The sequence below is a fragment of the Excalfactoria chinensis genome, chromosome 3, assembly GCF_039878825.1.
Source record: "Excalfactoria chinensis isolate bCotChi1 chromosome 3, bCotChi1.hap2, whole genome shotgun sequence".
Lineage (NCBI taxonomy): Eukaryota > Metazoa > Chordata > Aves > Galliformes > Phasianidae > Excalfactoria > Excalfactoria chinensis.
Window position 1 is genome coordinate 44,396,690 of NC_092827.1, and position 259,527 is coordinate 44,656,216.

The window sequence follows — 259,527 nt, forward strand, 5'->3', positions numbered from 1 at the left end:
GCATCATTTTTATCCCCTTCCAACAAAACCTCCTAATTAGATATTCATCCAGTGACACAATGAAGTATAGAAATAACAGGAGAAAAGGGATGTAGAGTCTCTTACATGGCCCAGGGCCAGACCTACAGCTATCTTGAGATCTAAGTGTGGAAAGTAAAGCATGCACTTTAGAATATATAGTAATTGGACCAGTAAGTAAGTAATCTGAACGCAAGTAATTAGTTTGTCATTGCTAAACATAAGTTTAAGAAGACACTTAAATAAGCATAAAATAATTTTAAAATATAAAAAGTTTTTAGAACTTTATTAGAATTCATTACTATTGCAAGAAGTGCTCCTGCTTCTGACAACACAGGTTCCATGATTGGCTAACAGTAAACACTCATTTCGGGTTGTATAAACTACCACAGAAAGTCGAACTGGTTGCATCTGAGAGGTGTGAAACTCAGAATATTCTCTATTTTGGCAACAGGACTGTACTGGAAGATATACTATCCAAATATTGAACTTCACTGAAGATCAACAGTGTCATCTATAACTCCATGAGAAGAGTTGATTGCTAATAACTTAGACACCAGTTAAGCACACAGTTATAAGACCTGAGCTTAAAGTGAAGTTGGGTCTATTTTCAGCTAATAAACAAGCCTATGGGAAAAATATCAGGGGAAAAAAAAACAAAAGTTGTAATTTCCTAGGGAGATGGATTGATGTATATGGAAGAAAAGAGATTGCACTGGATCCAGATGGAAGCTACACTGAGTAGACAAGTCCAGACTGCAGTGAATGGGAAATTTCTAATCTCACTCTCACTCACTGGTCTGTGCTAAAAACGAGTAATCTTGATAGATCCCAGGGCATGAAGGCACGGTATTGCAGTGGGGAACAAGCATGCATCTCTTTCACAATTAGGTCCTCCTGACAGTATTTTTTCTGTCATAGAATGTTTAGTCATGATTTGGCAAATATGTCGCACTGACAACTATATCTTTTCCTAGGGCAATTTCCAGCCTTCCCCCAGAAGTCAGGAACATTTTAAAAAGCAATCTTTTTCACAGTCTATGGGATCCCCCAGCCCCATGTATTTTCAACTTTCATATGAACACTTCTAATTTTCTAGCTTATAATTGAAATTATTTGCACTAACATAAAATAGTTTCATTGCATTTTACCATGACAAAAATTTTATTTAAAATCCTTAATGTGGTGTGATTGTGAACAGGCCTCGCTATGATTTATTTCTTGTCATTGGTAACTGGGTGAGTTTCTTCCTTTTTGAATAGGACTATAATATACACATTGGGTCATGAGTGAAACTTTTCAAGGAAAAATCTCTCTGGGAAATGTAACAGTGGGAAAGTATTATTCCTTCCTGATGTGAAACAATGGGAAAATCATTTTTTAGAATGTATCAGCCTGATGTCATTAAATGGTGAGTCTGTTTCCTTGTTTCCACAGTTACCTTTTAAAATGCGCCTTCAAGAGTTGCAAAATAATATGCAGACGTACATAAATCTGTTTACTATTGTTATTTTTACTGAAAAAAATTACTTGGAATCACGCAAGAAATAAAAACTAGATCTCCATTACCAAGTTAAAAATACAGAAAAGTGAAGCTGGAAAACAGTCATGTTTTAACGATGCATTGAAACAGCAATCTACAATCCTCTGAGAGCTCTTCATCATGTCTGTGCTTATGTACTCTGGTTTCCATTAGATGTTTCTGGAGATGTGCAATACAACATCCGTATGTAAAAGGCTATTAAAGCATTAAGAACAATAAGAGGCTAACCAGACAGAAGCAGAAAACAAATAGCTTGTGTGTTGCAGAAATGAAATGGTGTGTATGGTCTAAATATAAGCACTGGGATCTCAGGATTTGTTCTTCTGCCTCTGGTGAATTTTATGACTTTTAAATAATAAGCCCAGGCCAAATTAGTTCACCTAGTAATGATAGCTGCACAATGACGGTAGAACAGCCTACAGGAGTTGACATTTCTTCCATAAAAAGTAGCTCTGTGCTTCATTGTCAAAGATGTATTAAGGGATGAGATAGTCCCCAAAGATAGTAATGACATTTTATTTAGAACTTTTGAGGAGATTTGGATAATATTCAGTATATATCAGTGGCAGAAGAAAGGTTGCCTCTGACTTCAGCCTGGCCTCTTTGTCACCTTCTTTTGCATACCTTGTCCTTGATAAGAAATCTTGGACTTGCAAAGTTTTGCATTCTTTGTGTGTTCACTTCTGAACTCCAAAGCCTGGGGTGGATTTTAAGCAACAAAATTAGAAACTGTTTAATATATAAGCCCAGAGTTTAGGACTGTATGTGACAAGTAATGTTGTTTCTCTAAAGAAATTAGATTGCTTAGTGCTAGCCCAGCAATGCTGGTGTTTGGTTACAGTGGAACAGATAGTTTTGAGACATTAGTCACGTTAAGGTTTATTAATATAGTACTTAGTATTGCTGTAGTTGAAAAAAACAGACAAAACAAAGAAGCTTTCTCAAGACATTACACTGTCTCTATATCCATCCCTAATTTTCCCAGCATAATAGCAGACATAATATTTGCATTCATAGATTCTAGACTTCACTTACATAGATTGAACACTTCAATGTAAATCTAACAGCAAAAGCCTAAAACAAACCAGTTATAAATTTATATCCTTGCAAAGCTACTAGGAAAAATAAATAAATAAATAAATAAATAAAATTAAAAAACAAACAAACAAACAAAAAACGGTTGCTCAAAATCAAATATCTAAGCAGGTGCTAAATTTATTACTATAGATGTATTGAAGCCAAAACACAAAAGGTGGAGATATTAATCTTAGTTTCCAATATGATGCATTGAAATTATTACTAAAAAAAAACTTACAAAGAGTGAATTCTCCTTCCAAATTAGGTGAGCAACTAAAGATTTGATTATGTCCAAACAGTCTCTTAGCTTGGTAAGAAGTAATTACTGGACAAAAAGTAAGAAACAAAATATGAATGAGTACTCCGGAAATTATTCTGTAAAAATAAGTTGTTTTGTAAAAAAAGGCAACAACAAGAAATTATGAATAAAGTTAACACTTTTCATGCCTTCCATTAAAAATCATCTTTCCTTTGTATTTCTTGCATAATTCTTCATTTTTTATTGATTTCAGCATTTTCTCTATTTCAGTTTTTAAAGTCTAAAAAATAAGACATATTTTATCTTGAGATAAATATAGCACTACACTTAGACTGTTTTACTTAAAGTTTCAAGAAGTCCTCACTGGAAGTTAATATGGAATTTATCCATCACTATATATTTCTGGTTAACTATCCTGCTTCATGCACAATTTCTAAATATGTAACCATAGCTCTAATGGGATTTAATTTTAAAAAGTAAAATTAATTAGAATTCCATCTTTAGTCTATAAACCTAGGGATTATTTGTGGATTAATATAACATTCAATATTTCAGAGATTTTATACGTTAGAGATAATTCACTTGAATCCTGTGTCAAGAAGCACTTGGATTCTAGAAATATATCAAACTATGATATTTAAGTGTTGAAATATTCTCTTCTCTGTTCTTGTTTCTTTCGGTTAGTGGCAAATCCTTGTAGAGACTAGCTGAGTGAAGAATTTAAACACATTTCTCTTTCTAGAGAAAGGAAGCATCTTAATATCTGAAGTTAATTTAAATTCAGTATTTCACCATACTATTATCAAACCATACTGACATTTTAAGATAAAATATTTTTACTTGGATGGACATTTTAAAAATTCTTTCAATTTTTAAAATAAATACTGAAAAATAACAGAATTAGCATTTCTGATTTTTGCTGTGTAATGCTTTATTTTCCTCTTCACCCAAATATATCTGTTGAAGAATTTCATAGGTCACTTCTTACAGAGAAAATGTCTTCTAGGGTTAATACAGGATAAATAAATATTTTAAATATTGCAGATTTGTCATCTGGAGGAAAGAGGAGGTCACTTGAGAGATTCTCAACTGGAGACACCTAACTAAGCTCTTCAGGATTTTATGACTCACTCTTCAAACTTGCTCTTAACATAGAAGAAAAGGATGGTATTTGTGTTTATTCAAGGGCATTGTGAAGGGCAGCACACTGCACAGCTAGTTGTGGAACTCCAACAACATTAAAGAAACAAGAAATGAGCAGCAATCATTTCCCTCAGCATGTTTCTTGTCTATATGCTAAGCACTTCGCTTTGAATGCAAACGAGCTTGGAGGTGGTCTTTCTGTAAGATACCGAAAGTTGTAAATCTTCTGATTAGAAAAATAAAATTAAGCTCTTCAATTAAGTACTCACATTGCCTCCAGTATGTGGCCTTTCATTTATGTTTATTTTTACAGGCTTTTCTATTGATGAATTGAAAATGAGTTACAATACAAACAGTTTTGGGGAAGATAAATTTTTATCAAAAGGTAGCTTATACAAAGTGCTTCCAAGAAAATTAGATGCAAAAGTAGTGGATTTGAGTCCATATTTTTATGGACTGAATGACTACATACAATTGTATGTTTAAGCCATAATAAAAATTGCAGTTGAAAGTAAGAAAAACAAAAAAGAATAAGCAGTAAAATGAGAGTTAAAAATGAAAGACTGAGTAAAAAATAAGAAATACTTAAAGATTTATGGAAAGTTTTAGAAGAATATTTCCCACTGCTGCATGTGAAGGCATACTAAGTAATAGAAGGTACTATTTGAACTCATCAAATAGTATGTTTAATCATTACAGAAACTAAGATTTCCTTAAAATATAGAAAACACTGTGAAAACTCTTCTTATTTCAACTATTTGTTCACAGGTTAGAGAAGTACAAAACAAACAAACAAACAAAACAACTCTGATAAAATAATCAAAACCAGATCTTTTTGTTATTATTTCAATATCATAGGTGGATATTTTAAATAAATACTTCACTCAGAGCTGAAGAAGCTGACCTCATATTTTCAATGATCTGTCTGCCTGTTCTTTACTCACATTTGTCTCTGTTAAGAGATCTTTTCTCCATTTTTCTACCCAGAACTGCAGTGGGTATTCTGAATATAGATCACTTTCAGTGTTTTTGAATCATAAAGGTGTCACATTCTTGGTAACTCTCTCAGCAGTTTTCTTCAGTATTACATTATTAAGAAACACTTTTTGTCTTAGTATATTTTAAAAGGATGAATGATGTTTTCCAAATAATTTGCTTCACACAGCAACACGGACATTTGTTCCAAATATCACTCTTACGTTGTAATTCTTGGCACATTATCGCTGAGCCATGTAGCAAATGTTTTGTCTAGTTTCTTTTCTTTTGTCATGTATCCTATTGAGATTTTCGTGTTTTTTTTCCTGAGCTACAAAAAAGAAGGAAGTTATTACTATTAATCCTGCTACGAATGGAGAAACACTCCTTTGAGTTCAATAATGAAAGCTGTCTGAAAAATTTTGTGTTTAGATCAGAAATCACCTCTACTTGTCTGTCTCTACTTGCCTTTGTGCTGCAACAACACATTTGGTTTCAAACCCTGCAGTAAGTCACGTGCACAAAAGAACACTGGGCTCAAAGGACAAAATAATCTGACTGTAATTTAAACTGCGGCAACTGGCACCCCTTCCATGCTAAATTAGAGCACTTTGCAGTGATACGTCATGCAGATCCAAGGTCAGAATACACCCCTGAGGAAGCAACAGTTCTGAGAAATGCAAGATGCCATCTGCAATTTCTTCCTTGTCCTAGAGACGGAGAAACACTCTGTTTATCCCTTCCATCTCCACAGTTCCCCAGCAATTTCTATTTTTATGAAAACTATCACCATGAGATATATCAAACTCCATTCACTCCACACACCCTTTGCTTCTTTCCTCACCCTCCAATTTGGCATGCTGGAGAAGGACTGCCAATTCAGCCTATTCAATAGTCATATTGGTGAGTCATAACACAGGAGCTTCAGATGGAAGACAGGGCAAAGTTATCCAAAAGTTATCACCATTTCAGTTCCCATCAGTCTACCAGCAGCTGAGAGTGAAGAATTAATCACTGCTTTCCCAGCTCCCTCTTGACAAAGACTCAGCACATTTTCCTTTGCATCCAGTCCTTGGGGAAGGAAAGCCTGAAGCCTCTCACAGACTTCCCACATGGTTTTTCAGCCAAACTTGCCTTATGAAGAGGATTTTGTCTTAGCATTCTGACTTGGCTTTTTTATTCTGGAGAATTAAACCTTCTGGCTTCTCAGTCCAAGCATGTGTCTTGCAGGTAAGATCTTGTCAGTCTTACTTCCATCCAAAATGACAGAGGAGCATTGCATGCATTATTCTAGTGGCAGAGTAGCAAGTGGTTGGCAAGCCAAAGGAACGTCTGGGTTAGCATGTGGGAAGTAAGCACATTGAATAAGTCTGATTGCTCATGCCCATTCTGCAGTTGGTAGTAGTCGTAGGAGTTGGCTGATGAACTGTGATAATGGTGAGAATTGAGTTTCTGCTCTGTAGCAGCAGACGTGGCAGGAGGTGGCTGTTCCTTGAGCCAAGACAAAAATTGAGAGTGAACAGTTGGAGCATGCTGGCAGCAGAGTTTTGGCATGAAACTACACAGCAAATGCTACCTAGTGCCAGTATGACCTGCTGGGTGGTGCTCTTTGCCATCAGCTGCACTTGAGCATAACTGCAGTACCCAATAGGTTGGAGGATACCAAAGAAACCACTGCATAACATACATAGTGTCTTCTAATCAGTTACAAGTACCAACAGTAAACACCAGGGAACACTGCTCAGAATTACATGGTTCGGCAGACAGACCTTCATTTCCCTCGAATAAAGAAGTCTCACCCCAAGACAAGGATGATTACTCCCAGAAGAGATAATGGACCTGCCTCACTAGGGATGGGGATGTGGTCTGAAGGTGAACGAGTACATTTCTCAGGAATGGCCTTCATTGCCCAAAATTTGCATCTTTCTGCTGTGACCAGGCCTGCAAATCTGAAGTCTCACCCACGCATTTCTGCTACAGATTCAGTAAAAAAAGGGAGAAGAAACAGATCTACACTACACATGGTATTTCTGTTTCAGGGGCTCTGATGAGAACTCAGTCAAAGGTGTTGTTCTGATTGTTACCCTTAGCTAGCTATGGGGTAGTGATATTTTCCATGCGGCCTGGACAAGAGTGGGCATGCTCACTTTACATACTTTCAAATGTATTCATCTGTTAAAAATCTCACTCAAAGACTACTGGCATTGTATATCTGGGGGAAAAGAAATAGTGAGAAGGCTGAAGAAAGCCAGAGCTTCAGGACAGGGAGGATAAAAAAATATCTATAAATTCAGCCCAAGAGAGAAAAAGCAGTAAAGACAAATTCAGCAGGGAAATGAAATAGCACTACGCACAAATATATATAGAAAGAAACAGAGAAGAAGGAAATCTGCTTCTGTAGGCTAGCCTTTTGTGAACATTGCTTTTATCCCTAGATTCTATATAGGTAGCAGACCGTGCTTTTGCAGAAAACCATGCATTAGGAAAAGAGCTTGAATAAGCTATGGGGAAAAAGAAAAAGGGCATAGGGCTAAATCATAGGAGTCAAGGATTTAAAAAAGTGAACTAAAGGTACAAAGCCAAAAAATACACTGACAAATTCATATATTCTACATAGTTGCTTCATTCAATGTAAGACATTGTTCGCTGTCTCCGGTCCTAGGAGATATTTTATTCACCTAAAGATATATCTTCATTTTGTACAAAATCATATTTTTCTTCTGAGATACAGGGATGTCATTAAACAGAGGGCACCTGACATTGCCGTAGGGCTTCCCAGTTGAAAAAAATGGTCTATAGACTGAGGGAATTTAGCACCCTTGTATTGATACTGTCATCTGAAGTAAAAATAGATGCCTTTTTGCACCTTTTATACTTAGAAGTCTCTGGAGAAATCAGGTAGATCACAACTAAGCTAAGATTCCAAATTGTCAATCAGAAGCAGAAAGAGTTTTCAAAATTTTAAGTAGGTGAAGTGGATCACTCCAGATTTGACCAAAAAAGTGGAAATGGAAGGAAACCCAGCCAAATTCCAGCTCTTAACCCTCTGGTTTGCCACAGCATCCCTGAACAGATAACTTACAGCCTACAAAGGAGTCTCTAGGATTGCAATAACCCCTCCTCCACCACAATCTATCTCCCTTTTTCCCAAATTCATAATCGACAGAGGCCGCTGTGAAATGAAGTGATAGAGGAGGCTTTTTTATAGATGTTATTCTTCTGTTTTGTTGGAAGAGTGTTCTGCTCATTCTTTAGCTTTCTTCTCCCAGCCCACCTGTCACAATTCAAAAATGTCATGTTAATCTTTTATAGGCAGACTCTTCCTGGCCTCTGCCTAGAAACAGTAGTAGCCTTGAATAATTGATATTGGTGTGTTTCTGCTCTACTTTCTTTTTTGAGCTCCAGTAAGCTTTCACTAAGGAGAAGAAGGAGGAATCAAATAAGCAAATGCTAGTAGGTATCTGCCTCTGCACCCACTCCCCTCTTTGGAAAGATGGTAAGGGAAATTCTCTCAAAAATGCTAAGGACTGAATAGAAGTCTGTGAACAGTCTGGCTTTCCATCAACAGCTGAAAGGATCACAGCCAGGCTGAGCAAGGAACTGCTTGCCAATATTGTGTTTAGCAGAGTGACTGAAATATATTTGGGTGAAATATGGGGCAAAAGAACAATTTGACCTTGCCAGAGTTGAACAGCCAGGATCTTATATTGCCTCACAAGCTGTTCTCTAATTCAAATAATTTACGGCTTTGCTGAAGCAAATGAAAATAGATAGATAGATAGATAGATAGATAGATAGATAGATAGATAGATAGATAGATAGATAGATGACAGATAAATAGATAAATCAATAATAAATATAGTCCATGAAGGCTACAGGACTGCTGCAGTCTCCCTTCTTTAACACAGAACATGAGTATTGGGCAGAGGGGAGACTCAGAAGCAGAGGTCTGGCTGGAAGCTCCCCAGCAACAGCCCCTGGCAGCAGATAGCTGATGGCAGCCAGGTTCCCCCATCAGCATCCTGATGCCACCAGCCTGCTACTCCCTGGTTCCAAGCAGGTATTGAGGACTATGCTGGCAAGTGCTGTGTGTGCTTTACTTCAAGCACCCAGGTTCATGGTGAGTGTCCTGCTGCTGCCCTCCATTTCTGCAGGGCTGCCTTCTGCAAGCAGAGAAGATGAGCCAGCAGGACTTAGCTTTTTAGGATTATATTCCAGAGGAATGAGGTTCTCATTGACACTTCCTAAGAAGTATAGGCATGAAAATGTTGATTATTCTGTGGCTTCTGGTTTGTCATATTAGAAATAAATTGGTGAACATAACCTATTAGTTGCCAGGAGATTTGTGGTTTCCTCTCCAACTCTGCCTTGTGCTCACTGTGTTACCTACAGCTTGCTGATCTCATTCACCAAAACTCTGAAAAATCCTTTCATAACATTTTTACCAGTGCTGCTATCTTCTTCACTACAGAAGGAAATGTAGTCAAACAGCCAAAGGAGTTTGTAGTTTTGAAAGTGTGAGGTGGGTTTCTTGGAATAAATCTTGTATACTATCTCATTATAACTCATAATTTAACTTTATGATGAATTAAAGAATTAACTTATGGTTATTCTCTAATACTCTGCATGTTTTATCTCTGCCCTTAATCATTTCATGTCATAATTGATTGCTGGAGCCACATCTCTTATCTCAGGGATAAATAAGAAAAACTTCACAAAATGATTTTATAGCTTTGGGGATTGTAAGAAGTTGTGATATGAACTTATCAAGCCTCCAGAAACCACAATGTAGATAAATCTTTAATCACTGTATGAGATAGGAATTAGCAAGCATCCTTCCTCTTGTCTACTGTGCCTACTTATTAGAGGAAAATTGCAGCTACATTTCATGCAAGTGAAGTGAATTTTGTAAGTGTTTTCAGGAGTCAGACATGTAATGACATGAGCACATATAACTGTGATGCCAGGCCGGGATATCAAAAATCATGCTATGAGATCATCTTCAATTTGTTTCATCCCATCACTGGCCCAGTGTAGCAATCTATAGCATTATTAGGCTGTTCAGAACTATAGTACAAGCACAATGAGAGATGAGCTTGATACAGAAATACTTCCAGCTTTTCTCTTATACTGCCTATTTGGCTACACCTACTCTGCTGGATGGGGTATTTGTACACATATCCACTGTCTACAAACAATACATTATTTAAAAGTTGAACTGTCAACACTGCATGCTTCTGTAGGGTTAAGTACAATCAGTGTTTTTCTTAAAGGCCTCCAAGAGTAACAAAGTTCCATCTCAGTTTTGTTCTCATGCTACTGAATCAAGGTATTTCTTTTCCCACCACCCTTTCCTACAAAGCCAAGCTCAAGTTCTGTTTTCAGAGACTTCTGTAAGTTTTGAAATTTAACTACTCTCATGATTTCTCTTTCATTCTGAACTCCAGTATGATATAAATCAGACTAGTAATTTTAATTGCTTATAGTTTTAAGGATAACAAAGACTTTTATTCAGCCATTTCTCATCAACAGAAGGCAGTCTGTCAACTACGGTATCAGTGTGGCTTATTATCCTATTTTATTTTATAGTGTGTGTCAGGACAACAAAAAAAAAAATCAGAGAATAGCTTTCCATGGCCAACCTGAAGTCTTGTGGAAATTAGAGTATGGACAAAAACTCGTTAAGAAGACAGGCAATCCTGATGGTGGGACAACGAGAAGACTGTTAATATCCAGATGGTAAGATAATAGTGTGGCTTCCAGCAACACTGATGACTTTGAGAGCATGTGGCTTGTACTGATTTCAGCTGGGGCAGAGTTGATTTTCTTCATAGTGTCTGTTGTGATGCTATGTTTTGGCTGTAGGAGAAAACCAAAGTCAGTTACACACCAGTGTTTTAGTTGTTGCTGAGCAGTGCTGCACAGAGCCAAAGGGATATCCCATATGATATGACATCATGCAAAAAATCCATAAAACTTAAATCCGTTAAAAAAAAAAAAAACACTTGGGGAAACTGGCTGCAGGGCAACCAGGTGCATGATGTGGGATTATCTCTCACATCAGTTCAAAGTTCAGGACTACTGAACAAATCAAGTTTTTGTAAGGTAAATTTATAAGGAAAATTTTCATACTCTACAGAACCTATAATCACATAAGGAATGTTACAGTCCAAAGCTAGTATAGCAGTGGCTAATAGCCCCTGTTGCAATGCTGCATGATGTAGCTGACTCCATAAGAGATGCATAGGTAATAGCACCTGTGGAATTTTTGAAACTTTTGACCTTGCTGCAAGATAATCCATTTCTAGAAGAACTTGAAAGTTAAGTTTTTCATCTGGTTTCTGAGAGCAATGTGGAACTGATATTCTGGTAATAGCATAGAATTGATGGATATTTGTTTCCAAGAAGCTGTTTAGTGGAATGAAAAAGCTGAATGCATTGCATTCCATTGCTGGTCATTTTTAATTATTGACTGAGTAAAAGAGTACTTTGGAATACAAACAGGTTTTGTTGTCTGGAAGAGAAAATTAATTGTAGTGTAAAAACATGTGAGTAAAATTTTTAAAATGTTAAGAAAAAAAAACACAGCAAAAAACTATGTGGAAAAACATACAAAACCAATGACAAAAATCTTACTATGAATCTAAGCAGAGATATACATCCAGATACACAGAGAGACAGTAAATTAGAATGAGAATGTTTTGGTATTTCTAAGTATATACATTTGGATTCTATAGCACATCAAAAAACAGAAATCCAATCAACATATTCAAATACTTATACCCAAGTAATTAGAGAAAAGAATACAATGCAATAGTTTTCTTTTCTTTGATAGTGTAAGAAATACAAACAGCTTATCTGAGGAGTCTAAATTCAGCAGCAACTTTGCTCTGAAACAGTTTTCCCATCTATTTTCAGAACATATGGATGATTGTAAAAGAACAATAAACTTCCTTCATTTCTTTTTTCTTTTTCTTTGTTCTTTCTTATTTCCTCCTCCTCTCTCTCTCTCTCTCTTTTCTTTCTTTATTTCTTTTTGGTTGGTTGATTTTGTTGATTGGTTTTATTGTTAGTCTTGAAAGGTAGTTTTGAGAAAAATATTCAGGGCTTATCTTCTAATTTCTTTTCTTTTTCTTTTTCCTTTTCTTTTTTTTTTTTTTTTTTTTTTTTTACTTCAGAAAATAAAAGAAAAATTCTCATTCTTAGCATAAGTAGGAAGTCATTTTACTCTGTATGAGTTCCAATCCTCCTGCAATAGCACTGATAAAGAACTAGCAGGAGGGTGCAACGGGGGATCTCTGTGTAAAGAAACAAATATGTTGCTATTCACCTCTCTTCTCATATATCTGCCTGATTTGAATAGAATTTACTTCTTTGAAAATACTGATGGGAAGCAACACACAATTTTTATAAAGTTCTTCAGATATAGTGATATGTAGGTACAGAAATTGTCTAGAATTCATAGAATGCTGAATTCTTCAACTATGTATTTTAGTGTTATCTACAACTTTACAAATGAATGAATTGTTCCATACAATGTGGTTATGAAGGTTAAAATGCCTAAGTACTTTTCACTGATTTCCCCAGCTTGCTTACCTATGTCATTTCTCATATTTATATCTTCATTTGTTTGTTTGTTTGTCATTCCTGAAAGGCCTGAAACTGAAAAACAGGTTACATGTATCTGCTAATAGTAATCATGGATAGAATGGAAGTCTTCTTCACAGCTCAGCATAACATTCAAATGTATACAGAGTCCTTCTGAGCAAAATCTGTGGCAAGTAACTGAGGCAGAAGTCAGTCACATGCTGAAGAACACACCATCCAAGATATTAAGCGACAGAACAGGAGCCAACACAGCTTTCTTAGAGATTTACCAGAGAAAAGTTGTGCAGCATTTTTACCTGCTGCAAGATCCATACACTACAAATAGCTGAAAAATGAATTGCAGTGGCCATGAGAACACTAGGTGGAGAGCAGTCTACACCACTTTAAATGAGTAAAATAGTTGCACACAGAAAAGAATAAGGAGGAAATCATTTAAATGATTTGAGTCAGGCTCCATTTTGATGCACAGATAGCTTATTGAGCCTGCACCACAGTGAAATCTTGAACTCTGATTGTCCATTTCCTTTCATAAGTTACAAATCCACACAAAGAAAATTGCTGTTTGTAGTCAAAGCATTCAGGGGGTAAGTATGAGATATGAGTGATGGAAGGTTTCCTTTTGCTCTATTGTGGTTGTTTGTTTGTTTTCTTTTTTTTTTTTTATGTCTGTGTATGTTCCAGAATACAAATAAGGCAAGAAAGCATTCTCCAATAGGAGTCAGAATTAAAAACCAAAAAGTCTTTAAGAGATCAAAATGCAATTGCAGTGCTCCATAACTTCTTGAAAAAGTGAGCATTTAAAAAAATATATATTCTTCCTTTTTGGTTGGAAATTTTTAAGTTATCTTTTGTAAGACTACATAAAATGATCTAGTTCTCAAAGAATAACTGAATTACATAAATAAAACATTACATAAAGATGTCTCAGTACAATTTATGTGAAGTGAATTTCTCAAGAACCAGTCTATTGAAGAAACTTCAGCTTATCTCTTTCTGATCCTTTTATGCTATCTAAACATAGGAATTTATGTCAGCTCAAAAAAAATCTATTACTGTTTCTCATAACTGAATCCATTATTTTCCCTCCATGATCCATCAGGTAAAAACAAGTGCAATAGGAGACTCTGGCAGAACCTTGAAAATAAAAGACTTCAAAATGAAATAAGTTAAATCTATCTTCCTGTGCACTGTAACTGGAAATGATAACCTTGATGTTTAATTTAAATCAAGTCATAGAAAAGACTTCTGACTATAATTGTAATCTGTTGTATTAACAAAATGATTGTAAATTGGACTGAACTTGGAAAAGTTTTGCTTGTTACATTGCCTGTAAGCAAATCGAACTCTATGAAGGTTCACCACCCTTGGCCTCCTGTCTTTCCTGGTAATGGATCCATGTGACTGCAGACCCATGTAGAGACAGAGCTGAGAAAAGGAATGTTTAATTTTCCACATTAGTCTTTATTTCCAGCACTTTGATGATTCCACTGCATTGATGATTTTCCTCCCCCTCTTTCCTCTGTCTGCCCAGGGAAAAAAAAGGAGGTGAAAAAATTAAACCTCAAATTAGTGAGGCAGCATTTTCCTGGTGCAACAAGGGCTGGCTTTAGGGTCAGGCAAAACAAGGAAGCAAATGCACAGATTGAAACCAGAATGGCAAATTACTGGTTTTCATAGCAGCATCTGTGATTATTAGTTATGCCTCACCTACTGGTCAAGGGCAGCAAAGCAGCTCTACCACTCACCACACTCTTGCAGGACAACTTAGTGGAGAAAAATTAACATTCTGGTCTCATCACTTACGTGTCTTCCTGCCTTTCCCTGATTTCCTTTTTGGCTAAGAAAAAAAGATTTAGCTGGTTGCTGGCAACACCAGTGAGGTATATATACCTACAGTATGTCAAATGGGAGGGGCCAAATATTGCTTCAGTGCTGAAAACAAATGAATTTATTTGATGTGATATCTATAACGAGACTCATCAAAGTGAATCTACCTCCTGCTTTCAGCTAGCACTGCTACAAGATCCTTTTTACCTCCACCTGAGGACAGAAGCCAGCACAGAGCATCCTGACAAGTTGATAAAATTCGGAATTCTGAACACTTTACTTTTTCCCTCTGATGGCCGCAGTTTGCTTGTTTCCTGACAAATCACCTTTGGAAAAAGAAAAAAGAAAGACTCCTCTGGAATGCACTCTCCTGGCCATTTCAACGTTTATATTTCTTTTACCAGATTTTTTGTTTTAATTGGGAAAACTTTAGTTTTATTTGCAATATTCTTAATGTTCCCAGTCTGAAAAAAAGATAGAGCTTGTACATCAAGACTGCAAGTTTGATGCATAGGTCTTTCTGAATAACTGTGTTCCTGCTTTTACTATACAAAACTTTCCTGTGGGATTTGCTAACCTCATATTGTAATGGGGCTAAACACAGCTCCTGGCTAGAAGAGAGAAACAAGGACTGATGGAAATCTGATATCACAAATAATATCGTGCTTGGGCCAGGAGCCAATAGTTAAAATAAGTCTAGAAACAAATAGGGATGTTATTACTACACAAGACTTTCCCTGTGTCTCTCTCAGATAATGCCATGCCAATTCTTATCAGGATGGATTTGGCAAAGCCATTTCACTTCTTGTTTCAGAGTGGCAATGACTTTCCAAAATCATATGAATGTTGGGACAGCTAATTAATTACTGATGAATTCTTTACAAATGTAATTAGTATGCAAAGAGATACTAAGAGAAACATTCTGAACAGAAATGGAGGTGAACAGACAACACTAGAGATTCTACAAGTGTAAGAATGACAGAGGAAAACAAATAAGGATAAGTATTCTGGATAGAAAGTACATAAGAGATGTGTGTGGTAAGGAAAACAAACAAACAAAAAAGCAGTTCTGTCCTACAAAAGTAGAGGAGAGGAAAAGGAAATTAAAAATTAGAAGCAAGGAACTGAGATGAATATATCTGAAGTATAACATGAAGAAAAGAGATGATAAAGAAAAGAGGTAATAAAAGACATACAGCTTCAAAGTAATGAATCTTTTATTTGTACTCTTTCTTGATATTAGAGGAAAAATGGTAACACGCTTGTACTGAGCTCTAAGTATGTTAACACTGCATAGCTCTTAATTCCTGGATTATGTTGTTAAATAATTAACTGATGAATCATAAGTAAATAATTGAAACTTGGTTCTCTAAACCTCACAATTGAGAACATAAAAATGCCACAGTGATAGTAAATTTTATCACAACTGATAATGAAGTTAATTAGAAAATCTGAAAGAAAAAAAACCTTCTGAAATCTACAGCTGTAAAGACTGCTTGCAGAAACATCTGGGTCCTATTTCCCCATGGAACAGAATAAAATAGATCATCAATTATTTAAATCTCCTACATTAAACTTATATCTGGAGAAGATGGAAGCATGGACTGCAAGTTTGTCTGCAAAATACCTAGATGTGCCGTGGACCTTGTCCTGTTGGAGAGGAATGCTTATATAGGTGAAGGGTTACTCTGAAATGCTAAGGCAGTCATGGTTTAAACTTCAAATAAGTTTTTCTCCTACATTCCCAGACTTATAACCAGAAAAAAAAAAGACCTTACACTTCAGTAGATGCTAGTAACTCAAATGCTAACATTTAAAACAAACTGCTTCAGGAATCTACTAATAATTGTTTATTGTTGTTAAAGAAGGACGTAATACAAACTAGTGAAAATCACTATTCACATCCAAACATGAAAATAATTCCTTTCTCCTCCCACAAACATCTCTTTTATTTTCTGATACAGCAAAAGAATGAATACTTCAAGTCTAAGCAAGACAACTAATCTAGATTTCAACATCATCACAGTCATGAAATTTCTATATTTTTTTAGTATAAGAGAACTTTCAAAGCACAGATCCTGCTGTGCAGAGTAATCAAATTTCTCCGCAAGGATGAACTAGTAGGGATCAAAAATCTAAGAAACGGAAAATATGTAATTATTCCAACGAGGAAATTATAAATTGCTATGGTTTTGTTAAACCAGACTTATTTCATTTATTCATTCTTGTGAGCTGGTATTTAAAAAATAAATAGAAAGTTGTTTATATTTTAGAAGCCCCCGCCCTTTCTGCTTCCTGATGCTTAGCCTTGCAAAACATTTGCCACCAGTGAAATCATGAAGTGTCTTCATATGCCAGTACAGGTGTGAAAATGTCCAAGTTCTCCTTATCTTCACATCCAGTTCCCCATCTGGGGTTAAGCTGATTTCCTTTTGGTCATATTCACTTACATTATCTCCTCAGTTCCTGCCTTGGGGTTCATTTGATGGCGGCATGGCTGTCCATATAGGAGTCATTGTCAAAGTAGTCCTCCAGCTGGCAGTACAAGGCCTCAAATGTGGGCCTCTCACTGGGTTCCGTACTCCAGCACTTCAGCATCAGTTCATAGAGTGCCTTTGGGCAGGTCTCAGGCTGAGGGAGTCTGTATCCCTTATCCAGCATCTGGATCACCTGGTGTCCTGACATACCTGCCAACATTTCAAGGCAGAAAGAATTAATCAGATTACCTGTGTGTCCCTGTCTCCCACTGAGACATGACAACAGATTGCATTCCCCACCTGCAGGACCTCTAAGGGCAGAGTTGGGAGCAGGCAGGTTCTGTGGAACAGTAAAAAGCCACAGAAATCACTGGAGTTGCCAAAACTGCAGTTTAAAAGTACATCCATCACATTCCAGGCCCTTTATCTCTAACTGCCAATACCCATGTGAGGAGGCATTTCAAATGGATTTGTCTGAGTGAGAGGCTTCTGCTCTACTATCAGTTTTTGCCTGAATTATTTTGACACCTATTTAATTTAAGTTAAAGATGAATCCCTCTGTTTTCAGAAGCTCCAAAACCTCCGCAAAAAAAAATTCTGTCCTGCTTTTGAATTTTCCTCACATTTGGAAAGTTTTCAATAACATCAGTCCTAATTTTCCTGCGCTGCTGTTATCCTGTGGCAAACGTAGGTCATGGAGAAGAAGCAATTCCCTTCTCTTTGCTATACCCTTTTTTGTACTAAGTCTATTGTCGCATTCACTTTTAATTTTCTACTCTTTATACTAAATCCTCAGCTATGTAATCTTTACTTCTTATTCTTAAATCTCTGAATTATATTTCCTTTGTACATTACCCATTTCCACCATGGTTCAACGTAACCTCATCTCTTAACAGATCACCAAGGACAAACTCCAGAAAGGAATATCAAGAAAGCAAATAACTATTTCTACTGTGAAGGTAAAGGCAAACTATGCCTTTGACATGGCGTATTTTGTGTGTTTTGCTAAACATACTTTCAGACAATGCTGAGAATCATGGTGTTATCTATAATGTACTAATTTGTTTAAATGTATGTGTGCATACACAATTTATATGAGAATGAGTTGAGGATTTGAGGGTTTGGGTTTGTGGTTGTTTGTTGTTTGTTTGTTTTTCCAACATGCCTTCCCAGGAGGTGAGGGTGGGAATCAAAAGGCAAAATCAACTCTTTTATGCCAAATATCACTGTGGGAGTCCATGAAATGTAGTATATATATATGTAGTATATATATATGTGCCCCCAGTGGCGCAGTGGTTTAAGCTGCTGCTTGCGACACCGGAGGGCCCGGGTTCGAATCCCCCCTGTGGCGCAGGGGTAGAAGTGCCACTTCGCTACACAGGGGGCTCGAAACCCGGGAGTTGGACTCGATGATCTCTAAGGTCCCTTCCAACTCGCACGATACTATGATACTATGATACTATGATGATGATATGCTGAAAGTATCAGCTTATAGGTCTCTTAAGATGCAGCATAACTTTTTTTTTGCTTCAATCTTGTCCTTGTGTTCTCACTAGCACAAAATTTGTCAGTCAATCACTTCACTAATCTCTAGTGTTACTGCAACCACTGTTCCTTGAGCACTCCTCAGAATGCTAGGCAAATTGATTGCTCCCACACCATTAAATCTACTTTTGTGTTTGGTGAAATTTTATCCCTAGATCTTCTGATTCATTTCTTCACAAAAAAAATTCTACTGCAATAGTCAAATATAATGGAAGGGAGGAAAATTACCCTGATTCATTTTTTGATGGCTTTTTCCTGAAGTACCTGTGCAGTATTTTGCCTGTGACAGTCTATTCTTTCAAGTGATGCTCACAGAAGAAGAAGAAAAGCAAGGGTGCAAGTAGGTGGGAGCAAAAAGACCTTCCCTTTTCCACATTACAGCATTTTTGATGAGTTGCTGGATGAAAATAAGCAATTGGCTTCTGTGTCTGTGAAATGCAGGTTGACTCAATCGAGAGGAAGCTTGAATGGCTCCTAATTACAGCCTTTGAGAAGTTTCCAAGAAGCCTGGGGTAGCCAGGTCTGCCAATGAATGAGCCTCATCTGATCAGCTAATTTTCCATATTTATGGAAAGATTCAAACCGCTCAACACAATTGTAGTACAAGCATTTATTTTTTTATGTCATTCTTAAACTAAGACAGCAACTAGAAATTTATTCTGTAGGTGAAAAATACTTACCAGCATATGGCATCTTCCCATACGTGATTATTTCAAAGACAAGTATTCCAAACGACCATACATCTGACTTAACACTGAATTTGCTATAGCGGATTGCTTCAGGGGCTGTCCACTTCACTGGGAGTTTTGTTTCAGGCCTAGCTTCATATATGTTTTCATTTTCTACCTGTCATGGGTGAAACAAAGAAACTTGATTTAGGAGCAAAGCACTAAAGCATCTGTCCAAGCTGAGCTCATGCTTAAACTTACCAAATGTTTGCCTTTCATGGTATTAAAGCATGGACTTACGGAAGTCTTTCGTTGAATTGGGCCTTACAGTTTAGAAATGCTATTGTTCATTGGAGGTCTTTCTAAAGCATTTATCATTTCAAGCAAGAACACAGCACTGGAGTGGTTTGTGATTAATTATAACCCGCTACAGTGAGTTCTGGATCTGGCATGCAAGATTTCAGAAGTCTGTCAGAAGTGGCAATGGATGGATCTTGCTGACACTAGAGACCAAATGTCTCTGTGTCTGTCATCAGTAAAGAGAGAAGGGAAGAGCAAGAGCTAATGAATTTCGGAACCTTTGTTCTTTGATTTATTTCAGTGTTGAAGGGCTATTATCTTTGATAACAATCACTTAAACAGGTTTCAGGACCAAAGAACAATCTCTGAGTGATTCAAATTAGCATTAGCTTACAATGACAGCAATTAATTCATGCAAAATGAAGAGAAAATACAGATAGAAAAAGGAAAACTATTTGCTTGTAAATGTGAGTTAATTTTACTTGATAATAGAATCATTTGCATAAAGTTTTATAGCATGGACACCTAGACTCTGAACACTTATCCTCTTCTTAATTTTTAAATGCAATTTAATGCACATCTGCCACATTCAAGTCTCTGTCAAGTTTTTCACATACAAATTCAGGCAAATGTATAAACTAATTTGGGGGATTGGGTTTTGGTTCTCTAATATAGGGTGTCTTTTTCAGCTCCAATAATAGAAAGCACTGAACAAATGGTTGTTGTGTCTATGTACCAATACACTTGGCATTTTGACTTAAATGACATACTATTCCTAAGTTTGCCAATGTGACTCTATGACTGAGTATTTTAGTGAAGTTCAATTCCAACAAGAAATATCAACCACTGTAAAATATTACATATAGTCAGCAATTTTCATTTAGAAATATGTATTTTTTTTCATGTTAAAAATGTATAATTTGATTTTATACACAAATGGAAAAAAGATTAAGCAAAAGCACTTTCAAAGTCCCTTGATACTCTTGTCAAGAAATTATTTTACAGTTCCAAATGTAATAAATAGGAAATTAAATTTCTGCTGATTGAATGGCAAAAAACAAAACAAAACAAAAAAGCAAATTAGAAGCAGAAGGCTTTTTTATCTACTTTTGCTTCTCAGTGGAAGAGCATAAATCAATAAATGCAATAATAAGACTTCAAAAAATATGGACTACATATTGAAATCCATAAAATACTGCAAATCAAGTCTTCCCAACTCAAATCATTTTCAGAAGTCGAAAATCTCATTTTTACCCCACAGCTCTTTGCTGAGATGATCCTCCTCAGCTTTATTTGGTATTCCACATTGCGAAAGCATAAAGAGGAAAAAAAAAAAAAAAAAAGAGCTGAATGGGAAAGAACTTAAAACTGCATCAGATTTAAATGTCTGAGACACTTTATGGGCTTCACAGTTAGTTGTGCAGAGGAATAAGATCCATTTATGATTGCTACTTGCACTCCCAAGTATCTTGAAGGCAGTGGGGAACTAAAAACAGAGAAAATAGCTGTAAATATATTTTTATATGTCTTCTCTTACAGGCTCAGGAGTATAATTCCTACAGTCTCTCTCCATGTGCCGGACACTAGTGTTGTGTATAAAGGGTATGGCCTGCCACATTCCTTCCTGGGTGGCTGGGAGACACATACCAGGAGTCCAGCTTCAGATTGACAGAATGGCACAAGTTGGCTTCTAACTTTGCATGGAATAATGCAAGTAGAAGATACAAGGGAACACATTAGAAAAACTTTTCTCGCTGCACATGCTTTTCGCCTCAACCCAGTTATTTAGAAGCTACTGTATATCCCTTAGTTGACCCCTTCTAACTTTCCTCCAGAGGTGGAGTCAATTTACCCTCTCATGACGCACCTTAAAAACTCTTGCAAGTCCAAAATCTGCCACTTTGTAAACACTGTGTTCACCAACAAGAACATTCCTGGCTGCCAAATCTCGATGGATATAGTTCTGAGATTCAAGATAAGCCATGCCAGAAGCCACCTGAGCAGCCATGTCTATTTGATGTGGCAGGGAGATGTGGGAGCCTGCATCATCTGTTTTAAAAGAGATAGAAAAATATAACATTTGTGGTATTCAGATATTAACAACATTACAGGTTCAAATAGTCAGTACAAATCAAGACAACTGTGCAGTACAATAAAACCATGACAGATATTATCGAATAGCTAAGTGAGTCATACAGCTAGTTTCATGATAGTGACAAGAACTGTCCTACCTTGCCTGAAAGAGTAGATACCAAATAATTGGTTATTCTAGGCTTATAAGAAGCTGGTGACAAAGAAAAAAAAAAATATATATATATATATATATATATATATATATATATATATATATCTCATATCTGCTGATGGCAATGCAGATGTCTGTCTTTCTGAAAAGTGCCCAACCCATCCCAAAATGCAAGTATGAGTTAATGCCAGTACACACTGGGTGTAGCCAAAGCTGACTACAGAGTGAAAATAGCCCTTCTGAAATGTTCTCCAATGACTTTCACTAGCAAATACACCATCTGCTGTCAAGTGTAACTCTCATTTTCACTTTCCAGTCCACTTAAGTGCTTCATGCTGTTATCATTGTTGCTGCTACTCAACACTAGGACTCTTCTGGCTGCTTTCAAGCTGCCTGTTTCTCTGGTAGAACTTTCTGAAGCAATGTGCATGCCATTCCACTACTGCAAAATCAGCAAGACCCAGAAATAGAGATTTGCAATCAAAGGTTGGCTGTTCAAACAAAGTAGTAAAAGAACTTTGAGCAGAAAAACTTGTTTCCACAAATGAAGAAAGAGTCTATAGGACAGGAAAAATGGCAGCCATAAATAGTAAGACAGGTAACAAAAAGGTGTCACTGGATTTAATTTAAAACTTAAGACCAGGGCTTTTGTGGCATTTTGAGAACAGGTGAACTCATCATAACAAATAATTTGTACCCCCAGGGAAATCTAGCTAAGCAAAATCAATGTTTTCTTGAGGCATCACTGACACCCAAACCCAAACTCTGGACCAATGAAACATGAGTGCCTATTTCTGCAGCAATACTCAGAATAGCTTCAACTTTCTCTTTCAGAATCTGAACAGTAACAACAAAAATCTTAGTGGTTGCTGCTATGCATTTTGGCAGTTCTCATTTTTCACTGAGTATGGTGACTTTTCCTTACCGCTTCAGTGTTAAAGAAATAAAACATTTATACCTGGTATTTTGAATTGACTCACAGTAAAACTGTCTTTGTATTGGTTTGCATAGCTTCCTCCAGTTCTGGCGTTTTATCTGACCTAACCTTCCAATCACTCCTTATGAAGAGTGTGAAATACCATTGTTTACTAATCTATTTCATGACCTCCAGGTCTTGAATTTCCTGCTCACCTGAATGTTCTAAGATAAATAGGTAAGAGGAATGAATTTTGAATGGCTTTATTTGATCTCTTTGTGTATTGTCCTCCTTCCTTTTTGAGTCTAAACTCATTGTCATTATAATCTACCACTGAGATTATTTACTTTTACTGTTGACTCAAAAATTCTTCTCTCACACATATGCTGCTTTAACCTTTAGAAGAGAGAGAGAAAAATCAGGCTCTGTAAAGACCTATGTCTTAACCATCAAGAAAATATATTATCAGGACACAGAATAATAAAGCACTCTGCTGTTTTGCAGTTCCGAGAACTGACAAACATCTTTTTCCTTTTTTTTTAATCTCACTGGACAAAGGTAAATCCACACATGAATCTTAAGTTGTATTTAATCAGAAAATAACTAAAGATGTACCAGTACCTGCATGAGTACATGGGTTTTGGAAACTAGTTTATACAAGTTCCTTCATTTGCTCAGACTGCAGACTACCTCCTGGTGAATGCAGACTAAGACAAGGACAGATCTGACTACAGATTCATTCTTGCTCTGCCAATGCTCCAGGCTGGCCTGCCTCAAGTTTGCTCCAATACAGAGAGCAGAGGAATGTCATGGCAGAAAGAACAACACATGTTTAATGAGCTCCTTCAGTGCAGAACAGGAGTCTGCTAAATTCTCTTTGTGTTCATTTTTTTTTTCCCCTCCAGGACATACGTGCACCACATGAAAGAACAGAGACAAGATCCAGTTTTGTATGTGGAATTATTGCTGAAAGAGGACCTTCTTTTGGGTCCTTTTTGGGATCCAAAACCAGGTGGGTGCCTGCAGAAGCCTTTAGCAGATGTGCCAATTGAGTGAAAGAAATCACAGGTGCTCTGCTGCCCTCACTATGGGAGTATTGCTACAGAAGTTCCCAGACTAGAGCCAGTCTCCATCTGCGAGATTCAGAGAAGGTTGGAAGAGTTTAATGCTGCATTGATCTAAGTATACATGTGCTTTAGGATGCGTTTTTTTTTTAAGTGTTTCAAAGAAGGAAAAGCTATAACAACAAAAAGAAACACAAAGTTAGTATAACTTTCACATCCAAAATCAAGTGCTACTTGTGAATTTATAAAACTTTCTCATGGCTTACTCCTTCTCCTATAAAGAAAACATAGCATTTCTGTGCCCTTTCCTACTAATATTTTTGACACAGATATCCCTCATTTATGAAAATTTTATGAGAGAAAATATCAAGGGCAGCTCAGGGTCTGTACCACATTATAAAAAGTCACAGTACATCATTTAGGAAAGACAGGTAAATATTCTCATTTACAGAATCCTGGCAGTAAACATATAAATGCATAACTGTCTGCCCAGTTGAGAGCAATTCACTGGTAATAATTCACCAAATTTCAAGACAGTGTCTTTGCCAGAAAAAAATAAAATAAAAAATAAAATAAAAAAAAATACAAAAAATACACAAAGAAAAAAAACAAACAGGTCTGTCAGAATTGATAAACACGTTTCCTCTTTTTCTTTCCCTCTCTGTGACTTTTTTTTACCCATGGACTACATAGAAACAGCAGCCTTTTGGAAATTTTTCCTGATTCTTTAAGAATGCTTCTCAGGAGCAATGCACTGACCTCCAACCAATGTGGATCACTTCCAGACAGAGAGCTTTACTCAGGTTTCAAACCTGCTTTCTTATTACTCTCACTGATGACAATTGGTTCTCTGACCTAGTAAAACAACTGAATTTCTTCCCCTGCCTCTCAATTCTGTTTATCACCTGGTGCATAGGACATCAGAAATGGAGAAACATCACCAGGTTTGTACTGGTCATCTTTACGGTTATCTTAACAAATGCTTGGAGACCAACTGATTTTCAATAGTCTCTGGTGCAAGATTGCAGGAATTAGTGTACAAATCAGGCTGTGTACATTCACTGCCTACAGCAAGGCAGCTGCTATTCATATGCTGGCAACTAATTTACACATATGCTGCAGAGCTAATGTATCCTAAAGATATTGTGCTCTGTGTAAGAGAGACCAATTTTCACCTGTGTTAGCTGTGATTTATCCTGGCTTTCTCAGGGTTATTTCACCCATGCAATAAATATTTTCACAGACAGCAATCACTTTCTGATGTGCCAGGCTCTTTCAGTCAGATAAGCAGCAATCTGTACATAAGGGCACCAAATATGATACGGATGGAAATTTGTTCCTCACAGCCTCTGACTATTAGTATTTACTATTGTACACAGACCTTCAGATAATCTGGCCCAAGTTCCTTTCAGCCCCTCTCTGCTTAATTCCTAAAGAGACTGTCCCTCTACTAGAGATTTCTTTAGCTGTAATTGTCTGTGGTCTGAGCCATACTCAAGAAACTCTTCCACAGAGAGGATGGGGGAAGGAGTGTGTTACCTCAAATAGTGTCTTAAGCCTTTGCCCTATGGGCTAGAGGCTAAGAAATTTATCAAGGTCTTGAAGATCTCTTTTCACAAGATCATCACAGCTTTAGAGATGTTTAACATTCAGTCATCTGGTAAATTAAAATGAATAACAGCACTGAAATCAGGCATTTCTCAGTAGTTGGGGTGAACTTAAAGAGCAATCAATGTGTTAGTCTGTTCCAGGTCGTAAAACTTCATTTTTGATTATTATTTGCCTTCAGAAGAGCACACTGAAGTGCTCTTGATAAAGCACTCGATAACATAAGTTAGGAACAAACTCACAATGAAAGACTAACCCTGCTTGATCATAGATTTCAAAGATGTTAAGTACAGTTTGTGGAAATGCCTCCATTTTGTGTCAAGTATGATGACCTCTCTCTTTCCATGCTTTTTTTTTTTTTTTTTTTTTTTTTTTTTTTTATTTGTCGATGCATGTTCCTATCTATTTGTAAAACTGGTGAAAAAATGTCTCAGATGGTAAGAATCAAACTTTGAATGCCATTCTATCCTACTTCTCCAATACTTTGACACGTCAAAAATTCATAAACCTCTTCCTCTTTTCTCATCCTCAAATATAGCAAATAATGCAGTTTTTCATATTAAATCAAGTGTTGTACTTCCATCTTTCATATCAGCTTGTTTACCAAACTGAAAGCCATGACACCCCTTGAAATGAGTTTATAGCTATATGCTTACTTTGAAGGTATTCTATAAGACTTCCATATTTCATCAGCTCTGTAACAATATAAATTGGGTCCTCCAAAGTGCAAACAGCATAAAGTTGTATAAGCTTTGGATGCCTCAAGTTCTTCATTATTTGTGCTTCCCTCAGAAAGTCCTTTGGATCCATTGAACCTGAAACAACAACATATAACAAAACGTAAGCTAAGGTTATAGGGACATTCCTACCAGCCTGGCAATCTTACAGGAATAACCACGATTGTTTTCTCTTTCTCAAAGTACATCAGCATCTCAAGTCTTCACAGTTCCCAGAGAAAACAGACAGCACAACAATTAATAAGTGAAATATGCTGTTGCACAGGGACAGAGAACATACTTGTTCTGGCCCCCAGGAGTAGAAGGGCTAAGATTAACCTCCCACAGGCCTCTCCCAGGCAGAAAAAATAGGTGAGAGTAGAATGTTAAATGATACAATTTATACAAATAAATTATGTTACCTCTAGTAAACAAAATGCCCAGAAACTGAGGTAATAGTAATGAACATAGAATTTCTGACAGAAAAAAACAGTCCTGCACTAAGAATCTGCTGCACTATTTTTATCAGCTACAGCAAGTAAACAATGAGAGCATTGAATGCACTTTAGTATATAGGGAACATCCATGCAATTTATATACATAAAAGCAAATAGCTACTTATAATGTTTACCAATATAGAAATACATCAATAAATATATATATTTTCTTTGTGAATACATAAAACTATTTTTATACTCCCTTTAATGCCTAGTTATCTTAACTGCTAATGATCCCAACATTTTAAGTACTACATAAGGTCATACTACCTCTAGTTCTATTCACATATGCAGTGGATCAATTTATAAACTAAGTCAAATAAACAATGTAGAAATGGCACAGGGAATTGCTGTAAGTGGCAAAGCTAAGCTTAGATTTCATACTTCCTGAGTGGGGGATTGATTAGGAAAAGATATGCATAAATGAAGAAAAAATGTTATGTTTATGGATTATCCAATAGTGATTAGATATTCTCAGAGGTTTGAGGAAAACAATAAATAACACCTTCTTCATCATACTTGTAAAAACAAATATGAAATTATCCAGCCACTCAAATGTTTTCTTCTTACTGAATCAAATTAAACTCATTAAGAAGAGACTACAGGGAAGAGACAAAAACAAAACAAACAAAAAAACCAACAATACAAGCTTAGTCTGTTCTATGTCATGTTTAAAAACAGGATTTTTTTCTTAGTGTAAGCAGACTGAGTCATTTAACAAACCAGGCATACAAGAGTAAGAATCTTTATTTCATTTTCTTGAACATTAACATTAGGTAACTGACAAGGTTCATTTGGGAGCTTGGCTCTGCTTCAAACATGGATGTTTAAATGGAGTGAAATGCTGTGAGGAAGCTAAATGGCTCAGCAATAAAACTCCACCAGAAAATCTGTTCTACAGAATGAACTGGTAAATCAGCCTGGGTCACTTCACCCAATACCTACCTTGAATGCTGCCACCTGAGCAGTTCTTCAACCTATTTCCCAAAACATAACAGTGATGTGTGGTTTCACATCCTTGCACCAGTGCAATGGAAATGACTGAAAAATGCTGCTGACTTATGTTGTGAAAAGAAGAAAAATCCACTTGACACTGGAACCTGAGAGAGCAAAGACTGTTGCAAGGGGTAAGTGCTTCTCTTCACTGGTGTTCTCATACTTTACTAGGCAATCTCACAGGCTCCAATTTGACAATATTTTACAGGATGTCATTAGAAGGGGGTGGCGAAAGGCAATGGATTTCCATGTCATCAATAAGTGGATGGCAGCCAATAATACATCTCCTTAACTGGTACAGGCTATACTCATTTCTATTTGTCACTATCAGAGGAAAATGGGAAACTGGATGAACAGTAGATTACTGATGGATGTTCTCTATAAAGAAGAGATGATGAGAGTCAGATGGAAAAAAATAAATATCTCTAATGCAACCCTATGTCTTTTTTTTTTTTTTATTTAGAGCAGCACAGTCTTTATTTGAACCTACCACAGATCCTACATCTCCAGTCAATAAAAAGAAACAAATGACAAAAAAAAAAAAAAAAAAAAAAAAAAAAAAAAAAAAAAGAAATTCCAACCAAGTAGAGTTCTTTTTAGAGGGGTTGGGCTCACTTTGACACTTCTTCTAATTCTGTGATGAACATGCTTTCTCATTTCAAACTATATGAGTTCATCATGGAAACCAAGCTAAAGCCAACAGAGAAGCTATGTGATTGTGACAGTGTGCTTTTCCTGGCATGCCCCTCCTCTTCCCTCAGCTTCCTTCAAACCCACCCTGGCACAGGAAAACAATAAGCAACAGTAATAACAATAACCACAAATTTGTCTCAAGCAAAGTAGAGCTGAATAAACTGATAGCAGACACCTGATTCACCAGCTGAGAAACAATTGATCTCGCACCTAAAAAGTAACCTGTTCCTATGCATCAATCATCCCATAATTAGGGAGCGTGGCAGTCTTTCTCTTGAGTAGTAAGTAATACATTGCAGGGTTATACCTCTATAGAGGTATGTCTTGATATCAAGATGCCTTGATAATACAGTTTCTGAGTAGATGACTAATAGAGTGTTTTAGTTTTTATTAGGTTTGATAGGATCATATATTTGATTATGCACAGATAATTCCATAAAAAATACTTTTGATCAAGTCTGGGCCTAGGAAAAGATCTAGCTACATCTATGGCCCTTACTGCTACTTTTCAGGGAGTTTTGAAAGCAAGGGGTCCATTCTGAACCTTGTGACACAGAGGGAGGGCCTCCACATTGTGCGTTTAACTTTACACTCCATGCACTAAATAATCAAGAGTATCCAGTCATCTTCAGTCTTGTTAGGTTGCTTTTAGATCACTGTATTATATCTGCATTGTGTCAATAAGTATATTTCTGCTTATTTTTCAAGATAAGTAGACAGTGTAGTAGTTTTTATTTCTGACAAAAGTGTGGGGACTCTGTCTCTCAAAGTATATGTATAAACCTGAGTAGTTACTTAGCATCAAAGCTAAAATTTGATGTCTTTATCCGAAAAAGGTTAACTTGGAGTCTATGAAACCACTTGCTCTTGGTGGATCATTATAAGAGAATCTTCACATCATAAAGAATAATAGTCTGATTTGTTTCTAATGTCAAATTTTACCTATAAGTTATCTCTCAGTTTAATCATACTATAAACTTCCTATGAATTCAAATTAAGCAGTATGTTTTTCATGTATGTCATCCTCCAATAAAGTGATCAAGAGGGAAGAGTTCTGCTAGCTGAATAACAGTAAATCCTTCTTACCCTGTCCGTTAATATTAATAATCATAATAGTAATGATGATATGCAAGTTACCAGATTAGTAAATTCTTCATTTTTCTTAGCCAATATGTTTAACATATGTTAGTGAATTTTTTGAGTGCCATCTACAAAAAGGGAGAAGAAACTAAGCCTGTCATAATAGCAACAAGAACAGTACATTTCTTTGAGGATGTTGGTGTAAATGAAACGTGTAAAATACAAAAGCCAAATGAAGTTTCATTTATTTATTTATTTATTTTAACTTGGTCATTGAATTACATGTTTCTGAAGAAGTTATTGGCAAATAGAATGTGAGCAGCAAAGTACTGTAGGCAGAAACTGCTTGATCAAAAAAGTATGTAGTTAATGTGTCTTTTCATAAGATGCCAATTTGAGACTAGGTTGATCACTACTTGAAGAAACTACGCATTAAATAAGTACTTTTTTGAATGATTTACAAATTGGTAAACACCAAAGTCCTTCTTGAGAACCAAATGTTAGCATGTGTTTATTTGATATACTTTCTGATGTGTTTCTTTGTCAGAAAATTCTAATTCAAGCCTACTTAAAGTGGACATATCTCTACTAATTACTTGTTCTAGAGTTGAGGTAACTTTGCATTATAAGATAGACATTGATTAATTGAAAATGAGTTAGAAAGAAAGGTCAGTTATTTCTATCTAGTTTCCACTGGCCTAAATGTAAGTGGTCCTTAAATATTTGATAAGCCCTTCTGGACAGACTTTGCAACTTCTGATAAACCTTCATAAACGACTTCAAAGTAACCTTGTACTTCAATGAACTTGTGCAGAGATTTCACTGGGCATTATTATGATCTTCTGAATAAGTTTGTGTATAACAAATAACATTTAAAACTACATGTTCTTATTAACAAATAAGAATGAGTGTAAACTTTTCAACAATAGGAGAATACAGGTATCCAGCAACCCTTAGTCAGTGTTCTGACCATACACAAGTGAACTTATAAGGTAACGTAAGGATATGTACTGAAGTAAATAGAGAAAATAATATCTTTGTTTAGGAAAACAGAAAATTTCCTGAGTGTAATTTTTTTTCATTGTATAAGCATTAAATATGTTACATACTAAAGAAGTGAAATTATTACTAAAGCCTCTCATATGACTACCAACCCAAAGACTATTTTGGGAATGCTTCCTAAACAAACTGCTTGGGAAGCTTCCATGAAAAGAGAGAAACTTGGGAGATGGTTTACAGTATGATAATGACAAATACATCTGTCAACTTGAGCAGGCATAAGGAACTTTCTCAGATATGATTAACTGGTGATGATAGATGTCTGCTTTATGTGCTGACAGTTGGAGAAGCAAGCTAAGCCCAGGAAATAAGTTCTAGAGAATCCATCATGCTCAGCATAGGACAAAGTGCAAATCCCTGCTGCAACATTTTCCACTTAAATAGAAAAAAACAATGTCTCAGCAAGGAAATAAAAACAAAAATGTGAAGTAACATGCTCAGGAGTCTACAACAAGACAGTGTTGTGCAGAGCCAAGAACAGGAAAAGTAATTGCTGCCTTTTAGACCATTTTCTTATCTCTGATCTCTACACGTTTGACTGTGGGTCAGCAATTCAGACATCTGAGATGATGTTCTTTAAAGACATATTTTTTTCTCTTTGATTTTTTTTTCATTCATAAATCCATCTTTTTTTTTTTTCTTTTTTTTTCTTTTTTTTTTTTTCCTTCTAAAATGTCACAAATACAGCCAAAGCAAAATGGACCAAACACCAGACAACTAAGTATAGGCATCACATTACTACTGCTGTTTCTTACAGCCACAGTCTCAAAGATCTATAATTCTGTTCCTTCTAGATTAGAAGCCATAAATTTTAGTCATTGCAACCTACAAAAATTAATGTTTCCAACTTACTCCCAGCTGAACTGTGTGTGTTCAGAGTGCTGCTGAATCACTTGAGCAGTTTGCTTCTGGAAGCATGAAGGAGGATGCCACTGGCTTACAAAATGCATTTCTTCACTCACTGTGGAAAAGTAGTTCTCCATAGTGCAGTGGATGTAGAAAAACAATCAAAGAAACAAAAAACTATGCTGCTGATTTCTTTATTTTTTTTAGCTGAAGTTTGATATAATTGGATCCTCAGCCATGCACCTGCAAAATTTGCAGCTTATATTGCCTTTCTTTTTAGGTTTAGTGTTAAGAATGTTTGCAGATATTTGAAGGTATACTCATGGAATTCTCCTCTGAAGGAGTGTCACTTTTCATGAGCCATGACTAAATCCATGAGTCAATTTATCCATATTGCCAAGAAGACCAAAGTTACCCTAGGCTGCATTAAACACATAAAATATCTGAGCTACTTGAAGAATACTGCTTGTAGATTCAAGGAGAAAAGATCTGGGTTTAGACTTCTTGTTTCAGATGGATCCTTGCCAAGAAAAACTTAGCACTGGGAATGTCTTAGAACAGAGAAATGGACAGAGATTTCAAAACAACTTACGTGTTTGCTAGATCAGTATGGAGATGTATCAGCTCACTGAAAATGTATGCTGTTTTTTATACTAACTATAGGAGGTCTTTAATCTGAACATTTTTTCTGCTTCAGCAGAAAACATGCTTTCAACTTGCAAGTCCAAAATCAATATTATTATAAGATAGTCCTAAATTGTACTTTAGATTCTTCCCTTTTCAGGAAATCATTCTTCTCAAGTAGAGCTCAAGAATATCTAGTTGTTCTGTTGAACCAAAGGTCCCAATCTATTTTGCTTCCTGAAACTGAATCATTAATGCTTAACATGAGCTTTCTCTGTTTATGACAACAAATTTTAATGTTATCTTTTACAAAATGTAAATGCCACTCACACTGCCTTTCTTCTCTATGGGATTTTGCCATCTGCTGGCAGTTGTTTTACTTTGTCAATTTAAAATGCATAGATTACTTTAAGGTAATGAAAAATAATGAAGAAAAAATGTTAAAGGCTGTCTTAATCACAAGGTTATATTGTATTCAAATATTGTATATTAGTGTTGTTTGTCAAAACATGATAACATGTATTTAATCATTATTAATATAGAAGTACTTCTTAAATGTGATGAGCTTAACATGGTGCATATTTCATATCACCAAAGGAAGCCTTATAATATAGCACCTAGTTACTATGAAAAATTCTAGTGACAACAAACCAGAATTAAATGGATTACTTCATCTACAGATTATACTTGGTCACTCAGTTCTATTCCAGCAATACAGTAGCATACCAACAAGGGTAGATGGTCTGGCTGGGTCACTTTTTTGAGTACTAGAAGAATTTTTGTGTAATATAATAATTCTTCTAGCTCACATAGAAACAGAAAACTATATTAAGTTGTCATTCTAATGCATTGAATCATAAAATGTCTTGGGTTGGAAGGAACCCCAAGGACCATCAAGTTTCAAACCCCTGCCACAGGGAGGGCTGCCAACCTCCAGATCTGGTACTAGACCAGGTTGCCCAAGGCCCCATGCAACAGGGTCTTGGACACCTCCAGTGATGGAGCACCCACAACTTCTCTGGGAAGCCTGTTCCAGCACCTCACTGCTCTGCCTGTAAAGAACTTACCCCTGACATCCAAATATCAAACAAGATCTAGACACTGAGATTTATTCGCCTAAATACAACAGTTTTAAAACAGCTACACATAGGGATAGGATCTATTTTTAGTAGCTTTGGAAAAACAATAAAGAAAATTTGGCAACAATACACATTATTAACATTTAAGAGCAATTCACATACCTGGTTTTAATGTTTTGATTGCCACTGGGGTGGTATTATTCCATAGTCCTTCCCATACTTCACCAAACTGACCAGATCCTAACTTTTTCAAGAATTTCAGAGATTTTCTGTCTATCTCCCACTGATCAACAGTTTTATATGACAAATCAAAAGTAGAAGGAATTTGTACCTGGTGAAAGAAATTAAATAAAACATTTATATTTCCTTTTTTTTTTTTTTTCAACAGAATGTATCATTTTTTTTTTACAATGTTAAGTTGAAACAGACATGAGTGTTTCCTGACAGCACATATGAAGTAACTTGAGAACATAAAATAAATTTGGTATTTTTATCCAGAAATAAGGAATTTTCTAAAGAAAATACCCTGAAAGTAAAAATTAGAAATCATCCCCTAGAAAGCTTTTTGAACAATCATGTCTTTCTTGCCTGAACCTTGTGGTTTTGCCTCCATAATTACTTATAGACAGCTGAAGTTATGAATCTGAAGATTTTATTGCCATATACATCTATTAAAAAGTGGTGTTAATAAATCATGATTTGGAACCTTTTCTCCTCTAACCTGTTCAAAATTAACACTTCAGCTTCAGGAATGAGTGTATAACTATCTAAACATTTGGAAAACAAGCAGATCATCACCATTCCAATTACATAAGCAGATATGTGGCTAGCACTTTCTAGATGATACTGCAGACATAGCTTACGAAAATATGTGCATACATATTCACTCTTACCTTCGGACATGGCTTCCCAAGCACCACACAGAGGCCATCACTGTTCTTACTGTAATAGTCAACAAACTCATTTAGAGTTTTGAAAGTTTTCATTCTACTTAAGAAAAAGCCTCCTCCATCCAGTCTTCTGATCCTGTAGTGCTTCACTGATTCACCGTCAAACACTAAGAAGATTTAAATATATTAAGTACAATATAGTTTATGAACAAATAAGCAAAAGGAGCATTAGTTCCTAGAGGTTGCAGAGAGGAAATTAAAGCAAATTCTTTTAGTTTCAAAAATGGCAATGGTACAAATTCTTTTCCAAACCACAGCTCACTATTTAGATACCTTAGCATATCCAGTCTGCCATTAACTATTCAGATTTGGAGATTCTTGTTATCACCCTGTGATGTGACACAAAAAATATTTAAGGACATAATTGTTGAGGCAGTTTGTGTTTTCCATCTTTTAAAACACCAAATCTTCCAAGAGAATCTAATTCAAAGTAATCATTTGATCAATTTTTAAGATTTCATTTATCAGTATTAGCATTCCAAATAGCATCTTCATGATCAGCAAGCATTTTTAGAGCAAAACAGATGCACAAACTGCTCCATGATTTTCTAGAAAGCACTCATATTTTCCACGGGTTTTATTGTGTTTTGTGTGTGCTTGGAATATGTAAAAATAAGACTGGTAATGCACTGCTTTGAGCAGCTGATAACTACCCTTACCACTGAAATGTGATTTGTTCTTACTTCTGTAAACAAAAAGGCCTTTATCTCATTTGGGTACATCTCAAGGATGCTCAAAGTGTTCTTTCCTGGGATTATCACAGCAGGCTCTGATAATACCAAAAGTCGGGCTAGGTTTCTGCGGGGTGGGACTAGTGAGAGGGAGGAATAACAGTAGACCAGAGATGGAGAAAAATGCATTCAACTCGAGCCTTGGTTAGGATAGTTGGTTTAACTCCTATCAGTGCCATAGCTGTTAGCTCTAATATTAACAGTGCTCTAAAATGAACCTAGCTGGTAATGAGAAATTCTGACTATATAATGCGTAATTTAACAGGAAAGATATTTAAGCACTAGAATATATTGTTTGCATCTCAAATAGAAGAGACGTGCATCAGTTGAAGGTTTCCTGATGTGGGGAGTTTCAGGTGGATAAATGTTCACAGCTCAAGGAATTAAGAAGGGGCACTGACATTAAGTGAGAAACAAGTATTTGAAAATGTGGATGGGGTTTCCTTCTCTTTTCTTCCACCTGTTTGAGCTTGTGATGGGACACAGGATGCCCAATTAGAGCAAAGGTTACAAGACTGAGAAGCAACATAAAATGGAAAATATCATCTACTTACTTTGGGGGATGGCAAAGAGGAGAAACTTTGGAGCAAGACTAAAAGTGAAACATCACATTTTGGAAAAAGACAGAAATAGGTAAGGACAAGATAGAAGAATCAGAGGCTTATCATTCCCTTCCATTCATGAAACAACATGGTACTTTTCTATGAGCTCTAAAGGGGAGCAGGGCTTTTCATTTGCCATGCTGGTCCTCATCATCCAACACTACTCCTTTTCCATAGGCTAGGTGGCTCCTTCCAAACCCACTGGTAGAAGACATTACCATTATTGTCCCCTTCTCAGAGAGAAAACTTAAAAGTAAAGGAAAGGTCTTCTGCTGTTTTCCTCTATATTTGAGTATTTAACTGTTAATCACATTAGTAATAGTAAAAGTGTGCACAGCTACACATTGCACACAGAAACAGATGGTTTATATTAATGGTTGCTTTTAATTAACAATTATTATATAAGTTATATTTCTCTCACCATTCCGTTGATGAAATAATAATAATAATAATAAAATCCTTCTTCCATAATTACTGTCACGGATAATAATTTTCCTACTGTACTCTGCAGTTGTCAGGCCCAGCCACCAGAGGGCATTTAGGAGCTGTTAGGGAATTTTATATCTGCTACAGGTAACATTTTTAGAGAGATTAATTGCCAGCTTACACTTCTGCATAAGGGCCATAAAATAGAACATTTGTAAGTACAGATAATTCCTTCAGAATCTTCAGATTCTGAATCTTCAGGCATTTTTTTAAAATGTATTTAACACATGTTATTACTATTTGCTCAACTATAAAATATACATATATTTTTGTAATGTATAACTTGAAAATCATGCTAAAGGAAATTCAATAACAACAGAATGAAAATGCATTGAATTTTTCAACTTTTAAAGTAAAATTAAACTGGCCAAATGAATTGCTATTTGTGATTCACTGAACAAAAAGCCAGAAGAATGACTGTGTTAATCTTTTCTCAGTAATATAAAGTGATAGAACATAGTTTGTCTATCTGTTTTATTCATTGGAAGTATTATACTTGCTACTTGCAAAGCATCTAATCTTAATGTAAAAATCGGTTTGAAACATGTGCTCTACTTTTTTAAAGGATACTTGTCTGAAACTGTATGGCTCCCATATAGAGGTCAGACCACACCAGTACAAACTTCTGACTTTATGTTTTCTAAGTCTGTGAGTAATGGCTACTGGACAGGAATCAGCTTATATTGGATTCTGTAGATACCAAATGCTTTATCATGGTTAGTGATATTTTGCTGCTATTCATATTGTATTCCTCAAGGTCATGTCAAATCATGACTCGCCAAAGTCTGCTCTTCTTATCACATTGAAATAAAACACTGTTTGCCAACCAGTAGGTCTAACCTTTTTACCTCAACCAAGGAGTAGGATCTGAACAAGGAAATAATAAGGAACAATAGTATAACCATAACACTTAGAAATGGCCAAAGAGAAAATTTCTTAAGACTGTGAAGGAAAATAATGTGTTAGCCTACTGTATAATAATTGATTGCATTCACATTCTTGTAACATAGCTGGTTTTTGGCAATTTCATAGCTTTTTTAGTTCCTCTGGATGAAGTAGGGATGCGTGTGGAAAATTCAGAGAAAAATTCTGGGCTGACACAGTCTTTATCTGTGATAAGCGGTGGAAGGAAAGGCTGGTGCAGTGCTTGAGAGGGAACTGTTCACTGAAGTCCGTGGGCTGAAGCTGGCTGTTTGAGTCCTGCACATCTCATTGTCAGAGCTGCGGCATAGCACAGCTTCTCTGCCCACATATGATGGAAAGCACGTGGGATTCTGGGAAGAGGCAGCCATAACCCCTTAATGCTTTCAGCCTCCCTTAAATACAAGACAGACAAGATGGGACTGTGACTTCAGCTTCACACAGCTTGACAGCAAGTAGGTTTGAAGACTGTAGTGAATTTATCGTGGAATTCCTTGCTCTTTCCAAGGTAATTATGGCTCTCCTTAGATTTCTTCATGGTTCTGGCTTAACAAAAACATTCTCTTCTCCCTCCTTCCCATCTACATCAGTTTAGGCCATGGAGAAATACATTTTGCAATCCCAAGGAAGATAATAAAATAATCTGTTGCCCAAGGCAGCAGAAGTAAATTTTATGGTAGCATCAGCAGAGACCATATCCTCACCAAATGAATAATGGAGACGCTAAGACATCATTACTGATAGTATCCCAGCAGTTCTCCCCCAGCACTTACACTGCAGAGTAACCTGCAAGAAGGGCCAAATGAATTGTGGTACTCAGGGATATGATTTAGCAGAGGTTGGTTTTTTTTTTTTTTTTTTTTTTTTTTTTTTTTTTTTTTTTTTTCTTAGAGATGGGGTACTGGTTAGGCTGCGGTTGGACTTGATGATCTTCAAGGTCTTTTCCAACCTGGATAATTCTATGATTCTAAGGGAAAGTAAGAACCAAACCAAGCTGGGGACCACAGACCTTAATTCTCTTCTATCCTTCCAAGAAGGGAAGGAGTTCTAACAACAGGGCCATGGCCAGGTGCCCCAGGTGAGGCTGGGAGGAAAGCAGCTGCTTGGATCACTCCCACTAGCACAGAGTGGGTATGGTGGCTGCTCCAAGTGCAATTTTCTGCCACAGCCATGGTTTTGACACTCCAATCAATTTACTTCCTTAAATGATTATGGTTATGTTTGTTGTTGTTTTCCTCCTAGGCCTAAAGGCAATCTGGACTAGTGGAAATCACAATCTTTTTTTTTAGGAGCAAGAAGAGGAAAAAAAATGGATTGTCATTTAATGTTATCAGAAGCCATTATTCAGTAAGAGATGAAAAACAGAGTCTCCTGCTATCATTGGCAATGACACTCAATTAAGCTGAGCACATCTAAATTATGGCTTTTAATTAAAAAGAGGCAATGTATAAGATGGCACCAACATGTTTAAAATTTAATATATTTCACACCAGATGCTGGAGTCATCAACATAAAAATCTGTCTATAACATGTGCATTTTTTAAATGAGAAAACCTATTTTTAAAATGTCAAACACTTTAAAATGATAGCAACACGGTGCCTGATCTAGTTTGATGTGCTTTCCATTTAACCGTTCACAGCTAAGAGAAAGCTTTCTGAACGTCACTTCTTGTTATTAATTTAAATAGTCATTGATAATGAAAATCTTTTACAAAATATGAGTTATCCTATTAAGGAAAGTTAGAAGTGAAAAGTGTCCTTTTAATGAAAGGCAGTGTCCATTGATTTATTATGGGATTTTATTTTTCCTGTTTTGTTTGTTTGTTTGTTTGTTTTCTAAAGATGTCCATTCATTAACATTATGTCTCTTACATTTTGCCCATATGAGTGTGATATAAAAATAAAAAAATAAAAAAAAAAAAATGGAAACAGGTACTAGAGAGATATTCCAAAATGCCAAGTTGTGATTTCTCCCTGTTCAGTGTAACTGCTACCACAGAGATATGAAAGCCATCAAAGACCTCATAAAAGAAATATTCCTGAATCCCTATTCCTCAAGTTCCTCATGAAAACAGTATTTTGGTGTTTCAGCTTGGAGGGTTCAGTAACTTCTGATGGAATAAATAAGAGGGATTCAGAAAAAATGCTTATTTCTTAGTATCTGGGGATCTAAACAACTTTCCATCCAATTTCCTTTTCCTACAGTACAGTTCACTTCAATATTTACTTTTCGGAGATCATGTACTAGATCTTTCAAAGTAGATATATGTGATGAGATTACAGACATATAATATCTCAACCACTATACATATTATTACACTGGAAGCAAACAAATAGAACAGCATACATCAGGCACCATTCAGTCAAGTCTGTTCAGTAAGCAGCAAATAGTATTTAACTTCTTCAGGATGAAGTAGCATGTTGAGGCTAAATTACACTCCAGACTGGGAAGATGCTAAAATGCAGTTGTAAATTGTTTCATTGTACTGTCTACAGTCTGTGTCAGAGTTTATTTTCTTTCTATGCCTAGAAGAGTCCAAATATTTAATAAATCTGAGATGACACTTGCATACACGCTCATAAGACATCCCACACTTGTGCTCGAAGGAGGGTTGCCTGCTGAAGCTGGAGCATTGCCTCCTCATATATAATACTCCTCAGTTGTTCTTTCATCTAACAGACCAACATGGAAGAAATCCAAGCTGATGGTTTCACATCTTACTGTTATAAGTCATCATCGAATCTGTTCCCAAAGAAAATTACACAGAAACCTGAAAAAAAGTCTGGTAGAAGCTTACTTAGTTGAACTAAATATAAAAATCAAATACCTTATAATATCTTTCCAGGAAAAAAAAATGAACAGCAGTATTAAAGGATGGTCTTATCCCAAGACAAATGCTGAACTGATATCTATTTTGATTCTCTTTGACTTTTCACTGTGCTACTTCATTTGTAAATAAGGTACTGCTGCCTTCATCTTGGAGAAGTAGATGGGAGACAGGCTAAGGTATTAAGATTTTTAACCTTTTCTAGGAGGCTATACTTGCAGAATAGTAATAACAATTAAAAAAAAAAAATGCATTTCCATTCACTAGATGCACAAGCATAAGATTTTTCACCAATATTTATGAAGGTGTCACATGTTCAAGCACCAGCATTTAACAGATAACACAAGCAGAGTTATCCTTCCCTTCCTAACCATACTGTTAAAGATCTAACCCAGTCCTTGTGTGAAGTCAGTTCACTGAAAGCTGAAACCATGTAAGACAGGTTAGCACGTAGAGGGAAAGCATTTTGAACAGTCTGTGGCTATAGTACAACCTTTGGATAAAAGGGTTTGCACACAGTGAGTCAGTTCTGTCACAGTTTGGGAGCAATCTAATTCCTTGTTTATGTTAGTTTTCATATCAGTGCTTCTTAGCAAGAGCAAACTTCCTTGAGGGCCAGCTGAAAAATGTGGAAGGAACTCTTCCAGGTCATATTTATTTTGTAAATTCTCTATTTTGATCCATAAGGAACATATATTTCCTTGTCTTTGTAATAAAAAGCGACCTTCCCATACTATCAAGAGACAGTGCAGTCATATACCTTTTCCTTCTGATGCAGAAAGAGAAACCAAGACTACATTAAAAATTCATTAAGCTGCTTAATGCATTTTTTAGTTATGCTTAGAAGGTGACTAACTTAAACATCCAGGTAGAGGAGGAGTAAATGTGAAAGCATCTGCTTATACATATTATTTGCTGACATAATTCATCATAGATTCATCATGAAATCATTTGTGTTGGAAAGGATTTTTCAAGGCCTACTAGTCCAACTCCCTTGCAGTAAACAAGAACACCTACAATTACATATTCTCAGAGTCCCATCCAGCCTGACCTTGAATGTCTACAAGGATGAAGCATTCACAATTTATTTGTGGACATCAAGATTCTTCATTGTCTTATATAATTAAAAATGTTGAGCACATTAGAAAGTTTGAGTGTAGAAACTCATCTGATGGACATCTTTACACTTTTGTACAATGGTAAGACAAGCTTGATAAAAAATGTCCACAGAAAAGAACCAATTATAATCATTTCCTTCTATTACAACAAAAATATATCACACAAAAAAAAAAAAAGGATGGTATATGTATGCAAGAAAATAAAATAATAGTATTCTTATTTGAAAGTATTTTGGATCAAAATAACAGACCGAACGTATACTTAAAAAAAAAAAAGAAAAATCATTATAAGTCTTTTTACCAATGCTTACAGGCAACTTTTCAATCAAGTCGAACTGATTGTGAAGGCCAGCTTTGAAACTCTTTCGATCATTTTGCCTCTGAAAACAGGTAAGCATGAGCCTAAGGCAACAGAAATCTCATTTTCTTAAACACCAGACATTTGCTGTGATATGTTTAATTTTTATTTTGTGTACCAGTCAAGACTGTGGTGTAGAGCAATAAGGCATTTTTGGCATTAAACTATGAAAAGTTTTTTGTTTTTTTTTTTCAAAGCAACTGAAGCACTGGAAGTACTAACCACCTTATATTTTTTTCTTCTAAACTTATTCATAAAGAAGATCTATAGAAGAAAAGTTAGTAAAGCCTCAAGTGACTCCTGCAATGTTTTCTTTATATATCTCTTGGGAAATAAATATCATCACAGATTTTTATTTCATTTCTGTGTACACTGTTTAACAAAAATGCAGAAGCCCAAATGAACTGAGAAAATTTTAAACATAGGTTAAGATGAAAAGCTAAAATATACCTGAAAGTGAGTATTCGCCTTTTAGACTTTCACTTTCTCGGATTAGGAAGGCTCCTGCCCGGTCTCCGTGATACAACAGTTGTCTCTCGGCATCTGCTCGCTTGATTGGTCCAAAAAACCATCTTAACAAATAAAAACAATGAATTTTAACATTCAGCAAAACATACCAGAAAGACAATTAGGCTTTATGAACTTGCTGAGTATTTACTAGAAGTTAATGTATGGTATGATGATTAGAATTCCAACAGTGTGGAAGAAAAGATTACGGGAAAGCCTATAAGGAACATAGAAATTCATTGTTAGAAAATAACACTTGGGCATTTGAGTAAAATCTGAATTCTGCAGCTGATTAAAAGTACTACTGATTTCAAGAAAAAGAAAATTCAAATGTGACTGACTGGCCTTGTCTCAAGAAAAATTCACCAAGAAATATTTCCAATGCTGTCATAACAGAAAGTGATGCCAAGTCAACTGATGCCATTTGAACAATGTAGAGATGCAAGTAAGCACTTAATCCCTTTCCTATCCCACTTCCACACTGATATCTCTAATGAGTTACCAGCAATTTTTCAGCTCTGCTACTGTACTCTGAAGTCAATGCAGACATCAGAGCATCAATATTATGTAAAAATTATTCCTGTCTAATCCTTTCAAAGTAACTGCAAGACTTCTATCACTAACACTTGTAGTTTCCAAAGTTTTATGCAAGCAGCAAGAAAGTAGCTCTCTTGCTGTATGGTGCTGAGTGTAAATTTAATTGAAATGAGTCAGCATTTTCAACTGGGACAGCACTCAGCTTCCATCTAACAAGCATACGAAGTACTTTCCAAGATTAGCTCTGCCCCTTATTTGAAGTAAATGGTGATATATAGTTATCAAAATTATGCCACATACTTACAATCAAACTCCTTTTAAATTAATCAGAGATAAACCTATTATGCAAACTTTTAAGATAAATCAGTGTATCACATGACACATAAGTTGCCTACTCAGCGACTTGATTTGTCAGTTGCTAGTGAAAAGTACAGGAGGAGTCATCAACAAATTACCTTAGTGTCTGTAATGCTTCCAATCACCAAGAGAAATGTATGAAATAAATCAGAACATTGGGTGAAACCCTGGCTGAGCAAGCATGAGAAATGATAGATGTTTTTGCATGAATAAAGAGGAAATAAAAAGAGGTAAAATAGACAGTGCTAACCTATGCCAGGTATGTTTTATTAACAAAAGAAAATGAAACACACATAATCTAGACCTCATTCCTGCTTTCTGATTTGATTTGGATAACATAGGCCTTGATACATATTTGGCAGGGGAAAGAACCTGATTAAAAAGCTAGAATGCTTTACTAGCTATTTTAATTAGTAAACATCTGAATTCAATTAATTTAATTAATTCATTAATTAACTGCAGAAAACTAAGTAATCAATAAATGTTCAAATCCTTGACTCACATTCTCATCAAAGTACTGAGAGGACAGAGTACAAGTTTGACATCATCCAAATCCTGCAGAAAAATTATCTGCCTTAAAAACTAGAAATTAGAATCTTTCAGCAATTTCTCTAAATACACGTATTTAAGAATAATAATAAGAAAAAACTAGTAAACAATATGATTTTAAAGAATTTGTATTGATACCGTTTTGAGTACAGAGGGATGATTTCTTCCATTTGAATACGATACCCTTAGTCCAAAGTCACCAAGTTTATAATAACAATGCAGTACTAAATTCAGCTCAGTATGTATAAAAATAACCCTATACATTCAAAGCAAATAAATTAATTTGCTATTCACATTTTCAACAAATTATCCCAAATTTAAAGTCTATTTTCTTTATAAATGGAAGTTTAAGTTCCTTTTAAAAAGGTTTAAAGGCTTATTTCTATTTCTATTGATTGAGCTTATGCTTCAAAAGGCCTAACATTTTACTTTATCTAAAAGCAGGCATTTTAGAGGAAAAAGTACTCTAAGGGATATAACAAATCAAAGTATTTGCTCACCATGAGGTATAGTTCTGTGGAATGACACGAGGCATTTCAGGAGGATGTTGAATTAGCAATCCATACATTATTTCATTCTAAATATCCAGTCATAACTTGAATGAAGAATACATGAAACAAATCTGTTTGCAGCCTCCACCACCAGCTAAGCCTTATCAAGCCCCTTTTCTTGCCCCGTTCCAACTAATGCTCTAGGATTTTTCTCTTTCCTAATTCTAAAGCAAGACGTGGACCAATCCTTAGCCAAAGATACTGTCATGGGCTAGACAAATACATCCTGAGAAGACACATATTTCTACAGTCTCCACCTTCTTGAGTGGCTACGGTGCCATCCCTCTCCAAATCTAGTACTTACCTCTCTCCTAATTCTACCATTTGCTTTTGCATGGGAGGAACCACAGCCAAAGACATAAAAATACCCCCCAACACCCTCCAATATAAGACTGAAGTTAAAAATTTTGTTGAAGAAATTTTTTGGCAGCATACCCTTTCTTTGGGCAGCCCCTTTGAAAATTCACTCTAAGAAAAACTCTAAGACTCAGAGTGTCATCTCCCATTTGGGACCTGACCAAGATCTTCTGAATTAACAGCTGTCATCCTTCACCTTCTTGTAAATTTCACCAAATCTCTCTTAGCTTTGTTAGCTGCACTAAAGTCTGGCACAGAAAATGATATGGAAATTCAGACAATGACACTCATTATCAGAAGAGCTCATCAGAGTACAGCTCCCCATCTTTATTCTCTGTCTTCACCTACATTTAATATGCAGAGGAGCAAAGTCAAAATCAGCTTCACAGCATCGTTATCTGTAGGGGCTGTATTTGTTTTAATAACTAGCTGTGTCTGAGATGAAAGTTGATTATTTGTTTTTCATTCAAGGACTGGAAATAAAACAAAGCTAAAGGCAGAGGTCCATAACATACTCTGAATTTTGTGAATGCTCAACTAAAAAGGAAAATCCTGATGGCCAAATCATCAGTAAAGTAGAGAAGGACTACATGGCAAGATCATTCAAACAGTGTGGAGACGCAACAGAAAAAAATAGCAGGAAATCAAACTACATGAAATTGGTTTTCAAAAGCGCTACATACATAAAAATTGACAGCATAATCCTATCCTTGATCAGCACTTTGTGGCATAAGGGCATCTCACTTTTCATTTTTCTTAAGTGTTTGCAACTAGAATTTACATTATATTTATTATTTATATTAGGGTAAATCTCACAATACAATTAAATCTCAGCAACTTGGAGGGTTTGTTTTCATACCCACCAACTGTAATTAGAGCAAAAGTCTTGCATAAAGATAAAGAAAAATAGATTATATTGCATATATAGTGGAACCAAATCACACTTTCCTGTGGAAAGCAGAATGCTAATACAATAAGTAAAACCAATAAAGAAAAGCTTCAGTGGCTTAAATTATACATTTTAAATGCCCCAGCATCTACATTCATAAAAAGTTGTAGTTGCAGAATCAAAAATTCTGAAGGAAAATGATGGTAGTTTTCATCTTGCTTTCCCGACATCAACTCAGTCATTTTCAGAAAGATCCAGTTTATCATCTTTTAATTACATGGCTACATCCACTGCTTCCTATAGACTGAATACGAGTGCTGCTCACTGAATAGTTACCCTGTATTTTGTTTTGTCACTGCATAGATAGAGTTTATTTACAGTGTGTTTTAGTCTCTACTCTCAATACAAGTTATAAAATTACACGAATGGCTGATTTCCTAGAAACCTCTATTACAGTGTTCATTATTACAGTATTTGCATGCTTTACATATGTTCATTAATCTATTTTGGGGCTCTCTATTATTTACAGCAGAGGAAAAGTACAAAAGGGGACTAAGTCAATAGAACATTATAATAAAAATTTTCTACTAATTTTGAACACCCATTTTGAAATGCCTAAGGCCTAACTTTCAGAGAATTCAGAATTGTACTGTATGTAATCATTTAGTCAGAGACAAATATTTGTTAACTTCAGGAACTGTTTCACATAAGACAAGGATAGGTCTGTAGAAATTAAAACAGAGAGAGAAACAGATCCTCTGGGTTCTTATTTAATTCCTTTCATCATATGACCATCCTGTGATCACTGCCCTTACTCAGCACATGGAAACCTGAACAGGCTTGCATGTGCCACTCTTCACTGCTGTTTTCTGAGCAGGACAAAGAGTGCTGCTGAGCCAGCTTTTAATCCATGCCAAGTTTGCAGTCTGCTATGGGTAAACATTCAGTGCAGAAGCTGGGACAGAAGTTGACTAAGGGAGCCCCCAGTGCGTCCTCTCTGTGCTGAGAAGGTGGCTCACTAGAATTTGACAATTGTTATCTGTTTGGTTACAATATATAAATTGCAATTTTATTCACAAATGCTTGGTTAGTATGAAGCAAAGTTTTCTTTGAGAAAAAAAAAAAAAAAAAAAAAAAAAAAAAAGATACTTTTAATAAAGAATAGCATAGCATAGCTTAGCATAGAATAGTCCAAGTGTCTGAGCACTTCAGTGCTAAACAAAAGTCACTGAGGGAACTTTCCAAATACCTCTTGAACACTGTCAATCACAGTGCATCAACCATCTCTCTAGGAAGCCTGCTGTACTGTTTGACCATCGTCATTGTAATGATTTATTTTTTTCCTAATCCTTAGCCTGAGCCTTCTCTTATTCAATTTGTGCAATTCCCGTGTGTTCTGTCATTGGCTGCCAAACAAAAGCAGAGCTCGTAACTTCTTGCTTCTCTTCCCCAAAGAGCTGAATAGACCAGCGAGGTCTCCTCTCAGCCTCCTCTTCTCCAGACTGGACAAAGAAAGTGTTCTCAGCCTCTCCTCACAGTACAGGTTTTCCAGACTTTTGAGTAAGCAGAAACTGAAAAATCTAAACTTAGGTTTAAGCTCTTTTAGACACCAAACCCTGCTTCCTCGCTACCTTCTACAGGCCTGCCTGGGACTATCTGTAATACCATGCATCCCTCATTGCCATTTATTATCAGATACTGAAGGATGCATGGGACAAAATGCAAAAGGAAGGAATTTAAAACTGTTGGTAAAGGAATGCATAGAACAATGTAGGAGGCGTGGAAGAAACAGGATATTAAAAACTGAATATAGAGTGGACCTTAAGATACCATCAAAGGGATGGAGGAAAAGAAGGGAAAAACATGGAGCTAATAGTAGATGAAGAGAAAATAAAGACATAAAAAAAGCTGAGGATTTCACTTAATGCTCAGGATCTATAACCTGCTGCTGCCTAAGCTGCTCAGGAAATGTTGGCCTCCGGATTATTCTCCTCCTATTCAGGAAAAGTTTCACAGACTAACTCCCACTCCCACTTTAAGTGTTGCTCTTTATAGTTCTTTTCCCTTTTGCTTTCTTAACTTCATTTCATCACTCACTTCTGAACTGACCAAGAGAATACTTTACTATTCACTTTAGTCATGTGTTGACTAAAGCTCAATGTTAAATGCATTGCTTTAAATCTTACTTCCTAAAGTACTGCCATTAACAAGTGAGTCAGAATAAGACTTAAAAAGTGTTAGTAACAACAGCTTTCTACAGTCTATATACAGAAATGAATTAAAATCTTAGTGTGATGCATGAAGTTTCTAACTTAGACAATACTTGAAATAAAAATACGTTTAAAATGTACCTCTGCAGTAACACAGCTCAGTTCTGATTACTTATTTATAATACTCAGAAAGAAATTTCCTCCAAGGAAACTAGAAATTCAGGTTCTCAGGGACAATTAGGTAGGGCAGCACTTTTAATCTTACGCAACAGCATTAAACTTGCTTCCTACGTAAAGCTCTGAGTCATGTATATTGCTCAGATCCTTGTTGCTGTGTAGCTTATCAGAAGTGAAATGAAGACAAAGACTATCCATGTGTACTTTGTGATGGACCAGAATCTTCTGAGTCTTTTAACAATGACAGTGGGTGGAGTAAGCTGGATATTCTTTCTGTGTAGGAAAACACAGAATACATAAATAGTTCAGAAAAAACAAAGGCTCATTTCCGTGTTATATAAATGAAAGGGCTCTATCAAAATCAACAGCATATAACTATTTTATTTTACACAAGTACATAAAAAGCTGTCTGTATTTTTGAAAGTTATGTTCTGGGGGCAAAGTATATTAAGTCCCATTTTATGTTCCACACTTTCAGATCAACATTATAAGTTTTCATTACGAAAAAAAAAAAAAAAAAAAAAAAAAAAAAAAAAAAAAGTGATTACAAAGAGGAATACACAGTTTTGGAAAATAACAGACCACATTTTTTTCCTGGCCTTTGGGTGACTTTTTGCTAATGCTCTTGTCAATGGGTTATAACTGATGAATAGGCATTTTTCCAAAAATACTAAATTTATTGTAGACTTGCCTTTAACTGGTGAGATGAAAAATATAAGAGCTGATAACTGATGAGATATCAGAAAAATAAAAGAAGAAAGAAATAAAATGAACTTATGCTTCCCTATATATTCTCTAAACAAAATATTATCTTTATTTTTGAAGGTACTCAAACTGAATGTTTAAAACTGTTTCTTATTTCTTTTCTCAAATGGAATTTCTATTGAAATATAAACTGTTCTTTTGTTGTTGTTGATGATGATGTTTGTTTGTTTGTTTTTCAGAAATAATTAAATTATCTGAAAAGATAATTCAGCCAAACAATACCCTACATTCACTCTCAAGCCATGAGAAGGCAGCAGCAGAGGTATCAAAAAAGTATTCTAGGCACCTGAAGTCTGTCGTGGTCTATGAAATTGCTTTGTTCTGTCACTGTCTTTGGTGGAAATAGTAAGCCGTGCCTGAAAGACCAGCTCTGAAAGAGCTGCAGGGACTTTTACAGTAAAGAACTGCGGGGGACTGTTTGGATAAGGAAATGTTCAATAGTGAGTGTGGTAAAATCCACCACAGAGACTGGCATTTCCTCTTACATTCTAGAACAAACTTATACTCTTATAAACATAAATACAAAGATTAGTCAGACAAAAGTCTGTGACGCATTGGGTATACACCATTTTAGTAAGTACTGCAGTAGAGCATAACTGCACTGGTGTGTAATTCTGTTAAAAGAGATTATGCATAATGTTATGTTAATTTTTCACTTCTCAGTAATGACAGCTGACTGTGCTGCAAATGCATTTTTGAATATGCTCTGACGCCTGCTTTAGAGAGCAAACTGAAACAGGGCCTGAAGCAAGGAGGTCATGCCTCCTACAGGAAAGCCTGTAGGAAAGAAAATTCTTTCTTAGGGCAGCAGAATAAGGAAAGATGCAAAACATTTTTCAAACTCTATGAGTGTAGAATGTGCTCCAGGTTTTCCTTTGTTTTAATAGTTGATGGATCCCAACTACCCTGTCAATTGCTCTGTGGCAAACCCTGTTTGTGAATTAGATATCTGCAGGCATCATTCTGGCTGAAATCTGCAGTATTCCACACTAGTTTTTCTCCTAATCCCTCAGCATGCCCCAAGATCATCATTCTGTGTGAACACCACAATATCCCTCAAACTCAGGCTGACAGGGGAGGGGTTAAGTCGTGTCTCTACTTTGCCTACTTTCCAACTTCTGAAATGGACACCAACACATTCACAGAATCACAGAATGGCTGAGGCTGGAAGATACTTCTGGTCCAACCCTCTGCTCACGTGAGGACACCTAGAACATGTTCCACTGAACTACTTCGAGGCGGCTTTTAAATGTCTCCAAGGAGACTCCACAACTTCTATAGGAATCTTGTTCCAGTTCTCTGTCATCCTCACGGTATAGAAGTGCTTCCTCGTGTTCAGAGGGAGCCTCCCAAGCTTCAGTTCATATCTTCATGCCTCCTATTTTGTAGCTGGGCATCACTGAGAAGAGTCTGACCCCATCCGCTTGATAGCTTCTCTTCATTTACTAGTACACACTGATCAGATCCCCCCAAAGTTTTCTCTTTTCCAGGCTCACCCACTCCATGCTCACAGCCCTGCCCTTTTTCACCAAAGATTTCCAATGCCCCCTCTAGGTAAAAGTGTGTTTACTGCAAAAAGTCATCGTGCCTCTGAGACAGAGCCTTCAGGTTAACAAACTATCACAACTTTAGCTCAGTAATGAAGGGGAATTGACTATTAAAGTTTGTTCCCAGTAGTGCTTTTGTACCTGGATAAGGACTTCATTTCATTTTAAACTTGTTCTAAAACACCTGTCTTTGGAATAAATGAAAGGGTACCATCATCATAATGGGCATTGTCTTGGGCTTTTTGTGTGAGATATAGCCACATAGTTGCTTTAAAAAAACAACCACCAATCAAAAAACAAAAAAGGTATTCCTCAGGCCCTATTTTCAAAATAGCATTATAAATCCTTGCATCGGTGCTAGTGTGTCTGCACATTTGTTAACATATACCTGAACAAAAGTACTGATATACAGTTGTAATATTCCCTAAATGTATCAATAACTCTGCTATTCATAATAAACTTGAACAAAGCTGAAACCATGAGGTAGCCTTAAAGTTAAAATGGTACAGAGAACACTAATAGCATCAATTGATTAAACATTAAGGGAAACTCAAAAGCACAAGAAAATTTGCCATCATACATTCACTTAAAACATTACTGCCTTGAAAAGCACTGAATTGATTTTTTTTTTTTTTTCGAAAATAATTCTTGAAAAATTATTTTCTCTTCAAACAAAGAAAATTATTGCAGCACAGAAGTAAAAGAGAAGCCTTCAAGAAACAAAAAGACCCCTACGGCTGTTAATGATGCTGATGTTATCTGTCCAAAGATTTTGTGCATTCATACAGGTACATACTTCCACACCCTATTGCCAGTAGCAGACTTCTGTGATCTTTCAGTTAAATTTCCAGTGGAGAATGATCAGATCACTCACTTTCCAAGGGCAATCAGAAAAGAGCTATGCAGAATTCATTGCTCTGTTTTTCTATTTTCATTGATTAAGATAAGTGTACAAAATACATTTTAATCTAGTTTAAGTGATAAAAAGAATAAATTTGTTCATGATCAATATTTTGTTTGATCTTCTGAAGAAAAACAAACAAACAAACAAACCTATTTCCTGATTGTCCTCAGCATATCTGGAGAACTGAAAACTGCAAAGATGCCAGTTTCCATTCTTATTTCTTGTTACTTTTATGTCTTTCATATTCAGTATGAAGGTGTTAACCTGAACGTCAGCACTTAAGAACTCCCATGAAGAATAAGTTTCTTAACTAAGGGGCTTAATTGCTTATTTGTCCAGTTCTAATACAAGATGTTCTTACATATGCTTCATAGAATATTATTTGAACAACACTGCATATTGATCTTTCTCTTAACATGCATAAGTAAGTAAGTAGTAAACATGAAATAGTATTTTGTCTTATTTTAATATCACCCAATAAATTCTTCCTTTGCTATGTGGACTTTACTTGAATGACTTGAAAAGGAGTAAAATATTGTATTACAAATAAATATATGAAACATGAACAATTACACATTTTCTATTAATCTATTTTTTAAAAATGCACTAGTAAATTTTGAATTATCTAACTCAGTCTACTGGGAGGCTGCATCTTCAATATAATGTTTGCAAGAGGCATCTCCGTTCAACTATAAGATAATAGCATGACACATTCTGGTCTAATTTCTGTTATCTTCAGTAAGATCCAAGATGATCTTAACAGTAAACTCTCATAGTAAATAAGTGACGTCTGCAGAACAGGCTGACTCATGAGCATTATGATATACAGAAACCGACAGGTGTGGCTTGTAAAGGAATGGGCAGGTGAACCTCACAGTGTTACTTCCTTTCATGCCTCATCAGTTTTGAGAGCATGTTGGTGAGGTTTGTTGGTTTTTTTTTGAGTCATTCCACACTAAAAAATTACCAGATGGAGAAGAAAAGCCAAAAACACGTTTAGGAATGTAAAACTTTCTGTAGAGATGAGAAATGTTTTTTTTTTCCTTTGGTTGGTTGTTTTTTGCTTTCTTGACTTTTTTTTTTTTTTTTTTTTTTTTTTTTAATAGCTTCTTCTTTATCTCCAAACAGAAATAAAGAGCTCTACAGTGTCAACAACTATGCCTTTGCTAAATAGACTTGACATTAGGTCCATAATTAGACAAAGCAGTAATATACCCTCTAACGTTGCTTATATAAACATTCCAAACTTTGCTGAAGTACAAAAGGCAAAAAAAACAACAAAAAAAGTGGGCAGGATTGTGCACTTTTTGTAAGATCCCTTCTGAAACAGAAAAACTAGTATAGAGGCGTCACTGGTTGCACCTCTTAGGGTATCTTGTATGCTTTTATGACTTAATCTGTTCAGTACAGAGTACAGCTCCCACACATGTAAGGAAAGTCCCAGTCTTCTATAACCAACAGTGCTTTTCACTTATTACAAAACAGTTCTTCACAGAGATATCTGACCTAGATAGTTTAAAACCAGTATAGCTTTAGGACTTAGTCCGGCTGAGATTCTAGTTACTATTTTTCTCTCCTAAACACGTTCAGAGATCAGTAAGCTCCACACAGCTCTGTGCTTTGTTACGCAAACAACTGCCAAAGACAACTATAGGGAAAACAATAATGGTTGTACAATACCTGGAGAATGTTTTTACTAACAACATCACACAAAATCAACAAATCTAGGCTAGATCACACAACATCTATTTCTACTGAATCTGAAGGGAAAAAACCCATCAAACAAGACTGTTAAGTTCTTCTGACTGAGATACTGTCTATGTTTTTCAAAGATGTGCTTCAAGGGCCATGTGGGTTTCATGATGCCATAAAAAGACAAACTCCCTACTTTTTTCAGTTTTTCAGGATATTGTTTCAGGTCTAGACATGATTCACTGTCAAATCTTTTACAACATGGTAATAGAAACTACTGTATACTAATCATAATGCTTAAGGTAGATCCTAATTTCAAATAAAGATAAGGTAGGAAAGAATTTCTTCATTTCTCCATTTTAACAGACCATGTTATATATTTATATTATGATACTGACAGGAAGAAGGTGGCCTAAACTGGATAAATTTGTATAAATTGCTCATCTACAAAGCCAGAAACCTTTTGATCTTTTTGAGCACTGATATATCTTTTCTGCATTTCACACAGACATGTGAATACTGCTGACACTTGATAAAATCTGACGTTGCATACTTCTGTGAGCAGTCTCCTTCAGGTAGTTAAGAAAAAAGCAGAGCTGAAGATGTTTGAGATAGGCTTGAAGATAGCATGGCAATTTTGAGACAAGACCAATGAAGATAATTAATAAAATTCAGTGTCTTGTTCCAGTATTAAATTGATTAAGTAAGTAAGTTCAAGAAAAGCACTTGAAAACACTCAAAGATTCAAAACTCTGGATAGATATTTCAGATGCTCTAACATGTGGTGAAGAAAATGCTGAAAGCATAATCTGGCTTTGCCTTTATCCCCAAGATGTTTTGCATGGTCTTAAGAGCATCAGTCTTCTGTACATTCTGCACATGTGCACACAGAAGCACATATATATGTAGTATGTTCAAGTGAATACGTGAAATACATTCACTGAAAGAGAAGTCTGAATTCTTTACAAACTGATATACCGCCATTGCCATTATTTAAAATAAATGCATATTTTGGTGATAAACTATCTTTTTCTACCAAAAGCTGGATAAGAATAGCTTTCATGCATAATGTGACTGCTTCTGAGAACATGAGAAATATAACACATATAACTTAAACACCTGTTAATGAACACAGAATCATAGAACCATACAATCATTAAGATTTTAAAAGACCTTTAAGATCATCTAGTCCAACTGTCCACATACTGATGCTGCTCACTAACACGTTCCTTAGTCCCACAGATTTTACAAGTCCATTTCAGTGCTACGGTTACTGCTGTTTCTCATGGTGTCTTCAAGAATTTATATGGTAATACAGAAAGGACTTTTATGAGAGTGACAGAGTGAGAGCACACTGAAACCACGGAGGATCACATTTGGATTTCTGAATTGTCTGGCAAAATCTAAGCTTTCACTTCAAAAACAGCCCCTAGCCACTGTAGTTGTAAATGCTACTTTGAAAAATGACCCACATGTATGAAAGGAACCCCAGAAGCCTGAATTTGCAGGAAGTTTGAAACAGATCAGCACAGTGAATGATTTCCTGCTCATACATAGTAATTCAGACTACACCAATGTATGAAACAGTTAAAGTCAAGTCATGGAAAGAAAGGAATTACAGAGACTGACAAAAATAACCTATAAATCACTTTTGCTTTCAAAGGGTAGTATAGAAACTCACTGTGGAATTGACTGGCAAGGTTTTGTTGATTAGGTCAAGGACTCAGATTCCACTAGCTGAGAAGTATCAGTACATGAAACCTCTCTGAACGGAGGAATGATTCTGAAATTAGTAAACATTAGAAGTAATTGTGGTGCTCTTCTTTGACCTAATCTAGTAGGAATTTGCATGAATCTACTTCCCTTAGTAAGTTATTATATCAGTAACGTTGGGCAATATTATATCAGTAATATATGGAATGAACTTGACTTTCAATAAGCAGTCATCAGGTCCATCAGGAATAGAAGGTGAGAGGGAGCCCCTTCTAAGTACGCTCCATCGTTCCTCCATACAAGAGAATTCATATCACTCCAAGATTTTTCTTCTTTAATATATGATTTTTCTTCATTAAAATTAACTGTCCAGCTGGACTGCATTTGCTGCACATAACTATTGGCACTATGTCTTTTTCTTGTTTAGTTAAAACAAGTGGCAGTAATAAAATAAGGGCAGATGAATGTGTTGCTATGGTTCCTGTTTACAGAACAAAATAACAGAAGGAGCACAGAGAAAGTACAGTCACACTCTTTGCCAAGGAAAGAATCCCATTTCAGTAAGAAGACAAAATTGTCTGCTATTGCACTTGAAGGGAACAAGCAAACTTCTACCAAGAGGGACAACACAAAATCAAATGCATTTACCAATCCCTAACTAGTTCTGCTATACAGATTATGTCAAAATGTTAATTTAAAAGGAGTAGCTTTACTTTTATCTTAATAATCTTGATGTCTATAGGCAAAATTGAAATGCCACGGGCAGGGCCTTGTCTAGGGCAGCCCTGCCCGTGGCATTTCAATTTTGCCTGGTTAATCTCTTAAAATGCCATCACAAATATTGTTCTTACTGTTTCAATAGGATAATAGAGGTGTGAAATACATGGTATGGGTGAAATGGAGGTCATGGAGGAACCTGTAGCAAGAACTATTCCAAATAGATACAAGTCTAAAAATCATAACCATGAAGGTGAAAAGCTTGGCTCTAACCAAACTGGTCAGACTTCATCTTTGCCTTGTTTGAGCTGGGGTGACTGACTCAAGCACTCAAATCAGAGGCCCTTTTCAATTTGAGTTAGCTTACGAATATACGAAATGGTATCTGTATGGGTTGACAGGAGACAGTGTTGCATACTTATTTTTGTTGAAGGTCACTGCAACCAACTGACTTAGAAGAAAATTTGAGAGAAAACAGCAGGTCTAGCCAGAATTGTTTTGGTATGAAATTAAAAACTTGTTAAATACTTTGGAGGAATTACTTTGGATAGCTGTAAAAGCTCTCCATTCCTCCTGTTCACTATTCTGAAAATATGGAGTGGAAAAAAACCCCACAAAAACAAACAACTACAGAAATCAACTGAGCAATTGCATAAAACTTTTATCATAACTTAGTAATGATTATTAAAGAGAGTAAGGTATATAAAAAAGTATAAGAAAATAAAATTGATTCTACATACAGAAGAAAACAACAACAACAACAACAACAACAACAACAACAACAACAAAGAAACCATGGTTATGCAGTCGAGCACTTTACACAATTTAACTCCACATATGATACTGAAGATACAAAATGATAAGAGGAAGCCTAAAAGCTGAGATTCTGTTGTGTAACTGAGGAAAATTACTTTCAAAGTATTAACTGCAAGTGGCAATCTTAGATGAGCTGTAATAAAACTACTTCTTGAAAGAGAGCAAAGGCCAAGGTGAGTTGAATTAGAGCCTACCATTATTTCTGTAGTGGTTCAGAAAATGTCTTCCCTGCAGATTAATTTCTGCAATTGGAAGAATTCTTTTGAACGTGACCACTGAAAGTGTCTGCCTGAATATAGAAATAGCACAGCTGGTCAGCCTACAAAAATTAAGGTCTTCAGGTTTCAGAGAACTGTTACAGGGGTTTGAACCATGATTGCACACGGCAACAGACTCACCTATCATTTGTAAGAATATTTAACGTGGAACTTCCTGAAACTGTTAATTGATAACTCTGCAACTGGTTAGGTTGAGGGCTGTTTGGGTCAAGGGTCATATATTGAAAGCATCTGGTCCACAACTGGTAATACACAAATAACAGTAGGAACCGGCACAGTGGTATCCAGCCTGAATATTGCCAAATGCATCTTCATTGGGGTATATGTTATTTAAAATACTGCAAATCCCTCAACACCCTGTCTTTTAGCATTAATTTTCTTTCAACCACAATGTCCTTTCCTTGCACACACAGACTCAAATTCTCACTGGTAGGACTACTGGACATTTATTGCTACAATATACTACTACTCAAAAAAAGAAAATACCTCAATTGATTGCTCCAAACCCACTTAACCCAACAGAAAAAATGCTGTGGTGTGTGTTACATGGGTTACTCACGGCTCAGCTTCAATGCTCTGTACAGCAGCTACGTAGTTTGCAGGGATGTAGCCCTGGAGCTTGCGGCCAGGAAAGACTGACCCTTCTGGCAGGAGGAGCTTAGCATACCACCAGCCCTCATGGGATGCGTCCAGCACTTCAAGCTTATCCCCAGCTTGGAAGCTCAAGTCATCCTCTGTGCGAGCCTCATAGCTGAAGAGTGCCACAAAATTGCAAGTGCTCCCCAAATGCTGGCCAGGCAGTGGAGGTAAGGGCTTCCCTTTTGTCTTATTCACTTTGTCCTTCTCTCCTGCCAGTGAGTCAATCCTTACCACAGCAGGGTTGGCAAAGACCTGGCCAACATCCTGCTCATCTTCTTTCTCTGAGAATAAGCAAGGAATATAGGGCTCCAAACAGGTGCAGTACTTCTGACAAAAGTTTCCCATTCTGTTTCCTTGTGCCTTCCTGCTGCTCCTCTTCTTTCACTTTTCACAGCTGAAATATCCTTGAAGCAATTTTGGCCCCATAAAATCTTAGCATTTTGCAGGATTTCTTTCCTTATTCCTCCTTTGGCACAAGATAAAACTGTTTGTGGCACAGCTGGAAGTTCGTCTCCGAGCAATGCTGAGAACTCATTCAGGCAGCTCCTGATTCAGAAGTGAAACCTGGGAATTCAAGCGTGAGAGCAGAAGTGGAGGGAATTTCTGACTTCCTCCTTGGAACAGGAAAGCAGCACACAAGCTGCCTTCGGGCTGAACTTTTGGAACAACAGAAGAACATGGATCTTCCTCTGACACAGCAAAAATACATTCAGAAAATCTAATCTGTTCTGGGGAGTCTTCTCAGCTCTTTATGCTTGTGATGGGGTTTTCTTATCTCTTTGGTAATGATTAACCGAGCTGACCTGCGTGTCTCCTCAGCCTCCAGCATGGGCAGTCTGATTATTTCTTTTTACTTCCTGGTCTGCACTGGCTTCTGTTCACAGAGCAGCCTATGCCCGCCCAGGGACTTCACCTGGAGCACACCTGCTGCTTCTGTACTCTTACACACCCACTCCCTTTATTTATTTATTTAGTTATTTATTTAATCTGCATTTGGAACTTTTTATGAGGGGGAAAAAAAAAATAATAATAATTTTACTACATACTTTATTCTGTATTTTGAGGAAACAAAGTCACAAGCCACTTGCTCTAGATGGATGGCTAATTATACTAGCAACATAGAAAAATAATATCTGTTTTCCAGCCAGTGAGCAAGCTAGCAGAAAGTAAGTTAACCAGTATGTTTCCTTTCCTAATGCACACGTCAAGTGTCAAACAAAGAGCACATAGGTGTCTGCTTGCTGCTGTGGCAAAGCAGCCTGGGGAGCAATCTGCCACATTTCAGCCATGCAGAGCAGGCTGCTGAAAATCACCAGCCAGGGGTGCATGTAGTGCTTGGGGGGAGGCTATGAAGCACAGAGGACAGCCCATCTATATCACATGCTGGCATTTCAGTGAGAGGTCAAATAAAACCCACCCACTTACCCATAGCTTCCTGGTGATAAAGAACTTGGTTTCATCGATTCTTCTTTTTTTTCCTTTGGTCAGGAAGCACAGAATCATAGATTAGCTTAGGTTGGAGGGGACCTTAAATATCACCTGCAAACTGCTCCAGCACAGCACCATCATTTGTCATTTGTTTCTAACATCTAACCTAAATCTACCCTGTTTTACTTTAAAACCATCCCTCCTTGTCCTATCACTATCTACCCACATTAAAAAGTTGGTCCCCCTCCTGCTTGTAAGCTCCCTTGAAGTACTGGAAGGCTGTGATGAGGTCTCCCCAAGCCTACTCTTCTCCAGTCTTTCTTGATAGAAGAGGTGCTCCAGACCTCTGATCATCTGGACTTGCTCTAGCAGCTTCCCATCCTTCCTGTACTGGGTGCCCCAGGCCTGGATGAAGTACTCAGGAGGGAAGAGAAGAAGGGGACAATTGCTTCTGTCCCCCTACTGGCCACCCCTCTTTTGATGCAGCCCTAGATACTGTTGGTCTTCTGGACTGTAAGCATGCACCACTGGCTCATGCCCAGATTTTCATCCTTCAAATAATAATTGGTGATGGAGTAATTGGTGTCTTCCTAAATTATTCACACATGACCCTTAGCTCCATTTAGAGTTCCTGACTTCCACTGCTTTACTTTACAAGAAAAAAGATTAAAATAAATAAATAAATAACATGTAGAGCAAAGCTGCTGTTTTCCACTGTGTCTTCCAGTCCATTCATTAAATGAGGAGACAACTGGTGCAGACAGAAGCCTAGTGACGGAGCAGGGACTGCTGGCTGACTGGAAGAAATCTCTCCTGAAAGCTTATTACTGTCAGGAGCATCTCCACTAGAGAGTGATGATGAACTTCTTTCTCTCTCCTCTTCTGCAGTGGTGCCAAGGAAATTGCATAAAGGAAAATGGGCCATACACTTTAAGTGTTCCCTAAACCTCATAATCTGTTGATAACTATTTGGGCCTGATCCAAAGGTTGGCATACTGTTTTTTTCTGGTTATGGAAATCATATATAGTTTATGAAATACCACTGGAGATTATTTTTAATCATTACCCAGATCAGTAAGAATATATACATATATATCCAAGAGATATTTACTTCTCATAAGTGTTGTGGAGAATACCCAATATCAGGAAAGGCCTGTGTTGGAAAAAAACAAACAGTGTAAAACCTGTCTTCATTTGCCTAAATTCAATGAAATCAGAGAAGTCAGAAATGATGAATTGACTAATCTCTGTTTATCCAGTTTGATCGTTAAAGAGATTTTTATTTTTATTTTTTTTTTCTTTTCCTGTAATGTTTCACGGTTCTTGCAACACAAGTTTTAATCTGTCAAAGATTTTGCACACATGCTTACTGGACAGAGCCCTTTCATAACGCCAATGAAGCCACCTGCATGCACAGAATCAATCTCATGCACATCTGTTTCTAGGAGCAAGACCCATCCTTACACTCAAGTACCAATATACATTCACATTAGAAATCATACTGCTTTCATTGAGACCACCCATATAAATAAATACAACTATAGCTAGAATGAGGCCTAAGTCTACAAACATTTGTATATATGATTATCTTATCTCGGACAAGGTCTAGCATTAAATAAATCTCTCCCAGTTTATGGCCTTTTAAAAACTAGGAAGAATTTTGCTGAAAGGGATCAATAATTTTAAATGAAAATTACTTTCTTCCTCAACCAACGCTTCAGAATCAGTTCTATTTATGAAACACATAGATTTTAATGGGATTCATTAATCAGGTTAAAAACTCCAGAAGAGAGAAAGAGAGAGAATAATGGGACTGCTGAGAACTTCTGAGCAGATTTCAGAGCTGATGTAGGGCAGCATTGTGCTGTTTCATACTGGCTGATCTGTGGTGGCCACACTGGGGTGTTGCCTGTGCAAAAGCCTTTGTTTCCATCCTAGTGATTTTATTAAGAATTCTCTTCATTTCTGAAAATAAAGAAGTACTCTTCGTGTTTTAGAGACTATATAATTTTATCACAAGTAAGAAAAATTATGAACGTACAGTAAAAATGTTCTTGCTGGTTTTACTGAAAAAATACAATCTGATACATCCCATAATCTTAATGTTCATGCTCACAGTTTTGGAACAAATTAGGATAATATATGATTATCCTCAGTATAAACTATTGTCTGAGTCCTGTGCACTGTTATCACATATAATTTCACAGGATAATATTTGCAGCACCTATCTTGGGGTCAAACAGATCTGTATTATTTACTGATCTTCTGAATATTTACCTAATCCATTTTGGAGGCTGACTGTCAGACCAGAAATTGTCTAAATGAATAAGCTACTGGCTGTAAATTACTGTGAAAGTCTTAACCAGATATGTGAAGAATTTTATTAGCAGGAATGTTCTGAGAACACAAGAGTCTCACCTCATTCTTATAACCAACAGTAACTATAGACAATGATGAATTTATTAGGACTAAAATGACACATTTATAGACTGGGTACTAAAATTTATTATTCTGCTCCCTATACTGATATATATTAAAAGCTCATTAATATCATAAGTATTTTCTTGAATATGCAACACCTTAAAACAAAGATGAGTTATTAATAATCTGCATATTACAAGATTATACAAACTTCAATTAAGTAGTACATTTCTCCATCAAATTGCCTAGCTGCCCAGAGAGGTTGCGGAATCTCCTTCTATAGAGATATTGAAGACCTGTGTGGACGTCCAGCTGTGTGACCTATTGTATAGTATCCACTTTAGAGGGGGGGGGGGGGGGGGGGAAAGGGGCTGACTTGTTGATCTCTTGAGTTCCCTTCCAACCTCTGCAATTCTGCAATTCTGTGAATTATGTCATTTGCCATTATAGTAGATCTCGTTGTTCCATTAAGAAAAAAAAAGCGTATTCTGATGCTGTAAGTTTGGGGATGACAGATATCTGAAACTACTTTTTGTATTCTGTAAGTCACTTACAAAGACCCAGATAAGTAAGACTCTTGCAAGCAGCTTCACCCCTGCATGAAGGATTAATTTTCAGTCTTCTGAATACATTAAATCAAATTCTAATTAACTTAAGCCAATATTCCTTAGGCCTAGTTTATTGTACAAAACAATAATGTTTAAACACAGCAGTGAAACATATTTCTCTTGGTCACATGAATGGACAGAAAAATACGTGCTAATATGATGTGTTTTAGTAAGCCTAGTAGAAACTTAACCTGAACCACATTAACTGAAGTGCTCTTGGAATGAGATAGTGCCGTATATGAATTAAGGCATCAAACAGAGTTGTATTAAATAAATACAAATAAAACCTGAATCCATGATATTTCAAAAGGCTTGTTTTAATAGAATTTTTATTTGTACATCATGTCTTCAAAAATCATTTTGTATTAGTTTTCATTACAGATATTTCCTACACTTATTGAACTCATAGAATCATAAAATCATAAAATTTTAAGTTCTCTGCATGGAACTATTGGTTTAATTATGTAATACCTTGAGGATTTAGGAAAAAATGAACCCTCCTGTGTCTCATAAACATGGAGCTCTATACTTCAGAGACAAGAATTAAACTTCACCAAGTTCTAGGCTTTGGTACTGTTGACACATCCTGTTTCAAACAAATCTCCTATGCTATGCAGCGAAGAATTACAGTCAGATATGCACTCTCTACTGGGGAAAATGAATATTCAAGGGTTATGTCACCCATCAATTTTGTGAAAAAATATGAGTCAGTTTAAACAGGAAACTGAAAATGAGAGCTTTTTGTCCTGTTAATAACATGAGGTCACAACAGAAGCAGATATTTTCATCTTAAATTGTTTCACATTTTGTATACACAAACAAACCTCCACGCTGAAAACTGAAGAATAAAGATATAAAACACAGAATCTGGAATTAAATAGAATATGGAACTATTGCTCATAGCATTTCTTCTTATATTACATAACCTTTTTTCTAGTCAATATTTATGCTGATGCATTAATATGTGTTAATCTAAACATTTGCCACAAAATAACTACTGCAGAAAAAAGTATCTTCTAATGCACGATGATAAAGCAAACTGAATGTCCCAGCCAAGGGAAATATTCGAATAATGTGATTAAAGAAATCGGAAGAAAAGCCAATACATACTGCTCTGAAACTATACTTCGGAAATAATTTAAATGAGTAAACATTTTAAAGTGGTGCTGGATATATATTTTTTTTCTTTTAAGACACTGATAGGAATGAATATTGTGCCCCGGTGGCGCAGTGGTAGATGTGCCTCTTGCAACACCGGAGGCCCTGGTTCGAATCCCCCCTGTGGTGCAAGTGGTAGAAGTGCCGCTCTGCTACACAGAAGGCTCGAATCCCAGGAGTTGGACTCGATGATCTCTAAGGTCCCTTCCAACTCGCACGATACTGTGATACTGTGATAATCACAATGATTTTTTTTATTTATTTATTTTTTTAATTTCAGCTGCCTTTTCAGCTACATTTCTTTCCATTTCCACATTAGGATGGAACACATTACTACCACTTCATAGGTTTTTTTTTTATAATCCTTTTAATCAGCACTTCCATTTGGTTTCTGTAATTTGCAAATTGCCATTCTTTTTAATGGAAACAAATTATATGTGTAATCTTACTCTTGACAAAACAGTTTACTCTTGATGATTAATTGTGTTCCTGATTTGTATATTATCTCAAACCATAGATCTACAAAAGAGTTGTATTTGATTCTGTATTTTCCAGCCTTAAATCTTCTGCATCTGTAATGAGAAAATTCTGGCTATTTATTTTCATAAAGCTGATCCCGTAATCCATCTCTACTCTAGAAACCATTAGAAGTACATTTTCAGGTGCTTTGTTGATGTGAGTTACTTATTTGTTAGCTGAACTGGGGCCTAAAACAGGCTATGTCTGACAACAAATGAACACAGAGAAATAAAACTCTGTCAAAGAGTGACAGAATAGAGACGTTCTCTCTATTTATTCAATCAGATCTCACTCTGCTTAAATGTAATACAAGTTGTGCCATTATCCTAAATGGGACTAGACCTGAGCCATTATTTTTCATTTTATTCTGTGTTACTCTAAATGATATACAGCATATCATGTTAAAAATTTAAGCTAATTTGCTTTCTACAAAGCAGTCTTTCTCAGTAAAATCATTCTGCAGCTTTCTAAGGCATGGAAAATAATACTTATCAAATCTATCTCTGGGTGGGAAAAATTTATGGAGTTTTTATCATGGATCTAGCTAATCTCTCACATAACTCTATATTCCATGCCATGGGTGACTTCTGAGCATCACTTACCATCTTCATCTTCAGAAACTAGAGCTGCATCAAGAGAAGCAGAGAAGTCTGAAGAGATAGAAAGGGATAGTGCATCAAAGTATTACACGCATAATTTCACTTGTGAATGAGGTGGGGTTTTTTTTGTTTTTTTTGTTTTTTTTTTTTTCAAAAATAAAATCAGCAGCCTCTCCTGACCACTGCAAGTGGAAAAGAGCTAAAAAAGTACAATTAGAATACATCAATGTACTACATAAATAAGCATAACTTGTAAATTACTTTAAACTACTGAAATATTAAATATAAACATAAATGAATGAACAGAATGAACCCTGTATACTGTTCACTTACCATCCAAATTAGATCAGAGCCCCTTATAGCAATCTCAGAATGTGTAGTTACATGTTTTTCATATGAAAAAGAAAGGGCTAGCAGAAAAGGAAGCTATAATCCTGAAGTTTCCTTCATGTAGACAATGCAAAGCAGCAGACAGGGCAACTGTTACATTCAGTAAACCACCTTAGACAAAATAACCTAGTCATGGCCAAAGGTACCATTTATTTAGAAGCATTATTTTAAATACCTATCTTCAGAAGCATGGGTACAATCTGAGGGTGTATGAATACCAAGATTTAGCTGATTAACTTCTATATTTGATTTCACGTCCTTTCTTCTTTCTTATTCTGAAGTTTGTAGCAATAATTCTCATTGGTTCTTTTACCTTTATGGATCACTGTTCATGGATCACTGTTATTTTTGTATGAAGCTTTGACATACAGGGGGGATGCTCTGAAAGTAATGCCTCCTGTTTCATTATATTGGCCCATGATGGTGGATGTTGGATATTCATTCTTCCAGAGACTGGCCAGAGAAGAAGACAACCTTTCTCCTGCAAAATGAAAATACCAGACTCCCCACCAATTTGGAAGCATTGCCAATCCTGGCTGGACTGTCCTACCACACCCACCCTATAGTCCAGACTTGATGCCTTCTGACTTCGGTCTCTTCAGGCCAATGAAAGATGTCACAGCAGCTGTGAAATAGTAGGTCACCTCTGCTGGAGCAGACTTTTGAGCCTGACATGCAGAGTCTTGTTCATTGCTGGTGAAAAAGTATAGCTAATGTTGGTGGCTGTGTTGAAAAATAACATTTTGTAGCTCAGAATTTGGTATAACAAATAGCGTTATTGTGCTATTTGTACCTGTTGTAGTTTCCGTGGAAATAATAGGGTATGTTACTTTTGGAGTGACATATGTATTTAGAAATATTCTTTGTGAAATATACTAATTAGAGTTATTTCTTTAATAAGTTTACATTAGAGTACCCTCAGTTTGCTCAAAATATAAAGTTTTACAAACTGAAGCAATATGAAAAAAAAATTCTCACTCCTTCCCTTTTGTTTCCATACTCTCCTCTACCTCTTGTCTTGTACCTTTTCTAGGTATTTTCCTCCTTCTTTTCTTTCTGCTGTGTTCTTTCTTTCTCAGACACATATTAAGATGTTATATAAAAAACATCCAACATGGAAGACGTGATCTTTATTAGACTAAGCAAAAGGGCTAGGAAGTAAGCACTTTTAGTGATGCTCACATGTAGTGAGCACTTGTGAGATATTTCTGTTTCTGTAGACAAAACAATATAACATCCTTCTTTGATAAATTTTTCATAGATCAATATTCCTCTTTCTCTGTTTGTGCAGCTTTAAACTCTATTGAAGATCCCCTCTCACTGAGAATAGCAGTAAGCTCAGCAACAGAGGTGAATGCGCACATCATTTAAAATAAAATAAAAATGGAAGAGATGATTGACCTTCTTCACAGACTTGCCAAAAAAAAGCAGACTAAAATCCTTTAAAAGTTATATAAACATGATATAATCTTTTGAGGCTTAGTGAATACTTAGGGTTTTAGAATATTCTCTTCTAGTTCCTTTTCTTCTCCTTGCTATCAAAATTCAACATACCTTTTTATCCTTTTATCAGATAATTACTAGACACCCTCTAGAGGCAGAAGTAGAACAGTAAATATCAAATGCAATTTATATTCAAAATACACTCTTACATTTGAGATTTATAAGCACTGCTATCAGCATTTTATTATTGTAGCTCTGAAGAACATCACTCTTTGTGTCCAGTACACTCAGTAATGAACACATACAGAAGAAAATCTTTCTTAAATACAGCATCAATCACTCATTAAGAAAAGATGATTGTTTTAAAAGATGAATAAAAAAATATATCCCAACTCATCACAGTAATAGTTTGGAATTTGACCTTGAAAAGCTTAATGTGGTGATGACTGTAATGACTAAGTAGCTGGTGTATTATTTAACACAAATTGCTGTGTTAAATTACTTTGGGTTTGTTGTTGCTGTACTCAGCTTTGGTAAGGGATAAAGTGGAGAAATGTGTTCAGTTTTTGATCTTGTGTTTCAGGGGAAAAAAACAAAAAAAACAGTTAAGGAGCACTTTCATAATGAATGGATATCATCCACTTTGAGAATGAAAGATATAGGGTTCAAAACAACTCGGCCTTTAAGGAAGGACAAAAACAAAAAGACTCTGGGAAAGCAAAGAGTGACAGCCTTCAGACAGAGAGAAAACTGATGCACACTGATATGGTTTTCACATCTGCTAGGAATGTGACCAAGTGTAATAAAAATAGGTGCATTACAGCAGCAAGGACTTAGTTTTGACATGGAGGCTAAACAGGAAGAAAATGCATAATGTTTTGCATGTAAAAATTGCTAAACACTAGAAGAAATTGTCTCAGTGGCTCTTTGCTCCCTTTTAAGAAGAGGTTGGACATTTGACTATAAGGGATGTCTTTAGGGATGACTGATCCCCAGAGCAAGAAGATGACTGCCTTTAGGTCTATCCTAGTTCTATTATCTTTAAATCTGTAGTTTCACAGTTGTGACATTTCCCATGATCTATAAACACAGTGATATATTTCAGGCTCATCTTTTAAGTAATTATTAGAAAAAGTGTCAGCCTTAAAACACATGCCTGTAATGTACTCAGCTAATGCAAGAAGCCTCCAAATGTCTGAACCAGATTTAATCCAATTTCACTGATGAAGAAAATGAAACCAAAAGAGATTAAGTTGTAAATGCATGTGAATACACTGTGAATTAATTGGAAATGTAGACAGGGAAGTTAAAAACCCCATTCTAAATTTTATGCTTAGAATCGTAAAAATAAAATAATGGCATGTTGTAAAAGAAAATATAGAAGAAATAAGATGAAGTCCCATAGATCATAGGAGCTGCATATTTCTCTTGCCATAAGACATATACATGGGAAGTATAGATTGGTATAGTTCCTATAAAGTGTTTATTTTCATTACAATTTCTTTTGACTAAATGTAGCATCCATCCAGCTCAGAAAGAAAAAACTCTCTAAGTACTGCTAGACAACTACTCTGAGTTTTTAATATATAATTACTAAGAGTTTAGCAATCAGCTGTGGCTATTAATCACCCTGACAAAATCATTGATTTTAGTTTCCTTCTTTCATGTTGCTTGGGAAAAGTCTGAGTTAGATTACAGGATCTGAGAGGGCCAGTAAGGACCATGAGCAAGCTTTTGAAGGTCCTTGAGGTATGCTAAAAGATTCTGAGTGCCTAGAGGATTACAGCCTTTTTGAATTCTTAATGAACTTGCTGTTTTAGCTTTGAGAATCTTGTCTCTTTAGCAGTGTGAGCCTTACTTCCATGATCAACATACAAATATTTTCCATCGTCTTCTCTACCTGGTAACAAGGCAGCACGTGCATCACAAAGGGGTGCCTTGTAGAGTAAGTGGTATTTTGCCAAACATTAAAGATTGCTAAAGTAATAATAAAAACTATTGGCTGCTTTTCAAAACAAATCTATTCTTGATAGCATTTTTTCTTTTAAACTAGGACATCCTTGAAAAGAGCTAGTGTTGTCAGATCTATGCCTACTGAGGCATCACTCTGTAATGAAAGTCAGAGGCCGGCTTCTGTATATTCTTAGACTACACCTCCATAGTTTTCTACCAAAAAAAAAATGTTTCCTTCTAAGTGTGCTAATCCTAAAAACATAGCAACAAATTCTGCAACCCTATTTAAGTTCAAACATGTAGAATTCCACTGGAAGCATCATTTCATTGAAAATCCCGGAAAAACATGGCAAATGTGTGACTACCACTGACAATTCTTGAGTTTTATTTTGAAGATGTGAGTGCAGAATCAGGACTGAAGGCCAGCTTAAAATTCCCTGGGCAAATAGAGTTTAAACAGGTAGAGCATCCTTATGGCCAAACAAATCCTATTTGAATCTGAATATTGATTCACATATAAGAGGAATATGATACATTGGTCTACATTAGTACATGAGAATGAAATAAGAGCAATAACAGCATTTGTCTGGGGGCTACCACAGGCTGCAGGGAGAAAAAGGGGAGCACTCAGAAGCCCCTCAGATGAGCTGAAGACTTCAGCTCAGTCCTTCTGTATCAACGGTTGAGAATTTGATTTGACCCAGTTCCATGACTTGTGGCATGGAGGGATGCGCAGATCTGCACCTCCGGAAAAGGGGATAAGGGAAAAAAGGTAGAAAGATGGGCCTCAGAACAAAACAGCAGCAACGATATGAGAAGAAACAAACTAATTTACTAAATAAGATAACAGAATGCAAGACACAATATAATACAATATAATTAGAATTGGAGCTAATAAATATAATGAGAGAGCGTGTCTGAAAGGTGGATAGGCCTCACCGTAATGCTGAGGTGAGACGTGCAGTCAGCTTGAGCAGCAGGGAAAGAAGAGAGCCGGAAAAGGGAACAGGGAGCATCAGGTGACCTAGCAAGGTCTTATATCTGTTCCCCCTGAGCAGAAATGGTAACAGAACAATGAAGAGTCCTCTAGGGAATGTAGAAGTTCTGTTCCGGGACAGGTGCCTGGACCTGGTTCATTAACTCTTTAACTTCCAGTGCACTACATGATGTAATGATGTGGAATACCAGTAACCAAAAATCATAAGAACATGACATCCTGTCATCCCCAGACTGTGAGAATCATTCTCAACAGGGAGTTTGTGCTGTGAAGAGTCCAAGCATTACATCTCCACAGTGGTGGATATGGTGAAGGCCTGAAACACAGTCAAGTTCAGGACTGTGAAGCAGACTTCTACCTGTGCATTGAATTACTGCATGAGTTAAAAGCTAAACCAAGTGCTACATTCAAGATCTAGCTCTTAGCAGTGTGCTATTTAGTTGTTTGGGTGTTTTTTTGAAAAGAACAACAACAAAAACTTCTCTTTGTGTTGACGTATTTGATTATAAAAGTAATTTTATTTCTTTTGAAAAAATACAAATAGTCATTAGTATGACCGTTTTGACTTTATTTTTGTGTAAGCAAGTGCTACTTGTCTAACATGAAAAGGTATCATTTCTTCAAATTGTTGTTTCATTTTCGCATATCACTATTGTATACTCTTGCACAGTACGAGGGATCTTTTCCTTTTCCTAAAATAAAAATCTAATAACCTAAATAGACAATTGGATGCAAATGCATGCCTAGGGAAGAAAAAAAGTATCAAACAACTCACAGAGTCAACTTACACAGCGTTGGGAAGGTAAAACCAAAGTGTGAGGAAAGTACAGCAGAGCAGCGTGAGTGAGGATCATCGGCAAATGAAGGCAAGGAGGTCCTCACTGCATTGTACTGCTGCCCCCTTACGGACAAAGAACATGAAGACTACGGGGAGGCTGCTCAGAGCCTAGAAACTCTAAGTGACAAATAAGGTTTAGCTGTAGTTTTGGCAGGATTCTTTCGCCTTTATGTATGTCACTGGATACGACCTGGTTGCTTTTGTACTCTGAGGCATAGAATCCAAGGATCATTAAGGTTGGAAAAGACCACTTAAGATCATCTAGTCTAACCTAAAACCATCCCTACCACACCACATGTCCCTCAGTGCTACATCTACATAGTTCTTGAACACTTCCAGGGACAGTGACTCCACCACCTCCCTGGGCAGCCAGTGACAGTGCCTCACCACTCTTTCTGTGAAAAAAAATAATTCATAATATCCAGCCTGAGCCTTAAGGCCAATACCTGTTGTCCTATCACTGTTACGTGGGAGGAGAGGCTGACCCCCCACCTCGCTACAACCTCCTTTCAGGTAGCTGTAGACAGCTATAAGGTCTCCCCAGAACATCCTCTTCTCTGGGCTAAACAATCCCAGTTCCCTCAGCTGCTCCTCGTAAGATTTGTGCTTGAGACCCTCTCACCAGCTTTGTTGTCCTTCTCTGGACACATTTCAGGGCCTCATTGTATTTCTTGTAGTGAGGGATTCAAAACTGAACACAGTACTCAAGGTGCCGGCTCAACAGAGCTGAGTACAGAGGGATGATCATCTCCCTGCTCCTGCTGGCTGTACCATTTCTGATACAAGCCAGGTTGCCATTGGCCATTTTGGCCACTTAGGCACACTGTGGGCTTACGGTCAGCTTGCTGTTGACTTATACGCCAAGATCCTTTCCTTCATGCAGCTTTCCAGCCACTCTGCACCAAGCCTGTAGTATTTTCTGTGATTCTTGTAAACCAAGTATAGGACCCAGCATCTGGTCTTGTTGAACTTCATCTGAATGGCCTCAGACCAGCTGTTCAACCTGTCCAGATCCCTCTGTAGGGCAGATCAATACTTCCCTCAGACAGATCAATACTTCCTCCCATCTTAGTGTTATCTGCAACTTTATTGAGGGTACACTCAATCCTCTTTTCTGGAAACACGTTATTGCCCCTACTCTCTGAACATACAAAGCGGTGGGAGCCTGTCCTGTGCTGAAGGTAGGGGGAGGCACTAAGAAAGGCAAAGTCACAGAATCACAAAATTTTAGGGTTTGGAAGGGACCTCAAAAGATCATTGAATCCAAACACCCTGCTAAAGCAGGATCCCTACAATGAGTTGTACAGACAGGTGCCCAGTGTCCAGATGAGTCTTGAATATCTCCATGGAAGGAGGTTCTACAACCATTGATCCAAGGGGTGGAACACCTCTCCTACAAGGACAGGCTGAAAGAGCTGGGGCTGTTTAGCCTGGAAAAGAAAAGGCTCCAAGGCGACCTGATAATGGCCTTTCAATCGCTATAGGGGAATGACAGGAAAGAAGGGGACAGATTCTTTAGCAGGGTCTTTGGCAATAGAACAAGGGGAAATGGCTTCAGGCTTAAAGAGGGTAGATTTAGGTTGGATATAAAGAAAAATTATTTTAAAGTGAGGGTGGTGATGCACTGGAACAGTTATGTGGGCACCCCTGATCTGGCCATCAGACTAAGCACTGAGCTGAAAAAATATTTGAAAGGATGCTCTTAACAGACTAAGATGGCTCAAATATGATGGGGGATTTTAATCAAACACAGCATAATTCTGAAAAAGGTGCTAGTGTGGGCTGTCAGGACACCTGAAGGACTCATCTGAAAGCAAGAAATTGTGAGACAATTGAAAGCTTTTCAGGCAAAAGAGAAAGAAACAAACCTCGGTGTTGTTGGTTAAAGTAAATTGTTAGGAGCTTCCTGTTATCATGTTGGTGCTGAGATACTGAAGATGAAGGTGATATTCTTTGATTTGTCTTCTTTTTTTCCCCAGAAATGAAAACCTATCCTCTTAATCTACATTTTCTATATTTTCTATTGCCACAGTTCTAATTTAACCTTCAGCCTCATATACCTGAAATTTAACTTGATGAGTTGCTCCATTGTTTAAATGACTGAAAGTCACTTAAAATTAAAGTGCTTTTGTGCTGTAAATTGTGAGATAGCTCCTCATTACTGCTACTATTATTGTGCAGTACTCACAAAATCTGGATGTTCATGATTGCTTTTGATGGCGAGTACAGTGATCACTCCAGCTGTTCCAATTCTATAGCACGCTATATTGGTTTTGTAGTGAGCTTACATAAACGTAAAAGGTTTAACATACATGGAAAGCAATGCTATAAATTTTAAATGCTATGATCTAAACAAAATTTAGTAAGCTGCATGAGGCCTTTTGGGAAAACAAAAACAAAAGCAAACCACCTTCTGGAAACATGACAATTCCCAAAGTGGGATGTATTGCTACAGTTTTCAAGTCAGATAGAGTTAGTATGAGGGCAGCATAAATACTGGAATCTACTGAAGTCAATAGAAATTTGTCACCATTGACTTCAGTGGGGCAGGAATTTCCTCCGTGTTTCCTAGAGTGAGTGGGAAGAAAAATGATCTCTTGCTCAGAGTTCCCTTATCTTGATGGCTGTGACCACTGCTGCATGCAAGATCCTGGATGAATCTCACTTTCTGCATGCTCATATTTCACACCAGTTAACTTGGAACACACACAGGCATACACACATATTTGAGCATATATATCTGAAATGTATTATTGTGTCATTATGTAAGAGAGCTGCCCCGAAAGTAATGCTGCCTATTTTATGATGTTGGTCCACAATGTCAGAGGTGGATGTTGGTGGCATGGCAGTAGAGGTTGAACCTTCCCACCAATGTTCTTTTACATTTTTTTTCTCTGTGACAGATGGCAGCAAAGGGACAGTCTGACAGAATGGCAACACTCATTGAAGCTTGCTGACTCTGTATGGAGACCAAGCAGTATATGTGAGCACAACAATGCACTGGGCGATGCAATTCAGTAGCGGTGAAAGCAGGTTACCTCTTCTGGTGCAGATTTTTATGAGTGTGGCATGCAGAATTTTGTTCAACACTGATGAAATGGTGTTTGGCTCTGTTTAAAAACAGCATTTTGTAGTTGAAAATTTGTTCTATCAAATAGTGTTATTGTGCTTTTTGTGTTGTAGTTTCCATGGAAATAAATGGGAGGCACTACTTTCGGAGCAACTTACGTATATATACAGAGCTGCATATACACAATATATGGAGTATTTGTAATATATGGTGGACATACATGCATATAACAGCAGTAGAATGGATGTTAAGGTCTGTGGGACATTCTGAATTCCTCTGAATGAAGCTGCAATAGCTCGGCCTGAGGTAATATCACACAGTCCACGTCTTTCTTGCTGACACCATATTGTTAGCATTAACATACTAATAGCATCCTCGTGTTTTGATGACATCACTGTCTCTAAACAGCGAAGTGAATTCTAGAGAGGAATGAAGACCTGCACTCAAGTGTTCAAGAGCAGCTATGTAAGCATCCCAAGCTTATATAGGATAGTCAGGTTCAACCATAGAAAACAGAATTAATTCAATGCAGCTCTCATCTGTTTTGTTTTTCTCCAAACGCAGCATTCTGTTACTCCTAGCGAAGCGCCCTCGGGACGCTCACTGTATATGAAGCCCTCCACCAGCCGCAGCTACCTTCAGAACTCAGCGGGACCCGCACCTTTCCCAGCCGCACGAGGTCTCGGCGAGAACGGCTTTTCTTCACCAAAGCGACTGAACGCAATCGCTCGCAACCACCCTCCGCCTCTCAGGCGCCGTTCTGTTGCTGGGGGCCGGTCCCCACGCAGGTGAGGGCGGCCGCCGAGCGGTGGGGCGGAGTCGGGGCGGGGCGGACGGGCTGCGGCCGCGCCGTCCCGCGCCGCAGGAAGCACCGCCCGGACGCCTTCCTCTTTCTCTTCCTCCTCCGCCCGCCTCCCGCGGTGGCGGCACGGCCATGCAGCAGTACTTCTCCCTGGCCGACTGCGATGTGATGGGCTTCGACCTGGATCACACGCTGTGCCGTTACCACCTTCCGCAGAGCGCGACGGTGAGTGAGGGTACGGCGCGGCCGCGGAGCCAGGGTTGTCCGCTCCGCACCAGCTGCTCGAGAGGAAGGGAGAGTGGGGGTGTGCGGGGCCGGCGGGGGTCCGGAGTGCGTCCGGAGTTGGGGGGAGCCCCGCAGAGGGACGGAGAGCCACCGGGTAACGTGAGCGGAGGGGAGAAGCGGGAGCGCGTCTCTTTGCCCGCCCCCTCGGCAGGCCTCAGCCCGAGCGTGGAGCAATGCCGTGTCTTTGCCTTGGAAACGGCGCCTCCGGAGTGTTCTCCTGACTGGAGTGGTGCTTGGAAAGGCAGAGTTCCCACCGTCGGATCGCGAGGTGGTGCAGGCGGTTAGAAGTGCATAGCGCTTTCTGTAGGGGATCGTGGCAAACTTTGTCGTGCTTAGAACGGTGAGCGTAAGGGCATTCAGCACCTCTGCCTCAGCGTTGCTGTCAGAGCCAGACCCTACTGACATGCGCTGCACTTTATGCCTCAGCGCTTCTTTTCTGCCAGGCCCCTTTCAGTTTCGGGTGATCCATCGGCGAGTCTCCCCTCTGTTGATGTCAGAGCACTGCACGGCTGTCTCATGCCCCGTGGATGTCCCTCAGTGTGATATAGAAATAACTGTTTTTATAGTAACAACCGTAGCAGTGGTGCAGTGCACCTTGCTCTGTAAAACTGTATTGCCTTCTAAAGTGGTGTTTGATTCCCTGCAGAGAGGCATCTTACTTATGGAAAAGCACTTCTTACATCTTGTTTGCTCTTCTCACTAGGCAGTGGCCGATTGTCATGTGCCCTTTGCACGCATCCTTACTGACGATCAATAAAGCACAATAAAGTGCTGGCATGAGCACCAGAAGATACAGTTCTTTATGTTTGTCTTTCTCACTATTCATAGCCATTCCCAGAGCAGCTTTGGGAGAACAGCTTTAATGAGGGGTCTCTGAGAAGAAGGGATCTGGCATCATCTGCATAGATTTACTTGTGCATCTTCAGTAGCATGTTACAGTAAGAACTGGATGAATGTCCTACCAGGCTTTAACAATATTCTTTCTGGCCCTGTGAATCATTTATGTTGTAGTTGCCGTTTTCTTCAAAATATGTTTTATCAGGGATGTTTAAAATGTTCTGCATCCAGTTCTGGTGCCCCCAGTACAAAAAAGACAGGGACTGTTAGAGAGGGTCCAGAGGAGGGCCACAAAGATGATCAGAGGGCTGGAGCACCTCCCGTATGAAGACAGACTGAGGGAGCTGGGCTTGTTCAGCCTGGAGAAGAGAAGGCTGCAGGGTGACCTCATTGCAGCCTTCCAGTACCTGAAGGGAGCCTGCAAACAGGAGAGGAGTCAACTCTTTACAAGGGCAGATAATGGCAGGACAAGGGGAAATGGTTTTAAGTTGAGGGACGGAGGGAAGATTTAGGTTGGATATCAGGAGGAAGTTCTTTACTGTGAGAGTGGTGAGGTTGTGGATACCCCATCCTTGGAGATGTTCAAGGCCAGGTTGGTTGGGGCCCTGGGCAGCCTAGTCTAGTACTGGATATAGAGATTGATGAATTTGTCTGCAGCAGGAGGGTTGGAGCCTGTGATCCTTGAGGACCCTTCTGACCCAAGCCATTCTGTGATTCAGTGATTCTGCGTTCACCATCTACAGTTGTTGATTGTTTTAGATGCTACTTGTTGAATCAGGGGAACCATGACATTAAATTAAATAAATAAAGAAATAAAGACTTGGAAGGGGGATGTAGTGACTGGCCTTTGGTGCTTACCATCTTCTTTTCCCAGCAGTCTTGAAGCCCTAGGGCAGTAAGGTAGAACGCTATACACTTGGCTATGCTACAAAAATTGCCCCAGAACTATTGCGTGAGCATCTTGAGCTGTTTTCCAGCCTACCAGAAATAACTCAGGCACTACTGGGAAAATATTGTAGGGGCAGGGCCCCCAGGCATCCTGTTTGCCTCTTCTTAGGTGGTAATAAAGTTCACATCTTCCCAGGGAAAGCAGCATCTTTAGATACCTTAAGCAATGTAATTAATGTCTTTTTAATTTTTTATTTTTTTTTCTTTCCCCATCTATAGCTAATATATGATAGTTTTGCTCAGTATCTGGTAACGGAGAAGGGTTACAACAAGGACTTGCTGACTCTAAATCCAGAAAGCTTAGACTTCTGGTGAGTATCTTGAAAATAACATAAGCTTTCTTCACATATCTTCCATTTTACTATTTGTAGTATACTTTTACGAAGCTTGGAAAGCAGCTTCTTAGACAATCATTAAGACTGTCAAACCAAATAGATAATTTCATATTTTTTTACAACAAGTATTTAAAAGCACAAGTACTTCTCATGAAATACTTCTAATTTGATGTTTTGAAGAGACAACTGAATATTCAAGCTTGCTTTGTGCTTTCTATGAACTCCCCAGAAACTTTGTGGTTTAACTTGCTGAGATGCATCTCCCTTTTCTTCTACCTTTAACTCAACAGTAACCATCAGAATGTAGTCATATCTCCATGTTTCTCTTTACAGATGTGTTTTTGTTTATGTAAGGCAGAATAATCCCAACAGTCTTCTCAGGAACTGAGGAAAGGTGACATACCAAGAAGTAGCCCTTGAGTGATGCTTTAGGCACAAGGCTGTAATGTAAGAAACTAAAATGCAAGTTTCTTGTCTGAATTCAGTAGTATCTGAGGTAGAACTTTAACACGAATCACTGATGTTCTGACTTTTATAGGTTATTATCTATGGCAAGAGTGTGGGGACTTGAAGGTTAGGTTATTGCTGTTTGTTTTGGTTTTGTTTTTCCTGAGGAGAAGCACAGGTGTTTTGTTTTCAAGTTGTTTCTACAGTTCAGTATTTGACTTCTGAGTTTCCAAACATATCTGATTATCATGTCATAATCAGGGTTTCTGTATTTCTCATATTTTGAGGGCTCTGAGGCATGAAATCTGGATGTCAACTAGATATATCCTCCTTGGTTCCATCCTGAAGCTGGAGATTCCTTAGTGAGGATATGCAAGCCCATAGTGCTGATAGCATCACACTGATGCTAAGCACCCAGGTGTCATGTGTAAAAGGATAGTCTACTTGCTGTGTTCGTAAAACAGTCTTTCCTTTGGGTACCATATAACACAGAATGAAGGAAGCATTACTTTTTCTTTTATCTTTTCCAATATTATTCTAGGTACTGAACTCTGATCTCATTTTTCAAATAACCTAGTTTAATGTGAGTGCGTTTTTTTTGAAGGGTGTGAATTTACTAGGTGAGTTAGGAACTACTATGGCACATCTGTCCCACTCAGTGTACCCCTCACCCTGTGAGCACAGACAAGCCTGACAATGCCTCTGCTTCACACACTCTTTAGATATTCTGTTGTCTCATTGGGAATGACATTCTATCTCTCTCTTCCTTAATACTGGTGCTACTGTTGCAGTAGTAAGTAGGGGAGATCAAGTCAAAATGTATATTTAATTTTCTTTAATAGATGTAGTGGTTTAAACATAGCATTTCTTAGTTGTATATGTTCAGACCTTAATCCTCCAACCCTATCTATATGAATAATCACACTGAACTCACAGAACAATGGAACTGGATTTATTTAGTAGGAATTTGCTATGTAAGTGAAATCCAGCCCTCACTGTAATGATATGTATTTGCATACGTTACTTTCAGACATGGGAGTGCTTGAGGGGCTGTGATTTGTTGCTTTTAAGTGGCATTATTATATAGCTTCTGTTACTGCTTATCACTAATTCTGATGCAAAGAGGTGTTCTTCTGAAAACGTTCTTCTTGTTTCTTCCTTAAAAAAAAACAAAAACAAAAACAAAACAACAATTATTTTTAGTTGTAAAGGCTTGGCATGGGACCTTGAAGATGGAAACTTCCTGAAGCTTGCGGAAGATGGAACAGTTTTGAGGTAATACCGGCTACGTGTGTTTATTGTTAAACAAACATGAACATCTTACCTCTTTTTGAAAGTCACCTCAGTTATATTAAACATCTAAAATACTAGTTCCAGTATATATTCATTTATGTAAAAATTTAAATACTCTTGGGTAACTTAGTGTTCAGTATCTCTTAATGTTATAGACCTAGTATTTTCATAATATTTCCATACTAGCTGCTAGGAAGAATATATAATTTTTGATAAACATCTAAAGATTGAGTGCATACTGATCTTGAAACTAAATTCACTTTTTTCAGTGGCTACCAATGTACTCTGTCCAATTCTGCTAAGATCCAGGGTAAGGTTTTTCTTTGAATTCTGAGTAACTTGAGTCAATCAGTGCTAATGACTAATGTTAATGACAGAGCAATTGTCTTTGTACCATACTTATTCAGAATTCTTGCAGATTTGCTACGTGTAGTTTAAATAGCCTGAGGTAAATTGAACACAGAAACTGACAGGCTCTCTTGGAGAAGTCTGTCTTTTTTTTCCTCTTAAAAGTTAAATCTTCCCTTGAGTCATAATTTTAGTACAGCTTTTCTTCACCCTTCCTTCTTTTTTCTTTATTTTAAAAACAAAACAAAACAAAAAAGCATGAGATAGAAGATGCTAAGGGAAATTAGATCTTATTGAAGTGTTGAAAGGTGTCCTTGGCAGTACTGGAAGAACTAAGTGATCTTTAAAGGTCCCTTCCAAAACAAATTGTTATATGATTCTATCAAATAAGGAAAGAAATATCTGCGAGTCTTTATTATGCATCCACAAATTCAGTTAATACCATGAATTTCAAAGAGCTACATTTAGGATTCAAGACAAGAGGATATATTAATGTAAAGGGAGGAGTGTTAGAGGATTAGTTATCTGTGCATTTCCTGCATTTCTTTCAAAACTGGGTAATGTATGTTCTTTAGGGACACAGTTTGATGGTCAAGTTAGTGGATTTTTAAGTCCTGAAAAGGCTTGTACCCATTGCTGTATTACATAGCTGCTTTGAGGTCTCAAACTAGAATTTTATCACAGTCCTGCCCTGCATTCTGTGAATGTTACCAGGCTTCAGAACAGTGTATAGGCTTTCTGCTCTGTGTTTTATTGTGCAGTGTATATTGATAGTTCAAGTATAATGTCCTCATACAATTGAGAACATTCGAGCAACACAGAGTGATTGTGTTAGGAGGTGAGGCACAGTATCCATGCCCTCAGCCAACCAGACCTTTGTGAACTAGAACTTATACTGGGGACTGTATTGTATAAGATAAAAGCTTAGGCCCTAGCAAACTTCAAATTGGTAACTAAAGTGAAGATAAACTTGCATGCACTTCAGTATTCAATTGCAGTTCATTATTGTTTCCTAGATCTAGTCTGAATGTTTTTAACCTTCTGTTTTTGTTTTTTTTTCTCTATAATGCATCAAATAGGGCAAGTCATGGCACTAGGAGTATGACATCTGAAGAGATTCTGGAGATTTATGGAAGGAGGGAATGGAAGCATTTTAGTACAGTCAGTGGAATGCTTTCCCGCTCAGGTAGCTATACCTCAGAATGTCCTGGTCTATGAAATTGCTTTGGCACCTTCAGTGTTTATCACAGTGTTAGTTCATCCTGCATTAATTTAAATTAAAAAAAAAAACAAAAAACAAACAAAAAAAAACCTCAAGATAAGAATTACTGAAATATGTGAATGTTTGGGGCAAAGGTTGTTGTTACATTTTTAACTTCTAATACTTAAATTTAAATCACCAATTATAATGCAAGTAATGAACAAGCTAACAGTGTAGGCATGTTTTGGTTATAGGGATGGGCACATTGTTTCTTGTTGAAGTAGTTAAGCTGAGAGTCTCAATCTCATTTAGGAATAATTTAAAAAAAAAAACAACTCAAGTTCTTAATTGTTGACATGTTGCTGTCAGTGATTTACCAGAAGCCTGTCTGGAAGAGCAAGTATGGAAACACAGCTGCTCATCTTGTGGTGGTAACTGTTTACTTTTTAGGTGGTAGTCATGTTGTGAAGGCACTGTAATTAGGTTTCCACTTTTAGTAGATGCCTTGTACTTTCTCTCAGTTTTTCTTTAAGATTAGTAATTGTGAGTGATGCACATAAAGGTAAAATACTCGCTGTTACTTGCATTGTCCTGTGTAATAGAGATATGTTCTTTGCCATTTTGCTGTCATAAATTCTTTTGTCATCTGTATGCTAAACTACGGGTAATCATTTGCAACTGGGTGGAAAAGTACCTCAGCTATATGTACAAAAGAAACCTTTTGCATTCATTATTTATCTCTCTTATGAATATTAATCCTTGTTTTGCTGACTTATGTCATATATGTAAGAGGTAGCACAGAGGAGATCACAACAAAAGCATCACCTGTTAAGTCATTTTACTCCCAGAAAAGAACTGCTGAACGTGATGTTAGTCTGAGAGAAGTATATGCATACTTCTGACTTTTTCATTCTTTTTTGGGGTATCATACAATGATGTGAGCATGCTTCCCACTGAGCAGTTTTACTGTCTTTATCATGTGTTTTCAAAGGACAAGACTATGGAAAAGCCATCCTTTCTTCTGTGGTAGATGATTCAACCCAAATACCCAAGCAGCACCTGAGGGTGTAATGAATCCACATGGGATCCTGTCTCTGTGCCCATAAGTTTGACAGTCTCAAGAATTTCTTTGCAAATGCTTTGTTTTATACAGTGAAAAAAAGAGAAAATCTGAAGTTAAACGGGTTATGAGATGCTCCCGCAGTTTGCTGCTTGTAGATGACTGTAACAAGGAAGATTTAGATAAGTTCTACAGCTAGAGATGCAGTTTTGTTGAAATCTGGGAATGCTGGAAAACCTCACTGAGAAATGATGAAACAGATTGCTTTGATTTTCCCGTTTTGTTTCAGTGATGTTTAAATAATCCTGTTTGGTAAATAAGGTGCATCTGTCCACTTTGTTTTGGTTCATTTGATTTTTTTACTTGTATTTGGCAAGATGCTGCTTTCAAAGTCACTTACATTGTCTTTCACTTTATGACAAATTGTATTGTCGTGGCATTTTCAAAATAAAACCACTGTTATCACTGAAGCGAAGCAGTCTCATAACCGAGTAGGTCAGCATTATCTATAGGAAATACTTAGCAAAGGGAATATAGCTCAATTCTCAGCAGCATGGAGGAGAGGGGCAAACAAGTATGAAAATTGCCAGATGGTTTAAATTCCCATTAATACCCCAAATTGAGAAGTTACTTAAGAAGGGCTGTACTCAGTAAGAGTTGATCTCTCTCCTAGTAGCATGTTTGCTGAATTGATGGTTGGACTAGATGATCTTAGTGATCTTTTCCAACCGTAATGATTATGTGATTCTATGTAAGACCTGTCAAATGTTTCTGAAACAACTTCTCAAACTCATAGTATTTCTTACTGTTGGGGAAATTGATATTTTGGATGATCTGAGCAACACTGCCTTGACTTTTAAGACTCATTGTTCACTTCCATCTCTTTCACCATAACTTTTGGAATCTTAAAGTGTTTCCTAAAACATCTTACTGCTTTGATGTAAGGTAACTGTTATCAACTGCAAATTATGAGAATCAGAAGTAGAAATAAAAGCTAACAAATGCATTATTAAGTTGGGAAACAGATAATGCTTGTTATCGTACAATTCCAGTAAAAGCTTGTAATGCTATTTAAATGTACTGTTTGTTTGTGATTAAACCATACAATATGTATTTAAAAACTAGAGTTGATTTTCTTTCCTTTTTTTTTTTTTCAGCTAAATACTATCTGTATGATAATTATTTTGATCTACCAGGAGCCCTCCTGTGTGCAAGAGTTGTGGACAGTTTAGATCAGGTAAGAACTGGACTTTTTGAAATTAAATGTTCCGTTATCTTTCTCCTTCCCTACTTCACTTGCTGTATTCATTTAATAATGCACACAAGTAATGCATTCAATGGAGTTAAGGTCTTCTTTCTTGTTTGGAATTTTTCATGCCAGACTTATCAGTGTTTTAAAGCTGTCTCCCAAGTTACTTGTGACTTATTAGCATGGTCATAGTAAATGTACTTCCACCAGAGGGCACAAATAGCTAGGATAAGAGCAAATGAGTTATTTTCTCATAAGTTTATCCTGTGATATGGAGAATGTTCTTCTCAAAAGTCTTTAATCGTACTTGATGGTACTTGAATTAAATCTAAGGAATAATGTGATTTACTAGTTTGCAAGAAAATTTGAGTAGTTGAAAGCTTAATTCCAGCCTTTCTTCTTAAATGTGTTTTGTGTAATAAGTGTGATAATATGTGTGCATAGATGTAAATAAATCTACAGAATACTGTGGTTTTCCAGTTTGTTTTTTTTCTTTCTCTAAGAATTAAGTTAAATTTCAAGGTGGAAAATGGAATTGTTCTAACCTTTCAGTGCTTCTTAGATATATGGTATAGCTTAGATCCTGTGTTTGATATTTGATATCATTTGATTCGGTTGAGTCAAAAAAGAGTTGAAAATTAAATTTGAAGGTAGCTGTGGAAAAGGGCTTTTCTCATTGAGTAAAATATCTAAATGCCCATGAGGTATGGATATAATCTACTATCTGAAGGTAGTAAAGTCATGCAGCACATTGTCTGCAAACTAGAAATGAGAATCATGAGATGGGTATCTGCAATCTCTGTGAATATCACCTAAGTTGATGTTTCAGGCTTAGATCCAAAATAGCATGTTGAGTGGATTGCTGTTTAAGTCCAACTGCTGCATGAAGAATTACCTAAAGCTAGCTTACTGGCAAACACTGAGGACAGGTACGTCATAAGAGTCTTAATTTTGTGCCTGATTAATCTCATTCTTTGACCATTTACGGCTTGGAATCCTCTCTCAGATGTCTCAACCGTATTGTGTTGCTTCATTTTACAGTTTATTTAGACTCGGTGCAGGTCATTTGGTGCTGGAGGTGAAAGTGGATGTTGCTACAATGTGGCTCAGCACATATGTAGTATGATTACATATTCAGTTTATAGGCTGGAGCACTGTCCCTCGAGCAGTGCTGTCTTTATCCAGAGAGTAACTCGTGCTCTGTTTCTCCACAGAGCTGCTGGAAATGCTCAAGCTTCCTCTTCATTAGTTTCTTGAATGCTTAATTGCAAATTGGCTCAATTTCAATACAAGAACCACAGCCATTTTGTGACACTTTTGCCCTGGACACATGCTGCAGTTGTTAAACTATTTTCATATGGTATCAAAATCATCACATTTTAATTCCTTCGTATTCCTAAAGGGAATTGGAAGCTTATATTTCCTCTTCTTGCAACTTGTATTAGTTGCTACTTTTCCTTAAAATTTCCATGAAATGTTCCAGGGTCTGAAGAGTTTCCTACTACTTTTAAACTACTATCCGCTTGTCCTCAGAACAACACTCCTGAGGAACTGTTAGCTTTTTGCACTGATTTTTTTAGAAGAAGCAAGCAAACAAAACAATGAAACAAAAAACAAGGCTAGAGTCAGCCACATGGAGTACGGGTGGAGCTGGCAGTTGAACCGTTGGTAGTATAGGCTACTGCTCTTACCACCAGACAGACATTCCATAACGTCTCATGAATACAGCATTGGATAATGACCTTGCTTAGCAGTTAACTAAACTGACCATCTCTGATGGTCCTTTTTATATATTTCTGCAGTAGTTAGCTAGAAGAATGGATTTGGGATTGAAGGGGGAAATCAACAACACTATCTTTCTTGCTCTTAATCTCTATAGCTGGTGGATCATAAGCACCAATAGTGCTTGTCAGTCATGCATGAAAGGCCTCATTAGTGCTACTTGGTGGAGGTGAGATTAAGGGCAGTCTTTTCTTCTTGAGGCCTGTGTCGGATTAGGCTTGAAATAGCAGTATGCTACAAATAAACTGCATGTCTTTAAATGTTTTAAATTCATTTTCAGTTTCTAAATACATCCTTCTCTAGAAAATGCTTTCTGCTTATAAAAGAAGTCATTATTCAGATACTAGTGCAGTCAGTTGGGCTGGCAGGTTTAGGACATAGGACACAGCCATAAAAGTCTGTCAACACTTGGATCAAAACTTAAGCTTAAGTAGATGTGCAAAATCTGCAACACACTACAAAATACTTTTTATGGTGTAGAAACTGGCATCTGCTTTATTGCTGCCTTGTACTTTGTAACTGATCACTTCTTATAAGCTCAGTGACTAAATCTCTGCCTTATAATGTGTAACTGCACCTGTGTTTAACTCAGTGGTTTTTGAAGTTTGTAGTGTTTGAGTCCCAGAGCACTCTGAGCTGTTTGAGAAGCTGTTTCTCTATCTTAATGGGACACTGGGAGGGCAACTAAGGTCAGCAAAAGTGCTTCTGCACCTGGACAGCTTTCTATGAAAAGTGGGAGACTGATCACATTAAAGATTGTTTTTCCCTCTCTTTCTGCCAGTGCATGTGTTTGGCTACCTGCAAAGCACAATGCAGCATAGTGCTGCTCAGCCTGGCTTCTCCTTAAGTGTTTTATGTGGTGTTTGGGGTGGAGCTGTTGGCAGAAGAACATTGCCACTATGTTATAGTGAAAGCTTTTACAAGTTGCAATGGTGGAAGGTGATATGAGTTCCAGACTGTAGTTAATGTCAGCCTGCTAATTTAGTACAATATCTGCAGCTCAAGGCATTAATTTTTCCAGGAAGTCAGCAGGATAGCTCATTCATTAAGTTGCTGTTCTATCTAGTGCCTCTCTTTGCTGTAAGGTTTTAGGCTACTTATACATATGAGCAATTAGAAAGCAGGGAGAAAGACCTGCCTGCCATTATTCAGAGTTCACTGCTGAGTTCTGAGTCCTGGTTCCTACTGACTAGGACTGCTGTACTCCATTTTCAAAATACTTTTATTTATTAATGGCATTCCTCCCATTGTTTCAGTATGAAAGCTTGAAATGGCTGATACTTGATATAGTGACTAGATTCCTTTGACAATTACAGCACGATGGTCAGAAAAAATATGACTTCTGGAAGGACATGGTGGCTGCTATCCAGCATAATTATAAAATATCAGCTTTTAAAGGTAAGTGGGTTCACCAAAAGCTTACTATAGTAGCCAGAAATATTGCATACGCTTGCCAACACAAATACATTTGCTAGTGCACTGTAGGTTACTCAATGTAGCTTTTACTTTTTCAGGCTTTTATGTTGTTCTATTTACACATTTATCCTGTTGTCATTGGTATTTTTATTTTGTTCAGCTGGAGCTGTTTTGATATTTTTAATAGCACTTTTGGTGTATTACCTCACTGAATTAGAAGAAAAGTATTTGATTCATACAATAATGTCAGCATCCTTGACTGTATTTGATTCTATTCTCATTGTTCTTGTATTTATGAATAAAATCAGAAGTGCTCTGAAAAGAAAGGAAATCAGTAATTCGTAAGTTGTTGTTTTTTTTTTTTTTAATGAGTTTTCTTTAGCCCTTTAGTTTTGATTAGAATTCATTATGTGTTGCATATGGATCATGCACAGTTAGCTTCATTTTTAAAAATAAATTTTACAATAAATTATGCTCTCAAATAACAGTTTAAAGCCTTATCTTTGAAATCATGTAAATAATCAATTTTGCATATGTAGGAGTGTCTTCTTGTGTGTACATGTATACACTTAAGTATATATGTATGCATTGTACCTTACTGTATATGTAAGTATGTAATCTGTATACAGATGTGTGATGTAACTTAATTCTTTTAAACTCCTACCAGAACAGGCACTTAATTTATTACATAGAGTTTTCTGTTATAAAGGTTATGAGGGATGTGCACAGCAGCAGTAAAATATGAAGGTATTAACTGATAAGCATGTTTTTTCTGGGGTGGGATCGGGATAGACAGTATAGACTGTACACGGTACTTCAATGATTGAAGGTGCTAAGCTCTGTCATACATCATTTTGAAAGGCCTCACAGTGGTCTTATTCTCCATTTAGTCACATGATCCAGTGGATGAACAGGAAGTTGTAAGAACTGGATATTATTTCTTCCTTTTTGACCTACCTGTGATATTTGCCTGAAGTAAAAACTTCAGGTCCCTCCTGTGAAATGGGAATAATGTCACTAAACTTCTGCGACAGATTAACACTAAAGACTTTTTTCCACTGGTGCAAGCTTAATGTAACTTTCTGAGATAACTTAAAACTGGCTTCATCCCATTTTCTACACATCAGGAAGCCCCATGCTCTTTTATAGCCCAGAGCCTGGCCTAAAAAGCAAAAACCATGGCTTGGATTAACTCCGTTCCTTCTGTGCCCTGTGAAAGCTTTAACCCTTAAGAGAAAAGTAGCACTCGTTTGCAGTTAGTCTAAGTAAATTTTCTAAAGCAAGCTTTTTAAATGGTCAGCTGGGGAGACGTCAAGTTCCCAAGTTAAAATAGCATCTTGCTAGTGCCATTGTCAGTGATGGAGCAGAACGACTGACCATTTTATTTATTTGAAATTTGTGTTTGCATGTCACTTTGGTTTGTTGTCAGTACGCCCTTGTTTATCTTTGCCCCTTCTCTTTATCGCACGATTTCTTTGATCATTAGTCAGGTGTCTGATGGATTTTGCTGTTCATTGTCTTAGCTATGGTGATTGCCTCAGATAATGACCCAACTATGTATTTTTTTGGATGGCTATTTTAGATAACCATGATTGTCATGACTCTTAGTTTATGAAGGATATCAACTCACTCTGCTAATTATTCTTAAAGAAGTGAAGAACCGAGGCTTGCAGAACAAGCCTAAGAAAGTTCCATGTAGTTTTGTTTCATTAGAATTTTGCTTTCCGAACTCCAAAAATTTCAAGCAGTCTATTAAGAAATACTATTAGCTAAAAATATGATGTCAGATACCAGTGAACACAGGCATTTTTATCTTCATACAGGTCATTTTTTTTACCTAACAATACTTGCAAGAATGCCCTCTGCAATTGTTAATTGAGATAGGCATAAAGCACTCAGAATCCTTCTTGACAATCTTTTATTGGAATATTTTCCATCCTTAACATAATTAGTATTACTTTTTTGTTTGTTTGTTTTTCCACTTAGTTTATATTCTATTCTCATTATAGACATCAGAAAAGAATTTAAAGGAGTTGTCATGTGGAAATCATAATTTATATTATGTAAATATGTAAAAATTTCAGATTTGGTGATTTTGATAAGTTTCTGCAGGAGGAAGTTGCTTATTATAACTTCTTAGAGCACAATTTTGTAAAATGACTTCTCATAAAGACTGCTTTCTTTCTCTTGCATGGTTGCCTTTCCCCATCATTTCCCAAATGTAACTGTAGCATTTATGACTATGTAGGGAGAATAAATACACTTGTAATGTTTTCAGTCAGTTTGTAACACTATATTTCATTTTGGAAGTAGAAGGATCATGCCTGACATAGCAGTTAAAACTTTATAAATTCTGTTTAAATGCTTGGTGGGATATGCTGTCAGCTCTTAAGGGTGCATGTGAGTAAATTGTCTTTGTTTAAAAGGTCTACAGCAGATGAAGAAAGTGCCAGATTGAAAAACCTGTTATTTAATAACTTGCATTTTGAGTTTTGTTGTGGGCTTTTTTAGGTAATTGAGCAATATTCTGAAGTGGCGTGCTTGGATATAGAAAGTGAGGAGCTGAATTTTCTACTATTACAGGCTCTTATATTTTCATTTTAATCTCATGGGATTTCCTTCCAATACCACATCTGGAAAAAGATGTGGTTTTTGGAAGAGCTCTGTCTTCACGTCTTCATATGAAGAGGATATTAGGAAAAAGTACTACAGAAACCCTCAGTTTTTCCTTCTGGCTGTTCTGTCTGAGTTGCATGGCCATCATCTCCATTATGTGTTTGTGTCCAACTCTTCCAAAGCCTGAAATTCACTGGTGATAAAATTCTAACATATTTCACTTCTCATGTAATGTGCAATTAGACAGCTTTAACTTATTTGAAGCACATATCTAAAAACTGAGTTAGCTTTTGTTTTAAGGAGAGTCTGAAACACTTTCTCAAAGTCTCCTCTAAACAGTGAATCCAGAGCTAAATCTTTAAATTCTGCTTGTATCACAGTGTAACATGTAATCGCTAGCTCTTTGGTGCTGAGTGGTTTTGTTAATGGCTTAATGTATTCAGAAACACAGACCCTGAGGTATTAAGTTGTAGACTTGAACTCTTTTGTGCTCATTTGAAGAACAGAGACATTAAAACACAAAACCTGATTTAAAGTGGGCAGACAATGAAGATAAGCAAACCTTACTTTTAAGGATACTGTCGAGGTCTAGTTTCTTGTACTATCAAATTGGAATCACGGGACAGGTGCTGGGCACCAAGTGTCTCCAACAATTTTAAACATTTTGACGAGAAACTGTTGTGTTTTAAACTCCTCTTCATAATCTCTCTGTTTCTGAAATAAAAGTGTAAAAATGTTTGAATGGTTTATTTTATTGTTTTCAAAAAGGTGTTTCTTAGGAGACTTGTAGTTACTAGATGAGGACAGACAATTCACTGAAGTGCCTTGAGTGTTAGTTTAGTTTGTAAGGAAATTATTATGGGATTGCTACTTATAAATTGTGGTACTGTCCACTGCATTATTTTCATGCAAGTGTAGAACATTTATAAGGGTGGTACATACTTGCCTAAGTCTACTTGGCTGCTAAAATAAGATGATCTTGATCTCTCTCTTTAAGCACTTAAAAGTTTAGTCTAAACCATCCGTATCCTTATCCAGTAGCACCTAATAAAAAAACAAGCAAATCAATTCTGCAGTTCTTTCTTAGAAGTTCTTTACTGTTTCCAAAGTATTTAGGTTTTCTAATGATGTGTCAGCCTAATGGTGCTTTCACTTTTTTTATTTTATTATTATTATTATTATTATTATTATTAATCCCTAAGTATTTTTAAGTTCTTAGGAAAGTACTGTTTTCAAATGTACACAGTGTAATAAACATTGGGTTTCCCTTTCATGAAGAAATGATATTACAAAAAAAAAAAAAAAAAAAAATCAAACATAGGCCTATTTACTTTCAGTGCAAGTGATTGAAAACATCCATTAAAAAAGTTTAACAGTTTGAATTGGTAAGCTGTGTGTGTGTGTATATATACAACAGTTAAAGCATATAAATGGTAACTTGTCATTGAAGAGATGTTATTGAACTACTACATTCTGATAATTTATAAACACTAATGCTATTGAGCTAGCTTACATCATACCATTAACTTTTTATTGTTCTGTAACAGACTAATATAGTATGTAGTATTTGAGAGACATGAGTAGGCATGCTAAGCAAATACTGTATCTCCAGACAAATTTATTCTGATCATGACATCCTTTTACCTCGTAAGTAAAATATAATTCCAAGACTACTGTATTTCTTTAAAAAACACAGTATTTGGAGTTAAAAACTTTGCTGCCCCTAAGTTGCTTTTTTAATATTATATATATATAATATAATATAATTATATTAATAAATAATATACTATATAACTAATATATAATAATATTATATATATAATGTATATTATATATAATAATTATTATATATTATTATTATATATTATTGTATATATTATATGTATTGTATATTATTTATGTGTATATATTATATCACATATTATATATTATATATTTTTATAATATATATATATTATATTATATATTTTATTTATATTATTTTTTTATACAATTTAGGAGTGGTAAAGCTGTTCTAATTTTGTATCGACATGCATATGAAGATAGGTCCTCCTGAATTTGGTGATTGTTTTACTGCACTTCAATTATCGTCATTTTACATGATGTTATGTAGGAGCTAAAAAAAAAAAAAAAAAAGCAAACTAGTTTTTTTACTGTAATTTACAATGTGTGTCAAACAGAGCTGTGGTGGAAACTCTGGGCAGCCTAGTCTAGGATTAGATATGGAGATCAGCCCTACATGCAGCATCGGGGCTGGAGCTTGATAATCCTTGATATCCTTTCCAACCCAAGCCATTCTATGATTCTATGAAACCTGAGGGGAGAGTGTAAAGAAGATAGAGCCAGGCTCTTTACAGTGGGTGCCCAGTGCCAGGACAAGAAGTAGTGGGAATCTCCTGTGATCCGTTTTGTGCCATCTGAACATCAGGAAACACCTCTTTACTATAGTATGCTGTAAATGATGAAGCAATGGAACAGACTGCTGAAAGGTTGTGGAGTCTTTTTCCTTGAAGATCTTTAAAAGCTGTAAGGGCTTGGTCCAGGGCAAGTGTCCCTGCTTGAGCAGTGGGGTTGGACCAGGTGACCTCCAGAAGTCCCTCCTGTCCTTAACCTGTCTGTAATTCGTATGTTTCAAGTCTGGTTGCTTTTTTTTATTGTTGGAGGTCTTAGACCTTCAGCAAAAAATTATGATTTCTAAATCAACCTTTCTCCATGGCTGATTTTTTTTGTTAATAGGAAAAGCTGAACTGACTTACAACTGGCGCGTTATGCATTGTAGTCAAATTTTGTTTTCTTGGTTCTTGTTTGATAGCTTAAAGATTAAGGTATATAGAAGACTATTGGCAAAGAAGTGTATTAACTGGTTATTATGATGACCGTGCTGTGTCTGACACTGGTAACTGAAGGTATCATTCAATGTACCCAAGTGTGGTCTAGAGTCTTGGAATGGCTACTTTACCTGTTAATGGGAAATGATAGTTAAAAATTCTGATTTATACCCTCCCTCCCCCCCCTTTTTAAGGAAGAGATATAGACAGGTGTATTATATTAATTCATAAAATTTTAATGTTGCATTCAGTTGGACAAGTGATCATTGTTCAAAACAAATTTCTCATAACAAGTTTCTAAAAACATACAATACTTTTCTACTAGTTTTAAACCAATCTCCTTACTTTCTCATTCTCCTCAGTTTCTGTTGCAAAATTGAAGTTACATGACCTGTTAAGGACATATCACATCAGTGCCCAATTAAAATGTCCTGAAGGAGAGTGTGTCAGGACACTGTAAGTGGGATGCTGTTAGATTTGAGCAAATAGGAAACCTGAGAAAGAAGAATGAACATATTCAGAAGAATAGAGACCATTGGATTCTGAATTTGGTAACTGGAGCCACACTTGGTCATTCTCCATGAGATCAATGACCGCACTGCCAGAGGCCTGGTCAAGGTATCCTTTCTGGTATTCATCATAAGTATACATGACTGGGGAGCCATTTTTATAGAGTGCAACCCAAACATTTGTTCCTTTTGCATGAATGTGATAGGAGAAATAGTATAGTCCAGGGATCCTGCAGGTAAAGATTCCTGTTCTGGGATCATAGTGTTGCTGTCTGTTGTACAAGATTTTGTCAAATTTGATGGGGACTGTTGCCCCAGGGTAGGCTTTTGAGAGAATGGCAGTGAAGGCAGACACTGGCATTCCTGTGAGAGCTTGGTTTGCTCCTGCTTTCATGAAAGACTCTCCTTTAACATAACCTTCTGGGATTGTGGCTTGGCCAGGGGGACCAGGAGGACCTGGGGGACCTGGCATGCCAGGCTCTCCACTGTTGCCTTTTGGCCCAGGGGGTCCGGGTGGTCCCATGGGTCCTCTTAAACCTTTTGTAGCAATACCTGCTGGGCCTGGCAGTCCTGGTGCTCCTGGCTCACCTTTTGCACCAGTGGCTCCTGGCATGCCAGGGGGACCGATGGGGCCTCTGATCCCAGGTATTCCTGAAGGTCCTCTTGGGCCTGGTTCACCATTAATACCTGGCACTCCCTTAACTCCTTGTGGTCCAACTGGACCAGGCAAGCCAGGTAGGCCAGCATGGCCAGTGTCTCCTTTTTGACCAGGGAGACCTGGATGTCCCTTAGGACCAGCAGGACCCTGCTCACCTGGGTATCCTGGTTTTCCATCTAATCCTGGCAGACCTCTATCACCCTTGGCTCCTGGGAATCCTGCAGGGCCTGCAGGGCCCATGTCACCTTTGGGTCCAGGTAAGCCATTCTCACCAGGCAAGCCTTTGAGTCCTTGAGGGCCCATGTTTCCTGGTGGCCCAGCAGGACCTGGTTCTCCTGGCATACCAGCTGGGCCTTGGTCTCCTTTAGGTCCTGGAAAGCCAGGAGGTCCTTCAGGTCCTCTGTGTCCCTTCATCCCTGGCAATCCTGGTTTTCCAAATCCTGGAAGACCTGGTGATCCAGGCAAGCCTGCAGGTCCAGGGAATCCTTTGGCTCCAGGGATGCCTGCTGGTCCGGGTGGTCCCATTGGCCCAGGCTTACCGATGCCAACTTCTCCAGGTTCTCCTGGTGGACCCTGGGGGCCTGGGATACCAGCTTCTCCACGTGCCCCTGGTAAACCTCTGTCACCTTTCATACCTGGCTGACCTGGAAGGCCGTTTTCTCCAGGCTTCCCTATCCCAGCAGGGCCAGGGAGACCTTGGGGTCCCTGTGGGCCTGGAAGACCTCTGTTACCTGGGCGACCTGGAACGCCAAATCCCATTTCTCCTTTCTGTCCATTTATACCAGGAACACCTGGTTCCCCTTTCTCACCAGGGGGGCCTCTTGGCCCTTGAGCTCCTGGAGGGCCTTGTGGTCCTGGCTTTCCAGGGACAGAAAGTCCTGCAGGGCCAGGAATGCCGGGGGGTCCTTGTGGCCCTCTTGGTCCTGGGAGCCCAACAGGTCCTGCTTCTCCTTTCTCACCATTTAATCCTCTTTCTCCTGGCTTCCCTGGCAGACCCGGCATGCCTGGTTTTCCAACAGTGGAGAATCCAGGTGGTCCTGGGGGACCAGGTGGACCTTGGGGTCCAGGGCTTCCAAAGCCTGGTTTTCCTGCAGGACCTGGTTGTCCTCTTGGTCCGATAGGGCCTGGGGGACCAGGGGGGCCTTGTTCACCCCTCATCTGCACACCTGTATGAGAAGAAACAAGGTCAACCATAACATTTTGTAGAATCATTTAAGTTGTAAAAATCCTTCCAGATTTGCACATTTATTGCACGGTGGAGAATTAGCTTCATTTGTGCTTCACAGAAATCAAATGTTTGACATCACTCAGAAACTGAGCTGGCTTTCACAGTGGAAGTGACCTAAGAGTTTCGTAGAAATATATAACAAGTGCAAGTATGTTGGGTGTTGTGATGTGAGCTATGATGTTTTTAGATTTTTTTTACGTCAATACATTTAGAGTCAAAGAATTTGAAATATAGTGTTCAAGCGAATGCAAAGCATTAAGGAAGAAAGGAAACACATAAATGATTTAGCAAGTTAAGACTTGCATCTTGATAAGTGAAAACAGGATGTTTTCAATAGAAGCATACTATTTTTCTAAAACTACCTGATACCTTTTTTCCTTACTGCCCACAGTGAGCTGTCACTCTGATGTTGTGTTGTTTTTATTTATCTTTTTGTAAACATGTGAATGTCATATTTTGAAGTATTGTCATCTTTAATTGCGTTTGCTGCAACAGTTTCACACAGTGGCAAGATAGCTGATATTTCACTGCAGTGTAATCAAAGCTCAAGTTTGTTCTAAAAAATAAAAAAAAAAAATAAAAACAAGTGGTCCTTTTTGTCTTAGCAGTCAACAGCAGGTGGAGCCACTTAGCTAAATGTCACAAATAGAAGAATAAACGAGCTCAAAACTGTTTTCTCTGTACTTTATGGGAAATTTGGTATTTCCTACTGGAATTAGGATAATTTGTAACATATTACTGAGAAGATTAACATGGGTATTGTGAGCCTATTTCGTTGTTTTACAGCAGCTCATATCACTGTAGAACCATACCATAGTTATGATGAATACTAATTTAAGAAGGCATGCAAAAATCAGACTCTGAGGTGCATAAGAATATCCTGGATTCTGATTTTTTGATGGCAATACATTCAGTTTGTTGCTTATTTAGAAAAGATTCATTAACGGTTGATCTAAAGTTCTATTTGAATCTTGGAAAGACAGCAGAGTGTGTGTGTGTGTGTATGTATACATATATGTGTGTGTGTATATATATATATATGTATGTACAGGTGTGTGCAATGAGTGTTTTGCTGCCATTTGGAAACCACAGTTTGTTATCTAATCTGTGTCTGCTTTTGAACCAAATAAGATGGAAATAGAAATAATAATTATTGTTATTATTATTTCTAAGAATATAATAAAGAAGAAAAGCTGTGCATGTGAAACACATTTGATTTGACATTGGACTTACAGGGTTGCTTTCTTCCTGTATTATTAGGGAAATTGTTAATACCTATCAACTACAGATAGTAACTTTTTTTTCCTGATGCATAAAGGAAGCATAAGTGCATACTGTTTCATTTTGCATGTATTCCTATCTCATGCTTCTTAAGTCAGAAAACAGAGGCAAATCAAAACTTTGATACAAACTCCTAAATGAGCTGCTGACCTCATGATGTTCCAGTTGTAAAATGGGGAGATATATGTTTAGGTTTTTACATCAGTAGCATGATTTCTACTTTACTGAATTCACAACCCAGCATTTATGTGCTTAATTTGCTAGAAGACAACTGTAACCCCAGCCAGGTGTACTTTTCTGTTAATCAGGGAACTATGTCCAGTCCTTCCAAGTTCATTCTGTTCTTTAGGAATTGGAGTGAGTTGAATTTCTGCAGTGAAGCAGCACTGATATTATTCAGCACTGTTCAGGTAACAAGCTGTTATTACACTTGACCTAACTTTGGGGTGGGAGAAAGCAATTGCTTCAGAAAGCAGTTTCAAATACTTCTCTTCACTGTTTTTTAGTGTGTTTTAGGTGCAATTTTGTCTGTCCTAGTTTTGTAAAGTGGTGTGTGCTGCCTTTGGCAAAAGCTTCAGTATCTTTTGCAAATATTATTGTGGAGATTTTCTGTGAGGAGCTGAACTGTTTCAAAAGTGTGCTTGTTTCAGATTTAAATGTCTGGTGATTGCACTGTCTAAAGTTAGCAGAAGACAGATGGTCACATTAATATAGTGTAGGTTTTACCAAGAAAATTGAAGCAGTGGCTAAAATTAAAGAAAATATTATTTGGTCTTTTGGTATCTAGTAGGTGCCTATACAAGAATGTCTTTTACAGATCTGGTATGTTTAATCAAGTTTTAAAGTTTTTCCTCGCTGTTGACTATCCATTTCTCACTCATGGAGTGAGTCTTTCCTACTTTTCTGTAGGTTCTGCTGTGGCCGTAGTAGCTACTGAAAAACTAACCTTTACATTTGTTGCACAGCTGGCCCTCACACCTGCACTGAGCCGGAATCTGTACTGAATATGTATACTGAAGTTGCTTCTGCCTCGCAGAAAAATGAGTGAGTTATGAAGGTGGTTTTAGTTTGATGTTAAGGCAGATCTACTAGAATGTGAACTTGACAGATGCAGAAATGAGCATAGGACTTCCACTCTATTCTGCTATGTGCTGTTAAGCACCCAGCAGATGTTGTCCTGGGTCACTAATTTAGGCCCAGACTGAAATGTTGATTCCAGGCACTTTTTGACAGCAGTATACAAAATGAATACGCTGGTGACTAAATCACTAAAGGATGAGTTGCGGTGAACAAATATGACAAGTAAGCTACAATCAGGATCTTGACATATGCTACTTGAGCTACTTGCATAAGGAGCAGTTCACTAGACAATAAAGTCAGAGGAATTAATTTGGTTTTGCAGTTTCTTGTTTAATTCTTCCATGACAATCTCAGGTTATAGACAATTTTTTGGTAACACAGTAAGCCCACTGAAGTCACTTCTAAAATGTATCTATAGGATGTTTGTTTTCCAGGCTGAAAAACAGGAGTTATTGTCTAGCCTTTCATTTTGATACTTTGTCACCAAAAATGAAGATTTGTCAGGCCACTTTGTATGACTGGTATGAATCAAAAGCTATTGCTGCTTTTGCAATCTGGTGAATAATCTTTGCTTGCTTTCTTAAATAGGTAGCATCTTACAATCATCACGGGTCTATATAATCATTATTTAGATTGGGAAGCTTAAGACAGATTATATTCTCAGTTAATATAATGTGAAAGCTTAGTTCAGGACAGTTTCTTTTCCCTTTCTTTTCCCTTTCTTTTTATTCCTTTTCCTATTTCATTTGAACCTTCCTTTTTTTTCTTTATTTGTTATTTTATTTCCCTTCCCCCCCTTTGCCAGTGTTTTTGTAGACTTTTAAATTAAAAAAATAAATAAATACTTGCTTTGAGAAGAATAGAATTAAGTGAAGTATAGTAGAAGATAATAAAGTACATAGTATACTTCAAATGAAAAATAATAGTGAATAAAATCACAGGAAAACACTGTGATCAGGTACTGGGAAGAGAAAGTATAACTTTAACCTTCTGGAAACTCCAGCTAGTAAGTAATAGCAGTAGCTGTTCGTGTACCTAGATGCAGCCTGAGAATGCTGATAGCATTACAAAAATTCCTTGTGCTGAAGGCAAGAGATAAAGCTGTAATAGTGTTTTGGTGCAGCCCAGAAGAGCATTTTGAGTGGGTAAGTTTCCCAGTAGTGCTACTTTCACTTGTTTCTCACTAGAGAGTATTTTTGGAAAATGTAGCCTGCAGGTAGTTTGAGAGATTAGAGCAGCATCTTTGAATTCAGTATGTGCTGCTCTTGTGTATCCAGTCCACAGGCTTTGGCTAAAGCTACTCTGAAATGAAACTTCATAAGTGGATGCTGTGTCCTGAGGAGCTACTCTTCTGCTCTCCAGGTCTGCTTATGTTTTCTAATGCAGGCTTAAAATGTTCCTTTTCTAATGAAGTGTTCTGTTCAGTGTCCCTCCAACAGCTATTGTCTAACAAAAAGTTTATGCAATTGTGCATCTTTATCAGTGGGAGGTAACTTCCTGTGCCACTGCCAATTCTTTCTGCATTGATGTACTTATTAAAGTAAGCCTAAACTGTTAGTTTAATACCAGTTGTACAAACAGTAAGCTTTTATTCATGTGTTGACCCACTAGAAGTCATTTTATGCTAGTTTATTATCAGAAAATAGTAGACTTACCTTGACTCTTTACATTGAATGGTAGAAAGTGTGGTGGCCCCTTGATGCTGGACTGTTTCTGGTATCGCTCAGAAAAGTATCCATCACTACCATGGACAATGTTTAGACAAAGCAGCAGCAGTAAGGATATTTGTAAATGCATGCTTCCAAATCCGTCCTCTGTTAGAAAGGGGAGAAAACATTGTTTTAAGTTGATGAGTGTATTTTGCATAAATCAGCTTTCTTGAGCTATTGGTATTAAAGTTTATTTATTTTGTGCTTCCTTTTTCCTTCTTTCACTGTGTGTGAAAAGTGCTGTAAGGAGAATAGAATCAGCATCGCTAACTAAAGATTTGGAGTTCTTGTATGTCTAAGTAAGATATAAAAGAGGCAGGAGTCTCACTTTTAGAAAAGTCATCATTTTAAATAGGTGGCAACCTACTTAAAACTACTGACTTCAGAAACAGTAGTAATTTGCCTAATTACTCCAGGGCCAAAAAAAACTAAGTTCAGAAGTCACATATATCAGAGCTACTGGAATGAAAAGAAGGTTTCATCGGTAATATGTAGACTCTATCATTGCCCCTGTCTAATGCTTTAGTAAATTCCATGAAGTTAAGGTTCTGGTTCCTTCAGCATCCATGGCAAAAATCTCACATTGCCTTCTTTGAAACCAGTTTTTTTGTTTGCAACCTTTCAAATAACCCCAGTAGCAGAAAGGAGGCTGTCACTGGCCATTGAATATCAACTCTCTTGCAATCCCAACCAGAAAACGTATCCTATACCATATAGAATGGAATGAAATAATAACATACCAAATGTTGTGGAGCTCCAATGCAAGGCAGTAGAGTGGCAAATCCTCCTCTAGTGGGTTCTTCTGCCACTGGTGAGTGAGCAGAAGCTGATGATTTCAAGCGTCACCCTTGACTATTTATATGATTTTCACCCTAGTTTGGTGACTGCTGGACATAAGCTCCTCCCCAGGAATCAGTAAGCAGTAATTATCTGTGTGTATATGTGTGTTTTTTGGGGGTGGGGAAAGCTATTTTGGGTAGGGATTTTAGGTTCTGTTTAGTCTTTTTTATTTCTTCTTCTTCTCTTGGACTTCTTATTGTTGATGAAATTGTATCACCTGTAGTTCATATTTTCTAAAATTTTGCATCCTTTCTGGTTTTAGAAATGAGAAAGGTTACAATGGAAAAACTTGTAAGTAAGGTTTATAATTTTAGGTGCTTCATTGGGATTTTTCTGTGAATGTTCTAACAGAACAATTACATATTTTGAACTTCGAGGTGTTACTTTCAGGAGTTTTCCTCTAAGATTATGCAAGTAGTTGTTCACTGAGGTGCAAATAGAGAGCTTAGAATCAGTTAAGATGTTAATTTGAGAGTTGTGTGTGAATCTGAAGATTATTTTTAACCATTTATTGTATTCAGAGATTGTCTCCAAAACTGTATTTCTAAGCTTGTAAATCTTTTTGATATTGGAGGTGCAATATTATCTATTTTGTGTATGCTGCAAGTAATGTTTCTGACATGTAAGCTTACATTATGCTATGAAAACTATTATATTTATTTGTAATAAATGTATTGAAATCCACGCTGCTGAACTGTTACACAAGCTGCTGTGTGAGTCTGACTTTTTGTCTTTTCTGTTGTCAGTTACATATATACATATATATATGTATGTATGTATAAAAGTATATATATGCTCATTCAACTGTAATTACTGCTCTATTTTGACTAGGTGCATTTTGTTCCTGTTGAATTACTTCAGCTTAGTAAACTTATGCTGTGGCTTTTTTATCGTTGGCAGCTCAAACTTGTTTGCAGCTTTTTATTTTTCCTTTAGGTTATAGATTGATTCTAACCATTAAGAATGTCTGTTAAACTGATCTTGCTTAATAGACTGTATGCATACATTGTGATTTCTTTCTGAGTAAGTAGTGGAATCTGACAGTCTTTTAGGATCATCTTTAATTTTCAGTATTGAATAGTCAGCAGTTTTTAGTTTTGATATATGAAAACAGCATTTAAGAACAGAAATGACAGGATAAACAAATCTTTCCTGCTTAGGCTGAAACCATACAACTAAATGTATAGTGCATTTTTTTTGCTTTTATCAAATATTCTCAGCAAAAGATACCCACATTTAAGTTATTGGTGTTAAAATTTCTTTACAAATTGATTTTTATATATAGATGTTTTAACATAGTTACATCGTGTTCAGTCTTATGGGAGTCAGGTTTTCGGGTGTGTTTGAAATTCTTAGTTTCTCTTGCATTGAAGATTGGTTGTGGGGGGAAATGTGGCTGTTTATACTAGAGCAAACTGGGCACATGCTACAAGTTACTGTGATGAAGTTAACATGTGAGGTTGTATTTATTTTATCATTTGTGGAAGCCATCTGGAGAGTAGTGGGTGCACATGTAGTCTTCTGCACAGACATGTCCTAATACCAATGGTAAAAATATTTTAATTATGGAAAGGATCCTACGTATACTATGTACTATACGTATTATAGGAGTCTATTTTACTCTAGGAATACTAGCAAATAACCTGTGCTACCTTGGGTTTTCATGCATGGTAGGTACAGAAGGGACACCTGTTACCTTTCCAGGCAATAGACTGAGCTAGTGGCCCTGAAATGTGCAGCTATCTTGTAGAATGACAGGTTAACATGGGCTGAATTTTACCTGCTTTTTGTCTTTGTTTAATTCCACAGTCTACCAGTGACAGCTTTTTTTTTTTTTTTTTTTTTTTTGGCTTTTATGTATTGTGGCAAATATGCTAGAACACAAGTTACTGTACTGAAAGAGACCAGTGGACCATCAAGTCTATTCTACTTACAGTTGTGCTAATACATTTGCTTATTAGAGGACTGTATTAAAGTTTGATTTAAAGACTGCTGCAATAATTTATTTAAAGAATTGTTGAGCAGTTCTTTTCTTCTATTCTTCCTAGCCATCCTCTAAACAATGTTGTGTTCGATTTTCGTAAATAAACCCTTTCCTCTGAGGAGATCTTCGGACTCTTTTCCCCATTCAACTTGCGTGCCCAATCCAGTCACTGGTTTTCAGGGAATGTTTGTATTCCCTGAGATGACGTTTCTATTCTCTATGTGCATTTAGCTCCTTTTAATGTTTTGAAGAAGGGAACTTTGTCCACGTGTTGTTTATGTAACATTTTAAGCTCCTTCTTTTAAATATTGATCTCTATAAATTCAAGTGAGAATCCCCATTAGAAGCAGCAAATGTATGTAAGAAAAGCAACTTCAACCTTTTTCTTTTTTTTTTTTTTTTTTTAATTATTTTTGGTTCACATAAATCCAGAAATAACTTTTGATTTTAAAACATTTAAATATATAGTCCTTAGTGGGAAGTGTGGTTGTTGCTAATTTGATAATATTTGGCCGAGTTAGGAACAGCAGGCAACACTTCTATGCACACAACGTTTCATGCTAATTTCTAGCCTAATTCATAAATACCCCCAAGGCAGACACACTTATGCTACAAAGGCACCAATAACATACACCCCTATTTGTTCAGCAGTCTCACTTCCTGCCCTGTCTCCTCTTGGGGAGAGAGGTGAATAATCTCTGTGTCTTTGTGTAAATAGGGATGATTATAGGGTCAAAAGGTACATACAGGCAAAACTGTTGTCCCTTAATGTGAGCTCCACCCTATTGTACTATCTTGTGCTACTTCTTCAGTTTGAGGTTTTGTTTTTTGTGGTTGTGGGAAATAGAGGTGGAATTGGAATGTGCTTCTTTTGTATGTATTCCTTGTTGCTGTGGGGTGTTTCCTGTTGGCAGAACACTAATATGCATTTAGTTCTCAAGCACGCCTTCAAAGGTTGGCTTTTTTGTGTATATTTGCATGTGCAAAAATACGTATAGTGGAGACACTTATAAATGCTTATTTACAGTAACTGCACATTTTTTAAAAAAAGTTATTTTCATACCTCTTGTCAAGGTATAACCATTCGGATGTTATATATATGTTTTTGTTTTGTAGCTGTGCACTTTCCTTTCGAGTGTAGGAATTTTCACTCCTTCCTCCTCCCTCTGGCCCACTACTGTAACATTCAGGAATAACTGTGGGACACCTTTAACCATTGTACCATTCCAGAACTTCCATTTACTTTGGTATTTGGCCCCCTCTTTCCATATGAAAGCAGCCATTGTAGTAGTTCTTCAAGATTAGATTTTAACTACATCATTGCTTAACTGAACTGCAAAAAGACTCAAAATAGGATTTCTGTGGACTGTATGAAGTAGGTATTGAAATCCCGGAGTCCTTAATGCTGGCTAAGTGTTGCCTGTTCATCAGCAAGCACATACCCTTTTCAAAAACCTGTTTCTTACTCCAACAGAGCCAGTGGAAACACGTGGATAAGTTCTGTGGGAATGACATTATGCTTTGGGGGGTGGGAAGCTCGAGTGGTCTGAAACTAAGTTGTCTCTGGGGAAGAAATTCTCCAGCCTCCAATTTCAATTCCATTAATGCAGTCGTGGATTTCTAGGAGAAATCTGAAAGCCTGCCATGAAATAAGAGAAGTAATTGGGTGTGGTGCACTTATGATGCTCTGGATGCTCTGAAGTCATCTCAGCTCCGTGGGTTAAAACTGCACAGCTGTCCTTTTCCATCACACAATGATGAACGATCTTCACACATTCATGTACTAATGGCCAGGTGAGCTGTAAATGGATGTGCAGAGGAACAAAATGTTCTCTTGTACCTTTTTTAATGGGGAGGACTAATACAGAACCTTTTCTCCTTTCTGTTCATGGTTTTATCATACTGAAAGAAATAGGAACAGGATCATTTGTTTTTTGTTTTGTTTTGTTTTTTTTTAATTTGATGCCTATTGGAAGTCTGGGTAGTTCTTTTTTGTTGTTTGTTTTAAATGTGTAGCTTTTATTTGTTTTATTTCTGTCATCACTGTTGCAGTTGTATTGCAGTACTACTTTGTATTTATACTCAGGCTACTTTATATTCCAACATTAGCCACTTGGACTGAGTAAGGTAGAAAACATTTTGGTGAAGAAATTATTTACCTCTCTAGTTGCACAGTAAGTAGGATTTCTTCTGAGTTTCATAATGCATAGGTGCTTTATTGAGGGAATCTACAGGGCTATATAGTTCTATCCCTGTTAGTACTTTTGAGATACAATAAGGAATTCCCTCTTCAAATAAAACAAAAGCTACTGTGTTGACCCTACACATTCTTGCTAATCTTTGTATAGTTATGAAACCTTTATACTTATTACAGGTGTAATGATGGTTGAATAAAAGTCCCGCTTTCAAGCAATAATGGAAAGATGGTCTTTATTTGTTGTCATACTGCAAAACTACCTATTGACCTGCATATGTTGTGTTCAAGTATGTTGATCTTGAGAGCTTTATTTAGTATAGCTGTATGTTTAAATAGATGACATTTAAATATTTACGTTTGCATTCTCGTGAGTTAGCCTGCACAGACACTGAATAAATATGCTGAAACACCAGGAAATGATGTGTAGAGAAAATTTTGAGACTAACATGGATTTTGAATCGCATATTTCTCAGATTCAGATAATGCTATTGATAAATGCTTTTTAACCATGCTATAATAACTGTGGTTCCATTTCATTGTGCTTGCATAAAACTATGATAATTTTCAATTAAGAGAACTTACGATACTTGAATAAAATATACCAAAAAGAAATACTGTGTTTGGAAAGATGTTTTTAGTTGATCAGATATGCTGCTCGCCTGACCTGAGTTTTTTGTCATTTTCCCCCTTCTTTTGAAGAGGGGAACAAGTATGTATCAAATTAATGCATTAAATTGAAACTCATACCAGACGTATGAGCTTTAAATAAAAGCTGATTCGTTTTCAAGATGCTGAAAGCAGAAAGCTGCTTATATTTGTTGATTCTCATACTTTTTCTCACAAATGTATTTCTGATTAAGTACAGTGCATTCAGGAAATGCCAAGAATTTCATCTTTCTGACAGTGCTGTAGAGCAGAAAGAAAAGTCCACTTAACTTTGTTCACGGTTTTAGGAAGAAAATCAAAGGTTCTGAATGCTGGATGATCCAAGCAAATCAGAGTCTTTGGCTTTGGTTTTGAGGAGAGGGCTCCAGAAAACTATTTCTGATGCTGTTTAAACAAAGCCATCTAAAAAGATTTCCTGTTGCTTTTTACCCATGAATGCTCATTTTCAGCTTTTTCTGTGATGTTGGCTACACTCTTTGTTGTATGAATATGAAGCTTTTCTGTAAGCTAAACTAGTAAGAATTTGATTTTGAATAAAATGCAATCAGTAAGTTCTTGATGACCGTGATGTTTTACTTTAGTTTTTCATCTCACTGCCATCAAACCTGATGTGTTTCTGCAGCAAACCTGATGTGATGTTGATGTTGTGCAGCAGAAACAGCACTCAGCAAAAACACCAAATAAATTGCTAAGTAGTCAAATAATCCTGGTTTTCTTTTTTCTTTTTTTTTTTTTTTTCTTTTTTTTTGGGGGGGGGGGGGGGGTTGGGGGGGGAAGGTGGGAGGGAGTAATTGGGATGGATGAGGATAACACTGCAGGGAGATAATTTATTTTATTTATGCTTTGTTTTTCTCTGATTTTCTTTGTTAATGTTAGTATCTTGTTCTACCTCAGTACCTGTTGGGCTCAAGGTTTCTTTTATACTAAAGTAAGAGCACTAATAAAAGAAGGGTAAAAACCACTCTTGCTTTCCCAGGGTGAACAAATTCAAGCAGCTTCCTCCAAATTAGGGGACTCTTTCAAATAGTGAAAAACAAGTGCAAGTGAACTAGTTTTTTAAGCATGCCCACTGGAGCAGCTTGCTGAATAATCCTATTCATTGACCTTACCACCTGCTGTGGTTTGGACAATTGGCATAGAGTTGTTTTTAAGCTTTCATGTTAAAAACAGGTATCCAAAGTAGGGGAGAGGGGAGGGGGAGAGAAATCCAGACTTCTTTGGCCAGAACAAATAGAAGTTGTCTGAATTTGCTATAAAAATAAATGATTTGTTTGTTTTGTTAACAATATTAGGCATCTTAAGTATTGCTGTTTCCCTTTCATTTATTTGAACTGAGACATAGGGAAGTTCTGTTTGTGGCTGTACACAAACTTTATAGACTAGTTTGTTTATGGAAAAAAAAAAAAAAAAAAAAAAACCACACAACAACAAAAACAAAAAGCACACATACAACCTGAGTGTATGGAACCTAATTATTCATTATGATTATTAATAGGACTGGTTTTAGTTTTACTTACCTGAGATTGGATTTGTAAGTACATTATATTGTTATCAAGTACAGTCATAATTATCTGCACATAATAAAGGGTTGGTAATGTGGTTGCTCTTAATGTTACAGAAGACACATCAGGATGGCAGTTTTATAGGTGTCATATTACTTGACTCAATTCTCAAAGTTTCAATGTATCTTACATTCTGTATGAGAAAAGTGAAAGTGTGAAGATGATTTTTTTTTTTTTTTTTTTTTTTTTCAAGTACTTCAGCCAGTAGGCTCTCACATTCACAGATTTGAGGACTTAATTATGATTTGATCAAAGTGGCTCTTATTTAGAGGTAAGGAATGAGTAAATGCTTCCCAAACTAGCTAAACTGATCCAGATGTCAGGGATGGGTAGAGACTCCTGAGCTCAGGATAGGCACCCTGGCAGAAATGCCAACTTGTTTCCAATGATGATACTTTCTGACAATGCTGTTGCGGCTGTAAGTGGTGCAGGAAAAGAGGAAAAGAACCTTGCCAGAGGTAGTATTAAATAACATCAGTACCAGTGGATGGTGAGATGTAAGCAAGCAATGATTGTTTGAATTATATGTGGTTGGTGTGCTCTGATGTGAATGTGCTTGAGCATTAATGAAAGTTCAGAGAAGTGAGAAGCAAAGAACTGAATCTGTAAATTCCAGGTCACCTTTCAGTTTGTTAATTTATGAGCCATCTTCATCTGTATGGTCTGTAATAACCACTTTTTGTTCCTGAAATAGTTTATCTGACAGTAGCTTAGCTAGGGATATAGGTGAGGGTAAACTTACTGGGAGACTGTTGAGCAGCTTATGGTACATAAGCAAAGAGTAGGCTGCTCTGCTGTCAGCAGCTGCTTCTAACGTCATGTGCTACTGCAGAACACTGACACTCAGTTTCAGGGAAGATTTTCTAACTTGCTATCACTGCTTCAAGACTGGAGTGGAAAATGTCTCCCACCAACCTACAGTAACCAAGTTAAAATTAGGACATGGAAACTGGGTTGAGAGGTGGTAACGTAGGATAGGAAATAGGAGTGGAAAGGAAGCATTTATCTGTTCATAAGAGTAGTGGTGTCCAAAGTTGACGGTTATCTCATGTAACGTCTCTCTTAAGAAATACTTGTAGAACCTGTGGATTTCTTAAACAATAAATGCTACAGGAAGAGGGAGGATACTGCAGCTCCTGGTACAGTAGCATTTACCTAGGCACTGCTGTGTCTGTTTCCTTCCAGCTGTGGATGTCCCTGTTCATTACAGGGGAGTTGGACTCGATGGCCTTCAGAGGTCCAACCCTGGGATTCTATGATTTTAAGAAATAGTCAAGGCTTCTGATTGTTTCACCATGTTAGGTGAATATGTAGGTGAATCTATGTAGTGCATGCATTCAAGAAAAACAAATGAAGCCTGAGTGTAACTGAGCTGGAAATTAAACCACCTTAAGTGTAGGCTCCTGAAATGGGCACAAATCCCAGCCTTTCTGGCAACATGCAGGCTGTTGGACCTTAGTGGTCGGAAGCTGAAGTAGTTTTACTCTGCTTAGCAACCTGGCTGCAACCTGTGTTGAACTGCTACAAAAGCAGAGAGAAAGGCAAGGCTTTGTGGTCAGCTTGCACTCGGCTCCCAGCTGCTGTGGGAATGAGCAATCTCTGACTACAAGTAGTATGAGATTGTGTACTGAGCAGTTGCAGGCTAGGGATACTCATTTTTCTAAGTATTACAGTGTTGAGACGCTGTTTAGAACTCACTAGTGTTTGATTCTGAAACTACTGTAGTTTCATTTTATTCTCCCTACTGAATGGATGTAGTTGGACTTTGCAGCTCTTGAAAGTGAACTTCAGAAGATCTTTAGCAAAGGAAATCTGTTATCCAGATTATATTCTACATTTCTTATCAGAGCTTAATAAAATATTAGCTGTTGCAGCTATTGCACTGAAATCATAGAATCATAGAAAAGTTTGGGTTGGAAGGGACCTTTAAAATCACCCTCAGTGCTATTGGCAGTGACATCTCCTGCTAGACCAGGTTGCTCACAGCCCCACCCAGCCTCTCCTTGAATGCTTCCGGGAAAGCTTGCACAGCTTCACTAGGCATCCTGTTCCAGTGCCTCACCACCCTCTCAGTAAAGAATTCCATCCTAATACCTAGTCTAAATCAACTCTTTTCCAGTTTAAAGCCATTTCACCTCATCCTGTCAATACATGCCCTTATAACAAGTTCCATCCCAGTCTTCCTGTAGACCCTCATCAGATACTGGAAAGCCATTATAAGGTCCGTCAGGAGCCTTTTTTTCTCCCTACTCCCATGGGGGAAGTCCTCTGATCATCTTCCTCTGAAATATAGAATGAGATAATCTAGATTATCCTCAAGATTGTGTAAATTTCTGAGGCTGTTCTGGGAATTCCTCGTATCATAGCGAACTCCAAGTATCATGGTGTTCTTTGCAGATTCACCTTAGCCACTTAAACAAGCTTCTGTCTTCCCTTGCACACATTTTAGACTATCCAGATGATGCTATGCCTTCCAGTTAGAAAGCTAGTACTGGTGCATATTTGCAGAGGAAGAAAATACTATGCGATGGCTAGGAAGGATGTTTAAAATGCATAGAAAATAAGAGGGGATGTACAAGGGCTACTCTGAAAATAATGCCTCCTATTTTATGATGTTGGTCCACAATGCCAGAGGCAGATTTTGGTGTTGTGACAGTAGAGGTTTTACCTTTCCACCACTATTCCTTTATATTTTGTTGTCATAATGGCAGATGGCAGCAGAGGGGCTGACGAAATGGCATCTTGCATGGAGATGCATATGGTGCGAAGGTATGTCACTGAATTCCTTGATGTGGAAAAAATGGAACCTATTCACAATCATTGACACTTGCTGAAAGTTGATGGAAACCAAACAGCGGATATGAACACAATGAAGTGGTATGTGATGTTTTTCAGCAGTGGGGACAGCAACAGTGTGTTGCCTCTGCTGGTGCAGATATTTATGAGTGCAACGTGCAGGCTCTTGTTCATCACTGGCAAAAACGCATAGCTAGTGCTGGTGGATATGTTGAAAAGTAGTGTTTTGTAGCTTAGAAAATTTTCTCTACCAAATAGTAGTAGTGTTGTGTAGTTTCCATAGGAACATGATGCATCGCTTTCAGGGTGACCATAGAATAGTGACCCTGAGGGTTCTGAGACACGTGTCTACATTATTTTTCAACAAAAATAATAGGATTGAAGAAAAAAAGAGTAAATTGTGTGATCTTGGAAGTTAGGTGTAAAATGAATGCTGTTATATAAAATATTATTTACTTCTTGCTTTTGTTACACTTTATTCAGCTACTTTCATCCCATCGTTTATCACTAAATTTGTTAGAGTCAATTAAGCATTGCCTACTTGCTATTGCATGACTTTATTGGGTTGTTCGATCTTATACTAGTAGCAAAGTAAAATTCTGTCTTTATACTTCCAATTTTATTCTGTATATGGAATGTTTTTAAAGATTTTTCACATTTTTTTGCATAATTGAGACATAAACTTTAATATTTTTGTCTGTAAAACCAAAATAAAAAGCATCCTTATTTGCAGAAGTTTCATCTGTAAATTTAGTGGAAGTTACAGGAATGAGATTTGGAATTTGGTTTTCAGATTGAAACTCTTTCATTTACCGAGTTGAAGTATTTATATACAAAGCTGAGTACCTTTAAACTCCCTCTGTTTGTATTTTTCAGAACCTAAACATAACACTGTTTGCCAGTTGAAATTTTAGGTCACCGAGAATGCATTTTAGGTCATTGAGAGAGTGTATTGTTTCAGAAAATAAACGTTCTGTGTAACCTATGGTGGAATGTATTTGCTTACCTAAGTATTAGTAAGTACATTAAAATTAGTAGCATTTTTTTTTTCTTAGTTCCTTTTTATACTTGTCTAAATGAAGAGGTTTTTCTGGAGTGCTCTATGTGCATAAATTGTATTGGGTTTTAGAGTTGGATTCCACCTTGGGCTGTGCTGATGACCGCAGGATGTTTATATGAACTTTGCGAAGTTTCTGGCAGACTTCTTTCTTCCAGACCTTCACTGCAGTACTTTACCCCTGAGGCACTGAAGTCATTTAGGACTGTCTTTTTGTTTGTTTGTTTCTGCACCAATAGCTTACAGGTGCTTTAGGGGAAATATATTTAGGCAAGTCATGCAGGGAGTGTCAACACTGCTGAAAATCTGGGAGCTGGCAGGAACATGAGAGGAATTTCTTTGAAATATGGAATAATCCCTGGAAAACCTAAAAGTATTTAATAATACACAACACTTTTAATACCTTTTGCAATTTCTGGGAATCGGGAATGCTAAGAAAAGTTCGGGAAAAAAAAATGCATTGGCAAAAGAATGTTAATTTTATAAATGTAATAGGCATCATTCTGTCATGTTCTCTCTAGTACTACTTTGGAACATTTAAACTTATACTGAATCCTTTTCTAGAATCAGAAAGGAAGACCTCACTGTAAAGTTTTGTGTAGTCTAAGAAAGCAATCTATGGCTTCTAGAGAACTTGATTAGAAGCTGTTGCAATGATATTATCTTTCAGTCAGGCACCCTACCCTCAGGGAGGCCTCTCTCCTGAGTTTTTAATAGCAGTCCTTAGGGCTGTTCATCTTTAGATTAACTGTAGGAGCAGAATGACACTTCAGGTGCCTAAGTGCTCTGTATCTAACATCTGTGGTGTCATGGTTTCGTAATGTTGCTGTCAATATTCCACATCATAATATCATGTGCAGTATGAATCATTAAAAAACTACATATCGCAGATGGTCTAGTGGCTAGGATTCTGTGCTCTCACCTTTGCGGCCCGGGTTCGATTTCGAGTCAGGAAATGTCATGGTCAGGGAACCATCCTCTGCGAAGTCCTCTGGAATATGTAGTTTTTTAATGATCCATACTGCACATGATGTTATGATGTGGAATATTGACAGCAACATGCTTAATTTGAATACTTACATATGTACAACTGCAAAAAAAAAAAAAACCCTGATAGTTGTAAGACAGTTGAGTAAGTAAGTTGAGTAAGATAGTTGTTTATCTGCTGAAAACAAAACCTTTTTTAATCTGTTATACTTTTGTTCAGGAATGGATCATAGGACTGGAAACTCCCAACAAACCTGGCATGTACTTAAATTTAATCACACAGTGGTCAGTAGGGTAAAATACTCATTTTTCTGGAGGTGGGATCTACGAAGGTTTGTTCAAACAATGATCAGGCCTCTGATGGTTGTTTTTTTGAAGGATATTTATGGCCTGAATCTGCATTAAATGAAAAATAATTTTTAGATTGTGTAAGAACTGAATCTGGAGTTTCTGCAAGCAAGCTGATGGGCCATCCAAATGTTCCCAGATCCCTGTACCCCTTTAGTACAGCACTTACATCTACTTGTGTGTTTATGTCATGTGCCTTCCCTCTTCGGTAGTATGTGGAAGGCACATAATATCTCTTTTTTTTCTTCGTCTCTGCTTTCTCTGTCTTCAGTGATGTTTGCCATCCACTGAGAAATTAGACCGGAGCTTTGGAGAAGTTTTAATTTATAAGCACAGCAGCTTCAGGCTTGCTGTCTTTTCCCCATGAGGTTTCTTCTCTTTTTCATCCCAATCATTTCCGAATTTTGCATCTATAGTGTTTTTTTGGAGGTAAGTATTGCAATGTTCCCAAAAAATGGTTCTACCTTTGATGTACAAAAACAATTGAAAAGATAGTAAGAACTGTGTTTTAAATTCTGTTTTCACAGGATCTGGTGTTTGTCTTCTTTAGCTTATGACAAAATATTTGCTCTGCATTTTAGTTACTGTCCATCAATATTCGGTCTTAGAAGTGTTTAAATACCGTATAATTTGCATCTGAGTGGACTATTAATTTTGTATTCTTTTATATCAGTTTCAGAATAATCTTTAAAAGACTGTAAATATGGTTACAGGTATCAGGGTCTCTATGGGGGCATCCCTGTGAGGGGAAAAACAACATTTCTGAGATGTTTTTTGGGATGTGGTCATTACAGCATTTAACAATAGAGAAAGGATCAGACTTTTAAAGATGTTCACATATGACTTCACTCCTCAAGTAATCAGAACTAGACATCTTTTTTTTAGGGTTCAATATCCTTTTTATCAACATCCTTTTTCTGTTGTTAGTTCCCTTTTCTGCCCTCTGTTTCCTTAAGAATATTGTCATTGGACAATTATTAATTATTTTCATGTGTACATAACGCTAGCTTTTCTTCATGCCCTCATGCTGGGAATCTTGGATGCCAATGTCAGTTATATGAACACTGATGTTTTAATGGCAGTAAATCAAATGGTAAATACAGGTGATCATGTGTCAGTAGGTGCAGTAGATTGTTACCTTTTAACTAGAAATTTAAATGCTACACATTTCATGCACAGAACATGTTAGCAATTTATTTTAGAAATGAAGTCTTTTCCCTGCCTATCAGTTACCTTTTTCTACGCATTTCTTTCCATTTTCCACACCTTTGACTTTTCTGTCTTATTCTCTTTGTGTTTGATGCTTCCTGGTACTATTTACTATGATCTATCTATGGTGTTTAGTATGGCACGAGTGAAAGAATTTGCTGCTGCACCATTTATCAGCTCTTCAAACTTCAGGAGCTCTTTTGAGACAAGCAGCATGAGTAGGGTTACAGTCTTCTTTCTGGAAAAAAAAAAAAAAATGAGCCTGGGCTGAGTAAGAGGTCAATTTTTAAAGCTTTCTGGTTAGGAAAGAGACTTTCAAATAGTAAGAAACCGCTGCATAGTGCAGTATACTCTTGCTGTGAATTGTCTGACCCTGTTGACGTAGAATTGCTACTTTTAAATAGAATAATTTAACTAACATATGGCTTAGAACTTATTTTTGTCTATTTACACCTATTCAAAAATGGTATATCCAAAATTCAATATTTAGCATTAGACCACAAGAAGATGCTGGTCTGTCTGTTGAGTCACTTTAGTGTGTGTTCCTATAAAATTGCAGCCTGAGACATAAGGATGATTAGAGGGCTGGAGCACTTGTCCTATAAAGAACAGCTGAGGGAACTGTGTTTGTTCAGCCTGGAGAAAGCTCCAGGGAGACAACCTCTCAGTACTTAAAGGGAGCTTATGATCAGGAGTGAGGCCAATTTTGTATGCAGTCTCATAGAGATAGGACAAGGGGAAATGGTTTTAAACTAAAAGGAAATTTAGGTTGGATGTAAGGAAAGAATTTTTCACTTATAGGGTTGTAAGGCACTGGAATATGTTGTCCAGAGAAGCTATGCCCTATTCCTCAAGGTATCCAAAGCCAGGCTGAATGGGGCTGTGGGCAGCCTGGTCTAGCTGGCGGCAGCCCTGTCCACAGCAGGGTCTTGGAACTGAACAGGCTTTAAGGTCCCTTCCGTCCCAGCCAACAATCCCAAAATGTAAGGAAGAATCACTACCTACTTAAGGTGAAAGCTTTTTGATTTTCTAAATTTGTTACTATAATTTCCTCTCATGCTGAGAACAGAATTTTCTGACTGTTTAGTCATAGAAGTGTATCTTTCTCATTCAGAGAAGAAGGTCAATTTGAGTCTGAGTACTAGTCTGGATTCATGATGTAAAAATCAAGTTATACATTTACCACTCTTTCTTACTATGCACACAAAGGGAAGGAAAAGCCTTCTTGCTTCTGAGATCTGAGAAGCTGCAGTGACTCATGCTTTTGGTAAAATGTTTCTACTGTGATGACAGCACAAAAATGCTGTTTGCTCATCAGATCAGCTTTGGAATTCAGGGCATTTTTCTTTTGTTTATGTCCCTGACCTTGACAGGAGTTTCTTCCAGCAGGAAAAAACATGTGGATGTTATCGTATGCCTCTCATTTGAGGTTTCTTTTTGCAGTTGCTCAGTCACTTGTTTTCTTTTAGATTTAAACTTGGTGAGATTGAAGAGATTTCATGCTATCTGAGAAATCACTACCAGGTTTCACAGTAATTCTCTAGAGTCTTGGCATGTGTCTCCAGCTTATTCTCCCTTGAGCAAAACATAATTTTAAGTATTTGCAATGGATAAAGTCAGATTGGGTCATTACAATAATCCATTCTGACTGTTGTAACACAAGCTGAAGAAGCTTGTCTGGTAGCTTCTTTTTCTGCCTGAGGCTTGTATTTTAAATGAGAACATCCTGATCTTTAGTTAGCAATGCATTGCTCTTGCTTCTCCACATGCTGCTCATGGTTCTCAGGAAGAGAATTCCTACTTCACATTGCACAGGAGAGCTACTTTTAGATTAGCTGTCATCACATCTTTCATATGTTTGGCGTAGGTGTTTTGTAGGTTTGGGTGTTGTTTTTTTTTTGTTGTTGTTTGTTTTTTTCTTTTAAATTCAAATTTGATATTAAAGTTTTGTACAATACTGCTTTAGTATTTCAATTTTGCAAATTTTATTATACTGTCTTGTTTTGATTTGCGAGACTAAGTCTCTGGAACTGTTGTAGCTAAGCTACAGGAGATTAAATTAGACAGTTACACCACCATCACTTGTTTCAGAATTTTTCTGCACTTTGGAAAGCAGTGGGGATCCGAAGAGTTATTGAAGTGACTGTTTCTTCCAACATTTGTAACTCATCCAAAGCTGGTGCTATCAGACTGTCATTCCTATCTCTTTCCTTTCAAAAAAACAATGGAATAGTAGTAGTAGGAGCCCCAGAATGTGCAGTGTACAGAGAAGACATTGAATTTGGAGCTCTTCTTCCCCAAACCACCTCGTGGACATGTCAGTCTGCTCCTTGACATGTACATACTAAAACTTACTCCACCCCTGAGCTTCCATGTTGACAAGACCCCTACCCAGCTATAGCTTTTGTAATACACATATTCCAGGAATTCGTTTCTATAGGAAAGGTGTGATCTTGTACCTGGGATCTGCTCCTAGAACTTCCTCAGAGCTTGGTTTCTATATGCGGTTTCTTTCTGGTGGCCCCAGGCCATAGGAGTGTTTAGATACTTGACTGTTTATGTCAGGAGAATTGGCCCCTCATTGTCTGAGTTTGAATGTGTGAACGGTACCGTTGGTCACTGAAAACACTGCAAAAAGTTGCAGTGATAAGTGTTAGTTTTGACATAGAGCCATACTAAAAAAAAAAAAAAAAAAAAAAAAAAGCACTTACACTTTAATGATATTTAACATAAATTCTAAGATTTCTTTAGGAATTAGTGTCTTATAATGTGTAGTTTTCTAAAGCTAATTTTTTTGCAGATTTATAAGACAACTTCACTATAAATAAAAGCACTAGAAGAAGCCTTCTGTTGTTTATCCTTGATATTTCTGCCTTTTTTTACATTTATTGAAATCTAGTAGTTTTTTTGTTTTTTAGACACCTGCTTTCTTGCTAAGTTTATTGTCATTTAAGATGTTATCATTTTATTCTGAATAATCTCTAACTGAAGAAATGTGTGGTACGGTTGTTTTATTATATACTGTGTTGTTGGAGATGAGGGTCTCCATCTTTTAGGACTGCAGCTTTATTTAAGCAGGTCTTGGTGCCTGAATACTTTTGATGGTATTATTCTTCACTTATAGGATGTTTGCTGCTGCAGATCTCACAAATATCTACCCATTATGTTATCACATCAATTTTATTAGGAGCTGTGTTATTAACTTCGGGCAGCAGAAATGTTATACTGTCTTCATAGACTGTCTTAGGTTGGAAGAGGCCTTGAAGATCACCTAGTTCCAACATCCCCTTCATGGGCAGAGTTTATTACCTACTAGATTAGGCTGCTCAGGGCCCCATCCAGACTGGCCTTGAGCACCTCCAGGGATGGGGCATCTACAGTTTCTCTGAGCAGTCTGTGCCACTGTCTCACCACCCATGGAATGAAGACTTTCCCCATAACATCTAATCTAAATCTCTCTTTCTTCAGTTTAAAATGGTTTCCTCTCGTGCTGTCATTATCAGACTGCACAAAAAGTCAATCTCTCTCCTGATTATGAGCTACCTTCAAGTACTGAAAGGCCAAAATGAGGTCCCCTTAGACATTTCTTTTTTCAAGATGAGTAAGCCCAGCTCCTTCAGCCTTTCTTTGTAAAAGAGATACTCCATCGTTCTGATAATCTTTGTGGCCCTCCTTTGGTCCTACTTGAACAGATTCACATCTTTCTTGTCTTGGGGGTTCCAAGCCTGGATGCAGTACTCCAGGTGAGGCCTCACAAGGGCAGAGTAGGGGAGGACAATCACATCCCTCTTCTGCTGGTCACTCCTCTTCTGACACAGCCCCTTTTTGGGCTGCAGGTGCACTCTGCTGGCTTGTGTAGAGATGTTTGTCCACTAGGTCCCCCAAGTCCTTCTCCATAAGGCTGCTCTTAATGTGTCCTTCTTCTAGTCTGTACGTATATCTGGGATTGTCCTGACCCAAGTGCAACACCTTATACTTGGCCTGATTTAATCTTATTAGGTTCACACAGGCCGTCTTCAAACCTGCCCAGATTCCAGTGGGTGGCATCTATTCCTTCTATTGTGTCAACTGCACGACTCAGCTTGGTGTTGTCTGCAAACTTTCTAAGGATATGATTGATCCCAATGTCTTTGACATTAAGTTGTTGAAGATCATTGATCCTAAGACAGGCTCCTGGGGGTTGCCACTGGGGGATGTCATTGGCCTTCATGGGGACATACAGCCATTTACCACAACCCTTTGGCTATGACAATCCAACCAATTCTTTATCCACCAAATAACCTTCCAAATCCATCTTTTTCCAGTTTAAAGACAAAGATGTGTGGGGCATCCCCACATCCTTAGAGGCCTTACTGGAGTGGTGGTAGATGACATCAGTTGCCTTTCCTTTATCCACCAGGTGTGATCTGCTCTTGATGAAATTGTTGTTTCACATATGTCTTAACACAGTTTCCAGAAGGATCTGCTCCATGTTTTTTCCACGCACAGAGATGAAGCTTAATGGCCTTTAGTTCCCCAGATCTGTCTTTCTTTCTTTCTTTCTTGAAAATAGTAATTATGTTTCCCTTTTTCCAGTCACTGGGGACTTCTCCTGACAGACGTGATTTTTCATATATGAGGGAGAGTGTTTTGGCAGCTATATCAGCCAGTTCCTTAAAGGCCCAGGGATGCATGTCGTCAGGTCTCATAGACTTTTACATGTCAGTCTTGTGAGATGGTCTCAGACTTGCTCTTCTGTTACAGTAGGAGGGATTTTTTCTTCCGCAGCTGCTGCCCAGATGTTCAGAGATATGAGAAGCCTGTCTGCTAGTGAAGACTGAGACAAAGAAGACGTGGCATACCTCAGCTTTCTCTGTGTCTGATCCATATAGAATGAATATAGTTGTCTGATTCAGGGTAGGCCCTGAACTGTTCTTGTGCGTTTACTCTCTGGTGTGACAGCCTTTGCATTTTCAAGGATTTCCTTTCATCTCACCAGAAACAAACAAACAAATAAATAAATAATAAAGAATAAAATTAAAAAAGAAAATCTATGATGGATAACCTCAGCCTCATGAAAAGACAGAATGTTCTCAGAAAGTATTTTTCGCCCTTGCAGGACATTTTGCTTAATAATGTGTTTAGTCCAATATTAGAAAACAAAGTATAGCAGTCCTGAGCAATGTAACTGTCTTTTGAGTATTCTTAAATAATGCTTTTAAGTATAAATCTCCATTAGCTCATCTGCTGTCCCTCTAAAGAGGGTTGTTCTCAAAAGCAAAATTAGAAGTAGTTTCAAAATTATTTCACTAGAACTCATGTACAAATGGTGGAAAGCAAAGTGACAAACTGTATTCTCACCAGAAAAGATGTCTGGACTGGCCCCCTGCATTTGTGAGTAGTTTGTTGGATCCTGACTTTGTCCATATTTACAAAAGTCCTGCCCATGGCTTTCTATTAGAATAGTCTGCTGAAAGAGTCTGCAGTGTTTCTTTCAAGATGGAAAATGATTTTAAACAGGAAGGACTAAGGTAGAAATAAAGCTGTGGTAGTAAATATGAGTCAACAAAGGAATGCTGTGAGGACTGGCAGGTCCAAAGCCTACATGACCTACATGAGGTATTTCACTATTTCTATTGACAGATGCTTGACTGAACTTGCATCTGGCAAGCTCTGTGAGACACCAAAACAGCTCTTTTTTTATTTCAGCCAGAAGAGTGAATATAAAACCCTTTCTTTGACTTGCCAAACACACACAGATGGATTTGGGATGCTGATTTCTATTTCAGACTCTGGTAGCATGTTGTACTTTTCCTTGGAGTGTCATAGTTAACTCTTTATGAGTACATCTTCCGGTATAAATTTCCAGTTGACTCCAGCAGGCTTGCTAGACTTCCATATGAATTACCAGGAGGTTGCCACTTCTTCAGCAGCTGCAGATTTATGGGAGGATGCGCCTCAGCATATTTCATGTCTCTGGCCAGATCAGCTGCACAAAAGCATATCCTCCCTTATGATATTTGGGGCTTAGAGGACACTGGACATATTTATGCAGCTGGCAACAGAAAAATAGGCCTTGACTGGTAGCTGTGGGGGTGGTGCAATGCACTGATAAATGCATTAGCTGGGGGACATGCATGCTAGTGCAGCTAAACTGTTTCCAGAGTGCCACTGCTGTGTATGTGGCCAGATCAGGTTGGACACAGGGTCTGCTTGCACCTGCCTGGGTAAATATTTCTGCTGCGTTCCAGCCCTTGTGTAGAACTGCCAGTTCTGGTTGCCTAAAAATAAATTATCAAATTACAGTAAAATGAAGTAGTGATGCTGTTATAAAATAAAGGAGTGGAAAAATAGTGCTGCTGGAAAAGGAAGAAAACTTTTGTGCTAAAGTATTTTCATCAAGATGCCAGAGCATACAAATCTGAGAATTGGCAAGAATCTCCTTCATGCAGCAGTTCCCAGTTGGATGCATAGTGGAAAGTAGCTTTGGATCTGGATGAGTGAGGAGGCTGGAAATCCTATTGTATGTACTCAGAATTTTGAACAGGAGATGTTCTTAATGCTGAACTGAGAAATGTGGTAGTTAGTATGTGGCAAATGGTAATGTTTGTAGCAAATATGCATAATCTATTAAGTAGTAGGCTATGAAGCAGTGAATCTGGAGAGGACAATCTTGGTACTTGTTACACTGTGTTCCTAGAATTTCACTTGGTGATTGGGTTTTTTGAAATAAAATAAAAGATATTTCCACGCCCACGGAAAAGCAGATATTTTCCTTTAAGCAAAGAACATCTGTTGTAGTTAAACTTATATATGAAGCACTGGCTTCTGAGAAATCAGAGCTACTGTTTTTGCAGACAGTAAAGGATGAAAGGAGGAAGAGAGTCCGTATGAATAAAAGCTGGTTTTCTATGTAGAAAATGAACGCTTCCTTTATATCAACAGAGATATTGCCATAACCTCCACAGATGTTTTAAAAACAAAACAAAACAAACAAACAAAAACCAGATTCATCACCAAGAAAAATGCTAGAGCAGTTTTCTTTCCTCATTTTAAATAGACGTTGTTGTTTGTTCTGGAAATGTAAGTATATCAAAAGCCCTACTCTCTACACACTAGACAATGTGAACAGTTAAATATTTGTGTAAGTAACATTAGGTATCATTGCCCTTTGTCTCCCAAAAAGGCTAGTTCAGATAATAGTGTAAGAGCCACCTTCTTTAGCTCAAAAGTTGACTCATGCTTTTATCTACTGATTCAGCTGAACAAGTTCTGTTTACATCACGCAAGCAGCCCCATGTAATCACACAAATGACTCACATGACTCAGAGAACAATTATCTTTTTGGTTAGTATAGTAATGCTTTTTTCCCTCTGTAAAGAAGCTCAAGTCATGGAAAGCAGCTTATTTTATCTTTTCAAAATGTTTGATGCTGTAATAATGGAAGCAATATTGTGGGCCTGATGTGAGACAGTAGGAGCCTCCTAATGTGAGCTAAAAGGAGTATTAACTGCTGTCACTTCAGCCAACATTGTTATAAGGTAAAAATTTAGGAACTCAAAAGTGAATTTAATGAAAAACAAAACAAAACAAAACAATTCAAGTTAGTCAGTCTTGGCACCTTTATTTTTAATTTTTCTAACCATTTCAGTTAGATAAATAGGCACAGATATACATTCTAAAAATGATTGAACAGGTAATACCTATCACCGTGCAAACTTTCATACTTGCAACACTGGCTAAAGCTATGGGTTTGTTGTCGTTCTTTTTTATACTAGTCTGACTTAACTCAGTGCCAATACCACTGTTGGCACTGATATGAAAATAAATAAATCAAAAGTAAATGTCCAAATTGTTCAGTGCTGCTATAACTCAATACCTGTTCAATCACTGTGCTAAATAGTTGTTTGGTTTTTTTTTCTGAAAATAATTTCCAGTTCAGCTATGCAGTTTTTACCTTGTCAAAGATTAGTTAAAACTTCCAAAACAGCATCATTTACAGTGCTAATAAGGCAAAGTTAGCAATTAAATTTTGGCATTACATTCATCAGTAACTATGTTTCTTCTGTCCTCCCCAATGGAAGGAAATCTGTATGACATTCTAAAATAATTCCAAAAAATATTTTGTTGGGAAAACTTTTTAATATGTTTGTCTCCAAAACCCTGCTTCATCCAAGTCCTATTATGAAAGGCCAGGAAGACTGTGGCTCAGTTTCATTTTGTTTCATATGTTATTTTTGTTTCATATATGTTATTGGGGTGAATTAAAAAGAGCGTGGCCAGCGGGTCGAGGGAGGTGATCCTCCCCCTCTATTCTGCCCTGGTGAGGCCTCATCTGGAATACTGTGTCCAGTTCTGGGCTCCCCAGTACAAAAAAGACAGGGATCTCTTGGAAAGAGTCCAGCGGAGGGCCACAAAGATGGATGGTGAAGGGCCTGGAGCATCTCCCCTACGAGGAGAGACTTAGGGAACTGGGTCTGTTTAGCCTTGAGAAAAGAAGGCTGAGAGGGGACATGATCCAGGTTTATAAATTCCTGAAGTGTGGGAGCCATAGTGGTGAGGCTGGTCTGTTTTCAGTAGTGCGTGGGGACAGGACTAGGGGAAATGGGCTGAAACTTCAGCATAGGAAATTCCGCACGAATGTGCGCAGGAACTTCTTTACAGTGAGGGTGACGGAGCACTGGAACAGGCTGCCCAGGGAGGTGGTGGAGTCTCCTTCTCTGGAGATATTCAAGACCCGCCTGGACACCTACCTGTGCAACGTGTTATAGGGAGCCTGCTTTGGCAGAGGGGTTGGACTCGATGATCTCTAGAGGTCCCTTCCAACCCCTACAATTCTGTGATTCTGTGATTTGCTCTTACTGGAAGCTAACTGAATATTATATGTGTGTATGTGTGACATACATACATAGAGAAATAAAGGTCAACCTTTAATCTGGAAAAGATGACTAAATTAGCAAATATTTTGCCGTCACTGATTTAGCTATTCCAACTTTGTTATTGGTCAAATTGGAAATCTCTTTCAAAACTGGCCTTTTCCTATGAGATGTGATGTATTTACTTTGGCTGCAGGAGCTTAGAGAGGGGGACAGTGCCAAGGTAGCCAACAGCTTCAAATATATTAAAGTGGGTGGGGAAAACCAGTGCTGCTGATTTATTTGAACTCAAAGTATGTTTGTGTGTATATATGTATATATATGTAATTGTTGTCTATAATACTCTAGAAAGAGCATATTTTCCTAGATGAGAACGTAAGACACCATTGGAAGATGGCTGTCAAATATTTGTAGGCTAACAAGAAATACATTATCTTCTGTTATAAGCAGAACTATTTGAACGTGCCTTCCTCTCTATGCCTATTTTGTATACTTAGCAGTTGGTGAATGAAAAACAGGAAAATTCATCTTAGCAATCTCAATGGAGAGATTATTTAAATTAATCATAGTGGTTTGAGTTTAGCCTGGGAGGATACTGCTGTTTCTGAAGTTGGGTGCAGTTGTTCATTATGTGGTCTTTTTGCTTTTTTTTGGCTTGCTGGAGGATTGAAGTCCACAAACTATGGCAGGTGAACTAATCTGAAAACAGCTTTCAATTTATAATACTTAATACAGCATCCAAAGCACACTTCTATTTTTACACCACAATTTCTGTGCTTTAACTTTTGGACATGCAGTGTAACAAATTACTTTGCAATAAAATAGTAATGAGTGAATGTGTGCTTAGCAGCCTGTGGCAAATATGAAATTATATGAGTAACTAAATATAGCATTTATGAAATGTAATTTATAGCATTATATTTCACAGCTGAGCCCATTAAATGAGCTGCTTCCACCACAAGGTCTTATTTTCCCTTTATCTTTCTGCTTCTCCCCACCCTATACTCTTCTCCTTCCCCATGCCGTGTGTGGTTACTGTCAGGTTCTTCTTAGCTTAAACTGAGATGATTAGTACTAACTCATTTAAAGCTATCTTCATTCACTAGTTTTGCTTTCTCTCATTTTAAACAATTAAAGAGAGTCATGTAGTTTGATTAGCATTAGATGGAAGAAGCGAGGAGAGGAACAGGTCTATGAGTCACATATGCCATGTTTTATAACCAATATTTTTTATTGAAGTATAAGGCTCTGGCTGTGAACACAAAAGATAATTGCTATGGTTTAGCTGATAGGTGTGTGTTGTTTCATTTTTTTTTAAACCACCATCTTGCATGTGAAACAGAGCCATTTTGTGCCTCTACAGGGTAAGAAGTAAATTGAGGTTCTGCAAATAAGCAATGGTGCTATTTATCTGCTTGTGACAGTACAGTCCAGGTATCTGAAATATTTCAGATCGCTTAATGGTTTGAAGCATGTCAAATTAAGATGTGTTGTTGCGCAGTAAAAAGAAGAGTCTAGGTTCAGAGCTGTGGTGGCCAGTAAGTTCAAACTGGTTCATACTGGAAAACATAGCACTGGAGAGAAAGGTTATGTTGGGAGAAGGGGTCAAGTGCTTGGCTGATGCAGCTCTTCTTTTCCTTCTGTACATGCATGAGTACATACAGCCACCATAGCAGCATCTGAACAAATCAAGTACTCACCTCTATACTGCAGACATAGTACTCCAGGGTGTAGCCACCCTCCTTCCTAAAGCTAGCTGCAGGCAGCAGCAGCCAGAACATGCTGGTGGATGATACTGGATGTATCTCTGGCTGCGTTCCTCTTGTGTGTGGCTCATGCCACAGCAAGGGAGGACAAGGAGCTGTGGCGTTAGTCTGCACTGTGGACTGCAGAAGTTGCAAACTTTGCAAATATTGAAGGAGGTCTGTTTCCTACTTAAGTCACTTTTCTGAACTTATAGTGAGAACTAATCAATCAAAAATAGACTATGGATGGAACCACACTTATTTTTTCCATGTAAAATGTAAGTTGACAGTGTGTGTGGTACTTTTGCTCAGAGGCATCATCTGTGAAATTGCTTCCTCTCTGCAGTGTGAGGGGATCACTGTGTCATAGCTCATGTGAACCACTCATACAATCCAGGCTGCAGGGTAGCAGCAGGTACTGAAAGTATAACTATGAAGTTACTACTGCAGTATTTTCAAGTTCAGTTATTTCTGCTTTCACTAAACAGTTTCCAGGTTCTGACTGACTCTTCAGTAACATAATTTCTCATAGCTCTACAGTTGAGACACTCAAAAAGTACTGTGAAAGAAAGATTGTTTATAATGATTTGTTGTCTGAGATAGTACTTGTAAAAAGGTTTGTAAGTAACCTTTCTCTGATTTGTGTTGTGAATGAACATAAAGGTAGACTTTTCAAATGAAAATGCAATTTTGGAGAAGAATAATTCAACTGTTGCAAGTGATGGGGAGAATAAGAAAATGAGCATTAAAAATTTGAAGAAAAATTGCTGATAAGTCAGTGGGGAAAGCAGTGAATTTGAATGACTTACTCTAGTCAGCTTAGTAAGCAACTAGTCTTTTTCTTAACCCCCAAATAATGAGAGTTTAATCCTTAACCTTCTTTAAATTTGGCAGAAGAGGACAAACATATCAAATCTTCAATAATGTTGGGGCAGAATTATGAAATACATTTATGCTTTGAACTTGACTCAGAAAATGAAAAGTCTTTTAGCTCTCATACTACTAGCATAGATAGTTTAATGCTATTTCTTAGAAAGCAGTAAAATTGAAAATTAAGTTCTTGGAACCACTTGTGTGATTGGTAATAAATAATGTACTATCTCATGAGAATTGGGCATGAGTTGTTGCTATATGATTCATAACTGAAAGATCAGGTTGAGTCCACTGGAAAGTGGTCATAATGGAGAAAAGGCTGGTGATCTATAATCTTTGATATGTTTGCAGAAAATCACTGAGCTTGAAAAGAAGCTGAAAAGCAATTTTGCTACTGGAGGAACCAAGAATATATTTCTTTGCTGTCAGAGTTACTCTAACTTGAGCTCAGTGAAAGTTTGTGCGGTGATGGATGGCTCTGTACTTTTTAGGTAAGACAGACAACCAAGGGGAGGTGTTGGAGTTGCTCTTTCTGTGAGAGAACAACTGGGATGTATCAAGCTCTGTCTAGGGATGAATGATAAACAAATAGAGAGCTTATGGGTGAGAATTAAGGGGCAATCTAATATGGGTAACGCTACTGTAGGTATTTACTACATGGCCACAAGTTGTATCAGAAGAGGTTTAGACTGGACATACAAAGGAACTTTTTTTCTGAGAGTGTGGTCAGGCACTGGAATTGCCTGCCCAGGGAGGAGGTGGAGTTGCCATCACTGGCAGTGTTCAAGAAGTGTTTGGATAAGGAGCTAAGAGATATGGTTTAGTGGTTTTCTGTAGGTATGGTAAAGGGAGAATGGTTGGACAAGATGATCTTATAGGTCCTTTCCATCCTTGTGATTCTATGATCAGGAGGAGAAAGTTGAAGCCTTCTGCAGACATCTGGAAGTAGCCTCATGATCACAGGCACTGGTTTTCGTAGGGGATTTCAGTCACCCTGATATTTGCTGGAAAAGCAGCACTGCCAGGCACACATAGTCAAGAAGGTACTTGCAGTGCGTGGAAGATAATTTTCTGACATGGACCCAACAAGAGGTGATCCTGTGATTCTGTGATTTAGCCTGTCTGTGGTGCGTGATTTACTTACCACATCAGGCAGTCCAGTGCAGAGTCTGCTCATGAGCTATGACATTAATTGCAGTAAAGCAGCAATGTTAGTTTGATATTGCTAATTCCTTTATGCTGTAGGTGATCTGCAAACTGATTGACACTTTTGAAGAGTCATTGATAGAGTAACTGTAGGTTATGCCTGTATTAGTAAATTGACCTGTGCCAATGCTGAGCTACTACCAACCACTGAATCTTAGGTCTTTAATTTTAGGAAGGCTGCATCAAAGAGGAATTTCTGGCACATCCATTTTTATTGGGAGATTCCTTCCTGTCCAATTCCTATGATACTAGGAAAATGGAGGGAGACTTTTAGGGATAGTTACCTATGCAACACAGTTATCTTGTAGAACTAATTGCCCCAGGAAACTGCTGAGGCAAAGAAGCTACCAAAAGGAAAAACAAAAAATGAAAAACAGGAAACAAACAAATAACAAACAAAAAAACACGAAGGTGCATGGTGGATGCAAACACTTGGGTGAAATACACTAGAGATATAACATGATATTAAAAAATAATAATAATGTAAAGTAATATAATAAAGCAATAGTACTTCACTCTATGCGTTGATTAGGTGTAAAATACTCTTGATGATCTTGAATGGTCTAGTCTTTTAAATCATCACCATACATAACTTCAAGTATGAAGGCAGCATGTGGGCAAAGATGAACCCATATTTGCATTTTACAGTGAGAGCTGGAAGACAAGATAAGGTAATAGAAAAAGTGTTGGTGCCTTCCTAAGCCAACTCTGGGCTCTCCTATAGAAAGGTATTACATGAAAACGCTCCAGTAAAAATTATTATTTTAAAATTTTTCTTTGAGATTGACTTGGAAAATGTTACAGATTTGTATGTGATAAACAGAGTTCACAGAACTGCAGTAGCAGTTAGTGTGATGAGGGTCATCTGGAATCTGCAGTGCCAGTTTGTTTTTGTCCATTCATAAGACAGCCTTCACATATTAAATATTTTTTAGTTTAATGGAGCCAATATTACAGTTAGTGAAATTCAAAGCAGGACATTTCAGGTGCAATTTATTCATTAAATAGTACTCATTTTTCATAGACTATAGACTTTCATATATGAAGCACAAAAAATGTCTCCTTTTTTGGGCTAAAAATCAATTTTGAGGAAATCCTAGGATATAAACATGAAAAGGAAAGGAAAGGAAAGGAAAGGAAAGGAAAGGAAAGGAAAGGAAAGGAAAGGAAAGGAAAGGAAAGGAAAGGAAAGGAAAGGAAAGGAAAGGAAAGGAAAGGAAAGGAAAGGAAAGGAAAGGAAAGGAAAGGAAAGGAAAGGAAAGGAAAGGAAAGGAAAGGAAACTGGTATGCTAGCTCTTAATTCAAACTGTTTTTCAAGTAAAAGATAAAAAAGTACAGTTTTCAATGCAGCAGCCTCAATTTTAATGCTGTATCCATAAGACAGTCATTTTTGTAATCCTGTTCTTAGACTTTTCCATGTAGCTGCATTTCTGAAGCATTTAAGTCATTAAAGGAACCATTAAAACAGACAAAAGAAAATTGCTTTTGATCTAATTTTTCAACATTTGTGCATTACAAATTTTTATTAAGATCAAACGGTTTTGTGAACTGCTATTGTGTTACTTGGTTGCTTTGAAATATTTTAAACAAGATCTTTAAACACACAGAAAATATTCATTGTTACCAACCTTTTAAGTGATCAAGCTAATAAAAATTTAATGTATGATTAATTTGGGAGACAAGTAATACCTCATTGAATGGGCTTAACAGGTAGGACAAAACTTCCTATTTAAATATTAACATTTAAATTTTGGAAGGTAGCTAATTACCACAGAAGTGGTTTTCTGATTGTATACATAATGCGAAGGAATATTAAAAGCATTTGAAGGCATAGCTAAATCATTCTGCAATACCAGTGCTGAATTTAACATGAGTGGAATACCTAGTGCTATTTTAACATTTTGTATCATTTCCTGAGACTTGAATGGAATGTCTTTTTCCAACTTGCAGTAATGTTTATTACTCAGTCTTTTCAATGTATGCTCGTATAATCATAAAATCTGATCAAGAAGCGTATTTTATAAACCATCTTGTTTTATGTGCTTAGATATTTTTCTTTTTAGAAAATACTATGTTGGATTACCTCCTTTAAAAACAACATTGCTGAGAGAGGGTTGTAATTGCTATATATTATAATCATGGATCTCATACCTTCAAAGTGTCTGTAGGAATGCATGTTTTCCTACCTTCCAGTTGAATGAAGGCTGTCCCCTTTGGTAGAGGGAGTGTCTGCTTGCCAGCTGTCACTGAAAGTCACTGCCTTCTTAACTCAGAGGTGCTCCTCTTGCAGCAGGCATGATTCACAGGAGTGCTCAGCAGGCATTTCAGAACAGTTAAAATGATGCAGCCTTCTTGTTTCAAAAAGCTTTTTTGGTGTCTTTTGGTCTTTTTAACTTTCTGAAAAGCTGAGTTGAATCATATGCTGGCTACTGGATGATGTATCTGCCTTCTGATTCAGTTCCAGGAGGGAGTAATTTTTTGTTTTCCAGAAGAAAATGGCTCTATATGAGAGGTGGAAGGGGACTGCGGATTCTTTCTTGCTTAACCCCTGGTTTCTTGCTCATTTGTATTAAAGAGGGGCGTGAAATTTGGCATGTCTTTTTAATGTCATAGGCTTATTTTTAAAAAATATATAAATCATAAATGTTCTGTAATTATTATTTATTATTTTTAAAAAGGCTCTTAGGACAAAAAGTTAGGGCATTTTCCCTTGTATGCTACTCTATTCTTATTGCTGTAGCAAAACTCAGATTTCAGAACAGAGCTATAAGCTTACAAATACTTTCATGCCTGTTACCAATTTTTCTACTTTGTGAATATCCTGCACACTTACCAGCAAGATAGAAAATCTATGACTGTTTTTCCCAAGTAAGTAAGGAATTACACATAAGTCCAAAAGATTAGTGTTTTATCTGGAATCCAAAGGAATGTTCTCAATCTTTTCTTCTTTCCTCCTTTCTGTTACCACTCCTGAGTCTATTCAAGTGCCTTGTTTAGATTGAGTATTTCATCTTTTAAATGCTTCTTTTATGCCTATGCATAGTAGAATCCCAATTTTATCTTGTTTTCTTGTTTTTATATTATTGATAAAACATACCTCTTATATGATGCTTACATCCAGCACAAACTTCTCATTCATAAATGGAGGGAAACTTTGGTTTGGGACTATTTTCAATCTCTACCACAGCCCTAGAAGAAAGAAACAAAGATTCAAAAAATAAGTCTAAATCTTGAAGGTGAGGGTGGATGGTGTAAATTACCACCATATCCCTTGGTTGAAGCAGTTTAGTCTTTTAAAGTCGCTGTTTTGTTCTGACATTTCTGTGATGTGCTGCTTTTATCTGCAGTCTCTTGAGTGTCTTTTACACACCATTATATTTATAGAAGAGCTACCGTACTCTCTAACGTCTTTCTCAGTGACCTAGACAGTGGGATTGAGTGAACTCTCAGCAAATTTGCTGATGACATCAAGCTTAGTGGTGCGTTTGATACAGTAGAAGGAAGGGATGCCATCCAAAAGAACCAGAACAATTGTGATAAGCTCAACAAGGCTATGTGCAAGGTCCCACACCTGGGTCATGGAATCCCAGATATGAAATGAATTCATTTATTTTATTTGGATGCACGCTTTTTTTGACTTTTGACATGTTTTTTTGGGTAGTTAATTTGGCTGGCACCACGATGGAATAAGTCATATTTGTGCAGTTGATCCTTCCTTTTTTGCCTCCCTTTCAGATTTCCATGGTATTACATTCCCATGTCTGTTTCTTTGCCAATTCCCCCCTCCCTGTGCTCTCCAAGACTGATAATTTCCGAGTTTTTTGTCTCAAGATTACTAAGGCAACTGAGAAATGAGCCTCTCAGCTATGGATGTGGCATGATGCTGCTTTTCTGCTTGGGGGAAGGAGTTGCAGGCAAGGTTCTGCTCAGACTAAGGAGATTTAGAACAGGGTGTGTTGAGTTTCTGCAGAGGAATAATGAATTAATCCAGCTGGCGCAGAATTGCTGTGTGGGAATCGAAGAGTCACAGGAAAGATGAAATCTTGAGAGAATGTAACTGCCTAAATCCATAATGCAAATTTCAGAAGCATGTATTTTAGATTGCTACTGAAACATAAAACAGTTGAACTGATTTTTATGTTGTTTTTAAAAAAGTTCACTGTCTTCTAGTTCTAGAACAGTACTATTCCTTGTGAACATTAAATCTACATATTTGCTTAAACTATCATTTTGAGTTTCCAAATCATTTTATGTTGCTCTGATTGTAATTCATTTAAATAATACAAATTAAAGAAACCTTCTCCCTTGCAGGGACATCTAGTGACATTCATATAATTTTTGGTCTTGCAGTGTTGTTTTGTTTGTTTGTTTGTTTGTTTTTTGCAAAGATGTTTACATGAAGTCATAGAACGACTTGGGTTGGAATGAACCCTTAAAGACTATGAGATGAGGGGTACCTTCCAATAGACACCAAGTTGCCCAAAGCCTGGTCTTGATCACTCCTGAGGATAGGGCCTCCACAGGATCTCAAAGCAGCCTGTTCTAGTTCTTCACCAACCTCATCATAAATAAGTTCCTTCTTTGTATCCAGTCTAAATCTAACTTTTTTTCAGTTTAAACTCATCATTATAAGACCTGCTAAAGTATCTTTTTCTGTCTGTTTTTGTAAGCAAGATCTTACAGGGCCTTATCTTCTTTGGGCTGAACAACTCCAACTCTTTGAACATTTCTTCATAGAGGGATTCCACTCCTCTAATAATTTTCATGGTCCTCCTCTGGGCCTACTCAAACAGGCCCATACCACTTTTATAGGTCATTCCCAACCTGCATATAATATCCCAGGTGAGATCTCTCTAAATGAGAGCAGAGGTTGAGAATCATTTGCTGGCTAGTTGATCGTTTGACCTGCTGTCCATGCTATCCTAATGCATGCTCACATCGTTCTGTTGCATAAACTGAGCTTCAGATGTGAAGATACCAAGTTTTTTAGATGGGTTGCATGAGGTGAATTCCATTTTATCTTCAGGATCCTGTACTTTATTCTGTTTAATTCCTACCTATAACTGTTTTAGTCAGTTTTTCCCTTCATATGGTATTCTTTCTCCTTTTTGTTGGCAAAGCCTCATTTTTATTCAACTTCTTGAATTAATTTCTATTTTAGGGGTGAAATCACAAAGTTAAAATAATTAACAGGATGAATACCAAGACTAATCCATGAGGAAAGCTGTTGGAGTAATTTGTTTTCAGCCTAGCATTCAGAGCAGTTCACAGTTATTTCCTCTGCAACAGTAACTTTAGTTAGCATCCTTGGGCTCTTTTTCTAATCTTTTTTTCTCTCCAGTATTCCTAATAATCTCCGTTGTCACACCTTATCAAGTGTTCTGTTGAAGTTCAGATAACATCTAATCTCCCTGTGCAGTTCTTTTGTCTGGAAAATAAGGTATCTATCAAAGGAAAAAATCGGGCTATTCTGACCTTTACTGAAGCCATTTTACATTTTATTCTATTGTTTGTTTACCTCTAAGCTGTTACTTATTCTTTCCTTCAAATTGTATCTTATACTTAATACAAAAGCTGAGGTGTGATAAAAATAAGAGTTTGGAGTCATTTTTTATTCACTGATGTGGGCACAAATCCTGTTACAATTTTAACTTATGTTCTAACAAAATAACATCTTCATAAAAAAATTCTTTCTAATGTATCTGTTATGAAATGTCTGTTTCTCAGAGTTCCAAGGTGAAAGCAGACTTGTAAGTAGATTCAAGTTTGTTAATGCGTTTAAGCTGTGCTCATGCCTTGTCTACAACTATAGGTATGTTCTTGAGACCCTTCTCTTCCTTGAAGGTGTTCATTTACTTTGAGGATTACATGTGAATTTGTACTGTGGTATTTCTACATCTTTCCTACTTTTTCAGGTATAATTATTTGTGTCTATCTGAATATGGAGACTTCATACAAAAGGATTTCTCCTTCCTTGAGGTGCAAGTTCCAATTAGTATGGGAACATTTGAAATAAAGAAATTCAGGTGTCGTCTGCAGACATGTTGGTCTCCCTTGCAATTTTTTTTTCCTGATAGAACTAATATTTTGAAATAAACCTTGAGGAACACGGGGATGTGAAGAATATCACAAGCAAATATTTTCATATTAAATCAAAACATCTTTCTGTCAATGCACCTGGCTACAGTTCAGGGAATTGTTTGTTTGTTTGTTTATTGTATTAAGTGGAGAGTAGGAAGATTATTTACCTAGTCAATTCAAATGTTTAGTCAGTGGTGTTTTGGAAAGTTGCTAATAAAATAAAGGTCAATATTCTCCTTTGCAAGCACCAAAGGAAGCTATCACCATCATAACCAGGAATACTCTGTGCTATATGCTGAGTGCAAAAAGGCTCTGCTTGACAATCGGAGATCACTGTGAGATTCTTTTGAAAAATGTCGATGTTACCAGCTTCTTAAGCCAGATTATTGAGTGAAAGAGAAACATCTGTTATTACCCCTTGAATATTGATCCAGTACCCTGATATTTAGGATTGGCATCAGCTAGTGACCCTGATTTTTTATTTTTATATTTTCCATTCAGCTTAGTTTAAAAGTTTTATGAGAAGCGTTAGTGCAAGTAAATGGAATAAAACCCCATATATCGTTGTTTAGCTTTTTTCTCTCTGTGCCCTGTATTTTGAATACAGTTTGTATTCAAAATAATGGGTCTCATTTTCTCAAATTCTGGATATTTTCAGAAGACAGTTGAGATTTCAGGTGTCTTTTTTACTTACATAGTCAAAAATTAATCTTTAATGAATGAAATAAAAAGAGAATGTAAAAAGAGATTGTATTCAGTTTTATGTCTTTAGTCTTTTGGTATTCATTAATCCAGTTCACTCTTTCCTAACCATTTTTTACTGTCTCCCGTTTAGAGATGTTTGTGTTTAATTTGCACAACTTAGTAAATCTCATCTGACCAGACAGTTTTGTATGGCCCTTTACTGGACATTGACAATTAGACATCTGTTGTCTAGCTCCTTTTTTAAGTAAAGGGAAGAAGCAGGCATTTGTAAAGTGTGACTCACCTGATCTATTTTAGACATCTGTGTATACTGACATGGGAGGAACAGTGAACTAGAAACACCCATCAGTCTTCATCAACTGTAAAAGAAGCCTTGCCATCCTGGACAGGTTTAGAGACTGCCAGCCTCTGAAGTTAGGTGGGGTGACTGGCATTCTTAATGACCATTCTTGCATTAGGCTAAGTTTTTACCAAAACACTCTCCCCTTCTAGCTGAGATGGGAAATTTCCATGTCCCAGAGAGAAACTTAGCATTCTCACTGTTTACCACACAACTGTAGTGTCACCTAGCTGAGATTGCATGTGCTTCTCATGGGAGTGCTTTCATGTAGGACTTGTCAGAGAAGGAGCTCATCAGTATTGTCACTGGCTGCACTTGGACCTTCTGACTCTTCTTCACTATGAAGGCAATTGAAGTCTGCTTTAGAAGAACAGGCAGGTAGACAGGAGCCCCCAGCACTGCTTTTCTCTGTATTCTCCTGTATTTTCAGGATCTTGCCAGCATGCTTCTTGCACCTGCAGATGTTTCTGTAGCAGATTAAGGTAATCAATATGGGAGTCCAAGGAAAGCAAAGCTTTCACTGAGTCTGTGTTATTAGCAAGTAGAAATCACTGAAGCTGTTACAAAACTCTCAGAATTATATACAATTGTAAAGGGAACATTTTGGAAAAATCCTCAGTGTCTTCAAGCACTTTCTCTTAAATATTGAGTATACGTTCAGGTTCTTAAGTTCATCGGTGAACTGAAACTGGCTTAATGCTTCTAATGCCTGATCCAAAGCTCCACATGACATAAAGCACTGGTGCCGAGTAAATTCACTGCGCCGATAGAACTTTTTTCAAAGACTGTGACACTCAAAATTTTGAAGGATCAGATATTTGATCTGCCTCTAGAATAAAACCAGCACAAAGTTATAAAGCACTTGTTATAGTGTGCACTGGGAAATGTGAAAGACTATTCCCATAATTGACGTAGTGCATACAAGTGATGTGCTAAAGCACAAATCTGTTGCAACTGTCTGTCGAGCTTAGGTTTTATCATGTTGCACTTTAGGGAGTCTATCAGCATATTCTAAGGAGTAAGCTAATCATTAAGGAAAGAGATGGGTGCTAGAAGAGAAAAAACACCTGGTGAAGGTATTAAGACGACAAATGTGATTGTATTATGACTGCATTAGTTTTTTAATTTTCTGACTGAGTGAATATTGTTCTAATTCCCAGGGAAAATGGTGTTACAAAGCACACTTGGTCTTTGGTTTTGAAGGATAAAATATAGCAAGCTGTTAATGGAGTTTTATATTTGTGCTCCCAAGATATTTAAATGAAATCTAGAGGGTAGCCACAAACCCTGGTTAAAATCTTCCTTCCTATTAAAGATGACCTGGACAGGGCTTGTTTTCATGCTGCATTTAAATTACCCAGAGAAAAGGACCTCTATGGAAGGCATCACACGTTGTTCTTGTCTCCCTACCTCTGACCAACTTAGTAGAGTTACTGCACCTTAGTCATTAGCAAGGAGAGAAGGAAACCAATACTTCACAGTAATGGAAAAGAAAACCATTCAAGAAAAAATACTTACTGAATCCCACGGAGCAATAATAGAAGGCCTGTTTGGTTGCCAACAACTTATACTGACCTCATGAACCGGGGAAAAAAAAAAAAAAAAAAAGTGTATATGTCTTCCTTGGGTAAGTCCTGTAAATTAATTGTTTCAGGATTTATTGGGATGAGTGAAATCTTAAAAGGTGATTTGCTTTGGATTTGCTTTGTTTTTTTTTAATGTGTATATTTGAATGTATTTGGTGCTCTTCAGTTCCCTAATTACTAGTCTAAGCAGAAGAAGCAGTTAGTTGGTAGCTAAGCACGAGCAGTTAACTTTCTGTGATATTTTCTCTTCAGTTAGCACCTGTGTTACTGTCACCACTTCGACCTGCTTTAGTATTAACAAATGAGGAAAGTCAATTTGGAAAAGCTGAACAATAGAAGTGTTTCCCCTCCTAAAATACTAAATGTTAGTGTATGGGAGATTGGTAATCACAGCCTGAACCTCTGATTAATCAGCTGAGGCAAGTATGGGGTCAGCTGTGGGAGCACAGGTGAGAGTGATGTAGCTGTGCTCCCGGAAGGGGTGGAGCTTGACTCCATCCCCTCTGAGACCTCATTTAAGGGCTGACTCCCACTGGAGCAGTATCTCTTGGAGATCGCTCACCAGGGAGGACTGCCTCAGCTGCTTCAGTCAAGGCACCACCATTGGTGAGTTTTTCCTTTACTTATTCACTTGTATACCTTCTGTACATTTTGTTTCCATCTGTACATTTAAAACCAATACATTTGGCGAGCCAGGCAGGAGCCTGCAAATATCGGAAAAAAAAAAAAATGTCTTTCCTGTGGAATGTGTTTAACTGGTTCAAGGGGGAGAAGATCACCCCCTTAGGGAAAATCCTCCCTGGACAAATACCAGGGTTTGAGGCGTCCCCATATTTTCAATTAGCGACGATTATCGAACAATGGGGGCCCTTACGGGTAACGGGCAATATGTCCCCTTACCATCTAACTGAATACTTTCAGGGGTTGCAAAAAGATATTTTGACAACCAAAGAAAGGCAAATGGCTGCATCCATGGCTGCTTGGCCTTTATTGAATGCTTTAAATCAGGCAGAGGTTAAATCAGATAAGATTGAACATGAAAATCAATTATTAAAAGCCCGCATTGAAAAATTGGAGGGCGAAATTAATCTATTAACGGGGAAAAATTCATCATTTTTTTCAAACACCCCCCAAATTAGATATATTACAATGGATGATAGTAAGGATCCTGAAACATCGGATCAAACTAAGGTCACTAAATCTAACCTAGAAGAGCCACTTAAGACGGACTTATTAGAAGTCCGTCCTATGGTAACCCAAAAAACAAAAAAAGTCCAGGAGCGACCAGCAGGGGTGCCTCCTGATCAATGGACCCCTGCTGACTCCTATTTACACGTAACAGCACGTCCATATACACCCACTGAACTTATGGATCTAGTACAGCGCTTCAGGCAAAGACCAAGGGAAAGTGTCCCAGCCTGGCTGTTACGATTATGGGACTCGGGAGCAGAAAGTGTAATAGTTAGCGGCTCCGAGGTATCTAAACTAGCAACTATAACAGTCCATCCTGCCCTGAGGCAGAGATTGTACTCAGGATCCCAGTTCCCTGAAGAGAATCATTCGATCGTAGATTGGATAATGGCTGCCTGCCGTATGGTATGGTCAAATAAAACAGACATGCCAATACATACAGGAATGTGGTCTTCTATGGAAGACCTACAAAATTATATCCGGGAACTAGGCATGCGAGAGGCTGTCTATGAAGATGTATCTGTTAGTCCGGACATGGTGAAGTTTTCTGCGGGAATGAGGGACCTAATCTTACAACAGGCTCCCTCACATATGTATGGAACATTGGTTTCTATATTGAATCCTCTAGTGGCAGCAGAGGCAGCAGTCCAGCATGCTGCCCAATTGGTAGCGGACCTGGGGGAAACGGAGCGCCTAAGAACCAAGCGCAATATTAGAGTAATTGAAGATCCTGAAGTTTTTCCAATAGCCCGAGCCAGGAGATCGGCTCCACGAACCCCTCGGGCGGGACCCATTAGGGTGTCCCGAAAACAAATGTTTAATGATCTACTCCGAGCAGGTGTTCAATTTGCCAAAATTGATGGGCAGCCCAATCACGTTCTGCTTCAGTTGTGGAAACAGCTGAAGGATGAACAAAAATTTCAAAACCGCCCCAAAAGACCGGGGATAAGGCTTATAGAACGACGACCAACAACAGTTTGGAATCTAGAAGACTTTATCGTGCCAAATAGGAAAAAGAGGCCACCTCAGGTGCCTCGGGTCACAGTACCAGAGGCATCAGAGGTAAAAGACCTGAATCTGGCCCAGTTTATGGCGTGATGAGGGACGTCAGTCACCCTAGGGCCTCTAGACGGGACCGGAGGCCCTATGTGGAATTGACAATATATTGGTCCCGAGAAAATGTGCAGAAGGTTATGGCCCTCGTTGATACGGGGGCGGAAACATCTATAATTTATGGAGACCCAACAAAATTCAGAGGGAACAAAGTAATGATTGGAGGCTTTGGGGGACAGACCGTTCCAGTCACCCAAACTTGGGTAAAATTGGGGGTCGGGCGCCTCCCACCACGGGAGTACAAGGTATCTATTGCTCCAATTCCGGAGTACATATTGGGAATTGATATCTTGTGGGGTCTGGCTCTCCACACAACAGTGGGAGAGTTCCGGTTGCGGCAGAGATGCATTAGTATCCGGGCAATTCAGACAATATTGAGAGGCCATGCAAAACATGAGCCTATTTGTCTGCCCAAGCCACGTCGGATTACTAATGTAAAACAGTACAGACTCCCAGGTGGGCAGGATGAAATAACAAAAACAGTGCAGGAATTAGAAAGAGTGGGTATTATAAGGCCTGCACATAGCCCGTACAACTCCCCAATATGGCCAGTGCGAAAATCGGATGGAACATGGAGGATGACAGTGGATTACAGGGAATTAAACAAGGTCACGCCGCCCGTTCATGCAGCCGTACCCAATATTGCCTCCCTAATGGACACACTAAGTAGAGAAATTAAAACGTATCACTGTGTCCTAGACTTAGCGAATGCATTCTTCAGTATTCCGATTAGTGAAGAATCACAAGACCAGTTTGCATTCACATGGGAAGGCAGGCAGTGGACTTTTCAGGTTCTGCCGCAAGGGTACGTGCATTCACCTACTTTTTGTCATAATTTGGTGGCGCGTGATCTGGCTAAGTGGCAGAAGCCACATAATGTAAATTTATATCATTATATTGATGACCTCCTGTTAACGTCCGATTCATTAGAGGCGGTGAGACAAGCAGCAGATTTATTGATAGCTTATCTGCAAAAGAGAGGGTGGGCTATAAACCCACAGAAGGTGCAAGGTCCGGGGCTATCTGTAAAATTCCTGGGAGTAATTTGGTCCGGAAAAACCAAAGTACTACCCAGTGCAGTAGTGGATAAAGTCCAAGCGTTCCCAGTCCCTACAACATCAAAACAGCTACAAGAGTTCTTAGGTATATTGGGGTATTGGCGCTCCTTTATACCTCACTTAGCTCAGTTGTTGAGGCCATTGTATAAGCTTACCAAGAAGGGTCAATCGTGGAACTGGGGGAAGGTAGAACAAGATGCTTTCCAACAGGCAAAGCTGGCAGTTAAACAAGCCCAGGCATTGGGTATATTTGATCCGACCCTCCCAGCTGAACTAGACGTTCATGTTACCCAGGATGGTTTTGGCTGGGGCCTGTGGCAACGCCAGAGTTCTGTTCGAACCCCCATTGGATTCTGGTCTCAGGTTTGGCACGGAGCAGAAGAAAGATACAGCATGATTGAAAAACAGTTATTGGCTGCCTATTCAGCGTTACAAGCGGTAGAGCCAATAACGCAAACAGCAGAGGTTATAGTTAAAACTACATTACCGATCCAGGGGTGGGTAAGAGATCTAACTCACCTTCCTAAGACAGGGGTGGCCCAAGCACAGACGGTAGCACGATGGGTCGCCTATCTAAGTCAAAGAAGCAGCTTGTCTTCGTCTCCACTCAAGGAGGAATTACAGAAGATCTTAGGCCCAGTGACATATCGCAGTGATACGCCGAAAGAACCAATGGTCGCTCCACCAGAGAAGAGCCCTGTTCAGGAAGGAAGATATCCTATTCCTGAAGATGCCTGGTATACGGATGGGTCCAGCAGAGGCAACCCGAGCAAGTGGCGAGCTATAGCATACCATCCCTCTACTGAGACAATCTGGTTTGATGAGGGGGATGGTCAGAGCAGCCAATGGGCAGAATTACGAGCCGTGTGGATGGTTATAACTAAAGAACCTGGTGATGGCATCCTGAACATCTGTACGGATAGCTGGGCCGTGTACCGGGGGCTTACTCTGTGGATTACGCAGTGGGCTACCCAGGAATGGACTATCCACGCCCGACCGATCTGGGGGAAAGACATGTGGGTAGACATTTGGAATACAGTCAAACACAGGACGGTATGTGTCTACCATGTCTCTGGTCATCAACCCCTGCAGTCACCAGGAAACGATGAAGCGGACACACTGGCCCGAGTTCGATGGATTGGGAATTCACAATCCGAAAATATTGCCCGATGGTTACATCAGAAGCTACGGCATGCTGGACAAAAGATAATGTGGGCAGCTGCTAAAGCATGGGGGCTGCCTGTACAGTTATCTGATATCGTCCAAGCATGTCAGGACTGTGACGCTTGCTCGAAGATGAGACCAAGACCGTTGCCTGAAACAACATCCCACATTGCTAGAGGATATAGTCCTCTTCAGAGATGGCAGGTTGATTACATTGGGCCCCTCCCTCGGTCTGAGGGGGCGAGATATGCCCTGACCTGCGTTGATACTGTAAGTGGACTGCTGCAAGCCTATCCCGTACCAAAGGCAAATCAAGCATATACAATTAAGGCACTCACTAAACTGATGTCTGCATATGGGACACCTCAAGTCATCGAGAGCGACCAAGGGACTCACTTTACTGGAGCGATGATACAGCGCTGGGCAGAAGAGAACAACATTGAATGGCGATTCCATCTGCCATATAATCCAACAGGGGCAGGCCTTATTGAACGCTACAATGGTATTCTTAAGGCTGCCCTGAAGACAGACTCCCAGTCCCTGCAGGGGTGGACAAAAAGATTATACGAAACCCTGCGGGACTTGAACGAAAGACCTCGGGATGGCAGACCCAGTGCTCTGAAAATGTTACACACTATATGGGCCTCCCCTCTTAGGATTCAAATTACAGGTGCTGATAATGAGGTAAAACCGCAGGTTGGTAATGACAATAATCTTCTGCTCCCTGCCCCTGAGAATCTAAAACCAGGAATCCATAAGATAAATTGGCCCTGGAAGGTGCAAGTAGGACCCAAGTGGTGTGGCCTACTTGCACCTTGGGGGAGACTATTGGAGGTGGGAGGTTCAGTTACCCCCTCGGTGATAGGTACATGGCCTACTGACATCGTGGTCAATACTCCGGTCTTTATTGCTAAAGGGACACCCATCATGTCCCTATGGCAGATCAGGACTCCTCCTCTGGTGCCAGATATAGTTATACAGCCACAGATATCTGGCCAGAGGGTATGGTATCGGAGGCCGGGACATAATCCGGTGCGAGCAGAAGTATTGACCCAAGACAAGAATACGGCCTGTATCTTGCCCTGGAGGGCAGACCTTCCTCTCCTGGTACCCTTGAAACATCTGTATTACTCTCCCTAAGATTCTAAGCCTCTAGGACCATCAGAGAACAATTTGTGTGGACTGATGAAACGCAAATGGACCTGCACCTCGAGATGGCTTGTCTCCAGTAACATCTATCAAGCACTGGCCCACGGAAGATCGTGAATACCCATCCAATCATCATTTGAATAACATCAGCATTCGGTGCGACGGGAAATTGTATCAGCGTCGCGTTGGGTCTCTGTGATAAGGGAAAACTCACCTAATCATTGGTTCACGCTGTGAAGGGGTGGAGTGTATGGGAGATTGGTAATCACAGCCTGAACCTCTGATTAATCAGCTGAGGCAAGTATGGGGTCAGCTGTGGGAGCACAGGTGAGAGTGATGTAGCTGTGCTCCCGGAAGGGGTGGAGCTTGACTCCATCCCCTCTGAGACCTCATTTAAGGGCTGACTCCCACTGGAGCAGTATCTCTTGGAGATCGCTCACCAGGGAGGACTGCCTCAGCTGCCTCAGTCAAGGCACCACCATTGGTGAGTTTTTCCTTTACTTATTCACTTGTATACCTTCTGTACATTTTGTTTCCATCTGTACATTTAAAACCAATACAGTTAGTTATATATTTTTTTGTATCAAATAGGTACTTTAAGGTACTTTTGTTTTGTTTTGTTTTGTTTACATATTTCTAAGTTAGTAAAACTGCTTTACAAGTCCAAAGCAGAGATTTACTAAATATAAACTTGCTTGCTAAATATAATCTTGTTTGCTAGTTTAAAGCTGGACTGATTTTTTTTTTTTAAGTCAAATATGTAAAGTTCTTCAAAACTAGGTGTATAGTGTTGGTGAAGCACAACCTCAAAAGAGGGTTAAAAATGAAAGAATATTGGTGGGATATGGCATCTAACTCTCATATGGGATCTTACTGAGATATTTATATTCCTCTGTGCTATGCCAGCTACATTATAACTGTTAGTAAACATTAAGGCAAAGAAACAAGCTTCTTAATAAACAAATAAATCAGAATTAGGCTGAAATACACAGTTTCAAGTATTTTTCCTTTAAAAACAGATAATTATAAGATAAGTATCATTGCTGATTTTCTGACAAAATTTAAAAGAAAAAAAAAAAGATACCTCTTCTTGTACTATTTTGCAGAATTATAAGAATAGTTTAAAGAAAATGGGTCATGAAATAACTACTTCAGCACAGAATTTTCACTGTGGTAGCCTTATCTGTCTTCAGAAGGTGACTTGAGCTATGTTGCTGGTAAATATGGATGCAGTGTATGAGGTCTGTCTCGTCACAGGGGATATGGCATATATCCTCTTTCCTGCATGGAAGCCAATATATAACATTAATGTGTATTTCAGAGAAAAACAAACTGGCTGGAGAACACTGGCCATCTAATTGCATTGGGAACAGAAGAAACAAACCCAGTGAGTGAATCCCACTGCTGAAATCCTTTAAGTCTCCTCTACATTTGCACCATCTATTTGCTGTATGGAGCCCTGAGCAAAACCAAACAGGAAAGATCTTAGACCTGTTGGACTGCCAAGTTTTTAGTGGTCTCTGTGAGGCTGACAGTTGAACTGCAAGGCCTGTGTGGTATGCAAGACTGCTGGAAAGGACTGTTTGGGCAGGGAGCAGTGACGGCACTTCTGGAGTTCAGTCACATGTGTAGGTGCCAGGCAGTCTCTTCTGAAGGGTTCGAAAAGGGCAAGTGAAGTGATCCAACATTTAATAAGTTTACCCAGTAAGGTTAGGTGAAGTACAAACTCCCTCGTTACAGTGGCCTCTCTGCCTCTCACCAGGATAGGGAAAAAGCTTTGTGGCATTTATGAAATTAGAACTTTAATTCTTTCTTTTAAATGTACTCTCAAGCCCTTAGAAGTCCCCTCTTCAATTGACTTTGCAAACCAATCTTATGATGGCATTTTGGTTGTTGCAAACTATAACCACAAAGTTATTTGAGAAAAAGATGCGTGAGAAAAAGCTTTGTTGGCAATTTTTCCTACTCAGAGGTCATTGTGATGTTTGTGGCCTTTTGTTGGGTTGGGGCTGCAGAAAGGAAGCTGGCTGTGAGCCTTCTCAGCCCAAAATGCCCCTGTATCCAATCCATGAGCAAACATAAGAGCACTAGTTGTATAAAGTAATCAATAATACAGAGGAAGAGAGAACCTAAGTGGCTTCCCATATAAACTGTTGAACTCTCAGAACCTCCCGGAATTCCTGGGAAAACTAGAGCTTGGTACTTCAGCTAGAAATATGAGGCTAGAATAAAAGAATGACATATTGATTGTGGGAGCTGAAACATTGCAGACACTGGACAGCAACAGCCATGTACTGTAGGTTTTACACACTACAAAGCAAAACTCGGCGTTTCAAACTAGTCATAAGGGCGGTTCTGCAAGGAGGAAGATATTGGTTCTTGTTCTTTGCTTCTTACCATAAAGACAGTGATCAAGTCTCTAGGATGATTAGTGGCTTTCTCCCACATGGTCATAAAGTAGTTGGACACAGTGTAATATGAGTCACTTTGCTACTATAATACCAGTTAGATCAGCTCCAAAAAAATATGCCATGACTTTTGCTTTCTGCTGTTTTTGCTGCTCCCTCATCTGAATTACTCAAATCTGGAAGTAGTTCTTTGTCCCTTCTTCCTCTCCTCCCAGGCTTAGCCTTGTAGCTACCTCTTCTCTTCTGAACCAGTTGTTCTTAGTTTGAAAGCACACATCAGGAAATGTTTACTTTTGCTTTTTTTGCCCAGCCTTTCCTCTGCATTCTGTATCAAATGACATGCTAACATGTTGGACCAGGTATTGTTCATCTGATAGAGCAGAGCAAAAAGGAATAAGATGCTGTGTGCATCAATCCCTTGGTCCTACTAGAGTGTAAAGTTGCCAGAGTAAATTTTCTTCAAATACTTAAAGTTTGGTTAAAAATGTAAAATTGTATGGAAGTGAGACAGTGTACCTTAAGAGTTTGGATATAATAATGGTCAATAGCAGAATTAGTTTAACAAAACAAACTTGTTTTCACATAAAGTCCATAAGCTACTTAGGGATGGTTTTGACACTTAGTTACTAAATATGTTGCTCTTACAAATATTACTTGTTGAGCATTAAAAGCTAGAGTTGTTGACTATTTTCTAATTCTTCTGTAATTTTATTGGATCAGGCCAACAGCTAGACATAAAAACTCATAATACGAGTATGAGAATTTTATTGAATGTGTGAACGTTGAAGATACCTCAGTCTGCTGCACTTTGTGAAATGTTTTGTTTCTTGAATCACATAACTTTAGTACCTTGCCTTATTAGACACCATTTGATTGCTTGAAACTATGTATTACTTCAAGACTATTCTTAGCTAAAAATTTATTGTGTACTCGACTTGGTACATGCTGATGATGGAGCATCCATAAGAATACTTCTTTTAATTCTTCTAGAAAAACAGTTTTGCCCTTGTCCTGTATGTTAATTTAGATAGATAGATAAAGCTGATTAGTTGGCAAACACTGTGTCTTTAGGAATCTCCACTGGATTTTCTTAGATTATAACATCTGCAAAATAGGTTTGGGGAAGCCCTGTGGGACTATTTTTATTCACTCTAGTAATGTGGAAATAGTAATGTTTGACATATTTAATTAATTGACTGCAGATTAATTGATGGGAAATTAGTATTTAATACTACTTCAAAATAGAAACAACAATATTCAGAATGTACTCTTCCACCTCTTAAAAGCCACTCTCTCTGAGGTCTCTGATCCTTAATCCTTACGTGATTTGATATTAAAAAAAAATCACATTTTTAGATTTACTTAGGTGATTTAGTTAGGTAGAATGATACTACTCTCAAACACCTGATTAAACATTAGCTATAAAGAAAATAAATGGCCATTGATAATGATAATAATATTATAATTATAATTATTACATTGTACTCACTTCTGTTATGAGTACAGTACCTAATGGATGCAGCATTCTGGTATCATACAATTAGCACATTACTCTCAAAGATGGAGGTTGTTTCCAAAAGAGCAAAGTAGTTCCTGATGAGCATCATTTATCTTTCTGTCTAGCCACAGTATCAGTACTTTGATAGGTGTGCTGTGTTCTCCTGTGATCTGCTTCCAGGGGAGCATTTCCCTATGTAAACTATTTGAACACTTCTCATCATATGTCAGAACTCTAAGGGAAATACTAGTAGGAGATGTGAGGCTAAATAAAATATTGTCAAGCTTTAATTTTTAGACGTCTGTATGACAGTCAATTAAGCAGGCAAATAATCTTTTCTATACAGCAACAGTCACATCTGTGACTGTGACAACAGCCAACTCTTGGGCATCTAATCACAGCGAACATTTATTTTCTGTCTTATGTATAAACATTTTTCTCTAAATAAATTTTTATGAAGTTTGAACATATATATATATATATATTAATACAGAATGGAATTTTATTGTTGTTGTTTGAGACAGAGCAATAGTTTAGAACCTATAATAAGTTTCAGGAGGGAAATGAATTAAAATTCAAATAATGCATTGTTTAAAAAACAAAACAAAATTCAACAAAACAAACATGACTGTGAGTAGTCTGAACAGTTAAGAAAGTTAAATTCTCCATGAGGAGAAATTGCGCTGATGGTAATGGAAAGACTGCACCTGACTTCAGAGGTCTTTGGGTCATTCCAAAACAGAGCCCCAACAGCAAAAGGAGTGTAGGCATGATGGTGGTCCCTTCAGGTAGGACCTCAGGATGTAAAGGGTGGCAACATATTTTGGCCAAATTGTGAATAGTGAAATATACAGATTTCAGTTTTGGCTTCTGGTTGCAAGTTGAAGAACTTTGCTTCACTGGAATATACTTGGCTATTCCAGGTAATCTGACTCTAATCTGACACTAATGCTAAATGATGAAATACTGTTCGCGGCCGGGAGATTCCAGGAAAGCATTTTCTTCTCTGTGAAACTTGCTCCCTCTGGTGGTTTAGCGGGGTCAGTGCTTGGAGAAAAGGAGGGCTCATGGGGAAAATTATGAGTACAGGCTTATAATCACATCAACATAATGGTGCTTTTTTCTTTATGAAATTTGAAAAATTATAGTAAAATCCTATGATAAAATTATCACAGAAACACTCAGATGTCATTGCAGTGAATATGAAGAGCAATGCATATACCTTCCCACATGGCACCAAGCCCTTCTAGAAGTCAGTCTCATCTTCCTTTTAAGTAATCCTTCTATCCTTGTTATATTGTATTTCCAAGACTTCTGCTTATGGAATTGAAATATATATATATGAGGACTGCTCTGAACGTAGTGCCTATTTCATTATGCTGACCTTCAATGTCAGAGGCCTGTGTTAGCGATATGGCAAGAGAGGTTGAACCTTTCCTCCAGTATTCCATTACATTCCATTACACTGACGATCATTGACACTTACCGAACATTTATGGAGACGAATCAGTGAAGGCGAGCACAGTGAAGCAATGGATGATGCATTTCAGCAGAGGTGATAGTGGCAGTGGGTCATCTTCACTGGTGCAGATGTTTACAGGTATGGCATACAGGCTTTTCTTCATCACTGGCAAAAAGGAACAGCTAATGTTGTTGACTATGTTGAAAACAGCATTTTGTTGCTGCGAATTTATCAAATAGTGTTGTGTTATTTGTAGCTGTTGTCGTTTCTGTGGAACAAAACAGGAGGCATTACTTTCAGAGTAACATGCTTGTTTCTCATATAGCAGTTTATTTAGATTATTGCATGTGTTAAATGTTCTGTAATTGAGATCTGAAAGATGTCCTTACTGAGAACACTATTGTAAAACCAAGTTGAAATTTCTCTAACTGCATTTTTGGCATATTATATAACGTGATTATACATACATAAAATGTATGAAAAAAAAAAAAATCTTGCTTCAATTTATCAGTGCAAGACATGTTATGGACCAGTTCTTACTTAATATACAAGAAGCTGGTATTTCATATTTTGACATTTTGGAGGGGCAAAACATTTTCTACCCTAAACATGGCAGAAGGCATTGAATAAGTTAATTTTATTTTCTCGTCATGAGCTGTAGTGAAGGAGTTCTACAGAATTTGAGATGTGAGCTTACAGCTAAAATAAAGTTGACTCAGGAACATGTGAGACACATTGTATAGACAAACTTTGTATGTACCAATTAAAATGTTTCTTGCATGCCCAAGACTGTAACTCACTCAAACACCCTGCTTATTGTGCTGTGGGGAAATAGTGTAACCTCTTTGGTTTAGTTCTCTGCACTTCATGATTCCAGAGTGCTTTTCCCAGTCTTGGAGTCCTGCAGTCATCTCTGTATCCATCTTGTTTTGTTTTGCAAAGGGCATTTAAAGAAGCTGGCAAGAAGGAGTTTAAACTTCCCAGATGGGTGCTGTGAAAGGTGTTTTTGGATTGGCATTTTATATGAGGCATGTTTCTGGACTTGCAAATGGTGTTGGAAGTTACTGCCTGTCAGATGAGATGAAGTGACTGATTCTGTATGTGCATGTCCCCACTGTGAAATAAAACATTAGCCTAAACAAGGAAGGAAAGAAAGCAGATGTGCAGGTATAAGTTTGCAGCTGCCAGATGGCAACTGCTGAGATTGGCTCATTTGATTACTTGCAACAACCTGCAAAACTCCCTTAGAAAGTAAAATGAAGGCAGAAGTAGGAACAAAACCAGCTTGTGTCTTTTGAACAAGTGAAATTTCAGTAAGGGGTGCTCAGGCTCTCTTATAATATCCAGCAGGATAAAATACTTCAGAACTCTTAATCCCACTGAAGTCAGTACAGATTTTGCAGTGGCAATATAAACAAATGCTTAAAAAGCATGCTTCTATCAATCAGTGAAATATCTTCTAGTAGAGCATTGTCAACTATGTTCAAGTATCAATGTATGTACAGCTATCAAAGTATATGTAGCTTGAAAGTATTAGAGGTTACTCAGCCTACTAGATGATGGGGTTTTATATAGCAGTTCTCTTTGGGCAAAAACATTTGTGCAAGAAAGCAACTATACATCCAGGGTAAATAAAGAAGGACTTTTATTAACTCAGTGATTGCAGAGAAATAATCAAGAAAGAGGACAAAGTTAAATAAAAATCCAAACAAAATGTAAGTTGCATCTGTATGGAAACTGTTGAGTTGTGGTCTGAACCACTGATTGATCACCTGGGGAAAGGACTGGGTTGGCTCTGGGAGCACAGGTGAAGGGCAGTTTACCTGTGCAACCAGTATGGGTGGAGCCTGACTGCACCTCTCCTAGACCCCATTTAAGGGCTGACAGTGGGAAAAGAATCTCTTTTACTGGAGATCCATCTCTGGTGAAGTTTTCCCCTGTGAACCTAGCATCTCCTGATATGGGTGAGCAAACTTTTTCCCTTCCTTCATAGTACCTTTCTATTGTGCTTGTCCATCCGTCATTACACCTTTTTTGTAACGCATTTCACTTGTTTAAAATCTTATTTCTTGCATGCAGCAAGTGTTGGAAATGAGCAATAAGAGCATTAAGTTAGATTATCTGGCTTAGCCCAGGATACTGACATAAACAGTAGATTAAAAAAAAAAAAAAATACATTTTCAGATGAGGGGGAAAAGAAAAAAAACCAAACCAACAGCATCAGCTTTTGCTGTCATGTGTGATATGGCTGTGTAACTATGGGAAGAGTAAGAAGGCAAAAACAGAAATCCAAAGGCAATTTTATACATATTCATATACCTTTTCAGCGCAGGAAAATACAAGTGTATGCCTGTACATCACATAAATGCATTTCTATAAGAAATGATACCGCAGATTACATATTTACAAGTAACTGTATGATCACAATTTACACACCCAACTTTGGCAACTGAATGCTTCATACTGCTGAAGAATCACACAACTTACTCGATGATTTTCACAGAGTCACAGAATGACTGAGACTAGAAGGGACCTTTGGAGGGTATCTGGTCCAAATTCTGCTGAGGCAGGGGTACCTACTGTTGCCCAAGGACCACATCCAGAGGACTTCTTCTAATGTAGAATCATAGAATGTCTTGGGTTGGAAGGGATCTGGAAGATCATCTGCTCCCAATCCCCCTGCCACAGACAGGGTTGCCAAATGCTAGATCAAGCAGTAGTTTGGGATACCCAGGGTCCTTTCCAACCTGGCCTTGAACACCTCTAGGGATGGAGCATCCACAACATCATTGGATAGCCTGTTCCAACATGCTTACATACCTGTGGCATTCCAAAATGCAGTTCTTATCTCTTGGAAGCTGAAACAGCACTGTTTTCTTGGGATTGAGTATTTGGTCCAGCTCTCTAGAAAACAAGAACTATTTGTGTGGCACCTGGCTTCTTCCTAATATTTCAGAAGAGTCTTGTTGCTCTGTGGAAAATGTGTCAACCAATGCTTAGAGCATGGCATATTTGTAAATGTGAATTGCTACCACAGTCTTTCACTTCCATGTATCCCAGGCTGCATGGGTGAAGCCCTGTGCCCATGGGATGTGAGCAGCACTACTTACTTCCTTGCAGTCTAGTGAGGACTGGAGGCTTACCTTCTGGCTTTTTGGTTGTTTTTTTTCCTCACCAAGGAAGTGTTTTTCTGAGGGTAGCAGGAGAGGGAGCAAATTGTAGCAGGGCTGCTGGTGAAGACCCACAGCAGCGCCCTCTGCATTTCACTTGCAAGGAGCACAGCAGGAGGATGCCTCCTTCTGCAGTGAGTGGTTTGCCATGGTACGGCGGCTGAGCTTTAAAGCAGTGTCACCATGCACTGAAGGTGAGATCAAGTAGCTGTAGTATACTGGTCAGGGGACACCATATGTTTCTTGGTTCTTTTAAAGCTCTCCAATTAATATGCATATTTTCAAAATAATGGTAGTTCATGTTTGTAATTGAAGTTTGCAGATGTAAGCAGTTTGGGATTGTTGGCTTGTAAGAGAGAATCTCTTCCAGGAATAAAACGTGTTTTGTATGCTTTTGTTGCCACAGATGAATCACAAGCAGATTCACTCGTGAAGTGAATAAAGACACGGATTTTCAGTCGATAACAAGTCTCTGTATGACTTAAAGAAGAGACCTGAGAGGTTAAGCTCTGTGAAGTTCGCATTAACAGTAGCAGCGACAGCATTTCAACTGTACTGCAAGAGAAATTCTGTAGTAACTTCGCATATTTTTGTCAAGAATATAGATTGCTTTACATTTCCAGGTCTTCCTGCAACTAGTTGCAAAAAATTCCATACAGATATGGCCCCGGGAAGCCAAGAATTCTCACTTGCTAGAGTCTGTTGATGGCCTGAAATAACAAAGGTCTGTCCAGATACATATGATCTATCTCAAGTGTGTTACCATCTGCTTCTTGCAAGAAGTCTCTTTTAAAGCCAGAGTGTCCTTAGGGACACATCCAGATCCTCCAGAAGTTTGAATTTCAGTATCCTAGTTGCAAATGTAGCTGCTTTAATGTGTATTTCTTGATAGTTGCATGTTAGGTTGCTGTGAACTTGAATTACTCATGCTAGAATCTCTTCAGCTTCTTGATAGGAACAAAATCTGGATTAAAAAAAATTGGGATACTTCTTACTTCATATGGCAGCAGAGCTTGCCACGTGAGTGCATTATTTCGTATTAACAATTCATTTCCAATCAAAATAACAGAAAAGGAGAGATTAAACAGAGCAAGCATCCTTCTTCAGGCACTTATGGGGCATGAATTTCACATGATTGCTTTTTTGACAGATTTAGATTGTAATTGTGGTCTGAGATTTCCAGTGGATGAGCCTGAAATACAGAACCAAATACTAATTCCAGGTTTAATGATTAGGATGCCAGCATGCAGAGGTATTGTAAAGTTTGAGTCTGTGTTGCTATATGAAGTGGCGAGGGTCAGATAAGTGAGATTAAAGCACAAAAACAAAATCATGTCAGCACCAGGGTTCAGCAGACTGGAACCATGTCCCAGCAAGTCAGAGACAGTGCTTCTGCCTGGCTTGCAAAATAGGCTTGTGCATAGTAAGCAACTGCCAGTTTGTGTTATTCCTTTTTCTTTCCTTTTCTTTTTTAAGGGTGTGTGTGTCATCCTGTTGTAGAATGGGGAAAAATCTGGAATCCTAGAGAAACTCAGGAGCTTAAAAAATAAGATTATTTCACAATTCTGCTTACAGAAACCCTTTTGCTCCTCATTCTCATTCTTGGAATTAATTTGAACTAGCCACTGCTCACTGGGGACCTATTTTACATTAAGTGATATTTACAAGTTTACTTTTAATATTTTGGCCCTTATTTAGATAATGTTAAAAGAGAAAATTTAAACTAGGAGAAAAAAGAATGCAGGATTGCAGGTGGAACATGTGGAAGATTTTTCTTAACTTTTAAATCTTCTCATTACTGACAAGTGACAGGACAAGGGGAAATGGCCTCAAGTTGCACCAGGGCAAGTTTAGGTTGGATATTAGAAAGAACTTCTTTACAGAAAGGGTGGTTAGGTACTGGAATGGGCTCCCCAGGGAGGTGGTTGAATCGCCATCCCTGGATGTGTTTAAGAGCCGTTTGGATGTGGTACTCAGGGATATGATTTAGCAGAGGGTTGTTGTGGTTGTTGTGGGTTTTTGTTTTTGTTTTTGTTTTTTAAGAGATAGGCTACTGGTTAGGCTGTGGTTGGACTTGATGATCTTCAAGGTCTTTTCCAACCTGAGTAATTCTATGATTCTATGATTCTAAATATAGTTTTCCCCCAGTCTCTAACCTCCAAAATGCTTGTAGACAGACTTGGGCTTTCTGACAGTGATTTAGGTATAATTGTGTGGCCCCTTATTTTGTGTATAATTTAGTTTGTTGAAAACAAACGGCAAGAAGTCAAAAGCTATATTGCTGCTACTTGCTGCATTCATTCTCTTCACCAACTTACAAGCAAACTTTGTTTCTGACATAATTCTAGGCATCATTATCCATAGGTGAGGTGGTTGAACACAATCTATAGCCCCAAGCATTAAAGAACAAGTGGAGAACAGGCTGCAAACTCATCTTTAATATGTAATCACATTATTTTAAGTAACTCTAGAAGTTATCTTGCTTTTGCCTCACCACTGCTAAAGGAATGGGTTAGGTATTCTCTCTCTGACAGGTAGTCGTCCAGACTCTTTTTAAAGACCTACACTTAGGGATCTCATAGAATCTTTGATGCAACTTTTCCAGTGTGTGTCAATACCCTTAAAATTAAAACATTTCTTATCTTGCCTTTGGAGGCATAAGCTCAATGCTTCTTGACTCATTTACTTTAGTCTCAGGGGACAGATTGTTCCCTTTTTCTTTTTTACTTCTCCAAGCAGCTTTTTACATGCTTGAAGAGTGGTGCTATTTCTTGTTCAGCTTTACCTTTAAGCTGACAAATCATCCAGTCTTTTCCAGATGGCCAGGAGCCGAGCTTTCCACATGCATGTGCTGCCCATTGAGGATCGTTGCCTGTCTCAGTCATTCTGGCAACAGAGGGGCTACCTTACATCTAGGGAAGGTGGAAGCCGTCCAGCAGCCCTCCTGCACCCCTGGGCCGTGCAAGTTCCTGGTGGGCAGTGTCTTCTATCGCTAGATGGCATCAGCTGCACACTGGACCTGAGAAATAGCACCTGAAGAGAGTTTTCAAGTCAGAGAAGCTGGTCGGTCTCTCCGGTAGCATACAGATTAACTGTTTGCATGGTAAACAATTATGTACAGAAATAGGTTTTTCTTCCTGCTTCTGTGCAAGCTTCTTAGAGACTATAAACTACTACTGCTTCCAGTAAAAATATTTATGAGAAATTTAACTCCATTCTTACTGTAATAAGTGTCTCAGAGTACCTGTCTGTTCCTCTGTGGAGCCCTTTTGAGATCTACGGAAAAGAGTAACCTGTAATGTCTTGTTGGTAGAGTAGGACTGCTAAGTAGGACTTCTAGTTTGTTTATATTGGTCAGCAACCTGTGCTTTTATTATAAAATATGTGGCGTGTACTTTATTTCTTTATTATGAATTTCAATTAAACATCAAGTTTAGCAGTGTGTTTCAGCCAAGCCAGCGCACTCAAGTAGGCCTCATCAGCTGTATAAATAAAAATGTACTCTATATTTGACTTCCTGTCAAACTAGGTGCCAGCACTTCTTTCTGACCACAGTAGCATCCATTTCCCACCTTCTTCTCTGTATTCTCCTGCACTAGTCTGTTGAACTAAACTAAATAATTTCTTCCTTCTGTCTTAAATTGTTTTGTTGTGTTTGTGTTTGTTTTTTTTTTAACTAGGGAAATGCATTTTAACAGTGTGTGTGTGTGTTGACCTAAGATATACTCTTAATAGGCATTCCAAACTGTACCAGCCTTTCTATCAGCCCAAGAGTAACAGCAGCTGCTTTTGGCTTCCTTCATCTAGAAATTCTCTGTTCAGCCTCCTTTTAGTTTGAAACCTATCTTCAGATCCCAGAGCATTTAAATTTTTTGCAGTAAGCTTCTCATAAGCCAAAGGAGTAGAAAACAAGTAACAGAGGAAGTGACTATGAAATGTTTGAAGAGATGGCGTTTTGTATGAGTTCTTCTGAAGTGTTTTGCTCAGTATATTAAATATTTATATAGCCCTACAGTCACTGTTAATCCAAACAGTTGTGTTTTCTCTAGCCTTCTAGTTACTCCTTCAAAATTTATCAAGGTGAACATATGGACTTGTCACCACTGGAAAATATGTTATTTACTAAAATAATAAACTACTTTAGCAATTCTATTTGTGCCAGAGTTGGGTGTTGGCTGTTGCTAAAAATACTGAGAAAATTGATATTATGTGAGCTGTAAACATTTGCTTTTGCAGCTACACAGGTAAACAAGGTACATGAAGAATCAGACTATCAGATCATTTTGTATTTCCACTGGTAAAATGCGATTTGTTCACAACTGAAATGTTATATATGAAGAATACATCTTGCAATCTTGAAAATCATTACTTTTCTGAGAACATCAGAGGAAGATTTAATTTCACATGATATGTGGACAGAGGTTTTTGGAAACATATTACTACCACTTATCATTTTTCATCCTGGTCTATTTTTTGTTTCTCTTCCTGTTTCCTGGATCCTCCCTTCTGTCTGATATGTCATTTTTTATTTTTTTTTAATTTTTTTTTTTTCCACATCTGTCTTCTGGGGGAAAGAGAAGGATGATTTATTGCTTCCTGCTGTTCTCAGTTCCTGATACCTGCCTGAGGCCAAGCCTCCAGAATGTAATCTTTTTACCTCATCATCCCGGCTTTGCACTTCTCCTTTATTATCTTGCTTTATGCTAACATTTCCTTCTCTCTGGCTCTCATTTTGCTTCTACTACTCCTCCTACTCCATGTTAAAGGAAAGGAGATGAAGATGAGTTGGCTAATGCAAATTTAGCCAATATATTCTTTTTCCTTTTTCATTATCAGGAAAGTAAATTATCTTGCAAAATATTTTGAAATGATGGCAGTTTTCTTGTGTATCTGTTGAACGATCATCTTAGATGTTGGAATTGTTTAGATGGGAAAAGAATCCAACATCAGTAGTGAAAGAACGGTCTTTGTGTTCACTCTAAAATCTTGAAGTGCCATAAGACACTGGAAAAGCAATACACAATATAGTGGAAAGCAGTATACAGTGAACATAGTTGTCTGCATCATCATTTATATATAGTAAGACTTTACTTCAACTCCTTCCTGTTTATCAAATAAATGACTGTTATGTACAGGCCTGCATTCAGACTAAAATTAGGAAAGAGATATAAATCCTTTCTTGTTTCAGAGTTGCAGAGAATCTAGCTATGGATATTGATAGCTAAGCTATCAAGTTGCCTTTGAATTTAAAACAGAGTAAAGTCACATGCCAAATACTACTTTCTCTGTGAGAATGGTTAGTTATAAAGCCAGTAAATACAAGCTACAAATTGGCAGCTGGAAGTTTATTTTTCTTGGCTGAATTCTAAGGATTTTTTTTCAGCCTCATACCTCTCTACTTAGCTAAACCATACAAATAGTGGTTAAATTCTTTTATATTCAATCAAGTAGCTGCCTCTTAGAATTAGTAACAATCCTGAAAAATATATTATATTTCTGTTTTAGTTCTGGAATAAGACCTTGCCAGAAATGTACCTCCCCAACAGTTTTTTGTTGTGTTGTTTTGTTTTTTTTTTAATATATATAACTAAATAACAGTTAAGAGATGGAAACTGCATTGTCCCAGTAATGCAAATTGCAGACTTTGAGCCCAAAGGAATCTAGAACCAGTGGGGTGTAAACTTACCCTGCCAAAGTAAAGTGCTGTAGTGAAGAGCACAAAAGAAAGTAAGAACTGTGTTTCCCTATCTTAATGTATTGTATTGGAACATCAAATTGTATATTTGAATATCATAATTTTGTGACTATATTAGAGGAGGTTGATTGGATTAAAGCCTGGACTGTTATCTGTGCTGAAGGACTTCTGCCAGTCCTTGCAAGCACTGTGCAAGCTCTTTCTGAGTTTGGTCTGAGGGCTTCACGTTTCAGATGTATACAACTCCCATCACAGCTGTATTACAAGCAGTTAATTTCCATGGCAAGAAGTGCAAAGGACATCTTGATCTATCATCATGATCAGATTAGACAAGAAAAAATGAACCCCAAACTAGATGCTAAAGGAACTTCTGGTAATATATAGAGAGGAAATTATATTACTTAGAAAACGTGACATGAAGTAGATCTGATAAGAAGGTCTGAAGCAGTTTATGGCAGCATCTTATTATGTGACAGTTCTAGACAACCTTTTAATTAGTTATGTTTCTATCTTCTGCTTAAAAAGGAAACATTTTCTGGAGAAAAAAAAAAAGAATTGCAAAGACAATTACTATTTTTGAAAGGGTATTTGAAGGGTGATTATATAGCCCTGAGGAGGTTAATTGCCAATGCATTATCTTAGGCTGTATTTCAGAGAATTCACAAAGCTGTTTAGAAACAAGAATGGAATTTGAAAAACTGCATTTGTTTCCTGGCAATGCAGACCAACAGCAGTAAATTACAAAGTTGTGCATACAATGCTTAGAGGTTTGCTTTTTGCTCCGTATTTTTGGAATAAGTTCTTCTGTATATGAGGGTAAATATGTTGATTAAGTTGATAATTACAGTCCTCTTGTTTTCACTACATAGAGACATTTGAGGTAAAAGTTGTTTTCCTTTCACTAACTTGTGCATGCGTATTAACACATATCAGTATCCATAAAACCATATATTCAATGATATCTATAAAATGGATAAAATTGTGGAGACTTTATTTTGAGCAGTGTGCAGGTAGCAAGAGGTCAGTTGTAGATCTGGTGGTCACCATTGGTCCTCCAGCATGATAGTGAACTTGAGGGCCACTGAAACTTCTCCAAAGTGTGCTCGTAGTTCCATTTTTAAGGGAATTTTGAAACTTGGATGCTCCATGAGAGTTAGTGCAGACTTGACACACTACTTATTTCTCACGAATTGTGTAATTAACATTAGTAATTACTTTTCTACTTTTCAGGAAGAGAGTTGCATGACAGTAGCAGAAAACCATTTATTACCATTAGCTTACTTTCTCCTCTCCTGTATTAGCACTGATAAAAAATTTCTGATTGTTTACTCTGTTAATTTTATTATTATTGTATGCTTTTACATTTTCTTCCTAAGGAAAAATAAAGTACAGTGTGTGGCATAGTGACTAAAAGTACGTGGGGAAAAAAAATGCTTCATTTCTCACCATCGAATCATTTCATTTGACTGTGACAGCTTAACATTTCTCCATCACATAGTTAAATTTTCTCAGCTCTACCAGCAAGGTGTCTCTGGCTCTTCTGTCTTCCTCATCGCTTGCCCTTGGCCTGAGATAATGAACAAGATTTTCAGTTTTTGTTTTATCTGGATTTCAGTAAAATCTTGCAAACTTTGGTGATTAGGCTTTTCTATTAGGAGTATATATGCAAGCAACATGTTTTCACCAGATTCAATACTATGTTAGGAATTAAGTTAAACTCTATTTTTTCTGAGCCATGTTTGCCTAATTACAGTAGAATATGTGTTAATGAGGGTTATCCTTGGTATCACAACAAGCAGCCCAGAGGCAAATTCCAGATCCCAGTGTTGAGAATTGATTTATTGCCTGTCTGCAATTAACAACTGGGCTTAAGGGTCTGAACAGAAAAGTAAAATAAGACTCTCTTTCAGCTCATATGTTGAATCTAGCTTTGTTGATGTTTTCCACTTGAGATGAAACTAAAAGATGAGGTAGCACAGATGTATTATGCAGCAAATACTTCACAGTGTATGGAGAAAGAGGACAGTGATGCTTAAATTTACTCAAAGGCCTTACATTAGTTACACTTCAAAGAGTGAGAGTGGGAGACATTTGGTAGGGAAACTTTCCTCAGGGTTAAAAAAAAAAAACAAAAACTGCATATTTAAATGAACTTTACCATCTTTCTCTGATTATTTGAACCTGTGGGAGCTAGTGCCAAAACTGCTTTATTTGTGTCTCCATTCATTCTTGTGTAATATGTATTTTCGGGGGAGGAGGGAAGGAAAGAAAGAAGAAAACTTGTCATAGCATAGTTCATAAAATACAGCTATTAATGATAATTCTGAAGAGGAAAGGCATGCTCTGCTACTAAAAACTCCATTGCTAATCCCGGATAGTATTCATGTTCCAGGAAAAGGGGGTAAAAACATTTTCCACAGGAAACCCTCCTTGGTAGATCTGCTTTGTTTAATCAAAAAAGCCAGTGCTCTTGGCTAGATCTCAAGACAAACATTGTGGTATCCCATGGAGCTAGCTGCAGGAACATGCTTATATTCCCCTAGTGAAGGCTGTTACATGTCTTGACCTAAATACTATGGAGTAAAATAGTAACCTGGTTAGAAGCTGATAGATTTTTGCTTGAGGAGTTTTCCTGAGGTGTAGCAGTCCACTCTGTAGCTTTTGGAAGGGCATCTGCCATATCACAGTAAAGAGCAAGACATTTTTGTCTCCTGTCTAGCTGCAGTGATGACATTTAATTTGGAACTTCTTATGTGAGGCTTTTCTCATACCATCTGTAGATGCTTGAATATGTTAACGCACAAAATAGCATTATGTTTAGCACCCAGTACATATCTTTCAGTCTTTCTTTGATACTACTGTTTCAACTGTACATATTCTCTCTTTCATTAAATAGCTAGAGTTCAAGTGGTTTAAAACTTATTTTTTCTTACTTGAAAACAGCATTATTCACATACCAGAAAGCTAAGTAATGTCTGGGATTTATTAAATCATTCAGCAAAGTTGACCACAGACAGTTGCATATAGAACAAATGCTGGAAGAAAAGTAAGCTCATGTTGGCGATGTTCATACTATAACACACACAGGCAGAGGACCAAACACTTGATGTTATTTCTGTTTATGTATTGCTGTTTCCTCTCAGACCTTTACTAGCTTGACATTTTTAGTGATAGAGTGTTTGATCAGAAAGGAAGTAGATAAGCTTAAGTCATAGACATGATGCAAAAAAGTTAACTTTCATATTATGTTGACATCTTGGTACAGTGGTTATGGGTTATACCAAGGTATATCTTTATTTACTTAATAAGATATTAATGAATAGATAAATTTTACTGCTAACTTTGTTATTACATACTTTTAAAAGTCTTGTATTTCAAATGTATTTACAAAGTTCTGTTGCTGTAGGGTTTAGCTAAGACAGCAGTATTGATGTTGGAAGTTTGGTTGTTTTTCTTTTCTTTGTATCAGTTCCTAGTATTCCAAATAGCTGTGAGCTTTGCCACCTTATTCAATCAGCTCTTCTCACATAAAATGCTAGTTGTAAAACAGCAGAAACATTAATGTGAGCGTTATTCATCAGACAGTACTAACATAAGACATAAGTAACTGAACAATATTCTTGAGAATTTCATACTCTTATGATTTTTCTGAACATTAAACTCATTTTTAAATCACAAATGGTATCCAGAGTTTGAGCAAAGGTAATGGAAGTCATTATTTGTTGTGTAAGACTATAACCTGTAATATACACATTATTTACTCTCATGAGTAAGAGAGCATCAAATACAATAACTGAAAATTCTATAACAGAGAAGTCATTACGAACTTACTTCTGCTACAACACATCCTTTTGACTTCACTGTGTTTTGTTTATGTTGTGTTACAACCCAGGGAAATCTTTAAACTTTGCTTTGCCTTTTTAAAATTCTATTGTTTGCACATGAAAGGATATTTGTTGCACAGAGTAAGTGGTTTGTGACTAGGGTTGGCTAATATATTATTTTGTTGTCATTTTTAGAGGACTGTGGGACATATTTCCCAGAAGTGAAAAATCATCCAGAAAAATACTTACAAAGATGTCCCAATTCTGTAAAAAAGTGGCTGAAACAACTGAAGAGTGCTGGGAAGATTCTGCTACTAATTACCAGTTCTCACAGTGACTATTGCAGGCTCCTGTGTGAATATATTCTTGGGTAAGTGCAGTGTCCATTTCAAATAATATTTGCCAGGCTCCTGATGGAGATCAGCCTGAGCTATGGGAAGGTTAATTTTCCTTTCTTTATTTGTTATAAATTGTTTAGATCTTAAGTTTCTGGTGGGTCTGTCTCCTCTAGTAGCAAGGTACTCAAGACAAAGTAGTTCATTTGTTAGCCTGAAAGTTAACACAGCACAAATATCCTACATCTGTTCTGGACATCACGATAGGTTTAAAGACATCAAGAAATAGGTCAACATGTAATTGGAGACACCATCTGAATCCCAATTTTATTATACATTTTTACAATGTTATCTGTGCCTCTCCTATCATAAGGGCAAGCAGTAGTAATATTTCTCTTTGCATCAAATCTGCATGGAAAACTTTACAAATACTACTTCCTTGTGGTGACTTCCACAAGATGGTTGTGCATGGGGAATGTGCATTTGCAGATCACAGCAGAAAAGATAAAACAGGTAGTTGATTGCTCCTGGCAGTCAGTTGAGGTTTGCTCACTTTGTCTTTTTTCTCATGAGTGTATGAAGTTCTAGAATCATGTTTTCCAGTGACTCATCCAAACTATCTTTAAAGATATTTTCTGGAGTAACAAGTACTCCACTGTCCGTTAGAACTTACTGAAATATTTTTTTTGTCCTGAAAGTAATTCTGAATGCTTTATTATTCTTATTTACTCCATGACCCCTGTGTCAAACTATGAATCTCTACTTTCTCTAGCAGCTTTTTCTACCACTAGAATACAGTCTAGGTTCATATATAAATATAATCTCTTAACCTTAATTTTGTCAGGTTAACTACATTTTGGTTCTTTTTTTTTTTCCATCAACCCTTGTGAATTGCAGTAGCAGTATCATTGTGTGACTTTTGAGGCTTACCTACAAGTAAAATGTTGTTAGGAGAACACACACCGAAATGCAAGTTTGCCAACATGTAGTCACCAAAGGTGAGTGTCAGCTCACCTTTTCATCAACATTACCTACTTATAAACTAGAAATTTTGGAAGCTGATCATTTCGACTCCTTTTGTGATTACTGGAAAGATAATTCTGGGCATCATCCTTGGTAATTCATTCTGTTACATTAAATAATGTCTGAATTAAGTGGGATGAACTGTCGAAGCATGTGGATATTTCTTCTTTCACTCTGCCTGTGGTATAGACCACTGTCAGTGAATTCAGCATGCAACTTATAGATGGCTATAATTAGGTGAGATATGTGCTACTCTTTGTCCTAACCATTCAGTGTAACCACAGACCACCATAAGAAACACAAGCAGTAACTGGAACAAATTTTATAATTAATATTGTGTGATAATGTAAAGCACATTTAGGTGCTCATATAATAAGTAGCTTCACAAATGAAATTGTCAGTGATTCTGGAAATGTCATAGATAACATCTCCTCTCACATCTACAACAAATCAAGACAAAGTTGCCTGAATCTTATGGAAGACTCTTCACTGTGTTTTTGAGTTTACATGAAGGATAAGTTATTGTTCCCTCATGTCTCAGTCATGTTCCTGAAGTGATCACTTTCAAAATAAAGTTCAAGCTTAACTTACCCATGGAAACATTATTTGTACTGTATGTCAGTACAAGAAGCTTACCTGTATTGTTACTTGTCACTCAAGAACTGATGGTGTCTGTTTGGCTTCTGGAATCCTCCAAACAATTTTGTATTATTTATCTTAAAGAGGTTTGCATATGGTTACAAGTTGTATAAAAAAATGTTATGATTTAAGGAAGTTCCTTCCTCAAGGAAAGAAAATAAGACAAAATAAAAGTTTGAAGGTAACCTCACAGGGAAAACATTCATGTTTTTAGTTATCTCAGTCTCCTGGATAATTGTAGGTTATTTGAAAATGGTACAGTTATGTAGTTTTCTTCCAGTAAGCTTCTTCTAGCATTAATAGTATTTTAGTGTCTCTATTTATCTTGGTCATCTGTAACTTCTGTGATCTTACATGTAATGTAGTCACCCAAGCAAAGAAACATTCCTACTAAAAAATGAAGTGCATGTCATCAATGGGGAATGTTTTCATTTTCTAATAAAAAAATAATCACACTAAGCAACATTTGTCTAATTTTGTTTTAGTAACTTCAGAACATGCAGGTAGCCATTGTTGTTATTATTTCTTGCTGTACCACTAAACTGGATGATGTAATAAGTGAGGTCAAATAGAATCCTTTAAATAAAGAAGACCCTTCCTACAATAGGAATAACTGGTACCTCCAGGAGTTCATCTCATGGTAGGCTAGGTGGCATGAAATGCATGGAAGTTCCCCAGGGTTACCTAAGCATTGCTCAAGTGTTCAAACCCAACTGAACTGATGGATTTCTCACAGTTCAGTTATCAGTCAGTGTTTTGACAGACCTTATGAATTTTGGAAAAATCTTAATTTAATAACGGGGTTCAGCTTGGAGATTGAGAATCATATTTGTTGGTCTTTATGAGCCACATGTGCAGTGGGGATTTAGTCAGCAGTCAGTTGAGTCTGAAGTTCAGCTGACAAAACAGCACTTCAGACTTAGGGTGAGATCACCCTTCATTAGCTGTGTTAATTAGACCTATTAACTACAATGTCATTTTGGATACCTGCTAAACTAGCACATACATATAAAATAGATACCAACAATATGGATGTTTTCATTTAAGTACATTTAGTCTTCAGTTGCTTCCTATTCCAGAAACCAGTAAGATGTGATAAGGTATGTGTAGTCTCAAGAGTAGAAAACATACATATGCATATGTGTTTAGCCTGTATACTCCAAATAGGATAAGTAGGGGAAAAAATACTATTTTGTCTGTGCTTCATATGGTTTAACTGCTAGGTTTGTTTTCTTCTTCAGTCTGTTTTTCTAAACAAATGAAGTGCATGTGATCAGGCTCTGCTTGTTTGTCAAAACTTTCACAACTCTTGGATCTGCTCGCGGCTTCAACTAAATACGACCCAAGGATCTCAGTGGATTCTAAGTTATGAACTTAAGAAAACAAGTATCTGAGTACCACAGGTACCTTACAGGACATCTTATGTTCTCAGGGCAACATGATTTTATTTATTTATAAGGCTGTTTTGTAGAAGGCTCATGAGTCCTGAATAAGCAATGAGGCTTTAGGTGTTTATATGACAGATACAGATAAACCAGATTAAACATTCTCCTGTATGTGAAATCACAGAATCATAGAATGGCTTGGGTTGGAAGGGACCTCAAGGTTTGTCAAGTTTCAACCCCTCTGCCACAGGCAGGGTTGCCAGCCTCTACATCAAGCACCAGATCAGATTGCCCAGGGCCCCCTACAGCCTGGCCTTAAAGATGTACCCATGGTAAACCTGTTGTATCAGCCTTGAATTTTTCTGAGAGGGCTGTGAGCTTTAGCTTCTGCCCACTATCTCCCCAGACCAAGGAAATGAGAAGAAGGCAGAAGAAAGTGAAGTTTGTCCCCATCTTCACAACAGGACACGTGTGAACCTTTGACCACTGAAGGCTTCACTGAATCTCAGAATTGAGATGTGGAACTTTTATCAGCTATCTGTGCAAAATTAGCATAAGGATTAGACTTCAGAACCTTCAAGTCTTCACAGTTTCCCCTGGGGAAATATTTTAATAAGGCAAATCAGTAAGAATGCATCGTTTGCTCTGCAAATGGAAGTTGGAAACCACATTGGAGTTAATACTCCACACAAACAATGCTAGATGAGAGGGTCCAGCACACTTCTCCAGGCTATTCCTACAATAATTAGCACTGGTTGCTAATTCAGAGGTCCACAGAAGAAAGCTGAGAAAGTTTCAGTCTAAATGCTATTACGACTATAATTGACTACTATAAGTTTAAAAGCTATTTTTTAAGTATGGGCAACTTACTGAATTTAATTTCCTTTGCTTTTTCAGAAACGATTTTGAAGAGTATTTTGATGTTGTGATCACAAATGCTTTGAAACCTGGCTTTTTCTCCCATACTCCAAACCAAAGACCTTTCCAAACTCTTGGTAAGTTGCAGTCATGGCTTCCTTCTCATCTTCTTACATCTGTTAAAAAAAGTGAGAGGACTAAACCAAACACTAATAGCCTGAACAATATATTTTGAAAATTTAGCTGAGAGAATTAAAATGGATTCTACACAACACTCTTCTAAAGATATTAGTAAAAAATTCTGTTAAACATGAAAAGCACTGAGAAACTACGATTTCGAATGAAAAGGCAGATCTGTGACAGTAATTAAAAACTATATTGATGCTCAGATATTGAATCATTAATAAAAAACTAATAACCTTAGTTAGCTGGCATGGTTAAAAAAAAAAAAAAAAAAAAGAAACACTGAAAGAATTTAAGGATGGCACAAATAAAATTGCAAGGTTAGAGGAAGTTATTTATGATGGAAATCTTGACAGTGTTAAATGTATTTACTTTGGTTAAATCACAACAGAGTGGACAAAGTGCCAGTGTACTCAACTGGGTCAAAACATTCTGAGACATTTAGCATCTTTGACAGCCTAACTGATTGAATCATCAGGTAATTAAGGATGTAAAAAAAAGTTATTTACAAGAGCAGCATTTGTTGAACTACAAATTAGAACAGAAATATGGCTGAAGTCAGTTAATTTTTCCATGTTCTCATAAATATCATAATGATTAAAAGCTGCTTAGAAAATTAACCTTTGTATCTAAAATAGGATACATTAGCATACATTGAACTCTATTTTAGAATTTTATGACAGGAAAATCAGCTGTTGCAGGCCAAAAGAAAAACTAACTGTGGAACTTTTATGGTAAAATTAAAACTAGCAGTGGAAATGTAAGTTAAAACTGAATTTTAATGTTTCATCTATCCATATAAGAAAGATAGTGCTAAAAATGTTAAATGCAATCTTGAAAGGATTAATACTACTAGGAAATCACATTTCTGTCTCTTTTGAGAAATACTGTGTAGAATTAGCTTAATCACATTATGTGATTCTAAGTACCAATTTGTATGAAGCTATTTCTTCTGCATTCAGATAGAAGTAGCATCCTCTGGAAGCCTCTTGCTGGCTCACTAGTTTTCATTCACTATATTTTAACATTGCAAAGATGCTCACATGAGGGTTAGTCACTCATTAAATGTCATATCTGGAGACCTTAATATGCAAATAGATAGGTGGCACAAAGATATATAAAGCCATCAGATAAATAATAAGGTGTGAGTAGCCCTATTTTTAATAAATTCGTATTTTACAGGCAGTAGATGGTCTCTTCTGAAAAATGAATCCGAGCATTAAAAGCAAAGAATTATTATAGTTTAGAACAAGCTGTTAGAGACACAGTTTGAAACAGTGGAGTGCTTGTTTAAGACTATGTGATGTTTAGTGAATAGGAATAATTATGTGAGAAAGAGTCCAAAATAGCAATACACTTTTATAATGTATCTTTTTCTGTCCTCCTTTTGTGTTCCTCACAATAAACCTACAGCTTCAGGGCAGGCACTGATAATTTCACCCCTTTGATTCACCCATCTATTACAAAATCAAATGCTATAAATGTTACTTAAAGCACAAAATATGTAAATGCTTTTAATTTCCAACACCTCAAGTGTTGCAGTGTGAACTAGAGATAAATTTTATTCATCCATAAAAGGTTTTTGCTGCAGATTTATTAAGAGGAAGTCTTTGAAGCTTACAGAAGAGAGTAAATTCTTTGCAGTAAATAGTTTCAGAAAGGTGACTGTGTTCGGTAAACATTTGAAGGAGGACAAGAAGCAGGACAATGTGACAAAGAAGTCATTGTCTAAAAATGTGAGATCGGGTAACTGTTGTACAGAATTTCTCTTTCAGTTGGCAAATCATTTTAAAACTAACTCATTTAGAACAATGAAGATTGATTTTAATTGTGCAATTAAAAATGCGTCACTACTTCATTTGAGTTTCAAGATGTGCATCATTTAAAGAAATGAAAACACAGTTTGAAGTCTTAAAAGAATCATATGACTGCTTCTTGTCAAACTGGAGCACTGAAAATCACAGTATTTCATTATTTTGCATAGTTATCTTTCCGTGCACCATTCTGTTAAGTGAAGGAACAGCGTACACATCTTTCTAGCTTTCTTAACAGCTAGATTTAGTTTTAACTGGAAAAACAGTTTTTATACTTATGTATATCTTATGTAGCAAAGCACATAGTTTGTGAGAGCAGTATTATGCAAAAAATAATAGTTATTATTATTATTATTATTCCCATAATACAAATACTCCATAATTTATCTCAGGTTCAGAAGGTCGCTTTTTCTTCTACAGAGAGACTCTAATTGAGTCATGGAACTACTAATAACATCTTGAGCTATTAGATCTAAGGATCGGGTTGATAACCTTTATGTAAATCCCACATTGAGAGCACATGACTTTCTACCTTTCAATTACTACATCTATATCTTTCAGTTACTACATCTGGCATAAAAATATTATAAAATTCCATGGTGGGCTTGAAATAATGCAAGTACCAAATATAGCTGTGGTTCATCTGAGAAACTGCAAAACATCGAGATTTCTGTAACATTTGACAGCAGAGCGTTCTGTTTATCACATCACTTGCTAATGAATATTAAATCACTGTCCCAATGGCTAGTTTTGATATTAACAGATATATTGTTTAGAATGCAGAGTTAAAATGGAAATGCCAAAGATAACCTTAACTTCACTGAAAATCTTCTTTAAATCTGGAAGAATAAGGTGTTCTCACTTGATCCTGAATAGAATGTTGATATTCTTTATTTCCAGCTCAGGAACAGTTACTGCCTGTTTTGGTCAGTTTTTTTTTTTTTATTAGCTAAGATTCTTTTACTGATTGTTATATGTTCAGTGTTTGAATGTACATATTTTAGAGTGTATATGATGATCTATCTTCATATATACATGCACAAACATGCATAGGCCAAAAAAGATCCTGCATATTGAGTAGCAGCGGGTGCAATATTTTTTGAGGTTGTGTGCCTTTCTCCAGTGCCCAGAAAAGCAAACTGACTCTCCTCCTTCCTGCAGGGAGTCTTCAGTTTTCATAGTTCACTTTCGATTACAGTTCAAACCTGGCCACCTTATTGCTGCCCTTGCATTTCTATCCTGCTTATGTTTCCTCTCCTACATAATGTAACCCCCAGTTTAGCAAAGTCTTTTGGTCCTCTTCCCCCCCCCCCCCCCCCCCCCAATTCTCTTGCTTGTAACTGCCATTTTAACAATTCAACTGCTTAAGCTTTTTCCTCCTTCAGTAATTCTTCCCAGTTCTATTAAAAATACAGCAAAATGCTAAGAACTGAAAATCTAAATTAGAAAAAAAAGGGAGGGGGGGATACAGAATGAGGTAGGGTGTAGACAGTTTAATAATTATTCTGGCCTGCAAGACTTCATAAGAAAGAGATGGTTCTGTATCTGCATTTTAAGTTTTCTTCTGTAACATCTGGGCTTGATTACTACCAAAATGGGATATAGAAGTGGGTGGAGAGTCAGGGTTGAGCCTATACAGCTATTTTTATGTATTTATATTCCAAGGCATTTCAGGCCCAAGTAGTGGGATCTGGAAGGAAGTAGCTTAATATCCCTGGATGTTAGACGTGTAAGCCATATTATTTTTTACATGACTCTTTTTATTTGAGACTTCTTTCATTAAAGGCAGAAGAACAGCAAGATACTACCTAGCAAATAATTCTCAATACTTTTAGTGAAACTGTAGAATATCTGTTAAAAAATGTGGAAACTTTAAAACAGATGGTACCTTTATAAAGGAATATAGCTTTCAAATATACTTGCATCATTCACTTATATAGTCTACAAAAGTAATGCAATTATTTCCACAGAGGTCTCACTTAACAGTTTTATGCAATGTATTGCCACTTTTTACCACATATTTTATGGCTATTTTGTAAAAGAAAACAACACTTACAGCTATTATATAATCTATTTTTATACTTTAGTTTTCAAATTTAGATTTTTTATACCTTTTGACAACAAGAGATTAAGATTGAGCCTCTCCTAGTTCTCTAATACCAGAAACACATCCTGTCTCTTACTTGCAGCAGGGGGGTCAGCTATTACAGATGAAATATCTGGTGCTATACCCTGTATAATCAACAAATATACAGAATGGTGTAGTTAGGCCGGTATCCACATATCATGCAGCTAGAAAGATTATCGCAGTGGAAAGGGATAATTGAAAATAAAGGAAAATGCTCACCCACATCCTAGGCTTGCAGAAAAACTCCAAAGTGAGCAAACTCCAGAAAGAGTCCCTTCCTCAGTTGCAGTCTGCTCTTAAATGGGGTTTAGGAGAGGTGCAGCTAGGCTCCACCCCTTCCAATCTCACAGGTGAGTTGCCTTCACCTGTGCTTCCACATCTGACTCATTGCTTGCCTCAGGTGATCAATCAGAGGTTCAGGCCGTGCTTCAACAGTTCCCATACAATACTCAAGATACCTCTGAGAAGTAATTTTCTGCTCTTTTCTGGACTAGAAAATTTATATCTTATTCATCATTTCTGTAGAAAAAGAAACACGTTTTTAGGCAAATACTTGATATAGATGATGAAAGGCTTTAAATGAGATCTTCATAATCATTTACAGATTCTGATAGGTTTTGGTTTTTATTCTGAAAACCAGAAAGGATTGTGGCAGTGCCTCATAAAGATGATGCCTTCAGTTGGAGTCCTTCTTTGGCAGCTTGATCAGTGCCTGAAAGTAACCTAGAGCTGGTCAGAACAGCTAGAAACAAAAGCAGCTTTCTTCCTTGTCAGAAGCCTTCATTTGTTCTGTTTGTTTCAAAGTTTTGATGGTCATTGCCTCGTAAAAACAAGTGTTTAGAGCATTTTGATTCCATAGCAGAGATAGCAGATATGTGGGAAATTGAGGAAGTAATTTTTATTACTACTTGGAAGCATATAATAGAATCATAGAATATCTCAAGTTGGGATGGATCAGTTGAAACGGACAAGGGTCACTACGTGCAAATCCTAAGGATTCCTATCATTATAGCGGTGTTATAAAACAATGCAAGGGGCAGTGCTGCAGTTTGCACTGGTTGTATATGTAACCATTATTACAGCAACATAGTTAAACGTGTGTAATTCCTGTAAAATGCTATTGAGTAGTAGTGGATGGTAGCCAAAGAACAGGGAAGGAAAATTTTCCATGACAGTACTCCTTTTCATGGTAATACGAGTCATTCCTTTCTGCTGAGGAAGGAATTGAGGGATTTGGTTTTATTTTTTTCAGGAATGGGCTTTACTAACATTTGCTTCAGAAGTGGTGGGAGGCCAGATTCTCACTGAGCCATTAATATCTACTTGCCAATCAGAAGCTGGAGCTTTTGTGGCCAAGTTCAGTTTCTGTTTCTACAAGGACAGCACTGTGCTGCCCTAACTAAAGCAGTTTGCTATAAATTTGGAGCATAGGTCATGCTGGAATGTCAGCAGATGTCCCCTCCTAACTGGCATGGGACATACATAGCTGTTAGCTGTCTCAGCTGCTGGATAGGGGACTGGATGCTGTCTCCCAAGCATCTTTGGCTGATACCCCTACTGTATTAACCAGAAAAGGCTACAATTAGCTACTAGGCTAATACTTCAATGTTTAGTCTGTTTTCCTATGAGTTAGACTTATGCAATCCCATGGCATGTGTCAGTAGAAATTTCTGCCCAAACTTCTGCAGAGCATTGTCAACAATGCAGTTTCTACCACATTTGAGTATGGCTTAATATTCTGACTTCTAGGCTGGATATATAGTATTCTAAGACAATACATACCAGAAAGGAAAAACCTGGACAGTCAGTCTCAGCTTGGGAAGAGACTGCAATGTAAACTTATTCCTTATTGGACAGCAGAGAGGTCACACAGGAGAGCCTAACTACAGATGACCCAACTACTGTAAATGCATCCATGAGACATTGCACCCTATTGACATCAGTGAATCCAAATGCAGTACATAATTTCAGAGGAAAATAGGCCCCATTATTTTCACCACATTTCACAAAAGACACCTTTTTTTTTTTTCTCTCTCTCAAATAGTCTTTGAAGTAAGGCATTTTTTTGTTTCTGAATATGAAGATGAATGCTGAACTGTGCATTCTCCAATATCTGTCCTTCTTTAAAAGAAAAAATAGAGTAAATGTGTCAAGCTAAATTCTTTATACGTTTGTAGTGTCTTCAAAGTGGCTCAGAAGATAAAAGGAATAAAAAGTTATTCATCCAAAAATCAAAACACTGAAAAAACTGCAAAGTGCTTCTGTTACAGCAGGGGTTGCTTCAGCTGATTACCTTTGATAATAAATAATATGTTTGGCAGATAAAAATATTACTGAAAGCTATTTCAAAGAAAGCTAAAGCTCCTGCTTTCAAAAGCTGGATATAAACAATATTCCTTTTGTTAAATCTGGAAAACATGTTTAGCATAATTGCCAAATACTCAAAAACCAGAATTCTTTGTTTTTGACAAGTGTGTTTTCATTTTTCAAAAGGAGCTGCAGTGATTAGCACTACTGCAAAATCCTAGCTATTGTTTATATTATATTATATTCAAGGCCTGAATAAAACTCAAAACCCCATTCTTTAATGTACTGTGCAAACACCTGGTAATAGTCAGTCTCTGTCTTCAAGGAGTCCACAGGCAGGCCAGATAAACAAATGGCTGAAAACAAAAGTACAAGCTTTTCTGTTAGTGCCAAGGAACTGAAACACAATAAGATTGAATGACCTACCCATAATCATATCTCTGGCAGATCTGAATATCTAATGTCCTAACCCAGAAGCAGTCAAGAACTGTGAATTTTTTGCATAAGAACTCAGAGTCCTGACTATGAAAATCCTTTTAGCTCTTTCCAAGATTCAGAATGATGAAATTAAGATAATAGAATTGCAATTAATTCTGATGGATTTGCTTTTTATAGTTCAGCAATATGTCCTTAATAAGTTTAAGGAACTGGAAATACTAACTTGCTGTGTTCTATACTAACTTTCAAACAATGCAATAATTATTCAGTAATTGTTTCAAGTATTGAAAGCAGTAGGATAGAGCACCTTTATGTTTCAGAAGACAGTTCCAAACCACCGATTTCTTAAAATTGGGTATTGGTTATCAAGTCACATTTATGTTTAGTTTCAGTGGAAATAACTTTCTTCACAGAAGAGCATGTCAACTATCTTCCTGATCTTCTGAATTAAAGTCTCCCAAGTCTTTATACTTAGAAAAGTTTACCAAAGTTATAGAAATTATCTTGCAAAATCTTTAACTTCTAATGATGCTTTAAATGTGGTTGATTAAGAGGTGATATCAGCATTTAGGAGGAGCTATTGTTTTACCAATAACATTCAGTGATGACATAGACTACATAAACTACAAATAGAATTAAATATAGTTTATGTATATAATGATATTTCAACATATAAACCATGTGATACAAGGGTTATTAGAAACCAGAATCAGTAGAAAATTCTCAATCATAATTTTAAGCTCATTTTTTATTTTATTTTATTTCAGAATTTTAGCAGAGAATGGAACTGTGATACAGTCCCATCTGGACTGTGCCAGTAGTACTGGGGGCATAAGGTACAAAAGTTCTCATGCATAAGAAACCCAATTCATCAAAAAAAAAAATTCAAGGTATTTTTTACAGCAAGATACAGCAAGGCTTTACTAAAAGCCTGTCAGCTGTGTTTTCTCTTGGTATTAAATCACTTGATTTGTGATAACTAGGTCTGTATTTCTAAAACCAAAACCAAAATACCTTAATGACCAGTTCATATTCCAAACACAATTATGTTCAGCAAACAGACTTCTGTGCGTTAAAGAAATTGTTCTCCAACACCTGAATAGATTATTAAGAGGAGAAAAAATTTTACTCCATAGTATCTGAGAAAACATACTCACATGCAAGATTAAGAAGCAAAGTAGTCGATACTCTAGTACTAGTCAGTACTCCAGTGCTTAGTGATGTTGCTGATGCCCCGTCCCTGAAGACTTTCAAGGCAAGGCTCGATCATGCCCTGGGCAGCCTGATCTAGCTGTGGTGTCCCTGTTCATTGCAAGGGAGTTGGACTAGATGGCTCTCAGAGGTCCCTTCCAGCTCTAAAGATTTTATGATTCTGTAAGTCTACTCAACTTAGATCACATTTGTACTGTGGTAGTAGTCTTTTTTGAAACAGCATTGTCAGTACTTATTCTTACCATTCCATATAAATACTGAAAGTCTGAAATGTAAGCTCACTCAATTTAATTTACTGAAAAGAACATTATGCCGTAGTATTAATGATCAAGTAGCTTGTGGACCATTTACGTCAGATACACAGTTCTAGCTCATGCTAGAATAACAAAATATTTGAAGAAAATGTATGGACTATGCATACAGATACAATATAAAAACAGCATTCAAGTCTTGGAATAGGAAGTCTAGAATAAAACAACCATTATTTTTTTAACATATTCTTTCTGGTTATACAAAATATTTATTTTCATATTCATTCTACTTCCCCGCATGCATAAGAGCATCCATCCAGGACTGGGCAGCAAAGTCAGAGCTAAATTGGGAATTTCAAAGGGTTGAAAGGAGCACTAGGAAAACAAAACATGTGCAAATCAGCTAGTATTTTGAGATTAGGAGAATATACACTTCCTTCTGATCTGTTTTGTGCATTTCCAATAAGTTGGTTGAACAAATATGTCTTATTTTGTCCATTGAATAGAAAAGGTCTAAATGGAAAGCTTATTAACTCACACAGATTCTACTTCTGTTTACAAATTGAATGTTGGGCCCTTGATGTATTAGTTGTCTTCTCTTCTTGCCAAACTTGTATCTTAGAAATGGGTAGTTTTCAGAATTTTTTGCCATTAAGTTGCAAGCCTCTACCTTAAGCAAAACTGTCAGATAACTACATTGTAATGCTGATTCCCTAGGCTAAAAATCAGAGGTCTATTCTGGGGAGGAAAGAACAAACAAGACAATAAATAAATAAATATCAGAAATGGTTATAGAAACCAATACATACGGAAAGTAACCCAGGTATCTATTTATTTTTTATATGACTCAACTTGACAATGAAGAGCTAAGCAACAGTGAGTGGAGAGCTGTACAATTGCCCAAATGGAAATTCCAACACTGTACTCTATAAGGTACATTAGCCCAGTTGACCTAATGGTGCCATCTACAGTGCCTGTGCTTCCTATAACAGACTCCTTATGCTGTGTTTCTGAATCAGGAGTGGAATCCCAGCTATGGTGTCCCGAGCATAGGCCACCAAAGCTGATTGAGAGCTCCAAGGCACCCAAACACAAGTCTTGCAGAAGTGGCACGGGGTATATGGAAGAACCACACCTTCTAAGTTTACAAGTGGATTAAGGTCCTAGGGCACCATAGAGCATCTCAAATCACATCGGACACCAGTGTTTTAGCAACTGAATTGAACCAGAAAGTTCAAAGCTGAATAGAAAGCTGTGATCCCTGCAAGCCTACTCTCATGCCTACAGAAGCCAAAGTTTACCTGTATACAAGATGGATTAACACAAGATTGTAAAATTTACCATTGCTCTGAGACTCAGAGGAAACCTGAGGGAATTTGGTTGGCAGACATTTAGCTTAAACTTCATATAGTAGCCCTTAACCCACTGGAATTCCACAATGAATTTTTTGAAGATTCCCTGCATCCCTGTAGATTGACCAATATGACTTCACAGGAGAAAATAATTATTTGGCATAGATTACATATGTGTAAGACATAAGTGATGAAAGGGGTTTTATATTTTCTTTTCTCTCTTTAATTGCTTCGTTGTTAGAGAACTTCAAAGTTACCTTGCGGTTTGATTTTTCATCAGTTTGGAAACTGGGATTGAGGCAGTTTGAAGTAGAGCGAAAATAGAGGGTTGTGTATGGTACATTCCTGGCAGACAGGGACTGGCAGCCACTGCAGAAAGCTTCCTTTCAGCATAGTTTCCATGAGTCTGTATATGCTGGTTTTCATTAAGGAGCTTTAGAGTTCTCTCATGTGTTCTTCCAAAATTTCTAGCTTTTATTAAGGTTAGTTTGTAGAATTGTTTTTCACAGAAAGCACATGTTGCTTTTTGTACTGCAGACATAAGATCTGCTATTGGAAGCAAGTAGTGAATGAGGCTACTTAAAAGACCTGGAAGTTTACTGAGAACACTAGGGTAAATCATGAGGAAACCCTAGACTGAGGTCTGGTCTGCTTTGATATCATAGAATCATAGAATAGTTGGGTTGGATGTGACCTCAAGGATCATCAAGTTCCAACCCCCCTGCCACAAGCAGAGTTATCAGTCTCTAGATCAAATAATAAATCAGATTGCCCAGGGTGCCATCCAGCCTGGCCTTGAACACCTCCAGGGACAGAGCATCCACAAGCTCTGTGGACAGCCTGTTCCAGCATCTCACCACCCTCTCAGTTAGAAACTTCTCCCTGACATTTAATCTGAATCTTCCCTCCTTTAGTTTAAAACCATTCCCCCTTATCCTATCACTACCCATATAAAAAGTTGATATCCCTCTTGTTTATAATCTCCCATTAAATACTGGAAGGCCATAATGAGGTCTCTGCACCTTTCTCTAGACTGATCAAACCCAGCTCCTTCAGCCTGTCTTTGTAGGAGAGGTGCTTCAGCCCTCTGAATGTCTTCATATATCACATGTCATATTGTATGTCCTATCATCTTCGTATGTCATATCATCTTCTGATATGACACTGAATCTCTGCCCCAGTTATCCCAACTTCTAATTACTGAGGCTTATGTAGTGTATATGAAGTGCTTGGGAGAACTGCTCTGCTTATCCATTCTTGTATAGCAGAAATGGAATATCAGAGGACACAGAGCTGAAAGCTCAGGAAAAGGTAAAATTGGTGTACCGTGTTCTTCTTCATCCTCCTTGCTCTTCAGTCCTTCTCTGTTATTCATGTAGAAGACAAAATGTCTTAAACTTATATATGTATACTGCATGTCTTTCCAGGTGGGGTTAGTAATCCCAGGACTTTTTCTCTTCATCAGTGAATGCATTCATTCTAAACTGATTCTTATCTGCTGCAAAAGGAATTTACATATTATTACTGTCCACAGATTCCAGGTGTCTCTGTGATACTGCCAGACTAATGCTGAGCATTCCAAGATGATTATTTTTTCTGGAATATTAGTAGTGAAAGATTTTATCTGTGAAATTCCTGCATACAGAGATCTGGCACAGTGCTCTTGATTCTGAGAAACAAGGTAAATCACATGCTCGTTTAGACACAGGGTGGTTTGCAAACCACACAAACTGCATAGATAAGGAACTGAAGAATTATAGGAAGTGCCATGGGGATCATTTCTCTTTTACATCTTCACAAAAAATCATTACTACAATTTTTTCATGTCAGTCTTTCCATTAGAGTGCCCAAATTTATTTAGCCAAGTAATAGTTTCCTTTCTTCTTTATAATCTCCAGTCTTGTTATACTGAGATTTACGGTGACTGTTCAATACATAAAGTTCACCTTTCTTAGAACATCAGTTTCCTAATGGGTTTTGTGTTGTTGCTTTTTTTTCATTTAGTTTATTAAATATAAAGTTACACTGTATCTAAGTTGGTTTAATACGGTTTTTCAGAACAGTTCTCATTGTTTATCATTCTAATGTTCCCTGATGTCAAAGACACACATCTGGCCATGGAGCAGGCCTTAACAAGTATTTTAAATCTCTGTCAGTTGTTCTAACCTTGCCGCCTTCTTTGCCAGTCTTGTAAATTCATCTGGTCACATATGTCCACAAGGCCATAACATTGTCCCCAGACCTCAGAACTGACCTTAATCTCTGTCATGTCCTGACCGTAAGGGTGCAGGAAGGTCATTGCTGTTGGCAGCTGTCCTTGACAGCCACAGAGGAAACTGCCATGGGCTTGGGTGGGGTTGCTCTCTTGTAATTGCTGAGGCAGAGGGACAGCCTGAGTCAGGTTCTAATAACCGCTATCTGTAGCTATCGTATGCTTCAGCAGCTGTTAACAGGCAGATTTATGTATTTCAAGATCTATCAGCTGTTAAAAAAAAAAAAAAAAAAAAAAAAAAAAAAAAAAAAAAAAAGAGCTATAAGTAATAAGTTTTCCCAAAAGCAGGAGTACTAGAAAATGACTGTGTATGTGACAAGGAATTTGCCTTCATTTTTTGTATATGAGTTATATACCTCCCTCTGTGTTTCCCACTTTGCACAGTTCTAGTCATCTGTTCACATTTAAATAAGCTGTACAGGTACAGAATGTGTCTCCATGTCCTCCTGACTTTCACTAGCTACAAGCTAAAGAAGGTAATAGTATGTATCCCATCTGCTCCTCTTTTTTACACATACTTACATGTGAATAACAGTATTTAATTTATGTATAGCTGCTCAACTTCAACAATTATTATTCTCTTTAAAAGCAGATATTTTAGGGACATTGAAAAATAAAAATCAAAGGCCCTTGCAGCAGTCTGTATATTGCTATATGGTGTATAGAGATATGCTTCTTCAGAATCAAACCGTCTATTCACTTTACATAATACGGTTTATACCTGAAATATTAAGATGTAGGGGGAAAAATATATTCTTGCTGAAACTGAGGATTAAAGAACTGCTGGTCTTTTTGTTTTTATTTTTCCTTTTTCTTTTAATGTCTGTTGCTCAAATAAATGAAGGGCAGAAGGCTTTTCCCCACCACACTGTCAATTGTTAGTTTAGAAAATGCTTTATGCTCCAAGTCAAATCCCAGCATGCCATATTTCAGCAGATGCTGCTAGAGAGACTTACAGGGTTATGATAGACTCCATGATTGCAGTCTGCACAGTGCAAGGGAGTTATATTGTGTGTGTTTGCAGATTAGATCAGAATGTCTCATCTTGTCGTTGGTGTTTCCCTCCAGATCGTCCCTTTTCTTGAAAACTTCAAAGAATGCTTTTCTTGGCCATCTTACCCTAAAAACTGTGTTTTACCATATTGTTTAGTCAAAATCTAATACTGTCAGCCACAACATCAGCCGGAGAGGAATGGTGATTCTCCACACCCACATAGCTCTGCACATGTGGACACAGTCCAAAATAGCCCAAATCAGTCTTCTAGCAATGCTCTGGTTAAGCCACTCCAGTTTAGATTAACGTGGTTTCAGAAGTAAAGAACTTCTTTTGAAAATATCTTCAGATGCACCTCTTAGCATACAAACAGTGCCAAGGGATCCTTTTGATACCTGCAGCATCCCTGGAGCAGCCCTTCCTCAGAGAGCAATACAGCCTGCAGATTTTCCAGATTCTTTCTAAACATGGTAGAAAATGAGTTTTATTACTGAAATCCTATTTCCTGAGAATTAATTTAGTTCATATGGATTGTAACATGAACACCCAACATTTCAGTAAAAGGAAAGACATTTTGCAAATGCCAAATTTTGGCAGGGTTTTTTTGTTCAAATTAACAGTTTTTTTTGGTAAAGTGCATACTAGCAAGAAAAATTATAGTCAGTTACTTGAATTAAACTATATGTTCTTTCTTTTGTTTTGTTTTGTTTTCTCAATTACCATCACTCTCCTGGCATGTTTGAATTTGAAATACTTCTTGGAAATATCTGTCTCTCTCCACAGTTATGTAGGGATCTCCATGAGAACTACCATAATAATATTGATAGGGACATTTGGGGAAGTTTGTTGGGATGTTGAGAGTTCCAAGTTTCTCATCTACAGAGCTCTGGAATCTTCTTACAAAACTAATGAGGTGTAGTATTTCAGAATACAACAGTTGTGGGGTGGAAATTTATTTCTTATCTTGCCATTTGGCACCTCTCCAAACATCCATATTTAATTTAATTTAATTTAAAAAAGAATGATCTTACTGAATCTATGGAAGAAGAAATGAAATTCTGCATTATGTCCCCCCTATCTTTCCGAAAGAATTTCTCTGCATTATAAATACAAGTAATAATATGAAAAGCAAATCTCTGCACAAGCTATAATTAGAAATGAACTTGCAGATGAATGGCTTTCCAGAAATAAGGAAAAAAGGCTTTGCTTGTATTTCATCATATCAGTGTTTTAAATAGAAATGCTTTGTTCATTAGCCAGACTATTTCTGGCTGTAAAATTAATGCTTTGACAGATTTGAAAACAAATTGCTAAATCTGTAGCACAGTAATCGCTTTTTTTCCAAAAGAAACTTACTTGCCATAAAGGAAATACTGATTTTCTGACAAACAAGGAAAACTTCAGTTTTGTCTCTTCATATTGTAATGTTTAGCACAGTTAATCTTTAGCACCAATGCAGATTTCAATAAAAAATAAAAATAATTTCTTGAAACTGGAAATGTAAAACATATAAAAAATGTATTTCATTTCTCTATGGAGCCTGTAGTTCTTACATGCCCAGGACTATTTGAAAGTGCATTTTATCTTTTACTTTCATCATATCAGGACAAATAATTCAATCCTTAGCAGGTTTGATAAGGACTACTCTGGTGCCATTGCACATTGTCCATTCCCCATGGTGTCTCTAGCAGATGAAGTTTTGCCATCTTTCTTCATGGAGGATGTGGTCTATAGGGAAAGCCTACAGTTTATCTCATCCTATCTCTTTGACTTTAGAGCTGGAAGAAACCACCAGACGGATTTCACTTAGCTGTGTCTTGTCTGTGAAGTGATGTGGTTCTCCACACTGAGTTACCTGCTGAAAAAGAGGCCTTGTACTTCTTAAGTGAACTCAAAATGCCATCCAGAATCACACTGTGCCAGGAAGCTAGGCTGGAACATAATTAGGCTCTTATAATAATGTCCTCAGGGCCCCAAATGACATTGTTTTAACTTGCAAAGAGGCATGTGATGATGGTGGGTCATCGCATGTATTTGTTTTACAATAGCCCCTTGTAATTGTAACCAGAGCCTCAATAATTACATCTGTGATAAGTACCTGCATGTATTGAGAGCCTGTGAGAGTTGTCCCTCTTTAAGAGAAGGCAGGACAGCTGTATATGTGAGAGGCAACAGAGCCCACTGATGTTTTTATTCCATTGCACAGTTCAAAGGAACAAAAAATATCAGTAGCCTTAATGAGCCTGACAAGGTTTGTACAGAAACTTCCAGTCAGGAGTATCAGGAGAAAGATAAGAACAGACTGACAGGGAGCTGCACACAGCCTGCCATTACACCACAGCACACCTGAGGCTGGCATCACGAGCCAGAACGCAAGTATCATTAGGCTTCCTGGCAACTCGCTGGAAGGTGCTCGGCCAGCTGTGACTGACACACACCAGGTGGCCTCCAGCTCCAACAGCAGTGTGAGGGTGGCCCTGTGGGTGAGCTGGTGGGAATCCAACTCAGCGCAGGCCCACACCCTGAGTTCATATTCAGTGTAGACATCGTAACCTCAAGACCTCATGTGTTCAGGCACCCATCTGGGCAGGTAGGGCCAATAAACAGTGAGCATGCCACAGGGAGCAAACATGTGCTGTCGTTCCGAGGAAGCCATTCTGCGCCAAAGTAAATTACAGACAGTTGTCATTTAAGTGGGAATAAGCTTCAGTGATTACTTTTTGCATATTTGTTTAGAATGGAACCAGATGTTCCTCAGCCCGTGTTATAAACTTGCAATGTGTGTTTAAGAAAATCAGGAAAGTAGTTTACTTAGTCAAGTTAGTGAGTTGGTGTATCTGAAGAAACATGTCTGCTTATAGTGACTGAGTTACATTTCTGAATCAAAATATATTTCCCAACGTTAGACCCAGCAATATTCAAATTGCCATTCCTGCAATTTTAATGTAGTCCCAGCATGAGTCAAGCTTTTGTTGCTGTTGTTAGGAAGGAACATTATCTGCCCTTCAGGAAAATTGCTTTGAATCATTGTTGAAGTGTGGGTGAGTGTGTTACAAGAATCATTTTCTGGTTTTAATAATTTTAATTTTACCTTCATATGCTTTTGCATTTCTTGTTGTGGCATGAATTTAGTCTGCAGCCAGGAATTCAGGCTGCAGTGATATATTAGACTTCAGAAGGAAGCAAGATGCTTTATCAAAATCATCTAAGAAATTCTTTTTGGTTATCCAGTCTGTTTGAAATTGTCAGGACATCTCCCTTTCTGCCCAACTTCTAAGACCTGAAGCATTAGCATCCCCGCCTATGTGTGTGTGGCTTCCTGTTATGGTAATATTCATAGCAGTTCTGACCTTTCAATGAACTTTTAAGAATCAATAACAGCAAGATTGGAAGAAAAGTCAGCAGCAGATTTCCTCTTGTCTGAGTGCAGCCAAAGTTAACACTTGGAATATCTGAGATATATAAATTTGGAACTACCATAATCATGTTTATGCAGCACTTTTGCAGGAAGTATATAAATTTCTTGAGCACTGTCATGGAGCTGCTGTTGCAAGGAAATAATACAATGCCAGAGTCAATTGTGTCATTAATGTTTTTTAAGCTGTTGTGTATTTATTTTCATATGGCAGAACTACCACAAGAGCCCTTAACATCCAGTGCTGAAGAGTAATTTTCCTGACTGTATTTTGCCACGGGGAAAGTGGAACTGGATTAGAAACCCTCCTCGTTAATGATTTGCTGCTGCTGAAACACCCTTGAAGTCTGCATTTCTTCCTCTTTTAGATTATAGAAACACAATTGAAACACTTGCTGCATATTTGAGCTAGCTGTCTGAGCGCAAGCAGACATTGTTCAAGACACAAGGTGTGCCTGTTCAATTCCATTACAGTAATTCCTCAGCTTTCTGAAGCTCTTTCCAAAATGAAGATGGTCCTGTAATGAATTAGGCATAGGTGCTCTCTGCTGCCTCCACATCTTGAGGAAACCAAGCCTTGTAATTTCCCCTAATTTCACTGTCTAAAAGTGAAGTTCTAGCTTATTTAAGCTACTTCTACAGAGCTGGCACCTCTAGGAAGTGCATATTGCATTCTTTTGCCTACCAAGGAAGCCTGGCCAAATAGTTTAAACTGTAACTATAAATTAAAGTCTGACTTCGGGATGCATCAAGTTAAAGGAGATGAATCCCATAGCCAACAGTGACAGTAATGGGTCTCACAGAGCAAGAGATCTACCTTGTAATTAGAGTGATTTTTTTCAGCCAGGGTTGCCCATGTCTTTCCATAGAATCAGCAAAGCAGAACCTTTTTCCAGAGCTACCTGGTGCTGCTGCACTTTGTAGAGCTTATATCTGTAAATTCAATATTGCAAACAGTTATTCTAAAAAGTCCACATTTATATCTCTGTTTTTCTCTTCTATTTTCTTGACTGAATGGAGAGATTGTTGTGATAGATAGTGATAGCTATAGAAACTTTTGGTAACAGTTCAAAAGAGTTGCTTTGAAAATGCTCTTTTTCTATATCCAAGTTGTTTGAATATTGCATCTACTCATTCAGCCAGCCTAACAAAAAAAGTTTGAAAATGCATAGAAAATAAGGCAGATTTGCTGGAGTTTGACAACTTTCATTTGCTGAAAAGTTGTTTGGTCAAATGTAATTTGAAAAACAGGAACTGTAAAATGAAAGGAGAATTTTTAATAGCTGTTGTTTTACTTAATATCATAATTTTCTGAAAGAGAACAAAGGAAAAGACATTTCCGCACATGTTCTTCATGAATTGTTACCATCAACATTGAATTTCCTTGTTTTTTCCTACTTTATAAGACATCCTTAATATAGAACTGTTTTGTCTGAAAATAAATCTTGTGTTTATTTAAATTCTTGGATGCATAATAATAAAAGGTTATTTTGTCTTTCTCTATGTATATCTTCCTTTTTTTCCTTTTTTTTTTTTCATTTTTTACTCTTTCAAAAAGATTGATGAACTTTGCCATGCACATCTTTAGTGCTCTTAAACATAAAGCCACCTTGTAATTTGCCCAAAACTGGATCATAGCTGAAACTGTTTGTTGCATGTGCTGATCTAAGGCTGGCTAATGCCCAAAAGAACTACTTCAGCCTGTTTCATTGCATTTATGTTTGAAAGCAGCAGCTAATTTTGGGAAAGGTACATGTTCTTATTTACAGTCTGCCCTCTCTCAGATTTTTGCCTTAGGTCTGTAGCATCTTCTCCATCAGTCTCCAATGTGATTTTCTACCTTCCTTGCTTTCCTTAGCAGGTAAAGCTCATGGCTTTGATTCCTTAGCTCTTCTGTAGCCCTTGCAGATCAGGCTCAGCTGCTTCTTTCCTCACAGATGTCTGCCTACTCCAATTCCTTTTTATTTCCTGATTGCTGAACAAGATAGTGTGCAAGGTCACATCTTATCTGCCGCTTTATATCCAAGACATCCCCAGCTACCAAACATCCTGACTTAACCCACAGTCAGTAGCATGACTTGAACCTCTTGCCAGATCCTGATGTTGTTTTTATGTCATACTAGACCACATTCTCTAAGCAGTGCGCAGACAGTATCTCACAAGTCTCACAAATACAGGAGCCTGCTCTGCTCTTACTAACAGCAGGCAATTTTGCTTGATGGTTCCAGAAAATGACGAAGAGAAAGAGGCTCTGTTATCACTGGACAAGCCTGGCTGGTATTCCCAAGGTAATGCTATCCATCTTTATGAATTACTGAAGAAGATGACTGGCAAGTTGGACCCCAAGGTATGTTAAAAGTGAAAATAAATCTTCGTAAAAATATCCTGTTTCCATATAAATACCACCGTATGATCTTGCATTGCAGTTGATGATGTGATAAATCACTAATTTTTGTTCTGCATATGCTGCTTTGGAGTAGAGCAATTTCATTACATGTCAAATCTAACTATTATTGCATCCAGCTTTGTTGCTGATGTTTATTGAAATGACCTACCAATGCACAAAGTGATAGACTCACCTTTGTTAGCTTACTCCATACCTTCACAATATTCACAGTATTTCCTATCTCTTTGTGAAAAGGTCTGTGCACGCACCCTGCACTAAAAGGAAGGCAGGACATGCAGTTGCTCCTTCCTCGGGTGTGTAACAGAAGCAGCATCAGGAGTGACAAAATATAGCTAAAGATGCCTGCTTCTTCACTGTCTTCCAGTAACATTTGTTTAGCAATGATAGGCCTGTCCTAGAGTCTAAAATGTTATACCATTCCTGATGGATACGAGTTTAAAAAACTGCTGTCCAGAACTGGAAGGAGTGTATATGTCTTTTTGTTGTTAGAATATGTAAGATTTCTAGCTAAGATATTTTATTCTGGGAACTTGGTTACGCATTTCTGCAATTTCATGTAGAATCAGATTATCATCACAAAATCAATCTCCCTGAGAAATAGATGAATAGGTCAAATAGATGAAAGGGTGATATCACTGAAAATTAGGATCACTTTACTTTTATGACAACTCTGCATGGATGAAAAGGCTACTTGTAGGTGTGAGTATTTTTCTGTAGTGGGTTGACCACCACCTGGGTACAGAAGAGTTCTGTATCCTCAAGATGTTCTGTGCTTTCCCATTTCCAAGGTTATCCAAAATGCATTCCAGTTGCTCTGTGAATTTTCTTTTAAGAAACTTCCACTGCTTCCTGGCAAACTATTTCTGTCACTCAATTATCTCAGTGTGATCATGTGTGCCAGTCCTACATGGGCATTCCAGGTAGTGCCTCCAGAGAATCAGAGCAAGGAGGGGATGTAGAGTCAGCCTTTTCCTTACTGAACTGTTTGAAGATAAAAGCCCAAACATTAATAAGATCTGTGTGTGTCGTGGCCAACTGTAAACACAGAGGAATTTTTATTAGGTTGTTTTAAAGCTCTTTTTCTCTCTCTGCAAAAATACAGTTTGCTTGTGTTTTCCTCCAATACAAAGAACTTTTAATTCACTGCTTCCCTCTTAGGTTGTTTATTTTGGTGACAGCATGCATTCAGATATTTTCCCAGCTCATCACTATAGCAACTGGGAAACTGTCTTCATCTTGGAGGAACTTTTAGGGGACAAAGTTATGGTGCCTACAGAGACTGAATCTGAGCCCTTGGAGAAGAAAGGAAAATATGAGGTAAGGGTTCCTTGTAGATGTTTCCTAGAAGAGAAGAAAGTAAGCTACAGAAAAGCTTCCTGCTACCTGTGTAGAGCATGAGTCCACTTATCTCACCAGGCTGCTAGCCCCATGCCTCACAAACATACCCTGCTGGCAACATCAGAACCACACCATCCTATCCCAGCTTGGCATTGCATGGGCATCACAGAACCTTTATTACCGTGAGATAACTCAGAAAAAGAGCAGTGCACATGGTCCCTTGTTCTTAACAGAGTCTGCTCCTTTCTAGTAATGAGAACCTGCTCTGTGTTCTGCAAGAAGTTTCACAGAAGCTCACCCGGTCCAGAACCTGAGTTCCATTGAGTTCATGACACTTTCCTGCATGTCATGGCCATAGTTTTTATGAGGTCATTTTAAAGTTCTTTTTCTCTCTCTGAAATATGCTTTGCTTGTGTTTTCCTTATATACAGGGAACTTTTCATTTACTGCTTCCTGCAAAGGCTGTTTATTTTGATGACAGTTGCACTCAGATAGGAGGAACTGTTTCTAAGAGTGGTCAGATGTGAACTACTGATTGTTACCTCAGAAAAATTACAAAACTTTTTAACATTGATCATAGTTGGGAAGCAGGTTCTCAACACTAGTACCACTCTAATTGCTTCTCTGGGTGAAATTTTACTACAGTTTATCTCTCTCTCCACTGCTGAAAAACTACATAGGTAAAGAACAACACTTAGATGGTATAGTTGTAGCTCCAGTGGATCATGCTGAGAAACTGCAGTCCAATTTCAACAAGGGACCTCTGCAAATTTGCCACTGGATAGCAAGAAGAAGGAAATTCATCCTCTTTGGCAATTCACTGCTTTTTTAATACTAATGTTTTCCCCCATTGTCCTGATTTCTAAATTAAAGTCAGACAAGGACACTTCACTCAGTGAAATAAAGAAGGAAATGTAGTCATTAATGTTCCTGAAACGTAGGGAAAAAGGGAAAAAAAAGGCAAACAAAGGAAGTGCAATCTCCTATCAAGATAAATGTGCTCCTCAGTAAAAAAATAAAAGATAGAGAAGAAAGAAAAAGGGAAATGTGAGGAGTTACATGGGTTAATAACATTTGATGTAATTAACTAATGCTGTAAAAATAAGTTATTATCCTCTATAAACCTTGTAGTCTTTCTGACTGGAGACTCATTGCTTCTTTGAACACACATCTCCCTAAGTTGTTTTTTTTTTAATTCAGCCATTGGTTCTGAAGCACACTCAATATACGCTTCTGAAGCAGGCATATTTAAGCAAGCGGCCGGAACATGTTTCTTTTCCTGGAAGTACAAAAGAAGAGAGAGTTACTGAGTGATGCGTTTCTAAGCCCTTGATAATGACTTATTTTTTTATCTTGTTGCAATACCTCTGATTGAAATACATCTTCTCCATCACTGCAGTTTTCAACAAAAGTGAGACTTCTAGATGTGTGTCTGACATTTCACTAACGCTGTAGCAGTCATGATAGACAGCAGCATCTCAGGGAGATAACACCTCTTCTACAGAAAACCCCTGTTCTGTTTACATCCGCTACGAGTGACAGCGAGTAAGTAAGGGAGAAATGAATTGTGTTGATTAAAGGAATCAGAACCAAGGGGGCCATGTAGGTCAGTGGTGTTATTTCATTACCATGCTGCTCACTGGAGTCTGAACAACAGGTCACATCCATATCTCTGCAGTTGACTGGACACCACTGACTTAACAGGACTAGTTCAAAGAGATTCCCTCTATAAGCCTGTGGAAGTTTTATTTTTATTCCCCTAATCAACTTCTCCCATTAACCCTCTGGTTAGGAGTGGAGGAAAGCCAACTCAGAGGACTGCACAAAGTCAGGTGTTCAGGGAAAATTAGGCCCTAGCAGACAAGATTTAGTATTATTTATTGGCCTTCCCGTTCATTCGTTTCCCAGAAATACACAATTGCAGATTTTGCATGCCATGCTGCATGTGCAAAAAGGGACAGAAAATTTAATTCAAGACACAATCCTCCCTTCTATCAATGTTCTCTAAATATTGTTAAATAAATGAAATATTGCCTCTAATTTGCAATTGCATCTTTCAGAAATGACAAAAACTGTTCTCAGCCACATTACTGATATTTCATCACTAACAGAGAGAGGGAAAGAAACCTTCCTTACACTCAAACTGGGAGTAATTTCCATTTTCATTAACAGTTTTTGTCTGTTCCACTTCAGTTAAATGCCTGATATAAGCCAGATACACAGAACTGTGAAATTATGGAAACAACTGCAGTTCTTTTGTGAGTATATGAGTCATAACCAAATGAGCAAGGGAATAGCAAACTAAAAACTATTTATGTAATTACTCAGCTTTTAAGTGAATGGCAGCATACAAGGAAAGAAAAAAAAAGAAACAAACAAAACAAAACAAAAGCAAGCATTGTGTTGAAACTAGATTCCCCTCAGATTCGGGGGGTTTGCTTGCTTGGCTGAAGGGTTTGTTTTTTTCTTCTGTTCTTTAAATATGTGATCAATTTCATCAATGAAAACTCTAAGAAAAGCTGGACTTCATCCCAGGATTTCAAGGGAAATCATGACAGAGGAGCTAGTCAACATATAAAAAACAAGGTTGTAAGAGCGAATGGAGTAAAAGGGAAGAAGCCATTGGCAGATATGGACAATATTTCTGCAGGAAAACCTGGTTTTCACAGTATTGCCTATTAGAAGGTCAAGCCTTTGAGGCCTCTTGTTTCCAGGACTCGAGTGACCTCAGCCAATGGCTGATTGCTCCAGGCCTCTTGGCTCTGTTTATCTCTGTATTCCTGTTTATCTTCAACACAAATCTAATTGTACTTCCAGGAACAACCTGATGGGCTGCTGTGAAGCCCAGCCAGTTAGAGAGATATCCTTAAAGCAACATCCTTAGAGTGGTTTGGCTGTTTTATTCAGGTACATCAGTTCATTGTGTCCCTTACCAGCACTGTTCTGCTGGTGAAAGTACCTCAGAAACCTATTGGGGAAAACAGTATTCCGAACATTGTTTTTACTAGTGCTAAGAGTCAGCGGTGGTTTTATTACTTTGGCACAAAGCACACGGCCATCAGTGTCACAGGATATGGTATTCATCGAAGCAATTGCAGTAACCCCTTCTCAGTACAAATGGCTTAGATGACAAACCCCCATTTCAATACCACCTTTAAAAAATGTACAATGCTTTACAGTATTACTTTTCACTCCAGTCTCCCTTCTGTCCTATTTTCTCTCTCCTGTTTACCAAACAGGATAGAACTTCAGAGTTCAGCTCCCTGTTCATTTCAGTTTTCTACAGGCAATTTGTAAGCTGGCAAATCATTTTTTCCCAAGGGTCCCATTAACTAAACCTGTCTGGTCTGCTAGCCAGCCCTATTTATCTGCAGTTAATAAAGCAAAGGTGATAATAAGCACCCCAAGTGTTTTAATTTAGTGGAAAGCTTTGAGTGTTGCAGAGCAGTTGTACCATCATTTCTCTCTGATGTTTAGATGCATTCTTTAAGGCTTTATGCTCTGATCTGTTATAGTCAATGTCTAACCTCCTCCTGCTGTCTGACTGATATGCCTGAGACTAAAACCACCCCTTGCAGGGAAGGGGTATTAAGTACCAAAGAAGAGGAGGCACAACACTTAGCAGTTCTTGTAGCCACACAAGTAGAGGTTACTACAGGGGTAGCTGGAGAACCTCAAAGAGTTCATGTATTAAACACGTGTGTGGGTATGTAGGAAAACATGTAGGCTTTGTGGCATAGTGTCCTACCTTCCCTGTGGGCTACGTACACTTCAGGTGAGATACAGATATCTTCCAGGCATTGGTTAGGAATGACAGACGGAGTCACAGCAGATGCTTCATAAGTACATGGGCAACATTTTACAGCTTTTCACAGACTCACAGAATCACAGAATTGTAGGGGTTGGAAGGGACCTCTAGAGATCATCAAGTCCAACCCCCCTGCCAGAGCAGGCTCCCTACACCACGTCGCACAGGTAGGCATCCAGGCGGGTCTTGAATATCTCCAGAGAAGGAGACTCCACCAACTCCCTGGGCAGCCTGTTCCAGTGCTCCGTCACCCTCACTGTAAAGAAGTTCTTGAGCACATTCATGCGGAACTTCCTATGCTGAAGTTTCAGCCCATTTCCCCTAGTCCTGTCCCCATTTTGTTTCATATTTGGGATGAGGATGTAGCCTTTTACAAACTACACTTGTGATGTGGAGGTAAGCTAGCAGCAAAACATCAGGAGTTCACCTCCAGATGACTTGATGACAGTATTTATGTCTGAGTTTGGTTTAATTAAGGGCTTGAGCTATAAATCTTGAATTCATCTTCCTCCTTCTTAACAATTAAGAAGTTCCCACCAGATCAGATCTCTGGATCAGATTTCTGAAAAAGAACAAAGCAATTCCTCTGACTACAAGGACACATCTTAAAAAACACAAGTTTCAGATTTGTTTCACTTGTCAATAAACAAGGCCTTGTCTTTGTTTAAACATTTATGTGGGCCAGTACTTTTTGATGGAGCTTTTCAATTAATCACCTGAATAGCTGGAATGGACTTATAGGTTATCTGCATTCAGCTGGCAAATGGAGTTTAATTCAGTACCTACATTTAATTTAAAATGATGTGAACTGCCGGGATGTGCAAGGGAAAACAAAAAATACTAAGATTTTGCCCCTGTGTAAGAGGGGAAAAAAAAAATACAGCTCCTGAACAGCAGTTGAACTGCTATTTTTTATACTAAAGATAGCTTTTTTTTCCTACCTGTTTATGTCAGAAGACAGAAATCAATGTCTGTATTTACCCAAATCAGCTCCTGCCCCTTTCCCTAGCTGTACTCAGAGAAAGAACTGTGACTCAGAACCACGGGAACAATTTCTGTGTGTTTACTGGTGGGGTTTGTTTGGCTGGTTCTGCAGCTTTGTTGTGGTCCACGGGTCTCTGTCATGAACATAAATTATTTCAGCGCTTTCTGAAAACTATTATGAAAGGAGTTAAATGGAAAATAAAGTACAAAAGTTTACAAATCTGGAGGCATCCACTAGGATGTCTGACTGTGCTTTGTTAGTCTGAAAATGTACTTTGCACACAAATGACTTCAACAGATTTTCTGCAGCATAGTTTGCAGTTTTGGTGTACGTTTTTTAATCTTTCTGTAGAGGCCTCATGGAGCTTTTTCTGGCTGCTCATGGCGATACATAGCAGGTTTCAAGATGAACTGAAGAAAAAAATAAAAGCATTTTTCCCAATACTACCTTAATGAGTTTATGTGCTGTTGACTGAAAAACATACATGGGAAAAAAAAAAAGCAATTTTTTGTAATTTGTTAGTCAACTGAGTGTCTCTCTGTGGTTTTCATGATTCTGTTCTCATTCATCAGATGAGAAGCAGATAAAGTAGCACAGGTGAAACACTACATCCTTTGCAGCTCAGCAGCTGATGGAGTTGTGGCTTTCTGGTAGGAAGAACTCCCGGCTGCGTCACACTGCTCAGATGCTACAGCAGAGCAGCAGAGAAAGTCAGCAAACTGATCCTGCTATGTGAAGTAGAAAAACAGTAAGATTTCTATGGGAAAAAGATTAAAGGCAACGTTTTCACCCTAGGGAAATTGTTTAAACCAAAGTTACGGGCCTTATCAGAGTATGATTGTTATTCTTTTTCACAGCCACATTGTTCCTGAGATGAAATAGAGTTTTCCCAGAAAATGAGAGAAACACTACAGACTTCTTAAATTAATGCTTGTGGTTGCATAGAGCATGAAGATATTTTTTGTAAGCTTACATGTTTACTCATTTTTATTTCAGGGATATCAGCCCAAAATACCCTACTCTGTATCTGAGCAGTGGGGTTCTTTCTTTGTGGACAGACTACCAGGTCTGGAAAATGCAGAGGAAACCTTAGTTCGTACATGGTCCTGTAAATGCATTAGCACTTACAGCACTATTGCAATCCCTAGTCTGGAAGCAATTGCAGGTAAGAAAGATTTATTTATTTCTTCATGAACTTATAGTACTCATAGTCATACCACAGATTTATTCTTGAGATTCCGTGTATCCAGCATATATTTCAAAATACTCTGCTCCTATCACACAGCAGATGACGTTTATGTTTTTTGTAGTGTCTGCTGTGCTAGCTTCATGTTTGTGTCTGCAAAGATTAGGCGCTTCATTTGCCCCATCTTAGAAACAGGATGCAACATTTCATGAGTACAGGACTTCCCCACACTATCTTGTTCTTTCTGCTTTTAGTGGTGAGTTACGTTAGGAAACAAATGCATGCAAGATTACTGAGGCTTTTTTGAGACTTCAAAATGTGTTTCCCTAGTTTATTATTTTATCAGTTCACTTATGCCATTACAGTCAAAATGAAGATGAACAAACACAAGAACGTAATGAAGCCAAGAATGCTTAGAACTGTGCTTTTCTCGCTTACTCTCTCTCATTCCTTTTAAAACTGCATCATCATGGACACAAATTGAGCCTAAAATTTACTCCTTATCTGGGAAAAATAAAGCTGTCTTCAGTGTATTCATTCTTTTTTCCATCAGATCTGTGCCAGAGGTACAATCATGACTGATCTTATTTTCATTTAACTAGTCCTTATCCCTGGAGGGACCATGTTTTAGTTTGTGTGGTTTGTAGCAATAGCTGTAACACTGATACTGCAAAAGCTTTGCAGCTGCAGTACATATCAGTCGATTATATAGTGGTGGTGAAGATCCTTTATCTGCGTAGTCTCAATTTGTCATTTTTTCCTTACAGAACTTTGATACACGATATCTAAAAGAATAAACAAAGTATTAAATGAAGGATGTACTTAGCTCTACAAAGACCACAGTGAATAGTTGCTAACCCCTCTGCTCAGCATCTGTGGCCTACTTCATGCAGTAGACCAATGAATAAAGTTGTTCTGAGAGATATTTCAGATATGCCAAACTGTTACTTCTTTGTTGGAACACGTTTCAGACCTGCTCTTTGCAACTAAATTCTGCAAACTGATGTATACAATATGGATATCTCAGAGTAGAAAGCTGAGACAGTGCCAGAATTTATTTATCCTTCCTATATTTACTGTGTTGCAGTCTGTAGATCAGCCTAGAAGTTCAGGGCCCAAGTATAACAAGGAAAATTGGCAAGACAGACATAATGTCTGTAAAATTCCCTTCTAATACTTTTTCCAGCATCATTCTGTGGTTTGCTTTGAAAGTGTTGGCCTAGAGGCTGACAGGGTCAGCCATGTTCTGTGAACATCTTTTGTCCCACCAGCTCCCCTACCCACAGCTCGATCTGCTCAGCTAGCAAATGCTGTAGAACACAAACTTATCAGGAATTTACCAGCTACAGATGAAGGGGTGACAACATTTAAGTTATGTATGCATAAAACGTTGCTTGAAGTGCAGGAGCAGTACAGCTGTCTGTTTCTTCTCAGTTTATCAGCTGCAGAGCTCTTGCAAAGCCTGTGCCTCCATCAGAAAGGGTGCTGTGTGCATCCCCACACAGCTAAAGGACAGCAAGTGGAGAACTAATGTTTTTAACTTGCAGCTGTGTGCCTGAAAAGTAGCCTCAAAGCTGAACTTACAATGATCTATGGTTTCTTATTGAGAGAGTTCTTTCTTGTTTGTTTGTGCCAAACACAGGTGTTCATTATTATGGATGTTAAGGCATTCCTGACTCCTCTAGAATACCTTGTTTAACTCCTGACACATCAAGCAGTGTAAGCCCCCACTGTACCAAGCCGTGAAGTTTTTGGCTGCAGTTTGAAGCCATAGATTAAATAGCTTAATAGCTGCAGCTATTTTGGTATCACTCGCAAAAAGAGAATCAAACAGGTTATGTCAGTTTGATGCGCTCCAGCTTTTCGTTTCCTATTCATGCATTTTAATCACCAGCAGAGGACTTCCCTCAGCCAAGCTGCACAAACACAGACTCTTCCTCAAGCTCCTCAGAGCTGCCCTGTGCTGACCATATGGCAAGCTCTCTGTGAGCAGCTGCTATGGTCCTGCAGTTGATGGGCAACCTTGCTCGAGCTCTGGGCTCAACAACACTGTTAGCCATGACCAGCTTAAGCTTAGGATGTCCATGTGAGAAATAGTTAGTACAACATACAAATAAATGCCCTAACAGATTGTGATCTGCAGAGATCTTTGGTGAGAGCCAAACAACTGCTGCTAGGCTAATTTTAAATACACTTGACTCTTCTTGTTTGGCTGCAAAATATGCATAATAAACAGACGGATTTACTTCTCCAGACTCACTTGTCATTGAAAAATATTATTTTTAAAAAATTATTCAACGTGATTCAACTGAAATAAACCTGGTGGTGTTTTACAAAAAGCACTGATTTTTAGGCAAAATTCACAGGAGAATTATGGTGCACGGTGGAAGAACTGCTGCTTGCAACACCGGAGGGCCCGGGTTCGAATCCCTGCTGTGGCGCAAGTGGTAGAAGTGCCGCGCTGCTACACAGAGGGCTCGAATCCCAGAGGTTGGACTTGATGATCTCTAAGGTCCCTTCCAACTCGCACGATACTATGATACTATGATGATGATAAGAGAATTATCAGAAATTTTGGGGGGGTTAATAAAAGTCTTCAAGCTTGTTTCTGTTTCTTCAAAATGCATGAAATGCGTTGTTTTTTTTTTTTAAATAAAAATTAAAAAAAAAAAAAAATGAATGAATGAAGGCCTTAGCTCTGGATTGAGAAATTGAAATAGAAACAACTTTGACAGTTCTCTTTTTTTTCACCAATCTCTTGTAGGTTTGGTGCATATGCCTTCTAATGGTTTCACATAAAGTATTTAAACATGTTCCTAAATTTAAGAAACAACTTGATACTCACCAAAGGGCACTGTAGGAAAGGGCTTCACAGGAAATGCTGTTGTTGCAGTTTTTCTCCATTCTAAGTGTAAAATAACAGACCATATATATAAACTGAACGTGTAATTAGGAAAATCACAGCTTGGTTAGAAAACAGCCCAGTTCATTTTTCGCTAGCTTTCTGTGCTGAATGAATGTAGCTTTTTCCACGCTTTTGTCCCCATCTTTAGTTGAAAATTCAGTATTTGACCCAAAAAGGTTTTGCATTCAAAGATGCATCATAAATTTGGAATTCTAATCACATCTCTAGCAAACAAAGTATTAGTGAGATTGTAGATTACTATTGCACAGCTTGTCATCTCAATTCCCCTGGCAGTTTCTTAAGAGGAATTGACATTTTCCTTGGGCATTAAAAAGAACATTTTCTTTATCATTAAAATCGCCCAAAGGACTGAAAGGGTCTTCTGTAATAAATTCTATATACGTTCCTCTAGAGAGGAAATCACATAGGGGTAAAATAAAACATTTAAGATATTATCACTCTGACATTAAGATGATATTTAAAAAGTTTAACTAAAAAGTAGCAGTAATTCTGTATCTTTGTAATATTAAGAGGAAATGAGTTAAGCTGAAAGTTTTCTAAACAGTTCGTAGTTCATTTACGTGAACTTTAGTTTTCCTTCCCTGTTTCAGTAAGCAGAAAGACTTTTCGCAAGAATTTGAAAGCTGGAGCTCTCACAATTATACTGACAGGATATGGTTAATAAAATATTAGAAGCCAACACCCTTACTGAATGCCTCATTCACAAGTCCATCTGTTTCTTCACTTTTCTGCTATTAAATCTCTCCCCATTTACAGCTCCCTCACAGTTCCTGACCATTTTCAAGCACAGTGATATTGTAAGCCAGATTTTACAAAGCAGGATCCATTACCGTGGGAATGTTACATTCTAACTCACACATAGAAACTAAAAGGTAGAGGGATCAGTCTGAAAAAAAAATGGCATTTTGCATAAACCTCAGTTCTCAGTTTCAGGAGGTTTGATTTGTGACAAGTAGAAGCAGATGTGCTTATCTATCGTACCTGCATAACCTGAATGGTACCAGCAATAGTTGACTGCTACTCTGTAGCATTCCCATTGAATTACCAGATGTCTGTGTGAGTAGTGATAGGCTCTGAGTCATGCAGATATTCCAACAGTAACTGGCAGATCTCCCTTGTCTACAAAGATATCAAATACAAATCATATTTCAGCTACTGAGCAAGCTTTTGCAGAAGTCAGTGAAATCACCAACCAGCGATTGACAGTTCTATGATCCAAAAGAAATTCTACACATATTTCAGGCTTTTACTTTGAATCTTATCATAGTTAATATTTTTTAATAAAAGTAGCACTTCAAAAAATTCCGTGATAAGTAACTCTTTCATTTCAGAGCTTATGGGAGAATTCTGATAAGTTTCTTCTGTTCTTTGTTGCATTTAAAAAAAAAAAAAAAAAAAAAAAAAAAAAAAAAAAAAAAAAAAGAAAAGAAAAGAAAAGGCTTGAGAAAGTGGGCCTTAAATCCTAATTCATGTAACCCAAGTAAAACTTCATAAAATGTCATGGTTGTTAACCTAAGTTCCTGAACTTGTCTCATAATCTCTGACTGGTGACTGACTGGTGAGGTTTGCCATTTAAAAAGATTCTGCAGGCAAAACTAAGCAATATGGCAGCTCCAAACACTTGCATTTCAAAGAATTAGCGCAGAAGTATTTTATGGACACAGTTTATTTCACATTTTGAAGATGTGGTGACCAAACTTAGGTTGCACGTGAGGATGGTGTGTTTCTTTAATGCTTGTGAGCCATATGAAAACTTACCATGCTTTGCCTGTAATAGTACATAAGTTTTTCTTCATGCCTTATTGCTAGTTCAATTGACTAATAGAAGAGCAAAATCTGTTATAATTGCCAAAGCTTTCTCTTTAAAGAAGCCAGAGTCCCATATCCTGTCTCTTTCTGCAGGAGTTTGAGACATCGGTCTGCTTGCTGTATAAATATAATGCTGAAATTGCCAGTGAACCATAGCAAAGGAGTTCATGTTTCTGCTTAGAGTTGCAAATTGTCTGCACAATGGAAAGCAGAAGGCAGCTGTGGCTGGGACATTGGAGCTAGCAAAGTGTGTGTCACAGATACGTGGGTCTGCCCGCCACACATTGGCTGCAAATTGCATTGAGCATGTGTTTTAAAGGTGAATGTCTGTGAGGAATTTACTGTTACTGTGGAATTTCATGAATTTAACTAAGCACATAGCCATGTATAATTTCTATACCCTGAGCATTATCATGTAAAACTATTACTAGAATGAAGCAACAGAAAAAAACCCAACCACCATATTTTAATACATATGTTCTATGCTTTTTCATTGAAATTATGTTGTATATAGTCAAATCTAGCTGCTATTAAATTAGTCTTTCCTGTAACCAGAGAGATAATAACAATCTCTTGTTATTCAAATAATGTTATAATGATATAACATGACTTAAACATATAGAAGTATATATGTTATAAATTACTTATGAATTTGTAGTAAATTTTAATATCTAATGCTTTACAACCATGCTTTTACTTAACACTTTTAGTGTAAGAACATATCTACACAGTATCCTAGAGACTTCAGTTTAGCAAAAAGCTTGGAGGATTCTGACTTCCTTCCAGGCTTAGCTGCTGTAAAAAACATTTGCTATTAAAAGACCCTAGAGATCACTTTTATAACAAACCTTTTCGAAAGAAATACATTTTTTGTTTTTTTTTTAATGTTATATATATACACATATATAATAACTTGGTTTCTGCACCTCTTTCTGGTTTTGTACAAAAAATAACTGGTAGCAAAGATAGTTTACTGGAGATGCGTTCAGGCTGCCTTGGCAGCATCTTGCTCCGACTCTAGGTGTAAATTGAAAAATGTTAGATAATTAAAATCTGATTTAACTGTTCCAGGAAACTAGTTTCAGTGCTCAGATTTTGAGAGACAGAACAATAGACTCAACACAACAGACAAATATAATGTATTTATTTTTGCAGCTGCAAAATACAACTGAAACTGACAATAAATTGCAGCTCAACCATAAAAGATTATTATTAACCACTAATACTTGCAAACAGTCTTTGGGAACTGGTATTTGCCAAAGGGTATGAGAACCAACTTTTCCAAAGGATTTAATCAAATATTGTATTAGTAAATTCAGACATAAAATGGACGATTCACAGTGTTGCATATTAGTCTGCCTCTCACTGCTTCTCCAGAAAGGTGTATTGACTTGTAAGGCTGCGTCAAGTCATGCAGAACCCAAAAAATTACTTCCTAGCCAATAACTGACAGAAATGTTCTGCAATCCCTGTTCTACTCCGTGAAATGTCAAAGCACAGCCACCTCTAAAAGATTAAAGGGAGAACTCATGAGCAGCTCATTAAGAAAGGTGGAACCACTCAGTCATTTCTACTTTAAAGTTATCCTTCAACTCAAGCAGCATAATTTCATTTGCAGGCTGCAATTAAAGCCATAATTGGGTTTTGACTAGATCGCATGCTTGAGGAGTGGGTGTAGGTTTCTTCTTTGAAAACACTGATGGTAATATAACATGTTGATAATTTCTGAGTGTGGAAAGTGGTACAAGTAGGAAGCCACCAAGTACTGGAAATGCTTTTTTAACTAGATCATATTTTACATAACCTGCAATCTTATATATATAAAAAAAACATTGCTGGTACCTTCATGTAGTCTGATGTTTAACATATTCCCTCTGGATTAAGATGGTAACATATGAAAGAAAACAAGGCGGACTTTGACTTCACTGTTTAGAAGTCTTAATGTGTGTGACTTTCTACCTTTAGGTAAGCAATGTTTGTCACCCATCACAAAAAAAAATAAAATAAAATAAAAAATAAAGAAAAGGAAAACAAAAAACAGGAAAGGAAAACAAAATATCTATTTTACAAGAGGAAGGAATGTTAATCTGAGTTTGGAGAGTGATGTTGATTGCAGTGAGTTTGCCTCAAAAAGTACACTGACTTATAATCACTGCATTTTATCTTAGTGTGGCTCTCATGCCTTCACTGTCTGAAAATACAGCTCAGTTCTTTTCCTTCCTAGAAATACCTGTTATCTCAATTGCTTGTTTTCATGGTCCTTCAGATTAGCTCTCAGAAGCCCTTCATCCCTGCCTCACACCTGTGATGAGGCATTCAAACACATTAATGGAGTGATCCCTGAAGGACTAACATATACCATTAGGATCTTGTCTTAGAATTATTTTTTTTTTTTTTTTTTTTTTTTTTTTTTTTTTTTAGATTGTCTTTATTTAAATATTTGAGAGTATTATAGCCTAATAGTTTGATCACATCAACTGGGAATGGCTAGGTGCCAGGGTAGCTCTTCTGGACAGATACAAATATCCCTTTCCTGGAGATGCTCAAGGTCAGGCTGGATGGGGCTCTGAGCAAGCTGATCTAGCTGTCAGTTTCCCTTTACACTGCAGACAAGTTGGAGCAGGTGACCCTTTAAGATCCCTTCTAACTCAAAAGGTTCTATGATTCTGTGTGGCAGAGCAGCAGGCACTTTCTCCAAACAGTGCAGCCACAATGGGAAGAGCTGTCAAAGGGTTGCTATTAAAGCAGAAATTCTGCAGATTCACTGAAAGCAGCATTATTCTTTATCTGTGTATGCATAAACTGCACTAGCTCACACAGCACATTATAAGTGCCGGCTACATCCAAGCTGAGAAGCTTTATCACCTGCATTCTCTAGAGCACACCGCTGATGATGAGCATCCCATCTCCCACAGGCACCCACACAGATGTGCATCCTCTCTCACTGTTCAGCTGCAGAGCCTGCAAACAGCAGCAGTGACTTTCATGTAACTAGTAGAAGAAATGCTCACTTAAGTATTTCAGGAGCTTAGAGTTAATAAAGAAAACATCTGATCTCCTGTTTAGGAAAATCTGCCTGAGATGTCTTGCTAAAAATAACTGCTATCAGATAAATATAATTGCATCCTTGGGTTTTTTTGGTTTTACTGCTTGTGCATTCTTTCACATATTCCCAGCTCTTGCTGCAAGAGCTGTTGTGATTTTTATAAAAAGGAATTAGGTCAGAAGACAAAAATATTTCCTATTTCCAAAAGCACTGTACTCGCAGAACTGTTTACCTGTAGGTTGGCAGGCCACTCTTGGCAGTGCAGCCAGAAGTGTGCTTACTCTTCTGTTAAGAAATTATTTATGAAATTATTACCATTAATAAATTAATATTTTCCTTTTTCTTCAGCAACAGCTTTCCAGTGCAAGCAAAGTTCTATGGCAAAGCTCCTAAGCTTGAACAAATTACTGGAATTCCTGTAAAAACAAGAGAATTAACATTGGCTGATGACTGCCCATATAGCTATGATACCCGTGTGCTGAGACACATGATAGTCTGTTGTGTTTTGATATTTGCTACAGTTAAGCAGTTTGAAGGTTTTCAAAGTCAAATCATATTGCTGGAGAGCTTTTTGCTTCTCCCTCACATCCCCGTTTCTCCCTTGATAGCAATCAGAAGCACACGTATGCTTTCAATCAGTCCTTCTCTTTACTACAAGGTTTTTGCTGCCATGTTGCCTCCAGGAGTGGGAACTTCTCCTTCTGTGGGTTTCCCATGTATCACCGGCGTGCTGCTGTGCTGTCACTGCTAAAGAATGTTGTTCTCCTTCTAGTGGTCACTATTGCAAAATTCTTTGTGATATTTCTTCTGTGTGTTTTGAGAGAAATCTGCATTAGGCTTGGACTGTGCTTTTAATTGGAGAAATATATCTTCCACCTGAAGACCTTCGTTAAGATTATAATTGTTTCAAGTATTGATTTGTTCAAGGAAATCTCAGAGAAAGATTAAATATGAGTATTAAATTTATCAAGCAAGGCTATGTCAGGATTAGATTGTAACTGACTTCCATTCAGCTACTCAAATATTTTCCTGATTACTCATCTAAAATACTACGTTTTCCCTTCTTCTTGTGGTTTCCCCTTCCTACCCTGTGGCTACAACTCTCGTGGGGTTTTTTTCCCAGTAAAAGCTTTTGGCTTTCGTTTATTGGTTTATACTGAGTAGGAACTGAGACGTAGTCAAGCTAATAAGTACAAAATAAATCCATCTTAATCATCTACATATATGAATATGGATATGCCAAAGCATCAGAGTGCAACATTATAATTTATGTCACGTAACAGCTGGATTTTAGTAGCTGGAACTCAGCATCTTAGTGACTGGAATAAGCCTGGCAGTTGTTACTGTTCAGATATCACCATCACCATTTTATTTAAACCAGGGCTGCTCGAGCCCTGCAAGTGAGGTTGGGCTGGGCAGGGTACCTTGGGGACCTTCTGTGATCAACAGCTTGCAGCCTTGAGCCATTGGGAAGCACCAGCTGCCTGCACAGCTACTGCAAAGGGAGCTGGCAATCATCACTCACTGACATTCAGGCTCTGTTGAGAGCAAGAATATTCCTGAGGCTACATCTGGCAACTAGACTTCCTGTAGATCTAGAAAGGGATATAGACTATGAAAGTCTCCATGTTTGACTTCAAGGAGGCTGGGCTCCGAAAGTGAATAATGGGAACAAAATAAGTCTTGGTGGAATTACCTATGTACCGTAGAAAAATTCCAGGATTTAGGTCCCTACACAGTTTCTTTGGGTAAAGCCACCCAGATCTTTCTTCCAACCTCAGTCTGTTTAGTTTGTATGGGGTTTCTCTGTGGTTATTCTTTTGTTGTTGTTTTATTTCCTAGGTGAGTGGCAGTAGGAGATGAGGTTTGTGTTGAGTCCCATGTCAGTGTAGGCTAGCACAGATGTGAGCCCCACTGAATGTAAGAGAGCTGTGTATGTACCCCCTTCTAATTTACCGCTCTCCATCAGGGCTGAGTGAGAGGATGTAAAGCTCTGCCAAGACAGCAGCAGCTGTGAACATGCAGAGCCTGAAGATATTTATTGGCAAAAATACTAGGAAATAATCATTTTGGAAATGAGCACTGATTTCTTTCCTGAGGCTTGCTTTATTATCAAATACTGTATCTTTTATTTTTATTATTATTTCCTTTATTTTATTTTATTTTTTTAAAGCAAGCAGTGATCATTTCTCCTTTATGCCACCAGTGACAGCAGGAAATAAGACCAAGTACAAAATCAATTGCTGCTGTGTCCAGGAGGCAAACTCAAGACCCTTACCATAGTTCTTTGCTGATGAGCCAGCACTGCTGGTACCACTGCCATCTGCATACAGAGAAGATGGACCGAGCTTTGGTGTACAGTTAACATGAATTCTTTGCCATCCAAGGCAACTGCAATTTGTGTGATATTTCAGAGCTTTCAGAAGAACTTGCAGCACACTTCCTCTCTGGCATTTTCTGGATTTCCATTTTTTCATAGTTTCATATCTCCTCACAATAAAAATCTTCATTTTCCTTGCTTTGAGTCATCACCCTTCATCTTCACTCTGATTTATTTATAGCTGCTAGGATTCCAAGTATGTATTTCTGGATCAGTGCAGGGCTTTCACATAAATATCTCACATTAATATAAAGCAGTAGTGTGAAGTGCTCCCAACTCCAGGCAGGGCAGATGCAGCAAATGAAATCACTGATGGAAATAAACCTGAAAATACAGGAAGATTTTTCCTATAATCGTGACATAAAATCAGCGTGCTGGGTGAAGAATAGTATCTGCTTCGTGTAACTTTCATTGATGCCTTATACAACATTGTTACATATGGATACCTTCTGTTCATCCAGTCAACTTGCTCAGACAAAAGCAATATTTAAACAGGCAGATTGGATTTTGAATATGTAAAAATTGATTATTCTCTGTTGGAGTCTGGCAGGAATGGGTTCAGCATTTAAGCTGATTGTTTAAAGCTAGTTTACCATGAAATATCAACAAAATTGCCATTTTGATCTCACTGCTCATTTGTTCAAGATAAGAAAACCAACAGCAAGTCTGCATCATTTACGCTGCTGCTTTTTGGTTAAACTGCTTTTGGGAGACTCCAGACTGCTAGAATAAAAATCTAATGAAAGCTTTTAGATTAAAAAAAAAAAAAAAAGGCATTTAAATTTTATAAAGATATTCAGAATACTTGCTTCTTTGCTCAGTAGACAAGAAAACATCTGTCTGTTCTGCTATGCTCAGAAAGAGCCCTAGAGAATCCCTTGGCTAAGGCGGAATGAGAAAATGTGCTTCTTTGACAAGTTGAAGTAATCCAGTTGTAATCAAGAGCGTAATTCACTTGTAATCAAGTATCCTCCCATTACTTCTTTATTCCAGTCTTTATCTGATTTCTCAACTGGATCTAGATTCTGATTTGTTTGCTTCAGCTGTGTTTTATGTGGTCTTAAAGCTGCAGGCCTGGATGCTGCCCTGCTGTCTGCATAAGAACTGCTGCTGAGATAGAGCAGAACTTCCAGTTGTTCAATCTGAAACGGCTAAGACTGTGTTTTTCTGTTTCACTGAAGGAGCGGAGTGCAAAAAATTGTATAGCCTGTGGTATCTAGATATCAGCCCAAATGTCTTTCAAACCCTTCCCCCTCCCTGCTGAAACAAATGGTTCAGATGAGTTTAGTTTTTGTTTTGCTTTGGTTCTAAAAAGAAAACTAGGTAGGATGTGAGGTTGTCTGGGTTGGTTTGTTTGTTTTTCCCCGCTTACTAGAAGAGTGATTGTTGAATAAAATGTTATTTGTGTGGAGTTGTTTTTTTCTTTATTTGATTTCTTGAACTTTGAATAAGAAGTAAGTATGAGAAGTATCAGTTTCCTGGCTGTAGGAGGAGGCACTGCTGACGGTAAGGACTTTTAAAAGAATGAAAGGAAAGAAAGCTTTGACTGTTCAGAACTATTTAAATGCGTTCAGTGTTCTTTACAGAGTGGATGCGATGGGTATGCCAAGTTAGGAGTGCACATTTCCAAGAAGGATGGTGTTAACACTGGACTTCAAGAAAGTCCCAGAGTGGGTTCCTTTTGGGAATCTTGCTACAACAATCACACAAAAAAAAAAACCACACACAAAAAGGACTTCTTTGTTTTAAATGGGGCTCTCTTCAGTTGATTGCTGAGATAAAAGGGTGTCAGCTCGAAGAACCTGAAACTGTTCTGGTAAGAAAATTCCATCTAGGCTCGAAGAAGATTTTTGTTTGATTTTTAATCATTCATCTAATCGTTTTCTATGACTGGCATTATTTCAGCAATCAAGGAACTGAATATCCTTTACTGCAGTTGAGTAAACTCTGACAGGCAATCCCTTGGACAGATGAAGATGTCAAATAAATATGTAATCGTGCAATCCGATTGAGTTCTAATGCCAGTAAGCAAACAGCTCAAGGGCTTAAGAAGTACTGCTATTCACCACAGGATTATTTTTTATGTGATATGGACTGTGCTGCTAATCAGATGTGGTATATTTCTGTCTTTCAGATTTACCGCTGGATTATAGATTTACACGATTTTCCTCAAATAGCTCAGCAACTGCTGGGTACTACCCAAGCCCTCCAAGAGCACTGCTGCCAAGTGAGGAATCAGTGACTATGAAATAGGTTTTTGGCTTTTCCTTCAATAACCCTGTGATCCTTTCTTAACGGCTGTTAAATGCTAATTGGTGAAAATGCTGTTTGATGCTTCATAAAATAGAATGACAAATTAAAGCAGACTCCTGTGTAGATTTGTTTCCCTTGTTTCTCTTATCCAGCTGGGACAGGTGAGCGATGCACCAGCACTACATTTCACACAGAAACTGGCTTTTTCCATGCACTGCCCACATACTTGAAGAGAAATGTACTGTTAACAATTCATCTCAACTTACATACTAAATTTTCAAGGACATTTTCAGTACTATCTCTGCTTAAGGTGGTGCCGTTGCTGCTGCTGCTGCTGCTGCAAAATGCAGGAAAGACATGGGAATAGTCCCTCAGCCTACTCCATTAAGAGTTACCTTGGCACTGCAGGTTATCACAGTAGATCAGTGTGTTGCAAGCCATGAGGAGGTTATTCTTTTGCTGTCAAGCCAAAAAGAGACATGAATGAAATTTAGGCAGCAAAATACAGAATTACAGTCCTGAGAGCCTTGGCTACATGCTTTGTATTCCTGCAAGTGCCTAACCAATGGTAAAGTTCTCATCATGACTCCTTCTGCTTTGGTCCCCTATACCTGTGTCAGAACTCTTCTGCGGAACATAGGAAACCAGTGTAATGGTACGTTGTTCAGCTCAAGTGGACGCAAACCCACATTTTCCACCTTGCTGGAAAATGCTTCCAAGAGCAGGAAGGCTGCATCCATCCACATCCACTAAGTGCAGCCTAAGCCCAGAAGAGAAGCAAGACACAAGGTGTAAACTGAATATTTGCGTTCTTATCGGCTAATCTAAGTTTCTGTTCCCTGTGGGTTTCCTGTTCTCTGTGGGTTCAGTCTGGAGTCCTGGTTCTGCAGTGCCTTAAAGCAAGGCTACCTTCAGCACCTAAGAGAGGGTGGCTGCTGCAAGAACATGTCTGAGATGTTTTCTGTGTTAACAATTATGTCCTGGCAAACTAAGCTGGCACTGTTTTAAATAAATTTCCCTCCAACTTTAATGAATGTTACACAGGAACTCTTTTGGTTTCAAGAAAAGTGCACAACAAGAAGTTACTTTCTTGGGCCCAAACAATTCTCAGAATGGATTTGACTTGTGGTAATTCCTGATGCATCACCATAGCTCACCAGTTGTACAGTTTCACCGATTACAGTATTTTTTCACAGAAGAAGAGGCAAATGCCATTCCACCTCATTTCAGAAATACCAGTCTTTGTTTCATACTTTTTTCCTGTGTCCCTGTGAAATCAGTATATAAAGACTCTTATAGTGATTATTCTTGTTAAAGAACCTCTGAAGATATTACAAGTCTTATTACAAAGCCCTCCAAAATGAACTAAAACATTTTGGTAGGGTTGAATGGTTTCATAAACCCAAACAATTGTTCTGATCTTCCCAAAAAGATCTGTTGTTCTAGTATATTTTGATTCAGCCACCAGCCTGAGGAATCACCATTGCTGAGTGAGGCCTGGCCACCCAAAAGGCTGCTGGAGTGAAGGTCAGCACTGAAGGACCTTTGGGAGATGGACAGGATAGCCCTTGGAAATGGAGATGGCATGGGGATGAGGGAGAAGAAATGCGAATGGAAGAAAGTTGATAGAGCTAGCCCCTATTGAAAAGGCACTGTAATGACACAATCTTTGTTGTTGTTTTTCTCTTCCTGATTATTTGAACCTTTGGAAATCTTGGATATTTCTTGGATTCTGCTGTGAGAGGTCTCTGACAGAAAGATCGCTGAGGTGAGGGTGACGGAGCACTGGCACAGGCTGCCCAAGGAGGTTGTGGAGTTTCCTTCTCTGGAGATATTCAAGACCCATCTGGATGCCTACCTGTGCAACCCAGTCTAGGGAGCCTGCTTTGGCAGGTGGGTTAGACTTGATAATCTCTGGAATTCCCTTCCAACCCCTGCAATTCTGTGATCTCTTGAAAACTATCTTAAGTATCAGCAGGAAGACATAAAGCTGAAAAGAGTCACTAAAATCACCATGTCTGTTTAAATAGCCCCCGAAAGCCACAGTTTGGCTTATAACTTGACATGACCAACAAATCTCTTTTGTCATCCACTTTGATACCAAGCATATGTGTCTTAATTTTAAAATAAAAAGAATTTATTTCTTAAAGAAAAATTATCTGAATTTACTTTATAGATGAACAGCAAAAACAAAAAGGAGAGGATAGTGCTGCAACCTCCAGTAACACAAAACTTGACCTACTGCAAATAACAAACACGTGAATCAACCAAAACACAATATAAACTAACACGTTTAATAAATTAATACCTTTAATACCTATAGGAAAATCAGCATTGACAATGTGCAGAGTCGTGTGTTTTCTGAACAGGACTTGTTCCTGAAAATTAAAAGGCTTCTCAGTCCTCAGAGAGTAAAAGTCAAACAAACAAATGCAGATAACTTATCTGCCATAGACAGCCAGCCAAGGCCTTGCTGAGGCCAGCACTGCCTGAGGCTGCAGGAAGGGGGCTCCTTACCTTCTTACCTTTCTGGGTCCCACAGCTGCCCAGAATCCAAGGTGTGAGGTGGGACGCCAATGCTGGCTCAGTTCCTATGGGAATTCCCAGGAAAATCTGCTTGTTCCAATAAGTGATACTTTGAGATAACCATGCTGGCAATAGGCACTGGAAACAGCAATCCTAAAACTAGTTTACATCTACAGGTAACTGTTGTCCTGGCTGGCATAACAGCTGGAAACCTAACCTACCAGGGGAAGTACCACTTATTAAAGAGGGGCATGGTAACACAGCAAGGTGGGTTCTGATACAACTATACCATGGGTAGCTCTCTGGGAATATGGAAAGATTCCATGGCATGCTTCTTCAGATCTGGCTACAGCCAGATCCATGTAACCCCTAGTAAAGGCTGAGTTACTGCAGATCACAACTGAGATTGCTCTAATTCAAAACCATTCACCTGTATTTTCCTGCAAAGTAGTCACACTCCTGCAGAAACCTCAGTTCTCTTTATTCCAGGAGTCCTGATGTAACCTGAGGGAGGAGTCGGGTAGGGCCAACACTTATTACACTAATAAAAGAAGAGGTTTCCAACCTGGCCTTGGAGTCATTCTCTTTCCTGTGGTTGCACAGTCATGTTTTCTAGCTGTGTGGGATGATGTACAATTCATAATCATCCTTTCTTGCCATCAGTAGAGATGTGGCTTTACATTCCTCCCAGTGGCTTTGCTTGAAAAGTGTTTCTCCATGACTTGTATAATCACATCCTGAGTAAATATTGTACCTTAAACCTTTCCTCCTGAGTCCAGGTGCACAGTAAATCATATCAAGGCAAGTGGCAGCAGAGTGTAAGGACATGGATTAGAATGAAGATGCCAACAATCAGAATAAGATGACTGACCTTCAACATTCCATGTGTTCTTTTGTCACCACAGAGGACAAGAACACCGTAAGTCTAAAATATACTTTTGTACACAATGTTAATAATTTATAGTAGAGATAGTTCCTCAGAGAATAAGGCTTAGAAATAAAGTCCTGTACAAAAAGGTAAAAGTCACACACTAGAGTGTAGAACTTGGGATCTGGTACAAAGATGTTGCTCGCACAGAGTTTTGCCTATGGGTTGTCTTCTAAATTCCCTGGTGAAGGGATATGAGGTCTACTGCACCTCAGCATTATGGAGGGAACAAGACAAGTTTTCTGGCAGGCCTGAAGCAGCTATTTTCACCTTGTACATTTAAGCAATCAACATCTACAACAAAATATTCTTTTGTACACATGTTTTGTGGCAGATAGTAGTTCATCTGAAGAGTAGTTCATCAGATTTAGAAGGGAAAGCACTTGGCTAAGCTACAGAAACCTTACCTCTGCAGAGTACTGGTTGTAATGGTACAACGGTGATAATGATGCAGCCACAAGATGTGTGTTAACTGCCCAAGAACCACGTCCATCTAGCTGGCACAGCCTCCTGGAAAAGGCTCGGTCCCCTAATCAGCTCCATCTCCTGTAGCCGTGTTTGTTCAGTTCTGAGTGAGTGGAACATCAAACTTCCTCAGAGGGTCACAAGAAAGAAAAAAAAATGTACAAAAAAAAAGAAAAAATGGAGGTGGTTTTTGGAAAGATTTCATTGCAAGAAACAAATCTTGCTTTACTGTAAGCACTATAAATAGAAATGCCTACTTGAAAACTGAGCATGGATTAGGGCCAAAAGAAAATGGAATCCAGGAAGTTAAACAGACCTGGGAATGTTTGCCAACAACTGTACAGGGCAAAATGGGGATTCCTGTGTGCAGGCCAATGGCATAGTGCTGTGGTCAGGGTGAGTGGTCATTTTCCTGGATGTAGGACAAAAACCAAAGGGAAATCTTTCAGGATAAACTCAATACTCACAGCAGCACTCTAACAGCATGGCAAGACCACAGCAGGTTTGCAGCTGACCAGATGTCACAGTTCATGGAAGGGTGAACATCTGAAGCACCGCCCCAACCAGAGCTAACCTGATTTAATCAGAACTGCTAAAAACCCTGTGTGCTTCCCACTCCCACTGCCAGGGCTCACGCATCAGTCTCTCACACATGATTACAACAGCTTTTAAATACTTACAGTGGGGGGAGAAACCATCCTAGCAACTTCAAAACCACATTATGGCTTCCATCCTTCTGCAAATTAGAGGGTGCAAGGCACAAAATGAGTGGCACAAGTGAATCATAGAATCAAAGAATCATTGAATCATATGATCATAGAATGTTTTGGGTTGGAAGGAACCTCAAAAACCATTGAGTCCTAACCCCCTGCCACTACCAGCCACCATCTCAGCTGCCTGGGTCCCCATCCAACCTGGCCTTGAGCACCTCCAGGAATGAGGCATCCACAGCTTCTCTGGGCAGCCTAGTTCCAGTGCCTCACCATGCTCTCCATGAAAAATTTCCCCCTGGAATCTACTGTAAATCTCCTCTCTTTTAGTTAAAAACCATTCCCCCTTATCCCATCACTATCAGACCAGGTGTAAGCTGCGCCCCCCTTTCCTGTTTATAGGCTCACTTTGAATACTGAAAGGCCACAGTGAGGTCTTCCTCGAGCCCTGTTTTCTCCAAGCTGAACAAGTCCAGCTGACTGAGCATTTCTTTGCAGAAGAGCTGGTCCAGCCCACTCATCATCTTTATGGCCCTCTTCTGGACCTGCTCTAACAGCTCCGCATCCTTCTTGTGTTGAAGGCCCCAGGCCTGGACACAGTGCTCCAGATGGGGCCACACAAGAGCAGACTGGAACCACATGGCACCAGCTACAGATAAGAACCAGATCTTTTCCTCTTATAAGTCTGAAGAACTTGGGATCTCTTTAAAAGTGAAGAAAACAATCATACAATATTTTAAACTCTGTATATGGAACAAAAACAAAATTAGATTTTCTTGTCCAAAACACACAGGAGTGTTATTTGAGGATATCTTTTAAGAAAAGAAGTCCATTAACATTTGGTAGGGCTTGTTCTGTCACAACACAAATGGAACTCTGAGAACTATGACTCCATAGGCCTAATAAAATTCTATTAGACGATCAACTTTTAAAGGCTCTACCAACCCTGTGGAATAAAAGTATCTAGGTAAATCACTCTTCACTTACTTACCTTATCTCAAAATAAAACTTGAGAACTGCTGTTTTCCTGCAGTGTCATCCTCTGGGACCTCAGGCCTATTCTGAGAATTTCAATGCGTGTCACAGCTGCTGAGCAGTTTGCATATTGTTATATTTCCAGAAAAGGAGATGGCACTTCAGACTTTCTGAGAAGAAATGTTTTGTTGTGATATGGAAAGACAGAAATTCTTTATCTTACACCAATGGAACACTTATGAAACAACTACTGGAGGGCTGCTGCTGGAGCAGGTGCTGCAATATTAGAGAGTGATGGCAGCAGTGAACCTTTGTGTCTTTTTCTTCCCTCAAAGCTGCCCAGAGACAAGGTGGTAATGTCCACTCACATATACATCTAAACAGGCAGCAATTAATAGCAAGGATCCCATGACGTGAGAATGCAGAGACAGAGGAAATGAGAGAATGATCTGCATTTCATAGGAAGCTGGTTTTGTGTGTGTGTTTGGGGGGGGGGGGGGGGGGGGGGGGCATTATTGTGGTATCTCACGATGCTGCTTATGCAAGTGTTATTGTTACATAGAAATGAATCTCCAATGCCTGCATCTGTGTTTGATTGAAAGTCCCACCTCTGAGTCCCAGTTGTAACTGGTGCACAGCAAATCAGGGTGAGACGGTTCTGAAGAGAAACAGAGGCAGTAACATGCCCAAAGGCAATCTCTGAGCCACACCTTTTGCACTGACACATCTCTAAGCAGAAGGAGGAGAGAGAAATGGGAGCATGAAATACAGTACTGAGGGGGAAAGGCTGTAAGTAGGTGACGTTTAAACGTTTTCACAAATTCCAGCAGTTGTGTAGTTGTCTGCTTGGCTTTCCACATATCAAGTGACTCCATAAAATAGGTGGGTTCTATTCATTGAAAACAGCATGTTACAAATGGAAAACATTATTGCGACATATCTGGCATCCAGAGAGGGAGAACGTGGCAGGCGGCTGCGAGGCAGCGCTGATGGGGCCCATCTGAAGGTTTCCCTGGGAATGAGCACTGATGCTTTGTTCTCCTGGGGACAGTGCTCGGTTTGTAACACTGCAGATATTTGGAAGGAGAGATTCTGACATGTTGAGAAAGATCATGCATCTGAGAACACAAAGTAACAGCAAGTTCTGCTGGAGGGACTGCTACATGGTGCTGCGACCCCAGCCTACTCCAATCACCCTCAGAGAAAGCAAGGGCTGAGCACTGAAGGAGCCAGTAGCAGGGCACTGCAGCAGCCGCTGGGCAGAAGTACACCTAAACACAGCCCAGGTACAGAGATGCAAAGGCAATAACAATACTGTCCTTCTTAATGTGCCCTTCTGTTGGAAGGCAGAGACCAGAGAATACATGGCATTTTTTATCAGAGACAGGTCTTTCTTCTGTGTATCGGGATATGCAACTTTCTACCTACCTTACGGCTGCTTCCTTCTGAGGTGTCTATGGAACATGAGTGTCCCCACTCACTGCCATTTCCATCCTTGCCGAGGATCCTGTCACAGTTCCTCACTCACTGTAAAATCTGCAGGAATGTCTTCTGGTCTGACTTTGTCTGCTGGCCTCAGGCTAAACCAGGCTGAACACATGGTGAAAGCCAGAGAAAGGGAAGGAAAGGAAATGTAAAGCAGAGAAAGATGTTCCATTTACATATAAAAAAGTACTGTTTAGGAAACACAGCTGGTGCCTTCCCCTTCCAGCTGCCTACCACTGCTTTGGCTATGAAGGAGCAAAAGCCATCTGTGGGACAGACAGCACCATGCCCACTGCGTAGGTGTAGCAGAAGACAAAGGGAGGAGAAGCTTTTGTTACACTAAGGCATTGTGCCAATCCATAAATGTGCCATAAATCAGGCTAGATGTTCCTGAGAGAGGAATTGCTCTTTACCACAGTGTGTGTGTGACAGATCCTGGAAGGTATCTGAGCTAGTCAGGAAAGAGTTTCAGATCTCCAGTTCCTTATGATTCTCAGGGCTGTTTTCAGCCACTCCTTCAGCTACTTGGCTTTGGAACTGTGACTGTTTTTGCCCATTGCCTGTGCTGCGAGCCAGACCCCAAAATCCCCAAGTAGTAAATGGTATGAATCATGCAATACTCTCATAAACTTGAAGGACAGAGCAGTAACAACTGAGTTAGGACACTGTCTGGTCCACACCCTGCCTGGAAAAGAGGTCATATCCAACATTCCTCCACATGGAATTAGGATAAATTGTGAAAATTAGAGCTCCCTTCATGTGATGCTAATGCAGTAATGAGGGAACCACCAGACAGAGCAGCCCAGAGTGAGGGGGACAGGATGAGCATTATGCAACGATGTGGATCTGCAACTCTGCTGCTCAGTGACAAGAAGAGGCTGCCCCAGTGCTCTTATCCTGAGGATTTCAGCTCACAGAGCCGAGATCAGAAATCATCACAGCTGGGCACAAGAGATGAAGAGAAAACGAGGATTACAGTCATAAGGAAATCAATTGTTTTGGAGAATTAGTGAAAGAATCTGGAGAATTTGGTACTTTTCTCTCTTCCCGTTTGAAGAGTTTTGTTACTTAATGGGAAAAGTAGAAGCGCCCCTACATGGAAATTAGAGACTGAACACATCACACAGAATAGGTCTTCAGTGAGAGGGTGGGGCTTGAAAAAAAGTCACTGAGGAAAAATAAAAGGAAAAAAATAACTGTTGCATTGACTTGGGAGGAAGGAAGACAAGAAATGACCAAGGCCGTATGTGTGAAACAGAAGGAATGACATACAGCTTCTGTCTGTAAGCTAGCATCTCCAGTCGTAAGGAAAAGAATCTTTCCCATATTTTCACAGCTAACTAAGAACCAAGAGCTTTAAAATGTATGAAGCATCAGCAGGCATTTTGTGTCTCCTCCAGAAACGAGGAGCCCTACCTCACTGCCTTCACTGTCCATTGTGTCTAAGGCAGTGACTCCTCTGTGCACACGAAAGCCTGCTGGTGCCATACGTTTTTCTTAGTCACAAAGGCACCAGGATTTTCATGTTTCTGGTAATGCTGTCATTACCAGAAAGGCAAAGGAAAAATAAATAAGGGTGTGTGACATATGAATTGAACGGTTTCCGACCTGAGTAGTTTTCAGACAATTTCCATGGAATATGCTCTTTGCAATTGCCGAGCCAATGGTCTTCAGCTCCAATAGGTAAATATAATTCTTCTCCTAGTCTGTTCTGGAGCAATGCCACCCAAAAGGTCAATGTGCTATATGTTTCAGTGTTGAATGATGTAACTTAAGGAAATGATATTTGCAAAATTTACTGATCTCAATGGGAGTTTCCAGTAAAATAAAAGGAACAAATAAAAAGGGCTTATGGTTCTTGGGAGCAGAGAGGAAGTGAAAGATGTCAGGGACAGAGGCACCATTTCAGTGGAAACTGTACAGTGACATGTTAGTTATTTAAGCCAACTCTGGTGTTGGTGGCAAGAACAGCTTGGGGGCATCACCTCCTAAAGAAGATGTTTGAAACAGATCAGATGAATTCTATTCTGAAAGCTCTTAGTCTTCTCTGTATTTATAAAGGGCTTCCTAATAGTTTCATAATAGTCTTAATAGAAATAGTTTGCAAGTGGTATTGCAAGCTACACCTGGAACATAACCATATAAAGAGGACTGAAAAGGACCTGGACAGGCTATGTGGCCATAAGCAAGGTACCCCTCGCTCTAAGGGTAAGACCTGAACTGTTCCTAGTAAATACATGCTTAACTGTTCTTAAAAGCCTTCAGGGACAGAGTTGCCATTTACTCCTGCTAGTTTATTTACCCCTAAAGATACCTTTTTTCCCTACATAGCTTAAAATTCTCTTCCTGCAGCTTGCAGGCTGCCCCCAGAGGATGTGGATAAGAGATTATTCTCTTCAGCAGTTTTTATGTAGCTGGAGGCTGCTGTCATATCTTCCTCCAGTCTTCTCCTCCTTGGTATAATTTTTTCCATCTCCCCATCCACATAACATCTGCTAGACCTGGGGTCTTTCTTTCCACTTCTTAAATGATGCGGTGGCTGGAGCAGGGCACAGCAGTCCATCTGAGGCCTTATTTGCTTAGGGTGGAAAGATTTCTTTCCCGAGCCTGATATGTAATTCTTCTGTTTATACACAAATGAATGGAAAAGTTAAGAATTCTTCAGAAATTCTGGAAAAAGCCTTTCCTGATTTTGGGAGGATTGTGAAGTAAGCAGCACATTCAGGATGAAAAAAGAAAACAATTAGTCGTGGAGCTGAAATTAAACTAGAATGGAAATTTCTTGCCTGTTGGGCATCTCCAAATGACTGTATATAAATTTCATTGTTACTGGACAGTAAAACAAGCCCCATTTTATACAAGACATAAGGAAAAGGGGCTTTGTGGCTCTCCACCACTGCCCAACCCCATGTCAGAGCAAGACCTAAGCACATCTCAACTCATCCTCTGAGAAAGAAACCTGAGTGCATAGGCTCTGTGGGATCACAGCACGCCTTGCCCAGGTATTCAACTGTGACAAAGCAGCATAGTGCAGTTTATCTGAAATACAGACAGGTACTACCAAGAACTGAGGTTTTGAGTTATGCTGTTCAGAGCCGCAAGTTAACAATGCTGTGTTATTTAGATTCAATACATTTAAATACCTAATAACGTGATACTAACATACGATCAGTATGCTGACATCTCCCTTCAGGCATCCCAACAGTTCCGGGAATTCCCATGCAGTTTCCCTCTGTTCCATGTCTGGCCAGTGGTGGACGCAGATTTTCTCATGTTCATTCATGTCACAACACCAATATTTTACAACTGCATTATCAGTGCAGTATAGTCCAATACTGTTCAAATAGGTGTTTAGAAACACGTCTTCTAATGCTTAATCTGGTGTTCGCATGACTGAAAATGAAGCACTCCCTTCTTGTCAGTATATCGCTACTGGTACAAAGCAAGGCTTCCTTCTAGGCTCCAGCACTACTCTAAGTTTGAAGTAACTGCTGATTGTTGATAGGCAGAGAAATACCTCAGAAGGGAAGGATTAAAAATAAATGCATAGTTTCTAGTTTTGCCTAGTTTCTACAAGCTTATTAGTCTTTGTATAACAGCAGGGAATCACACTGCTGTAAACCATGAAGCTTGTTTAAAACTATCCTCAGAAAATCAGTTTTGCATTGTATGAACACTTATGGGCAAACCAATGTTTTGTTTTGCTGTGGGGAAAAGGAACTCTGAGGGGACTTTTGGATGAGGTGTTCCATTGGGACTCTCACTACCAGAAAGACACTGGAGAGTGTCCGGAGATGGACAACAGATCTGTGAAGGGTCTGGAGCATAAATCTTATGGGAAGCAGCTGAGGGAACTGGGATTGTTTGATTTGGAGAACAGCAGGCTCAGAGGGAGACCTTACTGGTTTCTACAACTACCTGAATAGAGGATGTGGAAGCGGGGGAAGTTGGCCTCTTCTCCCATATAACCAGTGGTAGGATAAGAAGTAACAGCCTTAAGTTGCGCCAAGGGAGGTTTGGGTTGGATACTGGGAAAAATTTATTCTCCAAAGGGTGACCAGGTGCTGGAATGGGCGGACCAGTTAGGTGGTGGAGTCACTGTCCCTAAAGTGTTCAAGAAGCCTTTAGAGGAGGTGCCAAGGGACGTGGTTAGTGGATTCAGTGGCAATAGGTAGAGAGTCACGCTTGATGATCCTTATGGTTCCCTTCCAACTCGGGATATTCCATAATCCTATGTTTATGTAGCACGGTGAGATGGACACTGAGCGAGTCCCCTCTGGCTGTTTCCATCTCCACACTCCGTGCAGAGCCGTGCAGAACCCGCAGTTCCGACAGCCGGGGTCGGGGGCCGAGTGCGCATTTCTTTCTGTTGTGCTATTTTGCGGCCGGCGTTCCAAGCGCACCCCGCTACAAGGGGCGGCCACACCGCTTCCGTGCGGGAATGGCAGCGGGGCCGGGGGCTGCCATGGGGGCAGCGGGAGGAGCACGATCGTGCCGCCGCCATGGCGTGAGGGGCTGGGGCGGGGAGGGGGAGGAGGACAGGGAGAGGTAAGGAAGGAGGGCGGGGAGGAGGGGGTGGAGCGGGAGGGGGGTAGCCGCTTTCTTCCTGAGTAGAAAAACGCCCCCCCCCGCTCCGTGCCCCGGGGCTGCTCGGCAGAAACTCGCGGGCCGAGGAGCTGCGGGGCTGTGCCGAGCTGGGACCGCCGGCAGAAAGTGCTCGTCCCCGCCCCGTCGTGTTCCCCCGTCCCGTCCCTCCTCTGGGCGCTGCGGGCCCGGAGGCTCTTCTCGGCGGCGCTGCGGGTGCCGGCGGGGCGCGGGTCGGGCCCCACGCACTGGAAGTGTTTTGATCTGTGCCCCACCCCCGCAGCAGCGCCGGAGCCGTCCGCAAGGGCTGAGTGGAGCCTCACAGACGTGTCCGTGTGAGAGGTAAGTGGAAGCATCCTCATCTTTCGCCGAGGGGAGCCCAGAGACAGGAAAAGGGAGATCTGCCCGATGCAACTTCCTGCCTCTTTGCTTCTTGCTGGTGGTTGTTGGAAAAGTCGGAGTGAGCGGGGAACGCGGCTGCCGCCTCCTCCAATGCCGGCGGCCCTCGGGCCGCTCCGTGCGTGTCCCGCACCGCCTCGCCGTGCCTCCTGCATGCCTCGCGAGTGCGGCCCGACGGCGCCGGGAGCAGCCGCTCTGCGCCTCCCCGTGACATCCCTTCTCGAAACGACGTAAAGCTGTGCTGCTCCCCAAGCTGCCTTTTTGGACAGTGACAATATAAGAAGCGAATGCAACTGGGAATGAAATGCAGGAATTATTGCTCAAGTAGCTGCAGGGTTTGCTCGCCCCGAGAAGATCAATTGCAATTTAAATAGCGCTCAAGTTTTAATACAGCCCAAACAAAGAGCAAGCAAATCTCGGCTGAGCATTGCCACGCGATGGTTATCACGCCAACAATGATCATAACTCAGCACGGGGTTTGGGGAAAGGAACAATAACAGCAAAGGGCAGCAGTGGGAATCAATAACTCAGATTCTGCTCATTGCTCTGAAAGTCTCTCGCTGGGCAGCCCCGGGCAGCACGCCCCACCTCACTATGCTTCTTCTTTCCCCCTCATAAAGCAGATAAATGTGCCCACTGCCTTATGGAGGTGCTGAGAGCCCTAATTAATTAATAGAGTTCATAACTGCTCGGAGATCCCTGGGTGCATTTTTCAACAGAAGCGCTAAGTGTTACTCCAGCTGGGGGTTCTTGCATTGTGTGGCACTGCTCCTATGGGTTTCTTTTGTGACCTACATTAGCTGAAGTTTTTAATGGAAGGCAACAAAGTGCCAGTTCTGGATTGGAATTTTCTTGACTGTAAATTTTGCTGGCAAGCAAAGCTACAATATACTTCTCATAGGCTGTTTCACTGGGGAAGGACTGCTAGTGCTTAAACAAAACGTTTTCTTGTTATTCAAAATAAGTTTGCTTTTATTGCTGGAAGTATTGGGATGCTTAGCATTGACTGGTATTGCCATGGGAAAAAACAAACAAACAAAAAGCTGGTATTACTTAATATAAGAATAAGATATGTTTATACATGTATCTGCATCCCATGTGTGGATGCTAACCTCAGAAGACGCTGAGGTCAGTGGCTCTGTCAATCTGTATCCCCATACAGTCACTTCTAAGCCCAGCACTTAGGTCATAGAGAATATGTCCTGCAAAGGAAGGGCTTCACAAATCGGTTACCTGTGGTATAAGCTGATAGTTTCTAGTCACACAAGTGAGCTCAAGTGTCACCACAGTTTATTTTAGTTGTTCTAATGAGGTATTTAATAAATTTCTACATCACAGTGGAGAAGGAAGTGCATTTAATTACCTGCCTGAGTGTTAAGTGCTATTTCCATAGATTGCATGCAGTTATAATAAAGTTGAAGCTACCTTTCAGCTACTGCTTTATTAGCAGTGACTCAGTTTTGGTACTACTTCTTTTGGCACTTCTTCAAAAAAAAAAAAAAAAAAAAAAAAAAAAGAAAAAGCTTTTTCAGGGCTGGGTCAGTGGTGGTTGGAAATCATTGCCTCCAGCAGGCAGGTGGTAGGTTGCAAATGAGTATCGCCATCTTATTTGCAGGTAAAGAAATAGTCCCATCCATCAGTGGCTGGCAGCCTGAGCCGTGGGAGTGAGGTGAAGTGAGGCTGTAAGTGAGGCCATGCAGCAGCAGTGTCTGCACAGGCCCGTGACTCAGTTCTCACTAAATGCAATCACAGAAGTTTAGTTAGAACTGAGTCACATTCCTACGGCTGTGTTTAGAAATTTGAACGTCTGGCACCCCCATCATACTCCAGCAATGAGCAGAAAGTGATTCAGTTACTACTGCTATTGTTCCTGGATATTTTGCAAGAAATAAGGTTTGTTTTCCCCTTATTTATTTATTTACTTAGCAGAGATTAAAAGTATAAACAAGAAAACAACTTTCTCTAACTCTTGTTTCCTGGTTTAGACTTGGTAATCCAAGTGTGAGGTTAGTAGAAGATACGGCTTTTGCTTAGTGAGTTGCATTTAATTGGCAAATAGAATATCTCAGCAGCAAGCTTGTCCTGCCTGTTTGCACTTCCTTTCAGCTGGTTCAGATAAAGGAGTTTGGTTACAGTGTTGTACTCCCAAAGCTGCTACAGCACAGTGCCAGTTTGTGTTCACAGCTGTAGTCATGTCTTTATTATAGTTAGGCTTAATATTTGGTTGAAAGCCGAACCCTTGAACTGTTCCCTGTTTGGGTGGGTGTGATTTGTGCCAAAGCGTGGAGCATGACCTGGGGATGACATTCCAGATACGCACAAGGCACAGCTCTTCTTCACTGTAATCCAGAGGGCCAAGTCCTGCTCACCTTATGCAAACATCAGGATTTATTCACTCCACAGTTTCAATATTTTCTCATGTGAGACCTATGTTACGTGCCTGTTAGCACAGCTAATCATAGTGGGGATATGATGAGGTGTGACAGCTTCATTAGCAAAAGTCCCAGACCCTCATGCATTGCACTTTTTCCAGACTCGGTTATTTGTTCAGGATGGGAATGGAGCGGAGAAGGGGATTAAATCCTGCCAGGAAATAAGAAATACTGCTGATGCGATGTGGGTCCTTTCTCCCAAATGCTTGGCCAGCAGAAACAAGGTGTTGGTAACATGGACCTGACCTATGAGGTCTGGTAATTTGGAGAGTCATGTGAAGGACAGAGCACTGGGAATAGCTTCTCCCATCAGATGCTGATGTCACTTTTGTCACAATGAGGCCATTATTTTTACATGATCTGAAATTACCTTTGTTCAGTCCTCTTTTCTGTTTTCTTCTCCTAGCTGAGACTCAGGGAGTGTACCATAGGGATAGGCAGTGGTCTCATTTAGAGCAAACAATGGATTGTAGGGATTCTGGTCAGTTTTCTCAGATAGGTATTGTGTTTCAGTAGCAGATAAGCTTAATTTTAACATCAGAGTTCTTTCACTACAGATTTCTTTATGTTCTTGTTTGTTGCTTTCATTTGTTTTTATCACAAATAATAAGTATGCTGAATGTTTGATAGAAACCATGTATCCCATTATAAGTTTTCAATTAAATATTTGCTATAGCTATCAGAGTATTTCAAAAATTCCTCTAAAAATGTTTCTGTGGATGTCAAGTTACTTTAAAGCTTTTTGATCAGGTCCTTGTAACTGTGCTGTGTCACATTTCTTTTGCTGAAGGGCTACGGAATCATAGAATCACCAAGGTTGGAAAAGATCTACAAGATCATCCAGTCCAACTGTTCACCTATTACCAATAGCTCCCACTAAACCATGTCCTTCAACACAACATCCAGTCTTTCTTTGAGCACCCCCAGGGTCAGTGACTCTACCATCTCCCTGGGCAGTCCATTCCAGTGCCTGACCACCCTTTCTGAGAAGTAATATTTCCTAATGTCCAGCCTGAATCTCCCCTGCCATAGCTTGAAACCATTCCCTCTAGTCCTATCACTAATGACACGAGAGAAGAGGCTGACCCCCAGCTCACTACAACCTCCCTTCAGGAAGTTATAAAGAACAATGAGGTCTCCCCTGAGCCTCCTCTTCTCCAGGCTGAACATTCCCAGCTCCTTCAGCCCCTCCTTATAAGGCCTGTACTCCAGACCCCTCACCAGCTTTGTTGCCCTCCTCTGAACACATTCCAGGGCCTCAATGTCTTTCTTGCAGTGAGGGGCCCAAAACTGAACACAGTATTCGAGGTGCGACCTCACCAGGGGGACAATCACCTCTCTGCTCTTGCTGGCAACACTGTATCTGATGCAAGCCAGGATGCCATTGGCCTCCTTGGCCACCTGGGCACACTGTCGGCTCATGTTCAGCCGAGCATCAATCAATACCCCTAGGTCCATTTCCTCTATGCAGTCTTCCAGCCACTCTGCCCTAAGCCTATAGCGTCACCTGGGGTTGTTGTAGCCAAAGTGCAGGACCTGGCATTTGGTCTTGTTGAACCTCATCCCATTGGCTTCAGCCCAGCTCTCCAGCCTGTCCAGATCCCTCTGTAGGGCCTCGCTACCCCCAGGCAGATCCACACTCCCAGTCTATTTGGTGTCATCTGCTCACTCACCAGTGTTTTGGTTGAGCTGTGAGAGCCATGCCTGCACAGCGCAAGGCCAGAAAAATTAGAGTTTACAATTCTAAACTTAAATATTAACCTGTAATTTAATGGTAATGTTGAAGCCTACTCAAGAAAATGGTTATGCCAAACATGAGCAGCTAAGCTTTGCAAGAGTATGTCTTTGCATGTCTTAAGAGTAGGTGTAACTAATATAAAAGCAAGTGTTGATTTAAGTCAGGTTGTAACCTTTTTTAGATTCATGAATTGACTAGTATAGATTACTTTGGTTTTTACCAGTGTTCCTTACATGTCAATACAACATAAAGTTGTAGGATAGTTTTGTATGCAAGGCTGAGTCATTGACAAGATATGGAGACAGCTAAAATGCACTTTGATCCCATAGCAACAAAGGAGGTGATGCATTCCCATCTGTTGATATGACATTCTATGGAAATGTTAACAAATATAAATACTTGATATCTTCAGCTGCCGAAGTTTGTAAATAGGTGCAGATATACTGAGAGAAGGAGCTGGGTTTGTAGAACTCCAGCTGAAACATTCATCTCCATTCATCTTGGAGGGCAATTGAAACAATAAGCAGGAAAGTTTAAAGCTGTCAGTTATACATAGTAGAGGTGAACAACCAGCCAGGGAACTTGAAACATTTACAAATAGTAGGAGGAGTAAAGAGGAAGGCTAATAAAGAAATAATAGTTGGAAAAGGGAATAGAAACTAAAGTGAGAGATGGAAACACCTTCTGATAATTGGCCTGCTGAAGCAGTAAGGGAAGCTCCACAGCATGCAGCAGTCTGGGTAGGCTGGATTAAGCACAAGGAGGATTTTTGTTTCGACAGCAGTAAAATTGCCTTTCCCCTTTTACATGTATGATTAATTTTTTCTGTCCTCTATTTGTGCCTCCTGGGCATTGCCATCACGCAATGTTTTGCAGCTTTTCACGAGCACTGTGCTTCTGTTGCTTGATCCGTGCACAGATCGCGCCCTGGGTAACCTCGAATAATCTCTTCCTTTGCTTACTTCCCGTGGTGCGACACTGTTTCACTTCTGGCCTGTAGGCTGCTTTTAGAAGAAACCTTCTGTGTGGTTCCTGATACCCCAAGCCCAACTGTTCACACACTTCCAGGCCTGCTGAATGGGTCAGAAAAAGCTAAGCTTCTTAGCAGCAGCCAAAAGAATGACCTGAACTGTTACAGGCTTCTTTGTTCTAAGTTTCTGCACTATTATGATGATAGTTCCAGTCCCAAGAAGCGTCCTATATGTGGACAAGTGGTTTGCAGATTGACCTCTGGGACATCAGAATGGGCAAAAGTGATTAATACTTTCTAGTTGCTTTCATTAGTGCTAGCTTATGTGAAAAATAATTATTTCTAATTATTTAAATGGCCTTTTAAAATTTCTTCCAGTTTGGGATAAAATAAAAAATGCTGGAGCTCTCAAAGAGATCTTTCTGTGGAGGTTCATAGTTTTATAGACCTTGATGGTAGAAGTGACTGAGCTTCCATTCATTGAATGCCTTAGCAGGCATGTCCAAACTGGTTGGGAATTACTGCCTTTATGGTGCTGCGTATCAAAATTATTTTCTTAATTATTCTAGGCAGTGAATCATAGAATAAAGGATCCCAGTAAGAGTTAAAAACAGTAATGTTTGCACAACTGAAAAACTGAGAAAGCATTTGTGTAGTTGAATAAATCATAAAATAGAAGAAAATTCCAAATTCCCAGGCTATGGTTTGGGCATGCAGAAAATTTATATCCTGTTTTTGCTTGAGGCAGAGAAAAGGTTATGCATTGGGTGTGTGTAGTCCATGCTAATTTCCTTATATGGTGGTAAAAAAGACAAATAATATTTAAAATAAAAGGGCTAAGCAGAGGAAGAATTTGTAGCTGATAACTTATAGGTTCTACAGTGAACTTGTAAACATATTGCTGTTCTGTATTCAGCACAGTGCAGAACTGAGTGCAGCCCGTCATGATACTCATACAGCTGCATGCTGCACTAAATAGATCCATTGAATTTTGTACATACATCAAAGGGCAGGCACAAGTTTAAATCTTGACTGCTGACATGATGTCATAGACTGATAATTAGTTTAGGAACAGCTTCCTTCTAGTTGCCTTTGTGGTTTTCGGAGTTACAGCAATTGCTCAGACATATGAGTTGATGCAAAGCCTCTTTTAAGGTTATTTTAGATCATATTAGAACAAGCGCAAAACAAACACAGGGGTACCTGAGCTATGCTTTATTGCAGATTGTATTTTGCATTTCAATATTTAAGCTTTTAAACACTTCTCAGATTACATACTTATGGTGTAGCATTCTTCTAACAGTGGGAAAAAAAAAGAGGAAGAAGCAAAATAATGTCCCCTGGTGGTTAAGGTTGTAATAGGTATTACTCGAGTTGTAGGCAGCGGTTTTCCACATTCCTAGCATTGACACTGGAGGGACAGATAATCACTGAGTTTGGAGGAAGGACTCCCAGATGCAAGTCAATCTCCTGCACTGTTGTCCAACCCTGCAGCTCTGAAAGGGTCTCCGTGGTACCTGCTGATGTGGGAACATTAGTTCTCAAACCATTAGTCTTGAGAGTTTGAACATGGGATTTGTTCTGTTTACCACAGTGTACATATAAGTTTATACTTTTCTTGGTCTTTCTTGTTGCCTAATTTTGCCCATAGATAGGTCCATGAGTCAGAAGGAACAGAATGACAATATCTGGGAATTAGTCTCTATTGACTCTTTCACCTCTCTGTTTTTGTGGACTCTAGGTGCATTGTTCTGTCCTTAAATGTAACTGGTTTCAGTTAAATGACTTGATTGCACTCCTATTATTGTTTGCAAAATAAAACTGATAATTCTTCTATAAAATACCTTTCCAGTTAATATGCTTGTGGTTTTAAAACATCACTATTTCCAAACAATAAACTTTGTTTTATAGAAGCTGATCCTCCACCATGAGTAAGAAGGCCCATAGACTCAGCAAGTGTAGGCAAGAGCTGTGCACTGAGACAGTCAGGTGAGACCAAGTGGGCAGGGCTAGTTTGTATGTGTCCCAAACCTGGACTCTGGGGAGGCTCTCATTCAGTAACCTGAAGAATCCATTCTGTTCTGATGGAAACTTTAATCACCAGCAATCCTACTTTTGCTGGTCATAGATGTACATAATGATGAGCTATCATGTCAGAGGTGAGATGTGGGTGAGTCTGGGAGATGCTACCGGGGACGCTCACTATTTCTTTTTTTCTAGAGGATGATACAAGAGTTGTCCCAATGAAAATCATCCACAAAGTGCCTCTTCAGAGCTGAAATCAGTATTCTATAAATTTTTATTTATTTTTTAAATACACTATAATGTCAGGGTACTTTAAGTACTGCTGGTCCAACCAGTGCTGTCCTTTCCTCACAGCCTCACAGCCTTCCACTCCCCTTTCCTGCTCCTTTGCTCTCACTGCTGGAGCTGTCTTTCAGTGTGCAAGCAGCTGGAGTCAACAGGGCCTCCGTTTTCCTTTAGACAGTGTTTATTTGGTGAACCTACTGTGTATAACAATGTCCAATTCAGTTAGCGGCATCAGTTTTACAATGCTTTTTTTTTTCCCCCAGTAGAATATCCAGTCTTTAATGTGGGTGGGGAGAATGGAAATAGTTAAGATTTATTCTTTTTTTCCCCCCTAAAATAAATGGTGTTCTCTACTGTTTTGTTTCTACTGGTAGTGGAGTAGAAATCATGGCAAATGTTTTTTAAGTCTAAGACTTAAAACAAGTGACAACCCTTCAAAGCATATGGTATATTAACATCTTCTTCTGTGAGTAAGCATCCTTCACTCTTCTTATTTTTAATACTTTGTCAGGTTGTGATTTTCAAACTGAATAAAAAGCGGTTTTCAGAAAAGGTTGAGTTGCATGATAAAGTTGTTCTTGGAAGATGTGGTTGGTAATGATGTAGTGTAATACGAGAGTAAGGAATTCTTTTTCATTTAAAAAGTAGCATTGTGAGTGAGATTTAAGCAACCAGAAAGCCCAGGCTCTTTTTCATTTCAGCCCTGTGTGTTGAACAAACTTGTTGCGGGTTCACTCACAACTGTTAAGTTGGTGTTTATGTGGCCAATTGTCTATCCACAGCTTCACCTAAGCTGTGGAGATAATTGGGTTTCAGATGCATGTTCCAACAGTGCAGTATGGTTCTTTAGGTTTCAGTAGGCAAGCAAGTTAGCTAAAGAAACATGAGAGTATGGAGTTCAACACATAAAGCTTATGCATTGTGCTTCAGTGGTTAATGGTTGTCGTCCCCTCCTCCCTAAGGGCATTCATACCATTGCATTGGATTTTAAATAGTCTATAAACATTATTTTCGACCAGGTTCTCCCGTCAAAGGTGAACTGGTTCTTCTGGAGTCTGTTGCATCTCACAGCTGATAATTTTTGAAGTGGTTTTGTAGATACCTTACAAGCCAGTTCAGTTTCTAGCCAACTACAGTGAGGAAGAGCGCCAACACCACAGAGCCACGTGGAGTTACTGGGAGAGATCAGTAAATCAGTATAATGTGTGGTCAAGCCTGTCCTAGTCTCAGAGGCCTCAGTTCTGCATGTGGTTCAGGGCAGCTCAGCTGCTTGAAGCCCCTGTGGACCTGGTTTGTCTGGGCTCTATATCTATAACTACTCAGTCTGTATTTCTTCACTGACTGATAGTTCCCATCCATGTCTGTGATTCTTTTCGTTATCGCTTTTATTAGTCCTGGTCTTAAGGACACTGCAGCTAAGGTAACACATAACACCTTTCCCTCCTCTGTAGCATCACTTTGGCCAGGCTTATGTCATCCCAGGCCCTCTCTGTGGTTATGGCTGGGGCCTCCAGAGAGGTGTGTGTGGAGAGGAAGGTCACTCTATACTGGTACAATTTGATGAGTGACTTTGTAGCTCTGTTTTTATTAATGCCTATTGACTTTCTTCCAAACCCTCATTCTGCCTGTGCTGGCTATGAATATACTACATACCTGTTTTGCAGTTATCCTATTTCTAGGCCAAACAGCATGGTGTGGTGGCTGCCTCTGGTATACGAGGTAAAATAGGACTTACTTTCTTTATTAAATGCACACATGTATGAGGGGAAAAGACAGGGGAGAGGGGGAGTGAAAGAAGGATAGAGGATATAGAATTCATATAATACAAACTATGGATTTTAGACAGCACAGGAGCTGTTAGTTGTTGGTGTAGTGCTGGGAAATGTGTGTCCAAATTTGCAAAGGGGGATGTCATGGGAAACTTTGCAGTATATACCCTGGTCAGAAGGACCCTTATTTAGGAAGATTTTAAAATCATCCCTAAATTCAGGCATGTGTGTAATTTCTCACTGATGTGCAAGAATTCTTACAGAAATCAAACCAAGGCAAGGAATGCATGGAGTTCTTTCTGCTGTGTGGGATTTTAAGTGTTTTGTTTTTGTTTTTTCTTTTCTTACTACTTCTGAAGGATCATAAAGTTTTGTTTTTTTAGAAAAGAAATGTGGTGTGTGTGTGTACATATATATATATGTATATATATATATATAAGTCATGATAAAGCAGTTCTCAGCAATCTTTGTGGAGAAACAAAAATAATACACTTCAAAAGGTTTTATTCGGGCTTTATTTAAAATATATTTACCCCTCCTTTCAAAATATATTCCTGTATGTATTCATTATTTATAGACAAGGATACCAACAGAATTGAGTGTGTTTGGATAAACTACAGTGAATGTTTCTTTCTGTATGAGGTGAGCAAATCTGTAAACGTAGTACAAGTACTACCATCTAAACCACACTTTGATCTGTGTAATGTGTCCTGTAATGATTGGTTTACATCCCAAAAAGGGCAAAACTTACCTGCAAAATGTATTAGCATACTATGAAAATGTCATCCTCCATTACTTGCTGCTAAAGCAATTATGTCGTGCTCTGTAATGCATAAATGTAGACAGTTAGAGAATATGATGTTATTTTTACCCTTAGGAGGAATGCGAAAGAGATGTACTTCTTGGCCAAAATTGACTGAGCACAAATGACTGAAGGTCTGTGTACCCATTTGTTGTTGAGGGACCCAGTCCAATGAGATTGCCTCACTGTGCATGCAGTAATGACACTGTGGAATCAGGATGTGGGTCTCTAAACATGGTTTTAGCAGCCTAAGTTTCTGTTAGGAAATGTTGGCGTCTATACGTAGGGAAATGTGGGGAGAAATAAAAGGTTTCTTTGTACTTCAGCCTCTTACAAGTTTTATTACTGAATTCTATGAAACAGGTTTTCCATGGAAAAAAAGATTTCATATTTGTTTTTAGTTTTTCTTTCCTCCTGTCTATTTCTTTTTTCAATAATTGAAAACTACTGTTCATTATTTACATAAAGCTGTCTCTCTTGAGTCTGCTTTCTGTAACCTTTCCCCTGTGAAGAATTTGAGGAATTTGTTGGCTTTCCTCAGGGGGATCCTGGCCATGTTTTATCTGAGACTTCAGGCTTGATAGTTGGTGTTTTCTACGAAGTAGCTTACTATGTTTAAATACTTCCATTTAACCTCAGTAGAGGTTTGCCATTTGGGCACATTCTGAGAAGTTGTGTATGTAGGAAAATATGTACTTTAACCTTCAGCCTCTTTGGTAGCTGGCAGTAAATCTCCAAATGCAAAATGGAGAGCTGCTTGGGGGTGGGGGGGAAAGATACAAAATACCTAAATGCCCTAAAGGCTGGGTATTTCAGCTGCATTTCTAAGGCTCTGCCTGTTCCCTGTTCTCTTTATTTATTCTGTCTTTTTTTTCTTTTTCTTTCTTTCTTTTTTTTTTTTTTTAAATGAGGACGTGTCAGAGCGCAGTATAAAATGACCCCTACGCAAACTCTAGCATTCCACATCCTTCGTTCTCCAGCTGTTAACATCAGCCAATGCAGCACACAGGCTTGGCTGCTGCTAGCACCATCTCAATGGCAGTCCTCGCTCCTCCTTCCTTCCCTCTCCCTCCCTCATTTGTTTGCCAGTACAGTCAGCAGTACTTCGAATTAGGCACTACTGCAATTAATTGAAATTTTGTTGAGTCCCAACTTCTAGAACTGATGGTGTGTTCATTCACCTTGTATCAGCTCCTGATAGGAGTATATAGGTTTCAAAACAGATAGGAGTTTCTTTAGGATGAATTGCTTAGTCTGAATGACCTGTAGAGAAATGATTTGAAAGCCAAGTGGCTTTTTCAAGTCTCCTTGGAGTCATATTTCCTCAAAAGCATCCTTAATTATACTGCCTTACAGATTGTTTTTCTAACTCTCTTTTACATCTGTCTTCTGTAGGATATTTCAAAGATGATTTGGCTCCCACTGGGACTTGGAGATCTGATGCCACAATGAGGACTCACACCCGGGGAGCCCCAAGTGTGTTTTTCATACATGTGATGTGCTTCGCCTTTGCTTGCGGCACCAGGGAGGACATGGATGCCATGGTTCCTTTTGTCAATGCCAACTACGACAGCTATCCCATGCTCTACTTTTCCAAGGGTGACGTGGAGGGTCTGCGCCTCCAGGCAGCAACCACGCACCGGCACATCACAGCTCGGCTGATGGAGGCAGTGCAGACAATGCTGTCAAACCCTCTGGAGTACCTCCCGCCATGGGATCCGAAGGAGTTCAGCGCTCGGTGGAATGAGATTTACGGCAACAACCTGGGGGCCTTGGCAATGTTCTGTGTTCTCTATCCTGACAACACTGAAGCCATTGGCATGGCTAAGGATTACATGGAGAGGATGGCAGCTCAGCCTAGTTGGTAGATTTTTATCTTTTTTTTTATGGTGTTATTATCCTATAAACTGCCTGCATTTGGAAGAGTGAGTTTGTTAGATTAGTAAATTACTTATTTCAGTTGCTTTAACATTCATTTTGACAGTAACTAACTTGCCAAATGCATTTATCCTCACCTGGAACAGCAGTGCCACGTAGCTTCTTACCTTCACTGTATCCTACCTATTATAAATCAAAGTGAAAAGAAGAGGTAGGACCCTTTGTGTCTAAAACCTCACTATAAAGTAAAAATAATAATAATAATAAGATAAAAATCCCAAACCTCCACACATCAATAGCCAGGGTTTCCCATCTGATTTGTAGTGAGAATGTAGCATTAATTTTTTCCTCTCTTTTTCCAGACTTGCACATTTCCTTTGGGTAATTTTTCCTTAAGAAGAATTCAGAAAAGACTGCTCTGTGAAAAAATGTCATTAGGATTAGGTACAAGTGACACTCAGAGTTTCCTCAAACAAGTGTTTTATGAATGCTCTAACATCTGTCTGAGCTTTAGTTCATGCTTGCAGCTCCACACTGCTGTGTGTTTCCTGGGCTTCCCGTAAAGGCATTGTAGGTCATGAAAGAAATAGTTGTTTATCAAAGTGTTTTACTGTAGCTGTTGGAGTATCTAGCATTTTGATGACCTTTTTTTAACTTCATTTGGATATGAGTTGTCATACACAGTATTCTGTCTACACTGTGGCACACTTTTTACAGAGGCAGAAGTTAATGTTTTCACTGCTGAGTGAATTTACTGATTGGGACCCTAAGATAGAATCACAAAAACATAGAATGACTTAGGTTGGAAGGGACCTTGAGATCATCTAGTTCCAACACCCTGCCATGGGCAGGGCTGCCACCCAAGTCAATCAGGCTGCATTAAAATAATGTTTGATTTTTGAAGCACTCTCTTCACACTCCTTTGTTTTTCACACTTGATTATTCCTCTTTTTTTCCCTCATGCTTTCAGTTAGCTTTAGTTCTGTCAGTTCTCTCCGTCATCCAACAGTGTCTTTCTGGAAGGCTACAGCAATCTAACATCCCTGGGGCATGTATTACTGTGTCTGACTTTGATCAAATAGGTCAACATGTTCGCTCCTACAGCTTCTGAACAGGCAGATTTCATAAATCTGAGAAATATAGTTAAAAAATACCAGTAAAACATGTTACTGCACATACTTCTCCAGTTAGAATAAGAAAGATGGCATGTGCAACAGTTTTTGTCTGATTGTTACTAGCAGATATTTCACAGTATCACACAGTATCACAGTATCGTGCGAGTTGGAAGGGACCTTAGAGATCATCGAGTCCAACTCCCGGGATTCGAGCCTTCTGTGTAGCAGAGCAGCACTTCTACCACATGCGCCACCGGGGCACACAATATTTAGGTGTTTTGGAGATAAGCCCTAAATAAGAGTGTCAAAATTGTTCATGTCAGAGTAAAGGCTTGTACAATGAGGTGTCAGCAAGTAAAGCAAATCTGGAGAAACTTCTCTCCTTAAGCTTCTTCTCTCATGTAAGTATCTAGACTGCCATGTGAACTGCCCTAAAATATCTTTTATCTCTGATGGGTAGTTAACATGTACTGGCAAGTTAGATCTGGCTGTCATATGAATTACTTTTTGGCAGCTAATTTGGTTCAAGAGTATTATCTGGATTTCTCTTGACTTCCACTTAAATGACATTGACTCTAAAGTAACTCTAGAATAAAAATTAAAACAAACAAACAAACAAACAAAAACTTAAGTTGGGTAATTTTCCTCTAATTTTTGTACTGACTGTAAGTAAAAGAGTATTTTGGTAGTGTGGGGAGTAGTTGGGTAGAATAAATCAACTTTCCAGCATCACTGATTATTTGTTCCAGAATGTCAAGAGATTAAGGAGACTGACATTTTAAAAATTTATCTTTATGTTAGTGAGAACCCTCTATAGTCCAAATATAGTTTAATATATCAAGGCACAGTTATGATAAAGTCTACTGGTAATTGATACATGCTTGGAAATAGCATGTTATTAGGCACTTGTGTCTTTTCTCAACTACTGGAATAGTCATTTCGTATCACATAATAAAAGGCACCCTTAATTGAATTCCCATTTGTGTAGACTAATACAGCTTGAGCTGTTTGTTATAACAACCGCTCCTGAGAGGCATGCTGCTCATAACAGAGCGTCCGTAATTGCTACATCCTGGAGTAGATTTACATTTAGATTAAACAAAGGGTCAGTGGCTAATAGCTAGCTATAATAATCATCAGAATAACATGGGAACAGACAAAGTTTTGGAGGCTAGCAGGAGCAAGGAAATGTAGTGCATTAATGTTTTGATAAAAATAGGTTGACTTCTACTGCTTTGCCTGTAAAAATTAAAAGCTGTTAATTAACTTGCTTGATCTTCTTGGAATTCAGTCTAAGTGCTGCCTAAAAACATTGGGAAAGTTTGTCCTTATTTAAGACATCTTATCTGATTTTTCAGAGAGGAAGATACAGATCAGTTTCCTGGCATTTTATCTCCAAGTTACCTCGCACACTCCCTTACCAGACACGCGTTGTTGGCTGAGGGATCTGCACTAGTGATTCTTTCCATATGCTGTCTCGGCCTCTTCCAGGACCAAGTGAAGTGATGTAATTAGAGTCAAACACCATGCAGAAATAAGAGCCCAGTCAGATTTTGTACTTGGACAAAGCAGTCGGAAAAGATTTTTCTTTACAAAATCTTTTGTGCAAACAGATACTTCAGAAGTTCACAATTTCTGCACCCTTTTCACAGTGGAAGAGATTTCCCTGCTTAGAACTGGCAGACAAAGGATTTCTGTACTGTTCTTTTTTGATACACAGCTCATTCACCATTTTTTTAATGGAAATATACTACCAGTATACGATAAGGAGTAGGATTTGACAGTAAGCCTGACTTCATGGTTTCACATTGGAGATAACTGCTGTCAAACACATGCAGACATTCCAAGGAAATAGCAGCAAGTAAATAGAAACTAACAGGCGTCTTCAACATAACAAATCTGTGACTCTCCTGGTATCTCTTGATATCCAGCAATCCTGTTGCCTTCTGTTAACCTATGCTTATTGAAAGTATTGGGGTATGGTGAAGTCTGTTGCCATTAGTGTCTAGATGATGCTCAGTGTTGAACAAAATGAGTTGTAAAATAAAATGCATGAATACAAATACTTAAATGTAGAAATAAAATAAGTTCATGTGCTGAGTTGAAGGCTCTATGCTGAAACACAGATTTAGCACTTATTTTTGACTCCCAGTAATCAGTTGTTGGATACGTTCAAAGAATACTGAGGAGGGTTTTGTAAGCCTGTTGAATCACTCTACAACTTCCTGAAGGGAGGTTGTCATGAGGAGGGGCTTGGCCTCTTCTGCCAGGTAACAAACAGGACCCGAGGAAATGGCCACAGGTTGTATCAGATGAGGTTTAGACTGTACATAAGAAGGAATTTTTTCTCTCAGAGAGTGGTCAGGCACTGGAGTGGCTGCCCAGGGAGGTAGTGGAGTCGCCATCCCTGGCAGAGTTCAAGAGGTGTCTGGATAGGGAGCTAGGAGATATGGTTTAGTGGTTTTCTGTAGGTATGGTAAAGGGAGGATGGTAAACTAGATGATCTTGTAGGTCCTTTCCAACCTTGTGATTCTATGAATTTTTGCACAGGTGGCATTAGTATGTAAAAAGATTGGAGGATGCTGTTGGGGTAGTCTCCAAGAGTGAGAAAGGCAAAGAATGGTAGGAGGATGAATTCAGTATCTGGAATATGCGTTATGTTAGTAAGTGAAATATCAAACCCTTGCATTTTATCATTTTCATATGTAGTATTTAAAAATAAAACTTGTGCATGACTCTGAAATTAAACTGCTAGCTGAAGTGTGAAGAGTTTCTCTTATATCTTCTATTTTAAAGTATGATTCTGGACTGGTTTTCTGGGAGATAAGTCAGCACTCAAGTTCAGTGGTGACTACAGGGAGCTTACCTTCCTAGTCTAAAGATTTGCTATAACCTGGAGCTTACAGTAAAGAGCTGAAGTTAACATAGCTATGTTTCTTTACCTGCTTTGCATAGTACTGAGAGTTACAGAAACAGATTTTATTAATGTCAGTATAGAGGGGTCATAGTTAATATTAAGAAAGAGTAAAATTTGAACAGGAGTCTTATGATCAAAGATAAAACTGAGAGAAAAGGATATGAAGGCAATTTGAGAATCAGTAGAATGATGGTTACAAGCCCATAGGGAGATTGAGAGAAAGAGAGAACAGAAAGTAGCTAGAAGTTTCCAAAGGAGTAAAGCTTCAGTTGTCTCCTCAGCACGTTAAGCAGTAGGACCCTGCTTGTATAACATGCTCTTAAACTTCTGAAAAATACACTGTCTGTGTTGTCTTTTTTGTGCTATGACTTTAGCGTTGTATATTTAAGCAGTCCTTTGTCTCTATTCTTGTGAACTGAGCTGAAGTGAGCGTGAGTGACTGCTGCTGAAATACAACAGATAAAGGAATAGGAGCAAACTTGTGTTCTTAGACACCAGAAATACAAATCTTCAGTTTTTCATGGTCTTAACAAAACCCAAACTCAACTTATTTCTTTTTACTAAAGACCAAGTACTTGCTGTTTGCAGATTATGGAATTTTTGCTTTGGTGGCAAACAGAAACATTTTGAAAGGATGAAAGGTGGGTGATCGATTTGGATTGAACAGAATTTTTCAAGGATTTTCTTTATTATTATTTTTTTCAAAACAAAACTTGGAAGATATTCTTCTGTAAGTGAACAACATATCCAATTGGAGCACAAGAAAATAATTTGTTTTGGAGACTTTGTAAAGAAAATATTGGGCATTGGATCTAGCTTATAAAATAAATGCTGGTGGTTTCATTTCCCATGGTGCGTACACTCCCTCTTGGTATGTATGCTTCTTCTAATCAGGGAGAATATTTCTCTCCTTTGCCTGATGAGGAGTTGAAAACTGTACCTCCTTCCCCCAGAACAATAGCAAGGATATCTAGAATGCCAAGGCACTGACGTTGTCATTGGCGGGTCTGTACAATTACACAGTTGGACACAGGACTAAGAACTCACTTGGCTCTATTACATGCAGTATTTGCATCATGCTTGGCATTTAACACGCATTAAGCTCAACCAAGCTGTTAGCTAGCTACCATGTCTAAGATGGATTGCACCTAAATGCACTGAGGGGGTGTCCTTGGACTGATTTCCTGTTGAAAGTCTTGTGAATAGAGCCCTGATCATTGCGTTTGCATCAACCTAATGTGAATGAGAGTTTCACTACTGAGGAGTGATTTCTACCATTGCATTTCTGCAGTCATTAGCTTAATGTGCCCTCAACCTCTAAGTTATTCTTCAGTAAGCAGTTTGTCATGAGGAGGTTTTGAAGCATTAAGCTTCAGGATGTGGTCTACATTTGTAATGCATGTGTCAGGGCATGTTTAATGCTTCGTTTTAGATGCAGTGATACCATATTATTTTTTGATACAGAGGTTGGAGATCAGATATCATACTGCCCAGAAGGGTATTCTGTTTCTTAAGTCAGTATGTTATGTTCCTGTTTGCTTCAATTCATTTTTAAGAATTGGGTGAAGTGAAGGAAGGGAGGTTCTAAATATCCTGCAGGCCAGGATCAAGGATCTTGCTTAAGCAAGAGAGTTTTACTTGGTTCAGTTCCTACCTTGAACTGTGCAGAGTGGTTTCTCCTCTTGGCTTTCACCTCCTAGAGAAATCATAGTGATTTGGGTTTTGATAAGGTAGAACCTATTAGAAATGAGGAAATTTATACAGAAATGAGGGAAAAATGAATCAGCAGTTTCTGAGAGAAAGGACATCAGCAGTGTTAGTTGTGTTGCCAAGAAGTGGGGAGGCTGGGATAGTCTTACCGTGATTTTTCTTGGTTTTGTTTCAAAGAGACAGAATATTGATTTGTTAGTTTTCATACAAATTTTTATGTAGTTTGTATCGTTTTTTAGAGTGTGGGATCCCATTCAGTCGAGGTAACTTGTATGCTGTTAGTCTGGGACCGTGTGGTGCCTGCGTGGTGGTTCTTGGCATCATAAACTGATGTCTGCAGAGTTGAGCTCCAACCCCTGCTAGGTTTCATTCTTCATTGCAGAAGGTGGCAAATCTAAAACAGAAACCACCTTGCACTAAACCAGAGTTCTCAAAACACGTAGGAAAAATACACTACTTACATTATCCACAATCCCTTAATTTCTCTGTGGTTTCCTTATGGAGGTTCTATGTCAGTGTTTAAAATGAAGTAACAAGGAGTATTTTAAACAGCAAAGATGAAGAGAACCTAAAAGAGATCTCAGGCATGTGAAGTAGTTGTTCTGTAACAAGGAATCCGTTGTAGACATTATTTACTTTGGATTTTGTTGGAGTGTCTGATACCTTGAAAGACAAGAGAGGCTGCTACAGCACTAAAAGTTACTTGCTGCCTTCAGACACAGCTGCTAAGTTGCGGTTCATACTGTCTGATATTTTACTCCTGAGAGGATTAGAAAATAGCTGTTCTCCAGCATGTTTTTACCCATCCTTATTTGAATAAATACCAACAATTTTTTTTTTTAATTAATTTATTTTTTTTATTTTAGAGCAAAGTTGTTTCTAATAGCCTTGAAAACTCTTTATTCACAGACCATGGTAAGTGCAGGCCTGTGGTCCCATGCTTTCCCACGGCTTATCAGCCAGGCTGTTTACCACATCTGACTCTGGAGATCTATTTGAAAAAGGAGAGTGCAATTTAGATACAAGAAGCATTTAATGCTTTCTACTTGTCCATTCTTCTTGTGTATCATTTTACACATTGTTTGGTGCATGTTACTTGATTCCACTGAGATTCATTTAATGGAGACACACTGATTTATATCAGCTAAATAGTTATTTCTTAGATGGGAAGTTCATTTTAAGAACAAATGTTGCCTGTGATTTTTGTATGTTGAGAAATAAGGGTCTTTGTTTATTTTGTTACTTGTGTGCATTTCTTCTGTTAAACCCTGTGTAAGACCCACTAGACAGAATTGCCGTTTGAGAGAAATAATTACAGAACTATATTATCTAAACAGGAGTTGACTATGGCAACATATAGCCCTAGGAAGCCTAACATAAACTTTTTATATTGAAAGCTTTGATGTGATTTATTTTTTCTAAAGAACTCAGCTTAAATGCACTCATAACTAATCAGCTTAGCACTTCCTGTGTATGAGAGCTCTCCCTATTTTATCAGAAATGGTGCCACGGAGATTAATTTATAGTCTTTTGCTATGGAGTTTGATTCTGTGTTGCTCTTGAAACCAAAGATAAAGTTAGCTAATATCAAACCAAATATCTTACCAAAGAAATGTACATTACATTGGTTCCATTGTCAAATCACACTTAAGATGTAGTCAGATGATGAACATTAAATAGTTTTTAATACATTCTGATCAGCAATTTGTATGTTTTTATAAGGATACTGAAGTTTGAATTAAATATTTTAAATTAATTCCTTACATTTAATTATTTCATTATTCTTTCCCTCTCACTAATGTATAGCTTAACCTCAACCACTTGTTAATTGTTCCAGGCTAAAGTCTTTAAAGTGACATTTCCTAGAATCATAGAATTACTTAGGTTGGAAAAGGCCTTAAAGATCATCAAGTCCAACTGCTGCCTAACCATAGTACCCTAACTCTAACAACCCTCTGCTAAATCATGTCTCTGAGCACCACATCCAAACGGTATGTATGTGTTTAAGAAAAACACATACAGGGACGGTGACTTGACCACCTCCCTGGGGAACCTATTCCAGTACTTAACTACCCTTCCTGTAACGAGGTGTTTCCTAACATCCAGCCTAAACTTACCTTGGCACAACTTGAGGCCATTTGTCCTTGTCCTGTCACCTGTCACCAGTGAGAAGAGACTTGCCCTGCTGTCCACTGTAAGCACTTTTCAGATACTGGAAGAGAGCAATAAGGTCTCCCCTCAGCCTCCTTTTCCCCAGACTAAACAGGCCCAGCTCCCTCAGCCTCTCCTCATAGGGCTGATTTTCCAAGCCTTTGACAAGCCTCGTTGCCGTTCCTGTCCCCATATGAACTCTGTACAAAGATTTGTACAAAGATTTGGCAAAAATAAAATCAAAAATATGTTGGAAATTTGGATTCATGATATAGCTTATCAAAGATATGCATGTTCCAAGGGATTCCTGGCAGCAAATGCAGTGCCAGGGTGTTCCATATAACTAGTGTAGAGTGAAGTTGTTTTTTTTTTTACATATATGGCCAATTAGAATTTCAAAGTTTATCCAATGCTAACCAAAGATGAAAAAGCAGTAATGAAATAGATTGACAAATGATCAATTCACTTAGATTTTTAGTTTTTCTGTCTCAGTGATGCCATATGAATGTAACTGGGGACTGGGAAGTGTTGCTTGCCTAGTTAAGTTATGTTTTCTTGTAGTTTATCAGGAAGTATGGAAATAATAAGCACCTACATAAAGTATTTTGGCCTACAGATCTGTAACTTTTCCCAAAACAATTAACACAAACCTAAATAAGAACTAAATAAGAAATTTCACTGTATCTGGCCAGAAATTTTTGCTGATGATTCTGAAACTGAAGCAAAACAGAAAAGTCCCAGTGTCCACCAAAGAGTGTCATGAAGATACAGAGAAGATGAGCTGTACATTTGGAGAACTTTCATTCCTGACACTTTGACTGTTATTTGTTACCACATTTTTAGCTTTCTGTCCTAATACTGTTCACAGCCTTTTCCTGTCAATGCCTACCTACTGACCAAAAAAGAAATAACAATCTACAAACAAATTAGTTTAGCCCAATAAAAACTCTGGCTTAAAACAGCCTTTAATTACTTGTTGAATACATTCTTATGTTCAACTGAACATCCTTGAAATAATGAATTCATTTAAGAGAAGTAAAAACAATGGATAACTTCACTCAGGATAAAATGGGATTAAAGTCAGGAGGAAGTAAATGCTTAAACTGTTGGAAATTTAGCTAATCCAAAAGCCTTTCACAGAATCACAGAATTATAGGGGTTGGAAGGGACCTCTAGAGATCATCGAGTCCAACCCCCCTGTCAAAGCAGGCTCCCTACACCACGTTGCACAGGTAGGCGTCCAGGCGGGTCTTGAATATCTCCAGAGAAGGAGACTCCACCACCCCCCTGGGCAGCCTGTTCCAGTGCTCCGTCACCCTCACTGTAAAGAAGTTCTTGCGCACATTCGTGCGGAACTTCCTATGCTGAAGTTTCAGCCCATTTCCCCTAGTCCTGTCCCCACGCACTACTGAAAACAAACCAGCCTTTAGAGGCTTTCCTTACATACAGGTATGAATGTGTCAAGGTCATTTGAGTTAGATGTACTGTAATAAAAACTGAACATCATTTTCCTTGCTTGCAAGCCTTGTGATTTATGATAACTGCGCTACTCTGATCCAATAGTTTTAATTTCTCAGTGCTTCATTCATGCATTTTGAATGCAAATAGATGCTCCTAAAGCAAAGTGACTATATATATGTATATAATCCTGTTCATTTCATATCTCTTTATCATCTTTTTACATTACTACTTATTCAAATAGAAAATGAAATTGTATTTACAGGATCACAGAGTAGTTGAAGCTGGAAGGTGCACATCTTCAGGAGCACAGCACAAAGCTCACTGATTACAGTAGGGTACTATCTTAACAATTTAAAATTCATTTCTATAGTAAGAAAAGTCTTGCAGAATAAGTGAACAACTGGAACAACTGTGAAAGCACCTAATGGCTGTTAGCCTTTTAAAAGATTTTTTCCACTGTGCATTCCTTCATATTTTGTTTTCTTGTGGGACTGTGGCCTGAAAATATGCTCAGTATAACAAAAGTAAAGTCTTTCTTAGCCAATATATGCTTGATTTAAGGGAAATATTTGTTCTGTGCTACTTCCTCCTCTGTTATGAATTTTCTTGGTACATTTTTACTATTTTGCCAGTAATTATTTTGCTTTAAAGACAACTTCAATCCCATAGCCACTGTTGCTAACTTATTGACATTTGATTCATTTGGAAAAGATTCTTGCAGATTTTTTGGAAGAATGTAAACTGTGGGATATTGCTTTCTTAGAAAAATGCTTTAAAGCTTGCTTCAGATAAGTAGGTTATTCTTCTGTACAGTCAATATTCTGCATATCTGTTTTTCTTAGCAAAACCTAGAAATGTCACAAATACCTCTTTAATACTTAAGGATTTAACCTTTCTAGTAAAATTAATGATATTTGAAGATTAATATTATCCTGACTTAGGACAGCATAGAATGCTCTCAAAGATTTGGTAAGTATCTTACTACCATGTTAAATTCAGCATCCATTGCCTAACTTTGGAGATGTTAAGTCATACAAATCTTTAAGTATATTCAAAGAGAAAAATGAGTAGGTGAAACTCAACTAACTGGTATCTTTCTTTATTGACAGGCTAGTGAAGGATGCCCCATGGGATGAGGTCCCTCTGGCCCACTCCTTAGTTGGCTTTGCCACAGCTTATGACTTCTTGTACAGCTATCTTAGCAAGACTCAACAAGAGAGATTTCTTGAGGTAATTGCCAATGCTTCAGGATATATGTACGAAACATCATACAGACGAGGATGGGGTTTCCAGTACCTCCATAATCACCAGCCTACCAACTGTGTGGCCCTACTGGCTGGAAGCCTGGTTCTGATGAATCAAGGTATGTGCTAAACCAAAGGAATGCTTTTCTACAGCATATCAACTCAATTGCCCATTTATGGAGTAACATGCAGGAACTGATACTCATGTTTTTTCTTCGGTTTTCTGCCTATATGGCAGCCAGCTGCAAAGGTGTTCTGCTTTGTGTGTTTTGAGATCTCCATTGCATTGGGTTTGCTCTTATGCTGCTTAGAAAAAAATGTGTGTATTGAATGTGTATTGAATAATCAGTGCGCAGATGTACGTTATGATATATATGCACTGTATCAGTGAATATATAAGTAGCTGCCTAACTTGTATTTCTTACCTCACTGTTGCTAAGAATTGACTCTTTCCTCATGTGTACTGTTACCAATTCAGGTTTGCAGGCAGTCTTTTAGGGTAGCTTATCAGTTTGGAGCTTGTTCTAATGCCTGCAGACAGTCTGGCATTGGTCTGCATCAAGGTCAGTGGCCAGAAATGCCCTGGGCCCCAAGCTTTCAACTAGACTATAGCACTTCAGTCTTGTTTCCCTGAGAGGACTGCCAAGCTGGAATTTGATCCACCCATAGGCCACAGCTCAGGGTCTTTTCAGCATCTTTTGCTGAGGAGATGAGCAAATCTTTACCTTTTTCATTAAAGCTACGCCTACTCTGAAGGAGAGTGCGAATCAAGGAAAGAGCAGGCAAAGCAACCCTGGCATAAAATCTCTATGGTACTTAGGCTGTGAAGTGGAAGTTATGGAGCCATCTCTATCTTATAAAAGTGTGTCAATATTTTATCAAGATTTTATTTAAAATGTGCTAGACGTATCTTGAAAACACAGTGCCTGATGGAACTTCTTACTTAGCACAAGTCAAGGAAAATCTAGTTTCTGTAAGCTGACGGTGTTACTGAGCTGTTTAGTCCTGCCAAGCAAGGGCACATCTGCTTGTAGTTGGACTTTTCAGACACCCAAAGAATGTGTGTTAGAAAAATGTGACACCTACTGTGCTGGGAGGTCAGTTTTTTGTTAAGAGCTTTTCATGGCAAGTGCGTTCACTAATGTGCATATGCAGAAAACCAGAAAGGGTATAAATGGAAATTACTCCCTTTTCTTGTACTGTGCTTTCCACAGATTGAAGGCTAAGATCATGCTTATTCAGTGGGTTTTGCTAAATTCCTCGCAATTCCATTCTTCCCTGATCCTCCGTTCTTTCAGAAGGCCGGCCATTTGCAAGAGGTCTCTGCTTTTCATTAGAGTATAGACTAGAAGTGTGCTTTGTGCACACAGTGGTACCATCACAAACACAGTTGGGTAATATTTCTTTCACCAAACTTCATGTCTTTTTGGAAAGAAAAAAAAAAAACAAAATAGGCAACACTTAAGCAAGTACTGTGAATATTTCAAATGAAGATCAGTCAATACATCCAGACTGTATTTCTAAATGAAAGTTTAGTTGTTGCAATACAGAGCAACTTCATTTAAAAAACAAAACAAAAACATAAAGTTTCCCTTTTGATCAAAAATGACTAAAACATAAAAATAAAAATCCCAGTTTCTTAAAAATTTTCATTCCAACATGGAAGACTTTTTCTTAAGGGGAAAAAAGAGGGGAAGGATGTATTAGATTCAAAGCAGTTGCAAACAGTGTATTGTAGTGTAAGCATTTCTCCCATAAGGTTTAAACTTCATTTAACAATTTCAGCTAATGAAGTAGACAGGGACTAAATAGCCACCATAAAGTCATATAAACATTGTCATAGGACAGAAAAATGAAACTAACTGAAATAATTCCTAAGTACCCACATATAGCCTTTGCAATTCAGATACACTCAGATACTCCAAAAAGAGACATGAGTAAGGCCTAATTTGATGTACATGCTGTTCATTACATGTGAGATTCATTCTGGAGGTTTTGGGATTTTTCTGTGTAGCCTGACAGTGATGAGTTTCTTTCTTGTTTGTTTTTTTTTATTCAAACATGTCATGTCATTAAGGTACATATGAGAATAGGCCTATAGCATCAATATAACTCAAGTTAACAGAACATATGTGCATTACAACAGTAAATGCACTATGTCGAGCCATGGAAATCACCATTCTTGTTAGGGCAGAGTCCAAAGCTAAAAGATATGGTTGTAATGTCACAGTGGAAAGTGAAGGTGGAAGTAGTTGGGGTTGTGTTTAGACAGACTGTTGCGGTGCCCTGCTCTATCAGTATGAGGAAGCAGAGTTGCACTGGCTGTGAGCAAGGAGGCAGAACTCAATAGTGCGGCCCACTCCTCCTGCTCAGGCCTTTCCAGTCATGTTTCTCTTTTCAGCCTAAATCAGGTTGTCTGTTTAACTTAGACTTCACATTTTTTTCCTCTCTGTTAACTGAGTAGTATTTGGCAGCCTTGACTAGTAGGAAGTCTGAATTGCTCATCACTCTGCTGAGCATGAATATGGTAGTTGTGGCAAAATAGCAAAACATTCTTGGTAGCGGGTTTGAATGTAGCTCATACTCCCTCAGCCTGGCACATGCACTTCATTCATCAGGCACTGTTTCACCAAATAATGTGGGATATAATGCATGCCAGTTGCCCTAAAGTTGAGCTCTTCTATATGGTGGAAAAAATTCATGTTAAATCTGTGCCCAGACACTTTGAGCTGCACAGACTGGGTAGCCATACAGACATACAGGTAATTGTTTTCTTTTTAGTCCTGCCTCTGTTGCAAATGGATCTAGAAGAGAATAAGAGAAGGCATGCAGTCTTTGATCTGCTGGGATCCACAAGCTGTCTTCCTTTTGCAGTTTATACAGGCGCTGCTGAGGATCTCATGTCTGTGGTTGCTCCGTGATAAAGGCAGCTAAGTCCTGAGAAGGACTTCAGGCAACCTCTTCCCAACTCATGGTTTGTGTGGAGCTGACCAAAAGGAAGTCTTTTCCTTAGAAGAAATATAACTATTCAGAGCTTGTATATGTGAAGGCTGGAACTTAGTTGGAATCTAGGGAAATGAAAAATCTGCAGTTGTAATAAACCATGCAGATCTTTTCCAAAAGAACTTCAATTTTTGGATAACCCTTTGGACTGTACAACATTGAAAATGTAACTGGAATATAGCATCTCTTGAAATAGAGTGTACTGTAGTAGATTATCAGTTAACTGCAGTTAAAGTGTCAGCTTTTTTTATAAACGCTGAGAATCTTTTAGCATGCTGGTGATTGTACTAGTGAAAAACTACTAAGAATACTTGCTTTATTGGAGCCCTCTAGTGGGGACTGTAAAATTGTCTTCCTACTGTTTTAGTTTGAAATGTAATAAATGGTGTTGTTAATAAACATAAATATAATAAATGGTGTCTTCTGTCTTTGCATGTTCTGAATACATTAAGTAATTTTTCCCATTGGGGTGGGTCACATAATCCCACAAAAGTAAATAGGTGTCTTGGTAGTTTTCTCTCCACACTGGTAACCCTTCTCTACTGTGTTTAAGTATAGCATTTTATCTTTTACCCTGGAACCACAGAGATGCTGCAGTGATGGGTCATATTTTAGTGCTCTGGCAGCTTTCCTTGTGGATTCATTGCTATGATGGATCCCACTGTGTGAATCAAGCAATATTATCTATGATTTACAGTGTTGTGAACAGATTTTCTAACACCTTTTTTCTTTCAGGCTACCTTCAGGAAGCTTACTTATGGACCAAGCAAGTATTGGCAATCATGGAAAAATCAGTAGTCCTGCTGCAGGAGGTCACAGATGGCTCCCTCTACGAAGGGGTGGCTTATGGCAGCTACACAACCAGGTCACTATTTCAGTACATGTTTCTTGTCCAAAGGCACTTTGATATCAATCACTTCAACCACCCCTGGCTCAAGCAGCACTTTGCATTTATGTACAGGACTGTCCTGCCAGGTAGGTCATTTGAACTAATGAAAATTCATCTTCAAAACTTTGAAGTAATTTTGTACTTGAAGTGGGCCATTTTCAAGTAACCTTGTACTTGGGCATTTGAAATAACCTTCTTCTCTCACTACTGCTTTCATCATCCATGGAAACAGTGATATCATTGTTTATCATTGCTTATTAAACACTGTTGTTTATTGAATTGTTTTTTAGACACAGACGAAAAATAAGAATGTCACTTGAGAGAAAAAGCAGTGCTTTAGAATTTGATATCTGGTTTTCAGAGTTTGACAGAGCTGGTGCTGGGGCTTTCTGTTTGATAAATAATATTCTTTGAGATTCTTACTGATTCTTTTTATTTGCCAAAAGGAAAAGCAATCACACAAATTTCTGCAAAATGTTGAACTCCACTTTCATAATCTTTAATTTTTTTTTTTTTCATGCAGAAATTGTAATTGGCTCAACTCATGGGTTTCTCAGATCAGTCCGGGGGTAAATGAACTGTTTTCTTTTGTCAGTGTGAGAATTAAACAGAAACACGGGGCACCTCTGGTGGGTCAGTTTTGCAGACTGTTTCTGTTTTCATGCTGAATATCTCCATTGTCACACAGTGCATTCAGCACTAGGAAATCCTAGTTTTGACTAAAAGACGGTGATCTATAAATATGCAAAGAGTATAAGCTAATAAATATTCCCAACTCCTTGTAACTTTCAGATAAAATTCAATTTTGGGTAGCCTTGAAAGTTTTCAGTAGTGATGATTTTGTGCTGCTTATTCATAGGACAATTCATTGGGAGCTTATATTGTTTAAACTCCTCTTTAAAAAGATAGTATGATAACTTAATACATGTTCAAAATTAGCTCCATGTGTGAGGGCAATGATTGCTGCTTTGGCGTGCCAGCACACGGGTAAGGAACTGCACTGAATCCAGGCTATACCTCAGACATGTACTGGGGAGAGGTTCCTAAAGAGCAAAGGACACTCATCATAGCTATTTCAGGATGAAAGCTGGATTGCAGTTATTGTTTTGGCTTGGTTTGTTTGTTTTTTTTTTTTTTTCTTGAGTTGACCTTTCTTTTGTTGCTTTGGAGAGTTTGGATTGACATGAGAGGAGTGAAAGCTGCAAGATCTGATTGAGAAGTGGATGGGACATTGCCTTTTATATTTTTGTAGCAATTTGGCTGGTTGTAGCGTAAAGAAGAAAGGTGACTATTCAAGTTATCCACAGCAGAAGCAGACAGCTCCTGTGGAAATTATGGCTCATTTATGAGTATAAACATCTGAGAAGGCAGCTTCTGTTTGTGTCTGTTTGTACCGCTTGGCTTCATCTTCATGCTCTACAAACATATCTGTGTTTATTTGTTCTTTCTCACATTCCTTTTAACTTTTTTCCCAAGGGTTTCAAAGGACTGTGGCCATTGCAGACTCCAACTACAACTGGTTTTACGGGCCAGAGAGCCAGCTGGTGTTTCTCGACAAATTTGTCATGCGCAATGGCAGTGGGAACTGGTTGGCGGACCAAATCAGGAGGAACCGGGTGGTGGAGGGCCCAGGGACTCCATCCAAAGGGCAGAGGTGGTGCACTCTCCACACTGAATTTCTCTGGTATGAAAGGGAATGAGTGGGCTCAAAAAGGATTGGATGGCTGCTTGCCATTTGTGATAAGATGTTATCTTTAGATTTGTACTGCAGAGGCAGAGATCATGCTATGCTGGTCATGTGTAGGACGGAGTTTTTAGGCTCAGAAGAACTTCTTAACATAGATGTTCAGTGTGAACTGCTACAGATTACACCTTAGTCTTATCCAGTGTGTACTTTTGTGTTTTCCTCCCATTGTCTGTTGCAGTTATAAAAGGAAACGACCCTGCACATATTCTTTATTTTATCTGGTCTGTTCTGATGTTTAATCCTGTTATGCTTTTTTTAATGATTAATTAGGCAGATATTTAAAGTGTGATTTTGTTTTAAAAGCTGTAAGTCCTAATACAAACATTCTTTGAAAAGCTGAAGTAATGTAAAAGATAGTGTTATTGCTAGTTGTGTGACCATACTAATTTGCAGGCCAAATTTAGAAAAAAATATGATAAATGACTAGATCCACACCTTCCATGTTATTTACACCTCTTCTCACTTCTGTGTCAGTTTACAGAAAGTAGGAAGTAAGATCCAAGGTGTAAATATAAATGTAAATTCCCTCCATTTGTAGAAAGAACACATTTCTGAGCAGTCAGTGTAACTGTTTCTCTCTTAGAAGAGAAATATTATTGAATGTATTGGTTTGTATTTATCTTATGCATTTTTTTTTTCCCCTAGGCTCATAGCACACTTCAGCTTGTTATTTGCGAAATACAGGATCTTTCCTTTATGACCACTGTCATACACACACACACACACACACACGGCTCCTTGTTAGCTGTAGAATATAATTCTGATGAGCAACCGTCTAATAAAAATACTACTGAGTTGAATGATGGTTTTGCTTATTAAAAATAATGTTGGGTTTTGTTTTTCTTACTTTTGAGGGGTGAGTTCTTTTAATTCCTGTGAATCAAACAAAACAGAAATTAAAAGCATTATAATTATAATAATTTTTTTTTTTTTTTTAGGAATTAAGACCTCCTTTTAAACAGGATATTTTATGACTTGCAATTTATGCAAGAAAGCTGTAAATTTTTGGAAAAGGAAACTATTATAGTGATGTAAATTAAATGACATAAATCACATAAATGTGTCATGTAAGATGCTTTTTCATTAATTTTTAGTTTATTCCCAGTTCTGTTTGGAGGCTACAGACTTCCTATGATCATTGCTTTTTTTTATCATCATGCTCTTTTTGACTCTTTTGGTTATGTAGCAAGCAAATAGATGCAATGCTGATGTCCAGTGCAAAATAGTGCCTCCAACCTGTTCCTAATGTGCCTTTTGAAGTATTTATGTTGCAGTCAGTAGCTTTATGATACAAAACAAAATGTCGCTTGCCTGAGAGTAGTTCACCATACTCTTATTTTTGGACTGCAAAAGGATTAATTGTAAGTGTGGAGTAGATGCTTTCAGTTATTATTCTATAAAAAACATACAGTGTTAATTTGACTTTCAAATTTACTTCGGGATTAGTAGGAGAAATATCATTACAATTATAGGCTTTATTTTGCTCAGGAGAGACACTGTTGAGCTTTATATTGCTAGGTGGTTCCTTGATATGAGTAATGAATTGTTTTTGAATTTTCTATAGGTGCTGATAGTGGAATTAGTCAAGTGATTTTTAAATTATTTTCCTCATTATTTTGGCAGGTATGATGCAAGTTTGCGCTCCATCCCTCCGCCAGACTTTGGGGTTCCAAAGCTGCATTATTTTGAGGATTGGGGAGTGGTAACCTATGGAAGTGCTTTGCCAGCTGAAATCAACAGGCCTTTCCTTTCCTTCAAGTCAGGAAAGCTGGGAGGACGTGCAATATATGATATTGTTCATAAGAACAAGTACAAAGAGTGGATCAAGGGATGGAGGAACTTTAACGCTGGCCATGAACACCCAGACCAGAACTCCTTTACTTTTGCTCCCAATGGTGTACCTTTCATTACAGAAGCTCTGTATGGGCCAAAATATACGTTTTTTAATAATGTATTGATGTTTTCCCCTGCTGTGTCCAAGAGCTGCTTCTCCCCATGGGAAGGGCAGATTACAGAGGACTGTTCTTCAAAATGGCTTAAATATAAACATGATTTGGCTGGTGACTGTCAGGGACGAGTGGTTGCTGCCATGGAGAGAAGCGGGGTGGTTTTTATCAGGGGAGAAGGAGTGGGAGCATACAATCCTAAACTGAAGCTGAGAAAATTGCAGAGAAACCTCATACTTCTTCATCCTCAACTTTTGTTGCTGGTGGACCAAATCCACTTAGAAGATGACAGCCCTCTGGAGGCAGCAACCAGTTTCTTCCACAATGTGGATGTGCCTTTTGAAGAAACGGTTGTTGATGAGATCCATGGGGCATTCATTAGACATCGTGATGGAATATATAAGATGTACTGGATGGATGACACTGGCCACAGCGAGAAAGCTACCATTGCCTCAAGAATGTATCCCCGGGGCTACCCTTACAATGGAACAAACTATGTGAATGTAACGACCCTCCTGCGGCACCCCATCACCAGAGCCATTTACTTGTTCATTGGGCCCTCCATCGATGTGCAAAGCTTCACTGTCCGTGCAGACTCTCGGCAGCTGGATGTTTTTGTCACCACCAATGAGCACTCCTATGCGGTTTACCTGTGGACGGTGGAGGACGGGCCTCGTTCTGCCTTTGCACAGGTTACTGCAGGCCGTCAGAAAATTGTCTTTGACCGAACATCTGCCATTAGGAACTCTGCAGTGCCAGAAGTGAAGGACTACATGGGGATCGTGGAGAGGAACCTGCAGCATTTTAAGCCTGTTTTCCAGCAGCTTGAGAAGCAGATCTTGTCTCGTGTACGAAACACAGCTAGCTTTAGGAAGACTGCTGAACGCCTGTTGAGGTTTTCAGATAAGAGACAGACAGAGGAGGCCATTGATAGAATATTTGCAATCTCACAGAGGCAGCAGCAGCAGCGTGGAAGAGCAAAGAAAAATAGAAAAGTATCCAAAGGTTACAAATTTGTTGATGCTGTTCCTGACATTTTTGCACAAATTGAGGTAAATGAAAGAAAAGTGCGACAGAAGGCACAGACTCAAGCACAAAAAGAGTTGCCTGTTGATGAAGATGAGGAAATGAAAGATCTTTTGGATTTTGCAGATATCACTTATGTGAAGCACAAAACTGGAGTTTCAATCAAGGGCCGATCAGGGCTGGCACAGTTGGTGGCAACCACTCGAAGTAGTGCCCCATCAATATCAGCTTCTTATACCCGACTCTTTCTAATTCTCAACATTGCTATTTTTTTTGTCATGTTAGCAATGCAGCTCACATACTTTCAGAAGGCCAAGAGACTGCATGGCCAAAGATGTCTGTATGCAATACTTTTAGTAGATAGCTGTATTTTATTGTGGCTGTATTCTTCCTGTTCTCAGTCACAATGTTAGCAGAAGACCTCTACTAGTTGACCAGTTTATGGTCATATATATCTATGCAAAAGCATTAACCCTAATAGGGCCAAAGTTTATGTTCTTTTCTTTCTGAAACATTCCAAAAACAGCTGGGGAAATATTGGTTTCAGACCAGAAAGGATTGACAAATCAGGCAGGCAATGAATTTCTCAGAAAATTAAGTACTTAGTAAGTACTCCGCCTTTGAGTTTAGAGTTGGGCCTCACATCTGAGGAACATTATGCTTTGTTCTTCAGAGTTCAGTGATGCAAAGCTGTAATTAATTTTTTTGGTGAGAAGAGCCCTCTTAAGATATATGTTTCTAAGGGCTTGTTTGTTTTGTTTGTTTTTTTTTTAAATACGGAATTGGATTTACATTTAGTGACTTTTCATTTCCAGGCTGCTGTGAATGCTTGTGGACATTCTCTTAAGGAAAGGCTATTAAATCACAAGTATGCAGGGAAGATCTTATCAGCAGATGCTATTTTTCTCTGCCAAACCAAAGAATATTTAATTGTGGGACACTCCTGTATAATTATTTCAGACACTTCCATCATATCATCTCTTCCATGCTTTACAGTCTGGCATGGTTGGAGATGGCAATCCTGTCAGTACTTAGCAATGAGCAGCACAATGTTTAGTAGGCAGCAGCAGAAGGAAGAGAATAAGGAGCTGCTTCAAAGTACAGAGGAAGACAATTCTCAGGAAAATAATAAACAAAATCTTTTTCAGTCAAGAGTAGACTGTGGAAAGATGAATATTGTGGGGTCTGTTCTCGATTTTTACAAGGCAGGGTTTCACAAAAGTTTTCTATAGTTTGAAGTGCATTTTAGTAGAGAAATAATGTTCTTCAACATGCACTTGTAAAAATACAAAAACCAAAGCAATCCTGTGGTAACCTCAATAATTGCTAGTAAGGAAAAAGAGGTATTATGGAAGTATTTTGTGTCTTTTCTTTCTTTTCACATGGCTAGATCAGAGGACAGTTAAAATTATATGAACAATCTGTTCTCTATAAAGCACCAGGAATGGTTCTGCAAGCTCATGTTGGCCCCTGGATCAGTTATCTGGGGATTAGTGGTAAATGGAATCATGTGGTTTACAGCAAAAATAAGTTTGACATCTCCACGTATGTCTCCTTCTGTTCAATAAACCGATTTTAAGAAATCACAGCTATCTATCTGAGAGAATGGAAACTCTATGGAATTGGGGCATATTTGTATGTCTTTACAGGAAAATAATTTTTCCAGTACATTTGTTAAATAAAAATATAATTTTCTCTGAGGGAAAAAAGATGTTTCTCTTTGATCAGAATATTTTCCCTATTAAATACAGTAATTATGTTCATCAGCACTTTGTTCAAACCATAAAACTTTGTTTCCGTTTCCTTACACCCATTTAGATATATCATCTACATTGCTATTTTTTAAGCCTTCTGGAGATTATGCATTGAAGTATGCTGAGCTTTTCTTGTCTAAACCTTTTTAGTGAATAGATCAGAATACTTTCATTATTATGTTCCAGATACTGAGCCATATCTGCACTGCGTTCACATGCAGAAGCTCTGCTACAATCTTTGATGCCTGGATTTAGCCAATAAAATTTGACATGTTTAGTCTAGGCAAAGGAAGCTGACTGGTTGCATGATGCTACTTACAGACTTACAGTGTGTCTAGATTGTGAAAAGCTGTGTGTCACTAGATATTTCCTGTTTCCTTTCTATATTTGCACAGGGATAACAGGAATATATGGAGAAATAGTTGTTGGTTATTTTCTTTTTTTTTTTTTTTTTTTTTTTTTTTTAGTATTAGATACTTTTAGACTCTTTAGAAAAATGAAGATCTGTGATGACTGTGAGCCTTTACTAGACTAATGTAATCAGTGGCATTTATATAGATCTTTCACTACAATTGACAATTGTGTATGTTTTCCCTCAGCCAGGTCACCATTGCTATGTTGTCAGCTACAGAAAGATAAAGTCTCATCACTCTAGTCCAAAAAGCTTTTGAGAAGTAGTACCTGCATTTCTTGGCTGGCTCTGTACAGTGTGCCATCCAAATTCTAGTACAGGATTAGTGTGTGTGTCCAATGAAACTGCAGAATTATGGAAAATAAGATATGTTTGTGGACATTACCTCTTGTTTGCATGATGCTTCTCTGCACCATTGTAGCAATGAGAAGATGAAAAGGTAGGTAGAATTGATCCCTGTGCTCAGAGCCAGGTCTTACAGCAGCTTGTAAAGCCAACTAGCATTTAAATGTGGAATGAGTGTACACACAGTGATAGAGAGAAGGGAAATGAAAATAGTTTTGTGTACTTCTTTACTTATTCTTTTCTACACTGGCACCTTTTAAGAAGTCCTTCTTTAATGTTTGTTCAAGTTTTGTTTCAATTTTTTGCTTCCATTCTTCTTCCCCCTCTATCTTTCTCTCATTCCTTAGCAAAGTTTATCACAGAATCACAAAATTGCAAGGGTTGGAAGGACCTCGAGAAATCATTGAGTCCAATGCCTCTGCAAGCAGGTCCCCTACAGTAGGCTGCACAGGTTGGTGTCCGTGCAAGTCTTGAATATCTCCAGAGAAGGAGAATCCACAACCTCCCTGGGCAGCCTGTTCCAGTGCTCTGTCACCCTTATGAGTTCCTTCACATATTGGTGTGGGACTTCCAGTTCTCAAGTTTATGGCCATTTCCCTTTGTCCTGTCCCCATAGACCGCTAAACATAAGTTGGCCATGTCCCTCTAACTCCCACACTTCAGATATGTATAAACATTAATAAGGTCATGTCTGACTCGTCTTCTCTACAGGCTGAACAGACCCAGTTTGCTTACAGGGGAGATGCCTGAGGCCCTTTATCATCCTCATGGCCCTCTGCTGGACTTTTTCCAGGAGATCTCTCTCTTTTTGTACTGGGGAGCCCAGAACTGGATACAGTACTCCAGGTGAGGCCTTACCAGGGCAGAGTAAAGGGGGAGGATCAGGTTCACACTGGTCATGCTACAAAGTGTTTCTGGCCTATATCTCTGATCCTATTCTTAGTCTGCCTCTTTTTGCTTTCTTAAAATGTTCATGTTCTGCATCTCTGGACACAGGAAAATATGGTTATTCTAAAATTGGCTTCTCTCAGCTTCTGTTCAGAACTTGATTTTTTGTCATGCAAATTTGTTTTCGGGATACAGTCTGAATTACTCTGGACTTAGTTCAATGCATTCTGAGCAGATTCATTGGAAATTCATCTCACTGGTAGTTGTGTGAATCTTTGAGGGTAGAATCTGGTTCTTAGATTTGTAAGATATTTCAGATTATCTAAAAACTGGACATGTATGTTATATACATCATTGTGACTAAGGGAAGCAAAGGGAATGGAGCGCATTACCTCATTTCTTAAGTCTTTGAAGATTAAAGTTGATTCTTAAGTATTCTATCTCTGAAATGTATCAAATTCTTCTGTTACCTATGTACTTTCCAGTGATTAATTTTTTTTCTTAGTTTTTGAAAGTATATATTGTCTGGAAAATAGATTTTTGCAGCAGGCCGTTACAAGCATATTTATTGGGTCTGTGAAAGTCTTACTTTGGACCATATACACTATTGTCTAACATTAATCCTTTTGATCTGGCTACTCTCTTAGAATTCAGAAAGGTAATGTTAAGCTGTAAAGTTAGACTCAGCTAATGGAGGCCAGATTTTATTTTCTGTCCTTTCTTGGTTGTTGACTCCAGGAGAAGTCTGCACCAGGAGGCCTATGTGATCCAGTGCAGTTTGTATCCATAGGGTCCTCAGCACTCAACCTGTTTTCTAAACCAGTTCAACCTTGAAACAAAGCACTTCAAAGAATATAAAAACTAACATCAGCTAACATCAGTTTTTCTCCTGATAATAACTAAAAAGATGAGTGATTAATTTAACTCCATACTTGCCTGGTTTGCTACTCCGGTAAACAGCAAAACAATTAATTTCATTAGAATTTAGATTTCTTCTCTGGTTTTCAATGAAACTGAATATAACTGCAGTAGCCACAAGATACTAAGGAGTGTGTGAATCCATACAGGCAAGACCATATCCTCCCTCCTTTAATTCAAATTAATAAAAGCATCAAGGAAGCAATGTACATCAACCTCTAGCTTCTGTGGTAATGGAATTATGCAGGTAATTTCCATGGGTGTGATCACTCAAATCTCCAAAAGGCAGAAGAAAAAGCAGTAGGAGATGCTGTTGTCAGACATATTTGTATGCTCTCTACATGAATGTCTGCAGCACATACTAGAATTATTGTGGGAATCCCCTTTATACTGACGGACAAACGTCTCGTTGGCCTTGGTGCTGAGGAAGCTGTATTTTTCTCAACTGTTCACAGATGAGTTCTAACTTGTTTTGGTGTAAGGTCACTTCAAACCTCTTCAGCTCATTGTCTAACTCAGGGCATCCTGATACATGGCCTTATCTATCTGGGCTATAGATATCCCCCAGTCACAAAAAGAAAAACACTGTAGGGTCTCAAGGTAAGAAAGCCACAAGGAATGGTCTATCACCACCACCTGGGTGGCTGGTAGCCTGCTGTGTCTGCACAAGTGTATTTGTATATGTGTGCATAGCATATAGGCAGTAGGTTGGCACCTGTGGCATGTGTCTACCCTACTATGCATGAGTTGTATCACATTCAGTCATTTGACAGGACAGAGCCCAGTACGGATGTACTCTAAGACAGATAATATGTCCCACCCCAATAGTGAAGCTGGGCATTGCCACCTAAGCAGATGCCAGTTACTTTTTCTTCATCTATCTATTGTAGGCAATAAACTGTAGCATGACCATATGACTCTGTAAAGACAGAAGCTCCCAAACCACAATGATTTCATTGGTTTGACTCCTGCCTGACCCTGGAACATTGGAAAGGAAGGCTGCCCCTGCTTTGACCTCACAGCCTGAATCCTCTTGAATCCTGTTGTCAAGTTGGTTGTAGAGGAATGACCTTCCCCTTTCATGCTCCCTTGAAGGTGCACACTTCCTTTAACTGCCTGTCTCCTGTGATAGTGTAAAAGTTCGCCCAGCAGATGGCATTGCCAACTATAAAAGAGCATTACTTTGGTTCAAGTGGTTAATGAAAAATCCTATGTTAAAGTCAGAGTGAGTCTTTTTGCTGAAGAGCAAAAAGGACCTGCAGCTGCTTTTCCCCTCTACACCCCACCCCAAACTCTGTCCCACCAACAGAGATGTGTTTACTAAAAGGGCTGTTATTCATCCCTCCTACATTGCATCAGCCTCTTCATTTTTGCTGTCCCTAGAGGGAATCAGATCTGAAGCACTAAAACCAGATTATGTGGTAACAAGCCATGCTTGTTGCTGTGAGTACCAGAAAAACAATTACGAGAATTATGACTTAGTTATTCTGAGGTCTTTGTACTTCAGAGAACCAAAATGGAGCAAGGAAGAAATATATGCACGAATGAGGTACAATATATGCAATAATGAGGTTTGACTGCAGTCAAACAAAAGTCCACATCAAGTAAGGAAGTCTTGAACCATACTTACTCCTGTCCCCTGATGAAAGTCATTCAGCTCTGTTTCAGAGCCTCCTCTCTTTGCTCCTGATTCTTCCCTAGAAAGGAAAAAACAAGTCTTCCACAGAGTTACAGTTTCACAGTTGTGAATTCCCCCATGACTGTCACCTTCTATCTTGATGTCTTATATGCATATGCCTCTGGTAAGCTCTCCTTGGCAGAAATTTGAGTGAAACCTCCACTCCAAGGAAAGCAGAGAAAGGATTTATTGTTGATGACAGGGATTTTATCTGTATTCCAAGATTTGTATCTCCTATTTCTTATATCGGGTCCTAATTGGTTCTAAAATAAATGTTAAAGTTGCTGGCTCACAATTCATCAGAGCTTTCTAGCAGTTTCTTCCATATGAATAGCTGGTTTGCTAGTAATCTGAACTTATGAAGAAATGACTTGCTTCCCTTAAAGGGAAGATCAGATGCTCACTTTATGGAAACAGAGGTGGTAGTTCCTCTGTGTATTCTAAAGGCCAGATGAGTCTCTTAAACAGTTGTTTTCTGCCTTATGAAAGATATGTAGCAGTTTCTCAACCCAAAATGTAAACTGTATCTTGCTTTTCGGATGAGTGGAAAACTACCTCTTCATCCAAAAACAAACAAACAAACAAACAAACAAAAACAGCTGTTTAACAGTAAGCTAATAGTAATTTTCTCATGGTTAATTCACAGCCCTGCACTTCCACATGTCATTCAAAAGTGATATTCTTTCAGATTTGCTCAGTATTCACTCTAGAAAATACTCTAAATTTCCCAGAACTCCCCTGTTGCTGGGATGTAGGTTTTTGTAGATGCTTCTAGACCAGGAGGTTTAAGTCTGCTTAGAATGGAGATGCCATTGGAGTGAAGCTGCATAATCACAGGAAAACAAACAAACAAACAGACAAACAAAAAAAGAAACCCTGGTCTGACTCCTTGAATTTCTCTCTTTTGTTTTTTTTTTTAATCCCCTTCAGCCAGGGGTTGCTGCTTATGTCCAAGAATGGACACATTTTTTCCAGAGTTCAAAAAAAGTTAAAATGTCTCCTGATGTACCAGAAAACCAGACTGTATTTCCCTTGGGAGCAAAACCACTCTTCTGTCTACAAAGTTGTCGTTCTTTGACCAAAGATTTGTTAATACCCAAATCCACTTGAAGTGGAGGGCTGTCACTTCTTTCCAAAAGCAAAAGATTTAACGACTTGATTCCAATTGTCCCTGATGTGTGCATACAGCAATCTTGAACAAATGTATGGCTGCAGGCCACATCACCTCCACCATTTCTGTTATACTTGCAACTTCTCATGGCTGCAAGCAATTTTAGAAATTTACAGATAACACAGACCCACAGACTTTCCTTTGTAGATTGTGCCTGAAGTTCAGATCTGTGTAGAGAGACAGAATTGTTGCAATTGAATTTTTTTTAGTTCTGTGTTGAATCCACAGAACTGAAATAGTAAGTTGCCCTATAGACCAAGAGGAATTCATTAAGTTTCTTTTTGTCATTTATAACTTCTCACTTGATTTCATGCAGAGAAGTCTCTGAACGTAGCAGCATAACTAAGACAGACAGCTACGTGTGGGAAGCTCTGAAGGGGATAAGGTCTCAGCTCTTACATTGCCTCCCTGTTAGAAAAATGTTTCCTTGGGTATCAAAATTCAGACAGCTAAGAAGTCCAAGTTGGGAAACTGTAAAGAGCGGCATATCACCATGCACTGAAGAATCAACTAATTAAATTAGACAGAATGGTTATTTTGTTCAAGTTTTAAAAAGTAGAGAAGAATTGATGGAGTGAAAAGGTACAGAACATATTTTGTAGCATATAAACAGAAAGCATTAGGACACAGACATGGGAGGATAGCATCAAATCTAAGCTATTTGACAATCAAGACAGCAAAATGTGGTGTCATAATGTGAAGATAGCCACATTCTTCTGCATTCCCATGTATTAAATACATATGTGTATTTATAAAAATAGAAGCCACTGCACCAGCTTTCTCCTGCTGTTATTCCCTGCTGCCTTTCACACCAGCAGTTCACAGAGGTTCATTTCTGGATGGTGGGCTTACAGCTGTCAGAGGGCTTTACTGCTCAACCAACATTCACCTGCAATCTACATGTGTTGTAAGGAAGTCTGCATGGTTCTTTAAGCACTGGCTGTGATCTGTGGCAATATTTGCAGAGCTTGTAAGAAAATATGTGATATTTTTGTAGGATTAGAAAGGAACAAGTTGTCAGGTTTTATGAAGAAATCAAGAAGTGCTAGTGAGGCTGATAATAGAATTAATACATCTGTAGTCAGGTAATTCACCCTGAGCAGCCAATTAGTAACTTCCCAGACAACAAAGCTCAGTCTTTTTCCTCTAGTATGTAGAATGATATGGCATAAAACTTCTTTTGTAATTATGAACACATTAAATCTAAAACATCTCTGTAGTGTCACACTGAGCACCAGGTTTCATCTGCAGAGCCTCCTTCAGAGCTGTGCTTTGTTTTGATGTCCCGGTTCCTTTCTACCCACTAAAATTGCTTTTCATTCTAAACGTAATAAATGTAATGTCTTAAAATACCAGAGTAATGTACCCCAGTACGTGCAAGCCACACAGTGCTACTTCTCCGCCTGCTGCTCTGCTAAGTATTAGTGCTACTAATGATTTATGTGGTGCTACTGGGATGTGTGACACTTCACAAACATGTAGGGCTGGTTCAATCATAAAGCCAGAATAACTTCCTTTGTTTCACAAACTGATGTAATGGGCCTCTGGGGGAGGTCTGTCCACCTGGAGGGGAGGTGTGGGGTTGTGTGCAGACAAAGCTCCCACTAGTAAAGCTTTAATTTGACCTGGAAAGTGACAAAAAGAATTACAAGAATTTTCCTAGGACAAAAGGAATTTTCTGTCTTTCTTAATTGGGCACTGAGAATATAACTTACAACACTTTAACTTGAAGAAACAAGTACAATTGTTATAAAAATAAAACAAATTGACAGCACTGTAGAGCTCAAGCTCTATTCTGTCCATGGCTTTTGGGTTAATAAAGTGAAGATGAATTTGATCTTGATAAGATTAATGACAGAAATTTAAGATACAATAAACTTTCATAGAAACAGATAGAAAAAGAATGATTTGCAAAAAATGAGGTAACATAAAACAAGATTCTCTCAGTATTTACTGACAAATCCTGCAGTGAAGATATACATACACACATACATGCTGCATTCAAGAACAGCATCACACATTCGGTATAACATCAAAACCAGTTGGACTACAGCTATTTCCTCCCAGAAAGTATGTGAGATTCACTCAGCTGCAAAAAAAGGGATAGAATTTAAAACATTAAAGAGAAACTTGTTGAAACTTCGAACAAGTTGATTTGTTTTGAGCTGATCATTTTCATTTCAATAAAGAATACTTCAAAATGAAAGGATATTTCAACTAACAAAATCGCCTTTTTATTTTATTTTTATTTTTATATTTTAACATCTCTGTTTTCACAGTGACATTGTCTTTATCCCATTTGGTAGGCATGAAATTTAATGCCAATAAATGCAAAAACGCCAATTAAATTGGAATTCTGGGTTCTTTAATAGAAGCCCTTTTTTCTGAACACTTCCAGTTAATGCTATTGTGGAGACAGAAGTGTTAATTTAATGAGCAGGAAATAGCTGCCCTGAGGGAACAATGCTAACAGCAGCCTGGCCTTGCAGCTCCACAATTGCTGTGTCTCTCCATCTCCAGCACCCCAGTTCTTCAAGGCTGACCAGTGTTCCCTCCTGGCAGAATCATTGCTGCCCCTCAGCCTGCCTCATGACACAAGCCTTCCCCTCCTTCCAGCCAGGGCGGTCTCCTCCTTCACCAACATCTCTCTAGTATTTACTGAAAATGTGTTTGCTCAGAGGGGAGGGTTAATATTTTTTCACAGATGGCTTTCTTCCCTTTTTTGATGAAGCTTGTTCCTGAAACCATGTATTTTATTACAGAGAAATAAAAGAATGCTGAAGTCTCAGGTGAATCACAGGATCATAGAATTGTAGGGGTTGGAGAATTGTAGGGGATCTTGAGATCATCAAGTCCAACCTGCTAAAGCAAGTTCTGTAAAGTAGATTGCAAAAGAAAGCATCCAGGTGGGTCTTGAATATCTTTCAGGGAAGCAGTCTCTACAACCTCTGGGCAGCCTGTTCCAGTGCTCTGTCACCCTCACAGTGAAGATGTTTTTCCTCATACTTGTGTGAAATTTCCTGTGTTCCAGTTTGTGCCCATTGGTCCTTGTTCTGTCACTGGGCTCCATTGAAAGTCTGGCCCCATCCACCTGACTCCTGCTCTTTAGATATTTATGTGTTGATAAAATCTCCCCTCAGTCATCTCTTCTCCAGGCTGAATGGCCCCAGATCTTTCAGCAGTTCCTTAGAAGAGAGATGTTCCAAGACCTTTATCATCTCTGTGGCCCTCCCTTGGGCTCAGTCTAGAAGTTTCCTGACTTTTTTGAATTGAGGAGCCCAGAATTGGACACAGTGCTCCAGATCTGGCCTGACCAGTAGAGGGGGAGGATCACTTCCCTTGACATGCTGGCCATGCTCTTTTGAATACACCCCAGTGAAACTGTGAGGTTCCTTGGCCACTATCTTTCTACTGTGTGGATATTATCCGCTCCTGGTCATCAGGATCCCTTAGTTCAGCTGGTGGTTCTCAGACACAGCCTCTGCTTTTTGCTTTCTGTATAAGAGGTGATGAGAGGTACATTTTTTGCTGGAAATGTTGTTCAGCTGGCCATCTGTCTTACTAAATGTGATGGTTATTTTGTTTTACTGTACTTAGGGCATTAAAGTGATTGCAGATGTGACTTGAGCACTGTAAGTGTATCACTTTCAGTGCCTGTAGAAGCAAATCCAGAGCTTGCACTATTCTCTGTCATCCCAGCACTAGTCCAGACACAAAGAATTCTAGTTTCAAGGTCTGATAACCATTGTCTCTAACTGTAAGCAGCTACTAAATCACACGGTATCTACGTAGGGACAGGCATTATTTCTCATAGTTTGTGAAGGGGATTTTTATCTTTAGTTTGAAAAATAGGGCAGTTATTCAAATTGGAGAAAAAGGAAAGAAGAACTTATTCTGTGTCATGCTTTCTGAAACTTTGAAACTTCCTCATCCCACTCCTCTTGTCCGGGAAGAGATTTAGAAAACACAGCATTTTTTTTAATTTTTTTTTTTTTTCCCCTAGAAGGTAGAATTTAGATAGAAAATGAGTATTTTTCATAGCAGCATTTTTATGTAAGGAAAAAACTGTTTCCCTAAATACCTGATTTTCCCCAGAAAATAACGTTAATATTAATTGTAAAATGAAAGTATCTCCTTCTGATGTTTGTACTGGGCAAATAAGTAGAAATTAAATTCTATTAAAGAATGAAAATATTATATACATATATAATCCTGAAGGCAAATTAAACTGATTTGGTTCTGATTGGTTTCAGAAAACATATTTGACAGTTTGTCCTGCAGAAGTTAAGAAAAATTTAAAAAGTAGGTAGTTTTGGAGTGAGAGAGGAAGTCCATAGGGAATTTTTAGTTTGCTGAAAATTGGAAAAAGTAGTGCATCTGTACTATGGACAATACTACTTATATCTTTTAAGTGACCTGCAAGGGGTGAAAAACAAAACAGTGATATTCGCTAATTGTATGAATTTATTCTGCATGGTTAAAAACATACTTCTGATAAAAGAAATAGCTGTCAGTATATTTCACTAGATCAGAAAGCAAAATAGCAGGTGCAGCAAAGTGGTGTTCAGGTGAGATTCAGTCCTCTCTTCATATATAAACAGATAGACTTTGAGCTGACTGAAAATATTGCTTAGAACTTGTATTATATGAAAGCTCTCTAAAATGTCAGCAGGTTTCAAGCATGATTCAGAAATAAACAAATAAATAAAAGAAAAAAAAAAAGTTCAAATTCTAGAAACTGTTAGAAACAGGATCATCTACTCTAACCATCCTTCCATCGCCATTGCTACCACAAGCCACTAAACCATATCTCGTAACTCCTCACCCAGACACCTATTGAGCACTGCCAGGGATGACAACTCCTCCACCTCCCTGGGCAGCCATTCCAGTACCTGACCACTCTTTGAAAGAAAAAGATTTTCTTTATGTCTAATCTAAACCTCCTCTGGCACAACTTGCGGCCATTTTCTCAGGTCCTGTTTGTTGACTTGGAGAAGAGGCCAAGCCTCATCTCAACCTCCCTTCAGGAAGATGTAGAGTGCAATGAGGTCACCCCTGAGCCTCCTCTTCTCCAGACTAAACAACCCCAGCTCCCTGAGCCGCTCCTCATAAGACTTGTGCTCTAGACCGCTCACCAGTTTCATTGCCCTTCTCTGGACACTATTTCTAATGCAGGCCAGGATGCCGTTGACCTTCTTGGCTACCCGGGCACACTGTTGGCTCATGTTCAGCCCAGCATCGACCAACACCCCCGGGTCCCTTTCCTTTTCACAGTCATCCAGCCACTCAACCCCAAGCCTATAGTGCTGTGTGGGGTTATTGTAGCCAAAGTGCAGGACCTGGCACTTAGCCTTGTTGAACCTCATTCCATTTACCTTGACCCAGAGATCCAACTTGTCTAGATCCCTCTGAAGGGCCTCCCTACCGTCAGGCAGATCAACACCACCTCCCAACTTGGTGTCACCTGCAAACTTACCAAGGGTACACTCAATCCCCTCATCTAGGTCATCAGTGAACATATTAAACAAGATGGGACCCAGTACTGACCCCTGGGGGACATCACTTGTAACAGGTCTCCAGCTGGACTTAACTCCATTAATCACTGCCCATTGGGCACAGCCCTCTAGCCAGTTCCTTACACAAAGGAGGGTGTACCTGTCCAGGCCATGGGCAGCCAGTTTCTTCAGGAGAATACTGAGAATCTGTAGGTCTTGAGTCCAAGCAATCAATTCTGTCTTCTGAGCTGATGTTTTGAGTACATGTCAAAATTAATGGTCATTCTTTGTCCTGTGGTAAACTTTCAAGCCTCTTCTATTAGCAACATGGTTACTGAGACTGCTCTGACACCCAGACCATCCCTGACTCACTGTGTCCAGTTGCTTGGAGAAATAAGCTACTGCCTGCCTACTTCCCCCTCAGGTATCGGGCCAGAACCCTTAAAGCCATAGCCTGTCTCTCATATTCCTAAGGCCAGAGCTGTTGTTAATGTTCTTTTAGGCTGGGTGCAAGTATTTCTACTTTCATTAGTCCATTGCAGAGGTCCTTTTGACACTTCCAGTAATTACTTCACCCTATCATTCTTAAAAAAAAAGTTCTCAGCCCATGGACACTTTGGGGTTCTGGAAGTTGGCAGGTGGCTTGTTTTTTGTCAGCACTTTAGCTGTCTCTGTACTCTCAGATATCTGAACACCTAGATAAGTTAGATTCCCATGCAATTTGAGCCTATTTTTCCCATACCCAGTAATCACTCAATAAAACATTCTTCTTGGGACTTTCCAGATAGCAATATATATCAATGCAACACAATTCAAAACCTTAGCTATTTCTGTACTGTGCAAGTAAATGATACATAAAGAAAGAAACCAAACAACCTTTTCAGCAAATCCAAGTCCATAATTATAAAAACTAGTTATTCATTAATTTTATGTTCCCTTTCATGGAGCCAACCATGATGGAAGCTTTAGTGGCTGGATGAAAAGGAGCACCATCATGCATCAAGAGAATACATCCAGAAACATACCACTTTCAGAAAAATAAGTCTTTATTTCCTTTTGAAGCAGGATATGCTGTTTCCATGTTAAGGGAAAATCATATATGTGATAGCTTACTTGGTTGCCATGTAGATTGCTAATCTGTGAAGAGCAAATGCCATACTAGCACCTTTATGTAAGTCCTAAGGAAGTTAGCTGTTCACCATTGGGCTCACCAGAATCTGTCATTGACAGTGAACACAACGGAAGGTGGTTTTCTCACATTTTGTTAATACTTTGAGCCTGATGCCTCACAGAAAAGCATTCTTGAGAAGACTGTGAGATTTAAGACATTGCTAGTTATAGTGGAGAAATATAAAGTATTTTCTTGGAGAAAAAGACACATCAGTGCTGTTCTAGTGCTGATCTGCACTGTGATGAGTTTTCACTTGACTGTTACACAATGCAGTAAGTTCATGTACTTCTGTGCTTCCCTTAAGGAGCTGTTTCAAAATTGCTAACAGAAAGTGAAAGCTCTGTGATAATCTTTAAAAGTTGTGGGCTTTAAAGAACTGCTCTTTTTCTTTTCTTTTACTGACTGTGACTGCACTGCCCTCAAAACGCAGAGAGGCCACAGGAAGCTTCATCAGAAAATGGAAAAATTGCGCAAAATAATAGATTATTGTACCAGCTACCAGAAGACTCTGGGTTACAGCATCGTGTCCCTGCTGACAATTGCCAGTGAGCAAATCTTTTCCTCCGTGGCCTTCAGGTGTCCCTGCAACTCTTTGAACACCCTGTATGGCTGTGTCTTCCTCCTAGTGCCAGCCCTCCTTCTCTTTCTGCTTGGCTACTTGGTGAATGCCAGGATTTGGCTCCTGTTTACAGGCATCTGCCTTCAGGAGAAGAAACACTGCTGTGGCTTCTGGGAAAAAGGTTGCTTCTACCTGAAAGTGCTGACACCAGTGACAGTCAGCACCATGGTGGCCCCCCTCACCTGGATTGCTGTGGCCCTGCTCAGCACCAGCTTCTATGAGTGTGCAGCCAGTGGGAGCAGCTTCATCAGGGAGAAGGTGTGCATGAATGAGACAACACGTAAAGAATGCCGGGAGCTGCTGGAGAAAATACCCTGTGATGAGAGTGCTGTCAAACCACTGCTGAGTGAGAATTCAACTTATATAGGTAGATTTGTCAGCTTTCAAGCACAGTCTTAGGTAAGACCTCTCTGCTCTCTTCTTCCCCCAAGGACTCCTGTCCTGCCTGCTTCACACCCTGGTACCTGCTAGCAAAAGCATGCGGTTATCAAAAAATTCTATGGGCAAAAAACACTAACACAGAAAGGCAACCAGTGGCTATTTCGTGCTAGCTTTTCTTTTCAGCATTCGCACTGTAATTTCTTGGTAATGGCACTGGCAAAGCATTTGTCAGAGCTCGGCAGTAGACCAGCCTAGATTTCAGCACTTTCCACTGCAGCTTTTTTCTTGTTTAAATTATGCCTGGTACAAACTTTTCTCTGTTACACTTTCAAAGATCTCAAACTTTTTAAAGTATGCATTAGCTGAGAGGAAGCTGAGGTCATTAGCATAGGGGAAGCCAACACCACGCTGCAACAAGGTGAGCTAACAAGTGAAACAAAGAATGACTGCTTGTTTGACCATGAACCTAAAAGCTTGACTCTATTACTAATTTCACATTTATAGTCTAGGCGAATGGTTAAAATATATGTGTATCTATCTTGTTACAGTTTCCTTCTTACTCTGAAGGAAAACTGCGTAATAGAAGATAACTCTTCTGAGTAGATTTTTTCCATTTGGACTGAAATGAAACCAAAGTGATTTGGCAGCACTCCAGTTTTGTTTCTGTGCTTGTTCCCCTTGACTCCAGGAGCAAATTAATTTATCATCTCTTATTCAGGAAAGCATTAATGCTGATTAATGTAGTTAAATTTTACAGGAGATTATAATGACACACACAAAAAGTGTTTAAATTTGTTACATATTTATCATATGGCTTCTTCAAGAAAAAGCTGAAAGAGAAGATACTATACCACTGAATTCTGACAGAGTAATACAGGAGCAAAATTGAGGAGGATTGGCTATTACTGATATTTAACAAACTGGTCAAACACAAATGGAAGACGCGAAATCATTATTATGTACTTCATTGCTTGTATCTGACCCACTTCCATAGAAATTAGGTGCCAAAAAGTGGTGTGGGTGACAACATTCCATATAAAATAGGAAAGATTCTCGTATTTGACAGCCAAATCCTTATTCTGCCTACAAAGCATAGCTTTCGTGTCTAGTTCAACGTTTTGTTCTATACACTAGCACAGGACCATGTGAAAACACTATTAACACATTTATTTATTTTTCAAGATCATAGGATGGTTGCTGATAGTCACCATCATTATTGTGGCACTCGTTTCAACATGTATCAGCCGCTGTTACTCCCCAGTTAGCTATTTGCAGATGAAGTTCTGGAAAATTTATATGAAAAAGGAACGAGAGCACTTTGAAACCAAGGCTACAGAACATGCAACTCAGCTGGCTAAAAGAAACATAAATTGCTTTTTTGAAGCCACCAACCCACCGCCATTTCAGACTCCTCACAATGAAGACTGGCAGAAGATTTCATTCCCATATACCTTCAATAAGAATGATCAGTGTTACAGCATGATACACAAATACATTGCTGCAAACAGAGGTGAAGTCTGTACATCCGGTGAAGGAGGTCAGGTTTCCTCTGTTTTTGGGTTTGTGGATGAAGCATATGCAAGTGATCAAGCGGTTTAGTTAAAATATATATATACATATATACATGCATGTATATATATATATATAAGCAGTTTGTAGCACTGGTAATCTTTTAACCTTACTGATCTAAAGGAAGCTTTATTCTGTGCTTTTACTGAAATCAATGAGAATTACGTGATAAAGGCTGGTATTGTAAACCCTAGGAGACTTTTAAAAATAAACTTTATACTTTTGTTTAAGTACATTTAAATAAGCGCATGGTTCACAATGGGATTTATTATTATAATCTTCAGCATAGGAAGTTCTGCATGAATGTGTGCAAGAACTTCTTTCCAGTGAGGGTGATGGAGAACTGGAACAGGCTGCCCAGGGAGGTGGTGGAGTCTCCTTCTCTGGAGATATTCAAGACCCGCCTGGACGCCTACCTGTGCGACGTGGTGTAGAGAACCTGCTTTGGCAGGGGGGTTGGACTCGATGATCTCTAGAGGTCCCTTCCAACCCCTACAATTCTGTGATTCTGTGATTATTGTTATTATTATTATGTCAGTGATCATTAAGAAAAAGTCATATGTAAAACAGTAAGCATCCACAGCAAAGATGTCAGCCAGCACTGTGTGATTACTACTAAACATCTTAAGGGCATTTGGCAGCTGGAGTGACAAAACCAAGCTTTCATGCTTGTCAGTAAAGGGAATGGAAATTTTAACCAGCATTTTGGCTTAGTTTATTAGCTATCATTTGACTTACTTAAGAATATATTTTTTCAGAGGAGAATGGAAGAAGCTCAAGTCTAAGATATTCACTATCAGACAATTAGTTTTTCAAGGCAAGGAGGATGTCTTTTAAGATAAGTTAGCATATTGGAGCTACTTGCCCACAAAGACTAGATATACAAAGAATGACTTCAGTTGGTCATCAGCTGGAATAAGTGAGCAAAACAATTCCAGAAATTTACTCCTATGTCTCCAGCTGCCTTAGGTAATAGCAGTGCAACTGAAAACTTCAGCTGTTTTGAATTTTCTTTACCTCTGTCTGATCTTGATCACTTTTTGCAACTTTTTAAATTAGCTTTATTACTCATTTCCTGTTACTCTAAAACTCTTCCATAGGAAAAATAAAAGTATGTTTTGGATTGTATCAAGGAAAGCAAAACAACATTAAACTTCCAGTTTATATTCCATTTGTGTTGATTTCTATTTTATCTGACACATATATTTACTGTGAATATATTATTAAACATTGATTTATATCCTTGGTGTCATTACCTAAGCTTCTCATGGAGGTATCCACCACATAGACTGTTTAACTTCACTTTTCACCAAGTGCAAATTAGCATTAGGCTTATGCATAACATAGTAGCATAGGTGAAGCTTATATTAACAGATTTTTATAGCACAGCTGTAGGGATAAGTCTGCAATCCCTATTTGCCATCAGCAATACTTTAATCAAAAAGTCTCTAAGGATAAGAAACCAGTAATAGTTTTGAATGAAATATGACAGAGTTCAGTTTTTTCTTTAACACCATTTCATTTACAAGAAATGAATCTTGATACAAATGAACCCTCATACAGGGATAAGGCCATAACTCAATTACAGTGTTACAGGGGGCCTGATGACCAAACACATTTCTGGGACATTCTGAAGAAGTATGTGCTCAACTAGTGACCAGGTTCCCTGTTAGTAAGTGGAGAGGGGGGATTGCATAAAAGGCAAAAGACTGTCAAGTCTGGGTTTGTGCCCACCACTGGAGGAACTATCCTGACTACTGAGAGATTGCTGGATCCAAGGGTGGTGATATCTCTATATCTTTCTCTTTTCAAGTTATATTAGAATGCTACACCAGCCTTATCATCCAAGCTTATTGCTGATAAGGTGCAGATACATAAATCTAAGTATCGTAGTAGGGTGCAAATAAACATTTAACTGATTGGTGTCATTTCACCTTAATTTACCCTGAAGGGATCTCAAAAATTGCAACATCTGCATTTTTCCCAGGGTAGTTTGGAGTTGGGTCATGAGAGTAACAAATGTCCAGTCTGTTATTTGTGCCTCCAGGAAGCACAATTATGCTTAATATATTTCAGTTTGCCTCTCCTATTAAAGAACTCAATTGTTCACAGACATCTAGGAGGGAATAAATCTGCTCTGGAATGTTGTAAATTGGAAGGTAACAATGGCCGCTGAAATCAGCAGCAAGGTGTTCCTTGACTCAGTGGAGCCAGGCCCATAGAAACACAGTAAAATTGTTCAGGCTAGACTGAAAGCATCTGGGGAAAGTTATGCCTTATTTCTATCCCTGATTAGAAGGTCCCGTGAAAATGCTGTCTGAATTTGTGTTTACCCTCCCAGTTGTACCAGGTGGGCTTTTGCCATTTTCTACTCCCAGCCACAACTTCCAGAGTCCCATTACCAAATCTGCCCAGGGGACACATAGAGGCAATACTCCTCAGTAAAATGAGGGAAAAGTCCTGAAAAGGCACAACAAGGCACATTTTCAGATTTGCTGGCGAGAACAGCAGTTTATTTCACAAATAGAGAAGGACAGGTAGGAGATTTGGAGATTGAGATCTATCTTAGGCAGAGTGACTACAAAATGGTAGAGTTCCCTATGCTTAGTGAAGTCAGGATTGAGGCCAGCAAAACTGCTACCTTGAATTTCCAGAGAACTATTCAGTTTACTGGTAGGGAGGGTCCATTGGGAATCTCTCCTGGAGGGTAAAGTGTTTTGGAAAGACTGGACACTCCTCAAAAAGGAAATACTAAGGGTACAGGAGCAGGCTCATGAGATGAGCTCATGGGGAAGAATGCCAGTGTGGATAAACAGGGAACATGTGCTGAGACTCCAGGAGAAAAAGAGAGTCTACGATTTAAGGAAGAAGTGACAAGAAAGTCATGGAGAGTACAGGTAAGTTGCTAGGATAAGTGTAGGGATAAAATTAGAAAGACAAAAGCCAAACTTGAACTCAACCCGGCCACTGTAATAAAAGACAATTTTAAAAAAATTACAAATATATTAACAGGAAGAGGAAGACTAAGGAGAATT

The 259,527-nt window shown here is 38.3% G+C and overlaps 5 protein-coding genes across 5 annotated transcripts; 3 read left to right on the top strand and 2 right to left on the bottom strand.

The window, feature by feature from the left end:
* Positions 1-16,928: 16,928 nt before the first annotated feature.
* FRK (fyn related Src family tyrosine kinase) lies at positions 16,929-56,407 on the bottom strand. The gene is made up of 9 exons (XM_072331888.1): positions 56,297-56,407; positions 55,983-56,236; positions 41,308-41,429; positions 33,757-33,920; positions 33,026-33,194; positions 25,930-26,088; positions 21,308-21,489; positions 19,153-19,318; positions 16,929-17,137 (listed from the first exon to the last, which is right to left on the bottom strand). The coding sequence occupies exons 1-9, from the start codon at positions 56,405-56,407 to the stop codon at positions 16,929-16,931; spliced, it is 1,536 nt and encodes a 511-aa protein (XP_072187989.1).
* A 15,898-nt stretch (positions 56,408-72,305) lies between these two features.
* Positions 72,306-197,034, top strand: NT5DC1 (5'-nucleotidase domain containing 1). The gene is made up of 12 exons (XM_072333238.1): positions 72,306-72,513; positions 74,578-74,669; positions 76,344-76,415; positions 77,861-77,967; positions 80,200-80,279; positions 83,390-83,471; positions 154,363-154,537; positions 158,447-158,544; positions 177,002-177,120; positions 178,339-178,497; positions 184,308-184,476; positions 196,793-197,034. The coding sequence occupies exons 1-12, from the start codon at positions 72,421-72,423 to the stop codon at positions 196,909-196,911; spliced, it is 1,365 nt and encodes a 454-aa protein (XP_072189339.1). The 5' UTR covers positions 72,306-72,420; the 3' UTR covers positions 196,912-197,034.
* Positions 89,151-124,098, bottom strand: COL10A1 (collagen type X alpha 1 chain). Its single transcript, XM_072333237.1, has 3 exons — positions 123,910-124,098; positions 95,345-95,503; positions 89,151-91,266 (listed from the first exon to the last, which is right to left on the bottom strand). The coding sequence occupies exons 2-3, from the start codon at positions 95,484-95,486 to the stop codon at positions 89,405-89,407; spliced, it is 2,004 nt and encodes a 667-aa protein (XP_072189338.1). The 5' UTR covers positions 95,487-95,503; positions 123,910-124,098; the 3' UTR covers positions 89,151-89,404.
* Positions 197,035-208,796: 11,762 nt separating the features above from the next.
* On the top strand, positions 208,797-241,793 carry DSE (dermatan sulfate epimerase). Its single transcript, XM_072332430.1, has 6 exons — positions 208,797-208,926; positions 220,400-220,868; positions 231,346-231,599; positions 235,219-235,458; positions 236,849-237,056; positions 238,743-241,793. The coding sequence occupies exons 2-6, from the start codon at positions 220,453-220,455 to the stop codon at positions 240,502-240,504; spliced, it is 2,880 nt and encodes a 959-aa protein (XP_072188531.1). The 5' UTR covers positions 208,797-208,926; positions 220,400-220,452; the 3' UTR covers positions 240,505-241,793.
* Positions 241,794-254,337: 12,544 nt separating this feature from the next.
* On the top strand, positions 254,338-256,522 carry CALHM6 (calcium homeostasis modulator family member 6). Its single transcript, XM_072332194.1, is given in 2 exon segments — positions 254,338-254,941; positions 256,106-256,522. Coding segments are annotated over 2 exon segments (978 nt in total). The 5' UTR covers positions 254,338-254,380.
* The last annotated feature ends 3,005 nt before the right edge of the window (positions 256,523-259,527 follow it).

Coding starts and splice junctions, on each gene's coding strand:
- COL10A1 (XM_072333237.1), bottom strand. CDS start 95,486: ATGCATTTACAAATATCCTTACTGCTGCTGCTTTGTCTAAACATTGTC. Junction 91,267..95,344: donor ATTCAATGTAAAGAGTCAAG/GTAAGTCTACTA, acceptor CTTCTCATACAG/GTGTGCAGATGAGGGGTGAA.
- DSE (XM_072332430.1), top strand. CDS start 220,453: ATGAGGACTCACACCCGGGGAGCCCCAAGTGTGTTTTTCATACATGTG. Junction 220,869..231,345: donor ATGGCAGCTCAGCCTAGTTG/GTAGATTTTTAT, acceptor CTTTATTGACAG/GCTAGTGAAGGATGCCCCAT. Junction 237,057..238,742: donor CTCCACACTGAATTTCTCTG/GTATGAAAGGGA, acceptor TTATTTTGGCAG/GTATGATGCAAGTTTGCGCT.
- NT5DC1 (XM_072333238.1), top strand. CDS start 72,421: ATGCAGCAGTACTTCTCCCTGGCCGACTGCGATGTGATGGGCTTCGAC. Junction 76,416..77,860: donor GAAGATGGAACAGTTTTGAG/GTAATACCGGCT, acceptor TGCATCAAATAG/GGCAAGTCATGGCACTAGGA. Junction 80,280..83,389: donor TTGTGGACAGTTTAGATCAG/GTAAGAACTGGA, acceptor TGACAATTACAG/CACGATGGTCAGAAAAAATA.
- FRK (XM_072331888.1), bottom strand. CDS start 56,407: ATGGGAAACTTTTGTCAGAAGTACTGCACCTGTTTGGAGCCCTATATT. Junction 26,089..33,025: donor AATCAAAACATTAAAACCAG/GTATGTGAATTG, acceptor TTGTTGTTTCAG/GTTCAATGGATCCAAAGGAC. Junction 21,490..25,929: donor TCTTATAGAATACCTTCAAA/GTAAGCATATAG, acceptor CTTTTAAAACAG/ATGATGCAGGCTCCCACATC.